At 42.0% G+C, this 216,645-nt stretch overlaps 3 protein-coding genes and 1 long non-coding RNA gene across 4 annotated transcripts; 2 read left to right on the top strand and 2 right to left on the bottom strand.

Moving 5' to 3' along the window:
* Positions 1-3,372: 3,372 nt before the first annotated feature.
* Positions 3,373-15,936, bottom strand: USP1 (ubiquitin specific peptidase 1). The gene is made up of 8 exons (XM_050901206.1): positions 15,734-15,936; positions 14,454-14,577; positions 13,989-14,096; positions 13,282-13,442; positions 12,068-12,786; positions 10,752-10,922; positions 9,416-9,617; positions 3,373-4,462 (listed from the first exon to the last, which is right to left on the bottom strand). Exons 1-8 carry the CDS (start codon positions 15,901-15,903, stop codon positions 3,727-3,729), a joined length of 2,391 nt encoding a protein of 796 aa, XP_050757163.1. The 5' UTR covers positions 15,904-15,936; the 3' UTR covers positions 3,373-3,726.
* Positions 15,937-17,566: 1,630 nt separating this feature from the next.
* Positions 17,567-19,948, top strand: LOC127019366 (uncharacterized). The gene is made up of 3 exons (XR_007766898.1): positions 17,567-17,683; positions 19,296-19,366; positions 19,681-19,948. It is a non-coding gene; the product is annotated as an uncharacterized LOC127019366 (long non-coding RNA).
* A 23,080-nt stretch (positions 19,949-43,028) lies between these two features.
* On the top strand, positions 43,029-55,951 carry KANK4 (KN motif and ankyrin repeat domains 4). Its single transcript, XM_050901214.1, has 9 exons — positions 43,029-43,096; positions 44,549-46,492; positions 47,452-47,563; positions 48,975-49,205; positions 49,800-49,887; positions 50,294-50,513; positions 51,998-52,140; positions 53,125-53,325; positions 54,225-55,951. The coding sequence occupies exons 1-9, from the start codon at positions 43,081-43,083 to the stop codon at positions 54,324-54,326; spliced, it is 3,057 nt and encodes a 1,018-aa protein (XP_050757171.1). The 5' UTR covers positions 43,029-43,080; the 3' UTR covers positions 54,327-55,951.
* Positions 55,952-64,108: 8,157 nt separating this feature from the next.
* On the bottom strand, positions 64,109-213,848 carry PATJ (PATJ crumbs cell polarity complex component). The gene is made up of 44 exons (XM_050900983.1): positions 213,827-213,848; positions 213,578-213,744; positions 211,642-211,833; positions 210,136-210,275; positions 208,145-208,343; positions 206,349-206,477; positions 204,366-204,578; positions 200,548-200,641; positions 199,104-199,124; positions 198,663-198,751; positions 197,277-197,418; positions 196,896-197,045; positions 190,266-190,342; positions 187,738-187,794; positions 186,244-186,378; positions 182,660-182,845; positions 180,848-180,964; positions 166,294-166,500; positions 165,265-165,384; positions 161,996-162,367; positions 160,747-160,867; positions 159,464-159,620; positions 158,150-158,221; positions 157,106-157,283; positions 156,075-156,185; positions 154,557-154,634; positions 151,316-151,433; positions 126,372-126,568; positions 117,490-117,581; positions 107,855-107,927; positions 104,354-104,446; positions 99,078-99,195; positions 98,337-98,470; positions 84,056-84,139; positions 81,881-82,074; positions 79,903-80,050; positions 78,663-78,749; positions 75,685-75,802; positions 74,164-74,201; positions 73,753-73,875; positions 73,031-73,135; positions 69,485-69,588; positions 67,675-67,798; positions 64,109-65,884 (listed from the first exon to the last, which is right to left on the bottom strand). The coding sequence occupies exons 1-44, from the start codon at positions 213,846-213,848 to the stop codon at positions 65,738-65,740; spliced, it is 5,643 nt and encodes a 1,880-aa protein (XP_050756940.1). The 3' UTR covers positions 64,109-65,737.
* Positions 213,849-216,645: the final 2,797 nt, after the last annotated feature.

Here is a 216,645-nt window from a genome sequence, read left to right as displayed (position 1 = left end):
AACTAATTTCACGGGGAAAAAGAACATAAAATGGTATCACAGTTTCAGTTAAAAGCTTACATAGAAAGCATTCTTTGCATTGTTATTTATGTAAAGAAAAACATCTGTTTTACAGCAGTTATTTTGGTGGCTAACACAGCACTTCAAGGAAACATAAGAATTGGAGCTGAGTACACAACTCCTAAATCTAGTCCTTTGTATTTTTCCTCTCTGTATTGAACAAAGTCCCTTGGGAGAGGTGGTATGTGATTAAACACAAGCTTATTCTCTCTATATAAATACCTAAATATGCATACATATATACACATACATATATAAAACCCCAAATTTGATAAACGTACTTTTACAGATATGTATAAAAATATAAGAAAAAAATGGGTTTTATACATAAGCTTTTAAGGTAGCAAACAATTGTACATCATCACTTCCAATTTGGGAGTATTTGACTTTTGAAACCTAAATAGTTTTTCCCTTCAATTCTAACATACACATTCCTGTATGTTAGAAGGTGCTGGGGGGGTGTTTCTTTGGGGTTCACCCCCTTCTGTTTTAGCACCTCTAGCTGCAGCAAGTGCCCATCCTTCTGCATCAGCAAGGAGCGTTTAGGGTGGGGAGGGTCTTTTTTATTCTTGCTACTTATTTCAAGTTATTAGTGGCTGCCTGTCAGTGTGCTGGTAGCAGGATGATTGTACTCTTATGGCTGAGCAGGGCTGGAAAGGCACCGTGTCTTGGAGCCACCACGGGCCGTAGGTGCATGGCCTGCCCCGGCGGGACGGTACCCGGCGGGACGGTGCCCGGCAGGACGGTGCCGGGCTCGCTGGCTGTGGCCAAGGGGTGTGTTGGGGAAGGGACAGCGGTACTGCCAGTTTTTGCTTTTTCTCCCGTGCTCTTTTGTTCCAACAGCTTCATAGCGGTGGTGCTTTCTGGTAGCGTAAGTAAGCGCGGTGCTCTTCTCAGTGTGCCGGTCTCTGACCCTTTCCCTTGAACCCAAGTAATCCTGAACTAGTTACGGGTTGTAACACAGGAAAGCCTGCATGGAGTTTCTTGCATAAAGAAAAACTACTCCTCTAACCTAAGCGTTTTTTCCCCCCCTCTGAGACATTTCTCATTTGCAAAGCCCAGGGATGCTGACAAGGCTTTGGAAGCTGTATGGGAGTTGGGGACTCTCATAATGGAAAATATTAAGGAAGGAGGGGGTAGCTTTGCAAGAGATTTATATGAAGAGGCATGCGAAATATTTACAAAGTGAAAAAGGGGAAACAAATCCCAATAGCCATGAAAGAATGAAACCTTAATTTACAGTAGTCCTTGTATACTGTTTTAGCTAGAAAAGCATCTATTTTAATCCAAATCTTGTATAAATATCCTTTGATTTTACTGGATGGCCCCATGTCAGTGTAAATCTGACTGGCTTATCAGTACACGTAGCTCGACAATTGTGTAAAACTCAAGTGTAGTATGGAAAGGACAGGCCATGTGCAATACAGGACAGTAGTTACTGTGGCCACTGACCAGTTCGGGAAGGGTGGCAAGTGCTTTACTTGCGTAAGTCTCCAAAAAACCCACCCCATACTATCTATCCACATGCCAGAGGAGTGTTTTTTCATTCAGCATATTCCAGCTGATTGTGTTTTCTGTTCAGCTGCCTACAAAGAATGTTTCTCTCAAGCTGTATAGTATGATGGAAGACAGCTGGGTCTTCCTTAGATTACACTGTAGCCAATATTTTATTGAAAATAACGGTATTTTGTTTCCTTGGAACATTTCCTGTTCCTGCAGTTGAATGGAAGAGATAAGTCTTGGGTCAAGTGTGGAAAAATAAACTTTCATTTGCAGGCCAAAATTCAGCAAACCCCATACTGCAGGCAGTAAAAAAATAGCATTCTGTAATGTGATTTGGCTACCCTTGCAAGGTAAGATTACAGTTTTGTTTTTTTTTAATGTAGCTATTTCTTGGCTTAGACTATGAAATTGTTTATTATGGTGACAGTGCTTTGGAAAAGGGAAAGGTCTTAGTGTATTTGCAATTCCAGATTTTTCTCCTCTGCAGAAGATAAATTACTACAGACATCTATTCAGCATGAGTTGATAAGCAACTCTGAATTTAGTCCAGCCTTTCTTACACTGTTTTCTGTTGACAGTACAAGCTTTTTAGACTGAAACGTATTCTAGCAATACATCATCATCTAGGATATATTGCAAACATCAAGGCCTGTACAAAAATCAGAGGTCCACCATAACATGGAAATCCACTAAAGATATTTTTCATGAGTTACCTCAGTGTTTTATAGTACGTTATAATAAAAGATTGTAAAAAACTAAGTATTGCAGAATAAACTAGGTAGAGGTTTCTAGGGCTTTTCCTGTAAATAAATTAATTTGTATTTGAAAAAGTTTAAATATATCCAGAAAACTAGGGCATACTCACATCTTGTGTATCTTCCCTTGTCTCTCCCTTGTCATTCCATCCATCCTATGACAGCAGAAGTAAACACTCATCCTACTTTGTGTCATATTTTTAAGATTTCAATTGTCTGCAGTTTATAGGATTCACCTTAACATTTTAGCACCTAATAGATGATTTGGGATTTTAATCTCTAGTATTTAGTGCCAAACATTTCACTTGTTTGTGCAATAACCTGTTTCCCTTTCCCCCTGCCTCTGAACCTTACCTCTAGTCATCAAGTGCCTTCAGATTAGGATACGCTGTACAAGAATCAGTTAAAAACAGAGAATGTTATTTTTTAAAGCACTTTAAATCTTCCATTTCTCTAAGATAGATTGTTTCCCAACCTTTTTGTAACAGTGCCCAACCACTTTCCGCTTTTCCCTCTCCAAACACAAAAGTCTGATCTAGTCGTCTCAGATGCATATCATAAATTTTTTTATTTCATATATACATTCTTAACAAAGCATCAAAGCCAAATGGTTCCGTTTTTCCACATTTCAGTGAGCTCCAAGTACAAATTAACTGTTATAAGGTCACCACTAAGTTCCAAATCCACCCAAACAGATATGCATATTAGAGGGCTTTACTCTTAAAAGTACAAAATTATTTTAATTACACTACACGCTCTCCCTGTTTTGAAGTATTAATCACACCTATTTACACTTTGCCCATTTAACACCTATGCAACAAGATGCAAATTAGACCATTCAAACATTTCTATTAAGTTCAGTTCCTTCCAATACACTAAACAAGGTTACAAGACCTTCTCTTGTGCTTCAAGTTGCACCGAGCAGTATAGAACTGGATAAGGAGAATAAACCACGTCGATTACCCAGAGACTAAATATGAAGTATTACTTCCCAAGTTACAAAAATACACAACTTCTGATGAAATTTGCTAGTTAATATACATTTACTCCAGGATATGAATACAAATAACTTTTATTAAAAAAAAAAAAGCTAATAATACAATAGGCATGTCTGAGACCTAGAGTTGTGTTAAAACCACTACCGTGTACTGTAGGCATCATTTAGGAACTATACAAACTGGTATTTCTAAAAGGTAATATCACTATTCTCCAGCATAAAAGTTACTATATGAGTTAAGTTCTATGTCATGGTTTGTTAATTCAAGTTGAGCCACTTACACCGAACAAAAAGACCAGAAACATTATGATCCAGTAGCTTCAAAAACAGCCGTTTCTTCCAGGTAGTTTTGATGCAAATCAGACCAACAGGTGTATGCAAATCCCTAATATTTACAGTCAAAGTACAGTATTACTCTACAATTTTCTTATAAAACAGTAGGTAAGGAGTTGATGTAGATGATGATGTCGGAGAAAGAGAATTCAGAAAGTCCTTTTCTTCTGTAACCTTCACTTCAGAATCATCAAAAAGCAACCACTTCCCTTCATACTCTTTCAGGCTCTGCAGTACATACAGAGCTTTGTTTTCTAGTCCACTGGAAGCAACACCATTTTGCTCGCCGTGTTCCGTGCTGCACTCCGCACTCCCGCTGTTAGTACTGCTAGACTCCGGATTTCTGTTTTCAGTAACTACGTTAAGAAACTTCTCAGGGTTAGCTGGTTTGTTGTTGTACAGGTCACAGTCAGACTTGCTCTTCTGCCCCCCAAGAAGTCCGACAGCTTCTATATTCTTTTTGTTCAGAACTTTACCCGGCTGTGCGTTTCCATTGACTCTAAAAGAGACTTCGCCATCGTCGTAGTCTTCAGCAACAGTTCTTGCCTCCTCCTCACTCAGTGGTTCTGGTTTAATCATTTCGTACATTTGGTCAGTGATGAAATTTCCCTTATCTAACTCTAGGCTATTAAGATCTGTAATTTTGACAGAAGCTGTGTAGTGTCCACTGCTAATTGTAATGCCACTGTGCATTACCACTGCAAATAATCCGTAGGTGTCATTGGTCGGCTTTGTGCTCCATTCTTCTAGTGACAGTTTGAGAGGCGTCAATAAGGGAGTGTTTATCTTGGATAATCCACCATAGCAATCAAACCTTTAGAAGAAAGATAAAGTTAAGACCTCTTGCCACAACAGCTCACAATAAATATTGCTTTAAGTGGCCACTATCTTGTATCTATATTCTTTTCCTTCTATTAAAAAGACATGGGCGATCTGAATGTGAGAAGTTGCTCACTTTTCAACTTGCTTATCGTCACAAGCATCCATCCCAGGCACCCCTGTTCAGTAAAGACATTTTTACAAGTATATATAATGTTAAATCTTATAGCCTAGTAACTATGTATTTTAACTGTTTAAGAGGTTCCCTTTTTCTGAAGTATCGACTAAAGTTAATTTTTAAATAGTGATGATAAAATGAGGTAACCTAACTGTTCAGTTATCATTTGTGCTTCTGTGCACGAATACTTGCACTTCTTCCCAGACACCATCCTGCTTTCTGGATTAAAAAAAACCCAACCAAACAAACAAAAAAGCCCAAACCAAAAAACTCTTCAACATCCAAGGCTGAAGTAAGTAGGGCTGGCTTGGTTTTTTTCCCCCAAACCTTTGAAAGAGTCATTTACTAAAGGAACACAAATCTATTTTACTTTCAAGTAGCTTTAATGTCACTCAGAAAACCTGAGCAAGTAATTTTTCTCAGATCATCTTAGTGCACTGTAGTATACTGCCAATGGTGATGCAGTGGTTATCCAAGGATGAATAAGTTACTAACACTTTCTTATTACTAGGGGTTCTTCATTAACTGTCCTATGTTACTAAGGTTTTTTAAACAATTATCTAGCTGATGATATACTTCGGAAAAGCATCTAGTATTCCATAAATATTTAGCATTTTGTTCACAGTGCACAAATTTACAATGAGAAGAGTTTAAGTCCTTTCATTACAATAAGGATCTTCTAAAGAGTTTGAAAAGAAAGTAAGTGTTGGGACTTTTACGTTATTGTGTATTAACCTCCTTGAATGATTCTGATCTTACATGATTTACATATTGCATCAGCCCAACTTAACTAACCCCTTTATTTAAAGATATGTTATGATGTCCTAATAGATTTCAGTGATGATTCAGTCTTGCTCAACTGTTAGGGTGTTGTAGGGAAAAATATAGGGGAATATAGACAAGCCCTGTAAAACTTAGGTTCCAAAGAGCTAACTACTACTATTCAACGTGCATTTTATCATAAGAAAGAATAACTACCTTTAATCCAAGGAAACGGTAGATATGGCGTAACAGGATAAGCATAACTGCAGTAACAGAATATTACTTTTGTTTTACTGGGTTTAGTTTTGATTCTGCTATGCTTCTAAACATTTCGCTAATGTTCACAGCCATAAACCCTTATAAACATAAATACATTCACACACACACAGATGTCCTCAGTCACTCAAGTCTAATTAATTGAAATCTCATTTTAGACCTAGGCTTACCATAAACATTTGACTACACCAAAAGCAACACAAAAGAGCATATAATCAGAAATAATAAATCTTCTGAAAATCCCTATTATTAGTAGCCAGAAATAGAGATATTCAGAAGAGTCAAGAAACAGAGAAACTGCTTGCTGATACTCTAGATCAGAAATCCAGTTCCACTCAAGCACACTATGACAATCATATTAACATAAAACATTAAAAAACAGGCTCTACCTTTCTTCTGAATGAGATCCAGCATCAGAAAGATTTGGAGAGGAGGAAATAAGAGAGGAAATCTTTTCCTATTAGCTTTTTGTTCTTCTTAATGATAAGAATCTGAAGACAGAAAAATTGCATGCCAAGTACTCCGCCTCCTCTGACTGATGCACAGTAGTTCATACACAACAAACTTGATTTCTGCAACTGCATCTTTTGAGGCCATAAATTAGTGGAACTTTACTCACTGTACTGAATTAAGATCTCAAGTTATTACAGACCCTTAAAGACTTAAGCTATTTTACTGCAACGCTTTTAACACATAAGGATGTGAAATACTCCAAATAAAGATTTCCAGCGGCATAAGCACTGCTGTCACTAATTAGCAAATGTGACTGTAACAAAACCTAAAGTAAGCCTTTTTTAAAAAAAAAATTAAAAATCACCTGCTCTTACCTGATACCATTTCACAAGACAAAAGACTAATTTTCTCACCAATTCTTAAATTTATATAGTGGAAATGCTTAATTAGATGTTACCAGTTACACATTTCTTCTTAATAGCTTCCCAGTCTGAGGACACATGGCCTAGCATTTTTTTCCCCACGAACACACTTGCCAATTGCCAAAGAGAATTACTCATCCCCAGGCAAGTAGATTTTCACACTGACTGCTTTATTTAAAAAAACCAAACACTTTGCAAGCCAGCATCTAGAAAAGATGAAGCAAATCCCTACTAACTGCAAATATTGACACTACTGTTCCCCTCTGCTTCATTTCTCTTCATTTATTTAAAACTCAGTCATCAGAAAACTCAGTAGAGCACAACTGAGAAGCAGACAGGATTTCAAAATTTTTATGGTAGCTAAGAGAAGTTGTATGAAAATTCTTAGTTTAAAAATCTTAGTTTAAGGCCAGCAAAACAGTCTGTTACTACTTTTAGGGCAAACCATTGCCGTCTCATCTATGAAGAGAGTAGTAGTTTTACAATAAATATTACAAGTTTACATAAGTCAATTGGGGGAAGCTCCATCAAAGCTCAGTGTTCAAAAACCACCGTAAGAGTGACTCTGGATACTATGGAGTAAGCCAGTGCTTTGGTTTGCTAGCTTTGGCTCTTCCCTACTTGATTTGCAGCTGTGCTTTATTACTCCAAATCAAAATGTTTAGAAATGACATGGTTTTGTCCACGATAAAATGTCCAAGCCAAAAACTGGGAAACAATCCTCCAAGCAGTTTCAGGTTCATCACTGACTCCAGTTCTACATCTGATTTTTCCACTCTTACTTCCTTAATCTCTGGCTGCTAGCACTTGGCAGAAAATGTATGACATGATTCAGAGGACACATGAGGAACACCACAAGAGACTGGATTCAGTCTGACCCGGATATAGGTCTGAGTATTTTGGAGCAAGGACCTGAAGGTTGCCAGGACACAAGAAGAGGTAAGTAAGTGATTCAGGAGATGGCTGGTTAACCTGCAAGCTTCAAGTACTTCTTCATAGAAACAAAAAAGTAGCAAATGTAGGAGCAAACTGAAGATAATATTCAAGTTTCCTTTCAGGTGGACATCTCGGGTTGTATTTTTTTGAATAGCCTATAATCATACCAAGATACCATCTCACATCGAGGGCTACTCAACAATAGCATTACAATTTTTAAAAAGTGTGCAACTTTGTCTTTTCATTGTTCTACATAATATTTGACTGTCACAACAAGGTAGAGAAAATTTTCGATGTTATGAACCCAGACTTGTTTGAAGAGATGTTAGCAGACATTACAGAGACAGAGGAAGTTTCCTTTCTACTTTGTCAGAAACCTAGATACTCCTAAAAACAAGTACTAAAAAAAGCAGAGTGAGAATTCTAGTTTTAACAATCTTAGCAAACTACCTGTAAAAGTATCTTAATATAATCCTTGACAATAGTTATTTTACAAATCTGATTTATACTGACCACAGTTATCAGCACTTCTTGTTTATAGAGCATCCTCTGACAAATCATCTGCCAACTTTCATTTTGTATCTGTATAGTGCCAAAGGTCCTATACACTTCAAGTTCTAAAATACATTGGTGACACAAATATAAACTGAGTTCCATGGAAGACTTCATGCATTAGCCTTCCTGCTGGCAAGGTGGCTCTGAAGGTCTAAAGCCAACCAACAGGGAAATGCAAAGCACAGGGAACTTGGCGGATAAAAGGCCAAACTAATTTGTGCCTAAATAACCTCCTGTACATCACAAAGCAGCGCAGTGTTAAGTCTCAGAACGACGCCTAGCCATCAGGTTACAGAACACGGGCTGCAGCAGAGAAGCGTGCTTGGCTCTCTGGAACAGATGCCAGCTAGGGGGGTGCTGAAACCCACACAAGGTTATCTTCTTTTGCTGCGTCTGGCAAAGTTAATGCAGACAGAGAAAGTTGTTTTGGTGAACACCAGGAAAAGTTGAAAATACAGGCCAAGTCTGCAAGTGTTACTAAAACGGTATCGTCACTCTCAAAAACAATTAACGGTGTAACCATTTTCTGAAGGATCTGGGGTAATATTTTATAGTTTAAGAGAAGTTTTTCCTGATGAAGCCTTCTGTCATTTTTCATTATTTGAATCTCAGTGGAGAAATACAGTTTACGGCAAAATGCTGTGCATAAAGCGTCATGGCATTGTTTCATTTGTGTACGGTACTGTAGGGACGGGGGCGGGTTTGGTTGGTTATTTTTCCTCCCTTCCCAAAGGAAATCCCTAAATTCTTAAGTATGAAAAAAGGTAAAGAACGCTCGTAAGAATAATCTCTTTCAAAAAATAAGGATTCCTACAGTATATAACATCAAACTGATTGCTCAGCAGTTGAACATCAATGACATTGATATTACTGTATTTTAAAGGATTTCTGTACTGTGTGTTAGATCTTTAAAATGTTTATCTCCTGATTTTTTTTTCTGAATTTTAGTACTCACGTTCAGTTAGAGACCAAAGTACTACTAGCTGTGACCATAAAATTCAGTTTTGTTCTCATTACTTGTTCTGCTGAAGTACTTAAACCTGCCTCTAAACTCACACAGACAGGTAATATTAAAAGTAAAATTTCAAGAAACATCAGGATATCAGGCTGTTGTAAGAATATACATAAAACAATTTTGTTAAGAAGTCTCGTGAAAGTATATTCTCCCGGAGATAATTTCTGCCACTACGTGTAACAATAGAAAGCCTTTATGAAATTAGGAGCTGCGTCTCACTGATTTAAGTTAATTTCAATCTAGAAATCTGCTTGTGCTTTTGGAAAAGCTACAAAACATTTTCATCTCTTCTGTTAAGATTTCCCTTCCAACAGCACACTGTTTCGTAATATAGTCAATCTGCATACTCACTCTAAGCCACTAGCAGCAAAGCACTTCAAATGAATTGTTATAACTTCAGGCATTTTATCGAATAAAAGGCTGCGTTCTGCTTCTGTGTAATGATGGCAGTTTTCGCAGAAATATTTATCCTCTCCCACAATCCTTTCCACTGACGCAAACTGTGAAATTGCCCATTTAAGAGTCTTCATTTCTGTTTTTGGCTCTGGAGAAACTATAAAAGAGAATCATTACATTCACAGATATGCTATTATTTACATTTCCAATGCATCCCACCAGAATAACAACAAAACAAAATATGTCAAGTTAAGACATGCTCAAAAGCTACTATCAACACTGTAAAGAACACTCAATATGTATGAAACAGAAGATGTATTCAAATCTTTGAATCATTTCAGGAAGTGACAAAAATATCACTTAATGGATATTATTACTTAAAATCTATGGTTTTCCCAAAGTTTGTCTTCAGATCGCATGTACTAATTCTGCTGCCGTGTCTGGAAATTGGGTGCACATATTTGAGACCGGAATTTCACTCATTGAGGCAAACTTCCAAAATAATCAGAAAGTTCCCTTTCACTTTTTCCATTTTGCCTCCCCTGACAGCTTCCCGCTGCTGCTGACAAGATCACCTACGCTGTCAGCAGCATTTTACAGATGAACGCCGCCACACACACTTTACTCTGAAGTCCTTCAGCAAAACAGGGAGAGCAAAAATAGTAAAAGCTGCTCCAAATTAAGTCCATGGGAACTAAAATTAATTTCTTTAAAATTCTGAATTTCAAAGTGTATTGTTGCCGTGCTTACTTTTGAAAATAGCCAAAAACTATGTATAGATCACTAAACTTCGTGGAAGATACCAGAGGACTAACATTTACAAACAGAAAACAAACGCTATTAAGGTAACGACAGCCTAAAATACTGAAAAAATATTTTTTACAGGCAATTAACAAAAAGCTGGTTTCTCATTTCTTTTATTTTTGAGAAAAAATGCAGATTTCTTATAAAATGAAGAAAAAGCAGAATAATTTCTTATCCAGGAAGAAAGGGAAAACCCAAATCAAAGAAAATACCTATTTATAAGCAGGAAAACATGTACCTAAGTGAAGGATCGTAAGCAGTCCGTGTTATGTGTTAAGATCTGAAACAATACTGTCCGGATCTGTCTACGTTATCAGCGCTGTGTTTCCAAAGTCTAACGTTAATCAGGACGAGAGATAACAGAACAGCCTCTAATTTTAACCAGCACAAACAGGAGCAGTGTTCCTTGATAACTATGGCACTGTCCTTCCTCAATGGCTGGCTGAAGCAGAAACATCCATCACAACCCTTTTCGATAACTACTTACTTTCAGAACTCTCTTCCGTTTTAGAAAGTTCATCTTCTTGCACTGGAACACTGATGTCCTGAAAATCTTCTCTTCTTTCAGTAAAGCACTCGCACTCCAAGCATCTTGTTCTTAGTACTAACTGGCCCTGGAACAGTTTCTCCACTAGTTCAAAAACAGCCAGCTCTGTACCTAGAGAAAGTATATGCCAGATCACTTATCAAGATGCATTTTATTCAAAAGACACTTCAGAACCTGGCTAGCCTTCTTGGAAAATCACTGTGTTACAGACATGGCCTTTCAGGGATTCCAGATAGGAATTAAAAAAAAACAACAAAAAAACAAACAAAAAGAGCTGCTTATCACATGCAATTTTCACATATCATCTACTTGTAACTAAACAGGGAGCCCCTTTCTCTTGGCCCTCAAACTTTAATTTCCGTTTTAAGATTAGGTTCTTGTTTTATACTTGAAGTGTGACGGTGTCGCAGTCTGGAAAATTTGCGTTTGTCATCAATGCACTGCCGCCTTAGTATGGACTGTCAGCCTCCTCAAGGAACATCACACTTGTGGTTTTGCCTGGTTTCTATTTATTCTCAGTCCTCTCCTCCAGTACTTTCTAAACTTGTTGGCCCATTTTAGTCAAATCTACCGAAGAAATGCAGATCTCAAAAGATTCTGCATTCCTTCAAATTTTTATAAAAATTGGTGGGTGAATCAGAAAGAAAGTTCCAAATTCGTAAGTACTGAATTCATACTGAGGCCCGTCCCTCAACGGTTACCTTGTTTCATTTACACGAACAAAATCCATACCTGCCAGCCAATTAGCATATATAATACATCTGGTGTCTTTCCTAATTCTTGGGAAGGTTGGAAACATGGAAGGACTAAAGAATAGGGAGGGAAGGAGAGGACATTGTTTGTAAAGACTTGGGACACAAAGCCATAGCCAATGGGGTTTGACTCTGTTTGCTCCTGACAGTAATCCTCCTTTACATCTTGAATCCACTTGCTATTTTGACGGATGACAAAAATTAGTGATAATACAAACCTGGTAATATTCTGCCTTTTTTTTTTTTAATGTTGTACAATGATTACGTAATGTTAGAGAAATACCTCTTAAGATCTAAGCTAAACAGGTCAAGTTATAAAAAAAAATTACAAACATGTATAAAAATAAATTCTCTCTCTCTTTCATAAAAAAAACTTTTTCAATTCCTGAAAATGTAATTTTGTATTTAGAGAGCTCTGCTGGCAATGCAGTCTGAAGGCTGACTTCCCACACATAGTAATTTCTTACTCATACTAATTTTAAGCCCATACACTTGTTCACCAACCTTCCTTTTTTGGTTCTTTTTCAGTTCCTTTTTCATTATGGCTTTCCACAGGAGATGCTGGTTCATGACATTCTTCTTTAATATTGTTACCATTTTCGCACTTTGCAGATGACTCTTCAAGCTCACAGTCATCATATTCTTTCCCTGGGTCTTTGGATCCCAAGTTTGTACTTAACTTGCCTAGACTATAAAATTTAGACAGAATACTAGGCTGTTTGCATGAAGATTTTAACCAGTTTAATCTAAGCCGTGACTTCTTCTGTGTTGGCTTCGCACTCTCATTTTCACTGGAACACTTGGCAATGGCATCAGTTTGATTTTCTAGCTTTTCTCCTGTTGCTTTCCTCTTTGACCTGGTTTGTCTTTGATTTTCTTCTGCTGCAATTTGCTCTTTTGATACTTTGGATTTTTTCTTTGCGTTGCCACCCTCAGCATCGCTTTTTCTTTTCCCGTTTCCTTTGAGTAGCTTGTCTTCAGCCACCTCTCCAACGTGGCTACTTGGTACATTATCCTCCTCCTCAGCAGGGTTGCCGGTTCCATTGCTCTCAGTATGTTGATTAAGTTTTTCCTCCAGTTTAGCTGCAGGCTCTTCCACAGGCAGTTTGTTCAATTCTTCCTTCTTCAGTAGCTGACATGTTTCTTGAATGTTACCCAGGATACACTGCAGAACTTCCTGGGCATCGTGCTGCAAGTACCCTTCGTACATAGGGTTGAGCTCTCTATTAAAAGTAAAAATAAATGAGCAAAGCAATGAAGACTAGTTATTCTTTGCTAACTGGCTAACATGACTGGAGATTTAAATTAGGGAGTTTAGATATAAAAGCAGGGGAGGATCCTCTCCAGGCCTAGAGAGAAGTCCTCTCGGTCACGGAGAGCTGTGGGAAGGTAGCTACAGCCTTATGCATTTAAACACACATTCAACTGCAACCCAGTAGTGGTCCTTCTCAGGTCAATGAGAATACTTACATACGTAAGGCTAAGTGCTGTTTTAAAGCCACAGCTGGATTTAAATTATATTCTTCCAAAATGAAAATTTACTTTCAAATTTATGAGATCATAGGGCTAACGATAAACACGAAAAACTCACTTCCTATACTGATGCCCCAAATTTAAGACCATCTACCTCCCGCAAGTCTCTAATGCTGTGCTGTACTGTACAATGACCTCAAAACTTCAGGTCAAAATTCTGACAATGTGTTTAAGATAATTTGTACCTAAGGGTATTTAGTAGCCTTCGTGGCTGAGTAGCAAGTTCATCTGTGTATTTTTCTGGATTTAAGAGAAAGCTGGCTTGAAGCTGCTCAACTGAAAGAATCAATGAGTGCAAACTGCAGATTAGTTCGTAACTTGCCAGTGGATCTTCTTTACAATTTCCCTGCAATAACAACATAAAAAGAATAAAAATACTTGCAGTTTGGTCTGTAACAACACATTAAACTTTTTCTCTCCTGCCCTCACTTAGTTTTCTAACAGGCATTTGACAGATTTTTTTTGTCTGCTATGGGAAGCACAAGAGTTTCAGACAATATATTGCTCTTTTGCCAGTAGAAAAGAATTATAAAAGCCAGGCTAGCTGTTATTTTAAAAACCCAAACCACCTTTGCCCAAACTCCAATTTGCATCCACTCAAAGTACTGCATCATAATTATCTTAACGTCAGAAGCATGGTGAGGTATCGTCTCAAATTTCTTCTGTTAAACTTAAGACTTGTGCTTACAAGTTTACAGACTCTCTGAACACTCACGTTTGAACACAAGTTCGAAACAACTCAAATGTATCTTTACCTGAAATAGCACTGTAGAAAACAATACTGCAGAACTTCTTACAAACAGAAGAAATTACAGTTAAATTTTCATCACTCCTGGCATGCAGCCTCACTTGCAAAATTACAAGCACAGGAACGTGTAGTGAGATACGTTACCTTCTCTGCTTTTTGCTCTCCTTCATCCTTCAAAGATTCTTTCTTCTTTGAAATGATATTATATAAATGTTTTACTCCAGTTTTAAAACCAGGACAAAAATATAATACCTGAAAGCAACAGTTTAAAACAAGAGAATAATTGGTAAAGTAAGAAGTTACTCCACATACATATCCACATTTACGATCAACCTAGCTTCGCACCTCCCAGGGCTGCTGCACGGCACAGGAAGATGCAGGATTACTCAGAGCAGGGAGGTGCCCAGAGTACGTAAACGGAAAAATTACCCAATCAAGGCAACCTACGGTGCACACATTTCCTGCAGTATCATCTTTTTTTCCCCCACTGCAATTAGACTCCCTTCGTACTACATCCAGACATCTATGTCATATCAAACTGCGACTCTCACCCACTTGTGCTTAACCAAAAGAAAATCACCTTTTCGAGGCCCCTGAACATGATCTTACCTGAAGTACGCTGTTAAGGTAACAAGTGTTACCCAGATTGTTCAAGCCGACAAAAGGCAACATGTTGTCTTTTTTCTCACAGCTAACAAGCGACGGAGGCTGTGCTGCAGGAACAACCTGATCACTATTAAGTAGAGAAAACTGTGTGTAAGAGACAATTTTTGAAAATGACTCCTCCTGGTACGCGTGCACATCTCTCTCCCGGCCATCTACCATCTCAGAGCTAGCTTACAGAATTAATGACCAATATACACAGATCAAAATCATGTCAAAGTGTTTCTGAGCATCTCTGTATGGCTACTCTGGGCACTCAAACACAGGCTGCTCAACTGTAACACTTCTCTTCAGCAACCTACACAAAAATAGACAGGTTTACGAGAAGCAGGCAAATCTGCTGTTAGTTCCAATACATATTTTGCAAAAGACATCAGGAGACCGATATAAGGAACCAAAAAAAGTTCTCTTTTAAAATACTTTTGTATGTTCTTTGTTCATTCCTAAGGCAGCACTAAGAAAAACGTGTCTAGCACCTATTTTCTATTACTGTCCCCTGCTCCAGGTTGACATCACTTCATTTCTGGATGCAAACCAAAAGGATAAAACCAGAGGGGGGGTGTGGGGGGAAGGAACCAATGAACCTGGCACGTTATATACAGTGATAATGCACCGTACTGACACAGCAGAACCAATTTTAAAGTCCCCAACACATTTGTAATTGACCATGATTAAGCAATTTTTTCCATTTAAATTTCCTCACTAGCTGCAATGAAATGAGCTGACACATTTGCTCAGGGCTTGAAAGACCCTAATGAACGACAGCAAGCAGCGCAATCGATTCTTTGACTTGCAGCAGAAATAACCTTTAAAACCCAATATTTTTTATTAAAACTTATTTTGCAAAACCCTACATTTTAATATAATCTAACTAATTCAGCATCAGAATAGCTACCTGATATTAACTTCAAATAAGCTAACTTCTTCAAGTTATTAAAAAGTTTATGCCAGCCAACTAAACATCCGTAGTATGGCAAACTTGTTTTCTTAAAAGTAGATAGTTATAGAAATTCATTATAGTGAACAGCTAGTTCAGTTTGATTAGCTTGGCTTAAGGGTTTATTTAGTACATGTTCAAGCGCATACTTATGCAAGAATATACAACTTAAATGAGCGGATGGAGCAGCGTTGTTGATCCATTACATCAAACACAACTCTTGTTCAGCTACTGGACTACTTTCACAACAGAACCAGAAACACTTATTCAGAGCGAAACTCTTACATACATCTCAGAGCCTCTGAATTCTGAACTCTTTTGCTCATTTTCCTGGGACTCGGTGAAATCCAGCGCTCTTTTCGCTTCCTTTTTCTGGAAGAGCTTCAGCGAAAGCCTGTTCTTTTTCGAGGGGCTCCCTCTCGCAGGCCCGGTGCTGTCACTCGGTAAGACCCCGGGCATCTTTCCTGGCGGGCAGGTGAGCGGGGGAGGCGGCCGGCCCGGCCGGGAAGCTGCGCTGGGCGCTCACACCTGCCGCACACACACACACACACACACAGAGTCGCCATTTACTTTCAGTGCGGGAAGCAGCAACGGGCGCTGGAGCAGACCGCGCGGCCCCGGAGCCCCCCGCCCCGGGCTCCGACAGCCGCCTCCTCTCCTCAGCACCACCGCCCGCACCTCCCGCCCAGGCCCGCTGCCCCGCGCCGCCCGCCCGCCCTCACGGTCCCGCCCGCCCGGGAGGCCCGCTCGCCCGCCGGCAAGGGACGGCGCGGCGGGCCCGGCCCGGCCCCCGGGAGCGGGCCCGGGGCCCGAGGGAGCGGATCGCGGCCGGCGGCGGAGCCGCCTCTCCTCACCGCTACATGTTGGCACGGCGCGGGCCGCCGCCGCCGCCCGCCGGTTGCCATGGAGACCGCGGGGCGCCCCGGCGCCGCTCTCCCCACCACGGGAAACTTGGCGCGTTTTCCGCGCCGCCAGGACCCGCGCCCTCAGCCCTCCTCGCGCCCAGGCGCTCCCGGCCGCCCCGCTCAAACGCCGGAGCGGAAGCCGCCGCCGGCGCCCTCCAGGACCGAAAGGCCATGGTGACGGCCGGCGGTCCGTCTCCCACCAGCTTGCGGCGGACCGAGCGACACCTCCGCACGGGCCCGCCGGCAGCGCCGGCGCCGCGCCTCCGCCGCCGCCGTCAGGCAATTGCGGCGGGCAGCCCGCGGGGGTCCTGCCTGGGCGCGCGCGGGCGCTGGTAACGGCCTGGCCAAAGGGCTCAGGCTCGCGAGGGGGGGGGAGGGGAGGCGGCTGGGCTGAACCATTCCGCCGAGACACCCCCCCCTCCGTCGGCTGTGGATTGGTCCCGCTCTAGCCCCGCCCCTCCCCGCCTCCGCCAATCACAACGAGAGGCGCGCGGCCCACGGCGGCGCCGTTCGAGCGGGCCTGAGGTAACGGCCGGGGCGGGGGCGCGGCCCCGTCCCCCCCCCCCCCGCCGTCCCCTCCCGCCGGCGGCGCCCGGTCCCTCCGTTTCCCCCCGCTCCCCAACGCCGCCCCGAGCCGGCGGGCCTCGGCGGCCCGGCACGGCCAACCAGAGCCGGGCGCCTGACGGCGAAAAGCGGGCGGCTAAACGGGGCTGGTACGCGCTGGGGAGCCGCGCCGTCCCTCAGGCCGCAGCCCCTTCTCCCGCCCCGCCGCCCTCGCCAGTCTCGGCGCCGCCCGTTCGCGACCGAGGCCCGTGGGCGGCGGGGGGGGTGTGGTGTGTGTGTGGGTGCAAGCGGGTTTCTGGCAGTCCCTCGAAAGCCGGCTGGGTTTTGGCGCTCGCCTGGCGGTGTGTGTCGCTGCGGAAGGGATATCGCTCGCCCTAGCTCGGAGGGGAAAGGGGGAAGGTCAGCCATTGCGGCCTTCAGGGCTTCCCTGCGCCTCTGGGCGTGTGCGGAGACCACGGGCAGGCGGCTCCCGGGCCGTCCAGAGCTCGCCCAGCCGACACGGCGTTGCATCAAAACGCACTGGGGATGATCCGTTTCCGGATTCAGCCGCACTCTCTAAATACGTAAAATAGCTGTATCACAAGTTTTCCGCCCTTTTTATTTTTTTTTTGCACTCGTAAACCAAGGATTACACTCGTAACTCCTATGAGATGGGAGCTAAAAAGCTTTACCAGCACAGCTATGAAGAATGCAATAAATCATAGTCTTCGCTGAGGCTGTTAAGACTGCAAAAAGTCCTGGCATAGGGATCAGTACACACACAAAAGATGGTATGTGGGAAAATGCTGTACATTACTCCATTCTGTTCTTTAAACTGGCCCCTGCAGAGAAGGTTTGCTGACGGGGCTGTACCAGAAGGTCAGCGGAAACCTTTATGCATAAACAATGTCTGAGTGACTCAGTCTGATGATGGTTGGGAGTAAATATGTTTATTGTTTGTCACATACATGTGGTAGCTATAGATTCATCACAAAGGCCCCTTTCTACAGAAAAGCTAAGACTTTTTTTTTTTTTCGCCAGGCTAACGATATGTTTTTGTTTTAAAAAAAAAATCTTCAACAGTCCAACTAATGAGAGGTGGTAAAATACATCTTGTTACCTCTGGAAATGTATCAAAGTAAATTTCAGGCCCCTGTGACCCCATCAGTAGATACTCTCTATGCTTAACCTAAAGAGAAGTATGCTTTCATTTTTTTAATAAAAAGAATGAAATATTTTAAATCTAATGTCAGTCTTGCAACAAAGCGAACATCTGTGGAACACACAGTCATTCTGTTTATGATGAAAGGCCTCAATAATCCGTTTGTGGCTTCACTTGCTGTGAATTACGAGGTCTCATATTTACATATACGATGGCTTCCATATTTCACAAATTCGTCTGGCTCTGAAAATTGTTCTTTATTTACTCCATATAAGGTCTTATATTTTTCACAGCTCTCCTCTGGCAGGACTTGGAGAGTGTGAGATGGGAGAAACATGATGGAGGCGTTGCTGTAGGAAATATTTCTTATGAAACATGAATCGGCTACTTTAAGTCTGTATACTGTGATGCTATGTAATTTAATATTGCCCCAGAAGGTCAGAAATCTTTTAAAGATTCATCCTTTATCTTGAGAACTAAGGAACTCCATGTGGCAGTCACACTTTTTAAGCACTGGTGTTAACAATTATATTAAAAGAAAAGCCTGTTAAGCTAAAACACAGTTGTTCATTGCAATTACATCCATGACTCCACTGGAAAACTTTTGTAAAAGTTCAGTAAGATATTTTATAGGATTAGTTTCATCACCGACTTTAAGCCGTGCCCAGACCTAGGCCTTAGCATCCCTTCACCTTGGGCGGAGTTACCCCAAATTTGAGCACTCTTAGTACAGAGCTGAAGGACCCCAGGACAAACTCCTCCTGCCTTCCCCGAGCGTGGCACTCTGCTGTCTGCTAAATACTAAAGCAAACTAGACTGCCACGAAATCACGCGTGGTTGCCACAGATCCACACCATTTTTCAAAAGGTATTGGCACTGATAGTGTCCTGTCCACATCCGTGGGTATTTTACTCCCCTCCCTTCAGACAGTGCCGTCATGACTCATGTATGCTTTTTTTTTTCCGTATTTCCTGGACAGCAATGTATAACTTTGGAATTTGCTGAGTAAAATACGTTAGTGCTAGAACAAAATCAGAAGCCTAGCGCTTAGTCTAAACAGCCTTTTAAAAGCAATTTCATTTTGAAAAGTTCTTTGTAATCTTTTTGGATGTTTTTTATGTTGCTACATGAATTAATTATTACTGCAGATCAATATCTCTACATATGAATTATGGCAGAAATTATATATACTCCTACAGTCATACACATGCTTACTACATGTATTTTGCTTTCTCTTACAGGGTAAAATATCCTCGTATGCCTGCACACATGCAGGCCCATCACCCAAGGAGCCAAGGTTCAGATTCTCAAGGTATAAATTGACCTAAAGATTTATTTACTTGGCTAGTGGGATTTACAGAGCTCCGAAGTTGGCTAGATACTGAGCTCCCATTGAAAGTCACTGGATTTCCTGACCTGAGTTCTGCAGCACGACATTTAGCTCCACTTAGCAAACGTTGCCTTAAGTTCCCTGCAGTTAATAGACACTCAGGACTACAGAGGTTCTTTTGTATGAGACAACAAGCATGCGTAAGGAAGTCTTATCCAGGTGGGTGGTGCTCAGAAGTCATGTAACTGCTTGGTTGCTTAATAATGTGTTTCATTACATCTGCTTTACACCGCCAGTTTGAGTGGCCAGCTGAGGAGTCGCTTCACCGAGAGCCGGAAGGGGCTGGGCAATCAAGACCGTGGTGGCAACGGAGTGGTGTAATGAGACGGGATGAAATCTCTTCAGTGTTTGGACCTTGAGTCAATAACAGGCTGGAATAAACTCCAAGGGCAGGAGTGCAGTTGCTGCAGGTAGGCTTGTGTTTGATATAGCAGCGCGTCCTGACAGATCTCAAGTCAAATGGCATGACTAAGGCCGGTTATTACTTACTGGTATTGCATTTCAATAAAAGTCTACCCTGTCAAGTGCGTGCTGTGCAATCTGCTTTAACAAACGTGATAGAAGACTATTTATGTCCAAGGATTTTGCAATCTGAGAATCTAATTCCACGTGTACAAGTGTTAGGTAAGCTGCAGGTATACTTGTGCCTAGGAACACCATCAGTGACTTTGGAAGGCCTAGCTTTGGGTTTAAAGTTAGGCTTGTGTACATTTACAGGCTCACGGTTTAACTTCCAGGTGCAGTAACCGAGTGAGAGAGGGAGGGGAGATGTTAGCAGAGAGTATTTTTGCAGAGACTGGAAGTGTACACAGCTTTTCACATGGTAGTTATGGGGCTTTGTTCTGTGTGTTACATTTTACTTGGCTAATGAAGTAGTCAACTCAGCTTTCATAGGTATAATGATTATTTTAATCAACAAATACATCTGCCACACAACCAATACATCAAATAAGTACAAGACAGTAAAAAGTACCTCTCAGAATACTTAGTCAGCACATGTTTGGAACAACCTTTACCTGCCCTTTTTTCCACAGCGTGGGGTCTCTTTCCAAATGCTCCTGTTCCAAGAGGCTTCTGTGTCGTCCTGTGATGAGTAACAGAGTCAGCCCAGTAGACCTCAGTGTCAGGTCTTCTTCCTGAATGTGTTTTACTTTTTCTACTGGTAATTTAATCTGATTATGTATAACAACACTTATCCTGCTCTAAATAATTTCTCTCCCTTAACATACTCACAAATTTCTTCCTGATTTCCCATCATCATTGTTTTGACCAAACCGTACATACTTCATTTTTTTATCTTTACTTGTGTCGTGGTTTAACCCCAGCCAGCAACTAAGCACCACGCAGCCGCTCGCTCACTTCCCCCACCCAGTGGGATGGGGGCGAGAATCAAAAAAAAAATACCCCGTGGGTTGAGATAAAGACAGTTTAATAGGACAGAAAGGAAGGAAAATACTGATGATGATAATAATAATAATACAATAATAATACTAAAAGAATTAAACTATACAAAGCAAGTGGTGCACAATGCAATTGCTCACCACTTGTTGACCGATGCCCAGTTAGTTCCTGAGCCGCGATCCCCCCTCCCAGCCAGCTCCCCCAGTTTATATACTGGGCATGATGTCATATGGTATGGAATAGCTCTTTGGCCAGTTTGGGTCAGCTGTCCTGGCTGTGTCCCCTCCCAGCTTCTTGTGCCCGTCCAGCCTTCTTGCTGGCTGGGCATGAGAAGCTGAAAAATCCTTGATTTAGTACAAACACTACTTAGTAGCAACTAAAAACATCGGTGTGTTATCAACATTATTTTCCTACTAAATCCAAAACACAGCACTATACCAGCTACTAGGAAGAAAATTAACTCTATCCGAGCCGAAACCAGGACAACTTGTAAGTTAGTTCCCTCTGGCTTCTAAAGACAAAGTCAGTATAATTATAAGAGACATTCTGGTTGAGTGATCTTTACGTTTCCCCTCTGTCACCTGTATGGAAAACTGTTCGCAATATACACAGCATGGTATTTTTTCAACAAAATTTTATATTCATTAAAGCATTAGTTGATGTTGATTTTAGTGTGCTTAATTTTAATTCTGTGCCATCAAATGGTGGTTTTGAGGTCAGTGCAGTTACAGCATTTTAGAATTTGGTCCTTTAATCTTGTCCTAATTTTTTTTAACCGTTGAAAAGGACAGGGGAATTTTCAGATGGTTCTTGAGTAGAAATCAGCAAGATGAAGAGAGGCGATGTCAAGGAGGCGAGGTTGTTTGGGTGGGAAGCCACAGGACAAGAAATCGAGGACACGGCAGAGACGGGCTGCCCGCACCGGCTAATCAGACCGACTTTGTAATACAGGTGGCAGCAAGACTGGAACCGCCTTTGAAGTGTAAGGAATACAGGAGAAGTCAGGATTCATTCTTGGTATTTACTGTGCATTCCTGGAGGCGATTTCAAGTCCAATGACACAAGGTGATGCTTGGAGCATGAAATGAGGCCTTGTAATTAGCTAATTTTAACAACCCTCCTGGGAGACCTGTTTTGTTAATGGGTGGGGTGAAATCTTAGCTGCAGTTCCATCAACTGATTGTTTTTTTAAACCTGGCAGTACAGTCACACCTCTGCCTTTGCTTTCTTACATAGATACACATGCATACATCAACTGCAATTACAGTCCAGGTAATCATTGTATCTGAAGGTTTACGGCACACAAAGCTCTCCAGGCACCGTCACCACTTGGCATACCCAGGACAGCTTGGTTAGCCGATTCGTGACTCAGCATTAAAAAATACCAGTGAAGCCATGATTTATTTTTAGACAGCAAACACAGGAGAAGCAGAAGCTCCCCTCGTCGGGAAGCGGCTGCACCCACCAGCCTGACGTGGTGCCACGCTGCCCGAAGGGCACCCGCACAGCTCCACCTCAAACCGCCCATCCGACAGCCTCCCTTCCCACCTAGAGAACTACAGGAGAGAACCCTCAGCTTAGTGGAATCTCCTCTTTACCAGCCTTTCACCCTCTCAAATTTTTATGCACCCTCTTAAAGTATGGCTCCCTGTCACTAGTTAATGCAGGGTAAATTTTTCCAGCAGGAAAATGTTCTGTTTAAATGTAAGGAAATGGTTTGGTTTTTTTTTTCCTGTATCTCTCCAAAAATAGAGCAACACCTAATTAAATATTTATGGCAGCTTAGCACCCTCAATAAAGGAACTGTTGTCTAGAAGCCTCCGAAGCTTCAGCTTCTTACAGTAAAGGAGTGTTTCAAATACAGGCCAAAGAGGGAGCAGGTGCAAGAGGCAGTAATTGCGTACATACGGTCCTGAGACGCTCCACCATGCAAGATTAAATTATGTCTAATACTATAGACTTCACAGCCATATGTTATAAAAATAGCTGCACTGGGAAATCAGAAATCTCCACAGACATAGCCAAAAATAACCATATGAAATGCCTGGAAAGAGCAGATTCCCCAGAGGTGGGATTTCTGGGCTCTTGGAGGAAGTCTCCGGTACAGAGCACCATCCCCTGCAGGAAAAAAACCTCCGCAACCTCTAGCTGTTGCTGAATCACATAAATTACAGCAACTTCCAAACCCTGCAGCCATATCAGTGATAGGCCTATAAATCTGTCAGGGTCCCCATATTGGCAGAATTATTCTGCGAATTTCGTGAACCTTGTGCAAATTGTACGCAAGACAATGCGCTCTTTCAGCAGGCTCGGATCGCCCAGGGACCTCCGCGCAGGAAGGGCTGCAGCCTACGCTGGGCTCTCTGCTGTTCACATTAGCGAAACCTATTTCGTTCCTGAGGAATACGATTCTCGGCGAAACGCCCTACGGCAGGAAAAGGTGAGAAACCATTCACGAAGATGACAATACTGACTATAAGATGTCGAGACCGGACTGGCTTCAGGTCGAAGGGATAGAAATGAATATTTAGGGCTCTTCTTGTTCGGTGAGCCACAGTTCGCGCAAGCTCTGCCCCCTTTCACAACCAGAAACACAGGAACAAATTGTCCGACGCGCTTTACTACACTGGAAAGGAAATCTGACTCTTCCCCACAGCAAACAGCCTGGGACTGTCACAAACCCTGAGCTATTCCTACTTGACAAGCTACATCTGCTTTCAGAGGATCTCAAATCATTTCATAACCCGTTATTTAACTTCGATACTGTTGTGTCGGTGCACGTGGGAACAATCTGGCCAACTGTAGAACTACAGTCCCTTTGAGAGCGGTACCTCTCCAGGGCTTTGCCTGGTTCCTGGCAACTCAACAGGACGAGTTTGTGCGATTCGACGTCAGGGCGAGGGGGTGAGGCAGCAGCAGAGCTACTGTCTCATATCAGGGGTGGGATCTTCTTCACCGCATCTTGCTGATGTGGGTCGCAGAGCAACTCCTCGCTCGCTCGGGACTCAGGGAGTTACAGCATCTCCAGTCTCTGCCATGTAAAACCTAGCCCAAAAGCTTGACCTGTGTGGCCAGCTGTTGTCTAAAAAGCTTTAGATCAGGCATCCGTAAAGATACAGACTTTAGGAAAAGCAGGAAATAATAAATTAGAGATTGCTACGGTTCTGGAAACTCCATGGTAAAGCCTGCAATGAGCTCCTTTTCGTTTCAGCTTCCAAAAGGCAAACGTCAGCTTGGAGGCCTGAGCCACAAACCATGAGCTTGTCAATGCACAAACCATGATGTGCTCCTCCATGCGGGAGAGTTTATTGGTTTTGAGATCAAGACGTATAGCTCCTGATACCGCAGGCAGTATGCAGCCTTAGCTCTCATTTATCTCTCGCTTAACTTAGGAGAAAACACAGTTGGAGGTGATCTATGAAATTCCTAGAGCTACAGATGCATCTATTATGCCTAAGAAAATAATAATTACACCCATAATGTCGAGATAAAGCAGATTAGTTCATAACAATATAAACGTGTGGTTCAGTGCACTGAAAATTTGCCAAAGGCAAGATGGTTCTGCGGCCGGGTCTGAAACAGAATGTTTCTCCTCAAATCTCTTTGAAAGCTAAGTTCTGTACTGCAGAAAAAAGCGCTGTTCTGCAAGTGGTCCCCTTGCATCGTTAGGGGTGTTTTCCCCACCTTTTGCCTGTTTATGCATATTTTCTTTCACAGCTCACAGCCTGCTGCTCCGTTTAATATAACATACGGATCCACAGCTTTGCTGGTAGCAGAGGCAGTGCAGTTTTCTGTTACGGGCTGGAATTCAAATGAGAAGCCAGGTGCTATATTGCAAGCCATAATTAAAAAAAAAAAAAAAAAATCTCTCCCCATCTCTGTTCTTAGGTCAGAATAACATCTCACAGAGCTGTAACTCACTCCTGGAAGCAGAGACAGGAGGAAACACAACCTGCGCATTCTTGCACCATCTGCTGGTAGCATCTCCATTGACAGACATACCTGGAACAGATTTTATAATTCCTCTCAAACCTGGAGGGATACATCCATATCTAGTGACATGAGACCACCATTATAGAGAGTCAAGATTCAGGTGAGGGCATGTTTTTTTTTAAAAAAAATCAAACTACAAACAGTCGGTTCTCCATAGCAGAGCAATTGCTGCCAGGTTTTTAGAGAATTACATAGCAAGGCCTCCGTGACCCCAACGTAGCCACATCAAGAAGGGAACTGCAGAGCCTTTTGTGTCCCTGCAGGGCAGGACAGACCAGCCTCCATCAGCTGCTGCTGGAGTCAGCAGGAGCCAGAGCATCCGAAGAAGAGGTCTAGCCTCTCCGGCCCCGTAGCCTGCTGCCTGCAGATGGCTGTGGTCAAATGCCTCATCACCCTCCGGGCAAAGCCTTTGGTGCGGACGGGTCTGTGCCGGCCCCGTAGCGGTGCTGTGCCGGGTCTTGTCCCCATCACAGAGCCATTGCCTCCGAAACTGCTGAACTCCCTGCTGGAAACTCTCAGCTGAAGAGTGGGATCCAGTGATGCTTGTCAGGTTCCTTGCCCATCCCAGAGACTTAATATATATTAAAATTAAACACAGCGCTTTGTTACTGTCAAAGACATCATAATGTGAGCGAATGAATCACTCCAGTAAAAGCAAAACTTTATTAAAGCGTTTATGACGTTAAGGCGTGTAGGAATAGATCGGTGCCTCCTCTCTGCCCCGTCCCCTAGCACAAGAAGGGGCTGTCAGTGGGTCACAGGAGGGTGGTGTCAAAGAAAACGAATGTCTCCTCGTGCAGGCTGCAGTCAGTCTGCTGAGTTCACACCTCCAAGAAGACACACCATTAAATGCCCTTGCTTGGCTTTTAAAGAGGGTCGGCAGTTTTATAACAAGTAAAACATTTTTATCCATGGGAGCCCTGCAAAGCCAAGGGGTCACATTTCACCCTTCATCCTGGAGGACAGAACTGCAGGAGTCTGGAGAAATGTTCTTCTCGAGGTGCAGCTCCTTGGGAGTATTACAGATAAATAACCTCTGAGCACTAAACCACTATTAAAGCACAGAAACTCCCAGCGTGGTGGGTCAGTGTGAGTTACTCAGACCATCGCTTGGACCAGAGTGACAGATCCCGTGTGACTAAAAATCCAGAAAACCAAAGCTAAGGCAGAGAACAGCTGAGCATCTCTCTGTTACGCGTGTATGTGTTCTCTCTCCTATGAAGAGCTTCATCACAGTAAGCCCAGGGTCATGAACGCACACGTGCCCGCTCCCTGGGTAGCTGTCACGCTCAGCTGCCATCACTGACACGGGCACTGGGTGAGGATGTGCAGGCAGAGCAGGTCTGGCTTGTGCCGCGGTGCCCAACCCTGCCAGAGCACCCGCCGCCTCCTTCACCCAGAAATCAGAGCTGCAGCTCATCACCCTTCAGTCCTTTATTGCTTTCCTCTAAAATCAAAATATTCCCTCTTCCTGGCATGCGGTAAAAGCCAGCGCCCTAGACACAGAGCCGAGGTGCTGAACGAAGGCGCTTGTCTTTATTGTGACCTTGGGTTGCTTTCAGTAGCTATGGCAAGAAAGCAGCTGCTCTTTAAGAGACACGTAAAGAGCAGCCAGTCGGCAATACGTGCAGCACGTAGGGATATACGCCCCGTGTGCTTTGCAGAGCAGTGCCGAACGGAGCTCTCGTCCTCTCTGAGTAACCCTCTTGTTTGAGCAACCTGTTGGTACCTGGGCATGGAGCACCATGCAGGCCAGTTTACTCTGTCTCTCACCAAGCTGCCCTGCAGACATACCCTTTGTCGTGGCACAGTTCCTGCACGAGCCCCGTGCTAGCTAAATCCATGTTCTGCGTAGTATATTTCTTCTACCCTCTTTTTAGTGCAGAAACATATGAAATGCAATCAGTCCCTAATAGATAAGGAGTAGTCAGAGACTGGGATGACTGATAGAAAATAGAAACAGAAAATACAGCAATGGAAGTAGGTTTATGGAAAAATGATAGTTGTACTTGACAAGATATATGTGTAACTGAAATAAGAATTTCCCTTTGTTTAAGTAGATTTGGGGTCTATAAACAGATGTCTGAATTCCAGCTATGGCTGCACCAGTGCTGACTGCACTATAAGCAATAGCATTTCTTGTTCATGCTTGCAAAGACACGGCAATTTCTTTTAGGCAACACGAGTGTAGCAAATTGATTTGACAGGCAAGCTCACATGGTTTGATGTGAACATTGCAAGACTGATCCATGTGTCACAAGAAAATGAATCATTTTCCGTACCTGTTTGGGCGTCACTGGATGTGCACAGCCCAGGACAGCACGGGGCTGGTGGCTTTTGAATGAGCACGAGGTTGGTTCCTGGAGGCTGTATCTTCTCCTCCCGGACACAGAGGTCACAGCTACCCTCCACATTTTTTCCTGCCTGCATCCAGCTGCCTGGGGTGCATAGGGAAGCACAAGCGCTTGGTTTGTCGTGTGAAAGGGGGTGCGCAGTTAGGGAAACCTCTCAGCTGCTTTTAAGTATTGTGATAATCATGGCATGGTCCATAAAATCTTCCCAAATTGAGCCACTTGGTTAGGTTGATGTTTGTATTCCTGTAGCACCCAGATACTTCTTGCAAAAGCATTTTGCCCCATCTACGCTACCGACCAAAAAGGGACCGTGGAAGGCCACAGCCATGCCAGCCGCGTGCGGGTGGATGGGGCAAGGATTTTAGCATTCGTGGACCATACAAGGCAGCTCCTGTGAGCACAGCGAAGGGGGAGCAGTTTGCAGAGAGTCTACAAAAATGGATGTTGGCACAAGCGTAACATCGTATAGAACAATAGTGATTTGGTGCTGCATTTCCAAAAGGAGTCGATCACATCAGCCCCTGGCCCCGTCACGACAGGCTCTGAACACGACATCAACTTTGTCTTCCTCCCAGCACGGGGCAGGAGCCTCACCCCGCTCCTGTCTGCCTGCGCTGGGGAGCTGCAGGGAGAAACCCCACCGCAGAGCAGGCGAGGGCAGCGTCTCCGGGAGGAATTCATCCCACTTCTGGAGGGAAACCTGCTTCCCCAGGGAGTACCTTCAGCATCCAAACCACCATCTGCCCTCAGAGGGATTACGGCCAACTAGGAAGGTGCGGTCCCCATCTTAAAAAACACACGTGAGAAAAGCTAAATCAGGTGGTGAAAGACTGTAGGAAACCACATTCTTCTTCTTGTTCTTTTCCTCTCTTATATTGACCTTTGAAAATGAGACCACTTTAAACCTGAACTGGTGGCAGCCCTTGGGCGGGATCCGACTCGCAGCATTTCAGGCGGCAGGGCTGACCTCTTGCCGTGGAATTTCGCCTAGTAATTTCTGCGGCAGAAAGAAATCCTCCGAGCGGCTTGCCTGGCTTCAGAAGTAAATTTAAGTGCCTGTGGCTTGAGAAATAAACATTCTGAAAGCGCTTAATGACTCACAACCTCACCTAAGAATAGCTGAACTTTGCAAGACCGAAATACATAGCGGAGAATACAGCCTCTGACACTGCCTGAGCATCGAGCTGAAGGACGCGGTGGGAGAAGGGGAGGGAGAGGCTGCGGCTGCACCATGGCTGCATTCCTGCCGTTCCCTCCCAGCTCCTGGCAAGCCGCATCTCGGAGGCTTCTTCAACCATCGTGTGCAATAGCCACCTCAGAGCTCTCCTCCACAAATTCACCTAATCCGCTTTTAAACAATTTATCATGTTTCATTTATACACACAGCAAAGTCCTCCTCATTTATCCTGGTTGTTTGAAAGTGCTGTTATTCTCTTGGATTAAAGAGGGGGTCACAGAAGTTTTATGCATATACACGTTACACTTCTGAGTGCCTAACATTTCATAGAAGAGAGAGTCTTTGTCTTCAAGTTATCGAGCAAGTAAAACCTCAGTGACTGAAAAGGGGAACTGATCTTGATTCTGTTTGCTCAAAAGTGGGTTTTTTGGTAGTTGTTGCTTGCTCTTCTGAGGCACATTGCAGAAGTGTGTGCTGTGAACTGCCACCGCTTCACTTCTTACCCCCCCATGCACACTTCTTAGCGCTTTAATCTAACCCCAGGGAAAACAGAACAAAACACCAGTTCAGCTGAATGTCTGCGACCGCAAGAGCTTCCTGTAGGTGCCTGAAGTGTCTGTTGCAAAAGCCTCGTGGTTGTCATTAAGGCTCAGGGATCGTCATAGCTTTGGGGATGAGCCTAAAGGACGGGCAATGGTTGAGCTGCACCATCCCAGGAGCAGCAGGAGAGGTGCTGTGCCTCGAAGGCCACGGCTGCGCATCAAAGCAGGTTTGTTGTTCAGGAACAGGAGAAGAAAATAATGTAGGAGTCATCCCCTGCCTCCACCAGCCAGTGATGCCAGAAAAAAAGTCTTTCTGATATCATGGTCCCTCTCTTTTGGGCCCTGCCAAAATAACCTGAGCAGCAGGGGCAGGGGTTGTCCTCATGGCGCGAAGGCTCCCCTAAGACACGCTTGTCCCTTGATTCTTTGATCCGTTGTTAAAATCGTCAGGAAATGTCTTCCTCTCGTTCAGCACCCGAGCCCCTCACATGGGAGCGAGGGCAGACCGAGCTGGGTGCCGACCTTGTCTGTGCAGAGCCCCAGTCACTCCCGAGCTGGATAACGGGAGATTTTATCCCTCCCTGTTTTACCAGGAGCCTGGGCACTGCGAGGAGGACTCCGGTCTCGCCTGGCGGTTGGGTAGCGGACGGAGCCCAACCCTCAGATGCCCTCCTACGATGTGGGATCCCCCGGGGCTGAGCCCAGGCGTGACCCCGCACCGAGCTGTGCCTCGGGGCGCCCGCTCCAGACCCGCACGCTCCCATGGTTGGAGCCTCCTCGCCGCGGCCACCCACAGACCCATGCGAACCGGGCTCTGGCAGCCGCGCTGCTCCGCTCACAGCCCCCCACGGTTTTCAGCCGGGAGATGAAAACCCAAGAGGTGCAAATCGCAGTGTCGGTGGGACCACGGGAGGCTGAAGACTTGGCTCTGATTTACAGCATTTCCCACCTAGATTTGAAAGGTATTTGAAGGAAGGGAGAATCACAGCGGGCCTCATTCGTCCCCAGTGGATGCTGAGTTCATAGCCCAGATGGAGGCCACGCAGCTGCCCCCAGCATTGCTGGAGCCGCTGCTCTCCCATGCTCCGGAACAGCCGGGAGCAGGGCTGGGGTTTGCCTCTATGTCTCAAGACAAGCGAAATCAAAAGCTTCACCTAAAGCTGAAGGTATTACGGCAGGTCACTAAACTACTGATGTCTGCCTGTCTCCAGAACCTAGACAAGAACTGTCATTACAGCGACTTGCCGCGACTGAGTAGGTGACGAGCGTGTAAATCACATGTGGTAAGGCACACGAGGAGGCTCAAAACCGAAAACTCAGATTGCATTTTCTTTAGGTTTTCCACGCGATCGCATTAAGGTACACAGGAGCGATGTAAACCGGGCCGCGTCGAGCGGCTGAGCCGGAGAACAGCCGGCGCAAATACAGGACAAGTTCTGCAGCCGCGGCCCGTCCCCGCAGATTCCCCCTTTCCCGCTGCTCTTGATCTGCATCTGTGCAAACAGGATGAGCTAGAAAAGTATAAATAAAGCATTAAAAAGAAGGACCCAGCACAACACCGCAGTCATAAGAAAAGAAAAAAAAAAAACCAAACAAACCAAACAAACACCCAAAAAAAAAGTGGATTTCTGCCCTCCCACGGCAGCCGCTCCTTTTGGCTCCCGCTGACCCTCCCGTAGCCCATCCCCGTTGTCCCGGGTCCCCGCCCGGTCCCGCTGCCCGGGGAGGGCTCCGTTCCCCGCCCCGCCCCGCCCCGCCCCGCCGCGTCCCCGGGCACCGCCCGCAGGAGGCAGCGGGGCCGCCGGTACCGCCGCGCTGCGCCCGCCGCGCTCCGCCGCTCCCAGGTACGGCCGCGCCGGGGCGGGGGGGGGGGGGAGCCCGGGAGGGGGCAGCGGATCCCGGCAGCCGCGGGGGGGAGAGGGGAGCTGGGGGACCGCCACTCCCCCGCCCCCCCCCCGCTTCCCCCGGGGATGGCTCCGGAGGGGCGTTCCAGGGAGGTGCTGGCGGGATGGTGCGGGGATACTTGGGGGGGTGTTAGGGGGATGCTTGGGGGGTGCGCCAGGGGATGCTCGGGGGTGCGCCAGGGGATGCTCGGGGGTGCTTCAGAAGTGCTCGGAGGTGCTTGGGGGTGCTCCAGGGGTGCGCTGGAGGGTGCTCTGGGGGGTGCCTCAAAGGGTGCTCCAGGGGCGCTGTGCGGGATGCTCAGGGGGATGCTCTAAAAGTGCTCAGGTATGCTCCAGAGTGTGCTCCGGGGGTGCTCAGGGGATACCTGGGAGCACTCTGAAGGGTGCTCCGGGGGGTGCTCTTCGGGGTGCTCGGGGGTGCTGAGGGGGGCCTGGCCCCACAGGCTGCCCTGGGGGCAGCAACAGCCCTGAATCACCCGGGACAGGAGCGTTTCCAGTGCACCCCTGGGTGCGGGATGGAGGCACAGAGCATGGCTGGGCAGTGGGGAGAGGGCAGGAAGGCTCCGAGCCCTGGTGGGACCCCCAGATGTCACCGTGTGAGGGCTGGGAAGGGCCCCCAGGCCCCGGGCAATGCAGCGGAAGTCACCAGGATCCCAGAGCAGCCAGAGTTGCATTTAGCCTCAAAGCCCAACTGTAAAACCCTCCCCGGCTGTGAAGATGTGGTTCAGACAAGCCCCAGCCCAGCCTCCACGGCTGAGCATGGTCACTGGCGCCTGCCTCCAGCTTCTCCCCGTTTCCTTGCCGGCTTTCCAGCCATCCGGACGCAGAAACTCTTGGCGCCGTAACTCATTTCTGTCTCTAGCGAGGTTTGTGCTCCGGTTCCCCGAGCCGCGGATCCCTCAGGGCTTGGCCGCAGGTCTGGTCCGGCTGCAGAGCGGGACCAGGCTGAGCTCCAGATTTCTGCATCCTCGGGGGGGACCGAGAGAGGGGCCGCTCCAGCAGCGCATTTGGCGGCGAGTGGAGGGATGGGCAGTGCCTCTCCCTCGCAGGCAGCATCGCCTTTCCTCGGCAGCGGCCGCTGCCGGGGCATTTCTGAGCAGCCCAACTCTACCGGGATCAGGCGTGCCCCGTGCAAGCACTTTCGTCAGCTCCCGGCATTCAGATTGCGATTTCTCGCAGGCCTAAAGCAAAGACGTGCTGGGCTCTGACTCTGCTCCGGGAGAAATCAGAGTGAGCGCGAACAGGGAGCTGCCACCCCTGGGGTAGACCATCGCCTGAGATCTGTGTAGAAGAGGCTGGGTGGTCCATGAGAAGATGGGTGATGGCAGAAAGTGGGTTGGATAATCTTGAACTGCAAGTCCAAGTTCAGGACGGAGGAAGTCGTGGTCTGGATGCTCTGGGTATGATGTTCACCATCCAGAGATGGAAGCGGGACTGTACTGTACAGGGTTATCTCATTTTCCTCACTGCTATGGGATGCGACACAGCCAGGAAGGGTTTCCTTTGTCCAGAGGCTAAACCAGAAATTAAATATTTTAGCTGCGTGGCCCAAATGAAGGCGGTGAGCACCCGAAAACATTGCACATGCAGGGTAAGGATAGCGACCGCAGCGACGGGCAGAGAGAAGGGGAGCACTGTAAAAAATACCAGCATTTGCCTTCATACCCGTTTCGCAGTCTTCCCAGTGTATTGTGTTTGATTTGGGATGGACTAAATGGAAAAAGCTGATCTCTTAAATAATTCCTGAAATGGTAAATGAGAGGAGGGAGCCCATAACCTCGGGTTTATGATTGATTATTTGTCGCTTTGACTGTAATACTTAAAAAATAAATATATCTGCTGAAATGACAGCCAGCCTGATGAACAGCCACCTGGCCGGGGAATCTGTGGTTGAGGAGGGATCAGTTAATGGATTCGTTAAAATAATCCTGGAATTGGAAGATATGATGGTGGTGAGCCTGTTGCTGCTGTGGGCTCTGTCAGTCTCCCATTTCCAAACCACTTGTGAATAGGGAGACCAGGGCCACGTTCGGCTCCTTTCCAGAAAGTCCGGTTATGGAGAAGGTTTTGTCTTCCAAGTGCAGAAATCATCCCCCTCGTGCAGTACTGGGGCTGTCCCGTTCCCACAGGAGCCATCCAATTCGGTGTCACAAAGTCTTCCTTCATCCTCAGCTAACCGAAATAACCCCCCCCACGTTTATTTGCCACCAAGCAGGAGTCAGGAGTGTGACGTTGCTGCCCGTCAAACAGCCTCTGCGTCCCTCGGCGTGGGCGCGTTTCGGGAGGGAGAGGTTTGGTCTCAAAACATCCTTCGCATCAGGAGCAGTTTTGAGATTCTGTGAGATGGCCGGCGTTAGATGAATACAAGCTCATTCACAAGCTCATTGCCGATTCAGGTCCCTCCCTCTGCGGTTTTACAGCCGCCAAAAATTTTGAAAGTCGCATTTTTATCACCCAGTGTTACGCATCAGGTCTTGGGTCTTTCCAAGGAAGCTGTGGGAGCAGCACCAGGGATGAACGTGGCCCCATTTGTTAGAGAAAAAAGGAATCATAGAATTATAGAATGGTTTGGGTTGGAAGGGACCTTCAAGATCATCTGGTTCCAACCCCCCTGCCATGGTCAGGGACACCTTCCACTAGACCAGGTTGCTCAAAGCCCCATCCAACCTGGCCTTGAACGCTTCCAGGGATGGGGCATCCACAACTTCTCTGGGCAACCTGTTCCAGTGCCTCACCACCCTCACAGTGAAGAACTTCTTCTTTGCATCTAATCTAAATTTATCCTCTTTCAGTTTAAAGCCATTAGCCCTTGTCCTAGCACTACATGCCCTTGTAAATATGGAAAGTTATTGTATTTTCCATTCGGTGCCCTGTATGACAGGGGTTACGTGACTCTGCCTTGCTCAAGAGCAGCGAGATGCAGATTTCGGTCAATAAAGCCCTGACCCCGGCTCGGGGGCACAAAGGAGCCGGTGGCTCAGGGCAGAAATCCCCGACCGTGCACGTTCGCACGCTGCTGGTGCTAGGGGAGAGTGGTGGGGAGGAACCGGCTGCAGAGAGCTCCTTCTTCAGCCCTATTTATTTTAGATCTCAGTGGAATTCATGTTTCCGGTGCTGTGCCTTGGGAAGCCTCGAATCCTGCCCATGCTAGGATTTAAGCAGCACATGAAAAAGAAGTTATTGTCATTATTACGATAATATACTGCCAAAATGGACAATTTGGTGGAGCCAGAAATGTGAAATACGGTGAAAAACCCACCCGCACGCAGAGGCTCCCGTCTTCCAAATGTGATTATCTTAAATTCATCATTGCAGCCAGCTCCTCTGTCCATCAGGGCTGAACGTGAGTCTCGGTGCAAGTGAGAAAGCTGAAAATATGCCAGCAATGTGCAGCCTGAGCTTGGTCAAAAAACTGGAGGAAAGCCCCCATTTCCTAAACCTTCCCCATAACCTGGGTGAGCGGGTGGGAAACACGGCTGCAGGGCTCCCAACTCCCGGCATCCACGTGGAAATCACGGGCAGAGGAGGAAGGCGGCACGTCCATCCCCTCCGCGGTCCCGATCAACGTGGAGAGTGGTTTCAGGTGGCCTGAAAAATAAATATTCCTGTTTGAAGGGGTTTTTAAACCTGCCATGAATGCGATCAATCCGAGTCTTGTTGGCTCAGGCCAGAAATCGATATAAAATGGCCCCATGTCTCCATGGGGGACTGCAATGGTTGCCCAGGCAAGAGGACAAAAATAGGCATGCAGAGAATAGGGCTTTCCTAAAACCACTTGGGAATCCCAGTTTCAGCAAGAGAGGACCTGTGCTGATGATGGGACCTTTACGGGGGTCAGACAGGACAGACACCGGATCACCAGTCGGCTTTCACAACCATAAATGCATTTTTTGGCGATTTCTCAGGCTGGTGGGTTTAGGAAGCCCTGTTTGTGTGTCGGGGTGGGTTTTTCCAGTTCCACAGACTCTGGTGTTTCATCTCTCAGTAAGCACCAAGGGGATCGGACACGGCACAACACCCTTCCTTCCCTGCGCTGCCCTGTCCATCTCGCGTCTTGGCAAGGAGCCGAGCGAGAGCAAAGTGGAAGATCCTTTCCCAAGAAGCAGGAGCGCCTTGGTTTGATGGTTCCCCTCCACACCCAGCTTCCGAAAATGCCCAAAGGATCCTGTTTTTCCTTAGGAAATGGAAGACATTTCCAGCACAGCTTGGGCCAAAGCCCTGGCTCTTGAGTGGGATAAGCACGGGAGCCCCAAGGATGCACCAAGCCCTGGCCAAGCCAAGGACAACCCTATTGTCATAAAGTTGCTGCCAGCTTCTTTAACCACATGGAAGTTATTCAGTATCATGGCAGCAAAGCTTGACCTGTCCCAAGGTCAAGGAGATGGAAAACAGCAACTTGGAAGAGACCAGAAGCCAAAGGCTTCATTAGTTTCCCTCCCCAAACTTGTGGGATTGAGGCAAAAAGAGTAAACATTAGAAATGAGGCACTTCAGATTTTTGTCTGCCTTCTGACTGTGGAGCGCTTTGATTCATGGCTTCAGGTGGTTTTTCTGATCGCCTGGCTCTGGGAAAGGAGACTTTAGGGGAAATGCCACCGTTTTCAAGGCACGGGATAAAATAATGAGAATCGACCAAAGCTTTTATAAGACCGTGGCTGGAATGAGCTGAAGGTCACTTGGAAAAGAGGTTATCAGAGGAGGGGATGAATGTGATTGTTTTCCCCTCCCTGTGAGCCATAAAAGAGGGCGAGAGTTTGGATATCTGATACCTCCAGGTCTCCTCCTGACCCGTCTCTAATGGAAATGCTGGCAGGAAGCTCACGACATTTATTAAACAGCAATAAGCAGCTTTAATAAAATCAGTATCCGCACAACTTTATTACTGCCATTTGAAAAGATGCCTGAAATGGCTATTTAAGTACTGCCAGCCGCCAAGGGTTGCACACTTACGCTGAAAGGGATTGTCTTCTTTATTAAGTGGCGCTGGGTTAATTATTCAGATTTCTCGCGAGCCCACCGCTCTCTCGAACACCAGTGAGGCTCCGCACGCCTCCAGGATGTTTTCCATCCGAGCAGCCCCCGGCTCCAGCCCCATCCAGCCCCCTCCACTGCTTCGTGTACGTAATTTTGCAGAGAGGGTGATGGCTGGCGGAGGGTGGGAGGCCAGCCCGAACCTCTCCATCGGTGCAACCACGAGCTGGTGGGTTGCAGAGGGAGCTCGTCCCTCTCGAGCGCTCACAAACTGCTCCCAGCTCCCAGCTCTCCTCTCAAGAAGCCCCAGGCAGGCAGCAGCCGAAGGAGCTTCAGCCTGGGGTGTGATAAAATGCTGGGGCCGGCACCACAGGGTGCCCATTGCCATAAGCCACGTGCCAAAGCTGTCCGCTGGCCCCGGGACGGAGGATGAATTTTAAGCAGGCGTCTGGACTATGCGGCGTTTCACTTTCAGAAAGGTTTAAAGATTTACGTCCCTTTTCTCGTCGTACCTTTTTACCTGCCGCCTCTGCCACCTCCACTCTTCCCATACAGCGACTGCTTTTGCATCCCCAAATCTAGTCCTGCTCCACTTCGGCACGTGCAGCCGGGTAGCACCAGCGCAGAGGGAAGCCTGCCCAGCAAGCGCAGCACCGAGCCGTGCGTGGCTGCAGGGTGCACGCTGCGCTGGGATGGATCCAGCTTGCAAGCTCGCCTTTCTGGATGCCGATGGGTTTATAGCAGCGGGCTTCCTGGGGCTCAGGCATCATCTGGTCTCCCCACTTTAATTTTGGGTCCGCTCAGCTGTCTTCTGCCCCGCAACAGGCAGCACGGACCAGCCCAGCGTGTGCCCACACCCGCTCCGGTCCCAGCTGCCGTTTCTGAGGGATGCCGTGGGGCGCGGGGCCGCTGGCAGCGACGGATGCCCGATGCCGAATGCACCCAGGGAGGCAGCTGCCGGGCTCCCGGGATGCAGATCTCTTACAGCAGAAACCCTGCTTGCTCTCACTTTGGAAAACCTCGTGACACCTTCTTGCAACGCAAACCAGGACTTTAAACCGCTTTTATTCCTTTATTTATTTATTTAATCCCACAAAGTCGTCAAACTTCTTTTTTCCTCCTGGAAGAAAACTCCTTCCTGTGCCTGCGCCAGCCGGCAGCTGATCACAGCCCACCGCTGCACAACGGAGATCCCACCCATGTGGATGTCCCCAGCAGACTGGAAACGGGTTATTTTTCTTCCTTTGCAGTGAAAACAGAATTGAAAAATCCGTACAACAAATATTCCCTGAGAGGCTATATTTATTCCTGGTATGTCCACTTGCAATAATAGCTGGGCCGGTTGTTGTGCAATCGAGCAGACCGCCTGGATGGAGCAGGTTTGGGTGTAACCCTTTGGGTACTGAGGGCGAGCTCCGTCCGTGCGTCCGTACGGGTCCATGCGGCGGAGGGGAGCGGGGAGCGGTGGGTGAAGCCCAAACCTGCCCTCCTGCAGCGATTCTGCTCGGGGAGAGGAAGGAAGGCAGCCGCTTCGCCCATCGGCCCTACGAGCATCCAAGAAGGCAGCGGTGGCCGTGGCCGGGACGGGCAGGGACGGACGGAATGGCTTTTGAGCTGTTTCGTGGTCGTCTGTTTCCTGTCATCCATGGGAGCAGCCTGCAAAGCCAAATCCCCCCCTGACAGCTGGTGTATAACGTAAAGCAGCAGCAATTTGAGGCCGTGACCTCAGTCCTCACGCCTGTGGGACGATCTCGGGCCGTGCCCAGGTGAAACCCTTCCCCATTTCCTAACCTGCGCCGGCCCCGTTGGGCGAAGCTATCAGAAGCCAGTCAGAGCTCCATCAAGCACCAGCCCATAATTAATTAATTTGCATGGTTTGACTCCGTCCATTCATAGCTCCTGATTAAAAGCTTATTTAAGGGGACACAGACTTGACCTTCTTCAGGCCCATGGGGATTAAATCTGGGAAAAACTGTAGGTCTTATGTGTGTAATTGCAATAAGGAAATGCTCCAAATAAAAGCTTCCTGCTGGGTCTTGCCGGTGGGAAAACGAAACAATTCTTTCAGGCTTACTTTAAAATCAGCGCCATATAGAAATATGTATATTTTTCTGTCGTGCTGCTTTGTATAGAGAACACAAGCAACAAACCCCTACGAACACGCTCAGAAATGATGCGCAAGCGTAACTAAACCAGAAGAATGTGACAGACAATATTTGGAGTAAACATTAAATAAGCCAACATGCTCTTAAGTTCGTTTTGAACCCCGAGGACAGTACTTGCTTGTGAAAGCAGAAAGCTGTCAACATGGAGTCACGGCCCTGTGTGGTGTGGGATGCTGGAGCCGCGTGGGAAAGGCGGCATTTAATGGGAAAGGCAGCATTAAACCCGCTGCTGAAATGAGGGGGTTATTTTTCATTCCTTGAGTAAGAAGTTAACCCATCCGTGCCTTGGGGAGCGCTAGCAAGGACAAACTGCTGCTGTTTCCCTACATATCCGGGCTGTTTTGCTTCCTGCAAAGGCAAAACTTTTCTGCTTTTCTTCAAACTTAATCTGTTAAAGTTACATGTAGTAGTTGCATGAGCGCAGTGAGCCTGGAGGAGTGCCAGCAGCTCTGCTCTCCAGACAGAGAGTGACCAAAGGTGTTTTTCCCTGCTAACATGAGCATTTTGGTTTGCGCTGCTTGTTAAGAGATGGGAAAGGTGCTGGCACCGCTCCGTGATGCGAGTCCCTGGTGAAAGCCCCTGACAGAGCCCCCGGGTCCCCGTGGGATGCCTCTGCTTTTCAGGATTTTCTTTCCCAGCCCTGGAAGAGGTTCACAACCCGGCTGCGGGGCTGCGGGGAGCCGGGCAGTGTCTGAACCCCTCTGCCTTTGCAAGCATGAAGTTGTTCCAAGTTCAGTGCAGAGACTGTGGTTTTTTTTTTCCCCTGTTGCCAGCCTGGGGGTGCAGCAATCCAGGATGCCCGACGGGAATGCCAGCGCAGGGGCTTGGGACGGGCGCTCTGCCCGTCACCGAGCTGCATGCCACGAATACCCTGCCCAAAATCACACCGGGTCTGCTCTGCGAGCTGTCCCCTGCTTCGCCTGCCTGCAGTTTGAAGTTTGCATTGATAACCCCGCTGCAAAGGGCCGGAGCGTTTTATATGGAGAGTCCCACTGGCACCCACAGGAGCCCAGGGGCTGCCCGTCCCCTCTCGCAGCGGCCGGGGCACGGCACAACGGGTCAGGCATCCTTTGCCTGTGCCGCGGTTACGCACGGCCGCGTTCCCGCCGTCACCGCGTCCTTTTCGGCATCTCGTGGGGACGGCGGATGGATGGGCACGACGACGTGAGGGGCCGGAGCGGCGGGGAGAAGGGTAAAAAGGGCCGAGGGGCTGTTTCTGCTCCGCGCGTGGGAACGGGGCTTTGGCGGGATTAATTACGGATGTTGAGACCTTCTGCGGCTTCTACTGAAGATGCCGCCTTTTAATCGCGGCAGCCGCTTGCGTTTCCTTGGGAGAGGCGCTCAGCAGAATAACTAATGCGTTCAGCTGGGGAGGTGCAGCATGCGGAGGGCGAGCTCCGGCTGCAGCCTGCAGCATCAGGTATAATAAGAACCGTATCGTTAATAATTGACTGTCTTTCAAATAATCTTTCCTGACAAGGGAGGCAGCCCGGTGACAGCCCAAGCAGCGCTTAGCATTTTGTGTTTTATGGAAAAGACAACTGTGCTGTGAAAAGTAACTCATTTTATACAGTGGGCTTGGACTGTCCTCGGAAAGGTCATAACGAGAGCGATGGGCTGCTTTATGGAAAATTAATCCCTCTTTTGTGCTTCTTGTTTTACACTTGTATTTGCTTTCCAAGCAAGGTCACTGCTCAGCTGACCAACTTTTTAACAACTGGAAAAGGCATGTTTGCTGCTCCGAACCCTTCGCTGCTGGCTCTCGGCACGGGAAAAGATGCTTTTGAGGGAGGCAAGTGCTTCTGCTCCCTGATGGGCTTGTAGGTGGGAGCATGAGAAGGTAACAGGACAAGATGCTTTTCTAACGATGGTTTTTCCTTTCACCACGAAGTGCTAAAGCCATTGCTGCAGTGCAGGAGAACACGACAGGCAGAGCTCAAAAAAATGTTGTCTTATAGCTAATGAGACTGTGCTAACGTGCTGCTCAGCAGGGATGAATTATCTTCTTATTTATAGGCACAGGGTTAAATGTTTCCAATTTAAAATTACTAGCAAGATGCTCTGGGAGAATGAAATTCATATATATTTGTCTCTGTGGTTGAGTTAATTTGTTCTTTAAATCTTCTGGGGTGTAATGGTGCTCTCCTTTCTGCTGGCTGGGATGGATGGGGGAGCGGGCGGGCGCTTACATTGCCTGGCAAGTGGGACAGAGTAAAAGAGGGGTTAAACGTGGCTGTAAAGAGCCAGGGTTTGAGACAGGGCTAGTTAAAAAGACAGTACATTGTCCCTGCAAATGGGCTGCCCCAGGGAATAAAACTGCTTCACTCTGTGCTGTTGCCTTCTCACCTATTTGGCTTCTTGATTTCTGTGTATATTTATTCCTGCCTTGAGAAAAGCAACGTAATTCAAATCTGGATTAATCCTCCCCACAGCCTTTCTGTGTAGTAAAGGTGAAAATCAGCGATGCTGTGCACGTGGCGATGTCGCCTGCCTGGAGAGGAAAATAAATGTTCTTCGATTTTATTCAATAGAGGAAAACTCCGCAAATGTAGAATCCGACAGAGGGTCAGCGTAACAGGTATTAGCGGGATGGAGACCCACCTAAAAGTACTGCCCTGCCCCGAACTGTGGGCCGGACCCTGGGCGTACGGGTACGCTTCTTCTGGCGGATTACTGCATTTTTTAATCTCATTTTTATTAGGGACAGGCATCAGAGAGCAGCCGTGGCGTCCAAGGAGCCATGGTTTTTGGCTCAAAGCCATCTGCCCTGTGCCTGAGCTGCCCCGGGGGGGACGGGAGAACATCAGCAAGCTGGTAGGGTATATTCAGCATCCTTTTACGAGGTGATTTTGAAGTAGATTGGTCAAAAGAGAAAAGCCTTAGTATCAATTTGGGCTGCAGAGTTGGGACCCAGCCAGCTCATAAATGAACCAATTAGATGTAATTATCTAGATATTAAAAAGCATCCTGTTCACTGGCTTTCCCCCCCTTCTAAATAAACGACCTAGAAGAGTGAAGTGTAGCTGGTTGGACTGTAGCTGGGATCTGTTAAGTGCTCCATAATTGACTGTAATCGCAAAATTAAAAAAAAAAAACATTTGAGAAAGAGGTTAGCGTTCGTTTTGGCACGTGCTGTTTATTGGCAGGAGGAGACAGAAGAAATTGCCCTTTATAGAAGCAGCGCAGTTAATGGGAGAGCACATCAGGAGGCCGCTGGTCAAGGTGTTTCGGAAGCTCGCGTGGTGTTGGGTGGGCATCAGCGTTGCCGGCCGGCCGCACGAGCATCAAGGAGGTACCAACCCTGGAGGCGCTTTTGAGAGTTTTGATGTTCTCCTTGGGTTGGGACCCTCCTGACTTTCCATCAGGGCTATACATTGACAATAAACGTGTCTACCTGATTGACAGAACTAATTGTTTCTTTAAAAGGTTTTGATCTTTCAAAGTATCTGTCGTATGATAACAGTACAGCAGGATTTGACTTCGTTTTCCTGCTGGTCTTCGTTGTAGTTAAATCATGTCATTTCAGTGCTTCTAGAAGAGAATAACAGCAGCACTGCTATACTCTGTATATCCTTATCTGTACTGTATATCCAGTTATCTTACCGTTGCCACAAGAAGAAAGATGAGTTACACAATGCAAAAATAATTATGTGACCAAAGGAGAATTTAGAAGCTGCAGAGTGGAGAAGACCAACAAGACAGAGCTGCTCCTGAGAAGGTGAATGAGCCAGAGGTCTTGAGAGATGGTTCTGCTGGTGGATGCTGCGGAAGAGAAAACAGAAAGGTGAACCAGAATGGTGATGGATAAGTACGGTGCCAGGCGGAGCGAGGGGTAAAGGGGCTGGAGCCCCTTCATAGGGAGCTCTGGAAGCGTGGTCAAGTGCTAAAGCCCTCACTTAGGCAAAATACTACAAGCAGAAAATGAGTTCAGGCTCGGATGGTTTGATCAATGAGATGACTGTGAGCCGGGGCTGGCTCGGCGCAGGCTTTGCGCTGCTTGATCCTACCACTGAGAATCTCGCATAGCTCAGGGATGCACTGGAGAATCAGGGGAGGACTTCCAAGCAGCTGTGGGACCATCTCTGGCCAGGAACCAAATTAGATACTTGAAGGAAAATCCTAAACAAGCAACCTACTCTCCAAGAAACCCCCCCTTTTTACCCCGTAGCAGCAATTAAAAAACAGACCTTCTCACTCTGAGCAACGTTGTCCTTCTCATGCAAGTCAGGAAGCCTCTTACCGTGATGTCCACTGCCTCAACCTCCTTCGCCCTTGCCTGTCTATTCCCTGTGTTTTTCTAGAGGGCATGGAGAAGAGAAGCTTCACCCAGGACCTTTCTTGGTTGTTCCCAGCCTTAATCTCCTGTCACACTCCAGGAGGGTCTCACCCATGTCCCCATGATGGGAAAGTGCTGGAGGGCCATGCAGACCAGGCTGGATGTGAAGTTCATGATGTAGGCTGTGGTAGATCTCCACCTGAAGATCTTCCCTGATATGAAAGCGATTTGTCTGTATTTTAGTGCAATTTGGTGAAGGTTCTTTATAACAGTATGGATGTGCTCTGAAATAATGGGTTTCGTTTGAATAAGATTTAACATAAATTTTGAATCTTTGGTTATTATGCATTAAAAAAAAAAGGTGACAAACCAGTCATTCCTGTGTAAAGTTTATATCCCTTGCTGTTTTCAGAGATGTTATATTATGTTGGATATATCCAGCTTACAGAGTCAATGAAGAGTCCTTGTGCCATCTATCTCAAGCCCAACAGAAATTATCCTAAATGTCTATCTTTCCTCATTTGCAGTCAAAACCATCTGTAATGCAGGGGATGTTTTATAAGAACCAACTACCTGGGATGCGTCTATGAAGCATGAGTTGTTGCCACTGGAAAAGGACCTATTGATTTAAGCAGCTTGCAAGTGCTTAGCAGACACAGTCGGGCTGCAGAATATGGGAGATAAGAGGGGGGTGGCCTGTGAAGAGGTGTAAGGCTTTAAGGAGAGATTAAGTTCAAATGATTGAGCTTTTTTTTAAAATTAAAAGTATCTGTTTCTTTTTTTCAAGGGTGAAGCGACTCATCTGCCCTAGCTTGTCAGAAGATGTTTAAGTGACAGCCCGATTAGACCACACTATGGAGAAGACAGATGGTACGGAGGCTACGGGATGTTTGTTTGCTCATTTGTTTCTTGCAAAAAAAACCCCAACCAACCCCTGAAGTAATTTCCTTACCAGAAATACTGTAAATAACCTGTTTTCTATAGATACGCGGTAGGGCCAGGAGATGAAAAATGCATCGTTCATGTATTATGCAGACTTCCTAAACCACAGCAAAAACATGGTCACAGCTCTCAGTTGAGCACATATTTGTCCTCGCGTCCTCTGCGGTGCGCAGGCAGGACAGATCTCCTCTGCTCCCACCATCTGGGCTTTGCTCTTGTGCCGTATTACCCTACATGATGTTTTCCCTCTATTGTGCCTCTGACTTTCACGTGCTGCTTCCCATCAGAAAGGCGGCTGCATCTCAGCGATGCTCTGTGACGAGCGGCACCGAAAGCCCTGCCAAATTCTCCTGCTCCCCGCGCAGCTGCTGCACCAGGATGGAGACAAAGGGAGCACCCATGAAACCTGGTTCCTCCTGGTCGAGCTGCTCCTCCTCGTCCTCATAGTGCACAGCTTGTTTGCTCAGAGGTGCAAAACAGCCCAAACCACTGTGATTTCAGGGACTTGCCGCATAAAGAAAAGCGAGCGGTGATGCAGGGGTTTAACTGTTTAGACCCTCAAGGCCAAAATTTGGGGGCTGTGAATAGTTGCAGGCTGGATCTGACTGTATGAAGTTGCATTAAACCAGGAGCCTCGGGCTGCGCTGCCGGAGCCGTGCCGTTTGCCTGAGATGGCTGGGTGGGCAAACACACTGTCACGCATTTCGTGGCGATTTTCCTCAATTAAAAGCTGTGCTCGGTGCCGTGCAGCCGGTCACCTTGGGAGGCACGTGTTTCGCATGGATGCGGCTGTGTGAAGCAGCCCCGGCTGGCGCTGTCTGGGTCCGGCCTCTGCCCGGTGCTGTATTCATCATTTTCAAGGAATAATTTGTGACCTGGTGTTTGCAGATGAAACGATGCAATGATTTTCCTGCTCGGCGTGCACGGCACTACTTACACCACTGAAAAGTTAAAACCAAACCAAAAGCCTTGAAAAATGTAATTGTCACAGATTGGTTCCACCTTCTGTTTTTGAGCTGGATTTATTATACATCGGGCAGCTTTTTATGCTTACAGACACGTAGCTCTGCCTGCAAAACCTGCTGTTTGCTTAATTGCCAATTAGAGCCATGATTTCAGCAAATTTTCGGCTTCCTCGGTGCAACAATTACCTGATTCACCTCTGGAAAACCGGATCGGGCCTTTGCACGTGTTGCTGCGTCTCTGTGCAGCTTCACCACAAGCCTCCACAATGACCAACTGCAGCCCCCCGCCTGCCTGAAACTGAGAGGAAAAAAGCAGTAACATTTTCCCCCTGCTCTAAACATGTTTTTTGTTAATTTTTTTGCTGTCTTCAAAATTCAATCATCTCTTTTTTTTTTTTTTTTTGGGTTGTTTCAGCAGATGGCCAGCCACCCAAACCCGACGGGGAGAGGGAGCAGCCCCGCAGCCTCCCCTACTCCGTGGAGACGCCGTACGGCTTTCACTTGGACCTGGACTTCCTGAAGTACGTGGACGACATCGAGAAAGGGAACACCATCAGAAGGGTTCACATCCACCGGAAAGCCAAGCAGCCAAAATTCAGCACCCTGCCCCGAAACTTTAGCCTGCCCGAAAACGGCTCCCGTGGATGCACGTCTGCTCCCAGCAAGAGCTGGACGGCGACCTGCTCCTTCCCCCAGCGAAAGGCATCGCTGGGGGCGGAGGACACCCCCCGTCCCCTCCTGCCCAACGAGGCACCCCTTCCCGTGGCCGATGAGCCGAGTTACCGGAGAAAAGCCCTTTTGGCGGAGACGCGGCGGCAGGCGGAGCTGGGGCGGCAGGAACGCGAGCTCCGGGGGCGGCCGCAGCTGCTGCGAGCTTCCAGCATGCCCGCTGCGCTGCTGCCCGGCCAGCCCCCGCCGGGGGACGGGAGGGTGCTCTCGCCCCTCCGGCCACGTCCCCAGCACTGCCACGACCAGAGCGGCTCCGAAAGTATGTTTCGCCCTGTGCCGCGTTCACCTGGCTCCGACGGCGTCGCATTAAATCTCTCCCGGGAGATGAGCTTGGAGCAAGATGTCTCCTCGGGGCAGAAGGAGCATCCTGGTGGAGGCAGCCCGGGGCTGGTGCAGATGCAGCTCCCGTGGCAGAGCCAGCATCCCGCGGCGGTGCAGCTGCAGGTGGTGATGGAGAGCGGAGGCGAGGAGGGCGATGCCGCCGACACCGGCGGTCGCTCTGCCTCGGCCGGGGGTGAACCAGCCTCACCAGCTGCCCTCCAGCTCGCAGAGGAGAACACGAACCCTGGGGAAAGGGAGTTAAGTGTGAGTGAAATCGCTCTGAACGTTCTGAAGAAAGCTGAGGAAGGGAGTGTCCGGGCTGGAGAGAACAAGGAGAGCTGTGGTCCTCAGCCTTGTGATGCTGGAGAGCCCGGTGGGGTTGCCGCGCTGAAGCAGCAGATTGCTGCTCTGGAGGAGCAGCTGGGCAAGAAGAAGGAAGAGCTTGAGCAGATCAGGGCAGTGCTGGAGCAGCAGGATCATGAGATCAAGGAGAAAGAGAAAAGCATTAAGTTACTGGCCAGCTCCAAAGCTCAGCTGGAAGAGAAGCTGTGCCGGGAAAACACCAAAGAGGCCAAGCCGCCGTCCAGGCGGAGCAGCGGGGCTTTGCAGTGCTACGATGCTGCAGTGAACACCGACCTCTCGCAGGTAACTGGGGCCAAGCAAGCCCATGATAAAGGCATCAACGTAAATATCCCAGTCTCCACCAAATCCATAGGATGCAGCATCCGGAGAGCAGACAACATGAATGCGCAGGCGATGGAGCTGGGTGCTCGGAGAGATCAGGGACTGGCAGACACTTGCACTGGACCTGGACATTTTGGTGAAGCCGACATTGAAGCTGGCCTTCGTACACCGTGCTTCACCCAACTGAAGATTGATGAGCACCTCAGCGATGACAATCAAAATCACAGGAATAACTACAACACCCAGAGTCTTGCTGCTCACGCGGTGACTGCAGGAAGCTATCGAGGAACAAGAATTGGCTCAAACACAGGAGAAAACAAGGCAGGCTTTGGCGAAGATAAACCTCGAGATGGGCTAGAAGAGGAAGGTCCCCCTGACCACGAGGATCTCCCTGCTGTTGACCCCATCGGCCAATACGTAAAAAAAATCCAGGAGCTTTTGCAGGAGCAGTGGCTGTGTTTGGAGCATGGCTACCCCGAGTTAGCGAGCGCTATTAAACAGCCAGCCTCCAAGCTCAGCTCCATTCAGAACCAATTAGTTAATTCCTTAAACTCATTGCTGTCTGCCTACTCTACGCAAGGGCCCGTGGATAAGGAGAATTCGAACACACACTATCAACAGTTGGGTAAATAATATTGGCATAGGTTTCAACGTGTCCAGGCCAAATCTCTTCCCATTTATTTAAGTGTTGAGCAGGGATGATGCAGTGGAGCTCGGTGGTATAATTAGTATCAGTTCAGAAACAGCCCCTCCTAAACATGTATGAGAAAGGCAAATCTCTGCACATCATAAGCTATGTGATCTGAAAAAAGAAGCAAACAAAACCATGTAGGAGCTGATAAAGCTGTGGCTCAGTTATACACAGGATCAGCTTCCAAAAGTGGCCATGCTTGTGGCTATTCCGTCAAATAACCATTTTTCTTAATTGGATTGGACATCTCAATTTGCAAGAATATGGGACTCATGCTTATCTGGGGTAAATCAGCGTGAAGTTCACCAGAACCAAAACCAATTCAAGCTAACTGAGCGACTAGGGTGGGAAAAGACCTGTCCCCACTCACAGCTGTTCATCTAAAATAATTTTAGCTTATATGAAGATACGAATCCAAAACTGAAGGCTGCCTGTTCACTGTTGAAGGGGCCTTGCAAATCGATGTGAAGTATTACTTACAAGCAATACGTAGCGAGACTGTTCAAACTCTGATGGAAAGACTCATCCATATAGTATTATAGGAGATTTATATAGGAGATTTCCAATACATTAGTACTGAAAAAAATAAAAAAGAAAACATTATTACAAGAGTAAAGCCTACTTGTATTCATAGGACACGTATATAATTCCCAGTCACTTCCTTTATATTCCCAGTCACTTGGAGATGTTTGAGACCTGTATTTTAAAGGTGGCAGGGCAGGTTCAGGTTGTGGCCAGGTGCATCTGTAGTTTTGCAAGACATAAAAAGAATCTCCTAAGATGAAGTAAGATGCTTACGGTTATGATTTGTAGTTTGTTGCTAGAGGTTGGGAATAATCATTGATAATTATGGCACATCTGCTTAATTAATCTATTATTTTGTATTTTGCTAGAAATCTCTCCAACCACAAGTCTTAAATCTATCATGAAAAAGAAAGGTTATGGTTTCCATGCAGGAGGCAATGGGACCAAAAAGAATCTTCAGTTTGTTGGGGTAAATGGTGGGTAAGCATCCATTCAGAAGATAAAACTGCCTTTTAACATGTGAAGTCCTCTGTATCGCTGAAGAAGTCATTCTTTTTTTTCCCCTCTTTTCCCCTCCAAACCTCTTGATTAAAAGGCCATTTGAAATGGAGCTTCTTTTCTCCCTTCTTTAATCCAGCACTGATAACCTGTAAGTAACCCTGTAGAAAAGATGTTGGTGTTTCAGAGCAGCGAGGGACACCCTGGGGACTGACACTCTCTGCACACCCATCTTTTGGGGCTTCATCCAAACCCCAGCTGGGTCCGTGGGAAGATTTCCACTAACTTTGGTGGGTTTTGGAGGAGGTCGGCATTGCCTGAGTGGGCACGCTGCCACTAACCTGCCTCCACGCTCGAGCGACGGCCAACAAGAGTTGGTTCAGGGACTGAGAAAAGACTATTTCAGTAAATAAGGAATGACCTCGAGGTGAAGGAGGCACGTATTTTAGGTTGTGCTCCAACACCCAGTTCCCTGTGTATCCAATATCTAACGCTCTTTGGCCTTTGAGCTAACTAGATACACCAACGCGTGCTGTAGATGCATCTCTAGGAGCAGGACTGGCACATCTTCTACTGAGGAGTACGTGTGCTGGCATGAAGAGGGCAGGACACGTTGCACTGTCCCTTCGCTGTGCAAACAGCTATGTGTGCAAGTTTGGATGCTGGTTTCTGCTGACATACACTTCTCCTACGTCCCAGCTTGATGGCTACTGCTGTTGGGTTCGTCAGGTGTTACTCTTGTTGTGTAGAGCTTCTTCTACCAACAGGCGCTGAAACGGGTACAACTTGTAGCAAGCAGAGGAATCTCAACTAGTTTGAGAAAAGTTTTGGGATCCCTCAGAGTGAAAGGTTCTGTCTTGTGGAAGATGTTATTGTTAATACTTTTGGACAACCAGAAGAGAGGTCTCTCTAGCGAGGCTGCTCAAATGGTGGACTCAGGTCCGTGCTGGAGCTGCAAACACAGCTTTTGTCTAGCAGTCCTCAAGGCTGCTGACATGCCGCCTGTCCCACCTTGCCACAGGGTCTGTGTTTCTTCTGTGTTTCTCGCGGTTCCCCATCAGCGTGCCGGCAGCTCCCAGCAGGGAGGCGGCACACAGCCCTTGCCTGGCCAGACTGGGGCTTGTGCGATGGACATCCCTCCAAACCAACCGGGTAGTCCCTGAAGTAACCTTGCCTGCTGCTAATTAACTGCTTCTATCACGCTCCTGCTGGCTTAAGAAGCCAAAAAAAGACTAACCCCAAGTTTGGCTGCGGCTCTAACCTTTTAACTTGCGTATCACTCCGGGCTTCACCCAAGGCCCATTGGAGTCAGTGGGTGTCTTCAATGAGTCTTGGTCAGGCCCTGTGGTTGCGGATGGGGAAGGAGTGAATAACATGTGGTGTCCTCAAATAGCTACGAGACGACTTCAAGCGAAGACACAAGTTGCGAAGACAGCCCATCGGACGGGGACGTGGAGAGCGAGATGGAGAGAAGAGCTGATGATTTGGAGCCCACGCAGGCGAAAGCTGGAGGTGAAAGCAAGGGGGCTTCGTTGGGGACCTCCTCGCAGGAGAGATGTGAGGACGATGGCCTGCAGGAGCCATCGGCAGAAGCAGCGCCTTGCACTCAGCGCAAGGCTGACAGGTAACCAGAAAACCAGACAGTGATCGTGCTGTCCGTCACGTTTCTGCAGCCACAGGACGCACGGCGCTGCATTCAGTCGCTCTTACAGGGCTGGGGTCGGGGCTTCGTCTGCTCGGTGGAGAGGCAGCCACTGACCTCTGTAGACATGGGAAAAGGCTTTAAAGAGCTAAATATTTTTTGAGTTACTACAGAATCTAGTGGAGATTGATTCAGGCCCTACGCTTGACTGTGGAAAAGACTGAGTGAGTCATATTTGGTGAGAATTAGCTCATTTCTCCCCTCTCATGTAAAGTTTCTCAGTAAAGTTCTTTGCAGATTCAAGAATAAGATTATTGTTTTTTTCCACTTTAAGGATTCTTGTAACAGATGAAGTTGACCATACAGATCTGGGATTCTGGACTTAAACACTTACTTAAGTGCTTAACTTTGTACTTAAAATCTGTGTGAAGTCAATGGGACAACTTGTGTCTACAAAGTTAAGCACTTATTTAAGTGTTGAACGTATTCTGACCTAAACTGCATGTTCTCCTTCCTGCTTCAATACCTCCTGCAGTTCTGTCCCATGATGGATTTACAAAAGTATTTTCCTTTTAGATGCAAACCCTCTGAAGATTTCCTTGCCGACTGCCAGCTACTCAGCAAGCACCTCTCAGAAATCAGGACCACAAGCGACAAGCATCTGGTACAGATATTTTTCAATCCCATTTCAGACGCGGTTCCCACTCTCTGTTATGTTTAATGGATAAGATTATCCTGACGCCGCGTTGCAGGCTGTGCCCTACCGTGCTGTGGACAGCTTTGTGAGGAGAGGGGGACGAGATGACCTCTGAGTCAGTTTTAGAATAGCCAAAAAGAAAGGAAAAGGGAAAAAAAAAGAAGATGAAGGCCTTCTCTGCTTACTCATTCGAGTTACCACAGGAAATTCCTTTCCCCCTTAAGTTATAGCAGTAATCACAAAACCACAAGCTAAATAGCGGCTGGGCAATGCCAGAGCACAGGACGAAGTGGCGTGGGGCGAGGAGCTGGGGCAGCGACCGGTTTGCAGGGTGACTACCCCAGGAGTAATGGTGGGACCTTGGTGTTTTCAGCGCCACGTCCTGAGCACCATCTGCCAGGAGTGGTTCTGGGTCTCGAGCCGCAAGTCTTCCAGCCCGGAGGTGGTCGCAGCGTATCTCAAGGCACTGGGGGCCATCCAGCCCCAGCTCCTGGCGATGGTGGTGAACCTGGCCGACAGGAACGGCAACACGGCTCTTCACTACAGCGTTTCCCACTCCAACTTCCCAGTTGCAAAGCTCCTGCTAGACACAGGTAGGAGCAGCCACTCTGCTCAGCCATGGCTTTTGTTGGGTATGTGTGTAGAAGTTACTTTATGTCGCTCTTGCCAATGGGGCACGGTCCCACAGGGGATGACCATGGTGTGCAGAGCCAGGTAACGGGGGTCCATCAACAGTCCCAGACATGGCAAACAGTGAATGAGGTCCGGGGTCCTCCCAGGGAGTTCGGTCAGGAGCAAAAGGAGATGGGACAGAGCTGGGGCTGGGGACCTGCTACAACCTACATGCAAGGGAGCCATGTGGTAGACAAGCATGGGGCCAAGGTCCATCCAGGAGACAAATGTGGGGCCAAGGTCCATCCACGGGACAAGTGTAGGGCCAAGGTCTATCCAAGATACAAGCATGGGGCCAAGGTCCACGCAGGAGACATGGTTGATGTGAAGTCCAGCATCCTCCCCCATAGGTCGGCCCTGGGCCCATGGGTGTGGGCAGGGGTCCCAGCTGAGGCTCCTCAGGGACATTAAGGCTCATTAGTGCCCTCAGGGCCCTGATACATCTTGAGGGCTTTGCAATCTGACTTCGGGGATGGCTCAGGGTCCCTGTGGCCAAGGGGTGTCTCTCATGGCCCTAGTCCAGGTGGGATGGGGTGGCTCCCCCAGCTTCTTGTAGCAGCAAATGCCACATCATGGCTTGGAGCAGTACGATCAGACGCCTGAGAGTGTAACAACCCCCCCAGCACCGCAGAAAAATTCCATGTTAAACTATTGAACTTTCAGCTTGTGTTGCAAAGAAAGAAAAATCTCAGCTGAGCTTGTACGGGAGAAAAATGCACGCATGCTCTGAGAGAATAAAGGCACTTTGGCCTTTTCTCATGGGCCAGACAATCTGTTAAATGTTAGGGAAATGGCATATTATCATACACATCTATAAGCCGATTGTTGCCGCAGACGCGCAGGGAGCCGCGGCGGTTTGTTCCCTCCTGCCGCTGAGTGCCCGAGGCGGCCAGGTCCCCGGGCCAAGGCTGGACCCAAGCCCTCACCCGTTAGACACGGCTCGTTCCTCATGGTGGAGTTAGAAATAGGCTCTTTGAGGTGAAAAGGGAGTGAAACGGGGCCAGGATGGATTTACACCGCCCGTTGGGTGACGGTCGTCTTTCTGCTGCTCCCTTGCTGCAGGAGTCGAAGCAAACAGCCCACAGCTCCACAACTGGCGTGTGCCCAAGGCATTAATTATCCCCCTCCTTTATTTTTTTGGTTACGGTCTTCAAAGTTAACTGAGTTGACCTCAGCAATTGTAATTAACTGTCGCAATGCGTTGCACCAAGGGCCGTTTAATGCTGTGCTCACAAGACTAGATGTTTAACACATACAAATCTCAATCCTGTATAATTATGAAAACTCCTGTTTCTGGGAATTTAAGATGCCACACATTGTGTAACTCCCTCTTTGCTTCCCATTCCCTCTGGCCAACTCATCGCGGGGCTGAATCCTTCCCCTGCCGCGATGCATCGCCCGCCAGGCGTGTGCCGCCTGGACCTGCAGAACCGCGCCGGCTACACGGCGGTGATGCTCACCCCGCTGGCGGCCGCCGAGACGGGCGAGGACATGGAGGTGGTGATGAAGCTGCTGAAGGAGGGGGACATCAACCTGCGAGCCGCCCAGGTGCGTCCCCATAGTTCTGCTGTTTCTTTGAAAACCCAGCACGGCCCCGCGTGGGATCGTGCCACGGCCGGAGGGCAGCCAGCCTGCAGCGGGTATTTATTTGGCAAAGGCATCTGCAAAGTGACCCCTGCTGAGCTCGTAGCCTCCTGTTTATGGCCATCGCTGTGCGATGCCAATTCAGGCTGTGGCATCATCATGGCCCCGTAGAGATCTTGGCTTGCGGGTGGGGGGGATATAATTTGGGTTCCTTACACTGCATGTGCAGCGCCAGGCCGAGCCTCAGCCGTAGACATTGGGTTGGAGTTGCTGCTTCCCAAAAGTTACGAAAGCAACCTCAGATAAATTGCAGCGTGGCCACCCACCAGCTCCCTGTGAAGGGACGCGAGGGCTGGATAAAATGAAGAGACTAGAAGAAGGCTGAAAATTTTGCAAAACAATTTTTCTGAGCTAAAAAATGAGAAATGGTACCAGGGAGGAGCGGTGCGGGGCGGACCCTGGGGTACAGGATCCCCAGGTTTGCTGGCGAGCAGTCGTTTCATCAGAGAGTCACACATTTTGGTCTCAGAGATGACAGTGCCCTCATCCAGCTCTTCTTCGAAACAGCTGTAAAAGTTAGTCTAGACCTAAGTTAGACTGTTAAGGAGGGTTAGGGGGACCCGCGTTTGGGGGCAGCTGGGAGCCGGGCGGTTTGGCCATGCTGCTGCAAAGACCCTCCGCACGGCCGTGGTGCAAGTGAGCAGATATCTCTTGTAATACCTGCTGAAGATCCCCAGTGTTATTTAATAATAATATGCAATAAGATGCAATATGCAATAATAATATGAATTATTATTATATATGTACTATACAATAATAATATGCAATCTTATGATACGTAGGAAATAATAACATTCATTGTTATTATTGTATACAACAGTCTGAATGAGCAGGACTGTAGGAAGCCGGTGCGTAAGGGGTGTTCAGCCTTTCCCTGTGCGGTTGCAGGGAGGCCAGACCGCCCTGATGCTGGGGGTCAGCCACGAGCGGGACGACATGGTGCGAGCCCTCCTCTCCTGCCAGGCCGACGTCAACCTGCAGGACGAGGAGGGGACGACGGCCCTGATGGTGGCCTGCCGGCAGGGCAACGCCGACATCGTCAGGCTCCTCCTGGCCCAGCCCGGCTGCCAGGTCGCGCTGACGGACAAGGTGAGGCTCCGGCGCCGTGCTCGGCCCCGTACACAACCTCACGTCCGCCAGGTAGGGAAAGCTCACACGGGGTCATGCTTTACAGGCAGCAATCCCTGAGTGGTGGTTTTTAAGTGAAGAAGTACAATTTCGGTCCACTTTCTAATCAGGGGACCGCTTTTAGGAGAGTACCCCTGGTTTTGGTGCTTGTTGCACAGTGGATGGGGTGGCCGCGGCAGCATCCCGCATCCTAGCCGTAGCCCGGGCAGGAGCACCGGGGGGAAGAGTCCAACCCAGTGTAAACCTAAAAAAAAAGATGAAATCCTGGACATGTAGAATCAGCAGAGCTTTGGCTCCAAGAAATTAGCAGCAATTAACTCTCCCCTGAGAACGGACGCCTCTGTGGGGGGATGCGTGGGATGGGGATGGGGCTGGGCTGGGAGCAGCACAGCCGTCCGGCGGAAATCTCCTCCTGCGCGGGCTTGCAGCGATGGGCCACGTGCCTGCGTTTACAGTTATGCAACTATTTTCTAATTAAACTACAATTTTGTCTGAGACGTGCGGGACGGCACCGGGACCAAGGGAAGGCTTGGCCGGGATGCGTTTTGTGCAGTTGAGGTTAAGCCCCAAAACACCATGGGCAGGTTTGCAGGACGGCGGCTCGTTTTAAACGAGGGAAGAAGTGCAGGGAAGGAGGTTCGGGGGGTAAATAGGTGGGTGCAAAGCAGCCCTGGCCATCCGCTCGCTGGAGAGCGGAGGAAAACTCATCGCCAGCCGGCAGGTTGCAAACAGCCTCCCTTCGTGGTGGTGGGGCCACGAAGTGGAGGCGGTTGAGGATGGAGCTGGGTGGATTACGGGGGTGGCCGGGGCGAGATGCAGGGATTCGGGCGGTAACGCCTTTGCCTCCTCCTTCCCCGCAGGGCGGTAACTCGGCCCTGTCGCTGGCCCAGCGCGCTGCCCGCGGGGACATCGCCGCGCTCCTGCGAGCCCACGCCGAGCAGAGCCCGTCCCTCTCTGCGTGAGCGAGTGGGGAGAAGAAACCGGGACAGGGAGTGGGGAACAAACCAGCTCCTTCTTGTAACAGCCCCGCTGCTCGCCTCGGCGGCCAGGGCCAATATCGTGGGTTTCCATACGTACAGGGGGATGAACCCTGTGAGTTATCTGCATATGTTCCCCGCGTCTAATTCTCCTCATTAAGCCTGCTTACACCTCCCTAATCTATGCACGTTGCCACAAATGACTCCAAGCTCTCCTATATGCTCCTCCCGGTATAGATCTGGCAGGTGAGCGACCAAAACGAAGGAGAAAAGCACATTAGAAAAGCAATACTTAGTCTTTTGTAACCTTAGATTATGGTTGTCCTTTTAATCGACTACTTAACTGTAGCTCATTTAACTTGTAAGTTTGTGTCCTAATATTTATTATTAGCTCTTCTGTGCGTAGTGGCAGGCAGTGATTATTCAGTATATGTAACAACAAACACAAGCTGGATGGATTATGTAAAGTATAAAATCCTATTTATGTTTGCTTATGTGGGTCTGATGTAAGAATTAAAAATTAATGCTCTAGGAAAATATTTGAGTATACCAGACCCAAACACACAGACATTGTTTTGCCTGTGTTCGGAATTACCATATGGCTCTTATTTTTTCTAATTAAGTTTGAGCTAACGGGGAAGCGTAGGCCATTGACATGCACCGTGCGTCAGCACACGCGATGCTCAGGCACAGCAGGGCGGATCGGGTTATCCCGAGCACGGCACGAGAAGATCATTCACGAGAAGATTGCCATCCCAGGATGCGTTAATGTTGTCCAAGAGTTTCGTGGAGCAACTTCGGTGATAGATGCCTTTTGGGCGAGCATCTGCTCTCCGCTTTCCCTCGTGCTCAACTTGCAGATGCCCAAATGACTCCTGTGGAAAGCCATGCCGTGATTTAGATGCTGGAGTCGGCCGGTGCCAGGGCCTCCCCTGCCACGGGGCACCCACAGGGTCGGTCCAGCATCACCTCAAATCATACATAGGGCAGGGTTTTTTTCTTAAATCCCTCTGCCGTTGACAGAGAGGGAGGGTGGGCTCAGGCCCCACTTTTCCAAACATCTTTATACTGTCATTAAGTCGCTATGTACCGGGAAATGCAGATTCATGAGGCTGTGCTGCATCAGGACCCAGCGGACGCTCTCCGTAGGCTTTGGTGGACCTGGATGCCATCGCCAGTCGAGCTGGTGTGTAGTACGCCACCATAATAACAGATCTACTTGCCATCAATAAAAGCAAGTCTCCCTAGTTAGCTACTTACTTTTTTTTTGTAACTAAGTGGAAGTTAATCCTGGACTACTTTGGTTGCTTGTAAGTCAATTCACATCATGCTGAAGTCTCTCTTGAGCTGCCTTTTCCCCTTCCCTCGTATTGCAAAGCCACTGCCGAGAGCCCCTGTCCTCACGCCGCTAACACTTACTGCCCCGCAGGGAGGGGAGGACAGCCCCTGCCCTCTGCTTTCCACTGAAATCTGCCGTCTGCTCCATTTTCTTTCCTTTCTTCATGTTTTCAGTCAGAAGCATTCATCATCTGAAATGTCTATCTGCCTTTTTTTTAACTCAAAATGCAGTTACCTCCTTTATGTATAAATAAACTCGAGTTAAACCTTTACCTGCATTTGCTCCTGTGCCTGTCCCCGTCGTGGCGGTGCTCTCCTGGTGCGAGGCAGCAGGGATGCTCTGACAGACAGATGGACCCCGAAAAGCAAAGGGGTGGAGGACAGCCCTCAGCCCCTGGTGACCGCACATACGTGCACATCATTAAATCAGTCATTTTTGAGGTGTTTCTTCAGATCAGTGACCCCCCCCGGGAGGTCCTGGGCCCCAGCTCACCGCACAGACATGGCAGGGTGGGCTTTTTTTTTCAGGAATCACTCCGATTTGTGTTGCTGGGTGCTGAGCACTGAGCACTGAGCACCAGTGTGAGTACCCAGCGCCAGTGTGAGCACCCAGCACCAGCGTGAGCACCCATTGCATCACTGCCAGGCCCCAGCTGCAACCAAAAAGAGCCATAATACCATTTTGTGATGATTTTCACTGAGTTTTTTTCCCCAACAGCTCTGGAACCATGCTTGTGCAGAGGAATTTCACTCTTGACTCTCGCTGCTTCCCAGAGGGAGGTGAACTTTCTGGCTTCAACATAATAAATGTGGGAGAGTTTCTGCTAAGGATCAGGGTGGCTTTGGGAAGTGCCTGCCTCCTCCTGCCTGTGGGATCCCTTGGGATATCGAGCTCACCATAGTGCGATTCAGGGACAGGGCATGTTATTTTGGGGGTGTGCTGCAGCTCTCCAGCAAGGAAGCACGGACTTTGCTGCCTTCCCCCTGCCTCCCTTCACATCCCCCTTTCCCTTGCGTTCCCAGCCCTGCAGCCCAGGCTGGTTACGCCTGCAACCCCAGAATGTTTATTTTCATTCCTTTGCCTCATATTTCCTCTTTTCCCCTCGAACTGTCTCCCGGGGAGGAGCAGCTCCCATGAGGTGACCCCCTGGAGCAGATCCTCCGCTCATGTGGACCCCGAGGGACCATGGACAGTTTGACGCTACCCTCGGCATCTCCCGGTGCCCAGCATCACGCTGTCGAAGTACCAGATTGCACAAAAATGACAGAAAATCATCTGCAGGATCTCAGTGCCACAAAGTGCCCAAGAGCCAGCCTTAATTTATATATTTTGATATCATGGTAGAGATCAAACTAAATATAGGCAAGGAAAAATATATCCCCAGTGCGAGCTTTGTACAATACAAATGGAGACAATTAAGTCACAGCAAGGAAAGAAATTAATCTAATGATCTTTATGGGCTCACCATCTAGGAGCTGATTAGCTATGAAGGGAAAGAATGACGAGAAACTCAGCCGAACATAATTTTTCCACTCTCCTTATGGCCATTTCTAGTGTATCCCTTTCTTTTGCTGCAAGGAGGGGAGCAGGGACTCTGACAGTCTCATCCGAAGCACCTCCATGGTCATGGAGAACCACGTCACTCTGCATAGCCCTCAGCATCCGTACTGGGACTGAAAATGGGATGACTCCCAGTGATTCTGTGTTTTTTTCCCTCTAATTTACTGATAACCTTCAGAGAAAGCCCTCCGCCACCCGGACGTTTTCCCCTGACCCACATGCACGTGAGCCCGTCGGGTGTCCCCGGGGATGCCTGGATTGCCTGAGCGCAATGCTGGACGACACCGAGTGCTTTGGTGGCAGAACAGGGATGGGAGGGGGGGATGGCGGTGCCAAAGGGGAGATGCCAGAGGAACAACAGCCAGCTCCACCCAAGGTCCATCCTGGGGAGAAGGGGACCCTGGATGCCTGGAAACATTCAAGGTCAGGTTGGACAGGGCTCTGAGCAACCTGATCTAGTTGAAGATGTCCCTGCTCATTGCAGGTTGGACTAGATGGCCTTTAAAGGTCCCTTCCAACCCAAACCATTCCATGATTCTCTGCCCCATGCCTGGAGACCTCATCCACGGCCGGCAGGCTCCAGCTCCATGGCAAACACAGGTTTTGAAGCAAACGTACAACCACGTGGCGTGTGACCGCGCAGGGGCTGCGCGGGGGCACGGACCCCGGGGGAGCGGAGCCCCCAGCCCCCCTGGAGCTGCCACCTCCACTGCTTTGCCCCCAGCTTTCCTCTGTGCCCTGGCCGACCTCGCTGGCGCTGGACCCAGGCAGAGCCACGTGAGACCCTCTCACCCCAGCCAGCTGCCTTCTGCGCGTGGTTTGGTGTCAATACCCACGCCAGATACAACACACAAAACAAACAGCCAGCGGCTTTCCCCCCCCTCCTTGCCAAAAACCAGACGATCCCAAATTGTTCCTCCCACCGCTTGCGAGCTGCCAAGGCTGGGGAGCGATGCCTCCCTGGGGGCACCAGGGTTGGAAGGCAATATCCAGAAATTTGGGGAGGGGAACACGTGGAGATGCGGCCATGCTGTGCCCGCCCCCCCCCCCGCCCGGAGCAGGACAGCTCCTGCAGCCGCCCCCACACCATCCTGACATCAGCTGCAAGATATGCGAGGAATGAAAACGCCCGGTCCGTGGCTAAATGTGTGGTCCCTGTGAGCCGGCAGGCCCGGACAAAAGGCTGCCTTGTGCTCAGCGCCCGCGTCTATGGGGTGGTAAAAACATCACGGGTCTCGTGTGAGGGGCGGCGGGCCATATAGCGCAGAAAAAGGGATGAAATAATTGCAGTAATTTGCTAACATCGTCCAGGCTACTTTAAATGTTGCAGTTAGCTTTCGTTAAAGGTTAACTCTTTTCTTGTGCTGTAAATATCAGGTATCCTCAGCCCACGGCGCAGGGGAGGACCCTGTTCCCTTCGGCAGGGCACAAGCAGGGCCAGGAGCGTGGCGGGGACACAGGCATGGGGAGGACAGGGCGAGGAACGGCCATCGGCCTCCAAAGCAGGGCCGTAGCCACGTTCAAAGCGCAAGGAGAGAGCAGACCACCTCTAGCCCTGTGTGCGCACAGAGCCCCATGCAACTGGTGAACACAACCTCCGCGGTTAAGTAAATGTCCCCACACGGTGGGGACATGCCTTGGTTCAGCTCCTTGGACATCTGCAGGCAGCTCCTGCCCGCTGCCTGCCCACGTGGGGTGACGACTGGGTGCTGGGACAAGCCTCTTGAGGCTTAATACTAGGGGAGAGGCAAAACTGATGACCAGCAGCTTTCTCAGGTCTGAGTCCGAAGCACAGGGTACAAAACACAATAAATTCTGCTTTCTCTTTCCTCCCCCAGTCTTGCCCATGCGGGTGGCAGAGAAAATCAGCACCTCTCTGTTTATCACCCAGGAACTGCCCCATCAGCGACTTGGATGGTGTCAGTTCAGTGACGATCAGCAGAATTTAATATTCTTAGAAGAGATGGATGTCTCGGCGGCAAAGGCAGATTTATTTGCTGCAGGGGAATCTCCGCTTTGGGGCCCGTGGGGCCAAGCTGCCCCCCATCCTGTCCCCACGGTTCAGCATGGAGAGGCCACTTGGCCCTGCTTTTGCCAGGGATGGAGGGCAGTTATCAGCAGGGGTGAGACAGGCCGCGATATCGTTTCCTAGAAATCTCTCGTCGTGGTACCCAGGTGTCTCCTGCTTTTCGCAGCACCCACCTATTTGCAGGGGAAAAAGCCAGCTCAGAGGTTTGGGAGTTTGTCTTTCCTGGTCTGGGCTGAGAAGACGGAGCATCCTGGGGGCAGCCCCTCCGGCATGGCCACCAGGCCCGGGCTGAAGGCAACAGAAATACAATATTTCGTCAATTGCTCCATCTAGTGCCATTTCAGCAGAAAAAGCGGTGGGAGCACAACGCCCAGAGCCGGTGCAGACGCTGCGGCTGGGGCCTGCGCAGCTTTCCCTGGCTGCGTCTGTAGCGGTTTGGTGAGGATGCACCCTGGTCCAGCACTGGTGCCATCCCCTGGTCCAGCGCCGGTGCCATCAGCCGATGGCAGCCATGCGCAAGGGGCTCGGGAACGCACTGCCTCCCCCGTACGCTGCTAGGTGGGATGAAAAGAAGGGTAACAAAAGTACTAAGTGATTTCTTAATAGTTGAAAATGCTCGTGCTTCCATGTAAGGGTTTATAGCCCCATTTTGAGAAAGATGAGAGAAATATGATAAACGAAGCAAAGGCTCTCGGCCCCGGGTCTGCAAGGTAAGAGTAGATTTCAAAACTCTGGCAGGGTGGGCTCGGGCCATGGAGGAGATGAGGACCCGCTGGCGACACACCACCGAAACCCAGGTGTCACCCAAAGACCAGGGACCACGTACCCCCAGCACATGCGATCTCTTAGGGGGACGTGTGGCGCGGAGGGGGTTAAACAACACGTGGCCAACAACAGCTCACACTTTACCCTGCAGAGGGTAACACCAACATAGACAGCAACTACCCCACTCCTCGATTTAAAAACCAGCAATATTATAAAATGTTTGCCCACATAATGATAATTTGCCCAGTTTTATCTGCTCCCCACCCCGTGCAGCAAGTTAACAGGTTTTTGTGAGCATCAGGAGTTGCACACTGATTCCTGCTTCTCTGGCAGGAGCAGTAAAGCACCCAACTGAGAAATAAATCTGTCTCTGATGGGCATGATCCCACATGCACTTCTCACTGGCTAAAGTTGCTTTCCAGCGAGCAGCAGCAGACACCAGGCCAGTATATCCTCAAGAAGAAATCCTGCAGAGAAACCAGGGCAGGGACGGCTGGCAATGCCAGCAAGGGGGTCACCTGTAACGGGGCTTCTTCAAGCCCAAACGCAGCTTGGAACAAACAATGTCCCTGTTGAGAAGTGATTTTTGGCATGGCCGTGCTGCAAAACACCATCTCCAGCGCACAAATCCACCCTGTCTCATAAGGTGAGCACTAACGAAGGCTCTCCCCGTCTCCCATCTGCAGGGAGATTTGTGCTGAGTTTGCATTTTAGGAGCACTGTTGCACACAAGCATCCAGAGTGTCCTTTTTCCTTGAGTGGAAATAAGTCTGTAAAAAAGCCCACCTGGCAGAGAGGGGAAAGGAGGGAAGGATAGCGTATTGCTATTTAGGGGAATTTATTTGCAGCTCCTTTTCTGCTGCATACAAATAAACCAGAACCTGCAGCAAACGAGCTCCCAGGGTGCCAGGAGAAACCCATCTTCTACACTTATGTTTATTTTCAACAGATGGCCCGTCATACCTGCACATCAAAGTGTTAAAAAAGAAGAAAAGAAAAAAAAAAAAGCCAACAAAGGGCTTTATGAGATGGAAGAGACCATTCCCGTTCAAACTGCAAACAAGTAACCCTCCCAAAAAGTACATTTTCTTCAGGAAAAAGGAGACCTTCGAGGAATACTTCTTTTTTGGTTTACCTCCTCCTTGTGGCAGCTCGCTGATGAGTTTTTAAAAGCAACTGCAGCATCGTGTCATTTCTGGAGAGAAAACCTGTTTCCTAGGATGTGATGGAAAGGAAAAGCCGAGCTCAGCAGCTCTACATACTGCCCAGGGCATCCTGGATGGGAAGCACAGCAGAATAACTCCGTGTCAATGCGGTTTTAATTGGTACAGTTACTTTGATTAGGATGTGATTTTTAATGTTAACCGAGCAGTTCCAGAGGCACAGCACCTGCAGCAGGGGCTGCGCTAGCAGGAATAAAGAGGTTTTTATGCTGCCACTGCACATTTTCCTTTTTGTGCGGGAATCAGGAATAAACTCTGCTTCAACCCCACCAGACTCGCGAAAGCAGCAGAGACCTCGGAGCCCGCTTGGACAAGGCTGAAGGCAAAGTCAAGGTGATCCTTGCTCCTTTTCCGTTTAGGATGCTGCAGAACGTGGATCTCTCTGATTTGTTGCCATCGTAAAAGGTCCAGCTATCACAGGATTGTGCGTGTTAGAGAACAAAATGTCCATTGCTGCTAAGAGGAAAAACAATGACCGTGACAGTGTCTAACCAGAATGTAAATACAGCTAAATTATGGACGTAGAAGTGTGAAACCGTGGAGAAAGATGATAATGGAATTATATATCAATGCTCAGCACAACTGTAAAAACTAATGTTTTATACATGTGTAACGTTAAATTAATTCATTCCAGTCCTTTCAGGCAAAGGTACATTAACTGCTCCATCTTGGCATAATCATATTACCTCAGACAGGCTCTCTATATGTCATACTTCCAGGGTGGTAATCGCCATTTGATTAATTACAGGGAATTTAGAGGCATTATAGTGATTCCTTATGCAGCAGTATAACGTGACAGAGTCCCCTCATCCCTCCAGGCTGACCTGCTGTCCGCACCAGCCCACCTTCCACCACCACAGTTCACGTCGCTGCCCGAGCACCGTCTCAGTCTGCACCCACCGGGCGCGTCTGAAGCTCAGTGCTTGGCAGCGGGGATCACGCCTGGACAGCCTTTGTTCCCTGGCAAGCTCACGTGGATGGGGAGGACACAAAAACTTACAGCATCTCAATCCCAGCCTTTGGAAGAAGTTTAAACATAGGTGTAACTTGCCCTTTTCTTTGCAGAGTTAGCCAAGAAATGCAAACAGCCCTAAGATGGCTCCTGGTGATGTCAAGGATGTCCTTGATGGTGTCACTGCAAAATGCAGGTTATTCCCTGTCTCTCCAGGTGAGGAAGCTGATGGAGGGACTGTGAACAGCACACGGCCCTTCTAAAAGAAAAGGCTCTGATAGCTGAGTCCTCAAACCCAGGCAGGAGAACCCTTCCCACCAGTACCTATGAGTTGAAATGGTGGTGAGTGGCACCTCTGAACGGTTGCAGGGTACCTATGGTATAGCTGCTCCTCCTGCAAGCATCCTTCGTGTTGATTTTGATTCCTCCTGGCACAATAATGATCACTCGGCACCTTCGTCTTCAGGCCCTGGTTTTGCTGCCTGTGCACCAGATCCTTGGTCTCTCAACCGAGCCGTTTTTGTTGGCGTTCTCCTGATTCAAAACTACTTACCAGGCTAGAGCCACCTAGATGGGTGGCTGTAGCTTTCTGATGGAGGGCAGACGTGCAGGGGATGGCTCCCTGTGACCGTCTCAGGCGGGAGCGATCCTGCTACCTGGACGCAGAGCCTCGGCTGGCTGTCACCACAGCCTTCCATCACTCCTACAGCGACCACGGCTCCTGCTCCCCGAGAAGGGCAATCACGAGCCCTACTTGGAATAGCAAACAAAGACATCTCATGCAATAGATTTTTAACAGTGACTTAAATTAAAAAAAAAAAAAAAAAAAAAAAAAGGCACAACTACTTATGTAACCGAGCTTTATTTAGAATCTTTGAAGTCATAAAATGTCTCATTTTACTGATCTACGTAAACATACAATCAGGAGGTTTAATTGCTTTTTCCCTTGCACAGAACTAAAGTTTTAAACAAACCAGAACACCTCAACCCAGACAAGCGTAATGCAAATTTAATTATCTAACTTGGTCCTGTACATACAGCACACGCTTCTCTGCATGGTCACTGGTTTATCAATTAGTTGCAATATAATTTTTGGCAGTAATATATTCAACACACAAAGTGCAAATTACAAGAAGCAGAAAATGTTCTCTCTCATTCTGAGCAATGAGAAGTGCAAAATATCTCAGCCCATAAATTCTATTCTTTATGTACATGAACAGTATGTGCATAATAGGCTAATAAATAGCCATGTAAAACTTCATAGATTAAATGTGGCAACATCTTAAAGTAGGAATGCAACGGCTATAAAACCATAATCAGAGGAATCATTACATTTTGTTCATAAATTCCATACACTATTTCTGAGGCTACCTCTTCACATTTCACCCACCCGCCTTTAACTTCTGCATACCTTGGATACTTTTGCAACCAAAGGCAGTTTGTTAAAAACTCTCCAATTCGCTACATCTGGACATATTTCTGTGCGTCTACAACCAAGGTTCCACTAACACTTCACTTGGCAAATCAAACAGTACAGTGGGAATCCATCGAAAACGTGAAGTCTCTTCCAGGCACTATGAACGGAATACCCACGAATTGTTCCGGCAGGCTAAATGCACTTTGTGATCACCTAAAGAAAACTTTTCAATGAAATAAGGAAAACTGTTGCAATGAGAGCTAATCACAGCTTGCTTGTTTCGGTGTAGTTCATCTCGCTTCAGTACCTGTTCTTTTACGTAAAATGGGGAAATACCCCCTCTAGCTAAAACACACTGAACAACAGTACCTTTAACACAAACCCTGCACTACTCAGTTATTATACTGCAGATTTTGAATCTTCTCTCCGTTTAATTCCAGGGATTTTTCACATAAAATGAGCAGCCAATTTTGACACCCCCCCCTTTCATTTCTCCCAGCTACATCATCATTATAAATTATACCAAATAGTCCAAATCAGACTGGGCTGCTTCCTCTAAAACCCTACTGTTCCTCTGGGTAGGAAGATTAAACCACAATGACTTGCATTGCCATTAATCTGCCTACCAAATTCATTTGCTAAATCACTAAGGCCACGGTCATATAATCACTGCAGGAACGGCTGCGACACGTAACGAAGTTGCTAACTTTTGGCTGAACGTTCCTGCATCCCACCGCCACCGCGCAGAGCGGGACAGGCCTTGGGAAGGCTCCTCGTGGGTTTCATTCAGCACACTCTCGCCTGGCTTAGCTTAAACCAAAAAAAAAATAGTCGGGGGCTTCGACTGAGCTGTCTGAGTTGCCGGAGGGGGCTGAGGAACCCCCTTCTGCATGCTCTGCCCTGGGGAGGAGGGGCACGGCAGCCCGCCCCGGCAGGACATCATCTTAAACTGCCGCAGAAGTCTTCCGCGGCGATCATCTCACCGCCGCCTCGTATTATTTGGTATTATCCAAAATTGAACTCCAGCAGCCCCCAGAGAAAAGCATCCTCTGTGATCCGTGAAAGCCTCTTCCTGCACTATCTGATCCTGGGAAGACTCTTGGAAATGTAAAACGGTTTGCTGGTTTGGATTAACTTCATCTAGCCTTAAAGACAACGTGCAGAGGGACTGCTCACCATCATTACTAGAATTACAAGATCACATTGCCGAAGCAAACTTTTGTCTTCATTAAAGTTTCAGGATGAACAATTATGCTGCAACTTGGCACAACAACAACTGCCTTTGTATGCAACATGCCTGGCATATATCAGCACATTTCTTCTTCTTTAAAAATATAATTAGAAGAGAACGAGATACGCTGCTGTTGTTCATGCTGCCTAAATATCTGAAAAGGCTCAAACATTTTAAAAGCCTAAAAAAATAAATTTCCCTCTCCCCTAGTTTATTTTTCATGCTAAAGGCTGCAAATTGACACATCACAGTAATTACCTCTGACTAACTTCCATAGACCTACCCAAAAAGATAAACATGAGAAGTTCACATTTGACTATCAGACTTACTGTGCTGAGCACAAATAATTTCCCAGAGGAGAATTTGATATTTCATCATTTGGAACAGTGGTAATTTAATTACATTGCTAATGTTTTCTGGCATACTTGAAAGGACAATTAGCATAAGTAAATCATGAGTGAGATGACAAGTCACTCGGCATTTATTTCTGCTCATCAGATGAGATCAGTTGATGATCTAAATTCTCTTTTGTGTGCGAATTGATTCCAGGTTCAGCAGTTGCAACTGGGGTTCAGGCTAGTGGGCATAAACCGATGTATAAATAAAGTAAAATGGATATTGTTCTTTGAAGTTTCTTAATTAAGCTTGTCCAGAGAAACCTCAAAAGCCACCAGAAGTAGGGGAGGGCGGGGAGAAAGGCTGATAAATGTGGAAGGCTAAATGAAGCTCGAGATGCATACTACCCTTTCTGGCAACGGCGTGAATACTGATTCATTTTTGCCAGGGTTTGCTCTACATTCTGCTCAGGGCTGAACAGTATTATTATAGCTCTACTGATGTTCTAAAATAATTGTATTTATCTCCGCAAGCGCAATGACATTCATGATAACACCGTTAATGTTACAGTTCCTTTCTGGCGCTTCAGAATAGCTACAGCTTGCTCATGAGTAACACCTTCCAAAGCTTCCCCATTAACTGCTAAAATCTGATCGCCACGCTTCAGTCTGCCATCGTCCGCAGCTGCTCCCTGCAAACGGCAAAGCGATTCGTTAGTGGCTGGTAGCATGGAGCCCTCCCGCCTCTCGTAATGCTGATGGATGAAATGAGGAGGGATGCAGCACTGGAAATCCCACCGTAACTGGGTGGGGAACATGGGAAATGACAGTGCTGAAGTCTCCCTGAGTGCTTCAACCATTGCCCATTGCTCAGCCCGCTTACCCAACCCTGTAAGGTCTGGGGCAGCGCGGGCGGGTGATATACCCCCCGGGAAGAAGAGAGTCGGCTCATCCCTGAAAAAACTGCAGTGTAAAGACCGGTTCTGGCTTTTATGATTATGGAGAGGCTTGTTAAAGCAGCATTTAAATGCACTCTGCACCCAGTGCTGAGAAACAGGTTAAAATGTGGGGAGGGAGAGGGACGCAGAGCTCATGCAGCAGAACAGCCTGGGCACTGCCCCAAGGCTCGGACGGAGCTGGGCTCCATTGAAGGTCCTGAGAAGCTCCCACAGAGCTTTAGAAATGGCCTCAGTGCAGCTCTTTTACCTAAATCCTGAGCCCTGCCCTGCCCAGAGGTCGGCTCATGGTGTCCGTTTCCGCTCCATGGCCCCACCAGTGACTGCAGTGCATTCTAGCTTCGATTTAGGGTTTCTCAGCTGTGCTCACCATCTAGAAACTTGTAAATCTAAGCATCAGTTTGAAGACACGCTATCTTCCCATGTTAATAACTGACAATTGTAAAAAGACCAGATATTTGTGGTTTGAGCCCCAGAATCGCAGAAGCAGAAGAGACATGACTTCTACTCGACCTTCAGACGAAGTTTTCTTAATTATGCCATCTACCCTGCCAGAAGTGCCGACACAAGTGACAGCAAGTAGGCACAGGACAAGCAACTGTGTGTGACTGACTTGGAAGTTACTTTATGGAAAGTATCCCTAATTCCCACTGTTTTCCTCTCCTCCCCCCCATTTCCAGAACTCCCTTCACGTGGCCATGCCTGACGTATCTTGCTGGCCCACGCTGAGCACATTTCTAGCAAGGGGATGGGTGGGAAAAGGGGCACTTCTCCCTCCACACCAGTGGCCATTCTGGGGCTGTCTGCCTCGAGGCTGGGCTGGGCTGTACTATGTTTCTTCCTCAGCCTCGGTGGCCAGAGCCACTGCTGGACCTGGCTGGGACCCCCGAGTCCTCCCCTGACGCCCAGGGTTGGGGTCAGAGATGGACTGAGACAGTCGCGTTGCGAGTGGCTCCAGCACACGGGAGTGGAGTACTCACGGAGAGGCATGAGAGAGAAGCTGGAAGCAAGGGAGAGTAACGAAAGCCAGGACCGATGTGTAAGCCAATTCATTATCAAGCCACAAGGTATGGCGTTTTCGTCTTTCGGTGTTTTTTCTCATCGAGGTGACTATCTGAGCACAGGAGCTTATTGCTGGTTTTCCAGCTGAAGCTCAGCCACAAAGATACAGCATCTCTGCACCTGCCTCCTCTCCTGTACAGTGGGAAAAGCGATGCCTCCATGCCTCTTGGAAGGCTCTTTGAGATTTACCAATATAAAATTGCCTCATAAATATTTTAATGTATAAAAACAAGTTTCCCAAGTACACAGAGCACTTTTGCTGAGATAAAGTATCTTGTTTCAGCCATCAGTAATATGAAATACAAACTGAGAAGCCAGCTGTGAGTTCTGGGTCCACTTACATCAACGTACTTAGGCAGTACGTTTTGCTTTCTACTACATAATATATTATCCAAGCCAAATCTTAGGTTTATTTTTAAAGATAATAGAGAAAAAGGGAGAAAACAAACAAACAAAAAAGATACCTTGGCAAATATAGTCTTGACATAAATGGGCAGGTCTCCATGGGGACTTCCATACCCCCCTACAATACTAAATCCCAGTCCATCAGAGCCTTTCTCCAAAGTAATAATCTTAGGCTGAGGTGCTCTGAAAACACAATAAATATCACTTAGAATAGCAATGTCTGTTGCTGGGGACTTTATGCAGAAGGAACACTTACAGAGATATTCATCTATCGAGAGGTTTTTCATACAGTCACAAACCATGACTCTTGCCCTTGCCCTGAAACGCACTCCTGCACAGCCCAGAGTTCAAACGCTGTTCCGTGTACTTCAGCTCCTCGCTTTGAAAATACTCATTTTTAATAAGAGCTCAAGAGCACTTATCTCTGATGCAGAAGTGAAGACTCCCCTGATCTGCAGTCGCTGCACATATGTAAAGGAGACTTTGCTTTCTTACCGGCCAAGCTGTCATCTTTACTCTGCGTAAGTGGCAACTGCAACAATTTCCTTACAGCATAATTTTATTTTATGACTTCAGAGGAATGGCAGGGTGCAGCCAGGAACACTTGTGTTTATAGTCTCAGCTCTACTGCAGGCTCTTTGGGCTGTTTTCTAACAACCTATATTTGACCTACATCCCTGTGCCTTGTAACCCCAGAGGCTGACTCCAGAGAGCCCCTCACTCAGTGCATCGCTTAGAGCCTGAACTCTCTTCAGGGGCTTTTACTGTCTACATCGAGCAAAGGAAGATTTTTGGTGGAATTTAGACCACTCACATGTATATATCCACCTCAAATTTGAAAAAGTAATTTCTACATATTTAGAAAGAATTATTGTGGACAAAAACTGTTGGGCATCTTCCACCTATATAAAGGTGTAGCCTATGATGACTAATATCTAGCCATTTCTTTAGGACAGAACGAATGCATATGCCTACTTTCATATTTTCACATTCAAATTTCCTTACTATTTTGATATGAAAAGAGAATACAAATCCTTTTGTGAAGTAAGCAATTCTCCTTTGAGAGCAGCAATAAAAACAGTATCTCACATTGTAAGACTAGAGAATGCAGCATAAATAGCTTAACTTTTATAGTCAAAAATCCCTGAGCTAGGGCAGCAACTTGCATCTCAGCTTCTTAAAATAAATATAATGAATCAAAGAACGAAAATGAAGAACATAATGAAGCTAATGAACCAAAATGAAGATCAAATTAATTTCAAAATGATAACTGGAATGCTATAAGCTACCCTAAAAAGCACACAATGGAGAATGATGCATGGCCATGGGAGGGCTAGATCTCTAACTTCCATCACCATACAGAAGTGCTGTAAGTAGAAAATTTTTTAATCAGACTTTTTCGAATTGTAAAGCTAAAAAGATTCAAAAGACAAAGTTCTGGGACATGTTTTGAAACATTTGTCTCTGATACCAGGCTTTTTAACACCTCTTGCCTTAGTCTGCCAATGACAAATTATTTCAAATTGCTACAATCATAATTCCTTTCAGGCAAGGAAGCCAACAGACAAGGGCAGAACTATCATGTCAGCATAACACATTAGAAGAGAAAGGAGGTAAATTTTTTTGAAAATGTCCAGAACTAGTGCCTGGAAACACATTTCGTGCTTATTTACTCAAGCAATTTCTGCCACCGGGTGAAGATGGACACAAGTCCATAATCAGCTTGGAGAAGGTCACAGTTTTCCTTTTAAAGGTGATGGAAAATTAGAGAGAAAAGCAATGGGAGAGACCTCCTTCACCACCCTAGGCCTTTCCCTTGCATGGCGCATAGAAATCCACCTCAGTTATGCAGACTAAGTACAAACTTACTCGGGATCATCAGAAGGATGCTCAGAAGAAGAGTTAAGGTTGCATCCTGCAGACATGCTCTCCAGCTGGGTAGCAATGGCACCGATGTTGGTATCAGCCACAACCTAAACAGAAGGATGCAATGAAATACTGTGTGTGTTCACTTAATACCAAAGACATCTTGGCTAATTATGTAGAAAATAGCTGATAGCTTAGGCAAATCAATTGTTGATGTTTTTTTCCAAGCAAATTTCAAATACAAGTCCTATTCTCTTAAATGTCCTACTAATTCAATACTTTCAAATAATAAGAGTTAATAGTAGCCACCTTTCTGGAAGTTAAATGCACACTTTGCTCTGAAGCTTTCTCTTGCCTTTACATGGCTACCACTGAGGTGCTGAGCAGAGGGGGACAGTCTTTCTGGATAATCCAGAGAAAGAGGTTACTTTGTCAAGGAAATAGGTACATCTCAGAGTCAACACGACGTGTCCAGGATTGGGCTTGAAAGGAAAGGTCTCCCACAGAGAGCACCTTAGCCTTTAACAAAATAGAGATCCAAGGGATCTCTTGGGCAAAGGCCCTGAAATACCTCAGATTGGTTTGTTTGCTGAGCAGGGAAGGAATTAATCCTTGGTTTCAATTTTTCTGCAATTTCCAGCATGAATCCAACAAACTGGATTCTTAAACTCCCCAATTCTGGCTCCTGTATTATTCTGAAACCATCATGAATTACCACCACACAATATTTAATAGAGTTAACGACATTTTGACAGGTGGTGGGGCAGGAAACTTGCTCAGGCTTTTTAAAGCAACCATATCAATGTTGTATAGGTTAGTTATAAACACGACTGTAGCCGTATTGAGAAAACAGTTACTTGCACGCTGAGGTCTGGGGTTTGCCATTCACAGGGGTTTAGCCTCATAAGGATAAAAGCTTGTAGCTTGCAGGCCCAGTGGGATTTATTAAACACAAAGTGTCAATGCCCACTCTAGCTTTTTTTTTTTAACCTTTCATTGCATGCTAATTTTCTATTCTTTGCTTTTTCTGGAAAAAATTTGAGGAAACCACTATGAAGTGTTTTGGATTTTAAGTATTTATAGCTGAAAGGACATCAATTTCCTAACAACTACATGCCGTGGTTATCCCCTCACTCCATCTCCTTGTGAGGAGATATTCTTCTCTGCTTGACGTTTACTGTACAGCGCAGGAGTTCGGCTCAGAGACAGTGAGAAATACCCAGTAAGTATATTTTCACTATTTCCTCTAGCTGTCTATGGCCTTATTTTATCAAAATTAACAGGTACTTTTTCCACTCCTTGCTATGAACATGGCTTAAGGGAAACGTACCTTTTTGAAATAAAAAAATCCATTACACAAATCCCCTGTTTTAAATGAATGCTCACAATTCTTCCACAACAATATTTCCCTCTTTCTAATCACTCGGAGCCAAGAGGGTGGTAGCATTTTCTAGGAAGGAAGATTAGTTGTCATGCAAATTTTGCATCCCAGGACTCAGGTTCTTGGATGCCCTAAACGAAGGGGTCCGGCAGACAAGATAGATGCATCTGGCTCAGCCAGCAAAGACACCGTTAAGTTTTCCTTCCCGTTGCAGTAGGGGAAAGAGTGCCAGCCAGTATTTGTCATATTTTGTTGTTAAATAAAACGAGGGCAAAATAAATCTATATTCAAAAATCTTCAGTTGGCAGTAAGAACGTATCAGAGTTCAACAACCTTGTAAAAAAGCTTCCCCTTATCTCATTACTACACCTGCAGAAAAGAAATTAAATTAAACCAAAGCATCAAAACAGCCGAAAGGGATGATTGTTCCCCTGAGACCCTAATCTCCCATTTGCAAACGGCATTTGCAAACTCCTTTACCATCCTTCCCAGGACGTACTGATAATAAGCCTTTCCACACCACTGAACGCAATTATCTGACCTTTCAAAGCAGTTTGCCATGAAGTGGTCTAACCTGATAATAAATAGAATTACTTAATGACACATCAGTCATGATTATCACAGCGATAGGATTATTCCATTTAGATTGTTTTAATAAAAAAAAAAGCAATCCGGTGATTGAGAAGTACCTGCGGTTAGCATGTAAGGTAACCGTATCACCACGCTTACAGCAAGGCTTCGACACTACTCCCTGCTGGTATTAAAATATAACATCCCACCTTCATGTAACAGACTTTTAATAGAGGAAAATAGACTCTATTCTATCAGAATAAACCTGTATCATCTGTAAAAACTATTAAGCCCATCTTAAGCTGGACAGCAAAAATGTGGAAGAAAAACCATCAACTGACAAATCCAAAGACATTTCTAGAAGAAACTCTTTGTTTATGCGAGCGACCAACCGACAGCATGCTTCATCAGGAATATTTTTAAATACATGATGAGGTGGAATATGCCGTATTACAGCTTTCAAGATTAGCAATTTTGGGTTCTGCAGCAAGCTTTCATTTGCTATTCAGGGAATACTGTTGACATGAAAAGTGAAATTACTCAATGTTAGTAACAATATGATAACTATAATTTAACAGAAAATCCTCAGCTGGTGTATATCTGCGTATTTCCTTTGACTTCAATGGAACTACACAAATACACCATCTGCTCTGGAACTGGCTCATCACTTAACAGGTCAGCAGTTCACGGACAGATAAAACAAAGAATAAGCAAGACTAAAACTAAGTTTATTATAATTTCATTTCTTTTTTTTTCTCCCCCCCCCCCCCCCCATTTTTTATTGTCACATTTGTGTTGTAATGCAAGCAAGAAGCTTGCAAAATCTCTCAAGATGTGTTCCAATCCAATATGCTGTGATAATAAAGAAAATTAGAGTAGGTTTTAGTGGTACGTTTTAAGCTTGTTTTCCAATTGTTACAATAATTCTGCAAATGAGTAATATTTTGAATTCTCTCTGGCAAGTATTTTTCCCATTTCTTTGTGTAAACATAAAAATAAACTAAAGATGAATATACTGGCAAGCAGCAATTAGAACGAAAGTGGCAGAACATGTCTTCCTTTTAGCTAGCATATAAACACGGCAGTGATAACACTGTTTTCTCTCGAGTGTTATTATTCATTACCTGTAAAATAATCAATTCTAGGCAGGACTGTCTTAATGATGATGTTATCATTTTTACCAAATGCTGCTAGCATTTCTTTCTTCTCCCTCTTTCAAGAACAAGGAAATTAACACTGTGGGCAGTCTGGTCACAGTCTAGTTACATCCACGCACACATACACAAACACGTAATTTCTTGTTCCTAGTTAACTTCAAATTAAAAAAAATACTTGGAAGCTTGTTGATTTATCATGTGTAGCAACAAGTTATTTTGTTCTCTTTGTTACGCTTTTATATAATCATGCTCACAGCCTGTATGAATGGCAATAAAGAATTTTTGAATGAAAATTATTTCTTGCTTTCATTCTGTGTAATTCCCATCAGCAAGCACCCTGCAAATCTGTGATGCCTTGTGCCAGTGATGCTTAGGGTTTTTTTTTTCCTGAATGCCATTTATCTACCCTCATGCAGCTGCATGTTCAATTTATCACCATACCTGCAGGATAATGCTCCCATAAGCATTCTTTAGTAGATTAACCGCATCTGCATGAGACAGCCCATCCAAAGGTTGCCCATTAATACTGACAATCCGATCTCCAACCTAAAAGTACAACAGTAATGGAAAATTACTAGCATTAGGGAAAATTAAAATTAAGAATGCTTAAAATTCCTCGTGAACTTGGCACTGCACAGTCATGCTTCTCTTTTGCAGGATACCTTTTGTGAGAATTCTGCATTGCTAGCGATCATTTACCATTCTTCAGAGCAAGTAGAATATGGATTTTTTAAAAATAACAATGTGATCAGAGAAATAAAGATGGGTTGTATCTTACTATTTCCATTTGCAAGCAGAGAGAGCAAGATTTTCACTGCTGTCCTCCCATCCAGAAAGGATTCATTTCTGTCCATGTGCACAGACAAGTTCATATTCTTACAGACTATGTATGCACATGCTGAACACAGCATAGGAACAATGCCATTATTAATGGCAACAATTGCCATTATCCCAAGATGCAATATAATTAAAAAAAGGGAAGAGAAGGGCAGGTTTGGTTTTCTGGGGTTTTTTTTGTTTTGTTTTGTTTTTATATAAAAAGAGGCAGAGTAGTCTATGAGATATTATCAAAGTGACGGCATATACAGAAGTGCTTGAGGCTTCTTCTCTGTGGGACACACGGCAGACGAAACAGGAAATATTGAGAGGACTCCTCTACTCACTCTGAGTCTTTGGGTACGTGCAGCCACACCACTGGCTTGAATCATAGCAATGAAGATGGGAATATCTCCTAATGGACTTCCCTTCCCTCCTGCTATACTGATACCAAGTGCATCATTTGGTCCCTAAAACAAAGCAAAACAAAACAACATTTGCAATTGGAGCAACTTGTAGAGGTCAATGTTCAGGCTATAGCAATAACTGACTCATCTGATTTATGGAGCAGGGAGAAAATAGATAGGTTTGACAGACAAACGCATCCTCACGCATGCAGGTCCCATTACACAGGCATACATCCAACAACCTATTGCAAACATAAATAATGCAATTTTACTTCTCAGAAATGCTACAAAAATTAACAACTTCAGTTAAAGGTGTCAGCTTTTTGAATTGATAGAAAATAACTCACTGACCCTTGTTATCTCCACAGTCCTTGGGCCCATATCTGCTCCTACTAATAAAGAAACAAACAATTAGCTTCTGTAATTAAGAGATAATATAATTAAGAGATAACACTGTCAGGTGACAATGGTCCCTTGCTGCCTAGTCAGAGTTATCACCAAGCAGAAGCGGAGCCTTCCTGTGCCAAACCAGGCAGTACTGCTCACGTGAGGAGGATGGGATTTCTGTTTCACCCAGAGATGAATACGGATGTAATCACTCCGGCTGACGGATGCCACCGTGACGCCCATTGTAGCGCAGCCGCTGCTCACCACAATCTATTGAATAGCAGCACTCTGCCAGCCTGAAGAAAAGCCATACTGTGCATTTCACTCAATTAAAGATTGGCTTATTATTCATAAATCACAGTGTCCCTATCACAAAGGGTAGGGCACACGGCTGGTCTGAGATTGTTGAGGTTCCATTGACGACGACTTCTAATTTGTGCTGTATTAGCAAAAAATAGACAGCCAGGAAGTCTGGCTGGCATATATCTAGCCATAGGACATTAAAAAGTACTCAAAATATTAAAAAAAAAAAAAAAAAAGGGACACTTCAAAGGAATCATTCAAACTGGGACTAAACAGCCTAACAAGCTGATGGTATAGTCAGGTACGGGGCTCTGCTGTACCAATCCCTAATTCTATCAGCTTTAATTAAACTATTTTAAGAACCTTTTAGAAGGCAGGCAGAATTAGTCTCTTTCAGAAGTTAATGATTCTTCATAACACATATCAGTATTTCTCACTGCCACGCACGTGTGCTTGCGCAGATATCTGCTCTGGGTACCCAAGGCAGGATTGCCGAGGTGCCGCAAGGTCTGCGGCAGCGGGAAGGCCAGCCCTAGGGACGCCGAATCAGGGTGTGCAGACATGCACTCTCAGTGCTGCAGGGCCCTTCAAAATGGCACAAGGAAGGCTGCCCAAAAAGCCACACACCTCCTCCAGCGCACGCAAACCGGCAGAAGAAACGTCTTGTACTTCTGCCCACGGTCAGACGCGAGCAAAGGTTACCAACTTCTGACGCAGGTCAGAGCACACAAATGCGCAGGCTCTCCACAGGCTACTGCAGGTTGTAGATTTAGCGCTTGCAAAATCTGCAAACTGCAAACTGGGCATTGTGACTTTCTCATTACAAAACACCCCTTTATACGCTCAAGAGCAACAAAGATATAAATGAAGTGGTGGCAGCTTTATTCCCTGGGAAAACTGTTTCTAATGCGAGAACCTTGCCTGTGCTAAGCCTCTGACAAGGGCATTGGGGAATAGCAGGGCGCAGGAATTCTGCACTTAAAATAGAGGAGCCATTACTCTACTAGCAGACTTAAAAATAATGTCATCTGCTGGAAAGTGTTTGGGTCTTAAAACATCAGTGGTACGTCTTCTGGGAGGCTGAGTAGGAAAACCAGATTCAAGTACTCATTTTTGCTTTTAAACCAGCACAAATATAAAGCAAATAACACACAGCTATTCTGACAGCCGCCTAGATTATACCTGAGTTTCTCCGAGACACATCTGCTGAAGATCTTTTTGTGCTGACAAAATTCTGTAAGGTAGAGAGGACCGGAGCAAGCGCGGGGTGGAAGTGGCTATGGACACTCTGTTGGCTTGCCTGAAGTTCAAAACAAATCAAAACCTGTGAGTCAAACCCAAACATTAACTTTAAATCAGTTCCTGCAACATACAGGCGCAGCTGTGCTCTGTGCCAACCAGACTGGAAATACCACATCGGCCACTCAAGTGCAAACCCCTCCAACTTCATTTCCAAAGGGGGAACCTACCAAAATCTGTCCCCGAGTTGTAGGCACAGCCATAGCGCTGCTTGCAGTACTACGCAACTGTACTTCACTCCCTTATGTGCACACCTAATGTGTACGTTGTTCAGGTCTGCTCTAGAGGGCATAAGGAAGCAGGATTAATCCCCTCCTCTGCTTATTCCCAGTGTGTCTCCGAACCTGAAGAGAAGGGGAGATGATGGTTGCTGCTAAAGCTTGTGGGCATCTTGCCCACGATGCACCCCACAGGCGCCTCACCCTATGATGAGCGTGCATGAGGCACCCAGCAGGACACGTAACAGCTCCTCTCCCACAAGGTGGGGATAACACTTACACCCATCTTGTTACATGGCAGTAATCTACGGGCTTTGTTATTTTAGCTGAATATACCGTCTGATTACAAGGTCCTGTAATTGACCCTGCTCCTTTCATTTGACCAAGAACCTACCCTTATTTCCAGACTAACATGCCAGGTGACAAAAGGGAGAGCCTCCGAAGATAAGCTGCTCGTGCACGTCACCAATTCTTGGCCGTCCATTTCCAGCCCTCCTTTTCCCTATCTCCATATCTGGCTTTATCTTCAGACTCTGCCCCTCGAGGAAACATCATTATCAATTTAGGGAGTGTGTCTGAACAACAGGTTTCACCGAGGGCCAGACCTTTTCAACTAAGCTGCCTTATACAAAACAAAGATCTGGTCTATACTTCTCCATCCGCCGCAGAGCTTTCTCCCTCTAAATGCATTAGGCGGTGAATCAAAAGCTCTGGCAGCATTTATCCTAACTGACCAGCGTGCAGCTGTCAGTGACGAACAACAGGCAGAGCACAATTTCCACCTCTAGTTGCCAATTCATGGGTCAGTTAACATAATTTGCAATGAGCGTGAAAGAAATCACTGTCCTGCACCACAAGGCTTGTATTTCTACTGTTAAAGGTATGCAACGGACCAAGAAAAAAGCCAAGTGAGGACAAAAGTTCTGGATGCTCTTGGCCAGCAGCTTCTAAAACATCGCTCGCAGTTGTGCAAATCATTCAAGCTGATTTGCTGTATTGTCTGCCAATATTTTTATAACTCTTGGAATGGTTTTGCTGAGAAACATTTATTCAGTTTTCAAAATCACCAGGTCACTTAGGAGCAGTGAGAGGAAGGCTCTCAAATGACTCTGCATTAAGAACAACAATTAAGATTTCTTGTATTAAAACAAACACAGAAATTACTAGGTTCCTGCAAAAGCCTCTTATGCTATGAAGAAAGGGGGATGACACTGTTTGATCTGATTTTCTACCTAGAATCGTGTTAGATACTATGGCATTTTGCTTCCCTTTCAGCCACAAGTTTTACACAGTAAAACCGGGTGGATAGTTTTTAACCGTCACTTTTTGATTACATTACTCTTGCTTAGGCTAGCTGTTGATACAATGACGAAAAAAAAGTAATAATCAAGACTGCTGTCTTTACTTAATGCAATCAGTATCGTTCCCCTCTGTTATTTCATTTCTCCTTGCCTGCTGCATGCAGTGCAGATGTTTCTCCAATGATATTTAGTCATTATTTTTAAAGCTGGGCTTAGCCCAGCTGTTCCCACACAGCTACGGGCTCTTTAGCCCTTCCTCACACCTCACCCACCCGGACAGCAGGCTGGATCACTGCTGGCCTTTGGAAAGTTAAGAAATCAAGCCACACGACTATGATTTTGGCACCTTTTTTGGCTTTTTCACGCACAACAACAAGGACAAGCATCCCCTCTTATTGACCTCCTTAAAAGCATTCCTGCTTTAACTTACATCCCCCCTAAGCCTCCTACGGCTCCTCCTCTCCGTTTCCAAAACCAAGCCCTTCTTTTAGCATTTGTGGCGGCTGGGCTGGATCCCCCCGGTGTGCAGCCTCTCCTGCCCGCTCGCACATGAGTGTGAGAGGGAGGTGTGCGGGCAATGTCCCCCGGGTCCCTGACCGCTGCCCCTGGGCAGAGAGGGGGCAAAATACTCCGTAGCAATAGCAGTGCTGTGAACCACAGCTTGTCTCTCTCGGGGACATTGGCAACTTAAATATAACAGCAAAGCAGTCACTTTTTGGAAGGAAAATCCATTTAAAAAAGTTTTCTAAGTCATCTTGCCTTGTTTTCGTCCCTTGCAGTACTCGGACTTTAATACTAATGGTATCAGTGTCTGAGCTGATTGGGGGGCACGGGGAGAGGGGAAAAGCCCTGCACTGATTGAAAAATGTTGTCCTCGCTTCAGGTAAAAAGCAAGTGAAGCAGGAAATTGCTCTGTGTTTTCTTTGAGAGCAAAGCAGCTCTCATGTGGTTCTGCCATAAGATAGGCAAAGATACAGTTCAGTTTCATTAACTCATTTTGACTGACAAAACAGCTGCAGAAAATACATTCAGCATTTTTTGCAGGTCTAAAAAAATTTCTGGGCATCATCATCTGAGAAAGATACTACATATTTTTGGTGTATCTCAGGAAGACACTCCTTAAACAAAAAAATACATTAACTAGCTCTTCTACTTAATCAGCATTTCAGCATGACACTTACTTTGCAGTTCAGTACAGAAAATTATTGCGATAAAATATTTTGTTCCATATCCTCAGCAGTAAGCGTCTATGGAAGGACTGAGCCTCACGTGCACGCCTGTGCACTGTCCCCGTGCCTTGCCCTTCGCAGCCCCATTTTATACATATGAATTTGTCACTAACCTGACTGTTTTGGGATGTTTTCCGTGACGATAGCCATGATCCAGCTCGCAATCTCCCAAGCTCAAGATGCACTAGGCCTTGGGCACACTTGGAAAAAAACCACAATGTACAGCATTTAAGTAGACATATACTATTTCACGCTGTCCTGGAGAGAATTACGTTTATATTCAGCACCACAACTCCGCGAAGAAAACCACAAGGAATGCTCAAAACATTAGCATTTGTATTTAGGCAATACAAAAAGCGCCCGTCCCTGGATTTAGGTTTATCCTGGTTGCTGAAGTCAGTATGCATCTTCCTACTGGCAAACGGTAGATGGCCAATTACTCAGTAAAAATAAACAAAAAGCTCCCAACTCTTTAACAGACGTTTGCCACAAACAATACTCATGAAAAACACTTCAGAGGAAAAATGCTGCAGAAAAGGCTGAATTTAACACATCTGGATTCAACTTAATAATATACCCTCATATCACTGATTTCCAATTCTTAAATAGGTAAACTTTTGGCTAAGTATCAACCCCAAATGGAAAAAGCAAGGAAATAATTAGCCTTTCCCTTCAAGAATGAAAGAAATCATATGCAGAAATGCTAGAGGTGATGGCAGGGAAAAAGCCCTTGTCTCTAGACGCAGTTTTGAATAGAAATGGGTCTGCAGCATTGCTCCCACCCGTCCTTTCATCCTCGGGACAGGCTGTCGGGCCCAGAAGCTGAACGGAGGAGCTAACATCAGGCACTCGCAGCCAGGCCATCCCCTGCCCTCTTCTCCGACTCAAGCAGCCACATGCTTTTTATAATGGAAAAAAGCAAATTCTCCCAAACTGTACAACTTCAGAGTATAAAATCACTCCTGTAAGACGGAAAGCTGTGCAGAAACAGATTTAAGCTTCCATTTTATACCTGCAGGTTAGTACAGCAAAGCCAAAGGCATTTTATTTCAGTTCTGATTTGTATGCCTCTCAGGTTTCCAAATATTTTTCTAACGTATGAAATAGTTGCATTTTCAAATAAATGCCTAAATACTACATGTGTCTTTGTTTTCCCACTTCATATCATCCGACTTGTAGAAATACATGGAGAATTGATTTTAAATGAGTCTCCCAAAGTTATTTCAGATGAAATTCCTGTCTCGGTAATCAGTTTGAGCTGTCCTGCATATGTGTAAATAGCACTTCAGGATAATTACCTTGCATAGTGTCAGTAACTGCAATTCAATATCTTAAAATGTATTGTGTACTCACCTTAAGTATAGTGGCAACAGTCTCTTGTGAGGCATTTCTCATATCCTCCCCATTTACAGACAAAATCTGATCTCCTTGAATTAATCTTCCATCTAGGTCTGCAGCTCCTCCTTTAACAATGTCAGAGATAAACACTCCACTTCCATTTCTAACAATGCAAGAAGCATATGGCTAATTACACAATCCAATATTCTTTGGGAGACCAATTTAGATTACTTGCATTTAAGAGACATTAAAAGAAACCTGTGAGCAGAGGAAGAACTAGTTTTACGCCCCATTCAACCGTTTGAGCGTAAAAAAAATCTATGAGTTTTAAAACCAAGGCATGTTTTGCTATATTTAATGCTGTCTTTCCCCTTGAACCGTTAGTTCTGACGGTATGATCCATAAAATTCATGAAAAATACCACTTGTATGAATAAAAAGCCAAGGATCGGTCTAACATGGAGTTAAACTACCTCCTGATGTGCCTGATATGAATTATGCAGCCTCAGATTTTTTTTTTTCTGTATTCCCCCTAAAGGTTCAGCTCAGTTTCGTTTCTAGAAGCCTGGAGGCCCCCAACAGAAGAACAGGGAGAAGTCTGCAGAAAAGACTTTTATAGTTTGCACATGAGTTATGCAGCAGAAAATCCAGCTTTGTGGCTGCCCGCCTGCAGCGGGCAGCGAGCCTTGTGAGAGCAGCAGGCCATGCAGATGAGGGGCATGTATTTATTTATCAGCTTCAGCCTCCTCGCAGGGGAGTCCCCTCCCAGAGGCCGCAGGACCCCTCTGTGCTGGCCCCAGCTCCCGAGGTTCGCTGTGGTGCGAGCTGGTGCCAGCTGCAATGCCAGGATTTGGCATTTGGAGTCCTTCACCCTGAAGGACACAACACTTCACAACCTGAATTATACCTGGGTATCATTTAATCGACTTCAGAAATTGGGCTACCTCTAAGGTGGAAAACCCCACAAGCGAAGCACTCAGCAATAGTACAGAAAGTTTTGCACAGAAGCAAATGCGGGAGGGCCGGAGACTGCGATTACCATCTGTAGGGTAATTTACATAAGCTAAATTAATTACCCAGCCCACAATCTGCTCACAACACCTGGGTTAAACATCGCCACTCTTGTAAAAAACTGCTGCGGAAACTTTACTGACCATACGCAGTCAGGATAATGACACGATGATTTGTAATTGAGAAAATAAATTTTTGCTGGCAATACAGAAGAGCAACCATATGACTCTTACGCACCAACACTGAACGAGTGCTCGCCAGTGTCATGCTGTAAATCTCTTCTAGCAATGAAAGATTAAATCTATCAGTGCTCTGGTTCGAATGATCTAATAGCAATGGCTTAGAAATATATCAGTAAAAAGTCACATTTTATTAAGCAGCTGTTACCGACCACCGTATCTCAGATTCTGCTCTGTACTCACAGAACTGCTGTCTACAGTGTTGTACAGTCACTTTGATACTGTTCAGGATTTGGGTCTAACTCAGCCTCTTATCTTCCACTGACATTGGCCCCTTTGAACCCGAGTAGGAGCTAGATCTAACTCAGAAATCCATTTTCAAAGGCATATCCTGGTATTTGGAAATAGGAAGGTTTCTCCCCCCATTTTGAAATCAGAAAAGCCATGGTTAGGGACTCCAAGCCCTGAGACACAGCTACGCTGAAGCCACCAGAACAGTGAGCTCCCAGTTCTGTACGTGCCCACTTGGCCACACTCACTCGGAGCGGGACACCCGCTCCGTGCCGCACGCCAGGAGCTCTCCTGGGCAGCAGCAGCCTTCACCACACGGGTATGTCGTTGTTCTGATAGAGGAGCCAGGACCGCAGCCCCATGGCATCCTTGAAGATCTTTAGATACAAAATTCCGCTCCTCACAGAGTTTTTCCTTTATTTCATATTCCGTTTAATGGCTACAGCTGTTCATACGGCAAAAAGCAAAATATTTCTCATTTGAAGCGCAGTCCGATCAGAGACATGGTCTTACCGTTTTCCAGCTATGCTGAGCCCTAGTCCTCGGCCTGTTTTCTTTTGTATATCTACATAGAAAATCTCCAGGTTTTCTTCATCTTTGTAATGCGCTTCATCTCTATAAACCACCAACTGCACCTTCTGGGGCGTCTGTCTCAGGGCAGTGATAGCTTCTTCATGGCTGGCATTCCGCAGATCGATCCCGTTCACCTGAAATAATCAGTGTTTTCTTTCCAAATGACATGTATAAATGATCTTTTCATCACACCCTACCCTTGTGTGACAGGACAAATTTGTCAAATTGACACCCCTTGGCACTCTAATTTAGTGCTCCCATTTCCAGAGGGCCGAGCTCCTGGATCTCCTACTGAGTGCGAGTTCGGTGCTTTGTGCCACAGCCTGGAGTAAATCACAATAATCAAAACATTTTGTGGGTGTTCTTCCCTGCTTTTTAAATGCTGGAGCCTCAAACAATGCTTCTTTCTTATGACTAGACAAAGTGGGACGTGCTCCTTTGAGCTTCCTATATCTCTTACTGCCCAGATGCCTTCTCCCCCGGCTTCGCAACACCGCCAAGCCAAAGACAGAAGGAATCAGAAACATTAGCAAATGGCAATGGCGAAGCCCAGGCAGGACATATTAAATGGTTATTTTGCTTTGTTCCAATAGATGGCACACAAGACCGCTCCTGGAGCACTCAATTACACTTCTCTCACGATAACCTGAAAATGTTTTAGCATTTTAGTAATATCAGATAGAACAAGAAGTTCTGATTGAATGCTCAAGTATTAAAAAAAAAAAAACCTATTGCAACTTGAAACTTAATCTCCTAATTTTGCCAAGCCTGATCCACAGATACCCTTTTAAGGTGTTTGCCAATATTCTGTTGACAAAATCATCTTTTATTTCTTAATACCAAAAAATATCAATGCTTAAATATTTTTGAAGTCTCTTTAGGAAGTCGCATGAACTGTAACTGAATAACAATACAATGTTAATTCACTTACATTACATAATAAGTTTTAGGGCAATGAAAATATTTCTCAGTATTTCTAGATATGCAAAGTTATAATCATACTTAATTTTACATTAAGATAATTAAGCCTAATCTATAGTAATTATATTCTTTTATACTAATTCTGCACACATTTATTTATATACTGCATCAATATTCTTTTCTCGACACAGGCATCTACGTGTGCTTTATCATACTAATCTGAAACGAATTCAGAGTCATCTTTTTGATTCATTAGTACAGCTTTTAAAAGCTGAAATAATAATTATGGCACACAAACATTAGCACTTTCCTGTTTGGCCAGAGAAGAATTAATTAACCTTCCCCATTTTTACCCCCTAATTATTGTGCTCTGTTAATACACAGTTATTTATAAAACGAAAACAACATTCAGCCTTAACGCTAAAAAAAATATTTTCAATGCAAGAGCTGTAAAGACAACTCCCCAAGTACCCCTCGCTATTTTTCTAACCCTACACACCAAAGCCTTAATGGCCATGCTGGGAATTTGTCCTGATCTGACAGCGAGACGCTGCAAGCAGCTGCGCTGAACCCCTGCCTGACGCAAGTTTCATTTGCAGACCAACACTTCTTTCTTAACCCTTTCCCTCCTCGATTTCCCAAGCTTGCCCGCGGGAAAAACACTACATTTATTCACAGAAATAATTCTGTGTGTTCACCGGTTTTATGAACCGTGGCCTGAAGCAGCCGGTAGCTCCCCCAGCAACGCCGCACATGGGCACGGCGAGTTTTTCAGCAGGGATGCTCGCAGCGATGCTGCAGCCGCCCTCGCCTTCTCGCCCCGCGTTCGCCCAGCTCAGCACTTTGTTTGCAGGCAGCACAGAGATACCGGAGCCGCGGCGGTAACGCAGGCCTCCGAATGAAAGATTAAACAGATGAATAATACTGAGCTATTGGACATGACAGCTGAACTATGTAATTCGAGAACTGCCTTGCTCGATTAAATTTAATATATTCTCAATTTGTACCTTCAGTTTATAGGAATATATAAGGAAATATGAATTTGTCAGGACGTTCTTAGTGACAGAAAAGAAGCTTCAAGTACAGATCCTACTCAATGATGTCTCTTTCCCCTATGAGAAACCTACGCTGCATTGAATACAAGTGTACATGACAGAGATACAAGCAAGTACATACATGGAGAGACTCATTTACCTCCAGAATTTGATCGCCAGCCCAAAGCCTGCCATCTCGGGCTGCTGCCCCTTCTTCATAAACTTCATGGATCACTATGGCATCCTGCGGGAACAAGGGGGTGGCGTGAATCCTCCCTCCCGAACACCCCGCAAACTGGCAGCCACGACCCACCCCACACAGCCCACCGCTCCGCAGTAAAAAGGTACAGCACTCCATGTCAGGATAAGCAAGACTGTAACACAGATATATAGATTTTTTTTTTTTTAATGTTTTGGGATAAGAAAATTACTGCCATAGTCAAAATACAGATAGCTAGTAAAAAGGTAAAAAGGATTTTGTTCACCACTTTAGGGTAGTCTTGTCTAGAGCTTCTTAGGCTTCCATCACTTTTATACATTGGCATCAGCAGTATGTGAACTCAGTGTGAACCATTGTATTAATATCGTCTACTTTTTATGATATTATTTAAAACCAGATTCTTTGGAGCTATGAATATTTTTAGGGACTTGGCATAGATCTCAGCTTTAAGCAAGAACTGAATGCCTTGTGGTAAATAGCGCTGGTTAAATCTGTAAGAAATGAAATCCAGAAGAAACGAACAATGGCAAATGTTAGTTTATTACTGAGGTTGGAAAATGTAGGCAGTGGCAGATGTAGCTTCAGGGAAGGTTTCAGTGATTTAATCTTATTGCCAGCAATAGATGTCCCCAAAGAAAAAGCATTACAAAGAACATACTGTTCTCTTGCTGGTGCTTTCCCTTTGCATTGTTCTGGTTTGTTTCTTTTTTTTTTTCCTGAAACAAATAGGTGAACATCCTGCTACAGCGCTTCAGCTGCGGTCCTGACAGCTAGCAGGACGGGACGCTTCACTGTGCAAAAGGTGCTCCTCTCTCCAACGTCACCAGCAAACACCCAGCCTTGGAGCAGAACCGGCTTCACTATGAGCTCTAAAATGGCTCTGGATAAAAACGTGGCGATTTTCAATTAGATACGCAGGTATCAGATAACCCTTTCTCAGACAAATATACCCTCCAAAAACGCTCCGGTTGTGAAGTTCCTTCACCAGTTTGATGTACGAGTCAAAGAGGAGACTTTCCGCAGCGTTTGCAACAAAAGGCGGGGAGGTTAGCAGCGTGGGAGCCCCGCTGCGCACTGCCTTCCTGGAGCAGGAGCAGGAAATAGCTGCTGGGGTAGAACAAAGTACCTTCGTGTTTTGAAAACACTGCTAGATACTACATCTCTCATCACCAAGTTAACTCCCTCTGTGTTGCCCTGCGATCCTTTCCCAGCACACATGGTGCACGTTGAACAGAAAGAGAACTCAAATGCCCTTAAGCTAGCGCTCTGATCAAGACAACATTGAGAGCATTATTCTCTTTCATTCCCACTACACCTTATTTAATGATGTGGACTTGTATCTACAGCCGCTCCGCTGCTGCTGGAGCACAGCACCACTGTCACAAGCTTCCTCTTTGATACATATACACCAGTCACTGAAAAAAGCCTGAAGGATTTTAATCACAAATGGATTACAGCTGATACAAGCGTCCCAGATGGGGGAAAAAAGATCTCAATCTACGTAAATGAAGGCAAAATACTATGAGCTGTGTATCGAGGTAATTAGGAAAATCAAAAGAATGGTTTGATTAAAAAAAAAAATTATATATCTATACCACTGGCAACTGCAGGGTTTTCTTGAAATAACTGAAACAGCTATTACCAGTGGAACAGAGTAACACGTGCACGTCCATCTCAGCAGCGCTGCCGAAATCCTCTGCTACGTGTCTTAGATCGTCTCTCAGTTGTGGGGTTTTGGTTGTTGTGGGTCTTTGTTTGTTTGGTTTTGGTTTTTTTTGGGGGGGGTTACCTTTGTTTTAAAAATGATCATGTAACTCCAAGTCAACACAAGAGACTTTTGCCTGGGTGAAAGCCAGGAGGGTGACAGTGATGTATATTTTTTCACCTGAGGCTGATCACAGGTAACTTTGAGACAAAGCCGAGTCTGTGGTTTAGAACTTCCATAGCTCACTTCACTTTTAGTTTTTTAAACACTTTACAAAGGAAGGCATTTAGAAGTGGCCAACAAGGTAACACAAAATATTGACCAGCTTGTTAAGACAGCATCATTCAACTAGGACACACTAGGGCAGTGGATGAACATGAGGTTCCGTAGAAAAATGGCAATGTGACCATGTAACAGCAGACTGAGTACCTACACAAGATGGTCAAATCAAACACTTTCAGACTGTATTTGATCTGGTATTTCCTAACCTCTGAGCAAGGAGCTTTCAATCACATTTCTTTAAGTTTGTTTTCCATCTGCAGTTGCTCTAAAAATGGTCAACAAACTGGAGTTACCAGCTTTTCCCAGTACTGCATTATTAAATGTAAAACTGCACATACCTAAAGCTCAGAAACAGGAACCACCAAATGTTATCAGTTTGAATAATCTGCATCATTATTTAAAAAGGCAACAATTCAGTATTACACTGCGGTTCCTGCATGTGTTAGAAGCCAGACCTAGAACTAAAAATACATATGGCACGAAAAGGTACATTCCTGTTCGGTCTGTGCCTACCCCGAAGAAGGAAACAGCTCGCTGACCTGCCAAAGCACAGTTTTTCTTAACTAGTTTTTTTCAAATTAGTGTAGTTAAATCAGGCTTATCAAATCGATTAAAACCAGAATGAAGCAACATGTCCACGATGTACTGTAAAGGTTTTTAAATAGTCCACAAGCATAAATATGAGAGTCTTACCTTCCTTAGCTTGTAAACTATGATAAACAGACATCTTCCATCTGATACTTCTGGGATCAGCTCAAAGTACCCAGAATTTACCCAGAAGTAATCTTTTTCCATTGGATCTAGTGGGATCTGGATAAGACTCTTAGTTTTGATCATCCCTGCCAAATCACTAAAACCAAACTACTAATGTTATTGAACATTTTTAATTATATCAATATTTTAAAGAAGTTTACGCAGTAATGAGATGTAATGTCACACTCCAACCATCGAAGCAAGCCCTAATCTGTAATGACTCTATTGACATGCTATGGATTTAAGCTGTAACATCCCTCTCAGTGCCTCAGAAAAAAAAAGGGATCTACCATGACTAAAACAATACAAAGCATTTATTTAAAGGATGGGTTTTGGTTACTGAGCGTCTGCAGCTTCTGCTCACGAGCTTCAAATTCAGTTGCGTGCTTGATATCTCTAGAAGTCAAGGCCTAAATAGTTCAAAATCAATCAATCAATCAATCGAGAAGGAGGGAGGAAGGGAAAGCGGCGTCAATGTTCAACTAGATGTTGTGAATTCATGGTGGCTCTGGACAGATTTTCACTCCCATCCCTCCCCATCTCCTTTCACTACCAGTTTCACAGAGATTATGGCACTCCATGATATAGCTTGGCAGAGTCGCAAAAACTGTTCGTGCAGAAGGGGGAAATAAAAACACTCTCATATCAAGAACACGGTTGTTTAAAGAAAGATATCCAGCTACTGAAAGCACATACTTCATAAGGTTTACAAATCCATTCAACAAACTGGACCTTTAATCTTTGTATATTTTGACAAAGAATAGTCTGGGGCCATTATACAAATCAGGAATTAATGCAAAGTTGAACATTTTTTGTATGGGATGGAAGCATGCAGAATACAAGCCAGGGCATATAAACAGCGTTTTTCTATGCTAAACGAAGTCCACACTCGCAGGTGTAAACTTAGACTATCCGACCGTGAAAACACTGAAAGACAAAGTAGAAGGGAATTTGTCTGCTACTGCTGAGGTTGCCATCCTGGGCTGAATAATGCTTACATTGAAGGCTATTGAAGGGCCTGCAGTTCAATGAAATGAAGCTGAAGGCACTGATACTATCTATACTGCATGGCTAAAAAAAAAATCACCTGCAAGCCAGAATAGATCCCAAACATGGAAAGAGCATACCTGGTTCGTATACGATGTGCACCAAATCTGTTAACAAGTAGTAATGCTTACCAAACCTGCCACGCAGTATATTAGAAGGTATTTTGTAAGGTTCAGATTTGAGCTCTGGGACAGCTAGACCCCTCACTCTCGCTTTACTAGCAGAATACCACTGTGATCGCACGTTCTTCTTGAGCAAAGGGAAGGCACACGAGTGACAACTCTCATACTGACTCTGACAAAATGAGGTTTTGGCTGTGGAAGAAAAGGCAATGTAGAAGAGTTCATGGAGCCTCTAGGTCGACACCTTGAAGAACAATGTTGGTGCAGAGCAAATGACTACTGAACAGTGAGGGCAAGACAACCTTACAGAAATTAGCACCCAATCTGAGAATCCACTTACGGAAAATACAACCTGTAAAACGTGCACAGCGTGATCTACATTGCATTGCCTTCTATCTGAGGGAGTGGAATAGCCCTGAACTCTCTGGGAATCGTATCTCAACTTCCCCCCAGGCTGTGGATATTTTTTCTGCTTGACTTATAACAACTTCAGAGACCCAGTAGGGGAAGAATATCACATTAACCCATCAGCAAAGAGCACAAATAGAAATGCTAACGTTAAGAATTAAATTCAGTAAGAGTGACAGCTTAATTTTTGTGTCTTGAATGTCAAGAATTGGTATGGCAGAGACCCCAGGCAATGACCACATAGCACCGTCTTGATTGAGCCTTTGGGAGAAAGGTGGTAAAGTCAGCTTCCTATTCAGGAAAATCACTGACCAAGCGAACCTTAAAAGCCTGCAGGACCATAAACAGTGGTGAGAAAGTCTCACAAGCTGTCTGGCTTTAGGCTTGGACTGCTCACACGTTTTCTGCAAGTTTATAGCTTCTGAGCCAGTCTCTCCAGTGTTTCTTTTCTTCTGTGCAGCTGTTCTTCAGAAGAACAAGCAGCAGCTTTCAACACGGGTGCCCTCTGCCCCTGAAAATCAGCCCCCAGACTGCTATTTGCAAAGCTGGGAGTAGAGGGCGAGGGAGTAAAAGGACACAAGACATGAAGGAGGCTCAAACATTAAGTACCATGGATATTTTGATGAAGTTCTATCATGTGATAAAAGGTGGATCAGTATGCAAGAGGGGACATTTCAAAAGAACTGGAACAGAGAAATCTGCACACACCCGGTGTTGGCTGGATTTGACAAAGAAAAAGGTCTGAATTTTGGTAAAGAGGCTTCTTGCATAGTACTGAATAGTCCTTAACCACTGCAGATCATTCACAACAAGCTATTTCTTTAACTGAGCTAATATTAACCTTGCTTTGAGTTTATCTTTGTGTCCTGGTTTCAGCTAGGACAGAGTTAATTTTCTTCCTAGTAGCTGGTATAGTGCTGTGTTTTGGATTTAGTAGGAAAAGAATGTTGATAACACACTGATGTTTTTAGTTGTTGCTAAGTAGTGTTTATACTAAGTCAAGGATTTTTCAGCTTCTCATGCCCAGCCAGCAAGAAGGCTGGAGGGGCACAAGAAGCTGGGAGGGGACACAGCCAGGACGGCTGACCCAAACTGGCCAAAGAGCTATTCCATACCATATGACATCATGCCCAGTATATAAACTGGGGGGAGTTGGCTGGGAGGGGCGGATCGCTGCTCGGGAACTAACTGGGCATCGGTCAACGAGTGGTGAGCAATTGCATTGTGCACCACTTGCTTTGTATAGTTTACTTCTTTTAGTATTACTATTGTCATTATTATCATTATCGTTGTTTTTCATTCCTTTCTGTCCTATTAAACTCTCTTTATCTCAACTCACGAGGTTTTTTTCCTGATTCTCTCCCCCATCCCAGGGGTGGGGGGGCAGTGAGCGAGCGGCTGCGTGGTGCTTGGTTGCTGGCTGGGGTTAAACCACGACACTTTGCTGTGCTATTTCAGTCTAGGAGATCCAGCCATTATTTTGATAGGATCAAAGGCACTTCACAGAAGTAAGGTGAACCACTACACGTTGAGGACTGCAATAATCATCAGAACAGAATGACACCGGGTAAGATACTCAGTTAGAAACGAGTTGTTTGAAAATCCCAGACCATGTTTTCCAAGATGTCCATTAGACAAAAAAATCCCCAAAACCGTCCTGAGAGTAGAAACCAGATCCATAGCCCTGCCCTCTAGCTACAAGGCTATCTCTACCACCAGAGCATTGCTAGCCATTTGTCCCGGCCCAAAGGAGCATTATATGGGGAAAAGGTGCCTGTCTCCCAGAACAGACACTTCTGAGCACACACAGACAACGATGCTGAAAGTCCAGGTCAAAACAGAGACACGAGATTTTTGGGAACCTACGTGGCTGGGCAGTGCTAGAAAGCAGGCAGGGCAAACTGTTGGAATTACATGAATTTTACGTGCCTGTATCTCAGTTTGGTCTGTAGTTAGGTGAACGAATCTTACCACTAACCATAATTAATGTATTTGGTGTAAGAAATGAAGCTTTCTGCATGGATTAGAGTGCTTTCCTGAGGAAGCGAAAAAGTAAGCTACATATAAAACAACATTCAGGAAAAGATGTTTTCTCATTTAGTTGACAAGTTGTGTTTTTCTAAGCTAGTATTACACATTTCCAACAAATTTCCTACGTAGATACAAATGTTATACTAAATTAGCATTTATTAAAGATAATAAAGCTACAAGGTTGCTGACTGCAGGATTACAGATTTATCTCTTTCCCAGGGCAAGTACAATAACATTAGTTATTTCCTTTTCAACTTTTATAGTACTTTGTCCAGAGTAGTAAAATTGCCATTTCATTTTTACAGGCTGGTTCACAGATAAAGTAGAAATCAACTAGTTGCACAGTGTGTTTCGCTGAAGAATTAGCCCCATATAAGAATCTCTCAGTAGTTAAAATAATTCCAGCTGCTGGTTACTTGTAGGCAGAGGAAATTACAACAGTTCTGTTATGATCTATGATCTTCCATTCGCACGTCTAAATGGAATCTAAAAGATTCAGCAACAAAAGCTGAAGGTCAACTCCAAACAAATCACTTGACTTCTTAAAGGGGTTTATCTAATGCATCGTGCTGCATATACCTTCTTCTAACACTCAAATATTTTGCAATTGCTAGCATTCACAAACCATTAACAGGCACCCAAAATCCTAAGCCAAACACTACTGTAATAAAACAGGCTATATAATGTAAAAATGTATTACCGTGTTAATGTAAAAATGCTTTACATTGCATGATACTGAAAAACTTCTCTACTCAAGGTCAAAACAAAAGGTCTGTTTCCCATTTAAGAACAAGCCCTTGCAAGAGATGGTGTTCACTTGCCAACTTTCATAAAAAAGATTAATCCACAACATCAATATGAATATAATTTTTCATACTAAAATACAGATTTATTTTAAGGAAGTGGATAATATTTGTATTACATTTTATAGGCCCCTATAGTTACATCTGGTCCTTATTTATTTAAATTTTATTCAGCTTGCATAATATTTTTGCTTACAGTTATATTCTCTAAGATCAGAAAAGCTAAAACCTGAAAATTCAATGGCACTATTCATTAACATTCCTTCGGTCTGCAGTCATAGACATTTGCAAGCTCTCCTTTGATTCTGAAATAATAAAACTAAGGTAATAAGATGTTTAGTGTAAAAATATATGACTTAAGTCAGAATGATAGAAAGAGCTATGTTTCTATGAATCACATGCCAAAGCAAACCAAAGTTTTTCAAAAAGTATACATGCTTATTTTAGAGGGAATAATAAAACACAGAACTACATATTAAAACGTTAACTCTCTCACTCTCATTATTTTATTAAATAAAAAAATATGAAAATTTACAGTGTACAGTGCATAACACAGGTTATAAAAAATGCATGAGATCCTGAATGCATATGACACAGGAAGCCAAAAGCCAGTGGTTTCAACCAGCAGCAAGCAAGATACTCCTGAAGTCCATTCTGACATGTCCTACTGCTTTTGTATATTGTTAGCTTAAATTTTACGGTTGATTTGCACTCCTGGAAGACACCAACTTCTTCAAGCAAGGCACTGCTACGCAAGCTAGCCATACAGTCAGCTAAACCCTTGCCAAAGATCCATCAAATACATGATTTGCAAAACTTACTACTCTAATTCCCATTTGTGATAACTCATGTACAAATCAGTTTGTTTTTTTCATGCTGTTGTAAGCTAATGTCCTTCTGGAATTATGATGAATCCACCAACTTCATTTTAACATTATCCAACCAAGAGTCAAAGCAATTCCTCACAATTTCAAGCTAACTGCATTTACCACTCTGTCATTAAATTGCCTTCTGTTTTATAAATGTGGGTGATGGTTAAGAAATGATTGCATTTTTTTCTCTCCCAGCCACAAACTTTTCCTCTACAATACCCAAGCCACGATTAAAAACTTAGGACTTCTATTACCGTTTTTCATTCTATTGTTCCATTCATTGTGCGATAGACTTAACAGCAACAGTATCTATAGCCAATATATTGCTGAAACCCTCCTGAGGCCAATATCTTGCTTTTCATTTGTAGTTACAAGGTAAGCATATTCCACTAAAACAGTTTCAGTCTTAGCTGCCCTTGATGACTGTCTACACAGTCGCTCAGACCTCGGCTGTCTATAACTGATGAAGTTATTTTTGCCTGAATCTAAATATAACTGAGGTGGGAGGGAGGGAAGAAAGCTCAACCAAGGGAGAACCTGTTTGTTTAGTAACGCAGAAGTCACATCAGTCCTCATGTTTAGGTAGGTCCCCGCTGCTGACTGCGGCATGGCACAAGACAGAGATATCAGACTTGGCTTCAGTATTAGTAACAGCCTGCTCTTGGCAGCGTGGAGATCCTAGCAGGGTAATTAGCCCTCACAGCTCCAGGGGCAAACATCGGGTCTTGAACAGCTGCAATTTAAAGTCACAGTTTTCTTGATTATTCCCTTGCCCTTCCTTAACAGATGGGGTTTATGCAAGGTATGACTCACCTGGACTGACAGAATGAATCTAAATATTCTTCTGTCAAACTGCATCCCCACCATCACGAAGCTCCCGCAGCTCCGCCGCAAGCCAGAAAGCCTTCTGGGCTAAACTGAGGTGATTAGAAAAGCTTTTTCCTCTCCGACTCCGGTGTTACCAGCTCTCACACCAACTAGTGTTAGCTGAGTGCAGGCATATTCTATTACTTTTTGGAGCATTGCTAAAGTGTTCCAGTTCCCTGGCTTTGTGGATCACTTTAATTTACAGATGGAGTACCTTAAAGTTTGTTAATTGCCTTAAAAATGCTTTTTATTAAAGTCAGCTGAAAGCAAAAGTAAAAAAAAAATTTATTTACCAAATTCAAAGTAGACAACCCAGTATAAAAATTCTGCATAAGAGGTTTGTTGTCGTTTTCAATAAAAAAGACACAGGATAAAGTATGCTTCTTTTCTTCCTTTCTATGTAAGGTTCAGACAATGACCGCCTCCTAGCTACTCCACCTCCAAAGAGCCCCTAGGTTACCGCTCCTGCAACCTTTTTTTCTTTTATATCGTAGGTGCCTCTTCAGTACTTAACTGTGATTTCAAGCCCCAGCTGAGCCTCTGCACCCTCCTCCCCTCCCAGGGTTTTCCAGCTCTGCCTGGGGGGTACGTCCCTCTGCCAGCCTCCACCGGCCTTGAAACCGCTGAATCCCCTCCGGCATGTCTGAGCGTCTTAATCACCCAGGCAGCAAATACAGAGTCAATAACTACGAGTAATCAACTCAACCATTACTAAATTATTCAGCGGGAAGCAAAACAGTGCTCCCACCTACTAAGAAAATGTTTGTACCTTAGAGCGATGCTTTTTCCATGTACCGCCAAGAATAAAATCCCTGTAAAGTGACAATCCTGTTTTATAGAAAATGGCTCATTGCAAGTTGCTAACTGGACAAGACATCGCAGCATTCACCCACTCTGGGGTGATAATGGGGTTCAGATGATTTAACCCCACGTGCCATCTGGAGGAGTACCAGGACACCTTTTTTTAAACAATTTCTTGACGCCCTGTTCTCAGACAATTTAAGACGAAAACCTCATAGAAACTTTCTGGCAAAACAGTTTCAGAGGAAAAAGCCCATTACTTGAAACTAAATTATTTTCCTTGAAACAACTTATGCAGAATGCAGTGAATCAAAAGCAAAATAACTGAGAAACATTTCCTAAATTTACGGTGAACAACTGGACTATCTGGTGCTGCCAGTCCTGTATCCTGCAGGGCCCGTTATTCGTCCCGGACCCGCACGGTCCCAGCCTGTGCAGCCTTGGGCCAGCTGGCCATGCCAACGCTGGCTTGCTGCCGTGAACGCCCAAGTCTGCAAGCTGAACTCCACAACTCACTAAGAGTCACAGCTTGTCCAGGCTCGGAGCTGGCAGCCCAAGCACGAGCGTCCTGCCCAGCACGCTGGGGTTTGCAGTGCCTGCGGCTCTCGGAGCTGCACCGCAGGCGTTGCCCAAACAGGTCCGCCGCATTCATGAATCCCGGGCGTCCCACGGCTGGAGCGGTTCAGGCGCCCCGGGAGCACCGGCAGCTGCCGAGTGACAATGACACCCCTGTCAGGTTTATGGCTGCTATTAGCAGTGGTGGAGCTGACAAGCATTTATATACAATTCAGCAACCAGGGGGACAAGAGGGCAGGACGGTATCCTGGGGAGCAGAGTTAGAGCCTCAAACTTCGTTTTGGGATGTTTCTGAAAACACTTCTTTTTTTTTTTTTTTTTTTTTTTAATTCCCACTCTGAGGTTACTTTTACAAGTTTGATTGGACTACAACCAAAAAAAAAAAAAAAAAAAAAAATCTTCTCACAAATTGAAAGCCCTGTACTTCAGCCAGCTCCACTCTGCAGTTTAATTGCTTTAAAGCAGAGGCCATGTGTTGTGTTCTCTCAGGGATACATGGGAAGGTGAAATGAAAGACAGTGAAGAAAAAAAATAAAAAGAAAAATCAACCCTTAGAATAAAATAAAATAGGACTGCTTGAGGGCTATAGCAGTCTAAAGATCAACAACATGAAGACAACTCTCAAGGACAATCCTTCCTTCCCTGTGCCTTTTCTACAAGCACGTCTTTCCAGCTGATGCTCTCCTGCTCCCCTAAGCACACAGCCGCAGTCCTTGCTTATACTACATGCAACTTGTAAGATTTTGCAACTTTAATGGGATGGTCATCTTCTCAACAAAAAACATTTCACAGTTGATCAAAGACATCACTTTCAAACCTCCTGAACAAATTAACCTCCCTGCTCACAGGCTGTATTTTTCAAGTCTCTCCTTGGTGATTTCTGATGAGATTCCTAAGGTTATGACTTAAAAGTTGCACTCCATATTTCATTTTGAAGCAGTGTGCCCCTTTAGCGGGCTGCCAGATTTATTATTCCAAAAGCTGGGACTGTACATCACATGTTTAAGAAAGATCCCAAATATTGTGAAGTGAGCTTTCCCATCACATGTGAGCTGCTGTTGTGCACCAGTGTTGACTACCTGCACTCAGTTAAGCATTTTTAGATCAAGTACATTTTAATACCACATAGATGAGGCCCTTATACTCTTGTCATAGCCACCTTAGATTTGACAAGTTCTACCGAGAAGCAACCTCCCTGTATCCTCCGTACTGATAAATTACTTCTGAGATCCTAGGAACTGGGGTTGATAGCCTTCATCGTTTCATAGGCGCTTACATACCTGCGCAGGTACAAAATAAAGGTACCCTAGCAGAAAAAGGAGGAAGAAATGGGTGTTCACGTCTTGTTTTCTCAGAGGACAAAAAGGTAAAAAGAAAAAGTCTCTGCAGCTGCGCGGCACACAGATACTGCTCCCGCAGATCCACCCCTAGTCTGCCATGCCTTTTCCCATCCCCGACGGAGCACATTTCCATGGTCCCATCAGGACACCTCACCTCCATTGTCTGTGCGCGCCATCTGAACTACAAGAGTACGAAAGACAGCATCTCTGCCTCATGCCTGCAGAGACAGGCTACAAATGGTGCTATTCCCATTCTTTCTGACCTTGATCTGACAATTCCCATTTCAAAAACAGCTTAAAAAACCAAACCCAAACTGCTGAAGCCAATTATAGCTTCCTTTTAATTTCTCTGCACTGCAGAAAACAGTGGGTCTTGGATACACAATTTCTGCCACACAATGAGACCTTCAGAACTGATGAACTTCTATGGCACATAAGCATAACACATACATAAGTACTGAAGCTGTAAGTCAATTTATTTTGCCTTTTTTAAAATACAAAAGATGTCCATCTATATAACTGAGTTAAAAACAAATGACAGAGAGCAAGACAAGATACATCACTCAGCTCCATGTACCTATTTTGTTATATTTCCTCTCTAGTCCATGAAACTCAGAAAGACAGAAACTTTCCTACAGTCCTGAGTAGTATTTTCTTTTACTCCTCCTCATTATGTTATGTGAACTTAATTTCAACTCTTTAACAAAAGTTTTTCTGACTTCCTGGCAGAAAAGGAAGGCATCAAAATAATTTGGGGGAGATCAGTAGTACAAAGTAGACAGAGCGATGATGATCTCACCAGCTAAAGACACAACCCTGAGTACCTGCTTTGAGGAGAAGGGTTTGCACACACTGTTTTGGATAAACAAGTTATGGAGAATCCCAGAGAGGGTCTCTGCACATGGCAAGCGATCAGATTAGACTCTGGTCTCACAAAAGCAACTTGTTTCCTATGAAACACCATTGCTTGCCTTTGAATGAGCAGATTCAGAAATAGGAGAAGAAACAGGGAATCATTTTCGTAGGTCCTGTAATGCGAGGATCAGAAATGTGGGAAGTTGGACCTCCCTCCCTTCATGAATTTCAGTTACTGCAAGCAAGCGCATAGATTTTTAAAATAAATTCCTAGGAGGACACTTTAATGAACAAACTAATGAAAGTATAATACTTAACCAAAACCATTTACTCAATTTAAAGAATAAAATCCTTTGCATTTTTCTCATCTGCTCTGTAAAGCAGATATTTATAATTTTCATTTATTTATATTAAAATCTCATGAAAGACATGTACCAGATTGCATCTGACAGACTGCCATGTATTATTTCCAAATTCCAGTTAAATGAAAAAGCAAAGAGATGACTAACGCTGAACTTCTTATTTGAATTTACTCAACACTGAGGAGCTTGACAAAAAAGGGACTGGGTACAAAACAGCACATGGCTGGACAGAGCGAAAACCATAGAGGCTGATTTGAGCCTTCAGCATAACTCAGATCTATCTCCACGCGAAACAGAGCAATTCATCCAAACTCTACATAATCGGAGACTTGGATAAATGGGACCAAAAGCTGAACCTTTTCCAACTTCAGCTTTAATACTGTAAAAGATACAGTCTACATTTTGCGAAAGTTTAAAAGATACAGTCTTCATTTTGCGAAACAAAACTTTCTTTTTCCTTTCAACTTCCTCGGGTTTTTTTCCTTCTTCTTTGTTGGTCTGGAAAAGGATTACTACATCACAACTGCCTGCAGCTGCTGACACTCACAGCACTTCATTGCTTAATGATGCACCACCATGATATTTTTGGGAACAACTGCATGTAACAGAGCAGCTCTATTGCCTTAAGTGTCTCTGTGGCAGGGGATTCAGGAGAACCCAGTAAAGACACCTCTGCAGCAGACTTGTTTACTGAAGGAATTGAATTTGACATTTAAAAAAAATAATCTGACATTCTGTTATACTGTAACATAGCATCTCTTAAATGGAAAGTGGAGTGGAAACAGCAACATCAGAGGCAGAGAAGGGTTTAGCATAACTAACTTGCTGAGTTTACACTTGAACTGGTACATTTTAATTTAGCTGAAGACAATTTTTTTAAAAACAGCATAGCCAAGAGCAAGATTAAGCAAAAAGACACAGAAAACAATAAAAGATTACCTTTGGTTTACCTCTGTTCAGCAGGGAGATAAATCACAGTTTGTTTAAACAGCTACTAAGCATTTATGCTCTCAAGACGGAGGTGTTAACCTTGCTGAAGCAGCTCTATCTCTGTCACTTTAATTTCTAGCCCAACCATTCTGGTAACTTACCTGCTTGAAACTCTTAATTCACAATGGTTAAAAAAAGAATACATATTTGTAAACTCTGACCATAGCAGAAAGCACTACTGAAACACAAACCTTTCAACTTAAACAGGAACAGAAAACAACTGATCTGATATAAGGCAAAATTATCAATTTGTTATTGGAGATTGTCGTTGCTGGTTTCTTCTCCCTGTACTGAACAATTCATTAGAGCAATTACAGATTAATGGCATCATTAGTTTCTACGTTTCCTTTGTCTTTTTCTCCTATTCTTTAACAGAGGCAGTAAATATTAGTTTAACAGAAACTCACCAGTGGAGTGTCTTTCCCCCCGACGATGCTGAGTCCTAGGCCTGACCGACCCTTAGATATCTCTATAGTCATCTCCTGCCCCGGAACTATAGGACATGTTGCGGGATCCACAGGCAATGGAGGTGGAAAGATGCCTAAGAGCATGAAAAGGTAAAGAAATAAGTCACACTATTCAATGAGAAAATGAAAACCATCAAAGGAATCGTATAAGAGCAACTAATTAAGCTTTTGTATATTGCTCTTCACCTTTACCAATCTACATTGAACTAGAAGACTACTCTGAGTCACTTCTGAAGTCTCTAAATCAGAATGACTCTAGAGTTCTGGGAGTAAATGTTCGGAGTAAATGTCTAGGAAGACATCTAATTCAGTTATAACCTATACAATTCAGATCATGATGGCAAGGTGTATTCCAGTCAGGACAGATAAGGCCATGTTCCAGCACCATGGAATGGACAGGATGTCCCAGACTGCCTTTCATTCTATTTTAATTAAAAAGAGGAACAACACCTTTGTACACAGAAGTCAAGAAAAACAAGCAAAGACACCTTCAAGCTCTCAAAAATTGTAAAATGAAAGAAAAATACAAACACTTTATAAAATAACTTAAAATAGGTCATTGGATCTTCAAAGAAAAAAACCTCAGCAAACGTTATCTGGGAAAAAACCAGAAAACATCCATCCTGGGTTAAGGTACTAAATATACACACTATATTGGTGGAAAAAATAACTGATTCATACTACGGCTGGTGACTTCTGCCTCTGGAGAAAGATAAGTAGGTGCTGGCACCAGGGGTATCTCCTGTAAGTTGGCTGGTACTTTTGTTGAAGATTTGGATTGTTTGATCTGGTTGAGGACCTAAAAGCAAAGCAGAAGAAAAAGAGATCAGTTATCAATCACAGAAAGGCATGTTACGTGGACATTATCATTAGTTGTTGATTATCGTACCTTACTAAATTCACTAAGTCAATAGAAGGGAAATGAGCAATAAGCATAGATGAACTGAAAACATTCTCTTCATAAATAAATGGAAAATCAGGACAACTGGATAACTGCGCTTCCAGAAATGCTCATGAAGGAAGTAGGGACAGGACTTCCCCTTGCTCAGTTGTGCCTCTCATACCAAATAATGTGGGTTTGGTTTGTTTTTTTTTTTTAAACTTTTAAACAGCAAAGAACATCCTTGACATTAACCTGTGTGACTATTTCCATGTACTTAAAGCAAGTAATTTTTTAAGTTTCCACCAAGAAAATTATTTTAATGTCTCCCCAGTTAACCCTTTCCCCCCAGAAATCACTCAATCTTCAACTAGATCAAGCCCCCAGAACCCCCCCTTATTGGTTAACATAAACACACGTACATTTTCGGGGAGCTGCTCCTCCGTTTCCTGCTGATCTGCCACCACTGGTTTGTCAGCTTTAGATTTCACGTCCTAAAAAGTCAAAAAAGAAAGTGAGGTGTATTGAAAATGTGTCATTGGCTTAAATAAAATATCCTCCAAAACTCAAAATGATGATTCTAGGCAAACACAGTGATATTTCTTCATGTAAGTACATTTGCAGCACAACGCAAAGCTGAAGCCCAGAACCTGAAAGAGGAAAAGCTAGTATGAATACAGGGAATATCAGGAATTATTAAAAACACACCCAACAGTTTTGAAGGCATACAATGTAAGGAAGGGATTTTTTGGGAGGAGATTATCACGCATGGTCTATATTGTTCCTGAGCAATATGAAGCTCTAAAGAAGAAGGAAGTGCATCCTCTGGGGCGACCGGGTCAGCAATTCCCATGCTGTGTGGAAACATGCAGGTATCTGTGTGCCGAGCTTCTAGCACACAGGTAGCTGTACAGACCCTTTGGTGCCTACAGCAAGAAGGGGTTCAAAGTCATCTGTTCTCTCCTTCCCCCTCCCTTTTTTGGCAGTCCTCAGCAGCACTGAGCATGCTGCCAGCACTTAAATAAAGTAACTGCTTAAAACGCATCATCCAGCCTCATTATAAATATCTCAAACAATGGCACTTCAATCACGGGCTCCACTTGTATCCTAATTTCTTTCCATGTCCTTGCAATACACTAAAAAAATATTTTTTCTCTCCTACTTCTACAACTGCTTCCTGACAGTTACAGTGTCCTCCTCTTGTTAGCTCTTAGCCACACTTAGCCACTTTGATCACAGTATTAGTTGGTTATCTTACTCTATGTTAAAAAAAACCTGATAAACAGCCTAGTTTTCAGAAAAGCTGAGTACCAACTTCAAAAGACAACAGAGATATTCTGAACCTCAAAAGAATTTCTAATTAAGATGACAATTCATACACTTAAAAAAAAAACCAATGTAAATCAAATTTTAGGTAATCAACCTTGAAAATACTGGCCTTGTTTCCTGGAGTTTTATTATGTTAAATCATGCCAAGCCCCACAGGTTTTTTTTTTTTATCCTGCATTTTTTTTTGTCTGCATTTTTCTCCAAGCTTGCTGTAACTATACAACTGTAACTATTATCCAAATGGATAACAACAAAATAGATAAAGTGGTGATCTCGTATTATCAGAGGTGTCAGTGGAGAAATGGGCAGACTGCTTTGTCATTTTATGAGAGATTGTTTTAATGAGCAATGAAAAATTATTTAGTACTTCCCTTTTTCATTCTGATATGTGACTAGAATCTGAAACTTCATCTTGCACATCAAGTAAGCACCAAGCATCACCTTTAAATCTCTCTAATCTTCTCCATTTAACTCAGAGTATGCTAGAGGTACCTGAACAAAATAAAAAGATTTCCAGCCCCTCAAGCACTGAATTGTACACTCAGCATTTGTCATAAGCCTGCAACCCGACTGGTTTAATCTAATTCAATTCCCTCGAATGCATCCAAAAGCATTTTTACGAAGCCCCTCCTCTTTGCCAACGTTTCAAGGACATGTTTTCTGTTTGTGGTAAAGAAGATTATTGTTCCAAGTTCAAATCTTTTAAGGAAAATGAATCCATTCTCACATACCAAACATCAGTTTAATTACCCTACCTAGAGGACACTGAATTACGTACATGCTCTGCCAGGACACTAATGATGCAAGGTGCTTCAGAGCACACACAACGACTGCTCAAGCTATTTTCACCTTTGTAAAGTTAAAAGTTGCAAGAACATCTCAAAGGCCCATATATCAATTCTTTTCCAACAACACCTTATGGAAAGCAAGCTACAGCCCTCAGAAAAAAGCACGACCTTCTATCAGGCCACCTCAAACCTCAGCTAATAAGCATGCAGACTTTGCCTAACACTTCCATTGGCTCCAGTTCAGAAATAAAGTTGTTTTCTTTCCCCCCTCTTATCATCCAAGTCTACAATGATGTCCATTATATAACTTTATACTTTTTAAAGTGATGAAGTGAAAACAAAAAGTATCTTGGGAGAGACTGACAAATTTATCAGCAACAAATGAATAGAGAATGATGTGAATTTTCAAATTGTTTTTTTTTTATTACAGCTGTCACTTGGTGAGGCATCCTGCCCATGCTTTGAGCAGTACATACTTGTGGAAGATCTCTGCTGATAAGCACATACTTTTTATTTACTCAGTGAACGTGATCTTACTTGTTGACTTTTACATTCCTGATTTCTCCTGACATATGACTGAGAAATTCAATAACAATGGTGAAGTAGCATTAGGCTCTAGTAGCAACCATCATGCTACGAAAAACAAGGCAGTTTCTTTTGCCTCAACAGTCACTAAAAGACTGCAAGAGAAATCTCTTTTCCTCAAAATAACGAGCTGTCTTGTGCTGCACTGCAGTGTCAAAGTCTTAATGCCAATATGACTACAAATCCATTTCCTTTTGGTCATAGGGACTGATCACAACCATCAGCATTTACAAAAATAAGATACACTTAGAAATATTTGCCATGTAGCTTTAAAATCCTGATTGAAAGAAAACTGTGAAATTATGAAACCGGCTTTCGCCACTATTATTCATCCATTTACACCTCTAAACCAAGGGTTGGCCCAACTGAAGGCATTATGGAATGAGCAGTTGGATCTATAGGCATTCGAATACTTTTCTAAATCCACCTCCTAGCTTGTAACTTCAGTATCTATTTATCTAATAGAAAAATCAGTGAGTTACCTCTAAGCAAATATCCGTCGAATGAAGGCAGGGCTATGCAGCAGCCAGAAGAGTGACACACTCACTGCCTCCGGGTCTCGCCAGTGACCCGGGACAGGTCGCTTCCCCTCTGTGCCACAGCAGGGATAATAATACTGGCCTGCTGGATAAAGCGTTTTGAATTCCAAAGATAAAAAGTAAATTGTAGCAGTCAGTTGCTGTTACTTGAACAATTTAAGTGGAAAGATGAGATAACTTGGTATGGACAGTGGGAATGAAAAACTAAGTACTATACTGATGTTCTCCTCACCTAGAGGCTCTCAACAAATTCATGCCTTTGTCTTCCTTTACCTTTCTGCCATTGCCCTGTTCTGGAAAACTCTTACCACCAACGCTTTATCTTTTTCTTTCTTTTACCTTTCAGCCTAAAATACTGTAACTTCTACCCTTTGGCTCCACAGTTCCCTTTTTTCTTGCTTCAAGTTTGAAAAGAAGCTGCCAATATATTTGGGGTTCCCTGTTGTTCCAGTGGCATCTTCCCTCCACACCTATCTTGGATTACTGCAACTCCCCCCCCATTAAACTCGTGCTTCCTCTAATACCTTTCAAAAAGCTGCACAGCACAATATCCTACACCAAGAGTTCGTTTTTGTACACTACATTTCATGTATTTTTATCCACTTCAGTCTTTGAGCAATTTTTCATATTACCTTGTAATCCCTCAAAAGTTTCTTGCCAAGTTGAGCAAGAACAGCAATAAAACCAGGTGAATTACACCTGTAAATACATACAATAAAACTCTGATTCATTTATATTCCAGTGCATCAAAGGAGGATTCTGCACAAGGCTACCAAATACAAATAATCCAACTTTTTTGTAATCCATTAGGAACACAAACAAATTCATTTTACATGGATGGTTAATTCTGATGCTTGAATAGCACATAACACTTCCTAACTCTTGGAGTTCATAGACTCGTTAATTAAATACTTACTAGCTATAGAACATTATGTATATTCAATTCATATTTGCAAAACCCAGGAAACTCTTTGCAAAAGACATGATGGAGCAGGAAGAAGACATCTAAGAAAAAAAAAATCCAGAAATGTCAGGTTTCCTTAGCTGAGGACAACACACACAAACTGTGCACACACATCAAGTCTCACCCAATGCACTCCTTGAGAAAGGAGTAGACCGTTGGACAAAAAGACTGTCTCAGCAAATTTTATATACCTCTAGGTTAGTCACTCTTCAGCATGTTTAGTAGTTTTCCATTTTAAACTTTTAACATAGAGCCCAAAAAAAGAGATTAGAGCTGCACCCTGAAGGACTTTCAGATTTCTGATAATGCACAATCCTGACATACTAAACAACAAAAAACTCCATCTGTATCAATGAGAAGTTCAGTATTTATTACAGTGCACACTGACAGTACCACATTAAACCAGAAGTTATGGGCTTGATGTAGAAATTACTGAGAGTAACTCTATAGCTATGTTATTCAGGAGGCAAGACTAGATTATGACAATAGACATTTTGGCCTTAGAATTTATGAAGCTATGAATATAAATAAGAATATGATTTACAGACCACACTTTTCTGAAGTTTGCCACACATGGATGGCAAGAGTGGAAACTCAATCCCCTCACTGAGAAAGAACTCAAGAGAGGGTCAAAATGCTACATAAAAACTCTTATCTCAATATCTTAACAAATTATACTGACTGCTTAGTTCATGAAAACAGTCTATGTATGTAAAGTAAGAGCTTGATTCTGCTCTTACATGTACTGGATATTATTTGACAGAAGTGTGCTGCAATACTCCAACACAAAGGTGGAGAGAAAACAAATCAAGCCAATGAGCCTCCATTTTCTAAGCTCTAATCATCATTAAATATCACTTTAAGCCACTTACAGCTTTGTTGGATTCCTCATCAGTCAAGCTTTTCATGACAACTTCCAAACTCGGGTCTTCTTCGCTGCTTGCAGGTTCGGTGCCACCATGATCCTGGTAGAAAGGATTGATAACAGTTTTTAAACAGAGCTATGATACCCCATAATAGCTAAAGAAAAAAATTAGGCAATTTTACCTTTTCTTTTGTTTTTCTAAACAAGTAGCAGCATGAAAAAGTAAAAAGATCCACAATTAAAGCATCCTAATGTCAGGAGACAAATAAGCAATACAAGTTTTGAAAGACAGACCTTGGTGTCCACTTGGCCAGCCTGAAGTACCATGAGGTAGTCCAATACTAGCACTTAGGTGCAGATCTGGGTCAACTTTCAAGGCCGGACTAATCCCTATCAACTGTGAAAACTGTTGAGTTTGTATTAAGAGGCCTTTCCAGACTTCTGTTGGGAGGGAGAGTTGCACGCATGCTCAGCACGTTAGAGGAAGCCCAGTTTCCTTCATACAATCTGAACAGGTCGGTAGCAGCAGGACTGAGTGCTCCACCCTGGAGGAATCAGTAAAGCCGAAGCTCTTCTCGTTAGAGCACATGGCCACCAAGCTCAGCAGGCTTCAGCCAGCACTGGAGCACAATCCTCAACTTGAGGCGCAAATGTAGCCTCAGGATTCAGGTACTTCTGCGCATTACTGTGAGAATACTGCGAATGACATTCAATGACAACTACTGGAGAACCAGCAAATGAAGGTAATGGCCCAAAAGACATAAGTATTTTCACCAAGATGTGCTCCAGAACTTTCTCCTGCATGGACTTTTTCTCTTTCTATAGAGGATTCCCAACAAAAATGGCCCTTGAAACATAAAATAGCACCATACTAAGTAGAAAAGCTTGTCTGATCAGGATTTTCTGATATTTTCTCTAGATAATAACTAGGATATATTTAAGAAGCATACGCTTGCAAGAAAAATTATTTCCTTCCCATAGCGACAATTAAAGTTAAGATAGATAGGAAATGACATCTTTTCAGGCAAAACGTTGTTAGAATTTAAAGGTTAGAGTATCATTAATTTGGTTACATGTAAAATTTAACGTGTTAATTCTCCTTCCCTTTTTTAAACCAACCAGTTCCTGAATCTGAAAAGATTTCTGATGTATTATTTTGATTTACTTTATTTTAAAATATAGTTTTAATACAATTAAGCCTTTGATCCAAATTTGGAGCTGTTCTCTCTTGCAAAGCAAAATGGACTACGTGGAACAAAGCAAATTTCAAGATCCTCAGTCCTAGAAGCAAAATTATTTCTGAATTTTCATTAGACATTTTACATTTAAGTGCACAATGAGAATTACGCAAATGTCTCGACCGCCACTTGAGCAGGTAAAGTACCTCTGCATTCGTACAAAGGCTCACTGTTCACTATCACAACAAAATATCTCATTCTGTGGCTTTCTGATGAATGAAACTTTTTTTAAAACAGATATTTTACAGTAATTAATATTTAATATACTTTGCTTCTGGTGGCTTGCCCACAGTATTACACCACAACATAGTGTTATCCTGCCCTGCAACTCCATGCAATGAAGCAAGACCCTGTTCTAAGGCATATTTACTGCTTACCACTTTCCATATTAAAATACCTTAATGAAGATAAAGAGAGAAGATGAAGAAAATTAACACAATAGTACATGGTAACTATGGCACCCTGATATTCTGTTACACTAGCCAGGCTGTTTAATGTGATCTGACAAGTTTCATGTATAGTGTATGTAACACACAATGTTAAATATTTATTTGGTATTTCAAAAATTTTTGAAGATATAATTTCAAGATATAATGCACAGTCAGATTTGGTTTGCTTGATTTAAAGACAGGAACGCTGACAAAGGAAAGCAATGTAAATTTCTATACAACAACAGTATCTTTTGGTTACATTTACTTCACATAATAAAAAGATACTAGCTCGAAGTAAAAGCCTGCATTTACTTATAAAACGGACACAACGTAGTAAGAGCTTGCCATTAATGCATGAAACTCAATCCACAAGCATCTACCTCTAAAGGCAAACATCACACATGAGGCTGAGCGCTTTGGTTTCCACATGCTGGTAGAGTCTAATTCCAGTCATTTGACCACAGCACAGAATGTGCCTAAACAAAGCTTCGTGGTTCATCCTGAAGACATAAATATTAAACAAAGCTGGGAACAAATGCAGGTATTAAAGAGTCAACAAAAATAAAATGAACTTGGGCTCTGTAAATTGTAGAGAAATTTGCAATCCACCAGCTGCACCTGGGACATGCTGCTTTTATGGAGGAGAGAACAAAAAGCCAAAGCACTGTCCAAAAATGACTCAGATCCAAACAAAAACTAAGCAGCTCTTGCACTGTACAGCACTATGCCTGTATGGAAGTAGCCGTCAGTGGTAATATAATCTGGAAAGCAACAGCAAGCGTGCGAACAGGAGATTCATCCACCGTTACCTAGCGCGGACCAGTGCTGTGGGATCACAGTAATGCTTATTGAAATACCAGGAGTTCAATGCACATGAATTTATCAGTTCAAGGCAAGACCAAACCTCAATTGAATTATAAAACATCTTTTGCTTTATTAGCTCGAATAGAAATAGAATTAAAAAGCAACAGCAAGGCTAACCATGTACTTTATCTAGAAAATTTAGTTACACCATATCGAGATGTCAAAATGCAAACAGTGTGGTGACACTGCAGGGATTCATGGTGCACAGGAGAGCAATCAGTCTACACCGGGGCTGAGATAGCAACTATAATGAAGAAAAACATTGGTAACATTACCACGCTAAGGAAGCTTTTGCATTGGAAGATTGTATGCTACAATACTGTGTACTAGAGCTCACTGCTTAAACAGCCCTCGTCTGCTCCTACAGGAAGAAAATGAGCAGGAATGAGAGAGTCCGATGCTGGGGCACAGGACAAAGTGGTGGACCAGGGCTCTCAGTTAGGCTGGGATTGTCTCAAGGGGCTCTTGTAATGCAAACCATGTACACAGTGACCTCTTTTACCGTGGCTAGTTGCTGGTCATCCCTACTTAGTTTTTAGAGATGCTCATAGGAGGGTATTCTGGGGGAAAAGGAACTTAGAAGGTGGGAGCTTTCCCCTGAAAAACGCTCATTTCTCTTCTGTAGGAGCATATCCTCGTTCCAGGCAAAAGATCCTCATCACGACTACTCTAACCAGCTGAAAAAGAAGCAGGATAGGAGATGGCAAGGTTTTCATTTGGAGACTTTTCTTTCTCCTGTACAGCAATAACTTGTTTAAATGCTGTCGTTAATGCCATGCTAGCCCTTTCAGTAACAACGAGATCAATAAAAAAAGACAGGGGAAAATACGCCTATTGGGTCAAGTTCCTACCCAATGCATTTTATGATTCAGGGTTTAATTAGACAAGGTGCTCAAATTTATAATGAACTGCTAATTATGATTAATCTATCTAATTTAGCAATCCCTAATTAAAAAAACAACCCACAAACCTTACCTCAATAGAAGAGTGGGAGCTGGAAGGTAACGGGAAAGGAGTAACAGCCATCTGATTGACCGCATCTTCGCTTCTGTAAAACAAACAACATATTACACACTAAACCATAACGGCCAAACTTTTCTTTTGACTTGGTTTTGCCCATTAAGAAAATACTCTTACGAGCATAAAAAGTAACTGTTTCTTACCAGAAATTAGAGCTTAGAAAAACACTTCATTTTTGCTTTTGTTCTTTGCTAGCAAACAGATTACATCCCTTCTTGGGACCACAGTAGTTTGATCTGGGACATACTGACATCGCATTATTTGGAAATCTAATTTTGTGTGGAATATCAGAGGATGCAGTTGGAGTTTATGGTCCCTACACATCAATAGATGTGCTAATACTTCGTTATCCTCTTCTAACAGTGTCTACATTTGTAGACCTGCTTGTTTATAGTCTAACATTCACATTACTGAAATATAATACCTGTTTTACTACAATAGATTGCTTTTTCTTTTTTGTTCATATTTGCTGTGGTTTTTTCTAAAAGATTCAATGTAAAAACTTGGAAGAATTTTTATAAAATGCAGGGAGAAGAAAACAGATGAACATTGATTCCCCCTACATATAAAGTGCATTATTTTTCAAAGATTCTTATTATATATGGCATCTTTTCCTCTATCCTCTTTAAAATGCATTCCTAAGTTGACATTTGATTACTTTGTAACTTTCAAAAGCCTTTTTTTTTTTTTTTTTTTAAGTTAAATAGCATTCTGCCTTGCTAATGTTTTTCCTCAACTGCCATTTAAAATTATTTGGCTTGTGGAATTAGCTCTGCATTTTTTTGGCCTGTGTAGAACTGAACCAAGTAAAATACAACTTCAGTGATATTGTTTAAGGCAAATCTGGGGTATATGAAAAAAAAGACCCCAAATTTTGCTTCAAAAACTGTACTGATGCACCTCTTTATTTTGGGGGTGAACAACTCTCACAGAACACAGAAGCCAGGAACATGATGCAAACCCCACTTTGCTAAAGATTCAGTACTATCACACAGCCTCTGCTCGCCAAAACATGACAGAGGAGGAACCAGTAATACTGCTGCTTTGCAGATACAGATCTTGAGATGAAAGGACATGACTTCTCATGCAGTGGGTCTTCTGGGTTTGATTTCTGGTCCTATCTACTACCTTCCAGGTTATTGTAACACAAGCAGAATTTTTTCCTCTTTAATTTCTGGAATAAAATATTAGACTAGTATGTGTTTAAAAACATTTTACCAAAGTGTCTGAAAGAAAAAAGTCTCATTTTATCCCTCAAGAGTTAAACACATGAAGCTAGCATGTTCTGATCGCTGAAAGACAACACTGTAAATCAATAGCTCTCAGCAGAGCAGCATATGGGAAATTCAGTCACAGGCATTTGAAATGATAAATCCTGCAGGCAAAGGTTGGTGAATTCATTTACTTATCTTCAACCAAACAGCCATACAATTCAAAGGAATTGGTTCTGTGCTGCTCATTTTTGTACTCGCTCCCAGCCTCTGCTCTTGGCCCTGCTCAAAGCCTTGCAAGAATCAGAAACCATGCTAAGATCAAAACCAGAGTGGCCCACGATGCAGAAACACGCGTGCACAGGGCCAAGGCAGAAATCTGAGGAATGCACAGAATCAAGCCCATGAATTTCATAAGCGTTTCGCAATTTCCAAGTGCATTTGACCCCATAAGGCATATTAGGCAAGGACATTTTTCCTCCTCTTATCTTCATGAGACATCGATCTAATTATGTTGCTTTTCTAACCTGTAAGAATAAATCAGCAAATGTAAGGTGTCTAAGAGACCTAGCAATTTTTACTTGACTGTAGAGGTTTTTCTGACAATAGTTTATATGAAGCACAAACAGCATGAAAACTAACAACACTTCTGTAGCTTACAGTGCATGCTGCATACCTTGCAATTAGGAGCAAACTCGAAAATAACAAGGTATGTATAAACCTTTGTAAGAAATATTCTAAAAATTGCTAAACAGAAGCTTCATGATCTGCATGACAAAGTGGGGTGTAATTAGTTATACAAACTAGTTTCTACTTCATATATACACACAAAATGTTTTTTTTCCAATCACTGGGCAAACATCTTTATGCAGTTTTAAATGGATGACCATTTTTATTCCAAGCGATAAAAAACCACTCACAGTAATTCCCTGGAAAAAAATGCAAAAAATAAAAAACCCCAAGGTTACGAAGTGTCACAACTTGTAATCTCCCCCTGCTAGGACTCGTACATATTTAAATACTTTAATGCTGCTTCAAAGGAGAATGCTTCAAAGCAGAATCAAAGTGGGAACCTATTTTAAAGTGACAGATCTAATAATAAATTGCTCTTTCTGCTCTCCACTTCCATAAGTGTCCTCAACTAAAACATGAATTTATTTACAACTAAAAGGAGCAATCATTTTCTTTTGATGCAGGAGCAGACAACTTAGAAGTCTGAACATCATATTCAAATTACAGTGACTGCAAATGAGCATTCAATGTATTTGCCAATAGTTGCTACATAACCACCTCCGAGAAAGCTGTTCTCAGTTACCAGTGCTCAATATTGCTTGAGGTTAAGATGTCTAAACCCTTCACAGTCAAGACACAGCTTCATACTCTCAGGGTCAAAGCAACATACAATGCAATTTATACAGCAGGGAGGCTCAGACGCTTCCTCTCCGTTATCTGCAGAAATGATGAACATCCACCACTCTTGTTCCAGCTCTTATACTGGTTTGTATAAGACGCTGGGACGGCAGCCCACCTCCTTGCTGAGCTCGTGCACCAGAGAGCGGTTTATATTTCATCAGTTGCATATAAACTGAATAGGGAAGGAATTCATCACTCCTCCCACAAATACTTCTATTGCTTCTAACCTCTCAGGGTGAGTTTCAGAGTGAAAATGGGAATTAGATCTGCTTGGAGGTTAGAGTGCCTATTGCTTGTACCAACATCACTAATGATAGCTCGATACTGAAGAAACAAGCAGCTTTCCTCACTGCAAACATCACAGGAAGCAAGACCAAAGCAATATGTAAGTGGCAAAGACTCTTTAAACTTTAGAAAAGCTCATACCCTTTCAGATTTATTTGATTAGATTGCCATACTTTACTACATTTTACTTCCTTTCTAGTCTAAATAGGACCCCTGGACATTCCCCATCCTTTCTCACTGACCAAAGAGAACTTCTGATGTTTTGCTCCATCTAACAACTGCACCTCCGATGAAGGGGGAGATGTACAGCTTAAGCAAAGACAAACACAGTTATTATTGACTAATAATTAACTACCATAAACACTTGGCACAAAAGAAGCCTAAAGAGAGCAATATGCAAATATCAATCTAAAGGGATTACTCATTCCATGCTGCAGAAAGTAAGCCTGAAGGGAAGTTCAAGTTGTGTGCTGTAAGGCTTTGGCTAGTCTGCCCTGCAACGCTGTGCTGCACTTACCAGAAAGCTGTCTCTGGCACTTCAGAGGAATGTCACACACAGCTGGAATGGTCTATGAAGCATTCAGAAAGTTATCTTTCTAGAGACAATAATCAGAAGTCACAGCCTCAGCCAAATTCAGGGGTTTTTCATTTGCTCATCAACCTCAGACCTGTAATTCTTGAATTCAGGTTCCCTGACTGCCTTTGAGGACATTTTCTGTTTTCCATTTTACTTACTCTTACGTCTCTCAGGTTTGTGATGGTATAAGCTCACTGTCATGTAATGCTAAGAAAATCCTTGTTGAGCATGCTGAATGAGATTCATTACCTGTCTAAAGCAGAGGATCTTGTCTAAGATAGTGTCCAAACTTCTACAATCAGTGCAAAATCAAGACAAATCCCAAACCAGATCCACTCAGAAGCGCAACTCATCCCAGCACCTAAATGACCTAATTTAGGACAGAATGAACTGAATTGCTCTTTGGAGGTTCCTGACAACTGTTCACTAATCACAGAAGTCCAGATGACCTCTAGATGTCTAAACTAAGGGAGATGAACCTCCTGCCAAACTATCTGCAACTACACAGTTCATCAACACTGAAAGATCATTTGACAACAGCTTTGTAAGGGGTTGTGGATGCCTTTTGGGAATACAAAGTACATCAAGAATCAGGAGAAAAACCCAATAGCTTGTATGCCGTTGCATGACATCTTAGTTGGAACAGATCTGCAGACCAAGTGAATGAACAACGTTTGCCCAGTAACCCTTAGGACTCCCACTGGTTGTGACACCAGGGCATAAAACCCTGCACATTATTGAAAACTTATATTGTCCACGTCCTGCTTGTCAAAAAAAAAAGAAAAATCAGGTCAGGATCTCGTATTTTCTCATCTTTGTTTTCCCTCTAGAAGTTCCTTTGGAAAAGAGGAGCTGTAGGAAAGTTGCACACTGAGAAGGCACGCTGGATTTTTTCCTTCAGCTCGGTCAAGGCAAAACCTTTGTATTGTGCATCTTCTTGAAAAATCTCTCCAACTAACAGCAAGATCAGTCTTGTTCTCAGTTTCCTCTCCATCCACTCCTAACTATGTGAGAGCCAAATGCATACAGATATTTTAAATGAACAACTAATGTTCATATAAACTGCAGCTTAGGTCATCAAAGGTTTGAAAGAGCCCAAATTACTTAACTTCCTCAACCATGCACTTGTTCCCACATGTGTATGACAGCAAGGAGGAAACAGCTCTGAAAAAACAGGAAAAGTTCAAACTTGCACACACAGTGTCTGGCAAGAGTTTATTTTTAAAGCTTTCCCACATGAAAGAACCTAAACAATCAAAGCAAGTAAAAACAGAGTTTATACTATTAAAATATGAGCAATTATGTAAGTTAGAACAAACTTAAAGCAAAAATAATTTCTAAAGCATGACAGTATTTCAGACTCTGGCATATACCATACAACGTTACTTATAGAGGCTCTAAAAGAAGAGCAAAGACTCAGTGACAAAGTCACAGCAATGCAGAGCGTTAAATGGCACCGAGAACCAGCCGACCCAGCCACTGCCCTTGCTTTACCAGTCCTCAGAGTATAAGGAACTCTCTCCTTTGCGTGTCACCATAAATAACAAGAGATCAGTCTTTACAATTACACCTAGAAATGGAAGGAGGGGTTAGGTGACAGAGATTTGTGGGCTTCGCTGAGAAGCTACAAGCCCATCACCAGAAAGCAATGATAACAGAACGAATGACTGCAGTGTGGGAGGATGACTCTGGACAGCTAACAGATGCTATTTAAATAAGCAAAATCCTACAGTACTTTACTCTTAAAGCATTTCTCATGTTTCATCACAGCACAAGACAATTTTCTTTTAAGGAATAAAGGTATACCAAAGAATGAATCACAGAACTGAACACAATGGGATGATGGTTTGAAATCAGTGGCATTCACTTTGATTCAAGCATTTAAACTATATTTGATCTGCTTATTATACCAACACTGAAGCACCAAAACAGATTAAAGGCAGTTAATTGAGCATGGAAAAAACATTGAATTTGCTGAATCACAAAATTCTCACTGTAAAAGAGCATTCTGATATAAACTGGATTTCCTACTACAGATGTAAAATCTAATTATATTGTTTTATTATGCATCTTAAAAGAACGGACTTATAATGCATGAACAAAAACCACAAATGGATACAAAACCCAGTCTATTTTGAGAACTAGGGCACAGAGACTCCTACAAGAAGCAAGTCCCTTTCTCATATTACTACCTGGCTAATTCCTGTTGTTGGAGACTCAGGCCAAGAATTTCAAAAGACAGCTAAGACCCTTACATGCCCTATTGCCACGGACTTCCACTAGCGCTTCCATAGCAAGACACCTTTATATGCCTTGGAAAGCTGCAGTCAAATTATTATTTATTTCTGATATTCAGAAATCAAAAAGACAATCCGTATTTGCCACAGTAGCTTGGGTTAATGCAGCAGCTGTAAGACTTTGAGGTCAGATAAAACGTGACTGGACACTAATCAAAGGAAGCACTCGGACTGAGCCATTTCATCTCAGGAAAATCTTGCCGTGCTTGGGCAATTGGTTTGTTTGTTTGATAAACTGGGTGAGCAGGTTAAATGCCTTCAAATTTGTTACTCTAGAAGGCTACAAAGCACAAGACGCACTGAATATTAAAAAAAAAAAAAAAAAAAAAAAAAAAAAAGTGACACTATAACTGCAAATCTCTTAGATGCTATTACAAGCTCATGTAATTAATGAGACCACTGGGAAACAGTGCTGTGTTAAGACCTGTATTTTGGAATCTGGCCAAAATCAACTGTTTTAAATAATCATCATCAACTTAATTGAGGAAAAGATGCTCATAAACCAGAGCGAGAAGCCTTCAAATATAAGGGGACGTCTGTGATTCTCACAAGACTTACTGCCTATGTCTCATCAGCAAAAATTTCAGGAAAGGGTGGAAATGCAATTGTAGCACTACCTGAGTATAAAAACAGTGTGAACAGATTTTTATAGCACAGACGGTAAGTTAGGATTTTAGTAAGAAGTCAAAAAGGCTGAGGACACCTTCTATTCTTTATTTTTTCCTAGAAAAAATAAATTTGGGTGCAACAAACTCCAAGTTATTTAATGATAGTTATTACAGTTGTCACAGAAAGGCTTTTCTGTACCCAGGAATTTCTCGGCTTCTTTCGTAACTGATTAAAGAGTTTATAGAAACATCCCCCTGCCCTGTACATGAACCAAAACACCAGAAGTAGGAAAATCTTGATGCTGTTTCCTGCTTCAAAGTGAAAAGCAGCATGCTTATCACTGAGCATCCTTCATCTGAGGAAAAGAAGGCCTCAGGATATCAAAGAGGGCACTTTTTAATAATAGTCCAAGAGTCCCACCAGTTTTGCTTTTATGTCCTAGGTCAGCTCAGTCAGGCATGCAGGAACTTTTTAGGCTGCAGAATGATGTATTTCTGGAAAACTATAACCTACTCAGGCCTTTCACTTGTGAAATTAGAATATTAATATCTTCATGCACATGAAGGCCAAATCCATTTCTCTCGTAACTCCTGCAGTACACATTATTTTGCTACGGTGAGCTGTTGGCCTCTTTTACTGTGCTCCAGGATGTGTTTTGGCTATGTTATGCTATGGGCCTTCCACCTTTAAAAGAAGTTGCACGGATAACAGTTCTCAGGAGGAGGAAAGTAGTATTTCTGTTGCAACTGGCTCCTCCTCATTTTCAAAGCATAACAAATGTAACGGTATCCTGCTCTTTCCACATCATTAGAGCCCAGAGGAACATATCTGAAATCAGCCAAGCAGCAAACCTACCAGGAGAGCTGAGTCTGCTACACTCAGCGCTTTGTTCTCAGCTGGAAAAGCTATTGCACATGCACTTACGAGAGATGGATGGAGATTCAAGATGCCTGTTGCTGCTCTTATTTACTACAGCTGGCACTACAATACATTAAGTAGTGGCATTTCAATACCCTCATTTTATATTATAGTTTTAAAATAAGTTGATAAAGCAGGAAAAAACTTTTTCTACCAAGCTGCACCACGGACAAGACTTCTGGGACCGGCACAGTCTTGTGGTTCGTGTTTTCAGTCAATCATGTCCACTGGTTTTGTGGTCTAAGGTGTCGGAACGGGGAGCACCAAGATAGAATGGGCTCATGGAATATAGGTTGCATGAGAAAAGAAAATTATTCTCATTTCTCCTTAAAATTCACCTTTAAGAGAGACAGTCTAATTTGGCTTTGCTAAAATTTTGAAACACCTATCTTACTATGAGAAGTTGACCATACATCAAAAAAAAGGTGACATTAGTTTTCTCCCCGTGTTAGAGCCAGTGCTCTAGTTACTAATGACATTCTCTCAGTGGGAGAATTTCTTTTCATTGCTGTTCGAACGGCTGCTCAGGTCAGGCAAACAGACCCATCAGTTGTCAGTGTACTCTAATGCAAGGCCGAGAGCAGTGACAAGATGCGTGCTCTTGGGAAGTGTGAAGATACAAGTTTACAACCTCAGCAGCAGCATTTAAAAATACAAACTTTTTTTTTTTTAGACTCTAGAGACAGAAACAAGAATTATCCAATGGTATTTCCAATATCTATTGATTATGATCATTAAGACAACTTTTTGTCTTGAAATTCACATCTACACAGACAATCTGAAAAGGGGAATTATGGCTAAGAACTGACATGGCCTTTACATCTTAAACACGATACAAAATATGTAGCAAGGATTTCCAATCCATGGGTGACTGGAGCTAACACGCACCCTTCGTTGCAGCTCTGTGGAGTGACGTGCTCTGCAGCCGGCTGCGGTGCTCAGTGCAGCAAGGCAGGTTACAAGAAGCCCACGCTCTCCGTGCTGCCTGACAGCACTAAACCCAGCCCTGGGTTTTGGTTTCCTAAGTTGTGGTTCTGCCTCTGGAGCTTCCAACCAGACACATTTTCCACATGCAATTAAGCAATGGTGAGTGAGTTGTTGTACATGACGTTTAATTTTCAATAGCTGGGGAAAGTAACACGGGAGCTGCAGGCAAGATCATTAATCTCCTCCAGATCCTCTGTGCTGCCAAGTATAGCAACTCATTCTTCACTGCGCTAATGCCGCTCTTCCATCATTTCTGTGTATGCTGTGCCAGACAGAGCCATGCGAGTAAATGTACACATTTATATGCATTCACCCACAGATTATTACATTGTTCACAGGTAAGCTGTGTATGAGCGAAGAATATAAAACAATATCAAGTATGATGTATCTGTTGGTGGAAAGACCATATTATAAAATGGCACGGGGATAAGTGCCCAACGAAAGTCACAGCCGGAATAGATGCATTTATGAAATTCCAATATATTAAAGCATATATGAGTTCTGGGAAAGAGGCAGCTTCTTCCCAGACCTCCCGCCCAGGGTCATCAAAGTAACACTTCCTGAACTACAGAGTGAATGCATGGAGGTGTCCTTAATTCACATACAAAGAGGAAAAATTTTCATGCTTGGAGTAAAAGAAAAGATGCCCACATGTAATTCTTATGCAGATGAAAGGTTGTTTTAGCATATTCCCTCCTACAGAAGCCATACCAGTGCTCCTCATCAAAGTCAGGTCCCCCCTCTATACAAATAAGCCCTAGCTCACTTTTTAAATCCTCTTTTGATGCCCATACAAAGCTATCCTTCACACATCCACCCAGCCCGTGCTCCATGCACTCCACCCACACTTGCCTGCTCCTCTCACAGCAGCTCCCCTCTCCAGCCCCAAGCCTCTGCACCATTTTCATTCCCTTCTGGCAGTCTGGGTGAAGCAAGCTGCCCACCCCGTCTTTGTGCTGGCAGAACCAACCTAAAGCACTTTAGTAAGTTGCGGGAGAAGCAGTTCTTATCAGGGTGCTCTCAAGCCCAAGAGGGTCAGCTCAAGTCTTCAGCAGACACCCCTAAAATAGGCATTCAATTACATTAGATCTTTTTTTCTTTTTTTCTTTTTTTTTTTTTTTTTACATTATTAAGGAGAACTCTTCAACTGTCCTGAGAAGAATAGTCAAGGAAAAGGTTTATTTCACTTCAAAGAGAACTAAGCAAGTTCAGCATTTTCAAAACAGGCTAAATATGTAAATATGTAATGTAGGCTAAAGTGTAAACAAATCTTTTGATGAGAACTGTTCTTACCGTATGAAAACCAGCTTGACCTTTGATGGGGCAGTCTTAATGATTGCAGAAGCATTCTGATGACTTCTTCCATACAATATCTGATTGTTTATCTGTTAAAAGAAAATGAAGATTTTCATGTAAGTGGAGAAGTATGCACTGTTTTAATTTATACCCGCAAGACTTCCAAATTTACTGTGGGATAAAGAGATAAGACTCAAAGAAAATGCAGTCCACAAAATATAAATCGCATAACTTTTGAGGTTCTTTCAGACAGGAATACCAATGTTGCACTGATAGATATACCTGTCTGTACAGTGTTGTAGAGACAGAAATACCAGAGCTGAGGCACTAAGAGCCTCTTTCAGGCACAGCTGTGCTGCAGAAAGATGTCGTATGATAAGCACATAGGAGGAGACGGGCACTGCTCAGCTCGGCCTTGGACTGCCCAAGGCTGTCGCCCGCTCCCTCACCCAACTACTGGAGGAGGACGGGGGGTAGTCTGCAACTCAGCAGCAACACTTCAACCGTTTCTCATCAGCTTTCTTATCGTTCCTTTTGAAAGGATAAATCCTAATTTGATTTTAAGAACATCCTGCTTCTCATACTGATTCCATAATGGACCACAGCATTGCAGCCTTAGAACGGATTTTAAAACATTACATTTTCAGCATCTTAGACTCCAATTTATCAAAGAAAAAACACTGTATTAATAGCAAAACATTCCAAGTTTTATTCTAGACCAATATAAAACAGGAACCAATGCAGAGCTAATTTAGTCTTATTAGTAAGCCACAAATGAGAGAAATCACCTACTCTTTTTCACAGATCCATAGAATGGATTTTAAGTATTGTTCCCAGATTTTTGGAAAACAACTTGATCTGAGAAGAATCATATAGATATGACAACAGCATAGATTTTGAGACAGGCACTCCTATACCTTACCTACAGGCAACCGGCGGTTTAGGAAAACTTGCTGTTAAGATTGTGCTGACTCCTCAGTTCCGCTGAAGGAAACAGAACTGATAGCCATGGAGACAAAGGACAATTTAAGGACATGCCACATCACTTTTGCTGTGATGGATCAAACACCTAAGCACAGCAACAGACACCAAGTACTACTTTGGACGCTTTTGCTGTGCGCAAGCAAATGCTGCAGTTTTCAGAGGGAAATAGCTTCGCTTTAATACAGTATGTGCTTCAGGACTTTTCTTTCTGTAGGAACTAGAAGTCTTCTCCCAGTTTGAGGAAACTAAGACACTTACTGTCTCCCAGTGCCATGCTCAGTGAGTGGGACTTCAACAAGGACAACGGCATCTCTGAGATCAATATAGTAGTTACTTCCAAGCCAACGAAAAGCATACTCAGCATCATACCACAAAAATAACCTGCTGTGTAAAAATGGAATATTTAAAGCATTTCATTCATTTCACAGGCAGGGCTTGTGATTAACACCTTGCTCCACCTCAGCCTGCCCGCAATGCCCTGAGTTTCTTGGGCTTCAGCTCCACTTTGTTAATGCCTCCCATCTCAGAGGTATCCCAAGAGGATGCTCGCCTTTCAGCTCAGGCATCGCACAAACTACAATCATGAAGATCATAGGCAGAACAGAAGGTAAATATGAATACCACAATAAATTTAAAGAAAGTAAAAGCTGAGCTGAGTATGATGGGAAAAAAACCCCACTATGGCAAGAAGATTAACAAAACCCTTGAGCAGTTTCTTCGTTGTACCCTGATGATTTTCAGTTTTACAACTAAACTGAAGCGAACACTCAGCAAGGTGGTGAAGGAAAGCATTCTCTCCTGACAGCAGGGAGCAGGACTACTAGAGCTGTCTTCCTTCAGCTTCGACAATTTAGACTGGAATAAGCATCAAGATAACAACGATCTGTGGAAGAACAATTATTTACCTACACCTGAATACCTGTAAACATAAACATGGAAACTAATTCAAAGCTTCATTTAACATCTTGTATTTTGTCCAAAAAAGAAGGCAAAACTTTAAAGATGAAGAAAAAAAAATTGAAATTAATAGTATTTGGAGTCATGATGTTAGTTCAGGTTCATGGTTCAGCACGTCCCATGTCTTGCCGTCTAAGCAAGCATCAGAGGCTTCCAAGCACGCAGAATAATCTGCTATTTAACTCTGTCAAAATTCTCATTCCAAGCATCTTGATTAGATTAATGCACCTCTCTGGAGCTGGAGTGTTCATACACCCTTCCAAAGTGAGCAGCCAGCTTCATTTCAATACTGCAATTTTTTCCTCCCACTCTTAATTTAAAATGTAATATTTACATTCACATTTGATATACCAATGCTGTTTAAAACAATAATGATAATGGAGCCCAGGAACAATTTACTAGTAAATATAGAAGGACTTTTTGCTACTGAAAATGTTTGTATTGGATTTTAGTTTTGTGTTCTTAGAAGATTTTTTCATTCAAACAAGAAATAACCGGCCAAGTCTTACAGCCTTGTGTCATACAGGCTATTTGGTCATATTGGCAACTTCACAACACTCCCATCTTTTTTTCAATGGATCAAAACAACATGCAAGTTCATCAGTTAAATAAGGACAACGCAAGGACAAGAATAAAACCCCTAATACTTGATTATTCATTAAGATTGAAGTGCAAACCATTTACCTACCAAGTTGCTTACTGTATAAAGAGAGAACCAAGAAAGGTCTACGACAGTCTGAGCTGGCATGAAACAATCAGCACTGAGGAAATAGCATCACACCAACATTCGTAAGGGTTTAATATGGTTCTGTTTGCAACTGCCATGGTTGCAAAGATAGGGCAAGAAGCAACATCCTAGGCCACGCGTTCTTGATCAAAGATAAATTTAAAAATCTGGTGGCAAAAATGAATGCTCAGTTGCATTCTGGCTTCAAGCTGGACTTGAAACTTTCAGCAAGTTTGTTGACTTAATTTCTCTAAGTTCAAAAATATTCATTGGGAACACTGTATGCTTTACAAATTGTTTGGATTTAGTTGAATTACCATCAATTTTTCTAAACAGCAGACTTCTTAGATTAAAATTTATAGTCTTTACTCTGGCTAAATTAATCCTATTCACTAGATGTATCAAATAGTCCAAAATTTAATTAGCTGTGAGCTGGGTCTGTAAGTTATAATTATTTAATTACAGCAAAATGAAAGGATAATCAAAGTAATATATCTCTACGAGGTTTTGGACTGTCCCACATAGTTATTACAGCCAGTATTAATTTTTCTTTTTTTTTTAAAAAAAAGGTCACTTTCTTTTGCAAAGTAAATTAATGTTCCATTAGCTTCAGATACCACAGTGATGAGCAAAGCACAAAAGCCTACTTAAAACAAAAAAGAGAACATCTAGGACTTCATAAGCAACACCATTTTAAATCTTTCAAATTAAATAAAGTAACACGTCAGATTAACCAAATGGTACTCTGGGAGTCAAAACCTATAAATCTGTGCTTTACTTTTTTCATTAGAGATTAGAAAAGAAAAACAAAGCTTTGACTAAGCAAAAGAAATAAACCGATCTAAATCAACCTTAACTCTTCTTTAAATGTCTCTTCACATAACTTCTTGGAAAGACAGCAGAGAACAGAGAAAGATAAAAACATGCTACAGGTATGAGGTCAGGTCAGCACACTTATGTTCAATCTTTAATATAACCCTGCACTGCTTTATGGCAGATTTTATCACATATCCCAAATGTACTGTTGCTTTCACCTACAAAAGTTTTGTTTTACAGTTTCATACACTATAGTAGCAGAAAGTACAAACTCACTGAAATCTGAACTCTTAACAGAAAAAAATTTAAGGGATTGTTCGCTTCTCAAACTTTAATTTGCAGGAGAGAAACATTAGATATGGATTTAAAAAAAAAAGCGCACTGTTTTTACTATGTGGCAGTAATGGAAATCCATAAAATTAGTATCATCTGATTTTTATGAAAATCAAGTTAAAAGATATCCCAAAGCTAGTAAAAGAACTGGCATAGCTTTCTATAATAATTATTTCTTTGTACCAATTAGGTTCCTTCTAACCACAGGACTTAGAGCATGTAGACTCTCTGAAACAATGGGAAAAGTTTCAAAAACTTCTTGATCAGCCAAATTATGTAGACTGAAGCCCCATAAAATACACCAAACCCCCAAATAATAAAGCACGAGGAAAACATTGGAAAGAAAAAAAATAATTAATTAGAATGTGAATTCTTCTTTCCTCACCAAATTTCTTGCACAGCACACATTCAAACATGTGCATCATCTAAAGTGATCAACAGACCGTGAACTCCATAAAGACAGAAAATCTCCTGCCCTGCATTTCAGTTTAGCTTTGCTGTTGGCTCGGCAGGCAGCGGACCCCTGCGGTTCCCCACCTAGAGACTGCGGAAAGAGAGACAGGACGACAGAAAACCCCCGATTGCCTGTGCCCTTGTGCACAACCAGCTTTCCAATTACAGCTTTACCTTATTTGCAGCTTTAAAAATCACCACCCAACACTAACCTTAATTGGTAACCTGTATACAAAGTATATGAAAAAAGTATTTGTACCTTCCTATGAAAAGACCAGAAGGACATCATCCCTCAACACTACCTTCAGTAAACGAATTGAGAAACAGAAGCTATGACTATTGTGTTTAAATAGGAATAAAAAAAAAAAAAAAAAAAAATCACCACTAGAGTTAATCATTCAAGATGACTCTTCTGACGTCAAAACCTCACTACCTTTCTACGTTCAAGTTACTGTCCCTCTTGAGGGACAGTGCCACTTGCCTAATCCAAAGTAACCGTCTTCACACAGGAAAAAGATAACAATCCCACAACAAATAAACTGAGACTAAAACGCCAATGCCCCACATTCTAAAATAGAAGTGGCATTGTGAATTTGGCTGGGTAGTTCATTTACTTGGGCAAAATACTGATGTATCTATTATATTATTACAGCATAACTTATATTTATCTAAGAATCTTAACATAAAATAGCAATAAAAATACATTTAGCACAAAAGCCCTCTGGCTTTGAGCTATGATAAAAATGGCATAACAAAAGAAAACAAAATAATTGCCTCTCATGCAACAGTCCAGAATGGACAATAGGCAAACTTGTACAGGGATTCTTGACTATGAAGACTAGCTTTCACTCTTTGAAGAAGTGCTGTGGCCTCCTACAGCAAGACATCCAAACGAACAGCTTCCTTCCACCTCCTGCCCCATTTTCAGCAAGATAAGCAGGGACAGGAAGATGGCAGAAAATCCCAACATCAGTAATTTAGCCTAACAGGGCTCTGAACAGCTTGGTTTATTAATAGAACACAGTTGACTCTCTTATGGAGAGATGATAATAATAATAATAACAGGGTGAATTATTCAGTGTGAATAAAACCTACCAACAGGACAGACCCATGCAGGGTTCACGAGCAGCAGGGCTTAACAGCACAGGTACAGCACCACGTGAACGCGCTGCGGGCCATGCTGGGCACAATCAGCCACAGGACTAAGCCCAAACTAATAAGATACGAAGCAGTGCAGACACCTGCACTAAAACAGCAAGGGTGCAAGGCAGGAGCACCACAGATGGTTTCTTTGCTTGGGAAAAGAACGGAAAAGCAGAACTTGTCTCATGTAAAAAATACATTCTTTTGCACAGGGACCAAATTCTGACCCAAGTAATTTTCTTCCACGTATGAAAGTAGGATGAAAGGACCTTCTTCCTCAAAAAGCTGTCTTCTCCAGCAAGATACCCATTCAAAATACATCACAGAAGACGTATTAAAAAAATAATGATTACATACAATTTTTTTAATGTGACTTGCATTTCACTCAATGTATAGGCTGGACTGACTTTGAAAACAAGCCAGGATCTTGCCCTCAAAAGACTACTGTTGTTTGCAGAAGCTAAAAGTGAGATGATATTTCATTAATTCAGTGACAAAAGGTGTTATGAATAAGGAGCTGAGGCAGTCTGGCAGCACCCCACATCCTTCAATTCAATCCAATCAAACTCTAGTTCAAAAGAAAAATGAAGAGGTAATATCTATCTATAACTGTATCTCCATCCCATTAACCTTACCTCCATTAACAGCCACGGGGAATAATCTGCACACACTGCAGCAGCATTCACTGTTTTAATGGAGCAACACTAACCAACAGGATTCACTGGGGCACCCCGGGACAGTGCAGAAATGCTAGAGGCTTCCTAAGATGTGAATCCCTTCTCTTGCTGATACACTCTAGTATTCAAAACTGATGTGTAATCAAAGATGCAGATGCAAATATACTTAAAACATGCAGTTAGATGAGGGTTGAGGGTGGTCTATTTGCTGATGAACAGTTGAGAATATTGGGGAAAATGACCTCAAATGCTTATGAATGAAGTGGTTGTGAAGTCCAATAGCTTTTTTCTACGGAATAACTAAATATTTGACCAGTGGGCAATGACCAGCAGCTCAGTCTGCAGGTAGAGCAATTTAATACCTACATGCAGTGAAGCGCTACCCAAAGGAAGAGAAGTTAAGTTGCTTCATTAGTAAAGATTGTCCATCCAGGTCTCAGAATGAGGGAAGGATACCATGGGAGAAATAAAACGCTTCTGCGACTGACAAACATACTCATAGTCTTTAATTTTATGTCCTTAACTGGAGAAAACCAAACAATCTGGACTCTGTCATTTCCTCACTTCTGAACACTTGAGTTTGCCATTAATGCTCTTTTAACATATTTTGTTGCAAAAGACACTGCAAGTAAAGCCAGTTGACCACCTTGACCTTTGCATCACTGGCATGGAAGTAGCATGAAATCATACTGGAGATATTCAAAAGCCATCCGGACACAGTCCTGGGCAACTGGCTCGAGGTGGCCCTGCTTCAGCAAGGGGGGTTGGACCAGATGACCTCCGGGGGTCCCTTCCAGGCCCAACCATTTCTTGATATTCCTACCTCAGTGACCCGTATACTTCTTGGCTATGAGGATTCCTAATGGTTACTGAAATAGTTATTGAACCTAATGGTTATTGAAAAAAACCTGCCAGTGTAAATGCCCATTAGTTCCATTTCAGTGCTATTCGTATAACACTGAAATGCTTTTAAAAGACAAAAAACCAGAGTTGTGAATAATTGACCACTGGTGTGAACGTGAGACGTCTGTACATGACTAATGCACAACCCATTCCTTTGTAATACAGGATGTTTTGACACTGGATACAGACTCACTGGGGACCAGAATGAGATCACCGCATCCTTTCATATAAGTAATCACACTTCTGCCCACTGGTGACACACCTTTAATTTGATTGCAAAGGTAAACAAGAGATGTAGTTACTAAAGTCTCTTTGAACTTCAGTTTATTTGAAGTTTGGCATTTTTGAGTTGGTGAACATCAGTTTCCTTCCACCGAAGAAAAAAATCATTTTATCTCCAACTTGACAGGGAGAGGAATTAGGGCAACACCACCACTTTGGAAAATGCTACTTAAAACATGGCTCATGCATGCAAACCCCAAGCCTTGAGATAGATGCGATTAATCACAGATGGTGCATCTTTCAAGTACTGCTAGCAATACTTAACATTAGATCAAACAAACACTGCAAGGAATAACTCGTGAGATATAGGAAAACTTCAGTGGATCCTTCTTTGTGGGAAAGTATTGGTACAAAAGGCTCTACCTTTCCTCTACCAGGAACTACCTGGTCTATGATATGCACAGACGAAAACACTACCTTGAGTCCTTTCAACTGGTATACACCCAAAATTCAACAATTTTAATTTTTTTACCATTAGAATTTAGTCCCAGGGACAGAAAGAACATAAATTTGAAGGAGAAAGTAATTTTCCTACCCTACTCCAGTATGGTATAGACCTTCATACCATTTATCACAATAAAAAAGAAAATAATAAACTTCAGATGGTGGTGGTGTTAGAGCAAAACAAGTCTTTCTTGTACTATGTGTATTGAAAATCCATAATTACAGAACTGTTAGACAATGACAAATGCTTAGACAGTTCTGAGTACTCCCAAGGTATCCCCAGGCAGTCAAATTGCTCTTTCTCAAGTCAAGAAATGTGAGAAAATAGGTGGTTCTCTGATGATACAGAGAGTTGCTGAAAGATCAAAAAATCACCACCCATGGAGAGCAGTAGGTCAGCATATACCTGCTCTTCAGTGAAAGCTTCTCTCTAACGGAAAGATCCCCAGGGATGGCTGATTTTTTTGAACCGCTGAAGCAATCATGACATGGGGAACCACTGCAGGTACTGCAGCAAAGTGTTATTTTGCAACAGCCAAAAATCAGATGAAGTGTCGGAAACCTGCATTTTCAATCTCAAGGTGAAGTAAGGAGAAAGGAGAAAAAGTGGAGACAAAATACTCTACTTGCTAACGAGCTCTCTTGCCTTGTGGGTGAACTTGTGCCAGACATGACTAAAGAAAATAAGTATTTTAAGTTACGACAGTTCAAAACAGATTACAGCACGAAATTTATTTTCAGGATGGGGAATATCCCTGTCATCTGTAAAAACACATATGGTAACTTTGAGGGGGTTTTGTTTTTTTTAATGTAAGGTGTGAATTTCCCTGTAAAACCACATATGCACTACAAGGATAGATTTACTGTCCCCTTCCTGCCTTTCAACAGTCCCTCCCTAAGCATAGCTTGTGAACATGCTGAGAGCACAGACTTCACTGACAAGACATTAGTTTTCACAGGCCAATGATTTTTGTTTCACTGAAAACACATTTACCTGCCAAAGGCCAAGTTCTCAGTTGGCATAAATCAGTGCAGCTAGCTCCTTGCCTCAGCCACCTAATTCCATTTGCAGGCTTTATTTAAGGTTCAAATTATAGCTTCACATATGCCTCTCCCTCTCTCCATATGAACCCTGCTTAGTAGTTAAAGGAAACACTTACCTCTAGAAGTTCGTCGCCAATATGCATCCTTCCATCTCGTCCCGCAGGTCCATCTGGATTGATACCAACTACAAAGATGCTCATACGAGAACGGTCCTTGTTGCCAGCAAGACTCAGTCCAAGTCCATTTTTGTCTTTCTCAAGCTCAATAATGTGCAACTCTCCTGGTAGATCTGCATATCTTTGCCTGATTTTTTCTAGAAAGATCAAACATAAAATGAGTTATAACATAAAATAACTTACTTACAGCTGTTCAAGAACACATACAAATATGCTAGGTATTCATGGCTTCTCAGCATTTAGTCTTTGTTAACAGAGGTCTTTCCAGCACAGACTCTAAAATACCATTTGCTGTGCCTGTATCACTCACACAGCAAAATGCAGCATCAGCTGCAAATACTGTTCACATTAAAATTGCACTATTTTAATTATTTGTACAACAGGCTGGTTCTAAACCAAAAATTTTTTGAAAGGAGGGTAAACAAGGGAATTCCAGAGGCACCTCAATCTTACCTTACAAAAACTATCAATTTCAGGAAACTCTGATGAAGTTAGAGCTGGTTAATTAACCACTGTGGGAAACAGAAATGCTTATGTTGCAAACATACTGCAAACTCCTATCTCAAGGTAGAATCTTTTACTTTCGCTTCTTTCTGGTGACTCAGGAATATGCTTACCATGCTCGGCTTAACATTATGTGCTACTGTGCAGATGATTAGTCAAAGCAGATGTCAGGGACAATGTATATGATTGATTACATTTTTAAATGCAGCCTCGCTTGACATTAAGGTAGTTATCTGTCTTTCATGCACATTTCAACCATTTCTGTGACAGAGCGCAAATACTTACGAAGTTATTTGGAGCACATTGCGTGTCTGCGGATGCTGACAGTGTAATCTGAATGTCTTTTCACCACTGGCATACAAACATCTATAACTATTGCTTGCGGGGGTCAATCACAGCAAGGGTGATTTTTTTTTTTCCTGTCTGATTGTCCGTTGCAGATTTTAAAGCCAGCTTCCTAACACCACCTGCATCCAATGCTTCAGCCGGGCCACATATTAAAAAAAAGCAAGTCATAGTATTTTGCTGTGGCTGGATGTCACCTTTAGTACAGAGCCCAAGGTGAAAGAAACTACTGCATTATGCAGTAAGAAGAGAAAAAAGAGATATTATATGTTCAACTATATCCCTGAGTCAGCAGCAGTAGCTAGATCAATATTAGCTATTACCATTCTACCGGGGAAGCGTATTTTAATAGTATGATTTAACCACTGTAGTGAATGTTCCCATGACAACAAGGAAGAGGGGAAAGAGCTGGGGAAGGTGAGAGGGAAGCAACTAAAAGTGAGTAAAAACTGCCAAGATGACAGACAATGAAGTAGAGGCGTTCCTTCCACAGCCCCTGTGCAGGCTGCCAGGGTGATTCAGCCAAACTTGGGTCAATCCCGGCGGCTCTCCTCTCCGAGGGTTCTTCTTCAGCAATTCTACCAGCTGCAGCAGCCCCTCGTGCTTCGGCAGAGACCGCTGGGACAGGGGGAGCGGTCTCCTGTCTCCAACCCCAGATGCACCCAAGAGCATTACCCACACTCACAGCAACACAGACAAGAATCAGCTCTCCCATCACTGTATTTACAGGCTGGCACTTTCCTGCTGCGCTCAAAATCCCCGGTGGCCTGCAGCCTGAGCCTAAAATCCTGGGGGTGTATATTAAGGGTGAGATGTTATCCCTGGAAAGCTGTAAAGCCCTACAGAAGTCTGCACAAAATCAGAGTATCATAAATAATTAGAAAACTCATTTGTTACTATCAATTATATGCCAAAAATTCACATAACTGCATTAAACAGTAATCCATGTAGCTGCGCAGTTCTTTAATATATTTCTTAGCTAATGGGGTCAAAATGTAATTAGAGGTGTGATCTGCTACTTGAATTTGGAAAGAGTTTTTTTCCTGCTTAGCATGCAGGATACCTCCTGCCGAAAAAAAGCAAGTGAGGAAAGGTCTCGAAAACGGTGCTTCTGAAAGTACAGCAGATGCAAGCACATACACAGCCACACGCATTTTGTTCACAGCGCAGAGGTTTAACATTCTTTTCCCATTAAGCGAAGTCCAGACCTGAAGAGCACTAAAACATTTTCTGCCCACCACAATTAGACAAACAATTCATTACAGCGCAGCAAGTAGCTGCAGCGTATCCCAGTTGTAAGAACATTAAGAACAGGTCATCAGCAGAAAAGGGATTTCTTAGCGATTGCACTTTTGTGGATAAAGCAAAGAATCAGTGCTCTGGAGGGATGCTGCTGACTGATCATTGCTCCGCCACAGTTCCTTCCATTGCTTGTTTTACATGGACAACACATCTCACTTTCATTTGCTAGGAGCAAAGCACATGTCTACAGCACGTTTTTAGCAACGGGTACTCGGACACACAGAAAAGAGGTGAAGGGGCAAGGAGAACACACACGCTTAAACGCCGTACAGATGAAGCTGCACATCTTCAGGGACTGCTTCAAAACTCATTTCTTGCTTGTCAGTAAAACTCCTTGAAATTCCCCAACACGAGCCTGCTGCAGGAGCAGCTCTGTGACACTGCACACGGACACATTGCTCCAGGCTCTATCTGCAGACAAGTGCCTTCTGAGACTACCACTATCACTAAGTCTGTAAACTCTGCAGTGTTTCCTCCTGCTGGAGCAGCCCAAAATGAGTTTTCTCACATGGGAAAAATGTTAGCTGTTCAGAAGTACATGTATATTCCTGTTCCATGCTGGGCTGAACCTAAAAGTAAGTTTTAGTCTTCCAAAAATTAGTAGTTAGGGCAATTGCCTGGGATGAGACAGAGCCCCACTAAAGTTTCTGGTCTGCCTGAATTGGGCCACGACTGGAAACCTGGTGAGCCGATGCCCAGCTCAGCACTCCAGCTGCGCCAGTAATCTCCCACTGTGGGAACAATTCTTCGGGTAAAGAAAAATTTATCTGGGCAAAAAACAGAGACCAACTCCAGGGGTCATCAAGTTGCTTTATTTGTTAAGAGTTTTTTTTTTTTTTAAAGGTTTTCCCTGCTGCATGTTTTTGTTTGAAAAAAATCCATACTTACAACAGAAGGAAACCTCTGTGTGGACCAAGCCCTTCATTAAATTCTGACATTCATTTACGAAGCAACAATTTGAAATGGCTGAGGTGACTGGAGTGGTAAAATAGTGGGAAGACTACAGAGGAAACAACGAAGATGCTATGTGCTGAGTGCCGCTTCCAGCCCGGCAGGAGGGCACCATTATCGAGTGCTGCTGGAGAAGACGCGAGCGTGTATGTACACGTTCATGCACAGAGGGACAAGCAGAGATACCGCTACTTTTAAAATCAAGCCTCCCTTAGCAGAGCATGCTGTCTCCTCCCTGAACAACAGAAGGTTCTGGCTCTCGCAAGCCCCACCTCCTGCAATTAAACACTTCCAAGGGCTGTCCTCACCAGCCAGCCTTGCAGTGTAAATGATAACGCGCTATTCCCGGCGGTGTCGTTGCGTTACTCATCCAATCTGCATACAAATATCCTTTGGGCATCCAGCTGACTTCCTATAACATTGTAATCGTATTCTCAGTTTGCCTCTTAATAAGAATCTCATAAGATTATTTTAAACAAGTATTTACTGCTTAAACAAACGTGCATCTAAGGCATCTTCTTTTTAATGCCTTTTTCAGCTGTTTTTTTTCTCCCCTCCAGCTGGTATCACTTTTCAGTTCTCTGCCTAGCATTGGGGAGCCAGTTAGCATCTGCTTTTGCAAAGAATTCCATTATCTGCCTTCATTACCAGATACTTTACACAAGGCAATTGTAATTCTGTTGTTGCTGCATTACACATGGGACATGGCGTTTCTTGTTTTGGCACTACATGGAGTTGTTTCCACATTCGGTGACAATATGCCTATCACAACTTCTGCAAACATATCTCACCAACGATATTTAACCAGCTAAGGTTGCATCCAGTTTCTTTTAAAAATACTATACAGATGTAACGTGAACTAAAAGCACAAGTATACGCTTTAGTGATCCCTCCTGCAATAGTATTTCCCAGTTATATTAGCAGACAATTACATTTCAAAGAGAAACCCTGGAAATGGAAGACAACTGCTTTCAAACAATATACTATTATGCTGCTGCATATGTTTCCCTGCTTCAGCCGCTATTCCTGTTATATTAAACAGAGAGATAAAAGAAATAAATGGGGACAATATGGTCAGGATATTGGAGTTTGCATGATCTAGTATTGCAACAAATACACAATTTATCTGCACGGAAAAAACAGACACCACTTCTCAGGGAGGCAAAAGGCTCTTTAAATTACAAAGATACATAAAGCACTTGCAAAGGGCTGAGGAGCCTGTTTCCCAAACCTGCTGAAATCTCCAGTTAAATGAGCTGAAAGGGAAGAGGTGTTTCTTTTGAAAACGGTGTCTCTGCGTGATGCAAATTAGACTCCATCTAGAAAGGTAAAAAGAGGAAAGAAAAAGCTCTGGATGACTCAGCTAGGTGATTGGTTTTAGTACCAAATGCTTAGTATTGAAACTGTCAAGGCAAAATACAGAGAAAAGAAAGGGGGAAAAACACCACAAAAAGAGATGACAGATAATATTTGTATATAGAAGGTAATACTGAGGATTTTACATCCCTCTTGCATTACCTCAGGTAACTATTAGCAACATATGCTGGCTTTTGGAAACTTTACAGTGGTCTCATTTATCAGCCTGTGTTCATTTTAATGGTTTTAGCTACCATTTTTATCACATAGCACATAACATGGTTACAGTCTAAGCCTTTTCTGAGATTACTCTGCTCAGACAGCAGCGCAGCAGCATCACAACCACTGTTTTTCATTTAGTAATGATAGATATCAGAATGCAGCCAGCATCCACTACACAGAGCCAACCTTGCATATCAAACAACTAATTCCCTTCTTGATTTCACTATAAACACTAAAAAAAAAAAAGTAGGAAGTCCCTTGAAAGCTAACCCTAGAGCTGTGAGGGCAGCACGTCTAATTTACTGATTACAATTTACAAGAACCTAAATAAGCATATTGAAGGGACCATAATTGAACAAATGGGGTTTAGAATTCTCCCACTACTAATAATATAATAAGCTTATTGTTTTAATCTTCCCACTAGCCCTCTATTCAGCTCCAAGGAGGCAGACAGTTCTTCAAACCTTATCTCAAAAGCGATGCACTCGCCTGTTTTCATAAGCTTTAAACTGAAAAAATAGAGAGAATTTCTGTAATGCTTTCTTAAATTCCATAAAATCATTCCAATTCTTCTCTTAGTGATCAGCATGCACAAGAAAAATAGGGCAATTGTATGCAAAACTGGCAAATCTAAATGGAAGAGCCAGAGATCGTGTTATGACCAGTCCCCCTCCCTCGGGTGGTGAGAGGAGAGGACAGAGTCTGCTGGGGCTCACATCTTTGTAAATGCTGTTATCTCCAAACCTGTGGGCAGGGAGCATCCCTGCAGCGGGATGGGGCAGCTGTGCGTTCCCCATCTGATCCAAAAACTCAGCATCCCCTACAATCTCCCTCTGACAGCCACACTATCCCTTTGGCAACACTTTGCTTCATGTACACCAGTTGGAAGCCATTTACCAAAACTGAAGCGATGATTTTCAGAGAAAAGTAAACCCCAGCATTTCTATTATTCTTTGGCACAGTTCAATTAATGCTCCCACCCTAAGCCCAAGTCTGTCATATACAAGGAAGGAAAAAAAAAAAAAAAAAAAAAAAAGAGCTCCATGGCTGTATCTCTCCCCTTCCTCCCCAAAATACTGTGAGCCAAAAAATTATAACATTACTTTTAAGTACATGAGGGAGAGAGCATGCACAAGGTGCTACACAGACAAAGCCTTCTCTAGATGAACAGCTAAAGTGTGAGCTTTCATACTCTCACAAATACAACTCACCCAAGCTCAAGTGAAAAACAAGAGTGCATTAAATGCGCCTGAGACAATATTCTTACTCTAACTTGAAGACTGCCTCTTTTCTTCTTTTTTTGTGTGAAGGATTTGGGATCTCCAAGTTTCTTCTCTTCTAACCGCTCCCTTCAGCTCAGGCTCCCATTCCATTTTGCTCCTCTCATGCCATGCAAACACTTGCAGCAGCTTCTCAGCTCACACCAGAAAACTTTCCTTCTCCTCCAACGCTTTCCTTAAATCCCACTTGTCCCTCACATCACTCTTTCTACAGTGGAAAGTAAAAATTTCTGCTAGCGACTTTGAACTAATCCAGGAAGAAGGGTATAATGAGAGTCTCCACAATGCACTTCAAGTACCATTTCATTTTGTTCCTGTGAGCAGGTGACATTTAGAAACAGTTACCATTAATTTTTTCTTCCTATAATCAAGGAATCGTCACACTCAAAGACAACAGCAGAGAGAAAAGCGACATTTAGCCCTGGCTGAAAACCAGGGTAACTGCAGTCCATAACATCAGGGAGCATCTCCAATTCTTGCACTCTCTCACATCAACATTTTGAACAAATGGAGTTCTTGCCAACAATTTTTTTCCTTATTTCAGGCCCAAAGCTTCATTCTAAAGCTGCAGTTTCGTTACACAACGTTTAAGTTCTCTGAGGAAGAGATATTGTATGTTTTTCTTTTTTAATTAGATGACAAGAACATGATGAGTCTACTCATACCGATGTTTATCTGCGATCTTTAACACTTTTAAAAGGAGATTTAGTGAAAGTGTGGTAAGCAGAGCATCCTGATGCTAATAATTGCTGATTATAAGGGAATCTGCCCTCCCTTGCACACAATACTTCCACTCATTTGCCTTTCAAATGACGCATTAACCCTCATCAAAGCACTTGGGTTTCCTCAGAAGTGACCTCCTCTGGGTGCTGTGATCTCGCAATCAGTCACTCGGGTGGAGCACTGACGCTGAGCTCAGAGTGCCTCCGCACCAGCTGACGATCCCGCAGTCGTACAGGCTTTGGAGGAAAGGACTGGCAAAAGCTTCCCATGTGTTTCTCGCCTGCTGCCCTGGGACTTGATAGACTGGTCATTTCCTCTAGATAGGAGACACACCAAATGGGCTAGCTGTTGGTGCATCACACTGCCACTAGTTGATTAAATACAGTCAAATAGCAAAAAAGACATTTTTCTTTTGATAAAATCCTCTATGAGAATACAAATGGTTATGTGCAAAAATGCATCACATCATGGTTGATGTCTGGGCCCACAAAAGGCCCAACTGAAGGCATTTTGAACTAATTACATCCTTAAAATGTGGGGCAGCCTCAAAAGACAGCTGCTGTAGACCCCATTTTTAAGCTGTTGAAAAGATAATTGAGAAAAATCCCATAAAAAACACTCTGCTCTATAGTATTGCAGTATATTATATTGTACCATGCAGTTTAAGTTATCTAAGGCCAAAATACTGCAGTCTTCAGAGCTTCCCAGCCCACTCGGTGGCGATGGCACTGAGCAGCCTGGAGACAAGGCTGTTATCACAGGCGCCAGGCTCATGCACGCTGCTCCTCCCGAGAGGAAGGCAGTCTTGCTCCTGCTCTGCTGAGGCTTGCCTAACATAGTTCTCCGGGAAGCTAGGATATGTTAACAGTATAAAACATTAGAAAATACTAATTTCCATCTGCAAAATTTTAAGGAAATTTGAAATAGCTCTAAACACACATTGCTTGCACTTCTGGCCTGCTGCGTGGCGGCGATCACCTGGCGTCGACGTGCCCACCAAGTGTCAGTGATCTGTAAGGATGCACAATGCGCGCACACAAAATCAGATTCCCAGATGCTGTGACAGACGATGTTTTAATCACCCATTTTACAATGCAGTTTTGGAAAAAAAAATCTCACAATTAGGATAGAAATTTCTTTTCTGAGCTACTCTTTCTGGTAGGAGCAGGTTTTCTGGTTTGCTCCTGATCACATTGCTCTGCTAGGATCTATAATCCATTCCCTGCATTTGTATTTGAAAGCTGCTCGTTCATTTGATGGAAAGGCAAGGGTGTCTGAGACCGAACAAAGAATATTGGGGAACTCTAATCCATTGCTTTTCTGCTTGGTCTCAACACGAACAAATGAATATTGTGAACATTTAGATTCTTCCTCCCTTGACAGTAATACAGTGTGACTTCATCTGACAGTGTTTCATCTTTAAATAATGATGTTCCCACAAAGCGAATGGCAGAGTCATTATCTTGGAATCTTTCTGCACTGAGTCTAATTAAAGAGAGCGGCATCAGACTATTGTCAAAAACTGAAAGTTTGTTACCTAACAAAGGCTGTTATGGGTCTGAGTGCCAACTTTCCCAGTGATAAGTAATTGTGAAAGGCAGCACAGAGGACACCTCTCAGAAGCCAAGGTGATAAGACTTTTCTCACATAGTGATTTGTTCTTAATTTAAGAACCTGCAATGAGAGCCTGAACCTCCTCCATCTAGAGGGGGACGGAATGAGAAAATGGGGAGACTTTTGGACTTAATAATAAAGACTTTTTGACCAGCAAACATAACCTGTACTGATGAGCCCAAAGATCTAAAGAAAAGTCTTAAAGGAAGGTCTCCAGGGGAATTGCCACCATTTGTGAAATGCAGACAAAAACCCATAAAGCTTCAAAAAAACCCCAAAACGGTTGCACTAACAAGCCATAAAAATAAAAAAGACTAAGGACCTGGTTGAGAAAGAGCAGGTGAAGAGGAGGGAATGATACTGTGCAGCTGGGATAAGAGATGGTGGAGAGGCGATGGCAGGAAGAATGTCCCAACCTAACGTGATCGCTTGCTTTGCCATAGCAGCACCGCCTTGCAACGCAACAAAGCTATGTAAAATCAGTGTGACTTGACAAGGACTAAATTAAATTTTTGGATTAAAAAAACCCCGCCACAGTAGTTTGTTTGTTTGTACAGCAATTTTTAAATATGCTGTGACAGAGATTAGAAAAGATTAAAGTTGGATGAGTCATCTGGGACTGTAAAGCCCAGGGAAATACCCACAGAGCTATGTTGGAAAATACAGTGAAAGTCTTAACAGCGAGAAGAACCAGGGAAGATAGATCATGATCAGCTACTTTAGTTGTGATTTAATTCAACGGTGATCTTAATGATAAATTTTAATCCTGTTTAATATTTTTAGGTTTTAGTTATTTTGCTAAAGATTGATTGTAACTAGTTAGTCACTACAAAAATACATTTATCTGCAACAAAAGATTATATTGTGTGTTCCTTCTTTAGGCCAACTATGGGGATAAAATGCTATGTAAGTATTTAAGGAAATATAAAATTTACTATACATCTGTTGAAATGCTCAAGATTTATCTCATATGTCATATAGTACAGAAGAAACGTTGTTCACAATATCTGTTTTTCCTAACAATATATACTGTTTGTATTTGGACAGAAATTAGAATGCAATTAAAATATAAGCAACAGCTTTGTAATAAAAATATTGGATACAAATATGCCAGTTGTGATTAATATAAGAAAAATGTTTTTATTGAAATGTTTTCATTTAAAACTGGAATATTAAACAAAAGCATTGGTATTCTCACAGTAGATAATGGAGGTTCTGTGGTGATCAAAAACATTTTTAAATGGTCTAATTTCCACTTTCTCAAAGATTTCCTTTTGTCTGTCTTTGGGCCTTCACGAACACCTAGTTAACGATAAATGCTGTGCAGCGACCTCGGAGGAGGTTCTGCCGTCACACCATGGCCACAAACACTTCCATAATTTTCCAACTGACAACTCTCAACTTCACACTCCTAGTTTTTATTCACAGGCCAGAAAAGAAAAATATCCTTTTTCAGCTCCTAATAAGTTGCTCAAGTTTGATAAGCTATTTTCATTCCCACTGAATTAGTTGAATAAGCTGTAGAGAGAATAGGTCTTTGTTTCAGGCTGCAGAAGAAAAAGTCAAAAACTGGCTTTTTACTACAGTCAGTTCTGGGTCCAGATTTCCCTCAATTCTCTGGGTGCACACATACTTTTCCTGAATAGTTTTTTAACTTAAATTATGCTAATAGGTTAGAGTGTGCTCAGATCTTTATGTAGATTGCCATTTAAAACTTACAATGCATGTTAAAAGCACAAAATGTTTGATTTAAATTAAGTGCAAATCTAATTTAAATAAAAAAGCAGCTTAATGTTAAAAAAGATGCATATCCAGCTTTTAGAGGACATAAGGTGATAGAGCGTACTCCACTTATAGAACAGACCTGACCAGCCCCGCAACACTGTTCAGTATTGTTTATCTCATTTTTTTAAATTTAGGCAGCTATACAGAATCAGTATTTTGCTAGGTTCATACCTGGTTAGTCTGATCACAGCTCCTCAAACACTTACAAACTACCTGATGACTTTTAGGATCCTCTGTGCTTTTGCACAGGACACTGAAACCATGCTCTCTGATTCCCCAGTGCTGCTGAGAGGTCTGTCAGCTACTTGAAGACCATCCCTGCACTGAGTTTGGTGTGCTACATATCCACCTCATCACTGCACACTTCTGTATATCAAGCCAAGAAACAAAACATTAGATAAGAAGAAGAGGGCCAGCCCACCCCATACCTCCCCATATCATGCAATGCTCCGCCAGAGCCAAGAAATTTCAAAAGAGTAAGTCTGGGTTGGTTCTAGGTCCTGTTTTTTTGAGCTATTAAATTGCACTTGAATAATTTTCAAGCTTTTTACAACATCAAGCAATGCTTAGAGGCTTTGTTTGTTTAAGTATAAACCTGAGTTTCCCAATGTCATGGCTCGCCTTTGATTGCTAAGGTAAAATGAAAAATGAAAATGAAAAATGACTGTAACACCTGGCAATGCTGCAGACTACCAATTTCTGTGCCTTATAACAAAACAAATACATACCTATAATTTCACTTTAAAGCCTCTTCTATTAATAAAAACCCAGTAATAACTATTCTACTATATCTTTCCATATCTTCAGCTATGTATTAATCATAGTATTACATGTAAAACAGGTACACAAGCTGACAGTATAGCCACCACTGGGCAACTGTTGGCTTCAAGTCCAAAAGAGACCTGCAACTCAGAAGACAGAGACCTACTCCTACATCTCCGAACGAGGTTTCTGATACACAACTTGGCTCTCCCATGATTAAGAGAGTACTACTGGCAACCTCCGGTAACATTAATCCACAGGATCCCTTTCCCAAGCCAGCCACTGAGCTACCAGACTCAGCCAAGAGCAAGCGCCGGTGCATTGCTGTGCTCCCATCTTTAACACGGCCCCACGTTCCCCTCCTGTTTCAGGAGAAGCAAACTGCAGCTCCCCTTTATGCGCTCTGGTTTCTCGTCAGCCTGGTCCAGCTGGCAGTGTTGTGCAGAGTGGTATTTGCACAGCCCACGCCTTCTTATCACTTGCTTCACACTCAGCCTGTACACTTCATTGCTGAGGTGGCACCTTAGCTCAAGCAGTATCCCGAAGCGAAGACCTTTTCCAGCCTTATGGAGGAGAGGATGAAAGAAGGGGACCCACAGCACAGCACTCTAATTTTAGATCATGGGTTTAGCCCATGAGAAGTCCCATGCGAAGCGGAGCTGAAGGAGAACGTCCTCCCTCCCTCCTCTGTTCAAGCCAGCTCTTGTGCTCCTCAGACTCCTCTGTGAGTCTCTGCAGGTCATGAACCCACCAGAAAACCATTCCTCTTTAATGGTGGAGCTGTTTTCTGGTGAGTGAGCAAGTTGAAGAGGCTGAGGAAGGGAAGAGCAACAAGCACCCAAGTACCATAAACAACTGGGGAAGGTGGGAGCAGAGACAGGCAAACGGTGCTCCTTCTTTTGGCTCACAGTTAGATGGTCTCATATTGTGGAGCTTCAGCCTGAGAAATAGCAGAACATTAGAGGAGGATGACAAAGTAAACACTTCTCATATAGTTGAACAACTAGAATGCAAACTTCCAGGCTGAAAACATACCATTTGATTAATGTTATTATTCCAAAAGGGAAAGGCACCGACCAAATAAAGAATTAACTTGAACGTCTCTTCTTAAAATGAGAAAGCAAGGGTTTATTACTTGGAATAATTTTAAATTGTCTTATGTGATATAAACTGAAAATAAGTATGTACGCTGTGCTAATAAGAACACAGATTTTTCTACCACTGAAAGTATCAGCCAGACAGCAACTCTTGCATTTACACAGCCAACTGCCATTTTCCTTTTCTGTCAGGTGAGGTGGGGGGGATCTGGACAGGTGAATGGATAACAATTCCTCCCTACACAAAAATCTCCATTTAATATCACTGTGAAATTATAAAACAGTTGCATACTCTCCCTAAATAAGCCATACATCTTATTTAATCAGCTGTCTTGAGAGTCTATTCAAGAAGTTAATCACGTTTATGCTGCACTTATGACATCATAAAACTTGACAGATTTGATTAAATAAGACAATATTTTGTATCAGAAATTCTATTCTGATTATTTTTAATCTCTCCAAAGGACAGAGTCTGGCAGACCTGTTTTCTCTTCCACAAAGAGTAAAATAAAAGGATTAGGGTCAGACACCTTTGCTTATACCACATTTCAAATAAGAGGTGATAAGCACGGCATTTATTTCTCTGCAGAAGAAAAATAAAATCACAAGCAAGTGAACAGAGTATTTCAACAGATTTTTTTAGTACCAAAATATGATATTAGATAACAAATAGCCTCTCTTTAATGTATTTAATGAAATAAAGATATTAATGCATTAAGCTTTGGGCATTTTTTAAATGAACACAATTATAATCAGGAAATTGATGATGTATGTGAACAGAGACTTGCAATATGTCAAGCACATGTGTCTCTCCCTTCTGGCAAAAGAAATCCATCTCCAAGGATTTATCCAAGAGGAAGAGCTAAACAGATAAACTTCACTATATTAAATAGACTTACTTTTTCCACTCTGACTGGAGGAGGAAATCAACTAAGGGAAAGTTAAAAACCAAATGCTTGAGGGGAAAAAAAAAAAAAAAGAGTGGGGTATGGTAGTTTTTACTGTAATTCTTTTGGGCTGATACTCAACTGATTTTTTTTCTCTTGTGGAATTTAGCCTTCAAAAGGGATGATTCAGATGCACCCATGACTTGCTCCTCAGGAATAAACACTGTCTTTCGGGTAAGCTGGAACTCCATGGATCCTGCTTTTTATTTTATTTTATTTTTAAATTTAAATGGCCATCTAACCCCTGGAAACCGTGGCGTGGTGCTCCAGAAGGCTCAAGATGCTTTGCGTATCTTACGACAGATGGCTAACCAAGACATCCAACAGACGTTAACCAAGCCAGAAGAGACGCCAGGTCTTCTGAACTGCAGTTTGGGGGTTATGCTCCAGTGTTTATTAATTACATTTTAATCTCTTAATATAAATTAAGTTTAATTCTAATATGGTAAATCATTTTATTCTGTTTTCCTATAGGAACAAAGCTTATGCAATCATACCCTGTGCAACCCAAGCTCCTGCCCCAAAACCTTTGAACCTGCTGGCCAATTTGAAGCAAATCTGATGGTGGACTAGGGGTCTCAAAGGTACTATAACAGGTTCATGAAAATAGGCAGCCGTGCAAAGCAGAGAAACCTGATAAATACCCTGACTGGGGGAAAGGCTTCCGTGGGAGATCACACTTTATTAAAGCGTCAAAGAATTCACATGAGAGAAAGCCCTTAGAAATGCTCCAGCCACAGGAAAAGCTTAAATCGGAGCTCACACCTTCCTCGACACCCAAGTCAGTCGAACGGGAGACACAAATCTGTAGGAATCCAACTTCATTAGCTGCAGTACTCACACAAGTACTCGTTAAAATCTTCACAACTCTGCACTCAAGTCCTGGCTGGAGGCAGTGGAGAGAGCACCCAACCAGTACCTCTGTCCTCCCCTCAAAACTTCTCTTCTGCGTCTCTCCGAGTCCAGAAATCAGCCAAAAAGGAAAAGGGGAAGGTTTGCCAACACATGGCTATCAAGGGACAGGGAGGACGGGCTGGAGCAGATGTACCAACTGGCTGCTATACAGACCTGTCCAGGGATGCTGAAAGGGTTAGCCCATTGGTTTGCTCTGATGCCAAGAGCCATCCGCTCGCACTGCCAGCAGCTGCCGTGGGTGCAGCTTGCTCTGCCCTGCCGAGCCGGCACTCTCCCTGACGCGTGTCACTGTGCTAGTCCTACCCATTTACAATGCCACAATATGCCTCCTGCACACACAAAAGAATGACCACATCATTCTGTCCCGAAAGGCTTCACTGAACTCCCCATTCCTCACAAAATCCCTTTCAACCTCTTTCTTGGCCCTTGCTCATAAGCTGCCCGTGCTCATCCTTGCATACAGCTCTACTTACTCCCTCGTCCATCACATCCCAGTCTCATCTCATTTTTTCCCCTTCCACTCTTCTCCCAGCCCTTCAGTGATACCTCACTGTCAGGCTGTTCACTTAATGGCTTTCTTCCCTTGAAAAACAGTATTTAAAAAAAATCACATCTTCTATACTTCTAACAACTCAATCCTGAAATGAGCTCTTGCTGTAAAATTACTGCATTGCCTATTTAAATACATTAATGATACACAACAAAATGCTACTGTATTAATCCTCTAATAACCTGTCGTATCCCTAAGAGAATAAAAGGTTACAAAATGGAGGAAAGTACAGCCAAATCTTACGGGGTTTAAAACAGATTTTTTTTGCCAAACACTTGAAAGAAATATAGTTTCTGGTTCAGAAAACAGTTTGCATTAAGGTTTACAATTCAGTACAGAAAAATGTCCAGATTTGAAGGTCCAAGCCGCAGGTGAGCCTGGCACAGGGAGCAGGAGGGTCCAGCACCAAGGGAATCTCATCTCTCCTCCTTCCCTGGGCATCCAGCTGATCTGCTGCAGCTGAGCGGCCCCAATGACTGCGTTACAGAAGAGTCATGGCTCTACCAGACCAGACAACTTCAGGACCATTACAAACTGTAGTAGTATAGGATACACTTTGCTGTTGTTTTAAGGTACAGCAAATGCTGCTGCTTGCTGTTTACTCCCAGAGCACCTGGAGGGATGGAGACTTAGTAGCATGTCTTCAAGAACCATTTGGATGGTGTAATCCCCTCTGCTCTCACAAGCACAGCGTAAAGAGCCATAACTTAGCTCCACATGCATGTGCACACACAAACAAATGCCTTGTGCCTTCATACTCTCTGGCATTTCCATCCAAATCCCTCCCAATTTAGGTATGTGGTTCAACTCTAAGTAACAGCACATTACAAGTATGAGAACTTATGTTCAATATCTCGTAATATTCCCAAGACCATCACACCATGGAAATGATCGCTTCCCACCTCACTTCACAGAGGACCTGGTTCAGTATACTACATAAGTTTAACATTTACAGGTCAAAACATGCTACTTAAGCTTACGGTTCTGAAATTGCAGATGAAACACATAAGTATTTATAAATATGTGACAGCTAATGCACTTGGTTTTCAGTTAAGGGATACAAAAAACCTCTGAAACTACCTAAAGCATTTAAAAAAAAAAACAAACCCCAAAACAACTGTTAAAAGCATTTGGTATCTACAGAACAATCACAAAATGGTATGACAAAGTCAAGGTTTACCACTCCTGGCTTTAGACAACGTACGTAATTCACCTGTAGCTCCGTCCCCTGGCAGTAGTATACTCATCACCTGAACAGGAACTCCCAAATTTAGCTTGCTCAGCTACTGCTGTTGGGACAGCAGTGGCTCCTGGCTCTGTGCTGGCCTTTCTGCATAAAGACATGCAGAACAGTAGGGTCCTCCTCCGCACTTAAGCCTTGTCCTTCCCCCAGACCAAGATGCCAAGCAGTCCCCTTACCTGTCCTATTCTCCTGTTGCACGTTCTAACTCACGAACGCCATTACTCCACTTTGCTCCCCCTTCTCTCTTACTTTCTCAAGACGACCCCAGAATATGATGTCAACGTCAACTCTGCTCCTGGATCTTGAATTACAGCTGTGGATCCTGGCAGCGGCTGGTTCCCACAGCACAGGCGGTGGGCAGGGCAAGGACAGAGCTGGGAGCGCACAGCACCAAGATGCCGCTGGTCAGTGGTACCTGACGTGCCATCTGCCTGTTGGAAACACCTTCCCATTCACCGAAGTAATCTAGATTAACGGGTGTCTCGATGGAGGTGCTCACCCCTCGCCTCTGGGGAGCACACGGAGGGCCCATGCAGAACGGGCGCAATGGCTACAGGCTCTGCCCACGCACACAGCTCTCTACAGAGGGGTGCCAGCCCAGGGTCCTCAGCTTTGGAGGGCTACGCTCCTCAGACCTCCACTCCATCTCTGCCTGGCACACGAGCACTTTTTACATTCACAGCAGCAGAAATTTGCTGTTTCCTTGATGATCCCCAAAAGCTCAATGCTTTAACATTTCCTCTAATAACTTTTTTGGGAAGCAGAGAGAGAGCAGCACAAGCCATGATCTCTAAGCACTGATGGATCAAACAGACATGCCCATCACTACACTAATAATAAAAGGCTCATTATTACTTCTGGGGTAGCAGAAAGAACTACCTGCCCTTTAGCCAGTTGCCACATCATCTCTTCTAATTTCAATATGGCAAAAGTATTCTGAATTTGCTGATAAAATAGAGATATTCACCTGATGCCGATAGCAGTCTTTTATATACACACACATATACATATGCATATGTGTATATAGATCTCTTTCCTAATGTCATTAGCTTGCAAGTAGTTTTCAATACGCATGTGCCCACTACAAGGCATAAAGCAAATTTTTAATAGTCTGTCACAGTGTACTATAGCTAGCATAGCTACAGATAAAATATTCTGGACTACTCTTTAAATGCCAGCTATCCTGATAAAGAGCAATTACATACCTGCTCAAAGCAGAAGGTAAATTGATGACTAGCCCCTAAGCCACTACATTGAATAAGAGCAAATCAAGTCTTAAGACTGAGGAGCAAAAGATAACTTCAACTTTCTCAAACAGTTAAAGAAGTTATTCTGGACAGCTGTCTCAATTACTGTAATACTGTGGAAAACTAGGTAACATCTGTAAAGAATAAAATTATTGTCATTTAACATTTTTACTTTCCCTTCTGTTAGAGGCTTACTTCCACTACATATTTGGAGCAGCTACAGTTTAAACCAAGCAGACCATTTTGGAACAGAGCTATTATGCAAATAATCTATTCTGTATTCTAACTAAAAGCAATGCTGTGCTAGTCTGGACAAGACATGATGCACAGTAGTTTCTTTTTAATTTTTTTTGTGTGTGTGTGCAGTGGAGCAACATCATTTACGATGGTAACGATGAAAGATATCTTCCTATCTAAAAATCAGACATTCAAGAATATAAACACATAACCACCCTTTATGGGCTGGTGTTTGTTTTTCATTTATTTTATTTAAATATTTACATCCTTTTTACATATTTTTAGTTGCAAGTCATTGCAGTGATATTAAGTGTTCTTTAATGAGAGCAATATAAAGATCTACTTGTATTATCCTCTCTTAGCAAGTTTGTACCTGTGTATGCAGATTTATATCGCAGACATTATCTTCTATCTTTAAGTTATATGAAATTACTTATCTGTAACACCTGAGTAAGATCAAAGATCCCAAACAACATAAGCCACCTGCACCATGCCTTAGACAATGTAATAACCTTAAAGCATCAAACCAGTATATTTCATGCCTAGCATTTTAATGTTATTCTCTGGATACCTGGCTTGTGTTGGAAGAAAAGATCATATCTAAGAACAAATGCAATCTAAGGCAATATTTAAAGATTAGATTATCCTTCATTGCCAATAGCTCATTTGTTTACTATCACATTGCTTTATTCTTGTTTTGCCTCCTTATACCATGAAAATGCTGAATATTCAGTTTAGATTCCCCAGCAGCTTTTTATTTTAGTCTAAAAACATTTACCTAACACATTCTTAACAAGCAAAGTGAAGAAAATTCAGCCATCTGTCTCTACATTACAATAACAGTTATGGAAGAGTAGATTATTCTATATAGCAAGAAATTTAATGCTAGGAATTCTTATACTTTAAGCACTGCGTGCTCACGTCAGTTTTGTATATAAGAATGTTGAACACCAACGTACACAGAAACAATGATTTATAAGCAAACACAAGACAAAATATTTTAAAGATATTAAATGCATTCAATATTCCAATCATGCTATATGTCCATGCTTCAAACTGAGAAAAAAAAATTATCTGTGCTATTATTTTCTTATCTCCATCACTTCACTAGTTCTAAATTATCACCAAAAAATACTTAAAATGACTTGCTGGAAACAAACACAATATAGAGATAGATCTGAATCCTTACCTGGGAAACCCCCTTGTACCATTGCTGTACCAGCATGTACTTCAAGATATCTGCATTCCTGACAAACATTCAATGCTGTAAGCAGCTCAAATCCTCATCATACACAGACTCAGTGCTTGTCTTTCTTCTGACGACCTTGGGCCTATTTTTCTGAGATTTTTCTCTCCTTAAGGGCAAACCGTCTGTCTGTTTCTATTATGAGATGCCATCAATTATATTAATTTCAAGCTACCCACAAGCTAACAGTTACATCTGCCAGCAGATGAAAGCTGCCTATGAAAGTATGCAGGGAGAAGCAGATCTCTGGTTTCCCACATCTGACCCACTGATGCTCTACGGCTGCTGTTTGTGCACTGGCTTACTCTGCTAGCATTCGAATGACATCTCTATCCCCAAACACGAGTCACCTCAAACGTTTGTTTATATCGCTGTTAGCTGCAGGTACTACCGTGCTTAATGACTCACTGCATGGCAAAGTAGCAGTTAATAGACGTTATTTATCTAAGCATCCTTTCCATGCAAGCTACAGGGGTTAAAAATGAATTTCTCTTAATTAAATGGCTTCATTAAATGTGTTATTTTCCAATGTTGCAAATCTTGCAGTTTCCCAACACTGATATGTGTTCATGGCATAGGGTTTGGTTCTTTTTTTTTTTTTTTAATGTCAGAAAACAGAACCAATCTGTCATTATAAGCATAAGATTCAAACTTCATCATAACTTGTATTTTGCTGAAACCCTAAACAAGCAATATTAGTTTTACTGCAATGAGTGCTGAACTGCAACATTGAAAAGACTCAAAATCCTTCATTTAGTAATTAAAAAAAGCAAAGATAAAATCTCTCTCTAAATTTATAAACATACTTAGTTATTTTAGGAAGTCCTTACTAATTCTCTATTCCAAATGCTACATTTAAAACAACTCAAAATACTCAGTTATTTTGTTAATACCATTAATTTGTTCATTTTTAAAGTTCATTGTCCTTTCTTTAGAATATGTATCACAGCACACACAAAGCCATCTGTTCAGTGCATTATGTACAAGCACATAGTAAAAAATACAAGAAGTCCCAGCTGCGATTTTACTATTAATTCATCAAAAATGTAATTTCCTTTTGCAATACTTCATCAGATGATGAGAACTGTGCATCTGATTCACAAATAGAGTAAAAAAACCCCAGCCCAATAACAGAAACCCAAACTAACCCGCAACCTCAAACTACAATGACACCAACATCATAATCTATCCTCATGTGGCACAACAGCTTGCGAGTCTGCCCAGCACGTACAGCCCTTCTGGATCTGATATTAGGGCTGGTTACAAAACTTACATATTTTAGCTAATTATGGGTCAGAACAAGAATGGGAAAAGAAGATTAGCAGGACAGAGTTATATTAAAGAGAGATTAACACAAAGCTAAAAAATGAAAGTCACTGCTCTATTCGTCTAATCCCGGCTCTTGCATGATCTTTGGAAATCCACAGTACTAAATACACTTGTTACGATACTTAAGAAAATTAAATATTGCAATTACTATTTTTTCAATATTGTATTTTCATAAAGCTTGAAGCATTTTTCCAAGCTACATCTTACTCTTTGAACATCATCTCTATTTGCTGTTGATTGCAGTGACATCTATTGGAGAGGCAGTGTTTGGCTACACAAGCTGTCTCACCTGAAGATCACTGTTTTTGGGTGCCCTGCCCCAAAAAATTAAAATAAAATTAAGAATTGTTCTTCCTTTGTTTTAGCACAGCTTTGCATAAAACAGACTCTAAACAGTCAGATCCTCAAGAATTATATTGATTTATCAGTGGTTTTGTTTTTATTTAGTCATTGTTAATAATTCTGGCATTTTTCCAAAGTGCCAACGATCGTTTTCCCATCTTCGCCCACAGCAGTACGTAGACACTTCCTAAGGTCATATTTTTGCACACCCCATATACTTGACCATACCTTCTACAAAGTCTCAACTGAACTCTATTCCTTTTTTTCATCTTTTGTTTTTAATGAAAGCCACCATCCTCTCACGTGAGTACAGATATCATTGACACTATGGAAGCTGCTAAAAACCGTAGGTGTGATGAGGGCACTCTGCCCACGTGCCCAAGCGCTTTCTAACCCCAACCCACCCTACCTAGACAACAGGCAGTGTGGGCTTGTCTGAACCAACCTACAAACGTGAGCACACGCAGACTCTCCCCTCTTGCACCCTAGGCAGCCACAGATTTAGCACAATGGGGAGAATGCAGAGTCGAAATACTAGAGAAGTTTTAAAATCTCTTGCTTTGGTAGAGAAACCACCATTCCTCAAAAAGCATTTTAGGAAGATAAATCATTGTGCTTTCTTACAGCTTCATTGATTTCTACATTATCTAGAGACAAAATAAAAGGAAGGGGGCATTATTATCCCCTTATTAGATACAGTTAAATATCCCTGCAGACAGGAAGTCTGAGCATAGCAGTATCTAGTCCATTATCTTAGCCACCTTTCACAAATTTTTTATTATTATCTATTTTTATTATTTTAAACTTATTTGAAACCAACCACATCAATCTCAGTTAACTAACTAGATGAAAGATTTTGCTAAAAAATATAATATCAATTGAAATTAAGGATTCCAAGTTCTTTCAACAGTTGTCTTTTTAGTTTTCTTACAATGGTTTTTAAGGTCTTTCCTATCTAACTTATGATTGCTTCAACTCAATCACAAAAGTATATCCAAATTGTACAGTTATGAATGCCCCAAGGAAAACCTTACAAAACATTCCATTACAAACTACTCTGCCCATCCATTTCCTCTGCTTCTTTTGACTACTAACCCCTCATTATAGCAATAAGCTGCAACAGGGTGCACATTATTAGCAGATTCTTAGTGCGCACCTACAGCCATCCGCCACTCAAGGAAAACACACCAATGCCTATTGATGCAGTCTGTAGCACAGCTGCTTGCAAGTACAAATAGCTCCTTTGTATGCGCTCTCCTCCTTTTACTTGTTTTGATTAAAAAAAAAAAAATCCTATTCAAAACCTGATGTTTTTAAGGTTTGGGAAGCCTAAAAAAACTTCTTCATGGAGAGTGACCTCCTCCAAAATAACCCCTGCCATGGACAAGCGTTTCCAGCATTGGGAGGAAAAACTGCAAACCCATGTTGTAACATTTTCAGGTCTGTAAGATTTTGAAGGCTCCTTTTGCAGCAGGATGCACATGCTGCAAGTTTTGTAAAACTATTTTAAAGCGTAAACTGACTTCGCTGTTTTAAGGCTTTCAAAGCAAAGAGTAAACAAAAACCACATCACACAGGGTTAGAGTTGAATATTGATAAAGATTTGACAGTACACCTAGAAGAAGACATAAAACAAGAGGAAATACTATTTTCAACTTGCCTTCAAAGTCTAGCAAAAAACTATCTAGGAACTTAGAAAATAACATTGGAAGTAATAGTGGTTCAAATGAAACTGAAATATAAAGGAGAAGCAGGTCTGAAACTAAGGGTCTTGAGTGCAAGAAGACATGTTTGAAAAAACCACATGGAACTTCTTTAAACTTCTTAAACCACAGAAACGTGGAGGACATCTGAAGTTTCTCTAAACCAAGAGCTACCTAGTAGTTCTATTCCCAACAAGGATTCACCCTATTTGGATCAAAAACAACCTTTGAAAAGAAAAGGGAGAACATCTACAAGAAATGACTGTTCCAACAAGTCAGCAATGAAAGCTACAGTTTCAGTGGTGGAAAAGCAGAAATAAAAGGGAGCATTGCCAAAAGGCAAGTGGATTTAGATGCCACAGGGGAAATTAAATCAATACCAAAAGGTTATTCAGCCACTTCAAGGGGAAAACAGACAAAACATGGAGACTGTGAGGCAGTATAGATGGGATGGAAAGGAAAGAAAAATTTTCTAAGTATGGCAGGAAGACTAACAATGCTTTGCTTTCATTTTCAGTATGGGGTACGATGAAGGACAGCGAGACAAAAGATGAGAGCATGGGTCGAAAGAAGTGACAAGCAAGGAGAAAAAATGTCAAGTGGAGCAAGTAAAGTATTTCTGGAGTACGAAAGAAATCGATGAGCAGGTTTGTGACACTGCAGCTGTATTAATAAGAATGCTAAAAAATAAAATAAAATCCATCAGGAGCACAACCAGAGGACAGATTTAACAGCTGTCCCACCTCAAAATGCCCACTAAGGCCTTCCACGCTATTGGCAGAGATTGAGAACTACAGGAAGTAAATGAAAGAAGGAGACGTGAATTTACCTGAGCTGACACCGCTTCTTCCTTTTAAGATACCTTATCTTCTAAATAAGGAAGACAATAAATCTAGTTCACCTGTTCACTGAAGCTCAGAAAATTATTAGTTAAGGTTACAAAACCAGTAGAATTAGTAGGATAAGTGGGTAAGGAATAGACCAATATGAACACGCAAATGGACAGTGTTAAAAAGCCAAGTACTGGCCTGGGCTGAGATTTCTGGGAGAGGTGCTCAAGAATCACAACAGAAGTTATGAACATCAAGTAATTCACAAAAACAATACTGTACTGGAATTTACAGAGAAAACTTTGTTTTTCAAGTGATCACAAAAAAGAGACTCTGTAAAAGCCCATTCCACAGCTGCCAAGATGCTTAATATCATTAAGTACAGTTAGATCATTTCTAACATGCTTTTTACTTCAAGGGTTGAGGTACAAACTTAGTTTAAGCTTCCTTAGCCTGTTTTTTATGTTAAAGAAACAGAATGAGGTGGGGAGGAATAAAACGGAAAATGGATATCTTCATTTTCCAAGATTCATGGGAAAGTTGGCTGTTGCAAACATTCGACTTCAGTCCGTAAAAAGGGTAGAGAGAAGGAGATTCATCTGAATAGATCTGCCTGCTGCTGCCAAATCTGGTAGGATTGATGAATTTAATATCAGAAGTAGCTTTACCTTTTCAGCTATTAGACTCAGCTGGCAATATTATTAGGGATGGCAGAACAGCTAAAAAATGACCAAGCTCATCAATAAGAAATTATTTCTGTGCAAAGTATTAACTTAGGTCGAGCAAGCACTCGGATTGAGGCATATCGTAATTAGATAACTCAGGTGTCAGGCTACTTGTCAAATATATCCTTTACCTGGGAATTATAACTTTAATAACAAGCTGAAATCAGTTTGCTACAATTGGAGGTTTACAGAGTTGGTTTGAAAGCTCAAGATATATTCAATCCAACATCCACAGAGTCTGCAGTCAAGTCCTCCTCCTCACTACTACTCCCCACAAAAATACTGAAAAACCTTCTTGAGGTAACTATGTGGCATACTTCAAACAGATGAGATGACAAACTCAGGAAGGGGGAGTTCTGGAAAAATCTCAGTTGGTTCAAGAACTCACAGCTTTCCCTTAAAGCAACAGAGGCAGAGCTGAACACCCTGCTTCTGTGCCCCCATTACTGTTTCCATGAGAACAACCTTCCAAAATCCTTCTCATCTCCACCAAAACAGCCCTAAAAGTGACAAACCAACCAAACTCATTAATTATCTCGGCTTCAATGGCACGCCATTGCCAAGGAAATCAGCAAGAGCACCTGGAAGAGCTTTCCCACCAGCAGGCTCCAAGTTAGGAGCTTCCACTCTGAATGGGAGCCATGGTCGCTTCAAGGTCAAAAGCTACAAAAGCATCTCTCTGCTTTGACTTACCTATAACTAGGGCAAACAAAAACATCTCTAAGACAAAAGACGATGAGAAAAATCACCGTAGCAAAAAACCCAAACCAAACCCCAACAAAAACCCCACAGCTATGCTGATTTGGTACAAGAGAGTATAAAGAGCAAAAAATAAAAGTAAGGTAACTCATTTTAGAAAATAATTTAGGACTCCTAACTGCAATTTTAGTATTCCCAAATATTTTATTGGAAGATAAGCTATGGAAAATAATATTCCGTTTATCCAAAGTTGTAATTAACAAAGCAGCATGCTAGAATCTAAGTCACGCTGCTGGAAGCTCTCAAGTTGCACGGCATCCTACTCTTTAGGTCCCTACTCTTCCACAGAGTGCATATCGTCATAATTCATTGCAAAACCCAATATTAGACAATTGCAGAACCTTTCCCATAAAAGGTGCTACAAAAAAAGGAAATCCTTTTTTTCAGTAGAGTACTGAAACAATAAATCAGCAGATTTTTCTTTTTAAAGGAAAATATTTTGCTTGAACAGCATTGTCTGAAATCACCTGCAGGCTGTTCTGGACAAGGACTATGCACCAGTAGTTCTCAACCTACACCTGCTCAACTACCGCTGCAATTACAACAGTAAAGCACAACATTTGCCCTTCACTGCTGACATCACTGCCAAAGCAAGTCCTCTAGACATTGCTTAGACATTTTTAGACTGAAAATAAACAGAGCCCTTCCTACATCTCTTCAGATGTGAGCTATAGGAGCCTGGCTGGGAAGAGAAGACTATCTAAGTTACAAATCAGTAGCACTTGGTAAGAAAAAGGTTGAAGATTAGATGCTATTGCCACACTGAGCACTACTTCCCATAATACAAGCAATAAACGGCAGATAACGTTTATCACAGTCTGATTGTGTTCCATAAATGTCATCTGACGTAATGACTGTGGCACTACTTACTCTCTGCAGAAGCATCCTCATCCTCCTCTTCATCCACGTTACCTTCCTCTGCATGCAGTCTTTCAATTGCTCTATAAGGAGGTGGCAATTTCATTGGAGGCGGAGCCCCATATTTTCTCTAATGGATTCAAAGACAAATAGTTACATGTTTTGTAACCTCCATGCACAAGAAAAAAAATCCTATTGTCTACTGCACTGGATGTGTGCATACACAGCACTTAATGACAATGCTAGATTCTGCAACATAGGCTTTTTATGCAAGAAACCAGAACAAGAAGTGACACTGAACATCAAAAAAGAAAATACAATTGTGCATGCACATTTACTTGCTGACAAAATACTTGTGTATCATCATAAACATGAAAGTGTGAACATTAATCAAGGGTTAAAAATAAACATTAAATTATACCCCATTTCTCATTAGAGACTCAACAACAAAATTGTCTGGTACTGCCAAAAGTCAAACTTTTAAACACAAAATAAGAACTCAATCTTCTTAGTGCATCTACGAATATTTAAACATAACAGTTCATCTATATTTTGGCTTAAATTTAAAAAAGATTTTGAATTATAACTTACAATAAAATTCTATTACCTCACATAAATACAGGCAGCTCCTATAATGATGCATATAGCGGCGCATAGCAGGCATAAAGAATAGGCTCTGAATCTAATGAAAACAGGCGCTTGTTCGTCCGAGCAACTGTTTTTATAGCTCCAAGTAACTGGATCGTGCCTTAGTTTGCTACATGATTTCACTAAATTACGTTCAACTGTATCCCATGCAACCCCACTACTAATAGCAGGATGCACTTTAGAAAGGGAACACTGAGTACGATATGCCATTAGAGCAACCAGAATGCCCGTAATTAATTTCTTCTATAGCTGGGAAATACGACTCAACACCCAAACATCAAACTCAGAATAAGATTTTTTGCTGTGCACAATGAAAGCTGAACCTGCATATGGATTTCTAAAATCTTGAGCCTAAATTTGTATAGAATAGTCTAACTAGCAAACTGCAATGCAGGCTACATAGAAAATTTTGAGAGATAAGATATACATCATCCCATCCATTTAAAAAACATTACAGGAAAGTGCTGCATTGAAGACAGCATAACAATAATAAATGAAACTGATTCAGTCCAATAGTAGTAACATTTATATAATATAATAAGTGTATAATAAAAGCACTTGGAAACACAACAGCTGTCTCCCCAGCGTATACAACACACCAAATACGCCTCCCACTTTTTGCTTGATGCCAACACAGGCAGAACTCTGCAAAATCCGAAAGATCCAGGAAGTGTGAGAGGACTCATGTTCTATATTTCCGAGCAGGTAAAGACGGAAAACCTGCAGGCCCACTTTCAGCTGCCTATGACAAATCAGTAGTATCACTATAATTCAGTAATAACTCATAGTCTAAATGTTGACCTTTTGGCTTTTTAAGCCCTTAAACATTTGTTAGAAAGTCTGTGTGAAATTACACAAGACACCTAAGCTTATCCGGCAGTTTGCTATGGCTCAGGAGGACAAGCTTCTCTCATCCCTCCTGACCTGCTGAAAAGCCAGATGAGTAAATTGTGCCAGAGTACTCCATTACACAATGTTTTTGTCTTACTACAGCTTTTTCCAGCACAGAGGCAAAAGCGTAGTTTACATAGCCAACCAGCAAAATAACATTAATATCTGGTTTGTCCACCAGAAGCTCAATTGTTTTAAGTGGTTTTATATAAATTACTTTACGTGATCATTTTTAAACATACAGATCAATAGAGGAGGATAAACACCAACAAATCAGAGAAAACCTTCAGTATTGAAAAGATAATTCATCATACAGGAACAGGCAGATTTTTCCAGCTGGATGTGGCTGCTTTCAAACCAAACTCTTTTGTGACACTTTGAAGACTGGACTAGAAATATCATTGATTCCCCACAGGGACACGGACTAGTATTCCACTAATAGCAACTCTTTCCAACTCAGAGATGCCCCTACTGTAGCACAGTATGACTGCTTTGTGAATCAATGTTCAAAGCTAACGGGAGCTACATATTTATGCACTGAAGCTCTTCTATATTCCACCCACCAGTTTACAGCACCAATAGATGAAAAAGGTTTGAAAAAGATTAGGCTCCCTCTTTAACCTCCGAACGCTATAGAAGGCGACACACTGGAGTCCTAAAGATTAAAGGCAGCACACTGCAAGAGGATGAGCGCTTCTGAGATTAGAAATATAGATAACAAAACCAAGAAAAGGGGATTGTAACTGCTTCATTATAAGTATTATCCACTGGCATGAAAGCATGACTTCAACACCTTTCTTCATTTTTTTGAAGAACTGAGCCTCATAGCTTCTGTATCTGACAGGATCTGAAAGGATCTTACAAAAACTTTTGGAGGCAAGAGGGCCTTCTCAGTTATTCACCACACACCAGACTACTGAGTAGGATCAAATGAAAAAGTTCATCGTATTTGTAGTTGGCATGTTAAACTGCACTGGGCAAAAGTTATTGCCTGCACTAATTCTGTCTCTGCTCCTCCAGTTTTGACACTCTAAAAGTACCTGACGTACACTCATCAGTCAGCACAGCTCCCACAGGAAAATACCTAGGCCATCAGAGCAATCTGGCTGGGAATCAGAAATTAAATTTTTCCCTTATTGCAGAGATTAAAACAAATCCACTGGTTTAGACCAAACAGATTTTTTCTCTTTTAAATCTGCTGTGAAGTTGCTTGAAAGTTACTGTGCAGTAATTGCTTCACAATTAGCTGGCCAGCTACAGATCACTCGGTCATTTCCTTGTTTTACACAGCAATGGGAAATGTAGGAGACTTAGCAGATTTAATTATCCTATAACATGATTTTACTGAATTTCAGCCAGCCTCACATTAAGGATATCATTTGTGTACATGTTATTATTTCTCTGTTTCTACTGAACAAAGAGAATCAATTTGCCTCCACGTGGAGCAAAGCAGGTACTTCCAGAAAGACGCCAGTGAAGAGCTGCAGTAAGTACAGGGTTTCAGCACCCAGGGGAGACCCACAGAACATTTGTCAGAAACCTGCCTTGTATTTGGCAGAAATTTGGCAAAAATTACTTGAATCAAAGATATTTCAACAAAACACTTCAAATTTCACTTCAGACTTCTGGGGGGGCTTATGATAGAGTTATAATGCATGCTATTATACCTTTCAATTTAGTAAAACTTGGGTATAGCATTGAACGGAATAAATACCTTTTCACTCTTATGTTCTTTGTCTGCATCCTGATCTTTGCTGACTTTGATTCCCTTAGGCTGTATGGCAGAAACGACCTGAAAAACAATGCATATATTACACACATTAGAAAGAGCATTATAGCTGCAAAACAAACATCCAAAAGTTAGGTAATGACAACAATAAAGCTACCCAGTGCACTCTTCATTTTGCCCCATGTAGAAGGACATTGCAGTGCAGCCTTTCAATTACATTCTTTTAGTGAATTTACAAACATTCTCTACTTTTTTTAGTGCTCACTGTTTGATATCTAGCCCCATCTCTTCATTTAATTAAACATTACTCTGTAGTCAACAATGTACATCCTTGATACAGAGCTCAATATGGACTCCTGAAGTGTCAGTTCTTAATTATTCAGATAGAGACCAGTGTCCATGTACACAGACACCTTATAAAAGAGAGCATGCTTAGCCTCCACGTAATATTCCTCCTTGCTGTTCTTTATTCTTTCAAAATGTAATATATTCCCACTCCTCTGGCAGCACGTTATTTTGGTGAAGGGGAGTTGGGACTGCGCAGCACTGCTGAAAGTCTGTGATGTCCAGTTTCCTACAGCCTACAGTTCAAAGCAAAGCAACTCAAATGTCAAGTTATCCGTCTTTCCCTTGATCTCTCTAGATTGACTAAGAAAGTAAGGGTCAGAGATGCAGCTGAACACTTGAATGTTCTGACAGATTTTTGGATCTTTTCTGTGAAAAAGCTGATACAGAAAGGGAGCCAACTCAGTTACCATCACTATGATTTTTGCCATCACTGCTTGAGCACCTTCCTAGCATAGCTGGTGAAAGACTTAATAGATTTTGAAAGATTCCCTGGAGCACTGGAAAAATAATGGACACAGTTGTGCCAGATTTGTCTACAGTTGTCAAAAAAGTCTCCTCAGGTCTACTAATCCACCAAAATTCTCAATTAAATTGTCAGATTATACCGAAAGTACATAGAAGTCTTGGGGGTTTTGTGTGTACTCCAAGCCAGGCAGAACTGTATGCCTTTTCTTACTAAGGCATTAAAAGGTTTCTTGCCTTGGCCTTGCAGATGAGGAGGCGTCTAAATGTCTTGAAATTTAACTTGCTCCCAAATAACTACTTCAGGTCCCTTTGATGACATATTTTACACAGAGTTGCTAGTGTGAATCTGGCTAATTTTAATTACACTTTTGTTCATTTGGATAACAGTATATTTTTAGATTATGAAATATGAACAAATTAAAATACACAGGGCCAGATTCAATTACATGGGTGGGAGAACTGAATTAACACCTAGTCAACAGATTTACATCTACTTGATTTACATCAGAGAAACACAGTTTCAAATCAGGCCAGACAAGTAATCAATCAATCACGTGGTCTATAAGCAGAAACTCTGACTGAAAGGATGGACACAAAAATTGATAGAACTTGCTGAAAGAAACTTAGCCAAGTTTAAAATGAGTATTACACATTTATGAAGTTTTGGAATAAAAACAGAAATAAACTTACTTTTGGTATGTTAGACAAACCCTGAACCACAAACACGACAGGATTTCCCGCATTCTTGATAGCTTCTACTGCTTCCTCGTGTGTGGCGTTTTGTAGGTCTATCCCAGAAACCTAACAAACAATGTTTATTTTTATTAGGTAGCTTGTTTTTGGCACAGAGTCATTACAAGAGATCACACACATTCACAGAAGATTTAGCATATCTGAGGAAGGTACCAAAAGCAGTCAAGAGAAATTATTTTTAAATTATATTTCCATGATGGTTTAAGGAGAAGTATATTACTTAGCCTTCATAATTAAAAGACGGCCATATGTTTCCCAAAGCAATCCTTCTAGATAAAACCATAAGAAATAATATTGTCAGAGAATGCTAGATATAATGGCAGGTATAATACAACTCTTTCAGATTTTACTTGTTTGTGAACTAAACCTGATTTGAAACAATTTTTCAAGACTTCACACAAAACCCTAAAGCACATACAAGAACAGCACTATCAGCTTGGGAACCCAGATTCTGTAGTATTCATCTGGAGAAAAATGAGTAAAAAAATCAACACAGAGCCAGAGATGAGAGCCAGGAATGGCCTTCTCCCCTACGGCAACTGCCAGAATCAAGGATTTCTCCCAAATAATAGTTAATCAGACTTTAACTATTCCAAATTAACACACACAAAATAACAGACCAAATTTCAGTACGAAGAGTCTGTTCTTCTATATATTATAACTTATGCTTATAAAGGTATGCTATAACTTATTACTCATTTATATGGGAAGAAGGCACTCTCATTTTTTTCATTTCCCCATCAGATACCAGAATCTATCTTTTCTTAAGCATAGAAGAGAATGTTAAAAGAGCTCCATAGTCAGACCTTAAAAAAAGAAAAGCCATCAGGGGTTTCTTTTGGTTTTCAAAACACAGTGTTGTCAATACTTCATGAAGTGGTGGCAGTATTTTGTCCCTCTCTCCTCCCAAAGCTGTTTGAGTCAATCTTTATTTCTTAGAACGAAAAGGTAGGTTTATCTGCATTTACCTCAAGTATTTTATCTCCAGTTTTTAAAGCCCTTGTTCTTCCTGCTGGGCTGTCTTCCAAAACTTGTTTGATAAAGATCCCTTTAAGTTCTTCTCCATTCTTCAGGCGCTTTATGACAGTTTGTCCACCAACAATACTGATTCCAAGAGACACATGAGGGTCTCTAAAGATCTCAACACTGAAAAAATACATGCAGTAGTTTAACAGCTTGAAACAGTTTTTTAAACTATAAATGCAAAGCCTTTAATAAATGTAAGCTTCTGGTCTTACAAGAAGATTTAATAGAGTAAAGGGATGAGAGCATTTTTCAGCTTCTGGCTTTAACAGACGGCAGCTTCCTACCCTCAGTAGACCTCACTCGACAAAATGAACAAAATTCTGCTGCCAACCCATGCCCACTGCTCTTCCAAATAGGCTTTTATTTCAGAGAAAGTCAGGGTAAAACAGGCAGGTCTTCAAGTAAACACTCAGCCTCTTTCACTTTGAGCAACTTGTCTGGAAATGGCAAATACTACAAGTGGTATGCTAGACAAATAATAAAGCATTTCATATAACTTTCTGAACACTGACTTCAGTGTATCAGATGCATATTAATCAGCTTAAGCAGAAATTTTCTGATCATATTTTACTTAGGACCACAAAAACAATTCACCTAAAAATGTTAACAATACAACAAGGATGTGGCTAAAACTTGGCTTGGCAATTTGGAATTCTGCCATTAAGTTTAGCACGGAACCCATGGAAAAGGAGACAGCAGCACTATGTGCATTGTTCACACCTAATAGTTATTAAATGAGCAAGAACTTGTAGGTCATCCACAACGTAAACCTGCCAAGCTTTCCCAAGTCAGCTGTATAAATAGAAGGCATAATTCTGTTGAACATCTGTTAAAACTTCACTGTATCTAAGAAAGCCCAAGGTACACAAGTACCTTAAAGTTATTGGCAGAGGAGGGGAGAAAAAAAACCCATGAGAACTAATTGGGCTCACAGAAAAAAAGACATAAGGTAAATGAGAAGAAATAATGTAATCATATGAACATACGTCCGTGGTGGTCCCCAGTGGCTGAAGTTTGGAGTTTCTTCTCCTTCTCCTTCTTCTCTCTCAGGTAATTCACTAATTGGGGGCAGAGGGAGAGGAGGAATAAAAAAATAAAAAAGGCATCACCCATGCCAGGTCGCAATTCCTTGCATATTTTATATCTGGCAGTGAGACAGCAACGCCTTCTCACACTGTCCAGTTTAAACCAAATGTGCAGAGTCAACAGACTAGACAGGAATTTTTGTATTTAGGTTTAAATGTACTTAAGGAATGCTCCAGAAATAAACATGATGGGCAGACCAAATTTATAAGCTGTTCTGTGATACACAAATCTGCACTGCATTTACTCATTCAAAATGACTATTTAAGCAATTAACATTTACTTTCTGATAAATATGCTGTGATTCTTATAGAGGGATATAAACATGATAAAACCAGTCTAGCTGACCAGAAAGCAGATCATGATGCAACTGGGAGAACAGATCCGGTGTGTTCCATTAAACACCCCAGAACAGGGTGTTAATGAAACTTTTATACTATATGTGACCTATTCACAGAATAGGAACGGAAGTATGGAATTGCATGCCCCCACAGAAAGGTTGAAACAATACATCCTTGCACACATTTTCTGTAGATCCTGAGAGCTGTAAATGCTACTCTTAAACTGCAAAAAGGAGGTAGGATATTGTGCTGGAGAAATAATCCCCTCACCTTATTGTTGAGCTGCTTTCCCTCTGAGGGAAGGTTACAGATGAATTAGGGAGGTGCTGAGGATTTGAATCAACAGGCCCCCAAAGCAGATCCACTACCCACTCACCCAAAATCGGTGGGGAAAGAATGGGACACTTGACAGATGTGGCAAATATCTACAACCAGTGCCAGCTCAAGGTTTCTCAGCACCACTGGCAAGACTAAAATTTCCTGCACAGGCCTCAGAGCCATGGCTGAACTGCTCTTCCCAAAAGGAAGAACAAAGGAAGAGCTCCTTAAGCAGTAATGATCAATGCTGCCGGTAAAGGCTACGTCCCTCTCCTCCAGGCCACATCCATACTCCCCTCACTGTGGAGTAAGTGAAGTAGGTGGCAGAGCCACTCGCACTTTTCTGTCCCAGTACTCAGGGAAGGAAACGTGGGAAGTAAAGATTCAATAAGGTTGTAAGGCAAAATTCAGCTCCTTCGGCAAAAGTCATAGAACTGGCCATCTGTGTACATCTTACTGTTTCACACAGCTTTTAATGATCAGTCAGCTAAGTAAAGCAAGAAGACAGTTAAGATCATTAATTGAAAATCTTCCAAAAACTGAAATCTCTCTCCATACCTGCACAACTCTGTTCTAGGCTGAGCTAAGGTGGTTACTCTCCCAGATTCCGGGTTCTTGGAAACAACATAATCCTCCCCTTTCAGTTCTTCCTTTTCAATAGCTTCCAGATCAACAGCAAGCCCAGGTCCTTTAGAGTCAATCTGAAGCTTTGTACCTGAAGAAGAAAAGGTGTAGATGTAAACTTTTGCTTCCTCTGTCCCTGCATCTACCAGTTATCACCCTTGGAAATAAACCCCTTGGCTCACCATGTTCCAAATGTGGATGTTGTGTGATGATCAAGAGGCTTAGAGATACAGAACATTTATTTTTGAAGGAAATTTAAACCGCACTAAACACTTTTTTATAGCACCTTGCTTCTGATGTACATGCAGTCAAGTAATAACAGGAAACGCCAAATCTTTGTGGAGCTGAAACGTGCTTAGGTACAACTTGCATGATGGACACTCCTCACAAAAACACATGATTAGAAATAGTGAATCCATCCTTTATGCAGGGAGAGCGGTGCAAAGCCCTGCTCCAGCACAGAACCCCATCACACTGGGGAAGACTGATGTCATTTTGGTGACATAAGTATCAACATTAATTGAACCACCAGAGCTCCTTGCAAGAGTCATCAGTCTGCCGCTGTAGTTTACACAGTGTCTGCTGTACAAGATGCAGGTGACAAAGAAAGGAGACAACCCAACCGCCTTTCTCCCAACCAGTGAGTGCTATCTCAGGCAGGCTGATAAATTTATTTCTCTGATGATCTACCAAATTCTAACCTTCCACCTCTGGCCATCTGACAAGGAGAAACTTCGCTTCTGAGCACAGATTACAAAACCAAGATATGGGGCAATTATCTACCATAGAGTTCAGTTGCAAATTTTGGTTGTGGTAAAGTTACCTCCACAGCCTGTCACTTTTTTTTTTTTTAAAGTGCAAAAAATCTATAAAAATCAGCAAAAGTGACTGAGACAAATTCCTGACAGAAATTACAGGCATGAGCTACTGTACTTATGCATGGAGTCCTACTGTGGACATAGCTACACAGAAGAAAGTGATTCTCCACAGGCAGGACAAAGCTGCAGCCACTTTCAATATCACTTGTGACAACTGTAGGTAAAGATTTGGAGGAGGAAGCAAGATTATGAAGCTGAAACTTATTTAAAGCCAGACCGTCTTGAGCCTGCAGAATTCTTCATTTGAATATTTTATCATTTGAAAGAATCTGTGTTTTGGTATAAAATTTAAATTTGTAAATACGAAATTATAAGATAAAGAAAAAACTTCTTACAAACCTAAATCCATCTTGGTTTTTGCTCCTGACTGGGTAGTTTCAGTATCAAATATGTCTTTTTGGTAGCCACTGTGTCCTGTGGTTCCAGAAAATAGTGAACTTACACTAGCATTTTCTTCACACTTCACAGAGGAGAAAAAAAAGTAATTAAAGTTAGAAAGCAATAGTATCAACTTGTACAGGGGTATTTGACATGAACATTGATTTTTACAGCAAACATTCACATTTTCTCAACTACATTGATATTTATTCAGATAACTATGAAATACTAACTTCTCATTTATGCACTATATTAAGAAGAGGCATGAAAAATGTTACATGCAATTGCAATATAAAGCAACTCCATCTTTCTACTTGCCTGTAATCCACACAAGAAGTTCTTTACTTTTGCTCATTTGCTGTTTTTAAGTAACAAATGTAGAAATTTAATATTGTGCACTCTGCTATAAAACTGTCACTAGGAGCTGCATTTTAGCCTGTTTATGTACATAGTGCATAAGGGGACAAGTCAAACAAAACCTGAAGTTCTCTATGGCTCTGATATTAAATGCTTTTCCACCTCAGTTTTTTCACATAAAAGCATACATCTCGGAAGCTGGTGCATGGAAGGCTGATATTATCACTTTTTTGTTTGGCAAGTGAATGAACAAAGAAAAAAATAATTCTCAGAATACTTGAGGAAGACATATAAATAAGAGTTTCGCAATTTACCTGAAGCTCTCTCTCCTTCTACTCCTTCATCCACCAGTATGCTTGCTACAATTGCTTCCGCCATATCATTTTTCACTCAACTGCACTATCATCTGGCTCAAGGAACTGATATGGATTAAAAATAATGAGGAAAAGAGGCAGCTCCTTTCACTGACATTGCTGCTGAAGCCCCTGAACTATTAAAAACCATGAAGTGACACTCTGCTATTACTGACATGCACCATATTAGTACAGCTTGCAAAAAAGAACTGAGCCCACAAGTCAGAGATGGGAAAGAAGATGCAAGCACAGGATGCCTGTAAATACACCAACCACAGCACGTATCTCATTCAAGCAGTTAAATATACAGACACTAAGTAACCAAAAGAACCTTCGAAAATGTACAAAAGGAGAGACTGGTGTCTGTTAGAGGTACCCAGATCTCATCTAGTAATTAAAACACTAGAAAGACTCCTTACAGAGTTTAGGCCTGGAATTTGCCTTGAGCTATGGGTCCCATGGTCAGGGTACAGCACTGAGACCAGCACAGCACTCCTTACCATTTGATCTTTATTGAATGGATATTCCAGGGGCTGTTTTGGACTTAAGTTAACACTGGATCTTAAGTCTTGTATGTCAGTAGTCTCAAGTTGTTTTGCCCATCGTTCTGTATCAAGGTTCCTCTCTGAAGTTGCCTTCCGTCCACACGATGCATCATATTTCAGGAAGTCTGAATCTTCTTCATACTCATCATCCACCAACATTTCCCGTTCTTCATCCATTTCTTCTGTTCGAGGTTTCAGAAATTCATGCATCTCCCAGGACTCCTTCTCATACTCATTGTCATTTTGAGAAAGCTGAAATGACCTTCCCAAGTCCAAACTTGGTTCATCAACAAGTTCTTCTTTAAAAGGTGTTTCATCTCTGAAACCCTGCATAAAACATTACAGGAATATAGATTTTACATTATGTTTCTTGCTAATGCTTTTAAAACTATGTTTTATGTTAGGCCCATATTAAAAGTACATCCTGATTTTTAAAGTGAAAATCTTCTACCCTTTGCATTTTCTAAAAGAAAATACACTCTCTGACTTATGATTTTAACACTAAAAGTAGACATTGCAATTTTTTTTAAAATATAAAGAAATTTAAGTTGCATAGCTTAGATATTGCTGCAGCCATTGAGAATAACCAATCTGGACTTAAGTTAGGGAATAAGAATTATTAAAAAACACTAAAAAACCTACAGGAAAAAGTATATATAAATCCAGCTAAAGTATCTCTGTGCTCCAGACTTATGTGCTATTGCTTTATGAATGCATGTACATTTCTTGCAATACCATCGGCTAAATAAAAAGCAGCCTGAGTTTGCTTATGCAACAATATCAGCAAAAAAAAACCCCAACAAAAACAAAACCAACAAAACAAAAGTCACATTTGTTTGTCCCTCTCTTGGGTATTCCATATAATATTTTAACCTGGGGGAGAGGGGAAATGGATGACCCACATCCTAAAAAAAAAAAAAAAAAAAATTTTTATAGAAAGAGTGCTCAACTTTCTACTGAATTCAAACCACAGAGCAACAAACCAAAAAACCAAAGAAAAAAACCAAAAGAAAAGGTATTAAAACCCACTCTGAAAGATCTCGCTCAACAGTTCTTTTTCTGGGATTTGTCGCGTGCCTCCCCAATTTCCAATGCTCCGTGCTTCTCCTAAACCAGATGGAGTGCTCATGGAGTGAGTCTGCACAGGCATCTGAAATTTTATGCCTTGCAACGCTACCAGAAAGCTTGCCACACACAGAAAGCTTTTCCTCTCTTTTCTTCAGGCCACCAAGTATGTATGCCCAAACCGATCTTCAAGGCACCGAAACCCCAAACACTGAAACCAATCTACAGATTCAGGGGTCCTCAATCAAAATGTTTTTCTTTCTGCTTCCTGCCCCTTCCCAGACTCCCCAAGGTATTTCTGACCTTTAGTGTCAGAATCTTGTTTTGTTAGGTTTGTACAAATGCAGAAGAAGAAAGAAAAACAGACGCTGCCAAAATGTTCGCATAGTTCAAATGAGAGGCAGGAGAGAAAACAAGAGACAGACGAGCATAACGAAACAATGCAATGATACTAGCTGGCATGAAAGCAGAACATTAGCAATCTAGAAATTAGCACATTTTTCATAAGCATTAAATGTTGCTTTAATCTATTTGACCTGTGTACCTCAATCTCAAAAAATACCCAGCCTGAAGAGATTCTAATTCTCTTCATCTTTACTTCATTTTGTTTCACTTCACTTCTGCAGCATCATTCTCCAAACACTTCTGTAAGAGGCACCAACTTCATCATTGTATAAAACAGTTGACTTAGCTCAGAACCACACAGCAATTTGTATTACCATCTCCTGATACAGCACTTAGGTATGTATAATCACAGACTGCTGCACTGCAGTAGCAGACGCTACCAATGGAATAGGGAATACTGCAAACATGACAGTAAAGTCTACTGTTGTAGCACATAAAATCTTCCAAGTTCTTTTTTTTTTTTTTTTTTTTTTTAAAGTCAGCTTCGTCAGCACTATGCTAGTGCATAAGAGTGGAAGCCATCATGACACACCACTCTTGGCTCTTACGTGAACAGGCAAGATAATAAATGGATGGAAATTTTATACTACTGCTCTAAGCTACTATCAATGCTGTCATACATAAGGTAAAACAAAATACAAGCAAATACCTCTGCGTGTATTTTGTACAAATTGATCATTCCAGTTTCTATATTCAGCAGAACTTTAACAAAATACTTTATTTTAAAATACTTAATAACAGTAGTTTTATTTAGGAAGCAGAGAAACAATCTGAGCTGGCAGAGGACTAATTGCTCTGCCAGGAACCCTTCCTATCCACCTGGAAAACAACGAACTCCATTTTACATCATGAAAATCAGTAAATATCATGTCCGAGCTAATTTCTACATAGTGTACCTACATCTACGCCATAATATTGCTCCTTTTGGTGGTTCTAATATACCATTTCACCATTGAAGATCTGTTTGTATCCAGAGACAGGTAGACATGTTTAGCAACAAGAAAATGTAGAATTTATTTTTATTACAGTGTTGCAGTTCTGGATGATCCTTTATGTATTGTCTTTTCTGGTCTAAAAAGAAAGCATTTACCAACGTGAATTAATAAAAATTTTGCAAAGCACCTGAGAACAGATGAAAATTGAAGAATATCCACATCTCTCAGTCTACACAGGTCAGTATTGCAATATTATTGCCTATTACCCTGGTATCTGAGTTTCTCACTATCTTTAGTGCCTCATCCTCCCACAATAAACAGAATTATTTCTCAGAAAATAAGAAAGAGGAGAATTGAGGAAGAGAGTAAAGAAATCACTCAGGACCACATAGGAAGTCTATGAAGACAAACAGATTTCAAGCTTGCCTTACACATTAGACTACTTTTTTGTTTTTCTTCATGATAATAAGAAGTGTTCTGATTCCATACCTTACTTTCTTCGCAAAGCTGAACCAACTACTTATGACTACTAATAATGTAGCACTCCTATTTCATATCCAAGGTAACCCAAGGTATTTTAATGACATAGTAAATTTGACAAGGCAGTCTGGGAACTGCATTGGTAAGTGCTATGCATATGCTTACTGTTCACAATACAATTAGTACACAGTTAGCTGTTAAGAGTCTTTTTCAGAGGGAATCCAGCCTGAAGTCTATCCAATACTTAAGTCTTACCTGAAGGACATACTATTTTTTTACTTTAAAACATCATTTCCTGTCCATATAAACTTAAACTTAACCAGAAGAGTAACCAAATACCTGTGGTGCTTCAAGTATTATTGAGAAATTAATATTATCTATTGGTTCTGGAGATCCAGGGCTGGTTTTAATGTTGCTGGAATCCACACTGTGCATGTTCTCCTCCTCTTTGCTTTCTCCCTAAGAAAGACCATCAAAATGATGAGTCAGGAAAACAAACAAAAAAATTCCCACATTTTTCAATAAACTAAAAGAGAGAGGGAGAAGCAGCCATTAGAAAAGAGACGGGAAAAAGTTACAGAATTATAAAACAGGGAAGTCATAAATGGAGAAGACAAAGGCAACAACTTTTATTCTTTTAGCATATTAGTACAGATATAGTGAAAAATAAAGAGATGTATAGGAAAAAAGACAAATACAAGGATATGAACAATGAAATATCACTTTTTAGAAAATGAAAGAATATATTTAACAGCCTTCCTACATTCCTATTTTACTACTCCTCTACCACTTTGAATTACAAGCACTTTCTATTAGATGGTGCCTTAATTAATTTTGCCTGGGTGCCCTTGATGAACAATACTGCAGTGTTCTCAAGTAAACTACTGTCTGTTCCAAAGCCCTGACTCTAGAAAAAGGAAATTCTACTTGAATTTACAGGCTTGACTTCAAACAGATTAAGTTTCTTTGATGTCAGTGGAGCTCAAGCAAGCACTTAGCAGTGTCTTAGAGTGAAATGGACTTCAGCACATATTTAACTGATTTGCTGAATTGCTCAAACCGTGTTACACCTATGCATAGGGCCAGTGTGCATAGGTTTGCCCAGACATGTCTTCTGATTCCACGTGGATGTTCTTTCAGGAGGAACTTGAGAATGCTGGTTTTCCAGTCAGACCTTTTGGACATTGAGCTGCTCATTCGCTGGCTAGCCAGAATTTCTGGACATGTCAAGGTGTACGCATAGCAACTTAGTTGCCTTCCACATGCACACATGCTTCTACCCTGAATTCCACCCCCCCACCCCCAATACAACAACCCAATCTACACATATCATAGAATCAAATGGAAAAAAAAATCAGTCCTTACCACCAAAGGCTTGCAGATTCCAAGAGAAACTGTACCTGGGGGCACCGATTTCAATACTTCCACTGCCTCTGCTAAAGTGGCGCTGTCCAAATATTTCTCGTTTACAAAAACTAAGCGGTCACCCGGTAAAAGCTCACCCCCACGTTCGGCTACTCCGCCTGCCACCAAAGAGCTGATCACAATGGCTGTTCTTGTTGGATCTAAGGGATCCTGGGGGAGGAGGGGGGGTAAAAAAAAAAAAAAAAAAAAAAAAAGAAAGAAGTCAAAGCCCCCAGAAAGATGATGTTTATTTTGAATATGTAAAGACCACTTAAGCACGTTCATCATCTAATGCTACAGAACTGAAGCTTGCTGAGACGTCCAGAAGGACTGACTACTAATACTGCCAAGGCTTACAGTTTATAAAAAGAAAGGTTTGCAGTAGGAAGATATTCTGTCACTTGCCTAATCCATTAGGAAATTTTAAGATCTGAAAACTGACTGATACCCTGCCTGCCCTCTTCTTACATACACAGAAACGGCCAGGCCAACCTGCAAATAGAAAAACAATACTGGCAGTCTTCCACAAGCCTCCATCCAGCCTGGTATGTGCTAATGTTACATAAAATAACCATTCTGCATGCCACTCAAGAGCTCCATAGCAGCAAAACTGATGTTAAAAGAAATCATTGCAAGATCAGAAATTAATTAAAATATTATTAAATTGAAAGTAAAAATCAAACCCAAAACATTCAAGAAATAGCAGTATACATTTGCTATATTACTGCAGTGTTCCTGCTTTGTCAAATCTGCATGACAACTTATAAAAGACATTTTCTCCACCCATGAAGCTTCCTTAACAGAGAATACAGGGGTCTGCAACAGAAGAGTAACTAAGATTATTACTGAAGACAAGGAACACTGTAGTGGTGTATACAGAGGAATGTGAAGTAGAAAATATTATACATGTTGGAGAGGCTGTAAACTGATGCAAAGATATTCACTTCACTTAATTTTTTTTCCAGTATTAGCCTTTGCATTGTGTCATGTACCATTTCTATCATGCATTTGGCCATTTAAAAATTCATCCTCAATCCAATGAAATGATCATAAGTTATTATATAATGGCAGAAAGATATGCAAAAAAAAATTATGGTTTTTTTTGTTTGTTTCCTTGCTTGTTTTTTTTAAGATTAGAATTAGCCTTTCTCTCCCTTGCTAAGGGCTGAAAGTTCAGAAATGCTCCTTGTATGCACTGGGTCTTCAAATGCATAATCATGTACTATTTTTCCCTCAGGACTTGCATCTTATTCAGGGCACGGGAGGGATAAAAAAAGGCCAAAATTCAAATCACAAAGACCACCATGAATTCAGCACCTCAGTGTTAATTTGAAAACAGGAATGCTTTTTTAACTCTTTATTTTTATATAACTACACATTGCTTTCCAAGGGAACATGTTTTTTTAAGGTATGTGCAAACATATGATGCAATGAATGTAATATCTGTAAATGGCTGAAATTAGAGAACTGAAATGAGAGTTCAGCAGGAAGAGCCATGCTGAAGCTGAATTCAAGTAAATACATAATACTAATAATTCTCTCCAGTTCTACCGCTTAATCCTGCCATTTTATAATCTTCCCAAACACTGGGTATCCGCATTGTACAGAAGAGGCTTCCTTGCGAGTATCATGTCTTGATAATCAAGCCCAGCCACCTCCCTCTGCTGCGCAATGGTGTTCTGCCTACTGAACCCGTGCCAATATGCTTGGGCTGTCCGACTGTTTATGCTCAAACCTGCCTCACACAATGCCGAGGGGAAAGGATTTCATTTGTTTCAAATAGCAAGCTATCCATGTTCCGTATACACTTTGGAAATTTTTAGAAACAGAACAAACCCAAATGCAGAAAGTCCAGAAGAAGAATCCAAAGGATTCCAAGATGTAAAAAAAGAGGTTTTACTTTAAGAGTGTTGAATTTTGAAAATGTAAAGTTACTGCTGCCCTTTGTGTAGAGAGTCAGCTTTGCCTGCCCTTGCCGACAAAACCATGTGCCTAACCATCCTGATGACAGCTGACCACAGAACAAACACTCCGCTTGACACGGACTTTTGAGATGTTTTTAATTTTTGGGTTTGCTCCAATGCAAAATAAAAATAACCTTTTGGACTTCTTTGCAAAACCAGGATCGTGTTGAGACAGCCGTTTTCGAGCAAGTAAGGCACTGTTCACATTAGGAAGGCTCTGCTAATAGAACTAAACCAGCAAGTTTTCCTATCATGGGCTCATCTTGCCATGGCAAGCAAGGTTTATGCTGGTTCCCTAAATGGGTGAACGCTCTCTCAGCAAAACTACACCTTTGCCAACACAACAGCTTTTATAATGTGACTTTTGCTGGCTTAGCTATATTAATAAAAAATGAACAAAACAAAACCGGCACTCATCCTTACTGATGCAGATAAGCTGACAAAAATTTGCAAGTGAATGACTGGCCCAGTAATTATGGCGCTGGCTGAGAATGTGGGAGAACCAGGTTCAAATTCCTGCTCTTTCTGATCCAAAGCTGCTCTTTTTTGGATTCCAGATCAGAACCACTTAAGTAGGACATGGGAATCTCACCATTAGCTTCTATGCAGATATTCAAGGTCAGTGGCCTAACTATCACATTTCTGATGAGAAACAGTCCTGTTTCAACTTAAGTTTTCACTGAAATAAAAACATTTTGGCTTCAATAAATCATCATATTTTGGTAAGATATAATTTAGCTGAAAAAGTGTTCCAACCAGCTTTAATCCTCATGCTAAAAAATGAACGTAGAGTTCCTGCAAACATACGCAGTTCCTATGCAGTAAAGTTTCAAGAACAGCATTGTTATCTTCGCTGCTTCGCAACATGCATCAGTGTAAGCCATGTATTGGAATTGCTTCATGAAAAGCAGCAGCAGTAATCTTAAAAAAAGGGGCCCATATTAAAAACCGTTGATCAGGCAAATACAAAACAGGGGTTATAATTACACTGCTGTTTTCAAGCAGAGGGAGCTATTGTACAGGAAGAGACGAGTGATATAAACTACACAGTGACAGGGCTAAGCCAGTAACGTGAGCAGTGCTGTAAAATCCTGAGCGTTTGTTACCAGTGACCGTGAATCACAATGCGATTGCCATGAGGAATGCAACAAAAGCCGCACGTGAAGACACAGACCTACTGAATTTCAAGGTGTAATCATTAATACATATTCTCTATAATTTAACATGAGGGTGACTGTAACTGTGGATTGCACTGTGCTTTTCTTATCAAAACAAAAGGAACAATGTTTTTTTGAAACCTTGCCTTACAACTTACACTCAAACCCGAATGCACCCTAAAGAACGACACCTGCTAAAACAAGACAGCAAACACTGAATTCACATTCACATCTTGTAAACAGTGAGTGCAACTGGCCTGCATGGGTTGTTGCCTTCTTTTTAAAAGAAAGCAGTGCTAGCAGCAGGCTAAAAACCAGATTCTTACCTTCTATACTAACTGCAAAAGGCAACTTCACTCCCACAGTGCCCTGAGGGACTTCGGGGCCACCTCCATGTTAACAGACCAGCTAGAGCCATATGAGGTTACTAACAGCACTAACTGCTACTGCACACCTACCCTAAGGCTCTTGATTCATTTTACTTGGCTCACATTAAGCCAGATAGTAGTGATTTTTAGTCACTAGCAGTCAGGACCGGATTTCAGTCTCTGCTTTAAAGTGAAAGGCTCATTTACTTGGATGGAGTTTACAGGCTGGGAAGAAACTCCTTCCTCAAACCCAGAGCTAAGATGTTGCTGTAATGGTACTCGGCTGGAATACTGAAGTGACTCAACTTCAATAGTTCAAGAAATTATTACATGACGTTGCATTACAGCAGAGGGAGTGTGCACAGGACAGCCCCATGCAATTTGGTCATCTTAAAATGGGCATGAACTGGGCTCGGTACATTTAAAGAGGAACTTTCAACTTCAGTTTACTGAAGGATTCCTTTACACAAATGAATCATTTATGAACAATGAGGAAAGGAATTGGACTGCAAAGTAAGGCTATCAGGAGACAAAACCCCTTAACTCACAAGCACTGACACAAATTCTTTTTTTAAAAAAGAATTACATGTAAAAAAGTTTGCCACTTGTACAAACGATGAAAGTTGACCACTGCCATGCACCAGCAGCAAGCCCAGGATGCTGGCCTCCAGGTAACCCTTTGAGGGACTGGTATGTTGTAGCTGTTGTCTTTTCCTTTGTGCTCGAGCCAGCCACAGAGTATATGAACTTGTTTAAAATAGTCACAATTTATTCATACTTAGCACACCATATATTTAACTACGTTGAACCATAGGTTTTCCCTTCCCCCCTACTGCTCCTCATCAAAATCCACAAATGTTTCCTGGAGCCCAGGTGTCAAATTTTTCTTCTTATTTTCAGAGCCTCATTTGTTCTGGATTCATTTAGCAATGCAGTCAAGCAGGGGCCACTGCAGTTGCTGCCTCTGGGATCCCTGGATTCGGAGCAGTATGAAGTCTCTTAAAAACCTGAGCTCTGCTAAAATGTTAAGAGTCCCATGAGCACCAAGTTAACAGAGTCCTACGTGCAATGCTGCTGGAGCGCGTAACTTTGTTGTGGCTTCAAGTGAGGGATTTGAACTTGCCATGGGCACCGAAGATTCACACTCAGTTAGCTATCAGAGGTCCTTAGGAAGCAAATCTGGAAACATAACCAATACAGCTTACCTCTGTCCATCACACTGGAAAATTAAAATGATAACAACCCACTGACTCTTTCCCTGTCCTTACCAAAATGTGAGGTTTCTGCAGCAGCCAAGAGAGGGCACTCCAGGCCAGCCCAGCTCCCGCACTACCGGAGGCGTTTCATGCTCCGAGAAGTCCATCCCCATCTGTCCAGCCCCCAGCATCAGCAGAGCCCTCGCTATGCGCAGAGGATGAGGAGCAGTCCGTCCGATGCAGTAGACTGTAGCTATAACTCGATTGGATGTAAGCAGCTACCACGTTTTCGGGGGTTTTGTTTGTGTTTTCCTTTTTTAAAGGCTCATATGAAAATGTAAGACAAAGCTGCGGGTGACTGACATTTACTGTGCAAAGTCACTCTCAGTTACAGGCTATATTAGTTTTGGCATCATTTAAGATCTAAATTCAGCTAGCCTGACTTCCTAGAATATTTTAGCTTTCTTCAAGCAACAAACTGCCTGCTGCCACAAAAACACTCCTCTGAAAACACACATCAAAAATAGCATGGCAAAGGATCCCAAAAGAAACAGTTTGAAACTTTTTTTCCTGTACCAATTTTGATTTATCTGAACAATTTTACAAGTGCCAATTTGTATACTGCAGGTTTTCGCGAGAGAGCCAAAACAAACACATGTTAGAGCTCAGAGGTCAGAGCAACCCAGCTTCATTACATTTTGCATGGGACCACTTCCAGGTCTAACATACATATCCATATTTAAAACTCTTCAGTTTGCAAGTGAATAAGATACCAGACTGAAAGACTCTTAAACACAACACTGTAGCATACTGTACAAGGAACATACACTCGTCAACAATGAAAAGGACCAAATGCATTTTATGTTCGTCTTACTATTACGTAGAACAAAGGCAGAACTGCGCATGAAGTAATTTACCTGTATGCTCAGTGTTGTGAAATTACTCAAAATACTCATCCAAGCTCTCATTTTGTGAAGTGCCACTCGTTCCCTTTGCAGAGCAACCCTCTACATACACACCAACAATGCCCACGGGATGCAAGAGTCAAGAACGATAAACAACCTGCAGCTTTTCCAAAGGCACTTCCCGACAGAAGGGGAAGAGAGGAAGAGCCAGCTGTGGAGTGAAGTCCAATTCCCTCCTTAAGGTGGCCTCAATTTAGGATTGAGGCTCAAGGTCCAAACCTTCTGCTCATTCACTCCCACATATTTACAGGAGTTGGCCGTAGGAACTGCCAAAGGTACTCTAAAGCCTGAAAAAACATCCCTGAGAAAGTGCTCAACTAGTTTTTGTTAGATCCACTGCATGGGCAATCAGACTGAAATTCAAAGCGTTTAAGACTTGTTTCTGCCTCTTCCACTCGTATTAGATTGCAGTCAGCAGGACTACTTAGGAAGACGACTACACAACGCACAGCCTCTGGCTGTACCAAAGAAATAAACTACAGGCCGATGTCCTGAAATAATGCAAACTTAAATACAGAACGGTATTCAAGGAGGAATGCTGAACTTTTCTGTGATGTAAGGCAAAGCACTGGAAATAAAACATAAGTATTTATTGATCTGCAGTGAGGGAAAAAAGCCATGAATTTCAGAAGCTCTAGCGTGCAGCCAGCATTAATCAAAACTTCTGTTGTGGGAAATGTCAGCAAAGAAACAGGAATTCACAGAGAAAGAAAAAAACATAAACAGAACATACAGAGCCACACCCAAAGGAGGAGAGAGAACAGCAAAATACGAGTAGGTGGCACAATGGGTTTCCCACACCAGGCTTTCATCATCTGCGATCTGAAATCATATCAGTCTTCTACAGCAAGAATGAACATGGTGGCCAGCAATTACTCAAACCCGCGTAGGTCTGGCAGAGCTGGCAAGCACTACGCAGTCAATGTTCATCTGCTGCGGAAGAGGGATAATGCAGCAGATAGTTGGGACAAAAGTGCCTCCAGGGAATGATCAAAAGAAAAAAAGATCTTACACACTACTGCTATTCTCAAATAAAAAGATCAAAGATAGGCATTGACTATGGTAGTTTTGAAAGTGTCACTGTGCAGTGGACTCAGGTGCATGTCACTATCTTTTAATTTATCAAACTTCTCTATCAACCTAAGGTTTCATCCACCTTTCATATTTGCTCTCAACAGAGCTAAAGTCACAGGGTTTACATTCATTAGACTCTCTTAATATCTTATACTTTCAGACTTTCCAGCTCCAGAAAAAACACACTGAATGCTGACTACAGGGAAAAACCACAGAGATAAGAACCCCCCCCAAACTCATAAGGAAATGGAGGAAAGCCACTGTGTGATGAGATAAAGAAGTGATAGAGATGTGTGGGAATAAAGAAAAAAAAATACTGATGAGCCACGGGAAAAATTATAAATGGTATCACCTACATAACCTACAGTCAGTGGTCTTAATGCACATTCTGGGTTTGATCAGCTTTCAAATTCAAATAATCGCTGAACTAAAAATCCACCAAGACAGCCCAGCTAGCACTTCCACCAGTTAGGTGTGCTGACCTCAACAGCGCTAACAGTCTGTGGAAGTGCAGTATGTGTTTTCAAACAAACCAGAGCTCTCGGCATGGAGAGCTTGCATCATAAACAGCAAACACAGGAATTACGGAAGATTTGCTACAGAAAAAACTGCAAAAGAAAAGTGAGGAGATAGGACAGGCCATTTTTTGCAACAAGGATCTGCAAACAGTGACTTGGCCCAAAGAAGACTTGCAACAGTACGGAGGGTGGAGAAGACAGAAAGGTAGGCAAAAAGGTTGCAGAGAATTTTAAGGCTACTGTGAAACACAGTGAGAACAGACAGAAAAACTCCAAGTGCAACAGTACTATTTGGATTAGGGGAGCAGCATCTTCCAGAAGGGTGAGGTATTAAGAAAACAGAATACGTCATAACTTCCACGAGTTTTCAGAATTCTTCATGCTTATCTGTCAGCACCAACATACACCTCAAATGTCATCGGTTCAGAACAACAGATTTGGAGCTGTCTGGGTTGAGCTTTTACATGCCCATTGCTCCACCGTCTCTGCATGCTCACTGAAAGACTAGCGCAGGTTTTAAATAAGCAGCACTCAGTTGCACAGTTTCCTCTAGTCTCATCCACATTATCTTACCCTTGCTGAGATTTGCCAAGTGTTTAACAGAAAATCTAGCTACAGTTTTGTCCCTTTAAATTCTCGCCTTCTCTTGCAGGCAGAAGACATCTGTGGAATAATAATGAATTTCTTTGGTTTGGGGTTTTTTGTTTTTATTAAAAGCTATTCTTCCTAGCAGGAAATGAAAAAGAACAACCAGATTGTAGAATTTGGGGGAATAGGGAAAACATTTCTAAAGGTTAATAATAATACTACTTAGCATGTATTTCAAGGATATGCGACAAACCAAAGAAAAACAGATGTTCTCAGTAATGCTCCAGTTTCTCTGCAAACTCAGGTATTGTCCAGAGCACTGGCTGCTGCAGCTCACAAAAGACAGGAGGGCCGCCCCCAGGATATGCCACTCCACTCTGTACATGAGATTCCTTCCTAACTTCTCACTTAAGAGTGAGACTGATGACCCCCACCAAGCCCAGCGTCAGGGCATACCCAAGCCCTAACGTAACTTCTGCAGCCAAGTTCTCCAGCTTCTCTACCTCAGCAAGCTGTTCTTGTGTATCTGTCTGTATCTCATGCTGAGATACACAGTCTCTTTGATTTCTTATTAAAGTGGTTTCTAGTCTCCCAATGCTTTTAGTACTGCTGCACTGAGGTTTTGGGAACCGCTAATCATGAACACCCTAGAAACTTTACCGGGAATGCGCTCAATTGCATTCACCAGCTCTTCGGTCCTGAAAAGTAGTATTTAAACCAAACTCGAAGAGAATTTTTCAAAAAGCTATACTGAATTCAATTCATGACACACTATTAAGAATTATTTTACAAATGAAGCAGCTTAATATGATTTAAAGGATGCAGAACTTTCCCATAGGGGGAGAGAAGCAAATCCTCCGTGAGATGAGTACCAACACAGTTGGTACTGAGGCTTACAGAACTTTGATGTTAATGAATGTGGATGGGTTGTAGAGATGGGAGAAAAGCTGCCTTTATCAGTTTTCCCAGTACCAAGCTGATAGCCATTGTAAAACTGCTTTTTAATACAGCTGTGCAGCTTTTGCCAGTAAGCCACAGGTTTCCATCACATGATCAGGTGAAAATGTGCTTAACAAGGACGTGAATATGTTTCTTTGTTCGTAACAAACTTATCACAAGACAGACAAAGCTCAAATTATCACAAGAGGGCAAACGTTTAGCCAGCAACATGTCAAAGCATTCCAGCCCGCATCTCACTGTTGAACAGTCCAAGAAAGAAAAAAAATATAATCTAGTTGAATACCACCTTCTACAAATAAGAAGTCAGTTTGCTTTTTTGTAACTCTACATCTGGAGCCTGTTTGTTTGGGGCATAAAGAAAAGAGGAAAGATATTTGGAGACACTTAAATTGCTTCACTTCCTGCCGTGAATGACTATGCAGTGATTTTGTTATAAAAAAGAAAACAATTGTTTCCCATGCTCCCTGGGAGAAGGACAAAACATAACCTGCTGAATGTGCAGCAAAAAAGACTTCAACAGTAAGAAAAAACTGCTAATGATAATAAAGATAAGCCCAGGAATAAGGCGGCTGTGGAGTCCCTATTGCTAGACTACAGTAAGAACCCCTTAAGCACTGACCCAGGCTGATGAAGACAGGCACACTTCAGGCTGTTTCAGGTCTGGGTAACATGAAGCTCATAACAGTGTTGAAATGCCTGTTACTGCTTCCATGGATGGGTAGATATTTACACCCACGTTGGCAAGGACCACTTGGAGCAGGTGAGCCCATGAGCTCCTACAGCCCCACAGGTCTATAGGGCAGCTGGGTACTGTGCAAAAGCAGCCGGGCACTGGGGCCTTACCTTTCCAGCACAGACGGAGAGAAACAGCGTCTCACAGGCATTCCTAAGGCTATGTAAAATGTCAACCCTCTCTATTCCAACCCTCGCCCTCTCCAGTTTCACTCACTTTAAAACAGCTGCTTTAAAATACTTTGACTTCAAAGCACAGTAAATTAAGCTCCACATAAAGTCCATTCAGCTTTTTGTTTAATTTGATAAAAGCTCATCAGACCATTCAAGTTACCTTCTGGTCAATACTGCCTCAAGAAATCTGCTATTCAGCTACCTGTGGTTTTTCCAATATTTCTGTAAAGCATTACTGACAGAATCTGTTGGCCTGCATGCATCGGGTCTTTGGTAAACACTGTTTCAGGGCCACTCAAAGTACCTTTTATACTATTGTGATCTTTTTCTCTAGAAGTCTTCATCTTGTGTGATTTTTCCTTCCTCTTGCTCTAACACCCTGGAATCACTGTCATTTTTGTACAGCATTTCTCCTCTATTTTAACCTGATGACATACCATGCCCTCTTCCATTTTAATTTCTTTCTAAGAAAAAGGATTGGTCTCAATATCAATGGCTTAGCTCTTGACTTGCTGGCTAGGAGGTTTAGCTCCAGGCTAGACAAAGTTACTGTTAAGCTGGATACTTTCATGTCTATTGACAAAGAACAATAAATACGCTTACCATAGCCCCTTGCATCACAGATGATCCCAAAGCACTCTACAAACAGTGCGCTGGGTCCCTCATTCACCATCAAAACATACTTGCCGCTAACTGTGCCAGCAACACTACATAAAAGTTAGTTAAGAGGTGAAAAAGAGAGCAACTTCTCCAAGTGAAATTACAAGGAAATTAAGGGAGGTAGAGTATATTACTCCACGGAGAAGTTGGCCAGAAGATCGAACAGCACACCTTTTTAATGGCCAAAAGGGGGCAGAGTCCCTGTTCAAGACAGAATCACCAGCAATGCAACGTTGCTCCTCAGGTCTCTGCTGCGCACGATGCGTTATCAGATGAAGAAAGCACACCGCCCACAGAGCCTATTGGCATGGCTGCTGCTGCCTCTCCTTCTGCAGGCTTTTCATCTAAGCATTATTAAGAAAAAGCAATGCCTAGCCTAAGAGCTTTGACAAGATCCCAATACAGTGGTGACAACAGTAAAATACACAGAAGATTTCATTTTAAGACCTCCTCAATGTTTCTTATTTAAATAAGCCATCACACTGGGAGAAAAAAAATCCAGTGAAAGCGATCGTTTCAAGAATACACAGGATCAGCCTCCTCATCCACCTCCCCTCTCGCCAAGTATTGACCTGGCTAGCAGAGCAGCAGTCTCAAAGATTTTAAATTTCCTACCGCGTAATTACAAATTAGGATGTTCAGCAAAGGGGAAAAAAGATTTTTTTTTTTAATACATAGTGATCATGGGAAGCTGAACAGTGTCCTATATGAATACAGTCCTGTTACAGCAAAGAAGGTAGGTCTACTCTGTTTCTCTAATGACATCCCAAAATTTTAGGAACACGTGTGCAGGTCTTCCAAGAGGACCTTACTAAAAAAAGAAGGTGGCTCTGTTTTAAGCATTTAAATCCCTAAAGACAGACAAAAGAAAACACAGGACAAAGTAGAAATACTATTGATTATGCATAATTGGTATAATTAATTTGTAATTAGTTCATTAAAATATATAGGCATTGGAATTATGCTTGTACATTTCTGGGAATATCCTTCAAGTCACTTGGGATATGCTTATCATTTATTTGATAGATGAAACATTATTAGAAAGACAGCCTATTAAAAATTAATATACTAGAGTAATAATTTCTCGATCTCAGCATTCAGTTTTCTACGTACTCAGATTCCTATTCTACCTCACAAAGAGTTTTTATTAACACTGTTTTTCAGAGCGTGACTTGGGAAGCACAGCATTTTAGACAACTGAGGCACAATATCCTTTACGCCAAGTATGTAGCTAGTTTTGACAAAACAAAATGACAAATACTATAAATTATATACCATGAGAGTATTCAACACCACATCTAATTCTATAACCAAAATTAAGATGGAAAGGTAAAAAGCCTTGCGCTTCAAAACAAATACCAAACATGAATGAAAAGCAGTAGGAAGAAACTTCCACAGCACCATAAGCAGCCTGGTCTCTAATTGCTTAGCATTCTTCCACTTCTGCAGTGCATCTGGCATCGCTCGCTGTCATAAATGAACACGTCTGTATGAGCAGGATTTCAGGGGTTCTTAAATACTGCAGGTAACAGTCACCAGTCTCTCACAACAAGCGACTGAAATGGGCTGGTATACACTGGTACTGCAGTAGCATTTCAAAGATGATATCATACCTTGACGTGGGGGGAAAGTAAGATGGAATAATAGTGCATCACCGGTTTTTTTCCTGTAATGTTACTTCACTATTCCTACTGATCTTTCTGAAGTCCTATCAATATCTCTGAAGTGCCATTTCAACCAACAGTTACAGAAATAATTTGATCTTAAAAACCCAGAATACAGTCACATCACCTCCAAGTTGGGTACGTAACACCAAAGTTTCCTTAAGCTTCTGTAACAGATAGAGAGAGTCAGTCCTTATGTGTGTAATTATGAACACCACGAATAGGCCTTCCGCTCAGAATCACCTCTTAAAAAGTATTTTCCTCCCCACCCTACCTCCATCAACACTAATGGAAGCCTAGAAAGGCTGGTGTCTCACTGATGCACCGATCCATGAAGCTAGGCCATGTGAATACCCATCTTCATTAAAAAAAAAAAAAAAAATTAAAAAGCTAAAAAAAAATATAAAAAAATCACGTGATTACTCAAAAAGAGCAAAATCAACAGTGGATGTATAGTGCAAGTAGGGTCATTTGCCATTATAAGGTTTGAATCTTTTCTTGCAAAACAAAGAGTATGTGCCTAAAAAAACCCCACCACTTTCATTTTATAAAGAAGGGTAAAATTGCAAAAAGAAATGTAGAAAACAGAGTTAGGTCTCCAGGTCCTTTAAGCCACAATTAAACACTTCACTGTAATTTTGTACTTCTCAGCAAATCTGCTTTAAGAATTCTGAACAGTCTCCCAGGAACCACATACTTTTTTTTTTCCCCGCCTCCAATCTAGCATGGACAATTATTTATTTTCTTTGCCCTGCACTCAAGGATGTGATGGATGTATTTACATAAACACACACGCAGTCATAGATATCTCTATATAAAAATTAATCTGCAGATGATGAAAAGTGTAAAAGATCTAAGAAGCAAATCCCAAACAAAAGAGCATACTTTATACATAAATATCCTGAAATTATAAAGATCTGAGATTAAGTGGTTTACCACTCATTTAGAATTGATTAGAATGTATTTAAATTTAGCTGAAAGTACCACAACATTGCTCATGTATTTGCATCTGCGAATAAGTAAATAAAAAGCCTGTTATTAAAGCCTTCATTAATTCTGATTATATGAGAACTTAAAAGCAAATCTGTGTATTACTGCTCTGTAAAGACTCCTAGCAACTCTACAGTAAAGCTGGCACTGCAACACAACATGTGTCAGCGAAAATGACTAACGGGATCTATTTTCAGTAATCTTAAATCACACTGGTAAAATATAGAATTAATGGTTTTGCATAACACTTCAAATATTTTTTATTCTACTTCATTCCCAATTCATGCTTTATTGTATCAAAAAGTGAATTTTATATCACTTGACATTTACGCACAACAGTTGAACACGTTTTATTAAACTACAATGTTTAGGCAGTATTCAGATGTGATGTGTATATTATTATGAAGAGTGATCCAGCTATTTTATTTCCTTATAAATATGATGGCTAGATGTTTAAAAATATATCCCGTTGACTAGAAACATGAAGAACATTTCATTCTGACTACAGATTTTGAGAGTTTCTATATATTTAATTGAAGCCAATATTTTTGAAAGAAGGATTCATTAATTTTAGTAGAATTTTCCCCCAATTAAAGACTTGTCTGTTGATTTCTAAGGAGTTTAACAATTAAGTATATAACCAACCCCAAAATGGTTCTTGTTGAAGAAATCAAGTTTTAAGCTATGAATGACTTCTGAAAGCCAACTTCCCGCCTGCCCTCCCCCCACCCCCCCAAAATTCTACCCATATCTCTGGCATACTGGTTTAATAGTTTAAGCAGAGAAGCATAACTGAAAAATTATTAATTCGGTTCTTCAATCTCTATCCTTATACTAATAAATTAAATAAATGTATTAAAGCAAATTTGTGTTTACAGAAACTTGAGTTTGCAACACCGATTCACCTGTCAGCCCTGACATTCCCTTTTGACTGTGAAGGACAGTCCTTGTCCGGTAAAGCTACGTCTGCAAACTCCACTTTTCGTGGCTCGATTCAAAGCCTGAGTGAATCTTTCCATGACTTGGGTGGGACCACAGATCACAGACCAGCACGGGTCTATACTCCATTTATAAATGGAAGGTGATTTGGGGCAGTGAGGGGAGAAAAAGCAAAGGACTCATTAAATTTTGTACATAGGAAATGATGTTGTAATACCTAAGAAAGTTTGCTTGCCACTCTCATAGTTGAAAAGTCATTCCAAGTTAAAACAAAATAAAACAAAAACCAACCTCCCCCCAACATTTAGCCATTAAACTCAGAGTTATGAGGTGGAGTTTGATTAAAGATTTTGCACTTTATCACGTCCGATAATCAGACTGGTTTAGAACAAGCTCTACACTATAATTTATAGAGTTGGCCTCAAAATAAATTACTTTTCCCTACACAGTTTCTAGGCCCAAGTGCCAAGTCGATTACCCAGTAATTGACATCACAAAGCATTTTAAGGCACCATAGAAGACAAAGGATCAAAGAGATTTTTAGTATTTAGTCATACAGAAAAGTATACCTGATAGTCTAAAATGCTGAATCCTAAACCATTTTTGTCTTTCTCCAGTTCAATAACCTTCACATCAGGAGACCATAATGCTAATTCCCCTTCTTCCTCCTCAGGATTAATGTCTTCCTCAGGTTTCACCTGAAAAATAAAAGCTCTAGTTCAAATACTATCCTTTCAGTTCTTTACAAACACTATTCCTTCAATATTTTGATTATTAATGGCTCATACATGCCCTAAAATATGACCTTTTATGGAATTGCAACTTCATTGAACATTATGCATCCAGTTTTCTCCGGCTTGCTGCCTTGGATATTCCCCTGGGATTATGCCTACATGTTTTGAGCGCTGGAGCCCAACCTGGCATACAAACACCCATGTATTAGTCAAATTAGTTGTTATAATATTACTAACCTGTTACTTGTTGATGAACTTCAGCTGTCCCATTAGATGCATAAAGGAAAAATAAATATCTTAGCATAAAAGATTTAACCACAGACAGCTAATAGAAAGACCAGACAATCAGGCACATCTGATACTTGTGGCATTAAATATGCAAACAAAAAATTCTTATATTGTAACTAAACAAGTAGCACCTCATTTGAAAAAGCAGTTTCTTTCATAATTTTTGTGCTAACGTATGAAAGAAAGAGGTATAGTTAGCCAATTTTGTTAGGTAAGGACAGCTTCATAAATTCTTCTTCCAAAAAGGCATCTTTTGTTGTCTAACTTAAAATGCGTGTTTTAACATTACTGCTATTTTATCAATACAATCTTTACAAAATATCAATGTATGATGTCCCAAGAAAAACGTTAAAATCTTGTACCATTAACTTCACACTGATTTAATTTTATTTCTTTGTACAAATATGCCTATTACACAGAGCACTGCCATGAGGCAAAAGGAAGACATTTTTCTTCCACATGCTCTTTCTTGATACTTCTGACAAAAGAAACCCGAAATATTGTGAGATTGCTCTAAGGAGAAGGCAACCTCTGTTCACTCAATATCACCTTATGGCAAAGATGTGCAACTGACAACTTGCACATGGAAAACGTCCAGTAAAACGCAACATCGAAAACCACAGTGGAACAAGTGCAATTGCAACAGAAAGGGCCTTTTACAAAAAGGCGTAACACTGTACACCTTATTCTTCCATGAAACATCCATATTTCTTGTTTAACTCTCCACCTTAGAGGAAATTAGATCAGAAAATATCAGAAAAGATGAGAAGTCAAGGTGTAAATACTTTTTATAAATAGGAACAACCATTACAAGTGTCAAGCTTTAGTTTGAGACTTTAAAGCTTCTGCAATGGAAAGAAACATTAAGTTTCATTTTTTTCCAGTTCTATAAAAACCTACTCAGAACATGGAAGTAATCAGCTAATGGTGGCAAGGATGTGATTTAGTATAATTCAGAGCTCTCACTCACCTATTAAGTGTAAGAATGATGAATGGGATGTACATAGTCAGCATGCCAGCTCTGATTTACCTACCTTGTATTTATAGTACAATGAAGTTTCTCATGACCAACCTGTATAAACTGTAGTAAAAGTACCAGTGTTGCAAACGTGAACTATCTTTCACTGAAACACCAGCTGTCCCTTAGGAGCCCAAAGTGAATGGCAAAGGCAGCTTTATATGACAATTTAATACAAAACCGCCTCATATAACTATACATTTTAGGAAATGTTATTTAAGACTGAAAAGTGGTCTGGATCAAACAGCAAAAGGAAAACAGAAACACTGTCTTTAGAAAGCTAAATCACTTTCTCAGAAATATATGCACTTTTTCAAAAAGCCATTGTCCTTTTACACAACTGAATGACATGAGAAGTCTACCTTTTGTTCTGGAGGGGAAACTCCCATGGTGGGTTCATCCACAAGAGACTCACTGCCATCATCAAAAAGTCGCCGACAGCAAACCAATGTAAATGGGGGTGGCACTTCTTTTAGAAAAGTGATTGCCTCGCGGCGTGATTTTCCGTATAGCTGAACTCCATTTACCTACACAGAAGGGGAAACACACATCCACACTAAGATAATTAAAAGGTCATCAACCAGATTCTTTTATTAATTTTTTTGCGTACACATCTTCCCCCAGCTGAATGTGAAAGTCTGATTTTACCTAGGGATTCTGGCAAAGCTTGCATAGTTTTATTAACATATGCTTCTGAAGTATACATGCATTACTGTAAGACTTAAACTTCATCTGCAAGATCTTGTGACTACTGACTGCTACATCATGTCTCTGGTCTCTTCAGCTTCCTCTAACTTGTTTTTTGCTCACTACTTTTCCTAGCCTAAATCTTTCCTAGCATTGTTATTTCATTCTCATCTGTTTCTTTGTTGGGGATTTTTTTTTTTTTAGTATTAGGCTTATGTGTTTGAATTTAAAAAGATAAAAATTTAATTTTCCAAAATATTTTAAGAAAACACAGATTTTGAGCTCTAATCAAAAATTTGAAGTCACAACTAGCACAACTTTATCAGTTGTCTAAAATGTAACAAAATGGTTGAAACTAAAATAGATCCTACAGAAAACATGCAAGACTGTTTATATAGTAAAAAAGAAACCAATTACAGTAAGCAATTAATCAGAACACCCTGACAAGGGTCAAAGCTTACCATCCCATAAGCTTTAGATCCTGAGTGACAACAGAAGACCATAAGGCCATTGTTAATGGATGTTTTAAACCACAGACTTAAGAAAAAAAAAAAAGAAGATAAATAGATAGATAGATAGATAATAATGCTGCTTTAAAAATGGGATACTGCAGTTGTACTTCCTCAGGAAAATAAAACTACAGTGATTCATCCTCTTTTACGTATTTTATAACCTGTAATATCATGAGGGTACATCTATTTGCACCATAGCGGTATCCTTAAATATGAGGAAAGCAGAATGTCAAGTAGGTGTTACAGATGTGAACATCATCTATGTTGACGAGCAGTGCAGCCCCAAAAGAGCAGGGTTTTAACCCAATCAGTGCCATGGACTCAATCCCAACACCTCTTGTGTTTCTGGGATTTCTTTCAGGCTACCTCAAGTCTGCTCTCATGACCAAATGTCCAAAGTCGCTGGAGTGCAAACACTGGTTTAGGAATCCAGTACACATCATCCAAGTCCACTCCACAACATGAACCAAAGCAGAGTAAGTGGAATAACTGAAGATTCTCTTCAATACTTCATACCCAAACTGCAATGCTAATGTAGATGAACCCACATTTGATCCTAGAAAATATAGCGCGTAAATATACAACATACATGTACACACCTCTGTACATGTGTACTTGAGGCATAGCCTTGCCATATACTTCCCAGATCTCCTTGTTCTTTAGAGGGACTCAATCCTGTGCAAGACTACACAGCTATGTCACTTTAGCCACCATTTTCTTCCTGATCACCTCTACTTTTCCCCACTTTTTCCTCTGTGATTTTTACAGTGTAAACATCGCTTATACTGCTGGGAAAAACAGAATTCCTCTCGCACTATAAACCAGGCAAGGAGAAAAATTCAGAGTAGTGTAACTAGCCTCCAACACGGTAAGACGAACTGCTATGGGTTTTTTCTGTAAGAATTACAGCAACTGCTGAGCTATCAGGCTAATCCATTAGTTAATTATTTAAGCAGAAGTATCTACGCGTAAGGATTTTTTAATGCATTGAGAGTGGCAGTGTGGTGGAAAGTTACCAGCACTTCTCAGCATACTGTGATTGATGGAGAAGAGCTACCACGCACTCCCGAGCAGACCTGGGGACTCCCATTTCTTCTTTTGCAGCTGCCAGAAATCAGCCTCTAAACACACAAGGTGCCCTACACCCCATTCATTCACCACACCACTCTAGTCAGTTGTGCCATCAAATAGGAGCGAGTGAAATTTTATAACAAAACTGGAAGGACACAAGGAAGCAATTTACTCCTAAAAAAGAACACAATGAAATTAGCTAAAATTAGGGAGGCGGGGGAAATACCATGCTTTCTATCATAATTCAAACACGTCATTAAAAATAATCAACATTCAACCTCACTATATATTAAAAAAAATTCCTTGCTGATCACATTTTAATCCCAACTGTATCAGGCCCAGGTAGAGCTGCTTGTTTGGGGAATGGGGCTGTCACTTTTTCCATTGCAAACCCCTACTTAAGGGGATTTATAACTTGGCTGCAAAAACATACTCTGGGCTAAACCTGGCATATATAGCTTTAGCCCCGGAGCACATTTTTATTTTGTTGGGTTTTTTTCCAGCTACAGAGTAGAAAAAAATTTATGCTCACTAGGTCTGAACATATCTGTGTACTTAATTGTAAGTACACAGTAATAAGTAAAACTGTTAAATATATACAATTAAAGTTTCCTAAGTTACTCTACAGCAATGCATTATTCCTTTTGGTATACAATTTTTTGTTTAGCCGCCAAGGACTTTAAACAACACTTCCAGCATTCCATTAATCCCTTCCTTTAGGAATCAAGATTTCCTCCATTAAGCAATAACTGAAGAAAATGTTTTAGGTCTTAGTGATATCAGTATGAATTTTTGATGTTAAAGGGTGAACAACAAGTAAAAGCAAGAGACCTGTACACTGAACAAATTAATCTTTCAGAAGGCCTAATTCTGTTCCCATTGATGTCAATTAAATGTTCTTTGCATCCACTAAAAAAAGGTTCAAATTGAAAATATTCCACAAAGAGCAGGTATTCAATAGGAAATTAATGTCTTTTCACTTGCAGGCTGAGATACTGATAGATATACATACATACATACACACACACACACAAAATAGGTATTATTTTAACACTATCAAATAAATATTTTTCCTGAGCAAATAGGTCTGGTCTGATTCCGATAGCTTCAAAGCTGCCCCAATACCTCTTTATACATATTTAAACAAACTGATGTACTAGCTTACACACACAAATGTCTTTCAACACTCCACAAGCAAGTTATAATGCGTAACAGGAACCACTATTCCTGAGACTGTTGTAAATTTTTTAGGAGTGACAAATATTAAGAAAGATTATCCACCACAAAAGCTAATGCCAAATTGCTCAAAAGACTGAGCTAAAGGACTACAGATAGAAATACATTCAACACAAATATTATCTCTGCCCTTATAACTCTTGATACTCCTGTTAAAACATTTCAGGAAAAAAAAGCATGAAGTCACTAAGAGGTCAGAAGAATTTGACATTTTGTCCATAAAGGAGGAATGAAACAGTGAAGAAAATGAATGTGACTTCCAAAGCACTACTCTAACGGCTTCCACAACCAACCCTTGAATACTACTATTGCACAGACAGCAGCCAAACTAGAATTTAATACAAGCATTTTTAAGAAGGCTAAGCAAACAGGAAATACATCAGTTCTATTTTTTGGGGGGGGTTTGTTTTGTTTTTTACCTCCAGAAGTTCATCCTCCAGTTGCAGAAGACCAAGTGTTGCAGCTGGACCATCTGAAGCAATGGATGATATATAATGATGTCCATCAAACGTGTCAAGCTCAACTCCTAATCTCAAAGTGTGGATGGGTAATAGCTGCCAAAAGATAAGTATGGCTGAGAATGTATATATCTTCATCTACCACAATATAAACACATTTAGGATTCAGTAGCTCACCAAATTAAACTAAGCACACAGTAAGATGACTATGTCTTCATACTGACATCATCTGCATTTCAGCACAAGTGTCCATAATTTCTCTACACAAACTGCACAAATAAAAACAACCAATCTGCCCTTTCGGGGAAAAGGCAATTTGAACAGTATTCTTAAATAAGGCTACCATATTGGAAAAAAATGCAGAGAAAAGTCTATCCTACCCAAAAGGTGAGTTTTCAACAAAACTGAAAGAAATTCCATAATCATAATAAAAATACAAAATCAGCTGTCTTACTCCTTTAGGAGCTACACTACTTTGAGGTAGGAAAAATATCCATGAAGTGTCCTCTGCAAATAGCTAATAATACTAGCAACCTTGTTTCTGCAAGGTGAAATCACTGACTTTGTGTTAGCTTTTTCCCAGGGGGCCTCCTTAATTTGGAATTTTTCTCTAGGGAGCCTCCAACCATTAGTGTCTTAGGTCTGTTAATGTTAGGAAGACTAGCATAACACTGATACACTCTCTGGAAAAGACAGCAGAAATCATGACAACTTGGGGAGAAGAGATGATCAGCAGTATCTGCTCCTTCAGTTTGGCCATTTTCTGGCTTTTTCTTACTTAAGTTGAAACACTGACTGTCCTTCTGGTTCCCAATTAATTCTGGATATTCAAGTAAAAGGAGCAATCCATTGATCCTCAACATTCCCTCACACCCATGTCTGATTATGAGTTTATGGCCTTTCTTCACTGAGACATCCCCACAAGTATATAAATGCATCACCTCCACAAACCTCTTTTGTACAATATTAACATACATATCTTGAAAATCTCTCAAAAGTCTCAGAAGACTGAAATTAATTTCAGCTCCGACCATTTCGATTAAATGGACCTCCCTCTCCCTGAGCCAGGATCACTATGGCAAACTCCTCTGCAGGACGACGACATTGTTCAGCAGAGTTTCAACCTCTGCTCCATTCTGTAGTGGCTTTCAACAACTGAATTTCAATGCAATTAAGTACCCCAAAATTTGAGGCTTATATGCATGGTTTGGTTTGTTTGTTTGTTTGTTTGTTTGAGGATGTGTGTATGTTAAAAGGTTCATTTGCCCATGCTACAAAAGGGTATTGGACCAGTCCAGAAGATAAGCAGAATATTGGCAGCCTTTTTTTGGAAAAGTAAGATAGAGCCACAAAGCCACTAAATTTCTGAAACACATAAATCTGGAATTGTGTCACGCCCTCCTGGGATTACTCTGCCAACATATACCATGAAGGAAACCATCATGTAAGTCATACCTTTGAGTATTTCTGGAGCTCCGAATCATCTGTAATAGGCATATCCACATTCACAACCTGAAAATTGTACATCATAACATTTTTCAATAGCAGGACAATAAAGACTTTACCAGAACGATGAATTTTGGCAAAAAACTGATGAGCAAAATAAACCATACTTAAACAAAGTCACATTGATGCAAACTAATTTTAAACAAATGTTAGAAAAATCTTTCAGACACAGAACATTGACAACTAGGAATGTGGTGATTATGCACTATTAGCAGACTCCAATATTATCCTATTGCCGAAGCCCGAGTGCCAATTTTAGTCAAGTTCAGTAATCCTGTATAAGCACAAAATGCCATTATGTTTGACACAAATACCCAAACTGACTTGCCAATCAGAATTTGAAAAGTACGATCGCTTAAGTTATTACTTCAGGCTATGGTACAGCCGTCTAACATCTAGACTAAACCACCATCTTCTGCAGCATGTTTCTAACATGGCTTGAAATACATGAGTTTACCAAATTTGAAGGCAAAGTGGATTATTTAAAACAGGGACAAGAAATCTCTTCAGTATATCTTTTTTTTTTTTTATATTAATAAAATAACTATCTTCACCACCAGTTTTCTTGTAATGTTCTTCCTTAACATAATTTATTTATCCGTAACCTTAGAAGGTTATTTACTCCAATTTTAAATGTAATAAGATGACATCTGTGGTGATCTATGGCCCAGGGTTGGAGTCTGGGACACGGAAGTTGAACAAGTTAGGATTGCTGCATTTGCGAGATTTGGAAAATATACAGCCTTGCAAAAAATCAGGTGTCTTCAGGCTCCTTTGGAAATTTCTAGTTTAACAAAATATCTACGAAACAATACTACATCTTAGCTTTTTCTTTTGGCTTAATTTTAAATAGGGCTTTCAGCATCTTGTTTTCCAGTACCTAGGGTATTTTTCCCGACAGACAGAATCCATTTCATGTCCATTCAGTTGTAACTAAATGAATCTATGACTGATAACTCCTCAGCTTGACTGCTCACGCTTAGGTACCTGACAACAAATACCACACAGTCATACATCGCTGTACAGACTTCCAGGGTCTCTTTTTGTTTCAGCAGGATCTCAGCTCCTTCCATTGGTACCACAAAGGATCAGCAACACAGAAGCCGTGAGTGACACCAAACTCTCTCTTCAAACAGCTATTTCCTCTGAAGAGGAATACTTCTGAGAGAATACTCAAACCTGTAGGCACCTTCAGAGTGACTTTCTGGGAGCGGAGTGTAGGAGTGAGGATAGCGTGAAACAGGGACTGCACTATCGGGCTGAAATCGAACTAAACGTTTTTATTGAACGCAGCCAAGCAAGACTAGAGGTAGGTACAGATGACAAGAACTGGAAGAACCGAAAAATGACTTTCAAAATGGGATGCCACAACGGTTTCCTTCTATTATTTAAAAGGACCAATCGTTAACATTTTCATTCCTGACATTTTACTGGCGGCACCTAAAGAAGAATTAGAAACGGACGGTTTCACGAACTAAGCAGGTTTTCGTTCTCTGTGGGAAGTGTGATAGTGCTAAGGGAAGTAATATTAGACTCTTGAAATGTAAGGATGGGAATACCAAGCAACTGAAGTGGGCAGCCAAACAGATTTATTGCATCATGTACATAATCTTACAAGAACTTCAGATCTTAAAGGAGTGCTAATGGAAAGAAGAGAAGTGAGTTTCTCAAGGCAATTCTTAAAGCTACTTTAAATCTTCCAGCAAGTGACTGGAACAATGGCTACTCCAAGTAGTAAAAATAAGTGTCTCTAAATCAACTGGACAAGCATTGCAAAGACAAACAGGGCATTTTCTTGGTGGTGGTGAGAATTTTTTAAGTCTTCGGAAAGAACACTGGCTGGAGTCTTTTATCTGTACTCACTGGCTAACACAGCACTGAAAAGCAGTAGTGAATTACAATTTCAGCCAACTCCTTATGACGATTCATCAAAACAATCTTTTGCTTGGCAATTATTTAATATGCAGTGAAGAAATATCTAATAGACACTGGCACCACAAAGTTACACTACCATGAATTACCTCCTATTTTCCCAGCACGTTTGAAAACGGTTCTTTCATTCTTCTAATAAAATTATAAGATTCTTCATGAAACACAGGAGCTCTATCCTGAGCCTTTTTTGCCCAGTGCACAATAAAACAAATAGATCATAAATGAAATCATAAAAATGCCACATATTTTAAGTGGCTGCTATGATGCAGATTTAAAAGGACAGTTGATTTTCTTAAATCACTGTTCTTGTCTAGTGTCTGTATAACAACAGTATCTATATAAACAGAATAAAAAAAAACAAAAAACAAACAACTCATTATAACACTCTTACATTTCAACCTTGATGTTACGGGAAACAAAATTTGATGTTACTAATCTGTTCCAAATACTAAACTGTTCTATAAACAGCCCGTAATGCTAAGCTCACAGATCTGTAATTTAAAGAAATAACATACATGAATGTAGTTTATTGAAAGATAACATACCATAACTTCGTATTCAGGTCCCAGCAGGTTTTCCCACTTGGATTTCAGCTCATGTGCTGGAGGGAGTGGGACTCTTCCTAAATATGAAAGAGAATATTAAATTTACAAGCATATTGTACATTCAGAAGTACGTTTACTTCTAAATACTTCAATAAAAATTCAGTGTAAATAAAAGATTAGAGGGAATAATCCCAAAAAGGAAAGTGTATTAAGCTGAGTCTATCAAGCAGTGCAAATCAAAAATGTCTTTCTTAGGAAAACAATGCAAAATGTCAGCTACTGCTAACGTGTGATTTATTCAACTGAGAAGCAGAAGAGGTGATGCTTGCACTGATGAGATGCGAGTTCTGTACCATATAGCACTGTAAATAAATCATTCTTTCAGGCTGCAAAACAAATTTCACACGACTTCATAATTTGTTGCTATAAAAATGCTTGCCACTCCAGGGAAGCATCATCTCCAACCAAAATGAACCCTCTTAAGAAGTAAAACACCTGACAAGATATTGCTGTTATCGAGAAGCTACGTTCGCACAATGCAGTCACAGACTTTATTTATACATTTGGCAGGTATAAAGGCTTGTCTAGTTTAATTAGGCCAGTAAGTAACATGAGCTTTAATATAAGCTCCAGTTCTAAACCAGTCTTCCGTGGGAACTTGGCTATCTTGACATTTATATCTTTTCAGCTTTCTTACTTATGCAACCAAGGCAGTATTACATTCATGTAAGACAATTTGACAGAGCTAGACAGCATAAAATGACTGGCTGCCCTGCATTTGACCTCATCCAGAAGCTCAGCGCACATATAAAGTTCCAAGCCGAAGCAATGTTTAACTGGTAAGAATCAAGCTCTAAAGCAAATTCCATCTAGCAGCTACAGCAGCAGCAACTGGGGACTGAATTACTGAAAACTGGGTTTTTTTTCCCCCTTGAACGACTGTAATAGTTTGTCAGATGTCTAGACAAGGCACAGACCACTTAGTATTGCTGATGTGTTGTACTGAAATTTAGAATGTAAATCACAACCTCACATTTTGCACTCAAACTAGCAAGTAAAATACCTCAAGGGGGGAATTTTGAAGACACCAAGAGAAGCTCAGAGCCTACCTACTAGCAAAAGCCAACACAAATGGGATGTCAAGCTGCCTCTGCTTTCAACACCTTTGTAAACTGCAAAGATAAAACATGAGCTTTGCAACACAATCCTCATTACATCATTTTATAACTTTGAAGTTTTCCGCTCATTAAAAACAAAGATTTAAGTTAACTTATACAACAACATAACCCATCACTGGTATCTCTTCCACTCACTTTCTGTCATGCCAGATAGGCACATTCTGTCTGATCTGCACTGAGAAACCACACTCCTCAGAGCCTAACAACTGAGATTTCACTCGGAAATATCCAGAGCATCTTTAACCTATAGGCTAAAGGAGATACAGATATTCAAGGATTCCAGCAATTCAGATACTACTTTCTGTCACCAAAAAGAAACCCCACCAAGAATAAAAACTTGGGTTTGTAAATACAGCCCACAATTCTCCCTGAAATAAATTATCTCCTTAAAAAAAATGGAAGACAAATTATCCCGAAATTCTCAGCTGTGAGTTAAGGGTTTTCTCCTCCACTGAAATTTAATTGAAGTTTCTAAGGAGAAATGGTCTTTGTGAGCCTTGTTATCAAGCACAGGCTGATCACCATCTTTACTTCCCAACTGTAGCAAAAACAGAACACCAGTGCATTTTTCTACTCCTTCTATTTGCAAAAATACATAGGAACAGAAATTCTTTAGTCTCTTTTTCTGCTATTACAAAGTTATAGCGTGAACACACAGGACCTAAGCACCTGCAATTCCCTGTTCAGCCAAATATAGATTTTAAGGTTCACCAGGAGTAATGAATCTTAGGGTCAAGCTCCAAGTTCAGTTCAGTAACTGTAAGCTGTGTTCAGTTGGCTGAATACAGATTTTTTTGTCACTTTCAAAACATATTACCAAAATCTATGAGTTGTTCAGAGCAGGTGCTGATGCACGTCTCCATTTGAAGTTTCCCCCTTTCTTTCTTTCTTTCAAACACACTTTGAAGTCTTTGCTTGTAACTTCCTCAGCACTGTGGAAATGTTGGCTGGAGGGATTTGGATTAAATATATTCAATTCCAATGGTATCACCCAATTCACTTAAAACGCTCCTTTTTCCCCAAACAGCTTTTTCCACATGGCAGCTAATAGGAAGTTTCTTTCTAGTCTCTCATCCAGCTGGATTTCTCATGACCTGAGATACGTACCACGTCTTCTATAATGTGCAAGGCCTCAGAAATGAAAACGTTTCTCAGGGACAGCTTTCATTAGCAACAACTTTCAACATATTTAGTCTGTCCTTCTACCTGCACTTCCATACAGCTTTTCATTTCTAATTAGCAAGCATCAAGAATAAATCACAAGTGTATTGTAAAAATCATCTTTCCTGGTCAAAATTGCCGGCACCTTCAAAATTGGGATCTTTTCTTTTTGCAATTTCCTCCTGATTTCACAAACTTACTATACAAGGATGTGTACTGTGCTCTAGTGCACTTCATTAATGCACTACCTTTATCTGCCCTACTGTTAGATATTTTTCCCCAGCTGTCTTTAAGCGCCTGACTAGCATCATCATATCTTTGGGTTTTGAGTACTGCTGCAAGGCAAAAGAAAGCAGTTCTGCCCAGTCTGCAGTCTTGCAGATGCAGCTGTTAAGTTAATTGCCTCTAGTCTGCTAGCAGAAAGTTTCAGGCCTCATGCACATTGCATCCTAAGCCATGTTGCCTTTGTAACAGAACTGCTTAAGCACGGTTTTGCCTGGCCAGAATTACTGTTTAATACCTCTCCAGGAAACACAGTTTAATAAGAATTTCACACAACTGGGCTTAAAGGGAAGTAATACATATTTTATAAAACATACCTTTTACATTAAACTTCTGAAAGCATTTCCAGAGTTTAGTCAGAGCCTTAAATTAGCAGTATTTACTTTAGCACCATTATAATGAAGTGCCCATCACCATGTCCAAAATAAGCACCTATCTTTGGAATTTAAACTTGGTCATTAAATTCTATTCCAAGGTGAAATCTTATACAACGTATTTCAGTATGAGTAAAATTTGCAACTAAGTATTTCAACTTTTTAACAGAGATACACATACACATTTTATAGTTCCATAAAGCTTTTGCAGAACCTTGTAACTTAAAGTGGTTTTTCACTATGAAAAACCTCAGTCTAATCAAGCAATGATACTTGCTTACCATTGCATTAAATGCTCCTGATTCGTTACTCAGTTTCAAAGCCATGCCCATTGCATTATCCTCCTGGCCCAAGGAGGACCTGCACTGCTAGATGGTATCAAGGGCAGTATCCAACTGCAAACAAACAATATCTTCAGTGTTTAAATTTTGGTATTCCAAGACACACTGTGCATACAAACACATTATCCTGTATTCTCCAGGGTAAGGGGAGCTTGGATATCTAGGAGAACAGAAAAATCTCATAGTACATTTGCTACATGATGCATTGGGGAATGCAGTGCAGATATACCACACTGCCCCTGCAAGGAATCAGCATGGGTCGAACCAGCAGCTATGGATTCCAGGCAATGAAGTCCTTGCCAGACCCAGGTGCATCTGCACCACACTCCGCAGAGCTCCAAGGAAGGGGATTAAGAGATTTGCACAATGCTAGAATTGAAGGGGAGCCACTCATATACATATAACTTGGTTACAAACTCCTTTTGAAACTAAGGGCTTTGGAGTGTTTATGGAGAGGCAGTGGATCCACATCAAAGCAGTTTGGGTCTGCTCTGAAAAGGGCTCAAAAATACAGTTTGATCCAAGCTGATTATCAGCAGAACAGGGATCACTAAGGCATATCTAGATAACACATCTTGAGACTAACAGAGTTTGTTAACTTCAAGCCAGGTAAAAGCAATTTTAGTCCCTAGTATAAACTGATCCCGGCATTGATATACCATACTTGCACAGCATAGGTATTAGGTAACAAATTCCTCAGAAAGTTCTCTTTGCATCAGGGCAGACATCTGCAGCCTGTGACACAAGATAACCCAATCACGAGTAGTCAGGAACTGACTACAGAGATGTTGTTCGCTTCAGTAGAAAAAGAAAATACTTTATGCATAGAAAGTTCCACAGTAAAAAAGGACTGGGTAAGTGACACAGGCCAGCATGTGTTGCTCTTTTCTAGCCTCTGTCACAGCAAGTGTAAGTCCTCCTGACTCTTCTGCCACTAAATACATCCTACTGCTAAGTCCTTAAGTTATTTGTCCGTTGTAACTACAAATCAATATATGCTTTTCCATTCATACAGCTAAAACAATGCTTTGATAACCTCACATCTCAGCTACTCAACCACCTCTGTTTTGGCTTCCTATTTCTGGGAACACGCAAAAGTCACAACAAAGGATGTCTGGTTACAAGGCTTGGACAGAAAAGTAAAACAGAATGGAACATAGGAACTGCTACATTGCTCTCGTTTCCAGGTTGTCTTTAATACTGACAGATCTTCCACAATCATAGCAAAATTGTTATTCATTGACAGTCGTAATTTAGAATCCTCTATTACATCTACATATCTTAGAAACTACAAGGCATAAGGATAATTTATGCTGACTTTAACACAAGCTGTAGAAATTCACCCAGAAGTTCCTGTAGAAGAGCCCAGAAATCTGTAGGGGAATTGAAGCATGCCTTCTGGAAAGATCTCCGACTTTGATTCAGAAGTCAGCTAAAAACCAAAGCAATCCATGCCTTTGTGATCTGCCCCTATGTCCAATTGCCTTTGCTGTTAAAAACACATGCCTAATTTGAACTCCTGTCCAGCTTCCGATTCCAGCTATCAGGTCTTTACGTCTCTTATGCCTTTGCCAGACCAGAGATTCTCATCTGCGTGCATAGGTGTGCAGTCAACCATTTCCAGTTCAGCTAGTAAGTTCAGGACAATCAAGCCAGAAATTACATGTCTAGAGACTGAACTCCAGTTTCCAACAGTAGCATGGGAGGAAGCAGTATGCAACAGTAGTAGTATCACAAGGTAAACGAGCTGGGTCTGAGAACCAGCAGGCAGCAAGGAGAGGTTCATTGCCAAGTGGGGAATCTCACAGGAGGTAGACATAACTTGTGCTAGGCTTCCTACTTCTCTGGCGCTCCAGGAAATGTCAGTGACCAGGAGCGCTATCAGCAGAACAAGCAAACAGGAGCAAGGCAGTTATATGGCAGGTGGCACACAGGTGAGACAGATGTTCGTGGAAATGGCATCTGTCTCGTTTGTGTCGAAAATGACTTACAAATGGAGACATGTCACAAGACATCATCCCCTGTCCCTGCTGCTGCAGCCACCTCTGGTCCTTCAGCAAGCCCTACTCAGTGAAAACTCCTGAGGGAGGATGCTGTGGCTCAGGTCACAGGTTGTAGGAGGCCAAGTCGAGCAGCTCAGAAGGTGACTTCTGATGAAGTTACTGCAGTGCCAAAAGAGGAAACTGCAACAAATGGGCATCGAGATGATGTACAGGCAACCAACAGAATACTTCGAAAAGACTCTGCAGACGCAGGAGCCTAAGACCTATGAGGGCAACAAGACAGATATGACTGAGGTAACACTGGATCAGGAAGTAAGTGTGAACTCCCAAGAGCTCCATCTCCTGATGCTGTTTACCTAGCAATCTGGTTCAGGGCCCTGGCAGCAGAGGAGGAAGAACAAATCTTCTCTGTGAGGAGAAGACTGCAGGCAGGACTCCTCAGGTCATCAGAGTAGGACCAGGGCTAGAAAGAGGAATCAGTGAGCTGGAGGCATTCAGCTCTATAGAGCTTATGAGATTCATTCCAGAGTACTGAAAGGGCTGCACCTCCACTGTCTATAATCTACAAAAAAAAACCCCAAAACAAAACATGGCAATCAAAAGGGGATCACTAATGACTGGAAAAGGGCAAACTTTATGCAAGGAGGAAGATCCAGAGAATTATAGGCCAGTCAGTCTCACCTTCAGCCCTGGAGAGCTCATGAGATACTTCCTCTTGGAATCCATTTCCGAAGACGTAAATGGTAAGAAGGCAAATCAGGAACAGTTAATATAGATTTGCCAAATAACTGACCAATCTGACTGCCAAGATAGCTATGTGGATGAAGGGTGTAATACACCTCAACTTTACCAAAGCTTTTGACACCATTTAACATCAGCATTCTCATTTGGAAACTGAGGAAGCATGGGTTTGATGACTGCTAAATAGGCTGAAAATTAGATAGACCACTAGGATCAAAGACAGCATTAACCAATGGCTTGACAGCCAGTTATGAGAGAAGGTCAATAGCTACAGGGGCTAATACTACCCAGTATCTTCATCAGTGACCTCCATGGTGACACAGAACACACTCTCGGCAAACCTGTGAACAGTGCTACGTTCTGGGGATAGGGTGGGGTGGAAGAGTTTATAGATCCATCAGGTAGAGCTTTACTTCAGAGGGACCTGAATAAAAAGCATTTCAGAGCAAAAGCTAAAGATGGAGTAAGCCACGACAGCCCATCACTATTGAAAATGGATTAAAGACAATTCCAAAGACTCAGAAGAGACACTGCAAGATATCTTATCCACCTGTTTTATGTAGACTCTGCTTCTTGTCATTTTGAAGATTATCCTTCTGTTTTTGGTTTTCCTCATTCTTAGCATCCACACTAGTTTCAGTCCCTACAGCTCCAGAGGTCACAAAGGTTGGAACAGTTGGCTGCACTGTAAAAACAGATGAAAAAATAGAATTTTTTTTTTTTTTTGGCTACACAGGAGTTTTGCACTCAATTTTTCTGAATTCCTCATTTCTGTTTCTTTCCATTTCTCCTTAAGTATCTCATTTTCTACAGTGTGCCCTTACAAAATCTAGGATCATGTGGTATCTAGTCCCAATTGTTAAATTAGATAACTGTAAATTGAGTGAAAAATAAAATCAGTTGCTGAAAAAGGAAAAAAAAAACCCCCGATTACCTTTATCTGAAGGTCTTTCTGAAGATACAGTAGAAGAAGGTTTCCTTCTAAGTAAGGTAAGGCGTACAGTCTGTCCTGTGTTACGCAACGCCTCTACCACTTCTTGGTTGGTATAATCCTCTATATTAACTCCGTCAACCTAAAACAAGAAAATCGTATCATATAATAGTAATCACATTACATTCTTAGGCTGTACCATATACTGTAAGCAACATCCACATTATTTTGTGCAGAAATTATAGAGTTATTCACCCAAGACAGTAGTATTTGCAAAACAATCTCATTAAATCAGTTACATTTCACTAATTAGATAATATTTTCAAAATGCATTTTAAAAGGAAACACAACAGGGGCAACCACAAAACAGAATTCACTATTCTGATATCAGTATGCACTGATTTCCCTCTACAATTTTTTTGCTTACAAAAAACAGCTTGAGGAGTATTGTGGATGAAGCTTCCCAGCAAGAGTAGTCAACCTAGAACTCTGTTCAGTTCATTATCACTGTTAGTTTTCTCATAGATTTCTAACATGCCCCACACAAGCCTATACACATAACTGTTTGTATAATCCACTCTGAACAGCCCAATTCTTACATTTATTCAGATGTTTTAATTTACACCCAAAATACTCTGTTCACCTCACTGTTAGATCATGCATCAATAGGGGCTTCTCCTGCAAAGCTGCAGATAAAAGCACGAGGTTGTATCAATTTTTGCTTTCACAAAGGAGAAGCTGACTTTGGAAGGTCTGGCATAGCACATATTTTAAAAGTAATTTAAAATCATATCTCTATAAATATTACTTCTTAAAACAAAAAGACTGTGTAATTCATTCCTGGTTGTACTGTGAATGCAAAATTGGCTATTATTCAATTCACTGTTATTCAATGGTTTCTAATTTTTTCTACACATAAAGCTTTGGTTTTTAAACCTAAATTGTGACTATTAACATTTTGATTGTATCTACACTATCCTACACAGTCATTAAGGACCATAAACACTGTGCCACATCTTGCAAAATTTTAACCATCCTCAAATCCCATTCAATTCAAATAGAAGCTAATGTTGCTCATCTTTACTTCAGGCCAAAAGCCAAGATTCTCCACTCTGAAACATTTTAATCCAAATGCTTGCCTCTTTCATAGTTAACTACTATTTACTATTTTTTTGAATATAAAATAATATTTTAACCACAGCAAGCCAAAGCTCACTTCTGTTACAAATCTACCTAAACAAATACGAACCACCAAATTATTTCCTCTGCAAAGCGGAGGAGGTTTAATTAATTTTAGAAAGTCTTTACTACGTTGTTTTTTTAATGCTGAGATGTGTAATGAAGTATTAGTTCTACAACAATATATAAGCGGACTATTTTACTTACAGCAACAATTTTGTCATGAACATGAATTTGGCCATTGTGGTCAGCAGCACTACCAGGTATTATATTCTTCACGAAAATCCCTGAAGGTTCTGTGGCAGGGGGAGGGAAGGAAGAGAAACAAGTCACTACATTACCCTAATTTGTTTCTTTTCTTATTAAGATTTTTAATTACAGCCTTTTTCACACACTTCTTCTGTCCACAAAGTTATGATCCTGTAAACCACCAACATTTGCATGTTACCACTCACACAGCTTGACATAGAACGACTGAGGATCTCTGATGGAAAAAACAGCACCGACAACCACCTGTACACTGACCTCAAAATCTTTTCTTCAAAATGGCTCACAAAAGGCCACCTCCTCCATGGATTCATCCTTGTGCTTACCCAGGCTTTAAACCACAATCACTTAAATCCATGCTGCATTTGATTTCAATAGGACTACCTAAGCTAAAAGTATGTGCTTAAGTACTTTGATCAGGACTTCAATCATCTTACAGCTAAAGAATTTAGTACTTTAAATCTTAATGAAAAAGGATTTTTCTTAAAAAAAAAAGAGAGAGAGAGAGAGAGAAACATGGAAATCAGAAAAGCTGTGCTTTGTCATGTTTGATGTTTATTAATTCTAACTTCTAATTAGAACAAGGAAATAAAAAGAAAACAAAAAAAAAAGGTAAAAAATCCAATCATCAGTTGAAACAGTAACACTTCCTTTCCACAAACTCCTGCAAAATATGAGATGCTGATCTTTAATTCTAGTGAATCTTGACACTTCATCCATCCTTTTCTGAACACTAACCTTCCTCAGACACCTGCCCAACATGGTTTGTCCACGCTCAGCAAAACCCCTCTACCGGTGCTTCAAACCACCTTTTCCCATTGCCTGACACATGCCCTCCCCAACACAGTTCCCAGTGCTCACTGCACTGGCCTGGGATTCCTGATTGGCAACACAAGAGGATCTCCTGGGAATGAAGAGGGCTGGAGAGCAACTCCAGCTGCACCACATTCCCAGAATACTTTCTTGAGTCGCACGAGGAAAGGGAGGGGATAAAAAGCACTACCCCTTTGTGTAAAACCAGATATTCAGTTGAGTCAATTTTAAAGATATTATCATTTGTGGAACCAATATTTGAAAGACAAGTTAACAGCTCTAATTTAAAGAGGATTTAGGAAAAAAAAAAAACCCTGATTCCACGTGCCCATATCCTAGCACAGGTATTTTAATCTGTTCCGAGTCTAGACACTGAAACAGCCATCTGCCAAAGACAAGTACATCATCTTGTGAAGGTGGCATACACATCACACACTGCTAAGATTCTCTGCATCTCCTGCCTGGCAGAGGGATGGACTAGTTAATCCGACTGATCATTTCTACTCTAACACCTACAATTCATTTAACAAACGAAAGTTGCATGTTGAGCTATTTTGTACATACTGAAGATGCCATTCAAAAGTCAATGCAAACTGGGGACACCCGATACTCTGTTTTTTACATTCTTCTTAAAATGCGCTATCTGAATTGTGTTATATGCCGCAGGGGCAAAATAAGCTACAGTGTGGACAGGAGCCTGACTGTGTTAGAGTCTGTACATGCAGGAACTGTCTGTTACAGTTTAATGTCTTGCACAGTAACAACATAAGCATGTAAAAATCACAGCCCAACAGTCAAGTGGGAATTATTTTTTTAAGCTAATTACAACTCTTTAAAAATTTTTGTGGCTGAATTTCACTTTGCAGCAAGTTCTTCAAACATCTTCTTCACAGATTTTGTAAGTTACACTGTTTCAAAGAAGTGCTATCCATTTTCCCCATAGTAAATAAAGGGTGTTTGAGAAGCCCCTGTCCTAGACTTTACTAAATCCTGTAGAACTCACCTACATCACATGTGCCAGCATATCCAACAATTGTTATCCCCAGGCTTTGCCCATTCTTTTTTATAAGTTCAACATCATAGGTCTTAAAAAGGTTGGTATTATCCTATAAATAAAGCACAAGACAGTAAAAAAAAATCTCATAATTTCCCAGTACCATTACAATATTGCAGGTTAATTAAGATCTTCAGAAGTGAGCAGTGATTTTGATTTTCCTATTTTAGGAGGGATCATATTTGCAAAAGAGATATACCCAAGATTTCCTAAAAATAAGGTGTCACCCAAAGTCATTAGTTGCTTTTTAAATTCTTTCCTAATAATTTCTCCACATGCCTGTCAGAGGTATAATATTTATATTTTATGGAAAACAAAGGTTTTTGTTAGACTGCTCGGGGGGCCATTTCCCTTTGGATTCCACTGCCATTTGGTAACAACAAACTTCCCAGTCAATCCCACAAGACAACAGAAATCCTGAATGCCCTCAGTATTTCTTCTCTCCTTTTCTTATGTTAGTCCTGATAAACAGCGTCATGAATCCACTTGCCTGAGCTCTTTCTACTGGACAGTTAAGAAGCAAAAAAACCTGGTATAAATACACAGTGTTGTCACATCACACATTTCTGTCAGAAAAAGTGATGCTCATCTCTCCTTGTTATCACCTACTAAGGAAATGAAGGGCAGCAGGAAAGGGATCTCAAAAAAGAAACAGGTTCGACGCCCTGAAATGAAAGAAACTACGTGTATACATAGTAGGCACATCTCTATTACAGAAGCAGTTGCCTACTTAAATGCAAATATGGGAGACTAGGTAGGTGTTTGAGCTTATTGTTTGTTTTTATGCTAGATTCCAAACCACAAAACCATTCCAAAAGTCAATCTTACACACATCAGCTTAATAAGTTTGATATGATCCTGTTCAGATTTGAACTCCACCAAACTGCAAAGAGTACTGGAAGCCTCCAGGTTGTCTGAGGCAATGAGAAGCAAAAGACTCATTAGTTCGCATTCAACGAAAATTATTATTTTTAAGACCTAACAGAGGAAGGGAGAGTATTCATTTGTAAATGCTTTATTGTTGAACTGATAAGATGACTTCTCATAATAAACAATACTTGAAAAGAGAAGCACATAACATGACCTGTTCTCTGAACCCTCCGCTTACTACAATTACCAAAAAACCATAAAAGCCACTAGCTAAGATTACAATATGATCTGACCTTTCACTGGAGAAGTATGTGGAAAAAGGTCCCCACAAAGCTGGCCTCCGTATGTCTGCTCTGACAAGTAAGAATCAAAACTGCAAGACAGAGTTCAAACAGGACACACTAAAGACATTGGTGATACCAAAACCAGTCAAGCACATAGATCTGGGATTGCAAGGGACAAATTAAAATACATAAAGTTGTTTGTTTTCAGTAATCAGATACAGCCCAATGAGATCAAAAAGAAGATGATGATCAGAGTAAGGTCTGTTAAAACGATGAAATCAAGAGGGATAGTGTCACTGCCAACAGCAAAAAATGGACCGGGAAATTGGAAAACATTTCTTAAGAAAGTGAACAAAAGAGAAGCTGAATCAAATGCTTGCCAAGCACCAGCTTTGGAAGGACCTATATTAAAAGCAGGCCGAAGTTATGGCCGTGCCTATTTCACTTTTCACTGAAAGAGAAATCGATGGACAGCTATCTCCTTTCTTATCACAAACACCTCCCTCCACTAGCCAACTCATTAAGCTCATTAAATGCTTTCCAACTCTCTTGCTCCATAAGACGCTGATGGAGTTGAAGATAAGTTTTGATGCTCTGTCACTTATCTTTAGGAGAGGGAACCAAAACAGTAAACAAGCCTATAGCAACATCTGAAATGGAGCTATGGCCTTGAGAGTCCTGCTATTTTGACAATCAAAAGCCCTTCATAGTCGGTGCTCTGGCGCTACAGAAATTTTCTCTAAGTAATGTTACTGGTAGAATGCAAAACATTGGAAGTGGAGTCTGGAAAAATCAAAGTACAGAGTCCTAAATACAGTCAGCACAAGTAGGCTGCTAGCATTGCTGTCAGTATCTTGGAGTGTACAGATAATATGACTGTTTTCTTGTGCCTATGCACAGACATAAGTAGTTTCAGTTATTCTCTACTACAGGAAATTTAAAGTAAATCAAATATTAATATAAAATTGAAAAAAACTAACCATATATTAAAAATGCCTTTCTGCTGGCTTGCAAAAAAGAAAAGGAAAATATTTTCTATTCCAAAGCTCACAGCTAGTGAAAGTACTCAGAAACTAGAGAGAAATTAGATTATAGGAAAAAGTTCTGTTGTAAATCAGACACAAACTGAAAGGTGGACCATTAAAATCATCATTACATTAATAAATACATTCAGATTAGTCACTATTCTTGACTTCAGCAAATCTCTCTTAACACCAGAAAGAGGAGTTTCTTCAAATCTCAATATGAAGGCACTATTTAGTTCAGAAAACAATAGATGACATTCAGAAAGAGGTAGATGAAATTGCGATGCTATTTTTTTTCCCCTCTAAACTAAATAGCAGGAATAAGGAGGACACTGAAAAGACATCCAGAAGGAATAACATTTTAGAAAGGCTGCAGCATCTACAATGCTCAGGGTTGATTAGTGACAAACAGGCCCGCCTTTGAGGCGGGAAGAGAGAAAAATAGTACTTTGTAGAGGAAACAAAACTAGGACCGTGTTATTTTTTCCTAATACAGGCCTTGGAAAATGATACAGCCAGAGAAGAAGTGCTTCATAACGATGCTGATTCTCTAGCAAAGCCTTTTTTCAGAATATTAGACAAGCCCACTTTTAAGACTCTAACCTTATGTACATAGATTACCCCCTCCCATCTCTCTGCCACTCACGTTTCCTACTACACCAATCCCCCTTCTGAGAAAAGGAGCTTGAGAAGGACCCAAAATACTTTACTGACAGCTTCAGCCACAGAGATGCAAGACACAAAGCTAATGGCTGCCTTTGCAGTGACTATGCCCAGTAAGCGAGAAGGTGAGTTTATAACAATATGACTGCTAGTCTGACCTTTAAAAACGGTGCTTCAAAAAAAATAGCTCTCTTCACTCATATTCAAGAAACTAGACAAGAAAGAAAAGGCTACTCAGATTCTACACCTAAATCTAAGCAGCACAGTAGTAGCAGATGGTACACAAGCACAGCTTTGTTTATGTTTCAAGACCTACTGTACACTTAGTGTAGCATTTGTTGATTTTAATTACTCAAAACTGAAAAGAATGACTTCAAAAACAAGAGACTTTGATATGACCATGATAAGATTTGCTAAAACAAGTTTCAAAATTTTTAGATATATTTCCTATCACAGACAGTAGTGTAGACTATGAAAACATTACACTTATGTTTCATAAAAAGATGATTGTGCTGAATAATTCTGGTGTGGCCATGGCGCTCTGGATTTCAGACTAGGGAAATTCACAGTCAAGTTTTAAATCCACTTACAAATGATTGATTAGCAAAAATGTAATGAGCTAAGAAGGAGAACTAAAAGTACCATTTATCGATAACGTTTATGGTCTCGGTAATTAAATTACCCACTCTGAAATAAATTCTGTAAAGCTGGTCGTTCCGATCCCAAGATTATAGGTATTAATAACATACAGGAAAAAGGGAAAAATTATAGAAGGCAGGGCTATAGTAATGACCACTTAAATACACGCATATGATATCTGGAAACTCAAACGAGGAGAAGCACTTTAGGTCTCAAGAACACTCTGTTCTCCTCCTTTCTGATCACAAGCCACAAACATACTTAAAAATGTCATAAGTAAACACCAGATACTTACATTTCCATTTTGAAAGGAAGGTAATGTACTGACTGGCCAGCTCACAGGAGCTGGTGGAGTCTCCATAATTTCACGCTTCGGGTCTCTTGCAACGATCATCCTAACAGAATTCCCACAGTTTCTCAGCACTTGGGCAACTTGTTCACTGGTCATTCCTTGCACATTGGTCCCTCCAATCTGTAAGATGTGATCTCCTGTCCGGAGCCTCCCATCCTTCAAACATAAATAAAATTGCAAAAAATGTTCCCAGTCTATACATAAAATATCTTTTCCGTTACAAAATTGAAACTGCGTACAGGCATCTTCATGGCATGAGAGCCAATGCAAGAAAATACCATAAAATTGACACCACGGCAACACACTAAATAATTCAAGGAAGCATTTGCACAATCATGCACTGTTTTTTCCACAGTAGTTAACAGTGGTAAATCAACCTCTCCAAAGCGGAGTAAGATACACAAGTTGAATAGCACCATTCCTAAGAAAGTGGTTACTTTTCTCATTTAGGAGAAAACAGACTGCAACAATGTTTTATAATCTCACAGGTTGTTATGTGTTGCTGTTTCATGGAACACTCCTCATCGGATAGGGGTTAGAATAAAAAGCACAGCATTTTGATTTAGGACTTTTTAGAGTTTTTCCTAATACTGCTATATTAGCTTGGCAATTCTTTTCTCATATGACTAGCTCCAACTTGAGCGAGTAAATCCACCGAAGGTAACAAGACTCCACGCAAACCATTTTTTACATGATAATTATGATTCATGACCTACATCATCATTTCTATTATAAGCAAGCACTCATAGGACCAAATCCTCAGCTGGTATTGATCAGCACAGCTCCACCACCTTAGGTGCATTGATTTATACAGAGTTATTCCCAGAACTAACTCCAACTCATTTACAAACTCATCCAATTTTAACATTTATATGTGCTTATTATTTCACATGTTCTTAATGATGTCTCATTCAGCTGAGAATGATGTGGTGAGTTCTTAACTTACAGGCTTCATTTGTAGTCAAAACACTTTACTCCTTACAATAAAACAGGTGTAACACAATAATTAAAAAATACTCATTTACACATGACAGGTTCCGAGGGAGGCAGTCAAGCAAAAGCCAACATTTTCCAGTAAAGCTCTCCGAATCTCCAGTTTTCGTTTCCATCCTACACTAGAGGAAACACCTTAGCCTCTCTCTTCTGTATGTTACCAGATCTTGTCTGCATGGGTTCCAGACCTCAAATATTGTAACTTGTCATGACCAAATGCATATTAAAAGCCCAAATCTGTTTTGCTATTGCACATATTCTACACCTGAAATGTAGCAACACTTAGCACTGAGTCTTTAAAGATTAGCAATCAAAGGTTGCAAACTGTACCTGTGCAACTTTAAAAAGATAACAGTAACTTCAAAAGGCTTTGCATCAATCCTAAGTGTCTCCTTGAACTGGTCAGACTGCAAGGCAGGGATCAAAACCCCTTTAAAATGAAACCCACTAAAAATAGGACATCTTCAATCTATAAACTGAGTCTTGCAACGCAATTACTTCAATAGGGCAGATTCTCTTGCCTGACAATTCATTTGGAGAGTTTGTCCCTACAGATGTTGCCGAATGTGCCAAATTCTACAGAGGATGTGCAAATCCATTAAGAGTATTTGTCTTCCCCCAGACTGACCAAAGGCTGAAAATATCAAAAGTATTCAAAATATTAGAAGGTTAGACAACTTTTCAGAATTTCTGCATGTTCAACAATGTTATAAAAGCCAAAGCACGTCTGAGAAACAACTTAATTCATATCAGGTGCTGATTTTCTCCTCAGTCATACCTTCAACATATTTACTTATAAAGTATATGTTGGCATTCAGACTTTGATGCTATCAGCTTCCTTTTGTTTAAGTATATTAGTTTATTTTAAGACTGTCAAAACCAGTTAATTATACTTTACAATCAAACAAGAAGTGACATAATACAACAAATTACCCGATCTGCTAATCCCCCAGGAACAATTGTTCTTACAACTACTCCATTTGATTTTCCTCCTACAATTCCAAAGCCTAATCCTGAACCATCGTTAATCAGCTCAACGTCTTCAACATGGCCCCAGTGAATCTGCAATTAATAAAAACAGGAGATTTTAATTTCAGTCGATCTTTAATGTTTCTCACTTTCACATGTACTAGGAATGATGAGAATTAATCAGAGCAATTTTCTCGCTCTACCCCACATACTGGAGATCTGCTGGATTTTGTTCAGTCAGCTTCATTTCCTTATAAATATGCACTGGGCTTTCTCATCTGTTTTTAAACATATATTTTGTCCTTCACTTTCAGGATAACAGGATACTAGGAAAAAGCTTGACTAAGAAAAAGCAATTTTAAGATTTTCTTGCCAAAATGAAAGCTATCCTTTTAGTTTTTCATAAATCAAGAATACTGCAAACAACAGAGAAAAACAGAGGCCAGGAGCTTGCACTGGCCTAGTTTTCACTTAGCATTGCCCAAATTCTTATTTCTGATATTTCACTTACACACTCTAACCACCACCAGTACACGTTGAATTAATAGCTCAGTACAATACTCTGCCATACTGAATTGGAAGCATGTTTCTAAGCTACACTGTACCATGACCTTATGTTCTACAAGACAATCTGAAAATAACAAAGCTGTTAAGCAACCCAAACCCAGCCAATGTTTCTGTCAGATTAATATCTCATAGAAACCAAAATGGAGCAAAGTAGGCAGATTTAAGTCTTCTGTGAATAAAGGATTTATTAGCATACTGAAAATCTTTGCCAAAGCCAGTTAAATATCATAAAAGAAGTTTAAAGACCCCCTGTAGAGATATATATTTGTATTTTATTTTGTTAGTCTGTTCAGTGCAGATCTTTCAATGAAAAAGCAGTTAAAGTTTAATTCTTTAAAATTTTCAGTGCAATAAACAATATTGATTATCCACTAAAACCTTCAGATTTCACTAGCTCTGTAATAATCATGAGGGAAATAATTACTGGGAATAAGGAAATGCACTGCTCTTAACCAGATTTTCATCAAAACCTACTAGCATCATAAATTAAGATTCCAATATTGCAAACCCTGGATTTGGGTGTGCAGTTCAACCAAATTCAGTGAAGCCACCTGGACCATATGGTTTGAACACAGATGGAAGTTCAGCCCTAGCTTATTACATGTCCCAGTGACAATCCCTCCTTGTTCAAGAAAACAAAAGGGTTCACAATCAATGAAATTTGCAGATTAAAAAAACCCTGATAAATAAACAGGGATCGAGAGGTTCTTTAACAGATACTTTTTGTTTGTTTTTAAAACAAAGGCAAGGCTTTTTGTTTTGAGCAGTTCAAGTTTAAATTGGTTGGTATATTTCAAGCAGTACTCATGATAGGTTATGTTTACACTCTTTTAAGATGTAATCAGAGCATCTTTAATTGCTGAGCACAAGTAGGTTTCAGCTGGGTATACTCGTAAAATGCTTTACCCAGCCTATGCTGAACAGACCCTGCTGCTAAGAATATGTTGATCTACTAAAGCTTCTGCTATCCCATAAAAACCCAGGATCTATTTTATAACAACTTCATGCAGCTTTGCAATGGAAGCCTTACACTTATTGCATGATCAGTCTAAATGAAATGTCATCGCATACAAAATCTGATTAAAGAAAAAAATCCCTATACGTAAACCTTGCTAACACAAACACTTACAACCACAAAAAAAAAAATCCATCATAGTTCAAAATCTGATTTTGACAGTATTACAACAACTCACAGTCTCAGGTGGATTTATATCACTTAATAAGACAGCCGAAGTTCTGCTGTTTCCTTGAACTGGCTCCCTAGCAACAACCAGATGTAGAGATCCTGTGGATTGCTGGAGGAGGGCAATAGCGTGCTGATGGGAAATGTTCTGATCCAATGGGGTGCAATTAATGGCCAGTATGTGGTCATTTTCCTTTAGCCTTTGATCCCTTAACAAAACATTAAAAGCAATTTTAAAATGCAGCATAGTGACTTCACAACAGGCTCGTGTAATTTAAATATGAACATGCAAAATACACAGTTATGCAAGGTTAAATATTTATATATTAAAAAAGATCTGCTTATTAGACTGTCTTCACCAACATACAAACTACATGCAATCCACACTGTACCGAACTGCCCAGCCATATTTTGTTCCAACTTTATCATGGTACACAAATTTGCCCAATGTTTTCCTTTGCTTCTATTCAAAATTCAATGAAATTCCCTTATCCTTTCTTGATGATATTGAATTACAGGGCAGAAAAAAATTATTTTTGTAGTTATACAATGAACTAGGAACTATTCTTCATTATGTTTAGCACTACATGATACCATCTCTAAGTACCCACAACTCAGGCTATGATATTGTTTTGTATCATTATTTAAATCTAAAGATTGATGAGCTGCATATTTATATTTTACTCAAAATTTACAGTATCAAACTTCAGACATCAAACTTTCTTCAAGCAATACACAGTTCAACTTATACCTTAAGAGAATATAAATTTCACAGTTAATTCACCCTAGTGATGAATTTAGATTTGTGACAAGAGAGAAACCATCACTCATCTCCTTTGTTAAATATTCATTCTGAGCACGAGACCAAACTGTTACATAGACAGACACTGCCTTCAAAGCTCTGTAGGAATCCAAAAAAAGTCTCCAGGAGATCTCGTCTCAGAAGCAAAATGGGAAGCATGCTGGGGAAATTTATGAACTCCAAAACAATATAACTGCACATCTTAACTAACGCATTTTAAACTTCCTTTTTATCATGTGATGTTTAAGATGTTTCCCAGAAATCACTTTCTTCAAGCACTAACCATATTTTAGATTCTCTCATCAAAGAAAGTGAGCAGCAGGTCATCAAATCCTAAAGTGAGATATTCACCCTCCTTTGACATCCGGATCAGTCCATCTGTCTCCACTTTGAAAGAGCCTAATATGCTTTTCTTTAAGTGTTCTCTGGTGTGTTCTCTGTGGGCCCATAGCCATTATCATTCCAACCTCTCCCCACTCTTTTTGTCATCCTGTGTTGGCACTTCCTGACATGTGTTATTTAAAAAGTGACACCAATGACTTGAAATCTAGACACATTTTCTTGAAACATAATTCCAAGCACTGCATTTGTCTCATGCCAACTCTTGTGGTTTTACAATCACATTTTATTTTTAAAGGATTGCTCTGTCTTTTGTTGTTGGGTGAAAACCCACAGACAATACGGGAAGAAACTGCCTGAAGCCTTGATTCTATGATGACATCTGTGCAGGGATCTGTCGGGAGGACTGGATATAAATTTACACAGGAAACAAACAGTAAAACCAACTATAAATAGGGCATTGTCACAGGCGCATAAATAAAGAAACAAGGAGGGGGGAAAAAATCTTTCAGGGACACAATGCATAAAAATTCAAACGGAGGCTAATTTTTATTTTCCTTGTATTCTTTTCTGAGTTTTCTTTTGTTTTTTAATCAGTACTCAAGATTCTCTTAAGTGAGTCATGATTTCTGGAAATTCCATTTATGAATGGCTCGGATATTTAAAACTCATCTGAAAATCTGATCCTCAAAACATGAGTCCATTTAGTTGAAAAGCCAGGATTCAAGATACCACCAACAAAATATCCACCAGATAACCCAGACAAACATGTTAGTCTGATAGAGTTTTCAACGTGAAAGTCGTGACTTTTCCCTTCATGGAAATACTGCAATTTTCCAATACAATTATAAAGATCTCACCTGTCAGCTATGCTTCCTGGCTGGACTTCCTTGACAAAGATACCAACTTCTCCCAAGCTGTGATTTTTAAGGGCAACCACACTAAATCCAAGACCTCCAACAGAAGGCTTTTCAATCTTTATTGATTCTATTTGTCTCCCCTAATAAAACAGAAAAAATTGATTTACTAATTTTTAATGCAATAGAATGAGCTAGTTTAAAATTTATGAACACCGTGAGAATTATTCTCCTCTTAAGACTAAACAAAGGCAAAATACTGAATATGTTATTTCTATAAAAGCTCCTCCATTTATTATTTTTAATATAGGAGAGTATTGGATATGCAAGCACTCTGAGGTTCTGAAACCTCAGGGAATTTAAGAGCTGCTTTCACACTTCATTCACATTATGAGATGAATTCCAAACTGGATGAAAACTATGAACGAAGTGCTGTCTAGAGCAATATATTTGGGATTTCTGGAAATGCTGCATAGCTAAACTAAATTACTTGTCTTTTGGCTCCCCTTGCTTTTAATGCTGATTTTTAGGTGTGCGTTCAAAAGACTGCAGCTTTTAAATAAAGAAATTAATTTCCTTCCCCTCCCTGCAACTTCACACTTAATGCTAAAAAAAGTTTGCTTTTGCGACTGCCTGCTTTTCAGTTCTAATACAAGATTTCTGGGGTTGTTTACTGGGAAATATTACTTAGAGAATGCACTGCTATCACAGCTGTTTTATCCAAAATAATGTGCAGTCTTTACAGCTAAACCTTTTATCTGATGAGTTAATGACACACTAATGAGAAGAGTTATGCTCAAAATATTACAGCTACATTAAGGTAGTCAATTAGCAACAGTTACTTAATATAGAAAGGCATGACTAACCAATTAAATTAATGGTTCAAAGTAACACAGAACAATGCATTTGTGGTATAAATGCCAATCCCACATGGGTGGATGTCTGCACCTGTACAACTTCCATAAGCATCTGGTACATGCTACATCCCATGTTAATGAAATCAGCACCTGTCTGGCAAAGTTAAGACATACTAAATGAAGAGTTAAATAAAATATTACATGCCAGTTCTTTTAATCATTTGCACTGTTCATGTATTAACAAAGTTGGTACGTTACCAATTTAAAATGCACTTGATAAAACAAGTCTCTCCATCAAAACAAGTTTCTGCAGAAGATGTCCATTTTGAATTAAGTGTCATCAAATACCAAAAATGTTTTCTGGCAACTGAAATTTATTTTCAACATTGGTGTGTTTGGTAGAAAGGAAGACAAAAAAATTGGCAAAGAAAGAAAAAAAAACCAAACCACACGAAACCACTTTCCGTTGCTAACAATATCTTTCACAAGGAAAAGTTATCCTCAGCACTTCTACTCTCTTACTGACTAGGAGGCACCACACTCCCAGATACACAACAAAAGAGCATGTTTGAAAATGTACTCCAAAAGCCTATAAGAAAAAGTTTGACATTAAAGGAAAATAAGTTTGGCTCACTAAACCTGAGAGCCTTACCTTTGCCATCTGTTGGATGATTGTGTTAAATTCATTAACTCCCAGGTTTGAAGGGAAGGTAGATGCTTTGGGTTCAGGTGAACTGCCAGGTGTATACACGCTCCCAGCAGCAACTGATTTGTCAGCAAACACTAGTAGCCCTCTCTTAGTAAAATCAAAATCTACTGAACGGTCAGGAGGCATGTAATTGAGCTGTTGAAAATGAACAAAGATGTAGAAAAACTATTAAAAACAAAAGAAGAGATCTCCACATATATCATTTTGTGTGAAGACTGCCAAAGAAGCAAGCATACATGTGTTCATATATGCCTATTCACACAAACATACTCACCTGTATTAATCAGGCAATAATATATAAGCTATAACCAAGCTACCATATAAAGTTTAAACTGTTTTTCAGAAGGAAAGTTCCCTGAATGTTTCAGCTGTGTTTCTACTCCACTTATTTTCTCCATTTCTTTCATGCTTCTTCCCTGCCCAGGCCCATTATCCTCTTTTCACCCTGATATTCCAGGATGCAGTACATGCAAAAGCACCAAACATTAAAGAGGCACTCAAGCACTGTTGCAACTATCAGGCAAACCTAGACAATTTTGGCACAAGAATCCAAATTTTTTAAGAGTCACTTAGTCACTCAGGAGCCAAAGGCCTGGTCTGTATTATTTCCTCCCCAGAGAGAGCCTAGGGTACAAACTAACTACCATTGAACATGCTATCATTGCTAGAACTTGCAGTTCCATTTCTAGTCCTGACAGATAATGAAGAAATGCAGAAATACTCCCAGTGTGACATAGTAAACCGAAAAATCCCATCCTGAATGAAACTGCTCATGAGAGACATGCTTAAAAAGAATTTCAAGAAAACCTAAGTTTTCTAGATACAATAATTCTGAACATTCTGGATATAAAATCCATTATGCCACAGTCTCAAAGTATGATCTCAGATATATTTGCATTTTCATATACTTTTAATAGCTTGCAGACATGCATCCAAGCTTTGGAAGGAAGGAACAGGAACAGATGCAGCACCTATGTGAACAAGGGAAGAAGGGAGAATGAGTGGCACAACCACTGCCATGCCACCCAGGCAGGAACATGCGGAATACATTTGGCAATAACAGCAAGGTGGCCTCGTCCCCCTGACACCCACCCCACTATATCTGCAGCTGGGTAGGTGCAGTAACAGCAGAGACAGGGATCACTGCTGCTTAGGGTATGTCAAGTTAGTCCCTGATCCTAAGTTTGCATGCCTGACTCTGCTAACTGCACGGTGAGACCTGTTCATGCAGATGTGTCATTGATGCCCATGTCCACAAAATCTAAGTGTCAGTTGGCATTACAAACCAATCCACACAATTTCCTTCCACTGCTGAAGCCAAGTCATTTTAAAGCCAGCTTGGGTACATCTGCATCAGAGCTTGGCAAATCTTCAGGAGTGGTTTTCTAGATTTTATTTCCCAAAGCAAGTTAACCTTTCTTGTACAAGTCAGCAGGAACTAAGTGATGATGTCTTCTAAGGAGAAAAGATGCTGCCAGTTAGCTGATAAACAGTATTTAGTTTCTGTGAAAAACAAAGGATCCCAGTTCCAACTGTGTTCAGAACTCAAAGTACTAGAGCTGATGTCTTTTGCAGATGCTTTTTTCCGACTGATGTGGTTCTCAACACCTGCCTCTCTGCATCCCTTTCAAAGTACGTTGCCCCATGACCTGTTTGTTGCAGTACCACTTCTCATTTCAGTAGTGACTCTGGAGATACTAGCTTGACAAAAAACCAAAAAAACCCCAAAAACAAACAAACAAAAAGCCCAACATTCACTCACACCAAGTTACAGCTTATTAATGAGAGCGCCCTCATTAACACACGCCTACATACCCTGTTTCAAGTTCCAAGTTCACCATAGTTATCATCACACCAACAACCGTAATTTTACACTCACTTGTTCCTTCAGTTGCTTGATGGATTGCTGGAGGGTCAGTATCTGGTTAAACAAAGGGCTCTTGAGTGTGTTACGTAAAACAGTCAGGTTTTCATTATGTTGGGAATCTCTTTTCTCACGCAGTTTTGCTTGCAGACGATCAAGGATCTGCAGCACCTGCTGTTTATCTGCACCACAAAGTAGTACATGTTAGGAATGGAGCTTCATTTCTCACTGCTTAACAAAAGTAATCACTTTCAGACTACGTACCTGCAGCAGGATTTTCAGGCATGTTGAAGGGTATTTTTGGAATTACTCAGAATAACCTAGATAAGGTTTAAAAAAAAAAAATCAAATTAATAAATTATATATCCAAGCAGAATGCTAACAGATAACACACTCAATAAATGCAATAATAAAATACTAAGCTAACTATAATAAATTTAATTAAAAAAATACTACTACCCCCTGTTGTTTACCCCAAGTATTCAACAAAGCTCTCAATATGGCTAGTTGCACTGCAGCCTCAGCACATCCAAAAATCTTTCCTTGTTCTGTGTGCTTTTCCTTTCACACACAGGAAGGAATATGAACAACTGTTTCAAATATGAGTAAAAATGCACGTTATAAAAACAAACATTGGCCAAGAAAACTGAGACACAGCTATGTTCAACCAAATTATTTTGTATGTGGACATTAAGGTTGTGATCTTTTCAAATATACATACAGTTAAAATCTTCCTATTACGTAGAAGATACTTTCCACCCGATTAATTATTTGTAGACGGTATTCTTATCACGATAGCTCAGCCCTGCTGCACGGCAATATAGGTGAAACCTTGCATCTCCGTATAAAACAATGAAGTTCCCTCCACTCATGAGACAGCATAGCATTAAGGCCCCAAACTGGCCAAATCAATCCTGTCAATTAACTCTATCCTAGCTGAAACCAGGACAAATCCCTATTCCAACGTGTTCCTAAGGGAGGTCAGTTCTAATCGCAGCCCTGGTGCTGAACAGGCAAAATAAGCCTGTTCTCTTCTCCTACGTGAGCTTGCCTTTCTCTTTTCCATGTACATGACAAGCTTTTAAGGAGCCGCATATCCTTTATCATGCTCCTCTACAGTGCCAAATAGAACAGGTCTCCAACTGGGGCTGAGGCCTAGATGGCAGTATAAAAACAACAGACTTGCAATTAGCAGCAATGATAAATTTGTACCCTTACTTGCATGTTATTAAGTTGATGCGGAGCCTGTCATTCTGAAATCTATCAAGGCAGTTATACCAAAACATACACGAGAAACAAGATTTCTTCACTTAGTACAAGCTCCTCTGAAACACATCAGCCATTTAATAGCACAATTTACATAATTTTAACTCTACCCAGTATATAACTGTGTAATTTCAGAATAATATATTTGGAATTATTTTGGAACAAAAATAGCCATATATATATATATATTAAAAAAAGCTCTGTATTGACTTTTTTTAATCTTGCAATTCGAGAGTAGAAAGGGTCATATGCATCTGAATGTAATACCAGGGTAAGCACATCCCAGGGGCCCTCTCCCAGCAGGACCTCTGATCCTTTCAGCTCTGCCTCTGACGCTGTCTGTGCTCACACTGAAAACATCTTGAGTTCTGGGAGGACACTGTTATATTTAATGAAATACTAATTATGCAGGTGAATAGCTTCTCTTCTCCTGAAGAGTCAGATTAAGTTGCTTTACCTAATGAAAAAAAAAAGTGGAGGTGTGTCACAAACCACAATTTCAGATTTATGCACCCTTTATGGAATCTGAGCAGCTTTGGCTCCTGGTGAAATTCCTGCAGAACTCGGTGGGTTTGCGTGGTTTCCACCCAGGGCCAAGCAAAATGAGTTGTTTTGCAAGACTATTAACAGATTTAGGAGGTCATTTTAAATCAAACGCATAGCAAGAGTTGAAGCGGCAAACCCATACAACCCCTGAAAGATTTTCAGGAATGCATCTGAACTTTTGTAAGTGCTGCAGCTTTATTTTCTTTTCCATTTGAAATAAAACACTTCTAAGAAGCACAGAATCAAAGGCTGCTGTGCGAGATCTGATTCTGAAGAACAGATGAAAATACCATTTCCTTATACACTCCTGAGTCTTCATCTAAACCAAAAAGACAAAACTTAACCTCCTTGACTAAAAATACTGCATGAATCTTAACAAAACAGGACAAAGAACATGGAAATTTGTACTTTCTTCCCAATTTAACTTCCCTCCATTCACTTCCCTCCTCTGTTTTTCTACCTCACATCAGCAGCAAAAAGAGGAAAAAAAAAAAACTAAAGCAAGCGAACCAACATCAGAAAGGGATGCAAAATAACTCCTATGAGGAAAAGTGGCTTGAAACACCTTTAAACCAGCAGTAGGGTGAAGAAATTATTAAACCCAGAAAAGAAATCCAGCATGGCAGGAAATAATGATGACTTGACAGCACCATGCCCATGTACTAGCTGAAGCCAAGAGGCTGGTCCAGCTCTCCAGCCCTCTTTCATGCATTTTGTTCCTCCCTTTCCATCTGCGCTTGCACTCATTCATCTGATCCCATAGTGAGCTGGAACAGGGAGCTAAACACGCAGAAAAAACCTTCGCATTTTGGTAGGGTGAGCTTTCTGCCCAGTTAGCTCTCAACTGCCAGCACTGGCACGCAGGAGGGGGCCGAGAAGTGCCAGGGAAGCGGGACCACACCTTGCAGCAGCAGCAGCAGCAGCAGTAAGCGGTTGCAGCAGCTCAGCTGCGCTGGCAAACTGCACCACGAGAAACAGCCTGCGTCATTCAAAAACAGCCTCAAAGTGCCGCGCTGATAGTCTCCAAGATTAATCTTTTTTCCATTACAGCGGGTGTAACAATAGCAATTATGACGATGGGTACAGATCCAAGAAAGAAAAATTTAAGCAGAAAAACGTAGGTAAGAGATCTAGGCTCCATCTAGGCAGAAGTACCCTGGAGAAGGAGGTGCAAAGCGGGGCGGGGGGGGAAGATTAAAGAAAGTTTCAGCTTCCTGCTTGAGCTGCTCCAAAGCGTTGCTAAGAGCCACTGCAGACCACTCTGCGCCGGT

Source organism: Gymnogyps californianus, chromosome 8 (assembly GCF_018139145.2).
Source record: "Gymnogyps californianus isolate 813 chromosome 8, ASM1813914v2, whole genome shotgun sequence".
Lineage (NCBI taxonomy): Eukaryota > Metazoa > Chordata > Aves > Accipitriformes > Cathartidae > Gymnogyps > Gymnogyps californianus.
This window is presented reverse-complemented; position numbering and strand designations above follow the sequence as displayed.

Bases quoted from the DNA above. Each gene is read 5' to 3' on its own strand.
- KANK4 (XM_050901214.1), top strand. The intron at 46,493-47,451 runs GTAAATAATATT...GTATTTTGCTAG, and splicing joins CACACACTATCAACAGTTGG to AAATCTCTCCAACCACAAGT. The intron at 53,326-54,224 runs GTGAGGCTCCGG...CCTTCCCCGCAG, and splicing joins AGGTCGCGCTGACGGACAAG to GGCGGTAACTCGGCCCTGTC.
- PATJ (XM_050900983.1), bottom strand. From the start codon at position 213,848: ATGCCTGAAAATCCTGCTGCAG. The intron at 126,569-151,315 runs GTAAGTAGTGCC...TGATCTTTCTAG, and splicing joins TGAGGATGCTTCTGCAGAGA to AAAAAATCAGGCAAAGATAT. The intron at 73,136-73,752 runs GTGAGTAGAGGA...TTGTACTTTTAG, and splicing joins CACGTACCCAAAGACTCAGA to GTTGGAGATCGGATTGTCAG.
- USP1 (XM_050901206.1), bottom strand. From the start codon at position 15,903: ATGCCCGGGGTCTTACCGAGTGACAGCACCGGGCCTGCGAGAGGGAGC. The intron at 13,443-13,988 runs GTAACGTATCTC...TTGTTATTGCAG, and splicing joins GAGAGCAAAAAGCAGAGAAG to GGAAATTGTAAAGAAGATCC. The intron at 10,923-12,067 runs GTTGGTGAACAA...TACTTTCTCTAG, and splicing joins AAAAGAACCAAAAAAGGAAG to GTACAGAGCTGGCTGTTTTT.